Genomic DNA, 288,358 nt, shown 5'->3' on the forward strand with positions numbered 1-288,358 from the left:
TATGCAAGAAATAGATAAAAAAAAAAGAAAAAGAATACAAATCTAAAAAAAAAGAAAACCAAAAGAAAAATAAACCAAAGAAAAAAATGCTGATTTTTTTTTAATTTATATTTTTTTCGTTTTTTTTAATAAAAGAAAAACACAAATCTAAAATTAATAAGAAAAGAAAAATACACTGCAAAATATAAATAAAATAAAATAAACAAATTTTTTTTGTTTCTTTTTTCTTTTTTATTGTATTATATCTGAAATAAAAGAGAATAAACGAATCTAAAAAAATTAAACCAAAAATAAAGTAAAACAAAAGAAAATTATGCTGTAAGAAATAAAATAAAATGAAATAAACGAAAATTTTTATTAATCTAAAATAAAAGAAAAACACAAACCTAATAAAGCAAAAAAATTGAACAAGAAATTTTAATAAAGAAATAAGAATAGATCTAGAAACAAAATGGAAGCAAAACAATACTAGAAACAAAAAAATAAATCGGATCTAAAAAAATTAATTAAAAATTCAAAAATCACTATTCAACTAAAAATAGAGTTTGAAAATTAAAAAAAAAAACAAAAGTAAAATGGAATGACTACACCTGAAACGCAATACAATTTCTCTTATCTTCTCTTCCCTCCTGCAGTCCCGCAACGCTCCGGTACCCCACCTTTCGCTATTCCGTCCTACAGAATCAAAGAGAAACAATAATTAAACTGAGATAACGGATCGAGTAATAAAACAAAAAAGAAAAATAATGAAACAAATCCGAAAAAAGTAAATAAAATTTTTTCTTCGTGCTTCTTTAGCAATGGCGCCAAAAACTTGGTGTAGCCAGAAGCGCATCGTTAAACACTTCGAAACACCAGTTTAAACATTTATAATTTTATTCCGATTCTCAAACAACTACTAACGTAGTAACTGGGTGAGAACGGGTCATCTCCATAGGGAAGCGAGGGAAAATTTAATATTTTCTTAGATCCGGACAAGGTAACACAAAGGGGAGTTGCAGAAATATAAAATTAATTAATTAAAAAAATGGAATTCATTAAAACCAAATTTGAACAATACTAAGAATGACAAGTGCATAAAAAAATAAATAAATAACAAAAACAAATAAATAAAATAAACAAAATAAAAATGTCTGAGAATCCGATCAGAGGTAGCAATTTCTGGATCTCTCCTTCCACCCTCAAACTTCTTAAGTTAGGCCTTCCGTCTTACTTGGCCAAATTTCAGATCTATAGAAGAGAATTAAAACACAAATTAAATCTAATAAAAGTAAATTTGCATGAAGGAAAAATAAATTGAAATTAAAGAACAAAAAATAATTCTAAAACGGAAGAAAAAAAAATGGTTGGGATTCAAATCCAGAGGTGGCTATAGTGGTGTTGGCGAACTGCAAGTAGGAACCCCTCCTCTTGCTTGGGCATCCTCATTTTCCTCTACCCTTGAACTTCTCAAGATCAGCCTTCCTTCTTACCTGGTGAATTGACCAACCCCTTCTACAGGGCCCCTGGGACCCTTTTTATAGAGAAGGGTGGACACAACTGGAAATAGGGAGAAAGATGGGGGGCGGCAACTAGGATTTAGCAAAGTTAGGGAACCCTAGGGTTTCTAATGGAAGATTAGGATTGTTTTGAGGTGATCCTATGGCTGAAAATAAAAGGAGAGGGCACCCAATATTATCTGGGGCTGAGATTTGGGCACTCAGAGGGTTGAAGGGTTAAGATTAAAACAATAGGTGGTGCCCTAAATTGAATGGTTGGGATATAAGATGGAGGGAGTGGTTTAGATTTGGAGGTAAGGGGTTGAATGGTGAAGATTAGAAGAATAGGTGGTGCCCTAGGGTTTAAAAGACATAAAGGAGAGCCCTAAATTGAGTGGTTGAGATTAAAAGAGGTGGAGGGTGGAGATTAAACACCTTGGGGCGGCTAGGGTTTGCTAAGAGTGAAAAGATTAGGTTAAAAAATGCTCCTTAGGGTTTTCTAAGAAGAAGGGAGCATCGTAATACAATAGGATGAGCATCAACTGGGTTTAGCAGATAGGAGGCGCCTTCTTGTTCTCAGTTCTTTACAAAAACACCCCTCTCTTAGCTGGTCTTCACACCAGCTTCCCAAAAACTACACTTCAGCCTAGAAAACTTCCCAGTTTTCTACATAATTTGCGTAGAGACCCTCAGAGGTCACATAATTTATTTTAATTGGGAAAATGGTACACTTTGACTACTCTAAGGCCGAAAATGCCCCTAAATTGATGGCCTTAAGGCATCCAAATGCAAGGTTATCAAGCGGCCCAGCCGAGGACCCACGTCGATGGTTAGACCGGTATTGAGGGTCGGATCGAGGCAATTAATGGGCGTAACCACTGCCTGTCGGGGCTGCCACTTCAGTTTTTGAGGCTCTACGCATGCACTATTGGTCGTGTCGATTGGCCATCCGAGGTATTGTCAGAGATGCTTCATCTATACCGTTGATCTCTTTGCGGTCCGTGCCCATGGTGGCTATAAAAGAAAAGGAGGTGTCCTCTCCTCTGTATTGTTTGTGAGAAGGTGGGTTTGGCGATCATTGCTCAGTAGGCTACTTAGCAGATAGCTCGGTAGATAGTTTAGCAAGTCACTCAGTGGTTCTCGCTCAGCTCTGTGGATTGCCCAATATGTCTTTTTAATCTCGTTGGTCCTCTTCCTCTTCCGGGTCCAATAGTTCTGGTTCCAACTCTTCTCACGGCTCGAACTATGTGCCTGAGCTAAGAGATTTTGTGGCTGCCAAAGTTGACGAGGCTGAGGTTGGTCCCTCCGAGACGGAGGCGGAGCTTCCTCTATGAGCAGGTTGCCAGTTTGGCACCACACCCTGCGTCTTGGCGCCCGGGGATATGGCTCGGATCTGAGCTATGTACGCCATCCTCACGGAATACCAAATGAGGTGTTCGCTACCTGGTGAGATGGCCACTAATGCTCAACCCAGTGAACTATGCATTTATGAGCACTGCTTGGAGGCTGGGCTAAGGTTCCCATTGAGCGAGGGGTTCGCTGAGGTGCTAGGCTGGTACAAGGTGTTGCTGATGCAGCTGATGTCGAACTCCTTTAGGTTCTTGCTCGGCCTTATGTCCTACTGTGCCATCCGGGATATTGAATTAACCTTGGGGATGGTGAGCTTCATGCTCCAATTGAAACACCATTAGAAAGGGTACTATTACTTCTCCAGAAGGTGGAATATCCGGTGGTTGGTCAGGGCCCCTTCTTCTTTGAAGCTTTGGAAGGAGTCATTCTTCTTCGTGGGCATTCTCGGGGGTCTCCCTTTTCTTGTCGAATTGCAGGAGCTGAGAACAACTTTGCTACAGCCCTGGTGGTCGACGCTCACTTGGGAGGAGAGGTCGGCCCTGAGTATGATCCACGAAAATGATGTTATCACGTACACAAGCTCGGAGATGCTGATGCTCGACGGGTTGATGGAGAGGGTGGCCGGTCTATTCCTTTTACTATTTGTTTGTTGAATCATCGTTCCCTTGCCCTCTTTCTACTTATCTTGGGTAATCTGTGTTGTAGGTATAAGAATGGCCAGCAAGGAAGAGATTGTTCTTCGGATGAAAGCACTTCGGTAGAGGGAGGGGCAAGCTGGTATGCAATCAGAGGCTTGTCCCGAGACGGAGGAGCAGCCACAGTCCGTGGATAGGGGTTCGACAGTGGGAGGCTGAGGAGGATGATGTTGTCATGGTTGACCCTGAAGGGGTTCGTCGTCCTACAGGCGCGTCGGGAATTGAAGACGCTTGGGGTTCCCAAGCAGTTGTTGCGGGGGATCATGACTATGTCGATAGCTTATGAGTCGGTCGAGGTCGGCAACGGAGCCTTATAGTGTGCGCTTCTACGGTCTGCTACCCAGGTGAGTTCTTCTCTTTCTTACCCTATGAGTTTTTGCCCCCCTTTTTTGTACACTAATCATCTTCTTTTGCAAAATGCTTGTGCGGAGGTTGCATTGGTTGACCGTCTCCGAGACCACCGATCAACGTACGAGTGGGAACACTCCAAATATCTGCGGTAGAAGGCCCAACTGTTTGAGCTTTAGGCCGTCGGGGAGAGGTCGACCGCACTAGAGAGGGAGGTGGCCGAGCTAAAGGTGCAACTGGTCAAGCAGGCTGGCATTGTCGGGGGGCTGAAGTAAGAGATCGCGGAGCTTAAGGCAAAGTGGGAGAGGTTGAGGTAGAAGGCTGTCGAGGAGGCAGTTGACCAGTACAAGGTGTCGAAGGAGATGGAGCTGCACATGGATGAGTACGCCAAGGCTTCTTTCGCGTCAACGTCTTCCGACGAAGGATCCTATGCTAGCATCCAGAGCTGGCCAAGGAGTCGTAGGGTTGGGATGCTTTCAATCCAAATACTCCACAAGGATCCGCCGAGGAAGTCGATGAAGATGCTAGGGCCGAGGATGAGGTTGTTGATGGGGCTATTGATCCATCTTCAGTTGAATATCAATTCTTTTGTGTTGACTACATACTTGCATCCTACTGTTATTGCTATTCTTGCATGTGCATTTTTATCTTTTTTTTTTAACCGAAGCATGGCCGGCCGAGCTATTGCTCGTGTCGAATCGTGTCGTGCCTTGGTGTTTTGCTACTTGTACGATTTCCTTCCGCTGACCAAGGCATGACCAGCTGGGCTATTGTGCGGTTCAAGCCGAGCTGTGCCTTGGGCGTCCTCTTCGTATCTGTGCTATTTTCTTTTGCTGGTCGGGACACGGCCGGCTGGGCCATGCCTCGGTTGCTGACCAAGGTGTAGTTGTCCGAGATATTTGGTTCCTGAGCTCTCAGCCATGGGATGCTCAGTCTCTAGTCTTGATCAACTGTTAATCGGTGGTTGTGCGGAGTTCCACGACCGTCCTCAGGCCTTGGTGGGCGGGGGTGACCTTTCTCCACGTTTAGGTTCAGTCGTGGTTAGTTGAGTCGTGTAGCTTAATTGGCGATGTGTTGCCGATCAGGGCATTATAGGCTTAGTCATTCTAGGGTCGGCGGAGTTGACTTGGTCGATAGTGCAGCTTGGCATGTGCATGTGTATTGTGTGTAGTGGGCATGTGTATGCCTACAGGTTGGAGTTGTAGCTTGAGAAAAGAGAATTTTATTGCTTGCAGACTTATTGGTAATACATCCTGAGATTTCCTGAGTTCTAGCTCCTCGATATCGGTCGGCCTTCGAGATCTTTAAGTCTGTAAGTGCTCGGCCCGAGGACCCTGGTGACTCTATATGACCCTTCCCAGTTTGGTCCGAACTTGCCTTCTACTGGTGTGGGGACTAGGACTCTACGTAGGACGAAGTCACCTGTCTTGAATTTGCATCTTTTGACCTTGGAATTGTAGTGTTTTGCCATCCTCTACTGTTGTGAGACCATTCTTACATGTGCTCGGTCTCGGGCTTCCTCCACTACATCCAACTCTGCGTGTAGATCTTCGTCGTTCTGCCCCTCATTGAATAGTTCGGTCTGAAGGGTTGGGGAACCAATCTCCACGGGGACCATGGCCCCAGCCCCGTTGGTCAGGCTAAAATGGGTCTCTCCGGTGGCAGTCCGCAGGGTTGTTCTGTATGCCTAGAGAATGCTCGACAGCTCTTCAACCCACCTTCCCTTGGCTTGATCTAGGTGTGTTTTCAGGCCGTGTATCTGAGTGCAATTGGTTACCTCGGTCTATCCGTTACTTTGGGGTTGGTGCACTATGATAGTCCGGTGATCGATCCTTAGGTTGGCACAGAGGGCCTCGAATTTCTTGTCAGTGAACTGTGTTCCGTTGTCTGTGATGAGCACATGTGAGATACCAAAGTGGTTGACAATTCCCTGCTTGAGGAAATTCTAGGCATTATGGGCAATGATGCGTGCTAGATCTTTGGCTTCCACCCACTTTGTGAAGTAGTCCATTGCTACAAGAATGAACTTTTTCTACGCCACCGCGGGCCGGTGATGGAGATTGGAGTGACGCTGGCAACTATTGCATTTCCAAACTAACAAGGAGGCATCCTGCTTCATCATCAACCAGAAGTATCCCTGTCGGAGTGCCTTATGGGCTAATGTGCGCATGTCGGGGTGATCTCCGCAAATTCCCTCATGTATCTCCGTAGGTTCCTCGATGGTAAATGTACATTATGCGATGAAATCCTCCAAGCACGGGGTTTTGATCGTCGGTCGGGGTGCGTACTCGATGTCGAATTCATTTAGCTCTTTGCTCCACTTGACTAGGCGGCTGGATACTTCTGGCCTTTGTAGTATCTGGTTAAGGGATTGGTTAGTAAGTACTCGGATGCTGTGGACCTGAAGTAGGGTCTAAGTTTTCTGGCGGCTATGATGAGAGCCAATGCTAACTTTTTTAGGTTGGAGTACAGGGTCTCTGCGCAACTGAGGACTTTGCTGGTGTAGTAGATTGGTGTTTTAAAGGCCAGAGGGCATTACCATATAGGCCGTAGTCAATGATAAAAGCCATAAACTCCTGGTCATCCAGGTGCATCTGGATTTGGTTGTAATCTGAGAAGGCATCCATAAAGTTCAACAACTCATGTCCCACTATTGCGTCAATGAGTTGGTCAATCCTTGGCAGGGGAAGCTTTCTTTGGGGCGAGCTTTATTCAAATCGGTGAAGTCGATGCAGATTCTCCACTTTCCATTGGCCTTCTTCACCATTACTATGTTGGCCAGTCAATCAGGGTACTTGACTTCCCAAATGAAGTCGACGTCGAGCAGCTTCTGTACTTCATCAGTGATCACATGCTACCGCTCTATGGTGAAGTTCCTCTTCTTCTACTTAATAGGTTGATAATGGGGGTCGACATTCAGCTAATGTGTGAAAACTTCAGGATCAATCCTGGGCATGTCCGCTGCCGACCAAGTGAATACGTCAGCATTGTTCTTCAGTAGTTGCATAAGTTCTTCTCAGAGGTGGTCGTCTAGTAGGGAGCCAATTTGGACTGTCTTTTTGGGATCTTCTCCAAAGAGGGGGACCTGGATGAAGTGTTCCATGGGTTGGCCGCACTATGACTTCACCTCGTCACGTAGATCATAGGCCTCCACCATCAGTGTCTTGACGGTTGGACGTGATCCTCAACAGGAGAATTGAGAGCAGTGCCGCATTGTTCTTTGGTCTCCGCGTGCCACCCCTATGCCGTACTTGGTTGGAAATTTCATGGCGATGTGGTATGTCAAGACTACGGCCTGCAAGGCATTGAGGGTCGACCTGCCGAGGATTGCGTTGTAGGAGGAGGGGCAATGCACCACGATGAAGTCTATCATGGTTGTCACAATGACATTGCCGTCTCCGATTAGTAGGGGAAGAGTTATTCTCTAGGTGGGCAGGAGGGACTCCCAAGAATCCCATCAAAAGAGTGTTGGCCGGCGTGAGTCACTCTCTATCGATGCCAAGCTTTTTGAATGCTTCTCCGAACAATACGTTGGCAGAGCTTCCTGTGTCGAGTAGGATCCACCGCAACTCGAAGTTGGCCACTTCTACCGTGACGACCAAGGCATCGTCGTGCAGTGTCTGGACCCCTCGGAGGTCGTCGTCAATGAAGGTGATAGATGTGCTGCGCTTCTTCCCGTGACCTCAATCATCGATCTTGCACAACCAAGCATATGTTTTCTGACCCTAGCTGCTTTCCCTTCTGCCGGCAGCTCCTCCTGATATGACGTGGATGACACTGGCTAGGGGGCTTCGGGGCGACAGTTGTTGAGCTTCATCCGTTCTCCATTCCTCTTGGGCTGGCTTCTCACTTTTGTCTATGAAGCTGCTGAGGAAACCGCGCCTTATTAGGTCTTCAATATGGTTGGTAGGTCGAAATAGTTCTTTGTATTGTGGCCATGGTCCTTGTGGAACTCGCAGTATTTGTCTCGGTTCCTCTTGGCCACCTGGCGTAGTTGTGGTCATGGATTTGTATTAGAATTTCAAACTGTGGAATATTGAGCGACGTGAAATTCTAGTAAGTCGGTGGAGGGGTCTGAGGTCTATGGTCCGGCCGGCGATCTTGTCTCTTGCGGTCTTCGTCCGACCTCTCGGACCTCCGCTTGTCAGTATCTCTCCTCCTTTTGTCGGGCTTCTCATCCTCGTCTCTAAGCTGCACTTGAGCCTCTTCAGCGTTAATATACTTTTGTGTGTGACTCATTAGCGCGGCTAGTGTCTGGGGAGGATTTTTGGAGATGGAGAAGTTGAACGGGGAAGGGTGGAGCCCTTGCTGTCTGGCCGTCACTGCGGCGGATTGGTTCAGGTCCCTAACCTGGAGTGCTTCCTTGTTGAACCTCGCCAGGTAGTCCCTGAGGGACTCCGCCTTCTTCTGTTGGATCTGCATGGGGCTAGCCAAAGTTTTCCAATGCTTCTGGCTGGCGGTAAAGTATTCTAGAAACTGGGTCTCCAGCTGGTCCCATGACGTTATGGAGCATGGCTACAGAGAGGGGTACCATGCCAAAGTTGGACCGTGTAGGGTGGCTGCAAGGACTTTACACATCAGTCCTTCTAACGCGCCATGCAACATCATTTGAGGTTTGAGTGCTATGACATGGTCAAAAGGGTCGGTGTTCCCATCGTATTTGTCGAACTGGGGGGCTCACCATCCGACAGTGGGTAACTCGTCCGTGATGTCCTGGACGGAGGGTGGCTCCTTAGTGATATGTGTGGTAGCCCACGTAGGTTGGTCCACAACTGGTGTCACTTTCTTGTGGGTCTAAGTGCGCTCTAGTTCTTCCAAACATTGTCAGAGTTCTTTGATCTCGACATCTTTGTTGTCCAGGGCTTCAATGTGCATGGCCTTCTTCTTAGGTCGCATAGGGTGATCCTTGACTAAGCTTGACTCAATGACAGAAACCACGAAGGGCAACGTCCTTTTGCCGAGCCTTTCTTTGGTGGGGATTCAAGCTGACTGGTGTGTCTAGCTGTGATGATCCTGCTCGTGGGAGTGGGCAGTAGAGGCGGGCCTTCGGGTCTTGTTCTACTTCTCTCGCTCGGACCGCGCTCCCCTTACATTTGTCTGACGTACATTAGGGTCCTCAGCCCGAGGATCGTCCTTTGTGCGCGTTGGGGCGTGAAGGGGGACGACCTGGTTGAGTGGCACAGTAGACCCCATCACCTGCATGAACTCAAAGATCTTGTTGACCTTCTCTTGCATAGCCCGGAACTGTGCTAGGTCCACAGCGACCGAGGGCTACAAGGCTTCCTGATGCATGGGGTTGTGATGTCGGTTTTCCCAGGACGGGGAATGGCCTACTAATCGTTTAGACTGGTTTTTAGGCATCCTGATCGGCTTTGAAGCTGTGCGACGAGAAATTTTTTGAGAAAGCTTTTTGTACGTTACCACTGACGGCGCCAATCTAATGCTACTCAATCTGAGGTAGTGCACGAACTGAGGAGAGCAACCAGATAATCCTTTCTAACTAGGCGGTGTTGAGCTTTAAAGGACGATGCCGTGCTATGTCACCTACGATCAAGAAGTCAGAGGCTCGAGGAGTTATCCCCGGGTAAGTACTTCGATGCCCAAGTCAATGAGAAGGCGGTGAATGGTCGGGCCGAGGTACAAGGATGCTGGTTCGAACTAAGTAGCAGTACGGGTGTCAGAAGTTGGGATCCCTTTCCTCGAGCGTGGAGTACCTTCTTATAACCGAAAATCCGTGTCCTGGTCGGATTGGGCTCCCAGGGTTGACGGGATGAGGTTAGTCGCCGAGGTTTTCGGGATAGAGTCCCATTCCCCAGTAGAGTCGTCTTTCTTATTCCTCCTTATCCGTAGTTGTATTCATCTATGTGACGTGTAGTTGACGTGGCTTGAAGGATAAGATGGGGGGGCCACAATGATAGCGTAGCTCGGCCGAGCTATGTCGACGTGGCCGAGCTAGGATGGCATGGTGGGGCGATAGCTGGGCAGCCACGTGTCTCACAGGGTCTGCTCAGCCATGACCCATACATCAATGGACCAGGTTTAGATTGAAACAAATCTAAATTAATCTAAATTAAAACCAATCTGAGCATATTCATCCGATACTTTGAATTGGACTGATCTAAAATGGGCCAGTATTCAGATTGGATTGGGCCTGGTCCTGGACTCATATTGGACCCGAACGTGAAGACAAATACTAACGATCGTCGATCGAATGGGCGAGGCATTTGTTGGCCAGCTCCACAGTACGAGGTCCTAGAATTTTTTTATTTTGGCTCAATTTTGTATTCTACAATTTTGGCTAGGCAGTCGAGTTTCCATGGCATCATCTGTGGCTGCGCGAAGCTCTCGTCATCGTCCTGCCATTAGAGATTTAGAGGTGAGAATTATTTCCATGCGCGGCAGTTATGGTGGCATTGTTTTAGGAATAATCTACCCTATAATTTAGAAATAGAGAAGTCAGCTTCTCCGTTGAAAAGATATATAATCCGTCTGTCTGTCCATCTCGGTGTTGAATTCGTTTCGATCGATCTTGTCTGAGCATAACAAAGTAGAAGGAAGCGTTAGAAAATGCAGGCAGCCAAGGAGAAGATCAGCGACACGGCCAGTTCTGCTAAGGAGCACGTCAATATCGCTAAAGCCAAGGCTGAAGAGAAGGTTAATCTCTCTCTCTCTCTCTCTCTCTCTCTAATGAATGGGTCGTTAAGCTTCTGCTACAATCATTCATTTCATTGGACGTCATATTTGCAGGTAGAGAAGGCGATAGCAAAAACTACAGAGGAGAAGGAGATGGCCCACGAGCGGGAGGAGGCCAAAAAGGCTGAAGCCAAGGCAGAACTGCACAAGGAAAAGGCGGAGCACAGGACTGAAACAATGAACGTCCACGCTGCTGACACACGTGGCCACCACAGGCAGAATCCCATTGGAATTGGAATTGATCCAGTCGACAAGCATGCCTAGATAGCAACTTCGTCGTGTCTTGAACTCTTGATCGATTTATGTTACATCCTCCTTGTGAACTAGATTTCTAGTGCTTGCTCTGAATTTCACCATTCGGCTGTCCATTTGCACAGAAAGAAATTTGTTTTGTTTCTTCTAGATAAAACATAGAAATGAACACATGACTTGTAAAGGAATTTGGAGATAGTTCATTTGGAAGACTTGGCCAGAATGACAGTATTTTGGAATTCATCTAGGTATTCTAGCTTATATTATAAACCCGGAGAAAAAACAGGAAGATAAAGTTTGAAAAATATGATTAGCGTAGGATATCTATGTTGGTAAAAAAAAAAACCAAAGAAAAGCAAAACCACTTAATGGTAAGGGGTGATTTGGCCCTTCACTGACCTAGCGACTTGGACATCTCAGCACCATGCCGATAGTTGGTGCACCCGAGATGCATCGTCAAGCACCTAGGACACTAGTTTAATAATTTATATTTGTCCAATCCTTAAAACTAAATAAAGAACGTAGTTTAGTGGTGAGGAAAGGGTCGAATCCTCAGAGAAGCAAAGTTAAAATTTATCATTTTGTTCCAGACAAATAAGAAAAGAAAACAAATTTGGGATTTGTAGAAAAAAAGAAAACAAAATTTATTAAAGCTAAAATTAAATATTAAAAATTGAAAAAGACAAAAAATAAAATTCATAAGTTAAATAAAACTGAAATTAACAAGAAAATAAATAAAAATATGCTGAAATTCGGATCCAGTAGCGGTAGTTTTCCGGGAAGACAAACTGCAAGCCATTCTTCCTCCGTTCAGCCCTCGAACTCCTCAAGACACCTTAGCCTTGAACTGAGCAAAGTAAGAACTACAAAAGACAAAGAAAAATAGAAATTAAATCAAACCAATATTGAAAATTGCAGAAATTAAATTGCTAGATAAACTAAATAACAAAAAAAAATAAAATAAAACAAAATAAAAATGGTCGATCAACTCCAATGGCGGTAGTTGCAAGTTGGACAAACTGCTTGCAGGAACCCCTCCTGACAAGAACTAGGTGTCATCCACCCTATAACCCTTGAACCCCTCAAGAAGCCTTGGCCTTGTGAACTGGGCTAACCAACCCCTTCTCAAGGGCCCCTAGGGTCCTTTTTATAGAGAATGGTGGACATAACTGGGATTAAAGAGGAAGAGATGGGAAGCTCTTGGGTTTATGCAAAAATATGGGTGCCCTAGGATTTGAGAATGGAGGGTTAGGACTAAACAAGAGGGATCCTAGGTTAGAGTGAAAAGGAGAGGGCGCCTATGAGTATTGAAAGTTGGGATTTAAGCTCCTAGGATTGAATGGTGGAGATTTGGGCGCCTAGGGTGGAAAGGTAGATATTAGGAGTGGGTGGCGCCCTAGGGTGAGTGGCTGACATAGAGAATGAAGATCTAAGGGTATGAGAAATTGCTAAGGTTTGGATGGTTGAGATTAGATGTTAGGAAGGAATGGAAGGAAAATATTTAGTAGTTAAGGGCGACTAGGGTTTGTTAGAGGTGAAAAGAATGAGTGGGGAGCCACCCTAGGGTTTGCTAAGGATAGGGGAATATGCTAATACAGTAGGAGGGGCGCCTTTCTGGGTGTAGCAGATAGGAGGCGCCCTCCTATGCTTAGTTTTCACAGAAACACCCCCTCTCTTAGTTGGAATTCTCACAAGCTTCCCAAAATCTACAAAAAAAAAACTCTGTAAATTTCTCAATTTTTAAACAGAATTTGCACAAGGATCCTCAAAGGTCACAACATTGAATTTAACTAGAAAATGGTACAGATTAGTTAGTCTAAGGTCTAAAATACCCCTAAAATGATGCCCTTAAGGCATCAAAATACAGTGTTATCAATAGTCGCGTATCTTGCCAAGTCAAGGAGACTCACCCTAGAATCAGTCTAATGCACCTCATACACAGCTTGGGCACCTTAATAGGGTAGATAACAACACCTTGTCCATGGTTGGCCTGTGGTACCACTCGTACCTCGTCGTTATTGGCCCAAGGGACCTCGGCGTGAGGAGGGACCTCCCTCGAGGACTTGCTAACCTATGGTACCTCGTTAGTACTGGTCTAAGGGACCTTGGTGTGAGAAACAACCTCCCTTGAGGACTTTCACGACTTGATACTATATATTAAATAATAAAAATGTATTTTATTTAATAAATATATATATATATAATATTTTTCTTTGTTCTTCTCTTTTTTTCAAGTAATAGTGAGATGTTTATTATTTTTTAGTTTTAAAGGTATTTAATATAAATAAAACACTTTATATGAAGGTTAGGCTTGGGCTCAAAACTTAGGCCCGATGGTCGGCTCGAGCTCGAGCTCTGCCCTAAGTGTATTATGTTGATACATACACAAATCCCAGCCCGGCCCGACTCATGTACATGCCTATTCTGGAGAATGGCACAAAAGCCTAGTCTGGATGTGAAATTACCTCCAAGGACTTTGGATCGGTTAGCCACGTCTTCCCGTAGATCTTAGATGTAGTGCATGAAGCTCACACCAAACAATGCCTATATAAAGGTCTCACTTTCAACCTTAGAGGGTATGCACGATTTAGCACTCACAACTCTCTGGCTCTCTCAGTTTCTAGCTCACAATACACTCATCACTGACTTAAGCATCAGAGTGCCCACACCGGGAAAGCATCGCAGACACTCTGATTTCTCTCTTCTTGCAGCTTGATAAAGCAACCTACTTAGTTCAGCATTCGAGCTATTTTCTAGCAAGGAGCACAAAATCGTGCATCATGGTGACGTCTGTAGGAACACTACACAAATCCAAGTTCTCACCTTTCTCTAATCCTAAGCTCAATGGCATCCGCAAGCAACAATGTCTTCAACAACGCTAATAGAAACACACATATTGATGATGCGATCATAAGGGGGCAGAATCTGAATGACCAACTCAGGCAAGATTTAGAGATCTAGTACAAATAGTCTCCTAGCCTTAATTGCAAGGCCGCACTGCATCTCGAGTCTTCCATGTCTCTTGTGAGAGTTGTAGCCAATTGATTGTCGAGTCGGCCCTGTAGGTTGAATCTCTCATGGTTCCCGTGAGAGCCAGTGACCCACAGATAGTAGAGCCTCCCCCTTAGGTTGAGCCCCCATGGCTCTCGTAGGATTGGACAACCAACAGTTCCAGGAGCAGGTGCATCACATGTGCGTAGTTCCAACATCACATGGTTTTCGTGAGAGCCAGCGACCCATAGATAGTAGAGCCTCCCCCTTCAGATGCACCCACAACAGCAACATGACTTATCAACTCAAGGGGTGAGCGTAGTTCCAACCTAGTCAAGCCGAACTCCACTTCTAGCATTCCAGCTAAGGCACACTTGAGCCAAAGGACGTCGGCATTTCATGGCCTACTTGATAAACAAAAAAGTAAAAGGGAAAGGTGAGGAAGGGAAGATTTTAGAAGTTCTATTTATGAGACAATTCCCTACAACCAACAAAAATAGAAGATAGGTCGCAACAAATTCAAATTCTATCGAGATCGCAGGCTTAGCGTATAGTAATCTTGGAAATGTTTATTGGTTATTTGTTTTTTGGATATCATATCTTTTCCATATCATGGTTGAATTGTATATGGAAAGACAAATCCTCTACTAATCATCATTCTCGTCACCACCCTCACCATCATACTCACCATCGTCGCCCTCCTCTGAAGTAGTTGCCTCTTGCTCGACCCCTTGGGTCAGGTTGTCCAGAACTGACCTAAGCGATATAGAGCCCAAGTCAAGGTTTGGGTATAGGCGTTGAAGAAAGTGGTGGCACAGCTTGAAACCCCTCTTCAAAGAAGGTACCGCCACTTTAATTCTCTCATGTTCAAACTCCAAAGATCGGCGAAAGTGCTAAACAACAACAACTTTGGCTTGGTGAATATCGTCAAAGTGCTTGACCCACTGTTCCTAGATCTTGCTATTCAAACTGGAAATCTTCTCCCCTAGCTTCTTCTAATTTGTGGTTCATTTTCGCACTAAGGGAACAAAATCACTGCCGGTCCTCCTTGACGCTGAGATAGGCTGCTTCTAGCTAAGATTAGAGGGTCTCTTTGTAGGCCCTCATCTTAGGGACTCATGACTTGAGGCAATGACCTGATCTAGCATGACTTGAACTAGCGAATTGATCTACGAACAGAAAAACAACTTAGTAAGGGATAAATAAAGCAACAAAGCAAGTTTTTTGCAAAGATGTATACCTGCATGGCATCTATAGTTACTCTTACAAGAGGATTTCAAGGCCATTGAAATTGAGGTGGGAGTCACTAGAAAGGAAAATCTAGTTTTCAGTGTTGTCCACGAAAGAGATTGATGAGCATTTGATAGCCATACGTGAGTGTGACTGATGAGTCACATACCAAAGATAGATGGCATAAACTCTTTTGCTGGTTGATTAAAGATAAATTTGTTATTTTTCTGTGGTGGCGGTGGTGTTGCATTGCAACTGCCCCATACATGCATGAATTCGGTTAAAGGTTTCCTTCTCTAAACACTAGTAGAAACTTAGTTTTCTTTTTTAATTGTTCTTGGGGTTGCTGATCCTAAGGCTGCATTTGGATGCGATGTAAATCAAGAACCAATGTAAATTTTCCATTGGTTCAGCTTTATATGTATTTGGAAAGAGGGTATAATTAAAACTACACCCCGGTTCAGTTTTATGTGCGCTTGAATGGTGATGAACCTACAATTTATCTATATTTTATGAGGTTTTTGCATGAAATTTTATGATGGTTTAATTAAATTTTGCCCTATTTTAACTTGATTGCAAGAAAGATTTCAGGGGGAGCCAAATCAACAAAAAGAAGGCAAAAGCAAGAAAAGAAAACCCAAAATTTATCAAGTTCAGCCCGGCCCAGCCATGAGAGCAAGAGAATTTCATTCGGCCCAAGAAGAGCAAGTGAAACTCTCTGGAAAATCCAAGGGAAGAAGCCTAGCAAGAAGGAAATTTCGGCCCAGCCCATTTTTAGCCCAAATAACAGCCTAGTTATCAAGTTCAGCCCGGCCCAGCCATGAGAGCAAGAGAATTTCATTCGGCCCAAGAAGAGCAAGTGAAACTCTTTGGAAAATCCAAGGGAAGAAGCCTAACAAGAAGGAAATTTCGGCCCAGCCCATTTTTAGCCCAAATAACAGCCTAGAGTGTAGCCCACATGAGCTCAAAAGCAAGCTAAGTTGTAGCCCAAATAGCAGCCCAAAGGGAGCTAGGGGCGGCAACTTCTAGGTGTTTCTTGAAGAGAATGAGGGAGCACTCTAGAAGGTTCATGAGGGGTGTAATACACCCCATTCAAGAGGCTTCAAGAAGGGGCAAGAGCCCCCTTGAAAAACTATATAAGGAGGCCTCTAGGAGGGGAGAAAGTTGTTCAATTGCTTGAGAGGAAGGCTCTCCCACTCTTAGAGGTTCGGCCACCTTGAAAGAAGAGAAGAGAAGAAGGCTAGGCGTAAGGAAGAAGAAGAAGAAGGGCTGAAGGAAGTTCAAGACAAGCAAGCTAGAAGAAGAAGGTGAGTTCGAATTAAGGGTTTGTGATTCAAAGATCTTTTGTAATAAATCACTTGAAGTTTCATTCTCTTTTGATTTGAATTCAGTTTCTTTGTTATATTTTCTTTCTTCTTTCTCCTTGTTTCCATTCTTCCTTGATGTATTTCAGTTCAGCAATCTAATTCTTTTTTATTCATTCAAATGGTCATGCATTGTACTTGAAGTTTCTTGAATAAGGGTGTGATTGTAGATTAATTCGGCCAACTAACCTTCAAAACTCATATCTGAATTCTCAGATCTGAGATTGCAAGATCTGAATTGCTTGAAAGAGAATTCAGATCTGCAATTTTCAGATTGGGCGAATTACTCTACAGCTTGGAATTCCTAGAGTGTTTGAGAGAGACTCTAGGAATTCAGATCTACTATTCAAGAACTGAATTGAGTGCAAGGTTAGAGATAACTTGCACAATTCAGTTGGTGATCAATTCAGATTTGAATTGATGCCTTATAAGTGTTTGAAGAAATGCATGCATGGGGATTAGATTCTTGCTAGAGATAGAAGAACCGTCACTCATGCATAGGATGAACATGCGCTTGAGAGATGTTGTTCATGACCTTGGGGTTTCACCAAACCAAGGCTCAATCATGATTCATTCGAATGATCCAAATTGATAGATTGCTGAATTCTGAAATTGACATTTACTGCTTACTCTTCTAACCTGAATTGAAGGCAATTGGGCCAATGATTTAGATAGATTTTAATTTAGGATTTTTTTTAGCTTTCATTAGAGTTTTGATTTATTTGTTGATCAGATAAGAAGTGCTCAATTTAGTATTGGTAATTGTTTCCTAAATCCTCATGGGAATGATACTTCACTCACTACTTTATTACTTGAACAGCTAGTGCACTTGCTAGTGTCACAATGAGCAACACATCAAATGGTATAGTGTTACATCGATGTAGTTTTAATCGATGTAAAAACTACGTCGCTTTTATCGATGTAGTTCAGTATAAGATTCCAAATGCAACCTAAAGTTTTTGGCCCCATACTTGCATAACTGGGTAGGCTCAAAGAGCTCCAGACACTCTCAGGTAAGCATCCTATCTGGGTTGTTCCATCTGAGATCAGTAATTACAGCTTTTTCAAGGAAGACGACAATAAACAATGTTTCTTTTAAAGGGTAATTTTGGAATTTTAAAATGTTTTAAATCACATGTGAGATCACATGTATTAGATAACTCACAAACTACTTACGGTAGGTACTAAATTGGCAATTTCCAAAAGTTTAAGTACTGCAGTGGCACACTTTGAAGTTTGGGTACTAAAGTGAGGTTACCCCTAAAGTACTAGGGTAGTACCCCCGGAATTTTCCATATACTTTAATTACTTGCTGAATTAATTCTACTTTATTTTACAATATATGTGAATTTATATAAGTTGATATCAATCTATATTTTACTTAAAAATAATTTATAATATATGATGAAAATTAGGGAGATGTCTATGTTGTCCTTGTTATGGGCCAAGTGAAGCTTCGATTATTTGAAGGGTTCTTTTCTTTCTTCTTCTAAAGCCTTAATGGGGCTAGTTTCTTTGGAAAGGGTACTCATGCTTCTACAACTATTCGTATAAATATTTCATCATCTCTACTAAGAAATTTGTACCCTAGAACTCTTTGGAGAAATTGGGATCAAAAAGCTCTTCCAAGAAAACATTGAGAAAGTATATTTTAAGAATTTTTAAAAAATATATCAGTCACGTGACATCACATGTGAATGGAGTGTGACAGAAAGTAACGGCAAGGGATGTTTTAAACAATTGTCAGAAAACTTAAGGGTAATTTAAGACAATATGTAAACAGTAAGGATAGAGTTAGTCAATTTCCTAAACCATAAGGGTACTTTAAAAAAATTTCCCTATTTTACATTTCTAAGGCCATGTTTGGGAGTGCTTGAGTTAAAAATAAGTGCTTAAAAACAAGTGCTTATTTGAATAAGCATTTATTTGTGTTTGGCACCCAACTTTTTCAAGTGCTTATTTTTTAAAATAAGCACTTATTTATATTGGGCGTTTGATAGTCTTTTTCTCTAATAAGCACTTAAATAAGCATTTGTGATTATTTTGTCCATTTTCTTTCAAACTTTCAAAATATACCTTTAAAAGCACTTTTACAAAAGTGCTTTTTATGAAAGTACTTTTATAAAAGTACTTTTAAAAAGCATTTTTATAAAGGTACTTTTACAAAAGCACTTTTAGATAGTACTTTGTCATACTACACCAATTGATTAACTTCATACACTAACATTTGCCAAAAGGACAAAAAACTAATGCTAGGTAGAGGCTATCTAGTGTAAAGAACCTTGTACATTGCTAGTAACCACAATATCATCTACATGAACTATAAGGAATGTCACCAGAGTGCCTTTTCTCTTAAAAAAGAGGGTGTGATCTGATTGAGTCTAAGTGTAGCCTAATGGAACAAGAGCAGCATTAAACCTGTCAAACCAAGCACGTTGAGATTGTTTCAGGCCATAAAGTGATTTCTTCAATCTACACACTTTACCCTGCATTTCCTTGCCATATATAACATGAGGAAGGGACATATATACCTCTTTAGTGAGATCACAATTCATGAATGCATTCTTAACAACAAATTGATACAAAGGCCAATCATAGCTTACTACTAAGGATAAACGAACTCTCACCAATCGACCCATCCGCACGATACTTGATAGTAAAAATCCACTTACACCCAACAGGTTCCTTTCCAACTAGCAAGTCATCAATATCCTAGGTATTGTTTTTATGAAGGGCTTCTATTTCAATACTCATAGCATCCCTCCAATCAGGTGTGGCTAAGGCTTCTAATAGACTTTGGAATGGATTGAGAGGAAATGGAGGCTAGAAAGGCATAGTAGAATGGGGACAACTAGACGTGTTCATGGGCCGGGTAGCCCGGCCTGACTCATTATTAAGTCGGGCTTATTCATAATTTTAGGGCCATGGGCTCAGGCTCAGGCCTAAAGCATCGGGCCCGACTTTTTTTTCAAGGCGAGCTCGAGCTTTGTCAAAAAAGCTCGGCCTGAGCCCAAATTGATACAAAATTAAATAATAAAATTATATTTTATTTAATAAAATATATATGTACAATATTTTTTCTTTATTCTTCTCTTTTTTCCAAGTAATAGTGAGATGTTTATTATTTTTAAGTTTTGAAGGTTTTTAATATAAACAAAACACTTCTTTATTGATTAAAAAAGAAAAAAACATCTATTTTCAAATTTTTGGTTGGGTTCAGATTCGGGCTCAAGACTTAGGGTCGGGCTCAGGCTCAGGCCTGAGTGTATTCTATTGATGTATATACAAAACTTGGCCCAGCCCATGAACAAGTCTAAGGATTACAAACTGTAGGAAAGATGTTTGGAAATACAATGAGTTGTACATTTCCTCTTACCTTTTCTCAAGGAAATGGGTAGGTCAAGGTTTGGAAGTGAAAGTGCTAGTGGAAGAGGTGATGGACATGTACAATGGGATGTACATTTCCTCTAGTACCACCTCTAGAGAATAGGATCAGAGGAAACAACTAGAGAACTAGCTTTGATTGTTGCTCCCTAGCTTGGCACCTTGGGTCTTTGGGGATAGTAAGAGTTTATACTGTTAATAGAGGAGTTTTACACCTACCTCATCAAGATGCATGTATTATTATAGATTAACATTTAGGCTATCTTTGGTTTTAAGGAAAATGTAGGAAAATGAAGGGAAAGGTAGGGAAATCTTTACAAAGAAGTAAATTTGCTTGCGAGAGAGAGAGAGAGAGGCCGAAGGGGGAATGGGAGGTTGCTATAGTGGAAAAAATGAAACAGAGAAATGAAAAGGGGAAGAAGAAGAAGAAGAAAGAGGGAGAGAGATCGAGTGAGGTAAAAGGTGAGAAGAAGAAAGAGTGAGGTGATAGGTGGAGATCGGATGGAGTTTCTGGTTTGTTGCCACCACTCTGTCTCGAAGAGAGGGAGAAGATGAATAGTGTATTAGGGCGAATGAATAACTTAGGTTAAATTTATATGGGAGGTAGGGCAATTTTGTAATTTTGGGAAATATTAAGGGTATTTTGGTGTTTTTTGACAAACTGGGTCAAACCGGGTCCAAGGGGTTGAACCGGGGTTCTGGTATAATGGTGGGTGGTTTTAGCTTAAAAAAATAGAGGGTTGAGATTGGTTTGACCACAAGGCAGGGTCTTGTGTCTGTGGGTATTTTTTGATGAAAATTTATAAGGTAGGTTTTTTTATCATTCCAAGTTGATTGGTGGGGCCAGATTAGTCCAAATGGGCCCAGATTAGTCAGATCTGGAAAGGGGTTGGTTTGGTGAATCTGGGTCTTGAAATGAAATCTTTGTATGATCGAAGGGAAAACAAGGTCTGTTTTGGGTGAAATTTCATAGGGTAGGGTTTCTAGGAAATTTGAATTGATTGGTAAGGTTAGAATGGGTCAAATGAGCCTGGATCAGGCGGATTTTGGATCCGGCCAATCTAGGACCTTGAAATGGAATCTTGGTGTGATTGAAGAGTAAACGGAGGTATTTTGGGCTGAGATTTAACAGGTGGGTATTTGGGGGTGTCTGAGATGTGGTGATGGTGTTTGATCGGCTCAGGGGGCCAAGATTGTAGGAATTTGGGTTAAAAAGATGTTTCCAAATGGAATCTTAGTTTGATGAAAGGGTAAACAGAGGAATTTTGAATTGAAATTTATTGTATAGTTATTTTGGGAGGTCATGGGTCTGATGGTGGATTCAAATCTAGTGGTTGAGGTGTAATTAGGGGTTAGTTGGGGCCATTGGATAGGTATCAGGCAGGTTTAATGCTGGATCTAATGGCTATTTGGGTGAAATTTGGATTTTTTTAGGTTTTTGGGTGTTTCGAGAGGACCGAAAGGGTCTGATTGAGTTTTTGAGGTGAATTGAATGTTCAGGTGGCAAACTGAGCAAAAATCGGGTGCTGACACCCTAGCAACCACAAGAAGGCCCTAGCAACCCCTGGTACGATCTTATATACACCCTGCAACCCCATGAAGGCCTTACCAACCCCAATTGCGATGGAATATGCCCTATCAACCCCAAGAAGGCCTTGATAACCCTAGGAGTAATAGCAAATCAAACCAAACAACATTTCGAAATGCGATGAGTTACCCTGGCAACCCTAAGGGGAGCCTGGAAAATATCAGGTGCGATCACAAAATTTCAATACATAAGTTTCTCTTAAATATAACTACCTACCCTTGTAAACCTAGGAAGTTCCTAGCAATACCAGGCACAATGACCAAATTGCAACACTTGACTATCCAAAGTGCGATGACTTACCCCAACAGTCCTAGGAAAGCCTTGGCAACATCAAGTGTGATGATAAGTCCCGACACAGTTTTCCCAAACGTGATAAAATGTCTTGGCAAACCCAGGAAGACCCTGGAAACCCAAAGGTCGATGGCAGACAATGACAAGAAAAAAAACCATAACAACAGCAAACACGACAATGAATCTTAGCACTTAGCATACTCAAGCATGATGACATACCCTAGTAACCCCAGGAAGTCCCTGGCAAACCCAAGTGCGTTGACATACCCTCCCTTAATAAAGCAAACCGCAAAGCTTACTATAGTCAAACAATTGTTCAAGAACTTGGCATTAGTAAGCTTCGACATTGTCCGTCTCATGCCAAAACTAGTAGGGAAAACACTCTTTTCAATTGATTGTTAATATTTTCAAACTATACGACTACATATACAACACGTAGTTCAAATAAATGATCTGTGATATTATTACAAGAATATTAGTATGCTTCAACAAATGCTCAAATCACAGCGCTAGAGCATTAGCATGTCCCAAAATCATGCACACTTAATGGAAGCTTCCTATCTCCTTTGTACCATATTTTCCCCTACCTAATACTTCACTTACAGAAATGTAGAGTCATAAAATCATCCTTAAACCATTCTTGTTTTTTTAGAAACCCACCAGCAAACCTATCAACAACATATCAACAGCGTTGCGATATTCCAACAATATTTAACACGTATGAATACACTTGAGATTCTATATACACTTCTAACAAAGCATACTTAACCCAACCTCAGAAGAATTCAAATGGGAGATATAGACTTGGCCCGATCTTTTCCCCTCTCGAATTTTTCTTGATAGAATGACTTCTATAAAGAAACAGGAGGTTAAAAATCAATTCGATCTAATTTCTTTCATGCTTCTTGATAGAATGACTTCTCTCAAGACAGGGGGCTGAGTATACCAACACAACCAAATGCAAATGATCAAATAATCAATGCCAAATTTCAAAGAAAATGAAAGATGAGCTCAATGCAATCGCTTGCGTTTGTCGCCCAAATAACACCAAGATATATCAAAATAGAAATGCATATTGATAAACTCACACTTATCAAATTAGCCTACCCAAATTAAAATTTTCTCATGAACACAGACTGCTATGCACCCTAATCAGGAACAAGAATGATCACCACACCCAACACTGCAAACGCACAAAATCGAGGTGCCATGACACCCATGGCCCCCCGTACTCATCACTTTGTCATATACCTCCAATTAAACCCAATGACACGAATCGATATGCCCTCACTTACCAACAAGTAGGGGCTAATATAGGTATATGTTGATTGCACAAATATGGGGGCAAGAGGAGGTGCTAAACTGATGCCACAAGAACACCTGTGATGAGTTCATAACTCGGCACACATCCGTGATGAGCTCAAAGCCAGCAACAGACTTACGATGAGATCAAAGCTTGAAATGAGCTTGCGATGAACTAAAGACCACTTTAGGCCTGCAATAGACCCAAAATGATAATGATGAAGATAAACTCAGAGCCATTGTGAGCCTGTGATGAGCATGAAGCCATTTGTCTCGCCCAAAATTATTACCCTTGGCTAAACAGTCATTGAAGCATAGCTTTAGGTGTCGAATCCATAGAGAAGCTGATTAAACCAACAAAATGAGTTATCTCTAAGAGTAAATAACCTAAAAGAAAATGATTTTCTAAAAATAAAAATAAAAATATTTGAATAAAAGTAACAATGATTAAATGATGAAAAGTAGTATTGTGATGAACAAGGTTTCAAAATTCACTTAATCGATTTGTTCAACTATTCACAACCTTGATTCTTATTTATTAATCAATTGCAAGTTTCACATCCCAAACAAGCAATCGAAAAATATAACTTTAAAAACCAACAGCAAGAACAAAAGTATTTGTTTTGAGAAAATTAATTTTCAAAGAGGAATAGAATGATCTATTCTTACAAGCTATCCAAGAACGACAATATATCCAACTGACAGTATTGCAATAAAGGATCAACCCATAAAATAATTCTACCCAATCAATTATTTTCTAACAACTTGCACATAAAAAGAGCATGACTAATCTTATATGGAAATTGAAGAATATAATTTATGGGTTTATCAAATAAAAAATTAATAAAAGAAGTTTCTCAAGAACAAAATTAAGCAATGAAATCTCTCAAGGAATCAAAGTAAAATAACAAGTAAAACTCATCGATTAAGATCCTCCTTAGCCTTGTTGAAGCTTTAGCCTTGCTTGAACGTCATTCTCCCCTCTTCTCTTCCGTGAAAGACTAAGAAAATAATGTTAAAATAACCCTGGAAGTCGTCCCCCTTTTTGGTTAGATTTTTCCTTTTTATTGTGCTGCTAGGCTCCTCAATCTGCTCAGCCCAGACCCACGTCTTATCCCCCAATTTTCACCTTGATAGAGATTGATTTAGAAAAAGTTATCAACAGATGAATTGTAACCCTATCTCTTAGTTACCCACATTTTCAAGAATCATCGAACTTCGACATTTGTAGAGAAAGATATTCCTAAATAATAAACATTTTCAAAGTAAAATGAAAAACGAATCAACACTCATACTTGGGCGATGGAACTTGGGCTTGGGTTTCTTGGACCTATGTTTGGGCTTTCCTCCATTCAATTATTAATTCTTTCATCATAAAAATTGCACAAATAGTAAAATTAACATTTATAAAATTATTGTGGAAAAATATTACTTTTAAGCACTTTATTTTACAAATGTCAATTGTTGAGAACACTTTAGATATACACTTTCATGCTTTCATCACCATTGTGAACCTGCAATGAGCTTAGATCCATCTCAGACTCGTGATGAGCACATAGCTGTCACAAACTTGCAATGAACACAAAATTAGTGTGAGACTGCAATGAGCTCAAAGCCATCACAAGTGAAAAGCGATAAAAAAGGCATATGATTTACTAATGTCGTGCATGATAGAGCATCCAATGAGATTAAAAGACTTATGAGATTAGTAATTGACATCATCTGCACTGCGTTAGCATAGGAGAACCACAAAAGGAAGTAGCATACATGTACTATGAAAATCTTCAAACAAAAGGAAACTTCGTCCTTGAGGTATCTCATAAGATACATGGTGAAACCCCAATGATGCTCCCTTAATAATTGATGTAAGGATAAAGACCCATTTTCCTAATAATAAAAGTCTCATTTTAAATCCTTCTCCTTATAGCCTTGGGTTTCTTTCTATAAAAGGGGGAACAACTCTCCCCTAAGGAGACGATGTATCATATAATCTAAACTTAGGATTTCTCGGAAAGGGACTCTCCCTGCTCTCCTCTCTTTCTCTTTCTTCCCCACATCCTCTCTCTTTCCCATCACCTTCTCCAAGCCTTCAAAGACTTAACCAACCTCCATTGCCTTACCACGGGACCAACAGTTGGTGTGTTTAGGTGGTTTGGAAAATTTGTGGATTGGGATTGTTAAAGTTGTGCAATACTGAAATCAATCTGAATTTTTTTAAAGGGAATTGGAGCTGGTCTACATTTAGATTGTATCTAGACCAAAGTGTGTGGATGTAGACATCTCTAGTGTGTTTTTTGGACCTTTTTAGGTATTAGGAGAGATCTTAAGGTGTGTATTAAAACTAAAAAATGTTTTTGAATCATGTCTTCTAAGAATTCTGCAACTTTTAGGATTCAGGAGGTCAAAACAAAATGAGTGGGGGATGGATATACATTTCCCCATGGTTGTAATTCCCTTTGATGGACTAAACTACCTTGAATGGTCTAGGGGAATTGAAGTTTACATTACTACTATGGGGAAAATAGGGTACATCAATGGTAAAGTGAAGGAACCAAAGTTTGGAAGTGTTGAACATGGTAGGTGGGACCAAGAAAATAGTATGGTGATGTCTTGGCTTTTGGTTTATTTTCATGCTTCTACAAGTAAGGAAGACATTTATGTGGGCTGAAACAGATTGTGAATATGGGAACAAACGAAATTTACCTATTCAGAGAAGAGACACTATACAAAAATATACCAATTACAAGTTGAATCCTCCACCTACAAGCAGGGGGAAAATAGCATCTCGGTGTACTACTTAGGTCTAACATCAATCTGGAAGGAACTTGATCATTATCAAAATGTGAATTGGAAGTGTGATGAAGATGCAAAGGCCTACAAGTCACTTGTCTCCTAACAACGAGTATTTTCTTTTCTTTTGATGTTGAATCCTACATATGAGTCCATGAAGGTACAAATCTTAGGAAGTGAGAACTTACCTTTAGTTTAGGAAGTTTATGCCCAAGTTCAGTCTAAAGAGAATAAAAGAAGTGTGATGAATTGTACAGAGGGGGAGCCAGTTGCACTAGCAATTCGATGAGGTACAAATTCAAATGACGGAAGCCCATTTAAGAAGGATGATTCACAAAAGATAGTGGATGATAAAGACAAGTTTTGGTGCAACCACTATCAAAAGTTTAGGCACACTAGAGACACATGTTGGGAACTCCATGGAAAGCCTAAATGGGTTCAAGAATTGAGTAAAAATCAACATCTGATTAGAGTAAGAAGCCAACTTAGTAGAGTCAAAAGAAATATAACTCAACAAATGTGGCATCTCATGAGACTAGTCCCATGGTACCCCAAGAGCGATACTCTGGTTCTGACCCCAAGGAAGAAATTATCAACTCCTTTCATAACTACTTGGAATTATATGGTAGGACACTTCACCAGATGGATTCTGGCCCAACTCTTTCTACCTCCTTTGTGTCTACATCAGGTAACACTGCATTTGCTTCCCATGTGTCATCTCAAACATCTGATTCCCCTTGGTAATTGACTATGGAGCTTCAAACCACATGACTGGTAAGTCAACTTTATTTCAGGCATATAACCTCCTCTCTGGGAGAGATAAGGTGAGACTAGTTAATGGATCATTCTACACTATAGCCGGTCAAGAAACCATCTCCCTTTCTTTTAGTCTTATCCTCTCTAATGTGTTGCATATTCCTAAATTACCTATCAATTTACTTTCCATTAGCAATATTATTCACTCATTGAATTATTCAGTGACCTTCTTTCCTTCTTTGTGTGTTTTTCAGGACTTGGGGGAAGACGATTGGTAGAGGAAGCACGGTGGATGGTCTCTACGTGTTGGAGAATGGGTTATTTAAGTCTTTGTTAGTTAGTGACTTATAATGTCAGACATGTCAATTAAGCAAACTGCGAACATCCCATTGAAATTGGGTGTCACTTCATGTTTATGAGAGGAGCCACCGCCCATCAATAACTTGAACATGGGAGTGATGGGCCTTCCTTTTTTGAGGAAAAAAAAAGACTCCCAATCCAAAGAAAAGACAAGACTCTAGGCATCAAGGGAGGGAGAGGCAGGTGTTAGGCACCCCTCTCCCTTTCTTATCTTGTGAATGCCAAATCTCAATAAAAGTTGAGAAAACTTATAGGCTTCCCTTGTCCAATGAAACTTCTATCATGAAGGGGATACCCTCTCATGAGGCTCCATCTCCTCCTCTCCCTCTTTTTAGGCATGGGATGCTCTTAGAGGAGCAAAGGGCCGGCTGAATACACAGTCATCCCCTCTTTATCCAAATCCTCCCACGTTCTTACTTAAGGAGGAGAGAGAGAGATTAAGTCTCAAGAAGCTTATCTCCCATGAACGACTCCAAAAAGCAAACATTAATAGAAAATAAATAAATAAATAAAATTAAACAAGAAGCTAATCTCTAAGCCAAGTATTCAGCCTAAGGCCACACAACCTAAGCACATACAAACCTATGGCAAAATCTTCAAATAATCCAAAAAGAAATTAAGGGAAAACAAAGAGGGGGAATCAAATATGTATTAACTAGTTGTGAAACTATTGAGATGCATTCGGCTGGACATACTAGTCACTTCCAAACATAAGTTAGAAAGTATCATGGTGGACAAGTATGCTATAAAAAATCGGCCTAGACACCTTTGCATACACAAAAAAAAAAAGCAAAGAAAAAGATAAAAAACCAAGGGAATGTGAAGCAACAACCCGAATAGTTATGTTAACTTTTTCTCAAGTAAAAAAAAATCAATTAACAGTCGGCTAAATACTTTCCTAAGCAGAAATACATAATGAAAGAAAGAAGAAGAAGAAAAATAAAAATAAACAAAAAAAAAAGAAAATAACAATTGTAAATTCGGTGGGAAGTTTACCTTCTTTGTAGCTTTTCCTTCAAGATATTGGGGCTGTTATGAATGAAATTTCGATGGAGAAGCTAAGGCTAGATGTCACCTATTTGATGGGGCAGAATAGGAAGATATGTTGATTTTGTTGGGAAGATGGATTGAAAACTTTAGCTGAGTCTCCTCTTTTCTTTCTTCTTCTTGTAATCCTCTTCTTTCTTCCTTCTTCCTTCTAATACGATCTAGGTGAGAGGTTTCTTTTTTTTCGTTCCTTTATTTTCTTGTTCTGATGGCTAGCAAAAATGGATGGAGAATGTGGAAGGGAAGAGGGGAGTAAAGAGAGATATTTCAGTGGTAAAAGTCCAGCTAAAGAAGAGAGGGAGATGGAGGAAGCTAGGGTTTGGTTGTTGGGTGTGGGGGAGAAGAGATGGGTGAGAGGGAGAGTTTAATGGTGGAGAGAAAGGAGAAAGTTGCAGTTTGGTTGATGGGTGTGGGGGAGAAGAGAGTGTGAGTGGGGAGAGGTGAAGGGAGGAGGAAGGAATGTCTTTTTCTTCTAGGATTGGTTCGATTAGTTTTGTAATATCGATTTTTCTCTTTTTTTATTTTATTTTTTCTTAGGCTTTCTTTTAAAACCAAATGGAGAGGGGTTGGTTCAATTAGTTGGGAATGGACTAAATTGGGGTGGTCTAGTTCTATTTGGACCGAATTAGGTTAATGTCTAGTTAGGGTTTAAATGAGAATGGTTAGAGATTTAGGGTTTAGCTAAAGTGGTTAGAGGGCTAGGACATATTTGTACTAATCTAACGGGTGGAGTCTTCTAGACAAGGCTCCTTAAATCACTCCCGCTTGTCTCCCCCTCATTTTAATGTCTAGAATGAAAGGGGATTTGAAATTTAAATTTTAAAATTCAAACTTAGGAGCCAAAACTAGAGGGGTGGCTAGGGTTTTGGAGTGTGTAAGTAAGGGTTAGGACGATCCTAGGGTGGAGAAGCAAGGGAGGCTCAAATCTAGGGCTAGGATTGATTCCAAGTTTAGTGAGGACTTTGGGGTGATTTTAAAAAATGTGTAAGGACATAAATGAAAAAACGGGAGGTTTTTTTTTGCATAAGAAGGCAAATCCAAGGGGGAATGATGTGTATGATTCAAGGGTTAAGATTAAAACTAAAGATGTTAGGGTTTATCTCAAACAACTATTTCACATGAATTGGAATCTTCGTAGATAGAGGGCTAAAATGGGAAATTTTGTAACAAAAATTTCCAAGGGGGTTCTAAGGTGTCCGAAAAGGGTGATGATAGGGTTTGATGGCCTTGGGGCATGTGCCAGAGTGAGAAATTATGGTTTGGAGTGTGTCAAGCAATGTAGGCTGTTGAATCAGAAATTTTTCTTGATGGAAAGGTAAAGTGGTCATTTTAGGTCTAGAAAAAGGAAGAGGGTTTATTTGGGCATTTTTCATACTTTTGGTTTTTTTGCTTATATTTACCGTAAGGGCCAATTAAAGGTATCTTATAGCAACTCGCCCAGAACCATGTAAGTTTTTCAATTTGATATAATATTATGCCCTCTTTCCCTTTGACAAAAAAAAAAGTCATTTTATTATTAATATACATATACATACATTATAAAAAAGGCAAAATCTGTAAAAAATTATTTTTGGCATATTTTATATGTTACTTAATATTTTAAGCATTTTTAGTTTAATTTATTTATTAATCGTATTAACGCCCAGAGACCAGAGATGGTAATAGAGCATAATACATACGTCTACAGAGCACGTGCCGTCAAAAGTCAATCTCCCGCTGTTTTTCTTTTTGATCAGCAAACAAGCGAGAGAAGAAGAGAAAACGCTGACGGAGAGAACTTTGAAAAATCCCATTTTTTCTCGCACACGTTCTCTTTCAATTGAATCAGAATCAGGCTCTCCTCCAGCAAAAGGTGCCTTTGTCATCTCCCGGCGACGACGACTTGAGCTGCTCCGTGCAAGCCCCCAGCAACTCTCGAATCGGGAATTCGAAACCCTAGATCTGAAATCCCACCTACTTCCTCTCTTATTGCCTGCATTCTGTACGTGGATGGTTTTCTGATCGCTTTCGGTTCGCTCTCCGAAGGTTCTGCGTTGGGGATCTCAATTTGAGACCTTTCAATTTTCGGTCCGCTGGATCGAAGATGCCGGTGGCGGCTTCGGCTATATATTTTCTGAATCTTCGGGGCGATGTTCTCATCAATCGTCTGTATCGCGACGATGTGGGGTAAGCCCAACTATCGGATTTCATCAATCGTCTCTATTGCGTTTCTGCACTTTTACGAGTCTTGGGTACTGGGGATTGTAATAGTTGCATCAAGGTATTTCAGATACGCTTAGGAGAGAAAAATTAGAGTTTCAGTGTTTTGAATTTTTGATAGAACTACGGTATTCATGGTCTTGAATGGTGTGGGTTTTCGTGTAAGTTTTATAAATATTTTATACAAATATATGTATTATATATGTATGTAATTTTTCCTCAGAAAGATCATAGAAATCAACTGAAAATGGTTTTGATGTTTCTAAGGATCCACAAAATGATTTTGTAAAACTGACTCATTAGAGTTGGATGTTGTGAGCTTGTGACTGCGAATTTTTCCCACTCCATGGACTGGACACCCTTCTTCGTAGCACTAGCACTTGCGCATTGTACACCATTTTAGTAGAGGATATTTCCCCATGGCCCCACAAAAAAAAATCTTCTCAATTTGCCGGGAAATATGTTCAAGAACCAAAATTCTGAATTTTATCATGTATTTTTTAACCATAAATAGATTCCATCCCTTTTTAAAGAAATAGGTGGGATTGCTTAACACTAGATCATTGGGATTTGGAAACTAAACTCCAGACATATTCAATTATACTCATTCTACAAGGAACAAAATCGGCTATGTCTTTGGACCATGTAGGGCTTGAAGTTGAAGGGGATTAAAAGATTGTAGTTGGGTGGTTATAGCAAAGCAAGGTCCTTGGCATCCAGATTGTAAAATTAATGGCAGAAGACTTTGATGAAGGTATTTTCCCTGCAAGAAAAATACTTTGAACAGTTAACAATAAAAAAAAAAAGAAATAGGTGGGATGCCTTTTAATTACGTTTCTATGACCATAAAATACCTTCCCATAGAGACCATTTAATTGTGGGACACCACCTACGTTAGACCTTAGACAAAAATAGAAATTTTTGGACTGCAAACAAAAACTGCTGGACTAGACAAGTATTAATAAAACAAATTTTTTATTTAATAAATTAATTACCGGGACTATTGAATGAAGATGGAGCAATGTGGAGCTACAGAAATAAAAGCAAGAAGTTTAGATGGGTGACTAGAAATTCCCAATTGAAGATTCAATGGGTGCAAAGATCAACCACTTGTTTGGTGATGCCTTATCAAAACAAGGGGTTGAAAGGTAATGGTGTTGATTGAGATGATCTGAAACTCTGAAAGCTGAAGTGGCAGAGGAGAAGGGGCTGAATCCCCCTCAGATCTGGTAACCTGAAGAGTGATTAAGGACTGGGTGAGAGGGAGAGAGTTGGAACTCTCTCGGTAATGGTGGCAATGGTTTTCTTACGCTGAATAGGTGGAGAATATCCTGCACTAGGGTTTCGAAGCTGATACTTCCTTTCTGAAGTTTTGATTACTGATGCTCATTTTTGGGATTTGAGCTGATATTTGTATTTGTTGTTCGAAGTTTCTAGACTTGAAGGTCTTTTTTGGATATGTTACTTTATTCCTCTGTGTTTATTTGATTATCTTTTAGAAAGTCATGACCAAAACACTATTATAAAATATGCCTGACAAGATAGGCATGTCGGTTAGTTACCCCGTCTGCTTTGTTTGTTACAAGAGGAATCACATGAAGGTTGGTACAAGGTCACATGCTTTTCCCAACCTCATGTGTGTATTCCAGATCTTGTCAATTGCTTATCATCATTGGTGACCTTGTTTCGCATGACTATAATAGCCAAAGTGCCTATTTCACACGTCCTCTGATTCTTACTATAGTTTTATGCATGTCTATGCTCTTATAAGGATTAACAAAAATCAAGTGTTTTATTATCAGAAAAGAAAAACAGAAATCAAATGTTTTGGGCTAAATTGCAACTCATTTGACAAGAGTGAGGTAGTAGGGACTACCTCTTATATTGATTGGGTGTACAATTTGTACACATTTGTTTACTATTAATAATAAAAAAAATTTCTTGGGGAATTGCTTATCATTGTTGGCGCCCTTGTTTTGCATGACTATAATAGCTGAAGTTCTTATTTCACATGTCCTCTGATGCTTAACTATAGTGTTATGCATGTCTATACTCTTACAGGGGTTAACAAAAACCAAATGTTTTATTTATCAGGAAAAAAAAAAACAGAAATCAAATGTTTTCCGCTAAATTGTAACTCATTGGACAAGGGTGAGGTAGTAGGGACTACCTCTTGTATTGACTGGTTGTACAACTTGTACATGTTTGTTTACTATTAATAAAAATTTTTCATGGTTGCTTATCAAAAAAATAAATAAAACAGACATTTTTTTTTGAGAACAGATAAAGTAAAACCATAATAATCAGAAAAGCCATCACCCATGTACAACAAGAGACTGTACATTGGGGAATCTACAAAAGGATCGCTGCAAATGCAATCAATTAATTACAAAATGATAAACCTCTGATCCATGAAACTTTTGCATTTTTTCTCCATCTATTCAAGTTTATATTTCTGGATTTTGTTGGTGACTGCATAATTGCATTTTCTCTTCTCTCTGTGGGGCAGTTCCTTCAAGCATCTTATTAATTTTAATGGTTCTTTCAGTGGAAATATGGTGGATGCATTTCGAATGCATATAATGCAAACGAAAGAACTTGGTACATGTCCTGTTCGGCAAATTGGAGGTTGCTCTTTCTTTTACATGAGAATCAGCAATGTATATATTGTGATTGTTGTCAGCAGCAATGCTAATGTTGCTTGTGCATTCAAGTTTGTTGTTGAGGTAACTCATCTTCTGTTCTTGCAACCATGCTATCTATAATGGATTTTATGGTTTCCCAGGAAAACACAGAACATGCTACAGTCTTATTTGTGCATGCACATGAAAAAGATTCAAAATATTATTGTAGCAATGCATATGAGAAATTTCAATTTAAGATATATGTATCGGGGATACATGGATAGGGCCATGGGGGCCATTACTTGGTATAATGGTGAAATCTCAAGCTAGCGAGTGTGAAAAAAATGGATTTGATTCTGGGAGCAGTCACTTTGTGTAAAAATTTTCCAAAGGTTTGGACTTTATCCAATCCACCCCTCCCAAGACTCCAAAGAGCCAGGATGACATTGGGTTATAGCATTTTTTTTTATCAGGGATACATGGATACATGGATACACAAAGTTTAACACATGTAATCTAAGATACTTATTTGATACCTCAAAGTTTTTTAACACAAATAATTTAAGAACACTGTTTAATGCATAATAATTTAAAAGCATGGCATATGAACCATAAATATTATAGTAATTGGTAAGGTACTTCAACACACAAAAAGTCCCCAAAAATACCAATGCTACTTTTTATTTTTTTTTGAGAAAGGTAAAGTATTGGTATTGTATTGAAAAACTATAAAGATCAAAAGAACATCCCCATGTACAAAGAGGACCTGTACAATGTGAATAAACAGAACTAAGAGATCAATCAAAAAAGCTCCAGCATGCAAAAAAGAAATGAGCTAGACACCCTGAAATATTTTTTTGTACACCCTTTCAAGAACAAAGTAAATCTATAAGAAAATTTCTGATTTCTAGGTAGGATGCTTGTTGTCAAAAGTATGACTATTCCTTTCCTTCCACACTGTCCAAATGATAGCAGCCTGGAAGGTATTCCAGAGAAGCCCCTTCTATTCAAGCCTTTGATAGACCAACCCTGCAATAGCTGAAGTAGAGATTGTGGCAAGCAGAAATGCAGCTAGGAGAAGCTACAATGCAAGAAGATATGGCTTGAGGATTCCAGGATTCATTGCAGAAAGAGCAAAGATCATTAGGAAGAGGCATTCCTCTTCTAATTAGCTGGTCTGTGGTTGAGCATCAATTGAGGGCTGCAGTCCAGAGAAGGAAAGCAATTTCAGAAGGTATGTGAGGACACCAGATCCTAACCCAGGGAAAGCAGAATCTTGTCTGTAGGAGAGACAGCCATAAAGAGATTTTACTGAGGATTTACCTGATTTCTCCAAGCACCAAACACTTTCATCTTCCAGCTGGGGATTAGGCATTATGCCTTGGATAAGGATTAGCAGAACCTGATGAAAAAAGGTTTATTAGATCAGCCAATGGACCAACTTTCCAATCATTGAGTTTCTTCTAAAGGAAGGGCCCCAGAGAATCCTGTCACTCACCTGATCAAAGCACTCCTCCACCACAGCCTCCTTGTTTTGAGCTTATATCATAGAGTGAGGGGAACCTATCTTTCAAAGTTGTTAGAGTCGGCTGTAGAGGGGTATTTTAGTCATTTTACTTATGTTATATGCTTGATGTAATTACTGTTATATTCTAAGTGATGTGTCCCACTCTTAAGTGGGGGCACAATAGTCATTCAGCTTCTATTTAGAATACTATAAATAAATCTGGCCGACTAGAGAGATAGTGTGTTCTCTAATTCAATCCATTCTTTTCTTCTACCTCTTCTTCTCTTCTCCTATCTCTCTTTTCTTTCATTCTTGTTTTCTGTTATTCTGAAACTGAAACCTGTACAGATCTGAACTTTATTCATGGTATCAGATCTGTTATAAATCAGTTGAGATCTGCCCAGTTTTCTGTGCCTCCCAATCTAGTATTTTGCAGATTTCTCTTCAGTCACTTGGAGTTTGACAAAAAGGCTGAAAAGGAGTGATTGCTTTTTGTTTATGGAGGTTTTGATGCCTCCGGTTGGTAGTGTTGTGGTGGGGAGCAATCTCTGGTGTGTTGCAGACCTAGTATTATGTGCATGAGGTGTATTTGGGTGATTTTTTGTGGTGTCGAAAGTGGAGAACAGTGGTGATTACCATTGTTGAAACTTGTGACAGTAGATGTTTCAGCAATAGTTAGTCGTGGATGTGCAGTGTGGTGATCGGTTAGTAAGGTAGTGTGACATATGCGTGTGATTTTTTTTATGGCAGCTATAGGAGACATCAATGAACACGTCTAGTGTTATGACTCCCCCTGATTACTTGAATGTGCAGATGACCTCTACTAAACTAAACGGAGAGAATTATGTACCTTGGGCTAAGTTTGTTGAAGTTTTTCTTAGAGCTAAGAAGAAGGTGAAGCATGTGAAAGAAGATAAACCCTCAATTGACTCTTAGGAGTACAGTGATTGGGAACAAGAAGATGCACAAATTATGACTTGGTTGTGGAATAGCATGGAACCTAAGATTAATGTGAATTTCATGTTCTTAGACACAACTAAAGAGATTTGGGATCATGCAAAGAAGCTTTACTTAGGATAGGACAATACTACTAGAGTATACTAGCTTTACCAAGAGTATTTTAATTTGTAACAAGGTAATCAAAGTCTTAAGGAGTACTAAGCTAGCCTGTGGAATCTTAGGAATGAGCTGACTATTTATCATCGCTTTACATCTGATGTCAAAACCCAACAACAACAGAGAGAGAGAGAGAGTAGTTTGATGTAACCCGATTTTTAATGGGATTGAAGTGTGAATATAAACCGGTGAGAGCACAAATACTAGGTGGGTCTGCCCTTCCCTCTCTTGAGGAGGTGTTTGCTCGTCTCAGGAGGATTTCGGTTGGGCTTACAGAGAACTCTTACCATATCTAATAGGTCTGCTTTTGCAGTGACAAGAGGGGGAGGTCGTGGTGGTAGAGGAGGAGCTCGGGGAATTCAGCCAGGTTGTATTGGAGGTTGAGATTTAGGGGGAGTTCATGGTAAAGGGCATAGCGGTGGTCCACGGAAGTGTACACATTGTAGAATGGAGGGACATACTATCAACTTTTGTTGTGATTTACATGGCCCACCTTCAACTTGGGCAAATCATGTAGTGGCATAGTGGTGGGGATATGAGACAAGAAAATCAGCAAGCTGATTAGACACCTACATCTATAGATGCCTCCGGGTAAGAGATGATGAGTCATGAGTGTTCCATGTGATGAGTATGAGTGATTTCTTTAGGCTACTCAGCAGAATACAATTATGCTTGCCCACTCAGGTATGACTTATCTGGCATCCAAACCCTCTCATTGGATCATTAACTCTGGAGCTTTTGATAATATGACTGGGATTCCATGTGTGTTTTCTTCTATTTTTCCGTCCTCTACACTCCACATTGTTACCCTTGTTAATGGCTCCACCTCTTCCATATGTGGTATTGGTATTGTTAACACTGGTTCACTATCTTTGTCTTCAGTTTTGTGTGTTTCTAAATTCCCTTTTAACCTTTTATCTGTTAGTAAATTGACCAAGTCTCTTAATTGCTCTATCACATTTTACCCTTCTTGTGTTTTTCAAGATCTCAAGACGGGGATGAATATTGGTGAAGGGCATGAAGCTGGTGGGCTGTATTACCTTGATGGTGGTGGACCTAGTGGTTCGTCAACAATTCTTCAATCGTCTCTTTCTCCTCTACAGTGGCATTGTAGACTTGGTCATCCATCTCTTAAAGCACTTAAGTTACTTGTTCCAGCATTGAGTCATCTTTTTTACTTTGGATTGTGAGTTTTGTTAGTATGGGAAACATCATTGTGTTCCCTTTAATCCTAGGGTTGATAGCCGTATGTTGAGTAATTTTTTTTTTTTGGTTCATTTGGATATTTGAGGGCCAAATAAAATAGTGTCACACAATGGTTACAAGTACTTTGTGATTTTTGTCGATGATTATTCAAGGATGACATGGCTTTATCTTATGAAAGAAAGGAGTGAATTATTTTTTATTTTCCAAAAGTTTCATGCTGAAATTCACACTCATTTAGTGTACATGTTTAGATCTTTCGTTCTGATAATGGCCGAGAATATTTTTATACACCTTTTCAACAATATTTGGAACATGGTATTATTCATCAAACCTTTTGCACTTACATCCCTCAGCAAAATGGGGTAGTTGAAAGAAAGAACCACCACCTCTTGGAAACTGCTCGGTCCCTTTTGCACCATATGAATGTACATAAGTGTTTCTGGAGTGATGCTGTGCTTACATCTTCCTTTCTTATTAATTGAATGCCTATGTCCATCCTTGATGGTCGTTCTCCCTTCTCTGTTTTGTTTCTTACATTTTCTCCGTTTCTTCTCACTCCTAGGATTTTTGGGTGTATGTGTTTTGTTCATAATCTTGGACCTGGAATGGACAAATTAGATGCACGATCTACCAAGTGTGTCTTCCTTGGCTACTCTAGGACCCAGAATGGGTGCAAATGTTATAATCCTAATTCTCAACGTTGCTTTGTGTGTCCAGATGTTACGTTCTTTGAGTTTGTTCCATTTTTTTTCTGGGTTATATGTCTTTTCTCCTTCTCTTCCGCTTCCAGTTCCTATTAAGGACCTCATTCCTCTTGTTCCTACTGCGACTAAGTCTTCACTTTCGGTGCAACTTCCTACTGAACAACCACCTATATGACAAGTGTATACGCATCGACATACACCGGCAACTCCTCCAGTTTCTTCACCGTCAACAGATCCAACAGTTGTTTCTGCACCACCATCACCCCCAATTTCTGACCTTGACCTTTCCATTGCCTTGCGTTAAAGGGAAACTTAGTTGTACCCTTCATCCTATCTCTAATTATGTTTTTGTATCTCATTTTTCTGCTTCCCATCGATAGTTTGTTTCGTTGTTGTCATCTGCTTTTATTCCTAAGGATGTCCAGCAAGCCCTTACCTCTCGAGGATGGCGTCAAGTGATGGAAGACAAACTCTCAGCTCTAGATCATAATCATATGTGGGATCTCACCACTCCTTGGTAAGCATGCTATAGGTTGTAAGTGGTTATACACTGTCAATCATGGTTTCAAATGTCACCAAATGTCGCTAATGTTGCCCGACATATGTCAATGTCGAGGCTCACTGACATTTCCTATATTTCGGAAATGTCGACCAAACCGGTCCAAATAACCAAAAAAAAATACAGTTTTTCCTATTATGTTGACAGGATGTCGACTAATTTACAATAAAAATATAAAATATTAGTATATTATATTAATATAATACAGTATATTAATATAGATTCTTCCATTAATAATTTCTATTTAATATTTCAAATAAAATATTTATAAAAAGAATTAACAAAATGTAAAAACAAAAGAATAAATTAATTACTTTATAATATAAAACATAAAATATTTTTCGAGTAATAAAATATTAACTAGTTAGTATTTTTTTTTAAATATTTATTAAAATCAGAAAATGTTTATTAAATTTTATAATAAACCATATTCTACATTTAATATAAAAAATCAGAATAAATTTAGTAAATTTTATACTAAATCATAATTTATTATAAATTTAGTATTAAAAATCATAATAAATTCATTAATTTTTATAAGAAATCAGAATTTATCATAATCTTAATTCTACAAAAAGGGGAATCAGTTTATTAAATTTATAATAAAACATAATTTATTATAAATTTAGTATTAAAAATCATAATAAATTCATTAATTTTTATAAGAAATCAGAATTTATCATAATCTTAATTCTACAAAAAGGGGAATCAGTTTATTAAATTTATAATAAAACATAATGTATTATAACTTTAATATTTAAAAAGTCAGAATAAATGTATTTCTATTTACTAATGTGAAATAAATATATTAGAATTTATAATAAATCAGAATTAAAAATAAGAAAAGAAAATATCAAATAACCTTGTAAAAACATAAAAGTGCATAATAAATCAGTAAATTGTCATTTACTAATTTGTTATTGATCTTAGTTTCTTAGGTTTATATAATGGTTGGGAATAAGATAATATTCTAGAAATATGTATTAATGCTTCTTTTATCATTTTACAATATATCTTTGCATATTTCCACATATTTCATAATATTTCCACAATGTTTCTAATTTTTACAATATTTCCCCTCGACATTTCCGACATATGTCCTATATTTTGGTAAGCGACATTTCCATCGACATCGACATTTTAAACCTTGCTGTCAAGTATTTATCTGATAGTAGTGTTGAGTGGTTGAAAGCTTGGTTGGTTGCCAATGGTTATTTGCAGTTATATGGCATTGATTATACAGAGACTTTCTCTCTAGCTACTATGTATGATTGGCCTTTGTTTAAACTTGATATCAATAATTCCTTTTTACATGATAATCTTCTTGAGGATGTGTATATGGAGCAACCACCAGGTTTTGTTGCTTAAGGGGAGGATGGTTAGGTGTGTAGACTCAAGAAGGCTATTTATGGACTTGAACACTTTGTGCATGGTTTGGTAGATTTATTGAAGTTGTGAAGAAATTTTAGCATGAAACAATGTCAGGTCAACCATTCAATATTCAACTATGATTCCGGTGCTAGGAAGATTTTATTGGTGGTATATGTAGAAGATATTGTTATTAGTAGTAGTGACAAGTTGGGGATTGATAGGTTGAAGACCTTTTTGCATGATCATTTTCAGACAAAGGACCTGGTGAATCAAGATATTTCTTAGGGATAGAGGTAGTAAGGTCCAAGTATGGTATTAATTTGTGCCAAAGGAAATACATCTTTGATTCGTTAGAGGAGACATGGTTGTTGGGTGCCAAACCAGCTGAAATACCCATGTAATCAAATGTCAAGTTGAGTAGTGATGCAAGTGAGGAGTTTAAAGATCCTGGAAGGTATAAGAGGTTGGTGGATAAGTTGAACTACCTAACCATTACTTGGCTCGCTATTTCATTTGTAGTTAGTGTAGTGAGCCGGTTTATGCAGAATCCTTGAATCCCACATTGGGATGCGATTCTAAGGATTGTACGGTACTTGAAGGGAGCTCTAAGCCGTGGTTTGTTATATAAAAGTGGAGGAAGCCTTGAGATAGAGGGATACACTGATGTTGATTGGGCCGGCTCCATATTTGATAGAAGGTCCACTACAAGGTATTGCACTTTTTTTTGGGGGCAATTTGGTGACATGGAAAAGTAAGAAGTAGACAGTGGTAACAAGAAGTAGTGCAGAAGCTGAATATAGAGCCATGACACACACAACATGTGAACTAATGTGATTGAAGAATCTCTTGGAGTAAATGGGGTATTTGATTGACACTCTATGAAGCTATATTGTGATTACCGTGCTGCAGTTCATATCTTTTCTAATCCAATTTTTCATTAAAGAACAAAAAATTTCGAAGTTGCTTGCCACTTTGTGAGAGAGAAAGTGCTTAGTGGAGTGATAAGTACATCATATGTGAACATAGGAAATCAATGGGCATACTTGTTTACCAAAGGGTTGAGTCGAAGAAGAGTGGATTACATATGTAACAAGCTAGGACTATATGACATATACACCAGCTTGAGGGGGAGTGTTACAGTTGGCTGTAGGGGGGCAGTTTAGTCATTTTACTTTATGTTGTATGCTTGATGTAATTGCTGTTATATTCTAAGTTAAGTGATGTGTCCCACACTTAAGTGGGGGCACAATAGTCATTGTGCTTCTTTTTTAGAAAACTATAAATAAATCTGGCCAACCAGAGAGATAGTGTGTTCTCTAGTTTGATCCAGTCTTTTCATCTACCTCTTCTTCTCTTCTCCTCTCTCTCTTTTCTTTCATTCTTATTTTCTGTTATTCTGAAACTGAAACCAGTACAGATCTGAACTTTAAAACTCATACCCTCTGCATGCTCCACATGGAAGCTTACTTTTGAAATTCTTCCTAATGCCACCAACTCATGGCTAGAATGAACTTCTTGCCAACCCACTTGTTGAAATAGATTAGCATCTGGATGTAATGATTTAATCTCTTAATACTTAAGCAAATTTTTGGATGTTTGTAAATTGTTTATGTTGCTGTTAATGTACCTCTATGGTAGATATTGTCATAATGTGAGGTGATTTATTTGGTGTTCATAATTTTGGATTTTGGTTATAAGCATCGATATGATGCTCAACAAGGTATGAGAGAATGGTGTCTTCAGGATGGAGAATCAATTACCCATTTACTTCTTGAATGGTTCATCATTATGCAGCTTTGGCATTTCTTTTTCGAATTAATTGGCTGGCAATTGGTAGCTCTGGGCAACATAAAAAACATGACCATCCAGTTTCTGTAGGAAAGCACGTGTGTTTTGCAGGAGGGGTGGAGCATTCTTTTTATTGTAAAAGCAAAAGAAAATTTTATTAAAAATAAGGCTGTGTTTGATTTGAAGGAAAAGGTAGGGAAAGGAAGGGAAGCCTTGTATGGACTTCCCTAGCTTTCCCTTCCTTTCCCTACCTTTTCCTTAAAACCAAACATAGCCTAAAGGATAAAGGTTTACAGTCCAAAGGTGAAGAGATATCACCTAATCAGTATATACATCATAAGTTTTTTTTTTTTGATAAAACAAGAGGGGCTACACAAGGGAACGAGGGAGGAAATCACAAGATAATTTAAGTCCCTATTAGTATTCTCCAAGGAAGACCGAAAGATTGTCCCCAAAATTCTTTCTATTTATATCTTTAAATTCTAGGAGAACCCGATCTACCACCAAAGGAATATTTTTTTTTTATTTGTAACACCAAAGGACAAATTTCTTCTGTATTTGTATTTCTCTTAAAAAATACACATATTCTTTCTCCAAACACCCAGACAAACTGTAAATGGAACGTTGCTCCTAGATATCTTTCACTTTCTTCTTTTTCTAATCTTGGTCATGTAGAAAAGATCTTCAATTCAGTCGGGTAAAATTTTCTGATCTTAAAAACTGTTAGGAAAAACTCCTAAATGAATTCCTTTGATCTGCATTGAATAAAAAAGGTGTCTCACATTCTCTTCCTTTTCCTCATACAAAACACTCATTTTTTTTATCAGTAAATATGTGTTTTATTAAAATTCAGAATGTAAGCATTTTATGCAATTTGATGTTGGGACTGTTGATCCCTTTTCCTCACTCTATTCATCCCTCATTACAGTGTAGCCCAAAATAATTGCTGTCTCAATGCCCCTTGTTTTGCTAATCCATTCGGACCCATTTAAATTCAGCCTCAACCTCCTTGGTAATCTTCGCCACTTCCCTAATCACATGTTTAAATGTCCATGGGGTGTGGCTGCTATTTGTTGCCCATGAAATTACTACTTTTGAATCCCCTTCCACTTCAACATGTCTGCATCCTAGTTGTTTGGCTACCTTTAACCCTTGTGGTAATGCCAACAGTTCAGCCTTCAACGATCTACCGTTGCCAATCGGCCCTGAGAACATACCCAATATCCTCTTGTCAGGGTTTCTTAATACTCCTATTCTTGAAATGCCTGGAATTCCATATGAGCACCCGTCAAAATTCAGCTTTACTTTATTGCCTTCCGGCGGTTTCCACTCCGGCCTTACTTTATCTCTTACTCTCGAAGATTGTGCTACTTCGGATCATGTTCTTAGAATATTTGCAACTGAGAAGACTTGAAAGCAGTCCAAGGGTTTTACCCAATGGGCTATTTTCACCTTGATATTATCAATCACTTTCTCTACTGTTCTACTTTTCTCCAAGAAAATTCTGTTGTTTCTCTCTTCCCATATTATCCAACAAATTGGTGCCTTTGTTGCTTTCCACATTACCATCCCTCTTTCCTTTCTCTGTCTCAAGAAATCATGGTTGAAGAGTTCTGCCACATCTTGAGGGGGAGCCCACCTGCAACCAAAGAGAGTACAAAAAAAATCCCAAATTCGATGCACAAAAGAACATGATATCATTAAATGAGAAAGGGTCTCACCACTTTCCTTACACAGTGAACACACATGAGGAGAAAGGCACATGTATGGCCTTCTTTTCTGCAGCATATCACAAGTGTTTACCTTACCAAGGAACACTTCCCAATAGAAAGCTTGGATCTTCGGGGGAATAGGCTTGCACTAGATTTCTTTCACTGGGAAGGTCCCGCCTAGAGGGTTGGGGGAAGCAAGTACTTTGAGTAGAAGATCAAGACTGTAATCAGTCTTGAATCCTAAAAGGTTTTAGGTTTGTAAAACAGAAAGGAAGATGAGAGAAAATGGAGAGAATAGAAGAGAAGCAAGAGAACACAAGTTGCTGAAAGGAGGGACGGATTCTAACAGATCTGTCGCCGCCACTCTCTTAATATTTATAGGTTTATGTGTAGTACATGATGAAAGGACACATCTGCCCTTGGTACTTACATAATAAAGAAAGTAAATACAACTGAAATAAATAACAGCTGAATTAGCAAACTAACTCAAACTGACACTACTATAACTGAAACAAATATTGCTGTCCTACGAACACAGTGGGGACCACTGCAGTGGGGCCCACATCAGTGTTCTCTACACTCCCCCTCAAGTTGGGAGTAGATATCTATCATGCCCAACTTGGATAGGTCTGTCTCTAACTTTTTCCTCGGTATAGCCTTGGTGAGGATATCTGCGAGCTGCATATTGGATGTGATGTACGGAAGACACACTTCTTGTGATATAACTCTTTCTCGCACAAAATGTCAATCAACTTCGGTATGTTTAGTTCTGTCATGCTGCACTGGGTTGTGGGCTATATTAATAGCTGCCTGATTATCTCAATACAACATTAAGGGCTTTTCATAGTCAATACCCAACTCTTCAAGTAGTGACCTCAGCCATAAGATTTCAGCCACTCCATTAGCCATTGACCTGTATTCCGCTTCAGCACTGGAGCGGGAAACAACACTCTGCTTCTTACTCCTCCAAGAGACAATGTTACCTCCCACAAGGGCACAATATCCAGAGGTAGACCTTCTGTCATCAGCACTTCCAGCCCAGTCGGCATCTGTATAGACTTCCACCCTCATGTGATTATTGTTCTTGAGTAATATACCTCTACCCGGGCATCTTTTCAAGTATGCTAATATTCGTTCTGCCGCAAGAAGATGAGAAGTTCTAGGGGAGTGCATGTACTAGCTGATAACACTAACTGCATAGCTGATATTCGACCGAGTGAGACAGAGATATAAAAGCTTTCCAACCAACCGTTGGAACATAACTTTATCCTCAAGAGGGTCCCCACCCTCTGCACTAATCTTGTGATTTTGTTCGATGGGTGTATCGGCCGGCTTAACACCCAACTTTCCAGTTTCCGCCAATAGATCTAGAACATATTCTCTGAGAGATAAAAATCCCCTGCTTGGATCTAGCAACCTCAATACCCAAAAAATACCGTAGTGCACCAAGATCTTTTACCTCAAACTCTTGATGAAGGAGCTGCTTGAGAGACTCAATCTCATGGCTGTCATTTCCTGTCACCACATTATCATCTACATATATTGTTAGTAGTGTCAGAAAGGACTCCATCCTTTTGATGCATAGTGTATGATCCGACTGGGCCTGTACATAACCAAACCTTCCAAGGGCTAATCTGAACCTATCAAACCAGGCTCTAGGTGACTGCTTCAAACCGTACAATGCCTTGTTCAGTCGGCAAACCTTCTTACCTGTCTCTGTTTCATAGAATTCAGGAGGCAACTGCATGTAAACTTTTTCTTGTAAGTCTCCATTCAGAAATGCATTTTTAACATCCATCTGAAACAGGGGCCAAGAATGATTTGCTGCAAGGGATAACAAAACTCGAATGGTGGTCATCTTGGCTACTGGGGCAAAGGTCTCCAAGTAGTCTATACCATAAGCCTGAGTGAATCCCTTTGCAACCAGCCGGGCTTTGTATCTTTCAATAGAGCCATCAGCATTATGCTTCACAGTGAATACCCATCTGCATCCCACCGGTTTCTTTCCTTTTGGTGGGTCAACCAGTGTCCAGGTATTATTCTTCAACAGGGCATCCATTTCGACTTGCATTGCATCTTTCCATTCTGGAACCGATAAGGCTTCTTGCACTGTTCTTGGAATAGGGACATCGGCAATGGAAGTGAGATAGGACCGGTAAGATGGTGATAGACGATCATAGGATAGGAACTGTGAGATGCTGTGAGCTGTAGAAGTGGTGCAATGTCGTTTCCCTTTGCGAATGGCAATAGGGAGATCAAGGTCATCCACAGGAGGGGAAGTGGCAACAGCGAGAGGTATCTCAGTAGGCTCTGGATCTGAAGCCGCAGAAGGAACTGGATCTGGCCGGGACTGCTGAAGACTAGGATCAACCTGCCTGCATTGCCTGTGATAGACTCTCAACTCCGGCTCCCTCTGACCACCCTCACCACTACAACCTTCATTACCTAGTGGAATAGGTAAAGGAACAACCCCACTTCCACTCTCACTGCTCAAAACAACCCCACTTCCACTCTCACTGCTCTCCCCCTGAGGAAAGAAACTCAAAACAGCCCCACTTTTACTGCTCTCCCCCTGAGGAGAAACCCTAGGATAGTAGGGTGTCTCCTCAAAGAAGGTGACATCCATAGAGACAAACCGTTTCCCTGAAACCGGATCATAGCAGCAATAACCCTTTTGAGTTTGTGCATAACCAAGGAAAATGCATTTGGAGGCCTTAGGGTCAAACTTGGAATGATGGGGCCCGAGAAGCTGGACGAAACAGGTACAACCAAAGGTTTTAAGGGGAACAATGAACAACTCCTTGCCTGGGTAAAGAAGGGAAAATGGGGTTCTCATATCAAGGACCCGGGAAGGAACTCGATTAATGAGATAAATTGCCGTGAGGATAGCATCACCCTAGAAGCGAATAGGTACATTGGAGGTAAACATAATGCTTCTAGCCACCTCCAAGATATGCCTATTCTTCCTTTCGGCAACGCCGTTCTGCTGTGGTGTATAAGGACAAGTGCTCTGGTGAATAATTCCATGGCTACGAAGGTAGGAGGTCAATGGTTGAGCAAAGTATTCCTTTGCATTATCAGATCTGAGGACTTTGAGTTTAGTTCCAAACTGAGTGAGAATCATCTGATGGAAGTTTTGGGTCAGAGCAAGAACCTCATCCCGAGAACGCATAAGATATACCCAAGAAAACCGGGTATGGTCATCAACAAACAGTAGAAAATATCTGTACCCACCCATAGAAGAGATATGATATGGCCCCCAAACATCAGTATGCACAATATCAAAAGGGAAATTACTTCTTTTATTACTTAAAGAATAAGATGTTCTACAATGTTTGGCAAGCTCACAACTCTCACACCTCAACTCTGATAGCTCAACAGACTCAAATAAAGCAGGAAACAGACTCTTCAAAGACTTAAAAGACAAATGACCTAATCGGTTATGCCAAAGCATAACTGAACTCACAAACTGGGAAACAAAAGACTTCTTATCCACTGACTCTTCCTGTCGGGTACTCTCCCCAAGCAGATAGATCCCGTTCGTCTCACGGCCAGTTCCAATCACCTTCCTCGTCTCCAAATCTTGAAAAACACATCGGTTAGGGAAAAAGGTTATTGAACAGTTCATGTGTTTGGTAATACTACTAATTGAAAGGAGGTTGGTATCAAGCTTAGGAACATGCAAAACAGAAGATAAAGAGATAGTCCGATAACTTGATGTCCCCCTTGCCCGAAATGAGAACAAGCGAGCCATCAACAATGGATACTCTATCTCGGCCAGAGACAAGTGATAAGAAGTAAACAAAGATGGCAAGCTAGTCATATGGTCAGATGCACCTGAATCTATTACCCAGTAGTGATCAGTATTACCTGGAGCTGAAGCATGGTAAGCTGAGGCTCGAGTACCTGAATGTGCAAATGCAGATGTAGCAGGAGCTGATGGGGACTGGGATGGCTGAGCTGAACTTCCAACTTCCTTTTCCAACTGTATGAGGGCAGCCCGAACAGCAGCTAAAGTCTCCAGGGATGTACCTGATGAGGATGTTGAATCAGTGTTCACTGCCATATGAGCATTACCCTTCTTATTTCTCAGTTTTGCTGGGACCAAGTGAGGATGTAGCTTCCAACAAGTATCTTTTGTGTGCTTGGGTTTCTTGCAATGTTCACATACCAGATCCCATTTATCTTCCTTCTTCCGGTCCCTTTCTGAGTCACCCCCTGGCTTGGGTTTAATAGCTGTTAAGGCTGGGAAAGAAGGCTGAGGCTGCATCATAACTTTCCTCCTGGTCTCTTCACTATGCACCAAGGAGTATGCTTGAGAAAGGGTCACACTATCTCTTGTCAATATCTGTTGTCGCACAATGTCATATTCTGAATTCAAACCAGCCAGAAACTCAAATACCCTATTCGTCTCAACTTGTTTTCTGTGAGTCAGTGCATCTTTGGGACTCTCCCACTCAAGGGTCTCCAGATGGTCAATCTCATGCCACAAGGATTTCAAGGTAGAGAAGTAGACAGAAACTGGCTTCTCTCCTTGTTTAAGGCTGTTCACCTCACACTTCAGTTCATAGGCTCTGGCAACATTGAGGGGTTGGGAATAGGTTTCTTTTACAACATCCCATATTTCTTTGGCTGTCTTTGCCCACAAGTAATTTTGGCTGATATGTGGCTGCATGGAATTACACAACCATGCCATAACTAAATAGTTCTCTTGAACCCACTTGGTGTATATTGGGTCCTCCTTGGAGGGTTCTTTCACATTTCCCAAGAGGTAACCCAGTTTTCCCCTTCCTCCAATAGCCATCATGGCTGATTGTGCCCACTCCAAATAATTTGACCCATCAAATCTCATAGTTGTAATCTGAAACCCGGTTTCAGATACATTACCATAACTGTGGTTTCCAAAACTACTATCTCCCTGACCCTTGAACTCCATCTTTGATCAAGATTTAGTGGCTACAAACTGTTAGAGCAATTATACCAGAAAAATAGAGTCAAGGAAGTAAGTCTGAAAGCTGATCCGAAACTGATATGATCTGAAACTGATATGATCCGATTAGAAATACCAACACAAAACCGATCTGAAACTGGTCTGATCCGATCAGGAATACCAACACAAAATTGATCTGAAATCAATCGCCTATCAATCTGAGATGCTGTTCGCTGAAACCACTACTGTGGGGCCCACTACAGTGAGAGCAAAAAATAGGGTTTCAACTGTAGGTTTGAAGAAAATTAGTGATCTGAAATCACTAAAGTGCTCAGCTGCACTCTCAAAGCAGTCCGCACCAGTAGGACTTGTCGTAGGGCACTGTGAAACCCTAAAAACTAATCCCCTTTGAAGAGGAGGGTTTGACCCAACAATCAAACCCTAGACACAAACTTAATCACAGTTCGGCAAGCCAAACCCTAGAGCAAACTTGAACACAATTCGGCCCCTCTTTCTAGATAGGTCCAACCTATCTCGACTGATTGCAATCTCTAAAAACCAGTAAAGAAACAAACTTACTTACTGATTACCTGCCTTCGGTGTACTATCTTCTAGGGTTACCTGAACCCTAGCCTTCGCTGCCTCGTCCTGATTACCGACTCTCTGCAGGCTGCGGCAAGTCTTCAACTGCTGCGAACCTCTCCTGGTAATCTCCAAGATTCAGCCGCCGAAAAACTTCTTCAAGGCTTCCAGCCCTAGCTAGTTCTCATGTGATCGGCTGGACTAGATACACATGAGAAGCCCTAGATAGGCTCTGATACCAAGTAGAAGATCAAGACTGTAATCAGTCTTGAATCCTAAAAGGTTTTAGGTTTGTAAAACAGAAAAGAAGATGAGAGAAAAGGGAGAGAATAGAAGAGAAGCAAGAGAACACAAGTTGCTGAAAGGAGGGACGGATTCTAACAGATCTGCCGCCGCCACTCTCTTAATATTTATAGGTTTATGTTTAGTACATGATGAAAGGACACATCTGCCCTTGGTACTTACATAATAAAGAAAGTAAATAAAACTGAAATAAATAACAGCTGAATTAGCAAACTGACTCAAACTGACACTACTATAACTGAAACAAATACTGCTGTCCTATGAACACAGTGGGGACCACTGCAGTGGGGCCCACATCAGTGTTCTCTACACTTTGAAGAAAGAGGAGCAAGAAAAGAGGCCGTCTGGGGAGCCTACCCAAATTCTTGAGTCTTCCAACGAAGGGTCCAGGTGGATCTGCCCTAAGAGGTTTAGCAAGCTGGTTAAGGATTCACACTCATTCTCCCTTAGTCCCCTTCTAAAGCCTAAATTCCAGTTCACACCAGTTGGAAACAGTGATCCCAACATGGATATAGCTTTGCCCTTAAGGTTAGATAGTGCAAAGAGATTAGGGAATTTGTCTTTTAGTGGGGTTTTCCCTACCCATAGATCTTCCCAAAACAGAATTCTATTACCTTGTCCCACATCAAACCGGATGAAATTAAGGAAAGTAGGGTAGATTTCATGAATTGCTTTCCAAGTAGAAGTCGAAGACCTGTGAGGGGCAACTTTTGCATCCCAGCCATTTCCAGCCACCCCATGAATGCTCTCAATCACTTTGTGCCACAATCTGTCACCCTCAAAGGGAAGCCTCCAAAGCCACTTACCTAGTAGAGTTGTGTTCCTTAAAAAGGATGTTTCCAATTCCTAAACCCCCTTGTTCCTTGGGTTTACTAACTTGCTCCCACTTGATCAAGTGATCCTTCCCTTCCTCTCCTGGGTCCCAAAGGAAATCTCTCATATACTTCTCTATGCATCTTGCTACCTTAGTAGGGATTCTAAAAGTTGAAAGGAAATAGGTGGGGAGGTTTGCCAGAGTGGCTCTAATCAAGGTTATTCTTCCACCCAGCGAAATGTAATTCCTCTTCCAAAGGGGTAACTTCCTATCAAACCTTTCTAACACTGGTTTCCAGAAACCAACTGACTTGGGGTTTCCTCCTAAGGGTAAACCTAGGTAACTAATAGGCCAGCTTCTAGTCTCACACTCCAAGATTTCTGCAAATCTCATTAGTTCTCCTTCCGCCAAATTGATCCCTACAATTCCATTTTTGGTCCAATTTATCCTCAGCCCTGTCACTCCCACAAAATTATTCAGCAGCACCCTCAAATTTTCCACCAACTCCTTGTTTCCTTCACAAAAAAATATGGCGTCATCTGCAAATTGGAGATGGGTAACAATTTGTCAACTGAAAGCCTCTAGACTTCAGATAATCTACTGTTAAGATTCTGTCCAATGTCGGCAGCCAAGCAGATGCCTCTAAAGTTGTATTAGGTTCTCCAAACTCCACCAACATTGGATTTTTCAAGCTGATTTCTGGATGCAGCTTCATAAAAAGATTTTAAATTAAACTTCCCACTCATACATTCTTTTCACTACCTAGCATCTGACGCATTAAATTCAATTTTCATATCCTCCAATCTTGAAAGTAGCATGATGCATTCCTCCACCTCCCTGTCCAGCAACGGATGGCAAAATTTTTGGCACCACACAATCTGTTCACCCTCATCTCAAAGGATTAGCTAACTGTAATATCTTTTGTGCTCAGCCTATAGAACCCTGGGCATACATCACATAGTCTCCTACGTTCACACCACTCATTATCTCATACGGCATCTTTTCTCTTTTTATTTACCAAACCTTTTGCACTGTCATCATTTATGAAGTTATGTGGAGGGTGTGGGAAGTAAGAAACAAGTTTACAGTGTGTAGGCTTCCTTGTCCTTGTTAGCGTATGGATGCTATTGCTGGGATATAGAAGAATTTAATGGCATCTGAACTGCTGATTTAAAATAAGCTTACCCAAGATCCTCAATCTTCTCCTGGAGGCTCCATAAGGAGGGCTTCTATTCCTCTCCAAGCAGATGGGAAGCTAGGCTTTAGTTCAATTGTTGAACTAGGATCAGCTAGGATTAGAGGGATTATCTTTAGGTCAAATGGAGCATTTTGAACTTCAGCTAATCATAGGGGATATTGATTCTGCCAAAGCAAGAGAGGAGTAGAGGACCCTTCTAATGGGGGCTTGCATTGCCAAACAAATTCAACTTTCCTCATTTACAACTGAAGGAGACTTGCTAATTCCATAAGGTTGTGCTAATGAGTGGGAAATGGGTCACAATGCTTATATCACCTCTTAAATTGGTTAGGGTAATCTTGGCTAACATTACAGTTTAGACAAGACAGATTTCTAGGGAACTAAATTTGATTCTTACTGATAGTCTTGCAAATTCTGGGTTAGGCATTTCTGTACAACAGCTGGTGTTACATGAACAAGGGCAGTGGAATTAGAACCCAAAACATGTCCAGGAGTCTGACTCAGCAAGGAAAAGAAACAGGGATTCATGGACACATCTATAGAAAAGCATAAACTATTAAAATGATCTATATTTGTTTAAATTTAACATTACAAACCTATTGAAAAAGTCTAAAAGATTATCTTTCTTAGTTATTAAAATTCTATAGGAAAAATGGCATTTGTTAATTGTCCATTTATATTGAATAAGCAAGGAGGAAAAGAAAACAAAATGTGCCAGCATGTTAAATTGAACCAGGTCAGTGTTGTGCGAGTGTATGCCTGTCAATGTTCATTTATAAGTTAATCTTTGTACACCTTTTGGTAATCATAACCATTTATACTGCATGTCAGATAATGGGTGACAATTAAGTCATATGTTTACTTTCCTAATAATTAACTTATACTATATTTTTTTTGATAAATAACAGAAATTTTATTAATTATAAACAGTAAATGATATGTATGTACAATTTTTCATACACCCTTGGGAAAATACACCATACCCACCCCTTAGATAATCATATTACAATTGGGCCAAAACAATTGATTCCTTTCTACCCCTTGCCAACTCTATAATTGCTGATACTAAAATTCTCTCTCTCTCTCTGCAGGCTGTTTCCCTGTTCAAATCTTATTTTGGTGGAGCATTTGATGAAGATGCAATCCGTAATAACTTTGTTCTAATCTATGAGCTTTTGGATGGTATGCATTTTACCTATTTATTGATGCTGAGTGTTGGATGCTTTAAGTTGATGCTGACCAAGTGTTCTATTATTTTCTTTTATTTCTTATGTATTCTTCTGCACACTAATATGTAAAGCTGCCTTTTTTATTGCAAATAGTCATATTCTCTAATGTGATATGGAAATACTCCCCTTGTTCATAAAATATGCTGTGCAAATTCTGGTCAAAATAAATAAACAAACATACCCACTTGCCTGTAACAAGAAGGGGGGGGGGTCATGCTTCTTGGTCCTTTTGCTATTATAAAATGTATTGCACTTGCATACTTGACGTGTGGTTTCCCTAAAAACTCATTTGAACTAATTAGTGCATGTTGAAGATTTTCACAATGCAAATTTGACTAGTTACTATTACTAGCCATTAGTATACTTTCTATATTAAAAATAGTAACAAAATAATATTATTTTTCAGTAGACGACATTGATCAACTATCACATTCACTAAATTGCTGGTTAAATGTATTTGTCCTTGCTTCTCTTGTTTATATGTTTTATTTGGTGATGTTTTTTAGTGCTATTGAATGCTTCAATTAATATCAACCACTCTTTTGTGTGTTTTCCAATAATAAAGGCATAGTTTAAGTTCAGAAGTGGGTTCAATACCTTTATTATTTTGGGATTTTGGAGCATGCCCTCTGTTTTCAGCAAGGAGAAGAAGACGAAAAGTATGAGAGCCAAAAAAGATCTATTCTGGCGGCACCAGCTTTTGATTTAAATAGTAGGGTGGCCAAAACATAATAAAAGAAAGAGAAAAGACAAGAATGCCCCTCTGCAGCATATAGTACAGATTACATCACTCTTCCTCAAGTTGGGGCGTAGATGTCAATCATCCCCAACTTGTCACAAAGATCATAATGCCCATAGTGAGGATAATCATTTAATAAGAACATCTGCAAGCTGTTCATCAGAGCTAATGTAGGGAGTGCACACTTGCCTCTTCTCAATTCTCTCCGTTGAAATACTTGTCAACCTCAATATGCTTGGTTCTATCATGGAGAACTGGATTGGCTGCAATTTTAATGGCAGCTTTGTTGTCACAGTAGAGTGTGACATAGAATCATCAAAAGGAAATCCTAACTGCCTCTACACTTGGCCTGGCCACAACACTCTGTTTTTTGCTTCTCCAAGTCACAAGGTTTTCACCAACAAAGGCACAATATCTGCTGGTGGATTTTCTGTCATCCACTGAGCCGCCCAATCTGCATTTGTGTACACTTTTACTCTTATGTTTTCATGTTTCTTAAAAAGTAAACCTGTCCTTGGGAATTTCTTCAAGTACCTAAGAACTTTGTTTGCTGCCTCTAGGTGTGCTTCCTTGGGTGCATGCATGAACTGATTGAGGACACCCACAACATATGCAATGTCAGGCCTGGTCATGGATTGGTAGAGAAGCTTGCCCACAAGTCTTTGGTACTACCCTGGATCTTTCAAGGGCTTACCACTGCAATCCCCAAGTTTATGATTTACATCTATAGGTGTGTCAGCAAGTTTAGCTCCTACCTTCCCTATATCCTTTAGGAGATCTAAGGTGTATTTCCTTTGGGAAATGAAGATACCTTGTTGAGAGTGAGCAACTTCAATGCCAAGGAAGTAGTGCAAGTGCCCTAGATCCTTTACTTCAAACTGTGTAGTGAGGAATATCTTTAATCTCTGAATCTTTGAGACCCAGTCTCCAGTGATGACAATATCATCTACATAGACAATCAAGGCAGTTGTTTTTTCTTGTTCCCTCTTTACAGAAAGTGTGTGGTCAGATTGGTACTACATAAAACCCATTTGTTGAACTGCCTGGTGAAACCTGCTAAACCAAGCTCTCGGAGATTGCTTTAGACCATAGAAAGATTTCTTCAATTTACAGACTTTCTGTTCACTTCCCTTAGCACAAAAACTAGGGGGTTGAGTCATATACACTTCCTCTTCCAAATCACCATTCAGGAAGCCGTTCTTTATGTCAAATTGATGAAGCTCCCAATCAAGATTTGCAGCTAAAGACATAAGAACCCGAATAGAGTTCATTTTTATAGCCGGAGCAAAATTCTAGGCATAATCAGCTTCATGCACATGTGTGAAGCCTTTTTCAACTAGTCAAGCCTTGTACCTTTCCACAAGACCTATCTGCCTTATGTTTTATAGAGAACACCCATTTGCACCCTACATGCTCCTTTCCCTTAGGAAGATCTACCAACTCCCATGTGCCATTCTTATGAAGAGCATTGATCTCTTCTTTCATTGCATCTGTCCACTCAGGAACAAGACCTTCGCAACACTCTTAGGAAGGGGAACGCTATCAATAGCAAATAGAAAAGCACGAAAAGAAGATGATACTTCTCATAGGACAAGAAATGAGATGGGGTGGTGTGTGGTGCCAATGATTTAAAAGGCGCGCCTAGTTACACAGGTGAGGCGCATTTTGGGGTATGCGTCTCGCCTAGGTCCTAGGAACACCTCTTTAAAAAGGCGCACGCCTGGTGCGCCTAGACGTGCGCCTTTGCTCGCTCACCGAAGCTCCGAGAACCCCCTATTTGCTTATGTTGTCATTCATTAATTGCAATAAAATATCTTCCTAAAAGGCAACGAAAGTTGTAAAATCATTATTTTTTATGTGAGAAATAAGAATTTTAGACCCTAACATAGGCTTTTTCGGGCTTGCCTCGAGGGGCGCGCTACAAAGGCTATTCATAGAATCAATAATGCAATATGTTTACATCACATTAACTACTTAAAGCAATTAAGGAAAAAAAAAGAGATTGTGGGTTTTACATGCTTGAAAATGCTTTATATGTTTGTTTTTATTTTTTAATTTTCATTTGAATACACTTTACATGTTATGTTTATGTATTTTAATTTTAGATAATAGGTTTTTTTAATTATTTATTTTACAATTTAAGTTTATATTTTTATTAACATTATGTTTAATATTTTTAAAATTTTTTGCATTTTTTTGGAATTTTTCACATCCTTTATTTTTTAGCTTTTTTTGTAATTTTGTGCCTTTCTTAAAAAGGCGAGTGCCTCCCCTTGCGCCTTGCGCCTCAAGCGCAAATTGGCCCTTGCACTTTTAAAATACTGTGTGGTGCATGATCTAACACCCTTTTTGCAATAGGGAGGTTCAAATCACAACTTGAAGTGTCAATATCAATAGGTTCAGGAATATCAACTGGAACAATAGTACCTGGATGAGGTGAAGGATCTAGCCCCTGAAATTCTGATGGCATTGGTGGCATTGTTTTCGGTGGCTCTGTGGCAATTGAACTTTGTTGGCCTTGATTTTTGTAGCGCAATCTCTGAAATACACGAAATGGAGGAGGATTAGGAATAGAAGGCAATAAAATTTGAGTCTAACTCTATTTCTCCTCAGCTCTACTCTCCCCCTGAGGAGAAACAGAAAAGTAGAGGACATCTTCAAAGAAAGAGACATCCATAGAGATAAAGTACTTTTTAGACACTGTGTTAAGACAACAATAGTCTTTTTGAGCAAGGAGATAACCAAGAAAAATACACACAATAGCTTTGGGATCAAGCTTACCACGAGTAGGAGATAGATCATGAACAAAACACTATCCAATGACCCGCATAGGGATAGGAAACAGAGGAGCTCTTTAGGGAAGAGGATCTGATGAGGGGACCTATATTCCAATACCCAAAATGGTGTTCTATTGATGATGTAGGTAGCAATCAGGACAACATCCACCCAAAATCTTTTTGGCACATTCATCTATAACATTAATCTAAGAGCAACTTCAAGGAGATGCCAATTTTTTTCTCTCTGCAACCCCATTTTGTTGTGGGGTTCTAGCACATGAGTTCTTGTGTTGAAAGCCGCAGGATGCAAAGAAATCTGTGAAGTCTCCATGGAAGTATTCCTTGGCATTATCTGATTGAAAGATTCGGATCTCGGATTGAAATTGGGTGTAAAACATACATTGAAAATCTTTCACAATTTTAGGAACTTCCTCCTGTGAATGCATAGGATAAGCCCAAGTGTAGCGTGAGAAGTCATCAACAAAGGTTAGTTAGAATATTAACAAGTCCCCACACATCTGAATACACAATGTGAAAAGGAAATTCTGATATTTTATTACGTAAAGAATGCGGTTCTACAATGTTTACTCAGTTGACACGCCTGACACTAAAAATCACTAACAGACAAAGACTTAAACAAATTTGTAAACAAAAACTTCAAAGACTCAAAAGATACATGGCCCAAACGGTGGTGCTACAAAATAATCTGACTCTTACTCAACGGACTCAAAGACTCTGAAACTGTAAGACCGACTTTGTTCTCCAACACATAGAGACCATACACCATGTTCCCTCTACCAATTGTCCTTTCGGTAGCCAATCCTGAAAAACACAAGAATGTGGAAGAATGGTTATTGAACAATTCAATGCATGAGTAATACTACTAATGGGCAACAAATTAATAGGCAACTTTGGAACATGTAGGGCATTAGATAAGTAGAGGCCAAAAGGCAATGATATAGATCATTGACCAATAATGGAAGAGAATGGTTCATCTGCTAACCTCACTTTATCTCTGCCAAAGAGAAGAGAATATGTTTGAAACAAGGTTGACTTACTAGTCATGTGGTTGGATGCACCGAAATCAATAATTCATGGGGATTTCGGGTTAGTAGTAGACACATGGAAAGCTGAGGCAGAATTACTTCAAGAGGAGGCAAAAGAAGTAGAAGATGTGGGTCTAGAATCAACATTGCGGAGAGCCCTACCATATTGCTCTAAGTGGTTATAGAAGGAATTGATAACATCTTCCTTTGGGTCAGAACAAGGGAGACAACCCTGAGAAGTACTCTGATGTTCATGAGATGCTAAGTTAGCTAAAGTAAATTTCTTCTGGTATGGCTTCTTGCTTGGTTCTTGTGCTGATTTCTTACCCAATTCCTGTGTCCATTTTGGTTTCCCATTCAATTCCCAATAGGTTTCACGGGTGTGCCTAGATTTTGGCAATGAGTACACCACAGTTTATCTTTATCATCTTTCTTTTTCTGATTTTCTCCTTTTCTTGGTGCCCCAGTGTTATCCCTTACAGCAAGAGCAATAGTCTCCCCCTCAGGAGGATTCATGGCAGACTTCCTACTCTCTTTAGACTGAACAAGTGCATAAACCTCTTGGACAGATGGAAGATCCTTGCTGCCCACAATCTGAACACGAATAGGTTCATACACGGGATTCAAACCTAGAAGGAAAGCAAACACCCTTTGCTGTTAAACTAACTTTTTATATGCTTTAGCATCATTTTCACTTTCCCAATCAATGTTTTGATAATAGTCTAGTTCTTTCCAAACTGAACTGAGAGTGGAATAGTAGGTCGATAAGCTCTGTCCTCCCTGCTTACATGTCAAAGATTCTGCTTGTAGCTGGTAAATTCTAGCATAATGCCTCTGCTCTGAATAAGTTGCTTGCGCTTGGTCCCATATTTCTTTTGCTGTCTCGGCCCACATAAAATTTTGTTTTACGGATGGTAACATTGATGTCAAAAGCCAGGATATAATCATGCAATTTTCTTGGTCCCACTTATTGTATTTGGCAATACCATCTCTAGGTTCCTTTATTTTCCCATTAATAAATCCTGCCTTACCCCTGGCTGTGATATACAACCGCATCTCCTTAGACCATGCCAGGTAATTCCTACCATCCAAAGGGGTAATAGTCATTGGGAAATTCATGGAGTCATGGCCACTACTTCCACCTTGATTCATGGTGGTTCCTGAAGGTGCAGAATCTTCAGCATTCACGATTTCAATCGATACACACCCACAACAAGAAATTCACATCCCTTACTCTGATTGATTAACAATTAGAATTCAGAACACAATTTCAGTTTATGTAGAAACACACTTAGACAGGTCAAATAGGTCTTCAAGGATAACATTAAGCCACAACCATCAGTATCTGCTGCTATGCTGGTCACCTGAACACTCTCACAGGTGTAACAGATCCACCCAATGCTAATATTAACTACAAACATCAGTGAACTACTGCTGTACCAGTCATTAAAAAACAGGTCACCCATGACCTATAAAATTTTCCACAAGAAACTTAGTTTCTGGATCATCCGACCCACAAAGAAGGGGTTAAACCCACCTTATATCATCTGGTTGGGGCAAACCTTAACCTATTCTTGGTATCTACACCAAGAACCAAAAGAAAAAGGTTCAAAAAAGGTCTCCCTGTTCAGTCTGAGAGAATTCTAGGTTTACCAGTCCTAGACAAAGAAAGAAAAAGCAACAAAAAAGGAAGGCGACCTCTTAGGAAGAATCAACCAATCATCAACAATTTCTGGAATCACTTAAGTTTATTTTCAGCCCAGAACAGATAAGAGGGAAAAACAGACGAACAGTTTTCAGGTCCAGAACGAGTTTGCTTCCTTCATTCAGTCCAGAATGAACAGAGCAATCCTTCAGCTGATGCAGCGAGGAGATTTACAGAGCACCGACCCGCTCTGATACCATGTTTTCAGCAAGGAAGAAGAATGCCCCTCTGCGGCATATAGTACAAATTACATCACCCTCGGAATAAACACCGCATGGGAATATACATGTTTAGTAGACTTTTGGTGAAAGGGCACAAGGTCCTTACCTAAGTTTTGATGCAACCATAAACGCTCCTTTTGTGGTCCGGTTTCTCAGCTTCTGAATGAACTTTGAGGGATTGCTTTTCTTTAGATGCATTCTAACAATGCTGTTGTAGAGTTTTACAGTTTTCAATCTGAAAGTTCATGAGTCATGACTAATAGTTCTTATGGTTTTTACTGTTTCATAATTTTTGTTTTCTTCTATCAAATTTACTTATCCTGTCAAGATATATGTAATTCTAGCATTTGTTATGGATTATATTGTTTCCTGTTTTGGGTTTCTCAACTATAATTTTTTCCTGGAACCCCTAAATGTTTTATCATCTGCCCCAGATGTAAACTTTGTTTCACTTTGCTGTCTATGTTGTTTCCTTTCGTCTCACTAACAATGTTGTTATGATTGCTGGCTTCTCTGCAAATCAATATTCTTTAAATAAAAGCCCGCAAATAAATTCTATGATGTATGTTACAATTAGATCTTATTTACAAGCATTTTTGTCAAGTGAAAAAGAAAAGAAATGTACCAGATACATGATAATCTCTACTAATTATGCAGAAATAATGGACTTCGGCTATCCTCAAAATCTTTCTCCGGAAATTTTGAAGCTTTATATTACTCAAGAAGGGGTTCGCTCTCCATTCTCATCCAAGGTTAGTTGTGAGAATTTCATTTTAAAGTTTTATATTATTTAATCATTTTGATAATCTGGTGTGCTTAGTATGTAAAATTTGTTCTATATTGAATGTTCCTTAATAATTTATTATGTAAAATATTAACAGCCTGCAGACAAACCAGTTCCAAATGCGACTCTGCAAGTTACAGGTGCTGTTGGCTGGCGAAGGGAGGGCCTTGTCTACAAGAAGAATGAGGTGATTATACTTTCCTTTCCTTGCGGAATTTGGAATGACAAGCCCTTCTACCAGATTTTAATATGTTTCTGGTGCAGGTATTTCTGGATATTGTGGAAAGTGTTAATCTTCTTATGTCTTCAAAAGGTATTTAATTGGTGTCATAGCTGTTTATTATCCTAGGGAGATGAATTGCTTTTCAGGTTACCATATGATGTTTTGGTGATTGTAGGTAGTGTTCTGCGTTGTGATGTGACTGGGAAGATTCTTATGAAGTGCTTCCTTTCTGGAATGCCTGATTTGAAGTTGGGTTTAAATGACAAAATTGGTCTTGAAAAGGAATCACAGCTTAAAAATCGCCCTACCAAAAGGTAGCTTCTGCAGAACACTGGCCTTTTATATATATACATATATATTGGCAAATGCTTGGGCACAACAATTTCTTTCCCTTTTCATGTTTGATGCATTCCCCATTTTTTTTGATCAGCAACACAAATTATTTCATTAATAAAATGATAAAAAGAAAGCAGAGTTACAACAAGAGGTGGTGAAAAAAGAAGAAAAAAACACAGCTTCAGAAAAGCTGACCCAAGCAGTTTGTGTGCTTCCCGCAAGGAAGGAGGAGCCAGGGATGGCAGGAAGTTGCTGGCCTGCTTGGTGATTTCTTGCTCCGATCAAAAGCAGCACAAATAGAGACCTGAACAGGCTTGGAGGTAAGTGAGAGAACTGACAACAATGTAGTGAATTCTGATACAGTCTGTAACAAGATGGAAACTTTGGAGGAAGAAATCTTGATAACGGGGAAAACAGATGGGATGAATAAAGTGATAACTCATGGTGGAGTGGAGAACTGGGAGAAGAAGTTCGTGGTTGAAACTTCACTGCCTCCATCTAGTTGGAAGGAAGTTGCAGAAACAATCTTGCGGAGTCTGGAACTGAAGGACTGTCATATCACCCCTTTTGAAAGGCAAGGCTTTACTGGAGATGGCTATATCTGAAGGTGTTCTTAATGCCTTGAATTTTCAGTTGAATGGATTAGCAATTACAGTGTCGAAGTGGTGTCTTCTATCCAACACAACATTTTGGAGTTGAGGATAATATAATCGTGTGCTGGGTCTGCCATTTCATCTTTGGAAAGAGGAGATATTCAGGGTTCTAGCTTCTTTCTGTGAGGCTCGCCTAGATGGTTTCTTTGATTTTGACCTCCACTCTGTTGCCGTGAATTTGAGTGGGGTGAAACCTGAAGATATTCCAAGAAGAGTTCAAATAGTCGTAGAAGGCTACTCCTACTCTATATGGTTGGCGATGTCCATCGAAGCACCACTGTGGAGAGAGGGTAGAAGGGAGGAAGATGAAGAGGTGGAGGTGGCAGCTTTATGTGGATTGCAAGACAAGAGGTATTACACAAATTTAGCTAAGCAAAATTTGAAAAATCAGAAAGGAAAAGAGCTATGCGGCTATTCAAGTAGTTTGGGTATAGGTCAAAGATAGAAAGGTGGCAATTCCTTTTTGCAGGCGGTGACAGAGGAGAGATACTTGAAGGCAAAGGTGTGGGTGAGCTTCAACACGTAAATTAGTAGGGGGAACAGTGAGGAAGAAAGGCAGGAGGTGGACCGACACCGGTTTTCAAATCGAGGAAGCATGCCTCAAAGCCGCCCCACACGTGCTTCCTTTAGTAATCACGTGGCAATGGAGACCCGCCTAACTATTAATATTTCGGGCCAGCCTATTGGGCCCGTTACAAAAGAATCCATGGGCCATCTTGATGTAGATGCACATGACACCTTAAACAGGCACGTGATGGGGCAAGGTAGGGAGTTGATGGGCAATAATACTGGTCCATCATCGTCCCCTTCCAGCAATCCTCTACCGGCCGCAAGTCGCTCCTGCAACCAGGCGGCATCTTCCACCTGGGCATGGGTTCCCAGCAACAGAAAATCTGTTTGCTCCCCAGAACGGTGCAACCCAAAGTTTAAGAAGTCATCCTCCAAGCTCTAGATGGCGACGGTAGAAGGTTTGGACGATTCTAGTGAGGGCGACAGTGAAACAGAATCTGTTGAGGATTAAGGTATTGGTAGCATTGAGGAAAACAAGTTTTCTCTCTGGAAGAGGAGGAGAGTTTCCATACTGAGATTCTATTCTTAGAGGAAGATTTATTTGGCAAGGAAGGCCAGCCCGACGTTGTACAAGATTCTGGGTTTGTTGTTACTAAATTCACTGATACAAAGGAGGTGATGGTAGCTATTACGGAGGTTGTTGGGTCTACCTCTCTCAATAGGGAAGACCGAAGACTCTAAACTAGATTCACACCAAAACCAAGAGCCATGTAGGATGGTGTCGACTCCTTCATCTGGACGAAACTTGAATGCATCAAGGAGAGAACAGGGTGAGGGTCCTAATAACTTTTGTGGCTTGAGTCCCAGTACTACGGGCCAATTGATCTGCTCTAAGGGTTCCCAAGTTGGTTCCTACTGGATTTCATTCTCCTATTTCAGACAACCCCCTTGTGCCTCTCAATTCAGGCATTATTGTCGATTCTGTTTTTGGTACTGATTGTGTCTCTGTGCCTGTTGCAGATACTTCTACTACCACACCTGTTTCCCAACCAGTTGGAGAAGATGGAAGTGAGGTTAAGAAGGGTGTAGAGGCAGACAGAGGATTGGGGGGGTGTCATTAGTTAAAGAGGAAGCTAACAGGATTTGGAGCCTGATTTGTAATGAGCTTAGTGGAGGGAGGATAAGGGGGGTGAAGTGGAAAGGAGTGGGATTTCATAAGAAACTAAAAATATTGAGAGAGAAAATTAAGGAATGGAACAAAGATCATTTCGGGAGAATTGAGGAACAAAAGGTCATTTTGATATCCAAGATAGAGGAGTTAGATGAGAAGGAAGTCCAAGGAATCTTGGTAGAGGAGGAAAGAGAATTGAGGTTTAGGATTAAGAAAGATTTGGAAGAAGTTTCATTAAGGGAAGAGATCAGTTGGAGACAAAAGTCAAGGTGCAAGTGGTTGAAAGAAGGTGATGGTAACACAAAATTCTTTCATACTTTGGAAAATGGGAGGAGGAAAAAATTTTGTGGCTAGATTGGAGGTAGATGGGCAAGAGATAACAAATCAAGATGAAATTGCCAGGTTCTTTGTGGACCACTTCAAAGAAATCTTTAGGAGGTCCTTGGATGATAGATTACGATTGGAAGGTTTTGAGTGGCCCTAAGTGGAGACTAAAGTAGCATAGTGGATGGAGAGAGACATTGTGGAAGAGGAAATAAGGAAGGCAGTTTTCTCAATGAATAGATTGAAAGCCCCAGGGCTAGATGGATTTACTATGGCTTTCTATCAAGACTGTTGGGACATTGTAAAAGATGATCTTTGTGAGGTCTTCAATGAATTTGCGGAGAGGTTTATTGTGAGCCGAGGGGTGAATGCAACCTTTCTTGCCCTTATTCCAAAGAGGACTGATGCTAGCCATCCAAAGGACTTTAGACCCATTAGCCTAGTAACAAACATCTATAAGATTTTGGCTAAGGTTCTATCTTTGAGATTAAAAGTAGTATGTCCAACCATAATTAGTCAAAATCAGGGGGCCTTTATCCAAGGGAGACAAATAACTGATCAAATTCTTATTGCTAATGAATGTGTGGAGGATATGAAAAAATTGAGGAAGAAATGTTTCGTATGTAAATTGGATATGGAGAAAGCTTATGATTTGGTAGACTGGAATTTCCTTGATGATGTAATGAAGAATTGTGGGTTTGGGGAAAGATGGTGCAATTGGATTTTTGGTTGCATTAATTCATGTCACTACTATCCTCTGATTAATGGGGCTGTGAGAGACTTCTTTCCAGCCTATTGTGGTCTAAGGCAAGGTGATCCTCTTTCACCTTTTTTGTTCACCCTAGTAGATTGACCTCAAAGGCTGATAGGAAGAATGTAATAAAAGGGTGGAAGATTGGAAGGGATTTGGTGTCAGTGACACATTTGCAATTTGCAGATGATATCATAAATTTCTGTGAAGGGGGTGAGCAAGGGGTGGTGAGGAATTTAAAGGAAATGGTGAGGAAATTTGAGTTAGGTTCTAATTTGAAAATTAATCTTGAAAAGAGTTGTGTAGCGGGAGTCAACTTGGAGGAAGGGGAACTAAACTCTGTTGCCTACACCTTAGATTGTTCCATAGTTAGCTGGCCCTTGACCTACCTTGGCCTCCCTTTAGGAGAAAACCCTAGAGAAAACAGGTTTTGGAATCCAATTATTGAGAGGTGTGCAAAAAAGTTGGCAGCTTGGAAGAGAAGCTATGTGTCTTTGGGAGGAAGAATTACTTCGATTAAATCCACTCTTGCCAATCTACCAATTTATTTTCTATCAGTATTTAGGATTCCCCAAAGGGAGGCTAAAAAATCGAGAAGGTAATGAGAGATTTCCTATGGGATCCGAGGATGGAAAGAAAGATCATTTGATTAAATGGGAGGTTGTGTGTAGAAGTCTGCAAGAGGGTGGCTTAGGCATTGGAAATATAGATAAAATGAACTCGACTCTATTAGGAAAATGGATTTGGAGATGGTTGGAGGAAAGAGATAGTTTGTGGCATAAAATAATAGCAAGCATACATGGGAGGTTGGGATGCAGGAGTATCTAACAGGGCCATATTGGCCTCTCCGTGGAAAGCCATTCATCACACTTTGCCTTTTCTACTTCGGTTTGTAAGGAATGATGTTTGCTTTGGGACTTTTGTTAAATTTTGGGAAGATACTTGAGTGTTGGATGTAGTCTGCTAAAGGATCTCTTTCCCACCTTATATTTGGTATCCTTGTATAAAAATGAATGTGTGTCTAAATTTATTGTTCCTCCCTTACTCCTTGTGGGCCCTAATTGGGACTTTGGCTTTTGGAGAGGTCTAAGTGACAGTGAAGTTTCAGCTTGTTCGGAACTTTTACACATACTTCAAAATGTCAGTTTAGACCCTGATAAACCTGATAAGTGTATTTGGGCCCCCCATCCTAAGGGCTTGTTCTCTTGTGCCGCTTTGTTTAAGACTTTGTGCATCTCTTGAGACCCTCTGTCGTTTCCCTTTAAAGAATTTTGGTGTAGACCCATTCCTTACAAAGTAAGAGCTTTTTGTTGGGAAGTAGTGCATGGGAAGATTAATACTCTGGCTATGTTACAAAAGAAAAGGCCTAATTATTGTCTCTCCTAATTGGTGCATATTGTGTAAATCCAAGAATGAGAGTTGCTATCACCTATTGATCTCTTGCCCTTTTGTTGCAGAGATTTGGATTTGTTTTTTCTCTTTGTTTGGGTGTAGAGGACTCCACCATCACAGGTCAATATGCTATTTAACCCTTCTTTGTTTTCGTGGTCCAATAAAAGGGGAAGAATAATGTGAAGATGTGTTAGAGCAGTTGTGGTGTGCAATGGTCAGGATGGTCCATTGGGTGAGGACTTTGGAGTTGTTCTCCCAATTCTCCATTGATGATGTTTGGTGGAGTTGGGAAGTAATTGCAAAATGTTCTTCAAGAAAGGAATGTGTGGAGATGCAATGGTCACCTCCAATGGAAGCCTTCACTAAACTGAATTTCGATGGGAGCAGCCAAGGAAATTCAGGCCCCTTGGGTATAGGAGGGGTATTGAGAGATTCAGAAGGTAAACTTATAGCCTTGTTTTCCAGCCCCGTGGGCTTGGGTGACTCTCTTAAAGCAGAGTTGCTGGCAGCATTACAAGGGGTGCAGATTGCCAATGAGTTACAGTTAGCAAATTTGGTGAGAAGGGGGTTCAAAAGTGGTGGTGGGCTGGCTAAAGGACTTGGACTCTATAACCTGGTGCTACAGAAATGAAATGTATTATGATTCGACCTGCCCTTGAGTTCTGTTAGTCTGATAACAGCTAAGAAGAGAGAAGAAGAAAGAAAAAAGAAAGAGAGAGACAGAAAGGAGGAGAAAAGGAGAGAAGAAAAGTCTGGTTCGAATGAGAGAAAGTTACCTCTTCCATTCGGCTAGATATGTTTTATATTACTAACATAATGGAAAAGACACATGTGCCCTTACTTAAGTGAGGGACACTAGTTCTAATATAATATTACAGATCAGCAACCTCAACATAAGTATAAAGATAGAAATACCCCTACATACTCGACACTAACGCTCCCCCTCAAGCTGGTGAGTATATATCATATAATCCTAGCTTGTTACATATGTAGTCCACTCTTCCTCGACTCAACCCTTTAGTAAATAAGTCTGCCCACTGGTTCCTTGTGTTAACATATGCAGTGTCTATCACTCCATTCAGCACCTTCTCTCTCACAAAGTGACAATCAACCTCTATGTGCTTGGTTCTTTCATGAAACACCGGATTAGAAGAAATATGAACTGCAGCTTGATTGTCACAATAGAGCTTCATTGGAGTGTTAACATTGTATCCTATCTCTTGTAGAAGGTTCCTTAGCCACACTAATTCACAAGTAGTATGTGCCATAGCTCTATATTCTACCTCTGCACTGTTTCTCGCCACGACTGTCTGCTTCTTACTTTTTCATGTCACCTGATTACCCCCAAGAAAAGTGCAATAGCCTATGGTAGATATCCTATTAGACATAGAACCGGCCCAGTCAGCATCAGTATATCCTTCTATTTCAAGTTTTCCACCACTTTTGTATATTAAACCACGACCAGGAGCCCCTTTTAAATACTGCGCAATTCTTAGAACGACATCCCAATGAGGAACCAGAGGTTTCTGCATGAACTGACTTACCACACTAACCGCAAATGAAATATTTGGCCGAGTGATGGTTAGGTAGTTCAGTTTACCTACAAGTCGCCGGTATCTGCCAAGGTCTTCAAACACTTTACCCATATCACTGCTCAACTTAGTGTTTGTTTCCATAGGTGTTTCAGCTGGTTTAGCACTTAACAAACCTATTTCCTCCAACAAATCAAGCACATATTTCCTCTGATACAAATTAATACCATGCTTAGACCTTGCTACTTCTATCCCCAAGAAATATTTCAATTTACCAAGGTCCTTTGTTTGAAATTGTTCCTGTAGAAAAGTCTTCAACCTGTCAATGCCCATTTTATCATTCTTGGTAATAACAATATCATCTACATACACCACCAATAGGATTTTTCCTGCCTGAGAGTCATGACTGAAGACTGAATGATCAACTTGACACTGTTTCATACCAAACTTCTTTACCACCTCACTGAACCTACCAAACCATGCTCGAGGAGGCTGTTTAAGCCCATAAATAGCCTTCTTTAGTTTGCATACCTTATCATCCTCCCCTTGAGCAACAAACCCTGGTGGTTGCTCCATATAGACCTCGAGCAAATTACCATGCAAGAAAGCATTCTTGATATCAAGCTGATAGAGGGGCCAATCATACATAACAGCATTAGAGATCATAACACGAACCAAACCTATCTTAGCAACTGGGGAGAAGGTCTATGTGTAGTCAATACCATAGGTTTGGGAGTACTTTTTTGCAACCAATCTAGCTTTCAGTCGCTCTTTAGGTAAATACTTAACAGTATAAACCCACTTACAACCAACAACCTGCTTCCCAAGAGGAAGAATGGTGAGGTCCCAAGTATGATTATTAGTTAGAGTTGAGAGTTCTTCCATTGCATGGCACCATCCTGGAGAGGCAAGGGCTTCCTAGACATCCTTAGGGACAACAATTGAGGATAACAAAGAGATAAACTGGCGATGGGAAGCGGAAAGGTGAGTGAGTGAAACATAATTAGAAATAGGATGAAGGGTACAAGTGCGTTTACCTTTCCTCAAGGCAATGGGAAGATCAAGATCAGATACTGGGTTTGGGGCTGGTGTGGAGACAATTGCCGGATCTGTTGACGTTGATAGAGCTGGAGGAGGAGAAGCCGGTACATGTGGGCGATGTGTATACACTTGACAGATAGGTGGCTGTTCAACTGGTGGTGGTACTGGAGGCAAGGACTTGGTCACAACTGGAACAAGAGGAACAAAATCCGCAACTGGAAGTGGAAGAGGAGGAGGTGATGAGGAGGAAGAAACATCATCGGGCTCCAAGAAAAACGAAGTAGACTCAAAGAAGGTAACATCAACCCACACAAAGGAACGTCGAGAACTAGGATGATAACACTTATACCATTTCTGGGTCCGGGAATAGCCAAGGAAGATGCACTTAATGAATCGTGCATCTAACTTGTCCTTTCCGGGGCCCAGATTATGGGCGAAGCAAACACACCCAAAAACCCGAGGAGAAAGAGGAAACAAAGACAAGGTGGGAAACAAGGTAGTGAATGGGGAATGACCATCAAGGATAGATGTGGGCATCCGATTAATCAAGAAGCAAGAACTAAGCACCGCATCACTCCACAAGGGTTTGGGAACATTCATGTGATGGATGAGGGATCGAGTTGTTTCCAAAAGATGACGATTCTTTCTTTTAGCCACCCTATTTTGTTGTGGGGTGTAAGTACATGAGGTCTGATGTATAATGCCATGTTGGTCCAAGTATTCTTGAAATGATGAAGAGAATTATTCATGGCCATTATCAGAACGAAAAATTTTAATGTAAACACCAAATTGGTTGCAAATCTCAGCATAAAATTTTTGGAAGATGGTAAACAATTCACTCTTTTCTTTCATTAAATAGAGCCACGTCATCCTTGAATAATCATCAACAAAAATGACAAAATATCTATATCCATTGTATGGAATCACTTTATAAGGACTCCAAACATTTGAATGAACCAAAGAAAAATGACTCGTCACACGGTTATCAACCCTAGGACTAAAGGGAACACGCTGATGTTTTCCCAACTAACACGACTCACAATCTAAAACTGAAAGTTGACTCAACGAAGGAACTAAAGACTTCAAAACTTTCAGTGAAGGATGACCAAATCAACAGTGCCACTAGAGAGGAGAGAGAGATAATTGGAGAGCTGTTGATGTTCTTCCTCCACCGTCAAGATAATACAATCCACTAGCTTTATGCCCTCCACCAATCTTCATCCCCGTCTTGAGATCTTGAAAAACACACAAAGAAGGGTAAAAAGTAATAGAGCAATTGAGTGCCTTGGTCAATTTACTAACAGACATAAGGTTAAACGGAAATTTAGGGACATACAAAACTGAGGATAAAGACAAGGGGGTCATGTTAACATTGTCTTGAAAACACACTTGGAGTTCTAGTCATGTGATCAGAAGCTCCAGAGTCAATATTCCAAGTATTGGGTGTGGATGCCAAACAAGCCATACTTGAGTGTGCGAGAGTAGCCGTGTTCTGTTGAGATGTGGATTGGACAAACCTCTCATACTCATCATGGGGAACACTCACCATCTCCTTCCCGGGAACATCTGTGGATGTAGGAGGCACCTGATCAGCTGAACGACTCTTCTGTCTGAAACTGGTGTGACTAGTCGTGGTATGATTGGCCCAAGTTGAGGGTGGATCATGCAAGTCATAGCAATAATTAATGGTATGTCCATCCATACCACAATGAGTACACCTTATCGGGCCGGAACCACGTCCTCTGCCACGGGCTCCCCCTGAATCTCTACCTCCAGTACGACCACCGCCACGGTTATATGTAGGTCCACCACCACCACTCTGGCCATATACCGGACCACTGCTACCACTACGACCAGACTGAACTCCCCGAGCTCCACCTCTAACACCACAGCCCCTCGATACTGCAAAGACTGATCTATTAGAAACATTAGAGTTCTCAGTAAATCCAATGGAAATCCTCCAAAGTCGAGCAAACACCTCTTCTAAAGGAAGAGCTAACCCTCCTAGTATCTGAGCCCGCACTGGTTCATACCCAGATTTCAGCCCCACCAAAAATCGAGTGAGGGGGTGATAAACATTCAGCTCATTACAAATGTTTCTCATACTAGCATAGTACTCCTCAAGACTCCGATTGCCCTCTTGCAGATTAAAGTTTTCCTGATACAACTGATATACTCTAGTTGTATTATATTGACCAGAATACAACTTCTTAGCATGGTCCCACACATCTTTGGCAGCGTCAAGAAACATGAAATTTACACTAATCTTGGATTCCATACTGTTCCATAACCACGTGATAATCTATGCATCCTCTTGTTCCCAGTCATCATACTCATGAGAATTAGTGGAGGGTTTTTCCTCCCTTGTGTGTTTCATCTTCTTCTTTGCTTTCAGAAAAACTTCTACAAATTTAGCCCAAGGTACATAATTCTCTCCATTTAGTTTAATGGAAGTCATTTGAACATTCAGGTAGTCAGTAGGTATCATCACATTAGATTTGCTATCACTGCTATCTCCCATTACTGAATTCTGTTATTACTGAATTCGGCACACTGCACACTAGACCACACCACACACTGATGACACTGGTTTCAGCACTTGTTATTGCTGAAGATTGCACTCTTTACACCACAAACCCTACCCCACGACTACCTGAAATCTCACCACTATATGAGGACCACTCCCCCTTCGAATCACACTAAAAACAAGATAAACCCTAACACAATACAGTTTGAAGTCCCACCATACGATCTGAAACATACTTCTTATTTGATTCATAACAAAAATATGCATAGAAATCTCTTACCTTATCACCCAAAAATCAAACCACACAAAAAAATCAGACCACACAAGACACCCACTGCACCACACGAATCAGCCCTCTTCTCTTCATCAATTAGGGGAGGGTTTCTTGGAAACCACAGCAACCTCAACACAAGTATAAAGACAGAAATACCCCTACATACTTGACAATAACAAAATGAAAAAGTTTAAGTGGCTTACTAGGAATATGAATCTCAGGCTACAGTGGGTGAGGAGATATGCAAAGGGAACGGCTTATGCTTAGGCTAAGCGAGGGGTGAATAGGGATATTTTGTTTTGGGCTCCATTGTATTTTTCTTTGCTCTTTGCTTTTTATAGAGAGGTAGCATCTCGTGCCTCTCTAAGGGATGCTTGTAAAGTTTTATCTTAAAGTCTAATAAAAGCTCATCTTATTTATCAAAAAAAAAAAAGATATACAATTTACCCCAATACAAGTGAGTTCTTTGTACCCCTTGCTTAGCTAGACCATCTGCTAGGCTGTTGGCAGTTCTCCTCACCCATTTAACTCGGATTGTCATGTCCTTTGAGAGCCATTTAAATCACCTGAATTCATTCCTCAGATGCCATGTCACCCCCTCCCCCTTCATCCAATTCACAACAGTTCTCAAGTCACCCTCGATGATCAGCTATCAATACCCAAATTAACCTTCTCAACCCCATATACTGCAGCCAGTAGCTCTGATCTTGCCACATCATCTTGTTCAGCAGGTCCTGAGTATAAAGCTATGATGTTTCCTTCCTCATCCTTAATGACCCCCTATGCCTGATGGGCCTGGATTGCCCACACAACTCCCATCAAAATTCAATTTCTTCCAACCACATATTGGGGGTGACCACTTCTCAACAGATTTCTGTCTTGTAGATGATGAGGCAGCAATAACACCCCAGGCCCTAAAACAGTCAACCTTAAATGCTGAAAAAAAGTTTTGACTTTTGTGCCCAGTGTGCCACTCTTCGGGTTATGATTTCTACCAAGGCTTCTTTGTTCTTTCTCTTTCTTCAAAAATTCTTGAGTTCCTTTCCCCCCAAACTGTCCAAAGCACTTCTACTTTAGTACATCTCCCCTAAATCCTACATCTCACCATTTAACTTCTTCAGCATATTCTTCCTTTAGCCAGTATTATGACATGAAATTTATGAGTCAGGAATTCATCAGAAAAAAAATCTGAGCCAGGTTTTTCTAATTTCATAAATCAGGATTTAAATCACCATGGTATTTTCATCAAGGCTACTTGTTAGCTTTCTGTGGCTGACGTGTTTTGCTTTTGTTGATGTGTATTATACATTTATGCACACCCTTCTCCAGGTGGACGGGTGCGTGTGATGTTACAAATGAAATATGATATCTGGAATTTCTAGCACTTTGCTAGGGTTTGACTTATCTTCTTTTCTATAGTAACAGTACCAGTGTGATCTTTCCTGCGTAGGTAAAGTGTATACATCCAAAGAATCGATGACTTTGCAATCTCCTTGAGATGCTTAAGGGCTGGTATATGTTGGTCCTTGTGGGAAGAACGAAACTCAAGAATCTTCTCAGAAAGGGAGAGGAGCATTGAAAATGTAATAGAACTGATCCACTTAAGGGTGGCACAATGGTTAAAATCCTCAGATTTATTCACTGATTTCACTCTGGATGACTTGCTGACAAAGTGGGAAGAGATTGCTAGCTCTGCCCAGGTTAGAACTGGGTAAAGTCCTTGGATCCCTCCCCCTACTGGTTATATAAAGCTGAACTTTGATGGCAGTAGTAGAGGGAACCCAGGGCAATTTGGCATTGGGGGAGTATTCAGGGATGAGAATGGGATTGTATTAGCCATGGTCTCAGGCCCAATTGGTGCAGGTGATTCCCTCGGGGCTGAGATTCTTGCAGCATTGGAAGGAGTCCAAAGGGCAAAAGATTTGAATATAAGGAGGCTTGTAGTTGAAGGTGATTTGGAGGTGGTGGTAGTAGGGTGGCTGAAAGAAGATAAGACTGGGTTGTGGTGCTACATCATTGAAAAGAAAAATTTCAAGTGGCTGGCTAAGGATATGGAAGTAAAAGTGCAGTTGGGTGAAGAGATCTGCTAACTCATTTGCTGATGGGTTAGTCAAGCAAGGGGTGATTCGTGAATCTCTGTTTTGGGTTCTTTTGTAATTCTGTTTTTTTCTTTTTTGGGGGGCTCTAGCCTCTGCTTGGGGATTTAAGATAGTTTACCACCCCCCCTTGTAATTATTCTTTATATCTGTTTAATTAAAGTCTTTGTTATTGATTAAAATGGACCCTGTTGATCTTTGTCCCTCACGACTTGGTGTTGTAATCCTTGATCTGAGAGGATGTTAAGAAAGCAATATGTAAGAAGGCTTTCGTCTTTTTTATTTTGATAGGAAACATCAACTTTTATTAAGCTTGAGAATTATAGAATTACAACTGTCACCTTCCAAAATAAGGTGACCCCTCGTAACATAATCAATTTACAAGCATGCCCAAAATAAAGTCTCCCTGTTAACCCCTTGCTTTGCTAAAACATCAGCCAACCCGTTGCTGACCTCCTAACCCAATTAAAATGTGCTCCAAGGATGACATCTGATAAAATTGGAATGATACAGAAGGTTTTCTTCTCAAATATCAAGGATGACATGCACAAAACGAGAAATGGTCCAAAAGAAGATTTTCTTCTCAAATAGGGCTTCTTTAATTGTATCCTTGATGTTATAGTTTCTTATGAAAATTTCCACTACCAGTAATTCAATTATTTGATTTTATACTGAAATAACGGTTTGACAATACATTTTTTCCATTTGCTTTCATGCCTAGGGTCAACTTAGTTTAAAAACCACATTTAACAATTGTTAAATTCTCTTAACTGTTCAAACACCATCTATCAACATGTCAGATTGACTTTGTACTTGCAACTCTATCACGTTTTTTTCATTCTCCTTCTCTCTCATGCACACTTGATAAGTACAGCAGCATCTCTTTCTGGTACAGTGCATAAGCCAAATAATATTTAATACAGGAACAAGAAGATAAAGAAAAATGAGAAATGAAGGTCAGTAAAGGAATGGTATCTGTAGAGTGGGGTTACAAAGTAGCCCCAAATGTTAGGTTATTACACAAATCTTTAAAAAGCATGACTATCTCTAATTAAATCAGTAATAAACTACCAATCTAGATCTTTAACCCCATGTTAACTGTGTGGTCCCAAGCTATTTCTATGACTAGAGTGACTTTTAAATAACTAGAGCTGAGAAAGACAAAAGACAGAAGTCTTCAAAGCCAAAATATGCCTATACATATAACTTTTTTAGGGGCTTTTAATGTGCAAAGCAGGTCTATAAGGGACTGCTAACATGCACCTTCTACTTCTGTATCTATACATGTGTGTTTCTTCAAAATATTTTTTTGATAGCTAACATTAAATATTTTATCAATAGAGATAAAAAATGCTATTTACAATGGTATGAGTTATCTATAATTAGGTTAGCCTTGCTATCTAACCCCATTTTATTGCTCCTTGCCCATAAAATGACTTAATTCTTTCTTAATTTGTTCTCTGCGGTTCTGGCTTAAAATTGTTTATTCCTAGCATATGTTTAATTTTTTGGTAGCTGAATACTTGAAATCTCTGTTGTCTTACAGTGGCAAAACTATTGAGCTTGATGATGTTACTTTCCACCAATGTGTAAACCTGACAAGGTTCAACTCAGAGAAAACGGTCAGCTTTGTTCCGCCTGATGGTGAATTTGAACTGATGAAGTAAGTTAACTGTTTTCTTTTCTTTATTTATTTTTTCCTTAGAAGGAACTTAAATCTTCTTTAGCTTTGATTCATTTAGCATGGTTTTTGTGTGCTACAGTCAGGCAATAGCAGAAACCTTTTTTCTTTTTTTTTTTTTTTTGTTGCTACCTGGGTAACATGTGGACTGTGTATCTAAATGGATTTGGGTTCAATCTATGGATGGGCTTTCTATTGCCAGTCTGTGATCTAAACCATGATGTTTTGTAAATTTCATCTGTTTCTAAATACTTCTATATTATCACTTTTGGACATTGCATTTTTTAAGTGCCTGCAAATCCTTTTGGTCCCATTTGTTTTAAATTTTAATAAAATTCATTTTGAAAAAAAAGTTATATTCATGTCCAACTGAACCCCACTTTTTGTGGTCTTGTACATACAGTTTTCATGTCTTCATATGTATTTCTCCATAGTCTTGTTCCATGAGATCATTTGGCATGTGCCACCATATCCAATCTTCTTCTTCTTCTTCTTTTTTTTTTTATACAATTTCTTTTGCATTGTGTAATGGTTTGTACTTACTGATGTGTGGGTTAACATGAGCTTCCAACATTTCCTATTTAATGATAGTATTTGGTTTGTTTAGATATCGTATTACTGAGGGTGTAAATCTTCCATTTCGGGTATTGCCAACAATCAAGGAATTGGGTAGGACACGCATGGAAGTAAATGTGAAGGTTTGTAGTTACATTTCAAAAGATGAATATATCATGTTGTGATTTTGGACTTATTTTACTGTTAACCTTCAGGTGAAGAGTGTGTTTGGTGCAAAAATGTTTGCCCTTGGAGTTGTGATCAAGATTCCAGTGCCAAAGCAAACTGCAAAGACGAGTTTTCAAGTGACATCTGGTCGAGCTAAGTACAATGCTTCTATTGATTGCTTGGTTTGGAAGTGAGTATATGATATGCTTAGGACTCAATCTTTGCTTGTATTAGACATATTTGATGCTTCTATGCATACATAAATTATTTTATTTTAATCCTCTTCGATATAAGCATTTAAGTTTTCATGCAACTCATCTCTTTCTAGGCATTTAGATAAATTACTGAAGAAGAAAGAAACAAGTAGAAGATACAAGAAGAAAGCCAGACTTCCAAACCAGAAATGCCAGACCAACAAAACATGAACTACAACACAGCCAGAGACCAAAATTACACTACAGGCACCCACTGCAACTAGTCCAGGACCAGGATAGTCAATCCCCCATATAACTCACTCCTTAAATTACATATGGGACCTCCTGAAAATCTACACCAGTAAAATATCCTTATGCCATCTGAATGCACCATTTATACCTGATAGTTCCACTTTCCCTAGAGAGCAGCCATCATAGTTCAGATTGATCACTTTATGAGCAAGATGGGACCAAGATGAGGTTGGGAAACAATGGATTTGATAGTCAAAGATGGGGAAGTATCCTCTAATGCTTTCATCTGTAGAGAAACCTCTAAAATTCAATCTTGTGCAGTCCATTTTATTAGTGCTACTGATTTTCCCCAAGGCTGTTTGGTAAGAGTGCAAACGATGAATCAAAGCGAATTTGCACTGTGGTTCAGTTTTGCAGGCATTTGGTAAGAATACATTTTTGTACTGAAAATGACAGTAAATTAATTTTTCTGATATGTTTTCATTCAAAGTGGAAGAAAATTTTTGCACACAAAGTTGGTAATAAAAAAGGTAGATTCTAGTCTTGGAATTCGTGTTTGTACCAATCACAACCAAATGCGCTTGGTAAGAACTAAGAACACAAAATTTATCAAGGCAAAATCAACCCAAGTTTTCATTTTCATGAATGTATATTTGCATTTGCTCTCTTACCAAACACAGCCTAAGATGCAGCTTCAACCTGAGTAACCTGTTATTTTCCTCATTTGAATTCCCTAAAATATTAAAGTAAATAAAAGCTCCTCAATAAAACATATTCTTCTTTTGATCAAGATTTTCTTTTTGTAAGGAATATATAGGTTTGTTGTTGGCTTTGTGCTGCTTGTAATTGGGTCTGTTCAGTCTTCCCTTGTACAGGGGATATCATTATATCTTGTTTTGCTATTAATGAAGTACTTTACCCTATAGTTCAAGAAAAAAAAATCTTACACAAATGAACCCAAAGCGTGATCTCTTATCAACTCCACCAGCTTTGCAAGGAATACTGAAGAATGATGAGGTTGAGGAGCTGTTGTTAAGACGTATCTTTTTATCAAATTTGTTATAAATTATTTTACTGCTAGTAGTATAGATTTTTTTTTTCAACACAAGTTTGTTGGGAACTTCACATCTTGGAAAGGATTGCTTAGTACTAACATGTATTTGCACCTTTACAGTTTTACCTCTGCTCTTGTCATGCAGGCTGTAGCATGTTGCATTTTAGTTAATTGTTCGTTTCCGTATTTATTTTCTCCTTGGAATTTCTTGAATACTTTGTAGGATACGAAAATTCCCTGGACAAACAGAACCAACAATGAGTGCTGAGGTTGAGCTAATTTCCACTATGGCAGAGAAGAAGTCTTGGACCAGGCCTCCAATCCAAATGGAATTCCAGGTGTCAATCTATTATTTGTCTTTTCTCTGTTATGTACCATAAGAATTTATCTTCCACCATCTTATAGTTTGTTACCAGGTATTACACCATCAGATTTTAGAGAAAATTTATAGCTGATCTGTTAATTTCAAATACAATATAAGAATTAGTGAAAGGACAGGTTGCCACCTCTGCATATAGTTGTAAATTACACCTGCACTAATTCTGAAAACAAACCAAAAGAAAGGAGAAGAGAATAAAGGGAAGAAAGTGAAACAAAAGAGCTTAATGATCCTCTCTTCAGTCCCCTAATAGCTTTTACTAATCTGATTGTAATAATTCAGATACAATTGCCCAAGTGCCCTCAATAGGGCAGCTACTTAATAGACAATAAAATGGAAGAAAAACTGCTACAATAAACTAAAACCCGCTAATTGAAACATAACACACTAATAACAGGACCAATAAAATAAAAAGTCTAAGGCCCATTTGGCCCATCATCTCTACCTTTTCTACTTCGAATCTATACTTTCATCTTTATTGAAACCTACGAAATTACTTTTAGAAAAAAAGTGATCTTATTTTGTAATCTTCTCTTTTATTTTAACAAAAAACAATAACTTTTTTTGATCAGCAACACAATCAGAAAAGATTTTTTTTTGGTATCTTTTGAAGGGCTACACAACGGGGGGGGGGGGGTAGCGCATCCCCCAACGTAGGTGCAGGCGGGATTCAATCCCAATACTCCACTATGACCGGCAGGAGACCTTACCAACCAGGATACGATTACAATGAGAAAGTTCTGATTAAATTTGGGTTTGGGGTTAGATGGTGTAAGTGGACCATGGGCTGTGTCCGGAGTTGTCATTATTCAGTGCTAGTGAATGGGACAGTGGTAGACTTCTTTTCATCCAGTAGGGGTATAAGACAAGGAGACCCCCTGTCTCCATTCTTGTTCATTCTAATTGCGGAGGTTTTGGGGAAATTGATTCACAGAGCATATTCTAGGGGGCTCATTAGAGGCTGGAGAGTTGGGAGGGTGGAAACCCCCCTCACTCACCTACAGTTTGCTGATGACACGATTCTGTTTTGTGAAGGCGGTAATGTGAGCTTTATCAGAAACTTGAAGTTGGTGATACAACTGTTTGAGCAAATGTCTAACTTGAAGATTAACCTTGGGAAAAGCTGTGTAGTGGGGGTGAATTTGGAGGAGGGAGAGATCAGGGAGAGTGTTGAAGTGCTGGGGTGTGAAGTTTCGGGGTGGCCTTTGAATTACTTAGGGTTGCCATTAGGTGATAATCCCATGAGAGAGAGCTTTTGGAACCCGGTGGTGAAAGGTTTGAAAAAAGACTGGTATCCTAGAAAAAGAACTACCTCTCTCTCAGTGGGAGAATTACACTAATTAGGGCCACACTTGCTAACTTACCCATATTTTTCCTGTCAGTGTTTAAAATCCCAATGAAGGTTGCTAACAGATTAGAGAAGCTAATGAGAGATTTCCTGTGGGAGCCGGGAGAGGAGAAGAGGGATCATAGAGTTAGCTGGGAGATAGTATGTAGGAGTAAGTCTTGTGGTGGCTTGGGGCTTGGGAGTATTAGGAGAAGGAATATGACTCTGTTGGGGAAGTGGTTGTGGAGGTTCTCTATGGAGAAGGAGAAGCTATGGGCTAGAATAGTGGCAAGTATACATAGGGAACCTCCATAGGGAAGTGGTTGCGGTGTTGAGAATTGACGATGAAAAAATCAGGGGATTTACATCTTTTGAATGTGAAGAAGGTTTGATTCAGATTCAAAGCTGGAAACCATTGTGTATTCCTGCTCAAATCGATAGGTCTTCCCTTCCATCTCTGGAGTGAAGCAAATTTGGGAAATATTGTGAAACTGCTGGGCAGAGAAATGGAGGAAGTCCATCTGCAATATTTTCGTGTCGCTGTGGTTAGGATGGTCGAGGTGAGACCAAAATTGCTCCCAAGAACAATAGAGGTTCTTGTTGAAGGTAAATGGTTTAAAGTATGGTTGGTTTTTTGGGTTGGGGATTCTCCTCTGAAGGACCAGTTTCCTTCCTTGTATGCTCTATTAGACTTGAAAAATGAACCCATATCTTCTTTCTTGGTCCCTTTAGCCTCCACTTCTGGCTTTGGATGGAACCTTGGCCTGCGTAGGGCAATTAGGGGTACTGACACGGATAGCTTGGTAACTTTGCTAGCCTCCCTTGAGATTGTCTTCCTAAACCTTGCTAAGGAAGACACAAGATTTTGGACCCTTTCTAGCTTTGGTACCTTTTCTTGTGCTTTTTTCTTTGAAACCTTAACTCAGCCTCCTATCCCCTTTGGGTTGTCCTTTCCAGTTAAGGAAATTTGGAGTAGGCCTATTCCTCCTCGGGTTGGTTTTTTTTGTTGGGAAATTTTTTTGGAAGGAATCAACACTTTAGACTTACTTTAGAGAAAGAGACCCAACTATTGTCTACTTCCTAATACATGTGCTCTTTGTAAAGCTGATGGGGAATCTGGCTACCACCTCATGGTCTCTCGTAAGGCTGCTAAAATTGTTTGGGAGTGGGTTTTCTCCCGTTTTGGGTGTTCTTAGTATCCTCCGGTGACTGTCCAAGGTTTGTTTTCTCCTTTTTTTAGTTGGCCTAGGAAGCGAGGAAAGACTATGTGGAGGTGTATGGCGCAGCGATATGCTGATCATTGTGGGAAGAAAAAACTCACGCATTTTTTCTGACAAGGAAAGAACATTGGAAGAATTGTTAGATCGAATCCTTTTAAAGGCTGTCCACTGGCTAAAATCTATGGAGTTGTTTTCAGATTTTCCTGTGGATGACTTGCTAAGAAACTAGAAAGAGATTGCTTCCATTGCTCGATGCAAGAGGATTCTTTGTCCGTTTTGGTCCCCTTCCCCCTCGGGCTTTATAAAGCTGAATTTTGATGGCAACAGTGTAAGGAATCCAGGGCCCTTTGGGATTGGAGGAGTCTTCAGGAATGAGGAAGGGATTGTTATTGCTTTATTCTCTAGCCCTATTGGAGAAGGTGACTCTCTTAGGGCTGAGATCCTTGCAACGCTTGAAGGAATTTGAAGAGCAAAGGAATTAAATATTAGCTGTTTGATCCTGGAAGGTGATTCGAAGGTGGTGGTTAGTTGGTTGAAGACAGAGGACAGTGGTTTGTGGAACTTTAACAATGAAAAAAAATAGTTCTTATGGCTGGGTAGGGACGTTGAGATTCAGTACAGCTGGGTGAAGAGGAGTGCCAACTCATTTGCGGATGGGTTGGCCAAGGAGTGAATAGAGGGTCTATTTTTTGGGCTAGTTTTTAATCTTTCTTCTTTGCATTCCCTTTGTTTTCTGTTTTTGGGGAGCTAAGTTATTTTATCTCCCCTTTTGTATCCATATTCCCTCTTTTTTTTTTTTTTAATTTAATGAAGATGGTGTTATTGATAAAAAAAAAGTATGGTTGGTTTTAGAGGTGGAGGTAGAGCTATGGGGACGAAGACCCAAGGTAGAAGACGATGCTGACGTGGAGGGTTGGACTACTAGGGGCCTAAAGCTGGAGGGTAAGACTGAACATAGGGGGCAGCTTAGAAAGGAAGCTGAAAAGTTGGTGGAAGAAAACCAAAAGCCACAAAATCTATTAAAAGAAATAAATTCAAATTTTTTTGAATTAGCCGGTAATTCGAAGGGACAAGACACCTTCGCTGACGTGGTTAAGGAAGGGAGATTTTTGTAGGTCGGGTCATCTGAACCGGTGGGTGGACCGATCAGCTCAACTAGAAGGGGGAATCCCTACCCACATGATTGTTTAAGTGAGCACGTGGGTCGGGGGAGACGGTTGGGGACTATAGACGATAGATGTCGTCTATCTTCTTCGAAAATTTTGGACGGGGGCATTGTAGGTGATCTCAGGCAGTCAGAGCAAAGCTCAAGTACTCTCTGGTGGGTGCCTCGTGCAGTTCCTGAAACACCTAGGGAGGGACGAACATCACAAGATAGACCAAACCCCAGGTACGATTGAGCTCATCTCGAGGAAAAGGATGGTTTTGACGAGGGCTGGGTGGACTACGAAATGGAGGAAGAAGGCGTGGAAGAAGTTTCGGATAGCCAATCCAATTTAGGCAGTGTTTTGGGTGAGAAGTTTTCAGAGGAAGAAGTTGCTGCAACTTTTGATCTAGATACATTGTTCTCACAAAGACCAGGTGTGGTAACGTCTCACTGTGCTGAGGAAGAGTCGTAGATTGTTGTCGCTGAACACATTTCGAACTCTAGGGGTGGAAACTCTAACTCACACTCAGAAGCTACATCTCAAAATCTCCTTGCCAAACAGGTTTTTTGTAAGGGATCCCTCAAGACTTCTCAAAAGCAATATGAGGACAGTGGGGAGGCATAAACAGGTGGGTAAGAGTTGTGATCTTTGTTTAACAAAGGTGACGGAAAGGCTAACTAATCAGAACCGGGTCTTGGAACCAGGTGGAACCCACATTCCTTATCGGGGCTAGACAGTTTTTGTATCCAACTCTAGCACTCCCAATCTTCCCCACCACAACCCAAGTAACCGTGTCCTTTCGTTTTGTGATACTAACTGTTGCTTTTTGACTTTCGTGCCAAATACATATCCCAACCCAGAGGCTGCAGCCCTTGAAGGAGGGGATGGGGTGAGAGAAAATAGAAACGACAGGGAGGGTCAGGAGAGAGAAGTAGGGAATGAAGGAGAAACAGAAAAAAAGAAAAGAATCCTAGAAATCCTAGAGTGACTGTTAAATGAATTAGTGGTGGAAAACGGTCAGGAAGGGTCAAGGGGAGTTAGAGTAGAGGGTTCTGAGGAGGAAGAAGATAGAAGGAGGGAGACAACAACATGGGAGGGAAGTAGAAATTCAAGTGTAAGAGATGTAATTAGTGAGGATTTTGTGGCGGGTTTTGTACAAAAACTGGGGTGCAAATTGAAAGATCTAAATGCTCTCAAAGTATTTTTGAAAACAAAGAAAGAAGAAGCAAAATCTAAAAGGAGAGGAGTGAGTGAGGCTGAAAGGCTGTTAAAGGAGGTGGGAGGAGATAAAAATTTGAGGGTTGAAGGGGAAAGAAGGAAGAGGAATAACTGAGGGCAGGAGGGTCTAAGGGGAAAGAAGATAGTTAGATGAGGATCTTAAGCTAGAATGTCAGAGGTTTGGGAAGTGCTAGGAAGAGAGCAGTAATAAAAGAAGCCATCAAGAAAACAGACCCAGATGTGGTACTTTTGTAGGAGACCAAGAGAGCAGATTTTGACATTAGGTGGGCAAGGAGTGTTTGGAGAGGCAGGGGGATTAGCTGGGCGGCTCTGCCTTCTTGGGGGTCTATGGGGGGTGTTGTCACAATGTGGAAGAATGAAGTACTCATAGGTCAGGAAGAGTTAATATGCCAATTTTCAATTTCCTTAAAGTTTAAACAAGTGGAGGATGGGTTTGAATGGGTGCTTACCAATGTATATGGTCCAAATGATTATAGAGAGAGAAGGAAGTCGTGGGAAGAACTGGCCGATATAAGGGGACTATGGAAAGGGCCTTGGTGTCTTGGAGGTGACTTTAATGTTATAAGATTCTCGGAAGAGACAAATAGTCCGAGGCAGAGATCAACCTTGAGTATGAGGAAATTCAATTAATTTGTGGATGTTTACGAGCTTAAAGGGATCCCACTATCACACAATTGTTTTACTTGGTCCAATCTCCAAGTGAACCCGATTTGCTCTTGTAGGGATAGGAAACCATCATATGGACGCCCAAGATTGCGGAATAAAGGGGGGGCGAATTTCAAAAATTTTTCTTTCCATCAACTGGGAATCAAATTCCCTATTTAGAAAATCATATTTTCAAGGATCATTCTTGAACCATAAACTGAACCAGATCTGAACCAAAAGGAGGAGAGAGAGATAATACCTGATACAGAGAAATAATATCTCTCAACGGAGGTGTTCACGCCCAAGGTAGAAACCAAAATCTGCTCCCACTGAAGATGGCGCAGTGCAGGGTGGAGCAGAATCAGCAGTGTCCTTCCTAAGAACTTGATTCTTCCCAAGAATCACTTGGGCGACTAGTGAATACAACTCCTACCAATCTTTTCTCCAAAAGATTGGAATCAAGATCTGATCTTGATTTCTCCCAAGCAATGGAGATCAAACTGCTATAGGCGGCGGCTGCAGGAAGGAGGTGGCTAGAGAGAATTTGCAGGGTGCAGAATTCTCTCCTCTGTGATCTCAGCTCTGAAGACAAGACTGTTGTTGGTGATTGTCTGTCTAAAGGCTGTCGCCCCCTCTTCCTTTTATAGACTTAAAGGGATCAGCTCCTAATCCCATTAGGAGTTGCTAACCCAAATCATATCTGGATTAGAAGTCCCTTTAAGATAAGGGATAAACCTTATCTTATCTGCAGATTAGATCAGCCAGTTCCTAATCTAATTAGGAAGTTTCCAAACCTAAATCTCATTTAGATCTTGGACTCTCTGAGTGGATAGGGTGTGGGCCCAATCCTATCAGCTAATCTTATCTCAGAATTCGCCCCTTAAAGACTAATCAAATTAGCCCAGTTCGAAATGGGCTTAAGGCCCATTTAGGGTTATGTATTCATTAAACCTTCCAAACTGCTACCCAGTTGGGCTTCCTTGTATGGCGTGGGACCCAAACATTGATCTACACATCAGCCACATGGGTTCAGCCCAGCCTTTGTTACAAGGCCTGGCCGAATACACTGTTATGGACAGTGCACCCCCTGAAACCCATCAGATGGGCTCTATGGGCCCAACACTTACCCTAAGTGGTCCCTGGGCCAAGCCACCTTGTAACACCCAGGGACTGTGGGCAAATGCAAGATTAGCCCATCAAGTATTATCCTCAATGGCCTTACACTTAACCTCTCAGCCCATAATGTTCATACACTGCCCGACAAGAGAGGACCTCTCCCTCGGCTGCAAGGAACAACGTTGCACTCTCTCAAGTATGGATCCCGGGAATTAAAACCTTTTGCAAACATTTCAAAACCATAATATATATATATATATATATATATATATATATATTTACTTTTTATATCTCATATAAAATATATTTTGCAAAACAAATCTCAACGATTGTAATCGGCTGCCGGCAGTCTTGGTTTCCATCAGTGAGAGTGCATCCCCGATCGTTACCTTTGTCCGACAAAGGGGCTGATCCTGTCACTATGATCACGCACTCAGATGAATTCTCAGACTGTCCCAACATACCCAAGTTTTGAACCCCGCTAAGGATCTCACTGATTGGTATATCAAAGACAACCCAATCCGACACCTAGTGCAATATCATAATCGAGTCTAGGGGTCAGGTGTAACTTTCTAGTTTTGCCCATCAATCTCCAAGGTCCAGGGCAATACTGGAAATCTGGTCCAGTTCAAAGATTCAATTAATCCCACATTGTATGTGCCTAAGGTTTCACCCCGATAGCTGAGACAAGCCACCCCAACCGACTTGGTGGCACCACAGTGTCAGCCTTGTCAGGATAGGTCTCCCCAGACCGACCCACTGGCTGTGAACATTCTAAACTAACACGAGTCTCATTAAGTGTCCAGTTTAAGGGTATTACACAGAAACATACCAAGGGAATATGAATCAAATATGCACTTTTATTCATTTACAATAAACTCATAAAGTACATCAATTTGATTGAAGCTAAGGGCATACAAAACTGTCTAACATCTCTAAGCTGGATAGATTACTCTTCTCAAATGATTGGGAAGAACATTGGGGAAATCTAAACTCTAGAGCATATCCAAGGGTGACTTCAAACCATTGGCTTATTGTAATCTATAGGGAGGAAGTGAGAAGTTCTGGTCCTGCTCCCTTTAGGTTTGAAAACATGTGGCTAGGACACCTAGGGTTCATAAAGGAAGTCAAAGAGTGGTGGTTAGAAAGCAATCCAACAGTGAAATAGAGTGGAATGAGGTTTCATAAGAAGCTCCAATATCTAAAAGGCAAAATCAAGGAGTAGAATCTGTTAGAGTTTGGGAGATTAGAGTAAAGAAAGTGAATAATGACTGCACAAATTAAGGACCTAGATGGTAAGGAAGAAAGGGGTTGTCTTACAAAAGAAGATAAGGAGATAAGATGGAATTTGCGTAAACAGTTAGAGGATTATCTTCTTCAGGAGGAAATAAGTTGGAGACAAAAATCAAGGTGTAAATGGCTGAAGGGGGGGGGATAGGAATACCAAATTTTTTCATGCGATGGTAAGTGGAAGAAGAAGGAATTTTGTATCACGTCTAGAGATTGAAGGGGTTACAATATCCACCCAAAGAGAAATAGCAGGGGCTTTTGCAAATCACTTTAGGTCTATCTTTAGAAAACCCCTAAACAATAGGGTGTGGATTGAGGGTATGGAATGGCACCAGGCCCGGATGGTTTTACGATGGCTTTTTATCAAGATTGTTGGGAGATATTAAAGGAAGATCTATGGATTGTGTTTGATGAATTCCACTCTAGAGGGGTGATCAACCCAGGGCTGAACTCCACTTTTATTGCACAGGTTCCTAAGAAGAGGAATGCATGTAACCTAAAGGATTTCAGGCCGATCAGCCTAGTCAACAACCTTTATAAGATTATCACCAAGGTACTGTCCATTAGAATAAGGAAAGTGCTCCCAACAATTATAGCAGATAATCAAGGAGCCTTTATGAAGGGGAGACAAATAACAGATCAGATTCAGATAGCAAATGAGAGCTTGGAGGAGTTTAAGAGATCCAAGAAAAAAGGGTTGATTTGTAAACTGGATTTGGAAAAGGCTTATGATTTGTTGGATTGGCCTTTCTTGATGGAGGTGATGACCAATTTTGGTTTTGGGGATAATTGGTGTAGATGGGTCTTGGGTTGTATCAAGAACTGCCATTACTTCATACTGGTAATTGGGACAATGGTCGATTTCTTCCTAGCCTTGAGAGGGATTAGGCAAGGAGACCCCCTTTCTCCCTTCTTATTTACTTTGGTAGCTGAAGTTCTGGGGAGACTAATTTATAGAGCAGATTCTAGGGGCTTAATCAGAGGTTGGAGAGTTGGGAGGGAGCTTGTGCCACTAACACATTTGCAATTTGCAGATGACACCATACTCTTTTGTGAAGCAAGGGACCCTAATAGGTTTAGAAATTTAAAGCTCACCATACGACTTTTTGAGCAAATGTCAAACCTTAAGGTGAATTTTGAGAAGAGTTGTATAGTTGGGGTAAATATAGGCGAGGGGGAGATCTCTGAGGCTGCAGACATCTTAGAATGTGCAATAGCAAACTGGCACCTTAATTACCTTGGTTTGCCATTGGGTGATAACTCTCAAAAAGGTGAGTTATGGGTTCCGGTTGTGGAGAGGTTTGAAAAGAAATTAGCAACTTGGAAGAAAAACTATTTGTCTCTTGGAGGGAGAACCACTCTAATCAGGTCTACTTTAGCTAACCTTCTTGTTTACCTTTTGTCAATCTTCAAGATTTCGACAAAGGTGGCTAGTAGATTAGAAAAACTAATGAGAGACTTTCTTTGGGAGCCGGGGGAGGAGAAGGACCATAGGGTGGGGTGGGAGATGGTTTGTAGGAGTAAGAGGAAGGTTTGGGTATCGGGAATTTAAGGAATAGGAACTTGGCTCTTCTGGGAAAATGGCTTTGGAGGTTCTCATTGGAGAAGGACAAACTTTGGGTGAAGATAGTGAAAAGTATTCATGGGGTTGCAGCAAATGGATGGGACTCTGGGATTCTGGCAAGGAATACAAGAGCATCTCCTTGGAAAGCTATTCAAGCTATTCTACCTTTGTTCTCTCCATGGATCAGGTATGATTTGCACTCAGGCAATCTCATTAATTTTTGGGAACATGTTTGGATTGGGGACTCCTCCCTAAAAGACCAATTCCCAAGCCTTTTTGCCCTTTCCACTTTTAAAAATGAACCGTTGTCTTCATTCATTGTTCCTTCTAATTCTATTTCTGGGGTCGGCTGGAACTTGGGCCTGCGAAGAGATATCAGGGACATAAAGCTTGATGGTATCTCATCACTGTTATCCATTCTTGAAGGGGTGTTCCTCGAGCCAACAAAGGCAGATAGTAGAATTTGGACTCTCACCACCTTTGGTTCTTTCACTTGTGCCTCTTTCTTTAGTGCTCTCACACATTCTTCTTCTACGGGCTTGTCTTTCCCTATTAAAGAGGTGTGGTGTCATCTTATACCTCCTTAGGTTGGGAGTTTCTGTTGGGAAGCCTTTCTGGAAATAGTTAACACAGCAGATTTACTTCAAAGAAAAAGACCCAATAGTTTTTGTCCTCACTAGTGTGTCATCTGTAAAGCTGATGGTGAGTCTGGATATCACTTACTAATTTCCTGTCGGTTCACTAACATCATTTGGGAGTAGTGTACTTCTTTGTTTGGGTGCAGGTGGACCCCCACTTCGAATGTGCAAAGCCTATTCACATGTATGCCGTTTTGGCCAACAAAAAGGGCCAAGTTTATGTAGAGGTGTATGAGGGCTGCAGTCTGTTGGACTATTTGGGAGGAGAGAAATTCATGAATATTTACAGATAAGGAGAGAAGTTTGGAAGCAATGCTGGAGGTCATCCACATTAGGGTTATACACTGGCTGAAAACTTTGGCTCTGTTCGTCAGAATTCTCAGTTGATGAACTGCAAAGAAAGTGGAAGGTGATAGCAGAACTTGTTCTAATGAGGAAGGCCTCAAATGTTTGTTGGATCCCCCCACCCCATGACTTTGTTAAACTGAACTTTGATGGCAGCAGCTTGGGCAATCCAGGGCCATCCAGAATAGGAGTAATAAGAGACGAACAAGGGAAGCTGTTATCTATGTATTCTGGACCAGTTGGGGCGGGGGATTCTTTGAGATCTGAGATTCTTGCAGCTCTTGAAGGGGTACAAAGAATCAAAGATACGCATATTAACAAGTTTATCATAGAAGGAGATTCTGAAGTGGTGGTAAACTGGCTGAAAAAGGATAGTCTTAGACTTTGGAATTACGGTAATAAAAAGAGAAAATTCAAGTGGCTGACTAAGGACATGGAAATCCAATACAAATGGGTAAAAAGAAGTGCGAACTCTTTGGCAGATGGTCTAGCTAGACAAGGGGTGAACAGCATTCTATTTTTTGGGCTGTCTTGTAATTCTTGTTCTTTGGATGCTTAATGGTTGTTCTTGGGAGCTAAGATTGTTTAACCCCCTTGCCCTGTAATTTTCTCATGTTTTTAATATTAATTCAATCCACAGTTATTCATCAAAAAAAAAAAAACATGGATGAACTTATTCTGTAACGTTCTATTTTCTTTGAACGCAGTTTTTTATTGTTGTCCATTTAAGGAATGAGCCTTTTAGTTGGGTTGCTTAGTGTGCTTCCTCGTTTTTTTTTTTTTTCTTTTTTTTTTTCTTTTCAGCAATGCATGAAAATATTCATTCATTAAAAAAAAAAAGAGGGATTACAACAAGTTGTGAGAGACTAGCAACTCATTACATATGTTGTCTTTGAACCCCCTGCTTAGCTAAACCATTTGCTAGGCTATTAGCAGACCTTCTAACCTATTTTATTTAAACATTCATGTTTCTAGACAGCCATTTTACACGCTCGAATTCATTTTTGAGCTGCCAAACCACCCTCATTTTTTATAGCATTCCAACTATCTTTGATCACCTTCAATGATCAAGTTACCAATTCCCATCTCTTTAGCTTTCCCAACTCCAAAAACTGCTGCTAAAAATTCTGCTCTTACCGATTCACCTTGATCAATTGGTCCTAAGAACAAGGAACATATAACACCACCCTTGTCTCTAATCACCCCTCAAATTCTTGAGGGTCCTGGATTGCCCCATTGAAATTCATTTTCATCCAATCCACCCGCTAGAGGTGACCAGAATTCTAGGAGCTTTTCTTCCCTAGAGGAAGAGCTAGCTACTGAGTTTTGAGGGAATGGGATGACACCAAGTATCTTTTACAGTAAAGGAAGGAGAAGAGGAATGTGGTTACAAGGGACTTAAAAGGATTTGCAAGAAAGCAACCCATCACAGATGCTGTTATGGTGGGTGATGCTGTCTCCCGAACTCGAACACAAACCTTCGTAATTAATTATATGCTACCGTCCTCAAACATCATGAAGGATCTGGACCATTGGCATTAGGTTTCAGTTAGCGTATCATAAAAGATAATCACCACCAAAAAAGTAGTAATTTGCTCAAATCACATCTTTCTTTTTAACTGATGTTTTTCCATGATTTTGAATTTATGATAATAGCTGACATCATAGACTCCACGTTACAGGTTCCAATGTTTACAGCGTCAGGTCTGCGAGTCAGGTTTCTCAAGGTATACTTGAAATTCTCTCATGCTTCATTATTGGTTATGGAACATATTGAGACAAATTTTACCCGACGTACATTCTGCAGGTATGGGAGAAGAGTGGATACAATACTGTTGAATGGGTTCGTTATATCACCAAAGCTGGGTCCTATGAAATTAGATGCTAGAGATTCGAGGCATTTCCTTCCATACATACCTTAAAACATTCATCTGGAAATCTTGAGGGGCGGGATGCTGAAGAGATTTGCAACCACGTGAAAGAGGGATGGAGCTATTGTCATGGTTTCACATTGTTGGTTTGATTTGAGACAATAGCATCCTTTAACCGCCCCCCCTCTCCCGGGGAGATGAGCTGGTGTCCGGTTTTTTGTATCATTATAGCATTTCTATTTTTTGAATAGAATTCTGTTGATATGATCATTTAGAGTCGAAGTTTGGTTAGTCTTTTGTTGTAAGTGCTAGTCTTCAGACTGATTGTGTTCACGATTTGGAATAGCAGTTCAACTGGAAATATTTTTCATGATTTGCAATTTGCATAAATTGTTGCACTAATTTGACAATATCTTGTGTAATTCTTCCAATTCATTATATTTTTGTTTATATGTAGTTGGCTGAGTTCTTTCTAGACGAGTCTACGTGCCCAGAACCTTGCTGCAGAGCAAATTACTATAATGCTTTTGAGAAAACTGAAGACATCTGTTGCGGTATGATTCACCCAAACGCGTTCTCACAGTAAATACATTGAAAATGTGGAAATCTTTGTTCCCACGTGTCTTGCACCATTTGTATTAATTAGATAGAGCCATTCCACGATTCGGTTTTCGTCCGAGCCATAAAAGATGCAACTTTAGGTTGGGCTAATTGATATACTGACCTGAGTTATGGTACTCGGATCCGAATCCATAGGAAAGCACGTGAACAAGGTCCCGACACTCAGACTACATAGCGCGCTTCAGAACTGACTGTAATTGATCAGCCTTATCTGGTCTTACCAAATAAGACCTGTTCATAAAGGACGGACCTTTAGCCTGGTAATATCTTAAATTGTTCTCATAACCCTAATTTTACATTATATGAAGTTATTAATTTGAAAATAGGAACTTTGGTCTGGAGACAGGACCCGTATGAGAGGTCCATAATTACTTATCAAAATGATTTCTAACAAACAGCACATAATTACTTCTATGAAACCAATCACAAGATAAGCTATATTTTCAGGTGAAATTTGCAACAACCAAACTTATCAGTGAGTTAGGTTATATATCAAAACAAATTCAAAAGATGTGCTGTGAAGAACCATGTCCTTACGGGGACATGCTCCATTCTGAGGTGATTATGCATCCACAACTCAAATATTAGTGCTAGACCTTTAGGAGCAGAGAGCCACTAGCATCCACCTCCGCACCCCTGTGCTGCAAACAGCAAATTCAGTATAATAACAATGAGCATTTCTTCTAAGAAGTCCTACAGTTTGTTAGAAATCTTGAATATATATCATGCCAACTATGAAACTTAAACCAAAACCTCGAAACATAGTCAAGCAGGATGCATCTTCATGTTGGTGTCATGTCTAGGGATTTGCAGAGTGAGAAGTTCCCCAGCCAATAGATGAGTATGCCGACATGCCTTGAAAGGACTGACCACTATTGTTGCAGGGTACAGAGCCCCGGTTAAGGGGACTACCAGGCTCATCAGAAGACTCACTTGAGGTTCCTTGAGAGGGAGGGCTGCCTGTGGCAACCGGTGCCCCTAAGCCTACCATCGGTGATGCTGAGGTAGGCTCCCTTTTCAACATATCCGACTTTGGCTTTTTCCCATCTGCAATAAAGCTGCCGACGACAACCTGGTATTCAGTCCAATGAAATATTTAGTAATTAATTCAGAGATGAAAGGAAAACTGAGAAGGATGAACAAATCTGAAAGACACCTGCACAGGTGTTGCTGCCATTAGCATTCCTGCCACTCCACCACCCAAAACTCGACCATCTGATCCTGCCAATGACACACTCAATCCACCAGTTCTGCTGCGGGTGCCACCACTCTCTGTAAGTAAAAATGAACCTGATAGAGAAATTATCTCGAACCGGCCCTGCATCAACCATTTTTTAAATGGTTGGACAATAATGGAATGTAAAGTAAGAACAGTAACTCCCAAGAACAATTTCATGTCCATATGGTATCACAGACATCAACACAAAGAATTCCAAAGTTTACCTAACAAATCATGTATTTGGGAAAAGATTAAAGTGCTTCTTTTGACTCCAGTAGTTTTAATTGATCGTAGAATATCATTGCTGCAGAGATGCATATGCACACCTCTGCACTCTTATTTCCATTGAGGTGAGAAGACATGTTTCAGTCATACCGAAATGAATGACAGGGTTAAAGTTTTAAATGACAAGACATAAGCTAAGCCTAGATATGACAAAAAAGAAAACAAATTTTGCCCCCCCCCCCCCAAAATAAAATAAAATAAAATAAAACAAAAACTACATAACCACAACCTGGAGTTGCCTTTTAAAACAGCATCTTTAAAGATATTTACCCAATCTTAATCCACATTCAGCCCTTGTTCTCTAACTCAATTGGACTTGAGTAAATAGCCAAGGTTCCAGTCACCACTGTTTCTAAATACTCCTATTCCTGAATTTTCTAGGTTACCAAGGCTACAATTATCAAAATTTACTTGCAGTTGGTACTTGGAACACGTCACTGAAGGGATCCTGGTTGAAGAGGAACTATCAATGATTTGTCAACCCTTGATGATATAATCTGTAGAGAAGTGAGAAAAGGTTTTGATGATTTAACATAATATGTTGCCTTTACACACAACTTTCTACAAGACCCTCTCTGGATTGGGCCTTATCCCCCCCAACCCCCCCCCCCCCCCCCACAAAACAATCTACAAGGGTTACTGCCCTTGTGCATCTTTATAATATCTTCCCATCTATTAAAATTGCAATATTGGTATTAACAAACAATGCAACTAAGAACCGACTCTCTATACAAACTAACCATGATAGTTTGTATATATTAGATCCACACTGGTTATTGCTTCTTGATGCATGTCATTTATGAGATCAATATATATTAGACCCGGCCCATGAACATATACTGGAAGCTTTTTTCTTTCCTAAAACCTACCAAATGACCTCTCTAGGGATCCTCTTTCCAGGCTTTTTCCAAATCAATAAATACCATATAACAATCTCTCCACTATGCTCTAAACTGACATATTAATCTCTCAAGTAAAATAAAGGTAGAGCATTTAAAATTGGTCCCACTGGAAGGACAAATGATGCAGGGAAAAAACTCCAATAAGAATAAAATCAGGAGTGGTCCAACAATAACTCAATAAAAGGATCTATATGAAGCTCCAAACCCTTGCTCCAAGCAAGCTTAAAGAACAATCTTAAAGATCCAAATAAAAATCACAATCCCAGAACAAAGCCTTTCTGTGAGTGTCAGTGAATCGCAGAATTGGGAATATTAATCTCAAATTAGCAATATGAGTTGATGGAGATGGTAGCCAAAGAAAACCTTTGGTACAAAACTATTTTTCTAGTAAACAAGAGTAGGGTATACAAAATAATTGTAATGGTCCCCCCCAGTCCCGTTTTATCTGCAAAAAAAAAAAAAAAAGAAAAAAGATTTAATAGCCATATACATGGAGTGGTTCCTAATCCATCAAGCCACTTCGTCCCCTCAGAACCCATATACAAGGACAGTTAAGGCCAACAGAAAAGTAGAAGCTTTGTTCTTTCTGAACCACCTGTCGTAACAAGCTCTAAAATGAAATATAATATCAATATCTTACTATCCCACAATGAACCTCCCATTTATCATGGTTAAGGTTCCCTTTAGATTTAGAGTGTTCACCAGCTGGGGTCTCCTAGGCTTGGATGTGTTGATGTGATGAGTATACTTGTAAATCTGTCTGACTTGGACAGATGCTGAGTCCTATCACTGAGTTGACTAATGGACACAGGTCCAAGCCTAGACTAAGGTCTTCATGTAACACTGCCTAGGAGACCCCATCTTGTGAACAAGCAAGAGATCAACTGTAAGAGAAAGAAAAAGAGATAGAAACACGCTGGAGAGAGAGAGTCAGCGTTACCTGTTATGCAATGATGAAGCCTTCTCTATAAGAAGGCATGCCATCCTTATGTCCAGTTAAAAACAAGTACACCTTTCTTTTATCTCCAATAAAGCTGCAGCCTGCAACTTTTGTTCCTTAGGCCCTTAACCCATATAACCAATAAAAAGTTAAAAAAAGGTAGGCCCATGTAACTTTTGTATCACTACCACTTTCATCAATTAAAAGCTGGTATCTATTTAAAAAGGGAATAAGTTAAAAGGACTTATGATGCCCATAGGCTTCTTTTCTAATAACAAGTCCCATGGTCCCATGGGCTGAAAAAATGGGCCTTAAAATGCTAATTAGAAAAACATAAAGAAAATATGATCCCAGACAAGTTAATAAAGCCATTTACTAATAAAAATATAATAATAAGTTTACAAACTATAAGAAAGAGACAAGTAATTTTAAAGGTAGTATAAATTAAAATATAAATTTTAGGAAGCATGTCTACAAATCCATATTTTTCATCCTTGCCCAGTCAGACACCTAGACATGTATCATATTCCGATTCCTGCTTCTGAGTCCATGCAGCATGAACCTAGGTCTCAGTGGACTAGATCTTTTAAACTCCAGATCACTCTTTGATAATTGAACCGAGAGCATCCTGCTGAAGCTTTCCAGTGCAAGCACAGTGGATAATTTAAATGGTAACCAACTAAAATCCCTGCCTATAGAAAGTGGAGTGCAAGAACCCCACTGATAGGCATGCAGGCAGAATTGTATTGAGGCTTGAAAATTTTCTTTTTAGGCTGATAATCACTTTTGTTGTGTATTTGTCAGTGAAGTGCTCAGAAAGATGTTTGCGTCCTTAATGGAATGAGTTAGATAAACTACCTTGACTGGTGGTGGAAAACCCTGGCATTCCTCTCTTCACAATGGTCAACAAATCCACATAATGAAAACTTCTCTACATGTTTTTACTCTAACAAGGGACCAATACCACCTTGGTAGGAGGACCTGCATATTTTGAGACTCTAGATAGGAAAAGAGCTAAAAAGTATTTCCATAGTTACATTGGAAATAAAATTTCAGATTTCAGTAGCAAAGCTAAAATAGATTAGGAGATGGGTTACATACCCCCCCAATGAAAGGTGCAGATTGCATGCCTGAGAGATAAGGCACCAAGCCAAGTTTCTTTTTGAAACAAATTTCAGGTGTTGATTCTTGCAGGCAACTTCCCAGCAAAAAATGTTGAACTTTAGGAGGGATTAAGACTTTGAAAACCATTGTAAGAAAAAAAGATTCAGATAACCATTATTGTGGCAAAACATCAAGAAAGAAGGAGAAAAAAGGAAGCATGAAAAGAAGAAATCTTCAAGGGAGGGAGGGAGGGAGAGCCTTCTCTTCAGCCCACGGGCAACTTCAACAAACATTTTGTTCCACAATATCAACTTTAAAATTCCAATTACAATTTACAACTCTATTTATAGACTAAACATGAGGGCCAAGATCTCCATTTACAGATGCCAATTTCAACTAGGAAACTAATCCAAAATAGATTCTAAACCCATCAAAACTAAAGCAATCCAATTGATATCCCGTTGGCACACTCAAATAAAATTAATTTAGTGCAAATTTGAATTATAAAAGAAATTAAATGTCTTTAAAATCAAAAAAAAAATTAAAAACTCAAAATAAAATTAAAATAACAATATTTCAAAAAAGTGCAAACTTGGATTATAAAAGAAACTAAATGTTTTAAAAAAAGCCCATTGGCTTAAATTATAATACATAAATATAGCATTATAACATATTCAAAGTGAACATGTAGAAATAAAATCTAACATATAAAACATATTCAAGCATTCAACAACTCAAGCATGTGAAACTTTCAATTTGTTTATTTCTCTCTCAATTGCATTATTTCAGGTAGCTTATGTGATGATAAACATCTTGCATTCCTAATTCTACAAGTTGGCCCATATATAAAGATATGTTTTGTCAGTTTAGGATTAGGAATCACATTAATGAAGAATGGATGAGAAAATACTAGCGAGGGGAGAGCGGGGTTCTGTCCCCTCACTAGAAACAGCAGGCATGTGCCTTTTCAAAAAGGATGCACTTGGTCTTAGGCTATGCACCTAGGAGCACTTTTTACTATACTTGAAAAGAATTGCTATAGCAGTCTTAGGTTTAGTATGAAACCTGTTCAGAAAAAGAAAAGAAAAGAGAAGAAGAACAGAGGAAGAGGAGGAGAAGAGAAGAAAAAATGAGAGAAAGAGTAGAATGAATACGTTCGAGCCCCTCATTGCCTTTTATATATGACTCAATAAAATAAGGTACAATGACAAAAATACCCTGGTCGGCAATGATAGAGAGAAAAAAAAAACAAAATAACAGCTTGAAACAATAAAAATAAAGATGGGGAGCATATGACTACACTTCCCCTCTAATTGGGAGTAGATAATAAGCATTCCCAATTTGCGTAAATTTGTCTCCATCCTGACTATAGTGACTGCTTTGGTAAAGAGATCAGCAAGTTGCATATCAGAGGCAATATATGGCAAGCACACTTCTTGAGAGGCAACTCTCTCCCTAATAAAGTGTCGATCCACCTCAATATATTTTGTCATGTCATGTTGTATTGAGTTATGGGCAATATTAATGGTGCTTGATTGTCACAATACAACATTAAGGGCTTCTCATATTCAATTCCAAGCTCTACCACTCCAAGAACCATGGATCTATGATCAACTTCAACACTTGAATGGGCAACTACATTTTGTTTCTTACTTCACCATGAAACCAGATTTCCTCCAACAATGGCACAATACCCAGAGGTAGACCTACTATCATCTACACATCCAGCCCAATCGGCAACAATGTACACCTTAATCTTCATATGGCCATTATTTTTGAAGAGCATTCCACGACCTAGACACCTCTTTAGATAGGCTAGAATCCTCTCAACAGCCAACAAATGAGTGGTCTTGGAGAATGCAAGTACAGACGAACAACATAAGAAATGTCAGGCTGAGTCAAATAGAGATACAAAAGTTTGCCTACCAGCCCATACATGGTCTTGTCGTCAAGAGGCTCACCCCTCCTACGCTTATCTTATCATTCAATTCAATAGGAGAATTTATAGGTTTAACCCCCATTTTTCTTGATTCTTCCAAAAGGTCATGAACATATTACCATTGGGAAAGAAAATACCATGTTTAGATCTAGCCACCTCAATTCCCAAAAAATACCAAAGATGTGTCAAAGAGGAACCACTTTTCTTAATAAAGAGTATGATCTAAGTGGGCCTGCACATAACCAAATTTCTCCAGAGCCAATCTTAACCTATCAAACCAAGCCCTTAGAGATTGCTTTTAACCATACAATGCTTTCTTAGTCTACAAACTTTCAGGCATGCATTCGTATCATAGAAACCAAGAGGTAATTCCATATACACCTCTTCCTATAAACCAGCATTCCTGACATCCATTTGGAACATATGCCATGAAACATGTCATTCTTGACATCCGTATCAGTGTTCATCTTAGCAACTAGTGCAAAAATTTCAGAGTAATCAATGCTATAGGCTTGTGTGTAACCCTTTGCAACAAGTCAGGATTTATATCTTTCAACCCATCCCATCTGCATTATGTTTCACAGTGGATACCCGTATGCAGCCAACCGGTTTCTTTCCTTCAGGTTGATTAACCAACTCCTATGTTTCATTTTTAATAAGTGCATTAATTTCCTCCTTCATTGCATCCTTCCACTCAAGCACATATAGAACTTCTTGCACAACTTTAGGAATGGATATAGTAGAAATGGATGAGAATTAGGATTTATAGGATTTTTTTTTATCAATAACCACAAAATTCATTAATATTGGAAAAAAACTACATGGAAGAGGAGCTAAAGATTCTTAACTCGCCAGAACAAAAATACATCTAATTTAAACACTCAGAACCTTACAATTGAGCCCAAAACCCAGAATTTCTAAAAACTCCTTACCTAGCCAATCCATCAGCAAAGGAATTCACATTTCTTTTAACCCAAGTACATAGGACTTCCATATCCTAAATCAACCACTTGAATTTTCTTTTCTCATTGCTGTGGCTCCACATCTTGGAGGTGTCTTCTTTAATCCCATCCCCACCAATCGTAGAATCTCCTTCTATAATCAGTTTCTTAACCTTAATTTCTTTGGCCCTTTGCACCCCTTCCAACATTGCTAACACCTCAGCCCTCAAGGAGTCTCCCACTCCAACTGGACTAAAGAACAAAGCTATTACATTACCTCTCTCATCCCTTAGGACCCCCTAATTCCCGAAGGCCCTAGATTCCCCATACAACTGCCACCAAAATTTAGTTTGACAAAACCAAGAGGTAGAGGGTTCCATATGAGATTCAAAGTCTTCTTCCTTGTAATTGAGCTAGCAACTTCTTTCCACTTTCTTAGCAAATCGTTTGTTGAAAAATCTATAAACTCTTTCATTGCCATTAGCCAGTGTATTACTCTTATATAAATCAACTTTACCATATTTTCCAAGCCTCTCTCCTTTTCCAAGAAGATCCGTGCATTTCTTTCCTCCCATAATGTCCAACAAACAGTAGCTCTCACATATCTCCACATAATTCTTGATCTTTTCATTGAGCATTTAATAGGTGAAGAGGAAAACAAGCTTTGCAGACTAGTTGGAGATGTCGACCTACACCCAAATAAATAAGCAAACCAATCCCAAATATTTTTTTCCCAAAACACAAGATATTATTAAGTGGTACCCAAACTCACCAGCAACATTGCATAGAACACACCAGTGTGGAGATAAACAACTATTGGGTCTTTTTCTTTGAAGTAGGTCACCTGTATTGATTCTTTCAAAGAAAACTTCCCAAAAAAAGCTCCTAACCCTCAGAGGTATAGATTCACACCACACTTCCTTGGCAAGGAACGACAGTCCAATAGGAATTTCTGGTTGTATCAGGGCTTTAAAGAAGGATGTACAACTAAAGGATCCAGAGGGAGACAAAGACCAAATCCTACTATCTGTCTTGGTGGGTTCCAAGAAAATCCCATCACGAATAGACAAAAGAAAAGAAACATTATCCAATTCTGTGTCCCTGAGTGCTCTTCTCAAACCCATGTTCCAAACAAACCCGGAATTTGAGTTTGAGGAAACGGGAAAATTGGTAATTGGTTCATTTTTAAGGGTGGAGATTGCAAATAGAGCCGGAAATTGTTCTTTCAGAGGGGTCTCCCCAACCCAAACATGTTCCCAAAACTTTATGAGATTACCCGAGTGTAAATAATACCTGATCCAAGGAGAGAAAAGAAGCAAAATACCTTGGATGGATTTCCATGGTGATGCTCTTGTAGCCACAGCCAATCCCAACCATTCTCTTCAAGCCCGTGAATACTACAAATTATCTTAGTCCACAATTTCTCCCTCTCCAAAGAAAACCTCCACAGCTATGTTCCTAGCAAAGCCAAATTCCTCTTCCTTATATTCCCAATGTCTAGCCCTCCATCCTGCTTATTCCCAGACCATCTCCCATCTAACCCTATGATCCTTTTTTTCCTCTCCTGACTCCCACAAGAAGTCCATTAATTTTTCCAACTTGCTAGCCACCCCTGTAGGCACCTTAAAGACTGAAAGGTAATAGATGGGCAGATTAGCTAGGGTAGACCTGATTAAGGTAATTCTTCCCCCAAGAGATAGGTAGTTTTTCTTCTAAGAAGCAAGTCTCTTTTCAAACCTCTCCACTACAAAAGTCCAAAAACTTCCTTTTTGAGGATTATCTCCTAAAGGAAGACCGAGGTAAATCAAAGGCCAATTTGATACTCCACTCCCCAAAATATTTGCACAATCAAGGATCTTACTTTCCCCCATATTCACACCTACAACACAACTTTTATCAAAATTAACTTTCAAATTGGACATTTGCTCAAAAGGGGGCCTCCTTGTCTTATTACCCTCAATGCTAGGAAGAAATCTACCACAATTCCGTTCACCAAAATAGAGTAGTGGCAAGACCGAATACACCCCAACACCCATCTGCACCATCTATCTCCAAACCCAAAATTAGTCATCACCTCCAACAAAAAGGACTAGTCTACCAAATCATAAGCTTTTTCCAATTCTAGCTTACAAATCACCCCCTTTTTCTTAGATCTCTTAAAGTCCTCCACGCTCTCATTTGCTATAAGAATTTGATCAGTGATTTGCCTGCCCCTCACAAAAGCTCCTTAATTATTTGAGATGATGGTATTGAGCACCTGTCTAATCCTAAGGGACAAAACCTTCGCAATGATCTTATATAGACTATTCACTAGGCTAATAGGTTTATAATCCCTTGGATGTGTTGCCACTCTCTTCTTGGGAACCAAAGCAATAAATGTGGAATTCAACCCCGGGTTAATCACTCCTCTTTTATGGAACTGTTCAAAGACCATCATTAGCTCTTCCCTCAAAACCTCCCAACAATCCTGGTAAAATGCCATTGTAAAACCATCTCTGCCCGGAGCCTTTGATCTATCCATGGGGAATATACTACCCCCTTAACCTCCTCCACCTCAAATTTTCTCTCCAACCACTCCCTATCTTCTAATCTCAGCCTTGGCCAATCCATACCCTATTACTTGAGGGTTTTCTGTATATAGACTTAAAGTGGTTAGCAAACTCCCTAGCAATCTCCCCCTGATCAGATAAGGTTATTCCCTCTATTTCCAAGTTTGAAATAAAATTCTTCCTTCTTCTCCCTTTTGCCAAATAATGAAAAAATTTTGTATTATTGTCCCCCTCCTTCAACCACCTACACCTTGACTTCTGTTTCCAACTTATTTCCTCCTTAAACAACTCATCCTCCAGTTGTTTCTGCATATTCCACCTCTATTCTTTGTCCTCCTGTGTTAAATCTCCCCTCCCCTCCCCATCTAGCTTTTCCAATTGATCAATTACAATTTTCTTTCTTTCTTCCAACCTCCCAAATTATAAGTTGTTCCATTCCTTGATTTTACCCTTCAATAGTTGTAATTTCTTATGGAACCTCATTCCCTTCCATTCTACTACAGGGTCACTCTCTAACCACCACTCCTTGATTTTATTAATAAAACTCGGGTGAAGTAGCCACATGTTCTCAAATCTGAACAGGGCAGGACCTGTGCTTCCCATCTCTTCCACACCAATCAAGATAGGCCAATGGTTTGAAGTTACTTTTGGAAGTGCTCTAGAGGCCAAGCTACCCCAATGTTCTTCCCAATCCACCTAAAAAAGAAACTTGTCCAACTTAGAGCAAATGGGATTCACTTGTAAATTGGACCAAGTGTAACTACTACGGGCCAATGAAATCTCTTTAAGTTCAAAGCATTCCACAAATTAATTAAACTTCCTCATGCTTGTGGTCACCCTCTGTCTAGGATTATTTGTTTCTTCCGAAAACCTAATTACATCGAAATCGCCTCCTAAACACCATGGTCCATCCCACACTCCCCTTACAACCCCCAATTCTTCCCATAGATTCCTTCTCTCTCTATAATCATTAGGTCCATAGACATTTGTTAACACCCATTCAAAGCCATCCTCCACCTGCTTAAATTTCAATGAAACTGAGAATTGGCCTATTAATTCCTCCATTGCTATACACACCTCACTCTTCCATAAAGTTATCATTTCCCCAATAGATCCTCATGAAGGTGCAGTATCCCAACCCCCCTAGCTCTCCATATACTCCTAGCCCACCTAGCATCAAAATCTACTCTCTTGGACTCCTAAATCATAATTATATCCGAGTTAACCTTTTTTATTGCCTCTTTAATTACTGCCTCTTCCTAGCACTACCCAACCCATAGACTCCTCCCTTCCTCCTATCCCCCTTGATACTAGTATTCTTATCCCCTCCAAAATCTCTCATCAATTTTTCAACCTCATTCAGTTTTCTCTTCCTCACCTTACCCTCCTCCTTTTGCAAAAAAAATTTGAGATCATTTGGGTCTTTTAATTTGCACCCCAATTTCCCCACAAAGGCTGCCACAGTATCCTCACTATTCACCTCCATAAACTCTTGCTCTTCAGAGCCCCCATCCTCATTTATTTCTTCATCCTCACCACTTCTATTCCTCTCCTTTGTTTCCTCTTCTCCACCATGGGCTTCATCCTCTAGAATGGGACTAGGATCTAGCACAACAACCAAGAGACAATCATTAGTAACACAAAACGAATGGACACAAATACCTAACTTTTGCTGAAGTCGAGGAGGGTTACAGGGTTTGAAAGTGGAAACCGACACTCCCTGTACTGTTTTGTGAGTGTGTCCTAAATCCTTAAGATGGAACTGAGCTGGTAAATTTCCTTTCGGTTGTTAATCACAGAGACTACTCTTTGTACCCAATTGTTTATTCCTTGCTGAACCGTTCCTGTTTTGCCATTGAAAAGTCTCAAGTCCTTCCTTACTAACATCCTGCCTAGCAAACTAGTTCGACAAAGGAGCTTCTATCTTTGAGAGAAAATTTCCTTCCCCTAGCATTTGTTTGCATTCTACTATATTGACCTCCTCTCCTCCTACAGTTCGAGACTTCGCACCAAAGAGGACTTCATTTCTTTCCCCTAGGTTTAGTGTGTCTTCCACTTCTTCTAGCTACTAGATCTCTTCCCTTACACTGTCTAGACTGGTAGAACCATCCAAATTATCTTCTTCGTCAACCCTATCCACGCTACAAGCCACCCAAATCAATTTTCGATTCCTTTCTTGCAATCGCATTAGATTGAGCACTCCTTAGAGCTTGCCGGCTTGAGACGAAATGCTCCGCACCTTGTGAATCTTCATCTGAGCGCGCAACCCATTGCCATTGACGTCTGGGGCAAATCTTCGATGCCTGGTCGAAATCAGCCCTAACAGGCTTCGATGGAGAAGAAGCTAGACCAGTCTTTCAGTCTAGTGTCGCACGAAACTTGCCCTACCCACGCGATCACTTAAACAATCCCGTGGGCTAACTAATACCTCCAATATTGGGCCGGGTCTAATCTGGTTTGGTTCAGAATCACCCTTGCACCCCTTAATACTGATCGACCCACCCCTTCTTTTGGCCACGTCAGCATAGGAAGCCCGACCCACCTTCTCACCTTTTAATTTGAAATTTTTTGAAGATTTTTCCTTAAGGTGTAGTATCTAAAGAAACTAAGATGTGCAATGGGCAGTGGAGGTAGTGCATCTCTGTTTCCCCTTATGAACTACAATGGGAAGGTCAAGACATCAGTAGAAGACAAAGACTCAAGAATAGGAGGCGAAGCTATAGTATCTAAATTTGGTGCCATAGAGGAAACTGGAACTGGCGTGGGCTATTCAAGAGTACCAAAACCAACTCGCCTCCACCTATGAAAAACCTGCAACTTCTTACATTTCTAACAATAATCCTCAACACAATTCCTTTTCAAGAACAGGAATAGGTAAGGGAACTTCAAGAACAAAGACACCCCTCTCATTTCTCTCCCCCTGAGATGAAAACCCTCCAAATAAGGAACATCCTAAAAAATGGTGACATCCATAGACATAAATCAAGAGCCAACAATCGGATCATAACATCAATATCTCTTTTGATTTTGTGCATAACCAAGAAATATGCATTTGGTAGCTTTAAGATCAAATTTAAAACGATGAGGCACCAAAATCTGAACAAAACAAGTGCACCCAAAGATTTTAAGAGGAATGGTAAACAAGTCTTTCCCAAGACCTAATAATCGAGGGGGATTCCAAAGTGGTGGTGGGTTGGTTGAAAAATTTTGAAGAGGCTATGTGGCGATACAAGAATGAAATGAAGAAATTTAGTTGGTTGACAAGGAATATGTTGGTCACTGTACAGTGGGTGGGGAGATCAGCAAATACCTTGTCAGATGTGTTAGCTAAGCAAGGGGTAAATAGGGAAGAATTATTTTGGGCTCAGTTGTGATTCTTGTTTTTCTTTCCTAGTTTACTTGTAAGTTTCAAGGAGGGGCTGCAGCTCGCACCTCTCGTTGGGATGATGCATGAACTCACTCTAATTTGCTTATGAATCAATAAACTTATTATTATTCATCAAAAAAAAAAGCGCAAGGCGCAAAAAAGGTGCAAGGGCCATAATTATAAAACATAATATTAATAAAAATATAAACTTAAGTTTTAAAATAATGGTTTAAAAAAAACTATTATCTAAAATTAAAATACATAATCATAATGTGTAAAGCAAATTCGAATGAGAATTTAAAAATGAAATCAAACATCAAGTAGCTAATGTGGCATATTACATTCCTAATTCTACGAGCCGCCTTTGTGCAACGCCCCTTGAGGCAAGCCCAAACAAGTCCATGTTAGGGTCTTAAGTTCTTAGTTTTCACACAAAAAATAATAATTTTATAGTTTTAATTGCTTTTAAGGAGATATTTTATTAGGATGAATGAATGGGCAACATTACCAAATAGGGGATTCTCGAATGGCCTATGGTGCGCCTTTTAAATGAGCTGCACGTAGGACCTGGGCGAAGCGCCTACCCTAAAATGGGCCTCGCCTATGCGCCTAAGCACGCTTGAGGCGCACCTTTTAAATCATCGATTCAGGCAATGCACCCAACCAAGGGTACCTAAGTGATGCCTTGGCAACATTTTCTTTGTTTATTGATCAATAGGTGCCTTGACAACTATAACAAAGTATAAAAGGATCCCTTCAAAAAGAAAGTATATAAGGAATTGCAAACAACAATGGTTCTAAATAACAATATTATCAAACTCATAAGGCATTTATTAGTTAGACCATTAATAGAATGGTCAAATAATGAAGTATTTAAAAATAGTAATCAACCTTCAGCCATTGAGGAGATCACAAGTCACAACCCACTTAATGACTAATCCACTAATGATAAAGCAACAAGTTATTTAGTTCATTCACTTCAGCCATTATTAATAACCTCCAAGAGAGATGGGACTGAACTAATTGATTAATTCTTGATAAAATGAGACAAGCAGTGAAGAGCAATGGGGTGGAGAAATTTTAATACCTTTTTTTCTTAAGAGAGTATAAGTATTTAGAGGAAAAGGTATTCTTGTTAACCCTTTTAAAAATTAAGTTCTTCTATGGGAAAGAAAAGGTATTCTCGTTTACCCTTTGTAACTCATAGTAGTTCTTCCTCTGTTTTTCAGTATTAAAAAATGTAATGTTCTTTAAATATACAAGGAATATGCATCTGGTTGACCATATATCTATGTTGTATGAGGCTAATCACTAATGATCTTTCTTAAGGCTGTATACAGAGTGGTGGATTTAGAATTGGGGGCAGAATTAGGTTAATTAGTTATCTGAATCTCCAGAATTTGTCATTGGGTGCTTTTTTCAGCATTGCATAATTCAAAGAAACACAGGAAATAAAAAACCTGATTAATCTTCATTTAGAGAAATTCAAATTCCTCCCAAAGGGCGAGCCATTTGAAACAGAACTGAAATTCATTCTGCTGCTGCAATGCAAATTCCAAACACAGGTTTAGTCTTTCTTTTTCCTTTTTAATTTTGTTTTCAATGGGAAACAATTAAAGTTTTACTGAACTTTTTGGAAACTGATTTGTAGATAACTGTGGAAACATTATCATGTAATTTAAAATTAAGGAAGGGAGCAGCTGGACTTGCCTAATATGGCAAGTGCTATTGGCAATTAGGATGGAAATTAGGATTTATATTTATAGCATGATAGCACCAGAACAAAAATTGGCACATAATTAGTGCTATCACATGCAGCCTAGATTAATAAGAACATTTTTTCAACCAAACCTCATATGTTACAGTGCCACCAGAAGTTGCAGGTTGACGAAGGGTGACATTACAGATAGCACCATTTGCAGATAGAATACAGACTGTGCGCGATCCTTGCTGTGAAAAGGCCATAATTTTTGATGCTACATCCTACAAAACAAAAGAACTGAGTTGGGGTAACATGTAAAAGTAAGATTTACTGTTACTGATTTAAAAAAGAAGGATAAAGATAATGTGATCTGATTACTACATTAAATTAAGTTAAAGGTAAGATAATATAATCTGGTAACTACATTAAATTGTTTGATTCCATACCAAATGTCAACCAGCACAGTCTAATCTGGGAAAAAAGAAGTAAATTGGACAAATGAAAAATTAAAAGAAATGAAGAGACACTGCTCATGTCATTATTCTTTGCCATAAGAAAATTTTAAATATATAGCTGCCATAATTCTCTGTTGTGGTTGAAGTAACATATGGTCATCCTAATCCCATGCCAAATTAATAACTCCATAACAGCCAAAATAGTAGTTTCCGTACACAATAAAAATTATACTACTAAGATCTTTAAGTAAACCCATGACCTTACCAATAAGAAGTTAAATCTCAGTAAATGCCAAAATAAGCTAAAACTTTACAAAATCAGTGTGGCATGGAAAACTCCTGTTTTCAAATCTCAAAAGGACCCAAAACAACAAAGGAATTGAAATATGACAATTTAAAGAAATAACAACTGCACATCATGTCATTGGTTGGTTGTCAGTACCACCAATCAATAGTTCTTGCAGACAAGCCATTCCAATTAGTAAGAAATGACACTCAAAAACCATGCCATCCATTAGTGACTAGTACAATTCACTTCAGATATGGAATTTGATGCATATACTATTAGATATGGTTAACATACCTCACCAGCTTTGACAGTGATGATATGTGGAGTAAAAGCAATTCCAGCAGCCCCTATCACAAAACCAAGCTCATAATCAATATCTCTTGTAAAATATGACCACTATTGATAATAATAAAATAATAAATGAGACAAGTTGAAAACATAGCATACCCAAAGCATTCAGTTGCTGCTTCTTTCCGGAACCCGGAGGCCGCCCTCTGTTCCGCTTATATGGAGGTTCGGATGACGGTGTAGTTGGATGTGAGGGAGTAGTCGAATGTGAAGGTGCCACCGAGGATAGAGGAGCCAATGCCAATGCCATGCTGCCGTCAGGTCCATATTTCCTGGGTCTTCCTCTTTTCTTCTTCATTGGCTCACCCATGTTAAACCCACATGGCCTCAAACCCCCTGAAGACCCATCGGCATGATACGGCGAGTTGGAAGAATCCGACGGTCGGGAAACAGAATTGATCACAGAATTGAAGGGAAGACGCATGCTCTGCATCAATCCTGCAGAGTTGGGACTGAGCATTGAACCGTTGGGTATGCTCGACCCATATGGATTGGGACCCACCATCATTCCATGAGCTTCAGATGAAGTTAACCTTGTAGCTTCCCGTGCATCCATTCACAGAATTTAAATAGAAACAGCAATAAAAATATATAGAATTTCAACTTCTTTCCATCTTTCGCATCAGCCCAACTGTTGAAAAATCTGTTCAAATGCATCGGCAGATATAAATCAGAAAAAAATAAAAAGAAAAGATATGCACGAATTTGTTTCATTTTTTTTTCGCACCGAAATCTATTCGAACAAAAAGAAAAAAAAAAAAAAACAAGCAGAAGAAAATGAGAAAATGACACTAAAAAGAAATGGAAAGAAAAGAGAGAGAGAGAGAGAGAAAGAAACGGAACCTGGTTTAGTAGGCGCGGAAATGCAGAAGATATTTCTACTTTTCTAGGGTTTAGAGGGGAGAGACGTCTCGGATTTAGGGTTTAAACGACGTCCTCGCCTTTCTTCTTTTGCCCACCGACCCTCGCCTTCCCGAGATGGGAAAAATATGCGGGAAATGGTAATTATGTTTCCATTTCTACCTAAATAAATAAATAGTATTACTTATCTTCACATTTTCTAGCTTTACAGTTTATACTACCTAACTGATACCTCTACTTGCTTTTGATTTGGACATTGCAATTGGAAGGAACCCCTTTTCTGTATACAAATACAATACAAAAGCTCCCGTCTCTTCTCACTCCTTGATTGTTTTGTTGTCGTTAATGCATTTTTTTTCTATTTTTTTATTTATTTTCTCATTATTTATTTATTTATGGATATTTATTAATTCATTTTATATTATTGATATATATATATATATATATGATATATCTTATACATATTTATCGGGTTGTGATGTTTTGTGTTGACTTCCGTCTTTCCCTCCTAATTGAGAGTTCAAATATTTGGGACTTTGACTGACTGACCTGCAAACGCAGCACACATCCTAATTAAAGACAAAAAAAGTCACAAAACTACTTGGGTGTTGAGGTAAGCATTAGATTCGACCGTAACTAGTACGGGTTGAGGGCAGGCTACGCAGCATGGAAAATGCCTTGGGACTTTGGGTTAGAACTCAGCCCTGCCCATGGTGCTTGTCCTCAAGCCAGCCCAGCCATGTAGAATGGACCAGCTAAACTTCTTCCTGTTTTTTTCTTCTTGTTGCAATGAGATGGATATCATTGATGGTTCCTTGATATGTATTGCCTGTATGGAAGAGAAGGTTGGGCAGTTAAGATAAGGCATGCCCAAAAAATATGAGCCTCACAAAAATGTAAATACTTAGTTGCATGAATGGTAAAACTAGAAATGAGACAGTTAGAAATGAAGTCGAATGAAAGAACTGAGGATTAACTTTTATTAAGTGATAAAATGAGAGAAAGTAGATTGAGATGGTTTTGCATACGTGCATAATAACCATTTACAAAACCTATTAATTAAAAAGGTGATTTCTTACAAATAGAAGGGGCTAAAATAGTAAAGGGAAAATAAACGAAAAGGGATTTGGGTGAAAATAATAAGGAATTATTTAAGCATTCATAGTTTAATAATGGAAATGACACCTAACAGAATATAATGATAAAAAAAAAGGGATTCATGTATTTAACTGTCAAGTGAGGCTAAGATATACTTAGAAAAGAAATCAAAACAAAAAAATAAAAATAAAAATAAAAAAGGGGGTAAGGTAAAAATCCAGACCCATATTTTGGCCCAAGTCAAGCCTTATCATCTGACAGGTAGTCTGGCTCGTATATTGGCCTAGCCTATTATCGGAATTCTTCACCCCACCCACATACAAATTGTACGGATTGAGTTTTGATTTTTAGGCTACAAGTTAGGCCTTGGCCTGAACACTTGTGCTTGATCCCAACTCGTTTTAGACTTCTATTGAGGTTGAGGCTTAAGGAAGTGGAAGATAACCCGAGCCAAAACAACCTGTAATATATGAACCCCAGTTATATATATTATATATGTTCATTATGAATGTATAAAATATTTGTAATATAACATAAGCAGCAAGTCATTCAAACTCGGGCAAGACGCGGGCTCACCTTCTTGAGTTTTTATATTGGGAATTGGGTTGGGTTAGGTTAGGCCAATCCAGAAGTTATGTCTTAGGGTTGAGCCTAATTTGGTGGCCCTAATTCCACAAACCTGATGGAAACCTATGAAAATACAATGTTGGAAATGGCTTTTCCAAAATAGCATTATTCTTAGAATTGACCGTGCTCCAATCACCAATATTTATATATGCTGTTCGCGTAGAGGCCCAAGCCAAACCATTGGGCTTCTTGTTAAGCCCATTGGTTGGGATTGCCACATTCCATAAATCTATAAACATATTATTTCACCTGAAATTCCTTCACAGTTAATTAGTATCTACTGGTTTGCAATTGAATCGTGAAGCAGGAAGGAGAAATGGATGGAGAGACACCGCTAACCAACTGGGAGGGTTAGGGAGAGGATAAAAATGATGCGTCAAGATTTGTCGAACCACCGTAATACAATCGGCAACGTGCGGATTTGAGTCATCCGGTGCAAATTAACATTTTAGCATCAGTAATTAGAGCTGGGGGCGAAGTAATTTAAACGGTGGAAATGAAATCCATTGCAGAAGAAATGGCTCAATGTGAACTGCCCCCGCCCGTTTACTCACTCGACTCGGTTCGTCATTTGAATTTCATTGCAGGTATGCATAATCGCACTTTCAGTGGCTACTGGCCAATTAGTAGCAGAAGCTGTACAATACAATATACAGAAACTGTTTTCAAGTCGAATCCCAGATTATAAAAATCTAGGGACCAAAAAGAGAAAAAAGTGCAATCTCATTAACACCTCGTTGAACATGAACGGAAAAAATCAGCACACTTCTGTCTCAAATTTAACGGATATGCCCATGCTAAAAAGTTCTTGACACAGCAGCTTGGCACCGTAAGGCACATTCACCCTTACGATGTTCTCCGCAGACTCACAGAATCGGCAGTATGGACCTCGGATCTTCTTGCCTCCAGGCACTGGTCTCTGGATCACATTTGCAAGGTTGGTGCATTTGCGACATATGTGCATCTGTGAGAAATCACTGAGCATGAATAGACGTTCATGTAGGTTGGCCGCAGCACCATGGGCCAGTAAGCAATCACGCTCCATCTCACCAAATTTGACCCCACCAAAACGCTTCCGGTCTGACACTGGTTGTCGGGTAAGTGGGTGCACTGGTCCTGTGTTCCTAAATTTTACCTTGTCTTCAGCCATATGTATCAGCCTCTGATAAAATGTTGGGCCCATGAATATCAAAGAACGCATCATTTCACCAGTTCGGCCATTATAAACTCTCTCACTTCCCCATCTTGAATATCCAGCCCTGTAATACAATTTTAAAATCATACTCGATCAAATGCAAACTAAAGAAGTTTTGAATCAAACTTACTGTGTTCAATTCAACAGCGTTGAGATTTCAATGGAAATGAGTAGAGAACAAAGGCAAAATATCAGCAAGTGCAGAAACCCATGATCAAAACAATCCAACTCAAGAAGTAGCCATAGTTCCAGATTTCCGGTCAAGGATCCAATGTCCCCAGGTGTTGTGACTAATGTTTTACCCGTGAACCACCTTCATCTAAGTCCTCAAAATTTAATATCCAATATTTTAAACCAATATCCATATTTTTATTTATTTTTTCTGCATTTTCAGGAACCCATGTCTTTTGACCCCCACCCCCTGAATAGCTGTTCTATAAAAATTAGAACGCATTGACCGAGTCAACAACCCAGTGACTCAGCCAGATGAATCATTGAACCATTCAATCCAACCGACAGGTCACAAGTTACATATTTAATATCTTTTTTAATCATAAAATATCCTTTATTTTGAGGAACCTTCATCTAAGTCCTAAAAATCTAATATCTAATGCCTTGAACCCAATATCCGTTAAGTCCTTTATTTATTCTGTGTTTTTTCGAGCAATCTCCAACATTAATTACAATAATACTTAGCTGTCTCACTTATTTCTGTTTAATATGATGAATATATAACATTTGAGACATGCCCTAATTTTTCTGTAAATTCTTTGCAGTTTTTTGTATAATTTGCATTTTAATGTTTTTTATATTTTTAATCTTTTTATTATATGATTTATGATATCATAGGTTGACCTATTTGACCTGGATTTGAACCACTACTCGCAACCTGGAGTGAAAGATGGTTCTGTTTCCAGGTGGTTTTTCAAAACATTGGTTGTGACTAGGCTCTAACAACAGTCGATAGGCATAACCAAGAGTTCTTTGGCCTTTTATTTTAAGCTGCATAGTGGTTGGTGTCATCCTTGATGGAGAAGGCAAAAAAGAAACATTTAGAAAAAGACGTCTATTTTTCTCCATTGAGTGATCCAGAATGATGTTTTAATGGCATTGTTACCTGTGCAGCTGGTCAGTGATGACATCGATAGAAGCAGCAGTGTAAGGGGTGGCATATCTCATCGACCCACCACAAGCAATCCCCTTCCCCAAAGCCGCCTCAAGCAGCTGGCCAGGAGTTTGACGTGTTGGAAATGCATGTGGGTTTATCACAATATCTGGAACTATGCCTTGAAGAGTAAATGGGAAATTCTCTTGAGACTCCAAAAATCCCAGAACACCCTTTTGACCATGCATGCTTGAGAACTTGTCCCCAAGAGATGGTGATCGTACCTGCACCCAAGAAATTGAAAAATGTAAATCAATGGGCTCAAAATGCCAATCTATTTTATACAATGTTTAAAAATTTGAAGGTGTGAAGAGAGGTATTGGGGTCTTCGGATGTGCATTGTGCTGGAAGCCTCAAGCCTTGAGGCTAAGCCTAATCATGAGAAAACACGCACAGAGACAGAAACATAATACCATACACAGGATAAAAACCTTAAAGATTTTTAACAAATTACAAGTTGCTCTTTTAAAACAGTGTAACGATGAGATTCCTGCTTCAACTACAGAATACATTGTTGAATAAGGCACATCAAGGTGTCAATGATATGCCTTAAATTTTTATGCGAGTCTCATCAAGGTTGCTTCAGGATGTTTTACCTAAAGGCGTCAATCATTAGTCTTAAATCCTATCAAAAAAATAAATCATGAGTCTTAAATCCTTGAAGACTACTGAAAGCTCTTGATGTAAAACAAATCCTTAAACTAATGTTAAAAACTCCAAGATTTTACCAAATTACAAGACATGGAAAACTTGGGTTCTGTTATTTATCAAAAGTAAAAGAGAAAATGGAAAACTTGGGTTCCTCTTTAAGTCAGCATCATGATGAGAATCCTGCTCCAACTACAAAATACATTGTCGAATAAAGCATGTCAAGGTGCTACTTATGTGCCTCAAGCCTTTACGTGAGTCTCAAAGTTGCCTTGTGGCTCACCTCAAGGTGTAAGCATCACACCCGACACCTTTGAAAAGAAAAGTTCTATATTCCATAATGCATGCAAATTGTTTTTTCTTTTCCAATCTAACAATGTTCTTTCCATCATCATTAGCATAATCCGGCACAAGCATACCTATATAGCAGCAGAATCTTTACCTTTATCAGATTCACTTACTTGTGCCAGTATCCATGTAACATAGGTATGTGTATGTATGTGTTTGTGTATGAGATAGAGAGAGAACCTGTCTTAGTGACACCACTGCAAAGTTCTTTCCATCATCATTTGCAGATAACACAACTTTTTGAACCTTCCCTCTTTCTGTGTGTTTCAGTTTGATGCTGTGATCAGCCCCTGATTCTGCACTCCTACCAATGACTATGTCACCAGCCTGCAAGTTTGCCCCAATAAATGGAAATCCATCATCGTCAAGACTGTCAACACGCCCAAATTTACTCTGTATTTTACCAAAATCAACTCTATCCTTGGGCCGTTGGCGTTTATTATTATCAAACAATTCACTGTTGTCGACATCAGCCTTGTAACTCCTGATGTGTTCTGTTCTGAACATGCCACGCTCTAAAGAAGCCCGATTCATGACCAATGAATCTTCTTGGTTGTAACCTAGATGAACATTAACAGCCACAATAGCATTCTGGCCATTGAAATACTCTGGCCTGGGAAGGACTCCATTATGACCTTGGGGATACTCGGGTCTTCCAAGGCAATCAGAGACCATGGTTCTGAAAAGTGGCCTCTGGGGGTAATATAACTGGTGAGAAAGAGTATCAACTCTAATATTCGGGTTTGTTGTAGAGAACCCAATGGCCTGCTGCGAGTGTTTCTCAGATTGGTAAAGAACCCTTCTAGCATGGTCATGGTTTGCAAAAGGGATAAGGCTACAGCTTAAGCCCATTAAGTAAGAAAGGTCAAGCTCACAGTGTGTATAATTAACAGGTGGCTCATCTTTACCTCTCATCAAGAGGTATTTTACACCCCATGCAGTCTGACAATCCTCCTCTTCTTCTACCCCTACAAGCTCTAGTACTCCTTTGTCCAAAAGAGACTGAAAGTTGTAGCCTCCTTTAAATTCTTTTATCTTCCTTAGATTCTCAACGACTAAAAGAGGCCGTAGGATTCTACCAGCATCGGAAAATATTCGCACTTCGCCCTGTTTCTGGTCCCTTTTAATCTCCACCTGCAGAAGTTTAGGGTTGCTAATGGATACTATGCACATAGATAAATGAAAGAAAAGTGATGGTTGAGCAATGCAGAAATAGTCAAAATAAAAATGATAACTTGAAGGTGCAGCTTTGAGATTTAAAATCAACTGAAAATTTGTATCAGATAATAATAAAATTAGACATTAAAAGAAACAATGAATTCTATAGGGCCAAAATTTTATTTTCTTAAATCTCAAGTCAGACTTAAATACGGGAATGGGACCTTAACCAGAAAATGGTCATAAGTTTAAGAAACAAAGTTTTAACTCTATCAAATAGGAATGGTATATCCCATTAGCTTGGCAAGTTCAATGGTATCTTTGTAGTTACTGAGAATGGAAGTTGAAGCATGTAAAAACAAATGGTTCATGGTCATGATTAAATATGTAAGTGCAACAAAGCATGTTAATTCATACTCTCAGATTTTTCATTTAATAACAACAACATTCTAGTATTTTTAACTGAACATATATTTTTATCTTAAAATAGCCATTGTGAACAAAATCTATGAATAAAAGACACAAGCAACTTTTATTTGTTTTTTTTCTTTCAATTTTGAAAAAGAAATCAGTTACAATATTGTTGTGTATTTTTATAGGATTTGTTGTATATATAGTGAGAATGGGCCTTGGTGATTTATTTGTTTTAAGTTATGTTCTTTTAGTTATGGGCCTCCTTTTTTTCTTTTAAGGATATCCAGGGAATTGTACTCAGTTTAAAATTAAGCAATAAAATACATCTTGGAGGGGCTAGAGAAAAAGGATCGAACTCTTCTCTTCTCTCTTCCCTTCTCTTCGTCTTCCACAAACTACAGCTGAAACCTCTCTTCTTCCTTTCCTCTTCCTTTTTATATTTTTTCTGAATTATTGCAAGTGTATTTCACAACTTGGTATCAGAGCAGGTTTTCACCTTCAACATCTTTCTCCTTCCTTTGCCCATACACAGTGTGTATGGAGAACTGATCGGTTAATCAACCAACAGCCTATGCAGCCCAATTAGGAGGGTTTTTGGAGAGTTTCTATGGAGTTTTTCATCCTTAGTTGAAGCCTAAGGTAGGTTCTTGAAGATTTTTCCTAGAAACCCTAGATAACTGGAGAAACCTTGTTATAGGTCGTAGTGACATTTTGAACTTGGCGCTTGGGGATCAAAGGGAAGCCTTTTAATTTCTATTGAGGGCGTTTTGGGTTGGACTGAGTTCTGGAACCTCTAATAGGAGCGGTTAAAGTTTCTCTCCTCCCATCTTGCGGGGTCCTATGAAACCTTGTTTTTGGGAGGTTGAAGGGTTGTTCTTTGCTTGGAATAGCAAATATAGCCTAGTAAATCCCTAATTTGATTTTCATTTGCATTTGTTCACTCAATGGAGCAAACTAGAGGAGAAACCAAATATCCCATGGATTCTGGATTTGGACGGGGGGGGGGGGAATCTTTTTAGGGAAGTGACCACTGTGAGGTTGGATGAGACCAATTATTTAGCATGGTCCAAGTCCATTAAGATCCATGTGTGTAGTAGAGGGAAATGGGATTACATTACCGGGGGCAAGAAGAAACAGACAGAGGATGACCTTACTTACGAAAAGTGGATGTAGGAAAACTACACAGTAGTGGGTTGGTTAGTGAATTTTATACAACCACATATTAGTCAACACTACATGTGGATGGAAACTAAAAAAGAAGTGTGGGATAGTGTCATGGAGACTTATTCCTAAAATCTTATTGTTGCTAGGGCCTACAAATTGAAGAATGATGTAATAATCTAAGACAGGGGGAGAAGCCCTTAGCCATCTACTTCTCCATGTTGAAATCTCTTTGGCAAGAGATTGATTTAATGGAGGTTGTTGCTTGGGGTTGTACAAAGGATACAAAAACACATAAGAAGTTTGTGGAGAGAAATTGGGTCTTTAAGTTCCTTATCGAACTCAACCTGGAGTATGATATTGTGAGGCAGAATGTTTTGGCAAAGGATGAGGTGACTTTGTCTTAGGCTTATGCTATGGTGAGCAGTGAGGAGAGCAAAAAACAAGTTCAGTCTGTAGAACCATAGATTGATCACTATGCCAATGCTGGGATGAAGCCGAAGGTCAACACTAGGAAGAAAGATGTTATCTGTGAATACTGCAAGATGCCTAAACACATTAAAGACACCTGTTGGAAGTTGCATCCAGAGTTCACTCCTACCAAACTCAAGAAAGAAAATAGTGGAAAAAGGTTTGAAAATGGAAAATGTGGAAATGCAAATGTAGCCACCTCCTCACAAAGTGAACAAGGACAAAGTGGTGATAAGTTAATAGGAGAGTAGCTTGCAGCTGCTAAGGCTGAGTATGAAAAGTATGATTGAATAATCAGTCACTTGGAGTCCATTGTTATAGTATCATCAGAGACTGTTCCTTCATCTGCATATGCGCACTTAGGTATTTGTGCCATTGCAAATCATGCTTCTGTCTTAGGTACTCTTAAAATCCCTTGGCTAATTGATTCTAATGTGTGGGGGATTTACCATTTACCTTGTATGGGTGGCTATAGATATTTCACGCTGTTTATTAATGACTTTTCACAATATACTTGGATTTACCTTATGTACTCTCGTGCTGAAGTGCCTAAGCTTGTGCAACAGTTCCATGAACATATACTCACTTAGATTGATAATATATATATACTCATTCAATTTGATACCCACATCAAAATATTCCGATCAAACAATGCTAAGGAATATTTTGAGAAGGACCTTATTTGGGGTTGGTTGTCTATCAAAGTTCTTGTGCTCATACTCCACAACAAAATGGAGTAGTGGGGAGGAAAACAAACATATTGTGGAAGTCGCAAGGAGTATTTTTTTGGCTACCCATGTTCGGTGTTCCTATGAAGTTTTGAGGTGATGCAGTTTTAACAACTACCTATCTTATTAAGCATATGCCTTCTTGAGTCTTGGGGTTAAAGTCTTCTTTTGGAGTCCTTTTTCCTAGTGTTAGATTTTCTCTATTCCTTTGTGGGTCTTTTTTTGCACTTGCTATGTCCACACTCCACATTCTCAGTTCCAAGAGACAAAAATTTGAACTCAAGGCTCATAAGTGTATCTTCCTTGGTTATGCCTCCACACAAAAAGGGTACTATTGTTTTGATCTCGTTAGTTGCACCCGGTTTATTTCCATGGATGTCACTTTTGTAGAGTCAATCCCTTTTTATAGTCATCCTTCTAAGGGGGAGACCTCTTGAATTGTTTTCTTCATCCCTTCCTTTGTCAGCTCCAATTGAGTCTTGTGTCAAGCCCTCTATAGTTACCCCCATTCCCGTGAAGGGATCCTCTCCTTTGAAGTCTTCCATTCTTGCTCCTCCCCCTCCTACTAGTCCTCTAGTTTTTACCTCTCATCCTATTCTCCTGAGGTGGTACCAGTGGCAAAGGATAAGGCAAACACAGGTTGATCCCACACCTCCAGTTGAGTCTCAAGTGCTTCCAATTACTGAAGAGAGGACACGTCCGACATCTCCACCACTAGCACCTTCATTTCTAAACCTTGATCTACCCATTGCTTTGAGAAAAGGTAAGAGGAAATGAATAGCTCATTACATTTCCAAACATCTTTCTTATAACTTGTTGTCCCCATCCTACTATTCCTTTCTAGCATCTATTTCCTATCAACCCATCCCAAGGTTAGTGTCAAAGTTCTTGGTCAAACCAGAGTGGAGGGATGCTATGAGGACTAAAATAGAAGCACTTCATAAAAATGATACCTAGGACACTATTGACTTGCCAACTGGGAAGGAACCTATTGGGTGCAAGTGGGTTTTCACTATCAAGTATCATGCAGATGGGTCCATTGAGAGATATAAGGCTCGTCTTGATGCTAAGGGATATACCCAGGTATATGAAATAGATTACATTGAGACTTTCTCTTCAATTGCTAAAATGACTTTTATGAGTTCTTTTATCCTTAGTAGTGAGATGTGTTTGGCCTCTTTGCCAGTTTGATATTAATAATGCATTCCTGAATGGTGATCTCATGAAGAGGTATATATGTCCCTTCCTCTTAGTATATATGGTAAGGAGATGCAAGGTAAGGTGTGCAAAATGAAGCGCGTGCTTAGTTTGATAGGTTCAGAGCTGCTTGTGTTCAGTTCGGCTACACTTAGACTCAATCAAATCATACCCTCTTTGTTAAGAGGAAAAATACTTTGGTTACATTTCTTATTGTTTATGTGGATGATATTGTGATTATTGGCAGTGATACAAAAGAAATTGATACTCACAAGAAGTTCCTCAATTCTGAATTTGAGATTCAAGACTTGGGGGAATTGCGGTATATTCTTAGCATTGAGGTTGCTAGGTCCAAAGAAAGTAGCTTTATTTCTCAGTGCAAGTATGTGCTAAACCTTCTTACTAAGACTTGAAAATTTGGTGCTAAGCCTACCTCCACCCCTATTAATGTAAATCATAAACTCTCAGCTAATGATAAAGAGCTTTTAACTGACAAGTGAGTGTTTCAGAGACTACTGGGGAAACTTCTTTATCTATGTATGACTCGTCCAGACATTTCATATGTTGTGAGTGTCGTTAGCTAGTTCATGCATGCTCCCAGAGACACAAATATGGTCGTTGTGGAAAGGGTGCTATGCTATCTTAAGGGAACCCCCGATAAGGGTATATTATTTGCTACACATGGCCGCATGAAGGTAGAAACTAGTGTTTTGAAAGGCGTAGGAGGCATATGCCTCGAGGCGCGCCTTCAAGAAGTTTATGCCTTAGGAAGTAAGAACTTACCTTCAATTCAAGAAGTTTATGCCTTAGTTCAGTCTGAAAAGAGTAGAAAAAGTGTGATAAATTGTACAAAGGGGGAACCGGTTGCACTAGCTATCCGAGGGGGTACAAATTTAAATGTCGGAGGTTCTTTTAAAAAGGGTGATTTACAGAAGAGAGTGGATGACAGAGACAAACTTTGGTCCACTCACTATCAAAAGTCCAGGCACACTAGAGACGCATGTTGGGATCTTCATGGCAAGCCTAAATGGGCTCATTGAGTAAGAAATCAGCATCTGATCCGAGTAAGGAGCCAACCCAATAAAGTCAAAAGAAATATAACTCAACAAATGTGTCATCTCAAGAGACTAGTCCCATGGTACCCTAGGAGCGACACTCTGGTTCTAACCCCAAGGAAGAGATCATCAACTCCTTTCGTGATCACTTGGAATTATAAGGTAGGACACTTTGCCAGATGGATTCTAGCCCTACTCCTTCTACCTCCTTTGCGTCTACATCAGGTAACAATGCCACTACTTTCCATGTGTCATCTCATCTCATACATCTGATTCCCCTTGGACAATTGACTCTAGAGCCTCAAACCACATGATTGGTAAGTCAAATTTATTTCAGGCATATAACCTCCTCTCTAGGAGAGATAAGGTGAGATTGGTTGATGGGTCTTTTTCCACCATAGCCAGTCAAGGAGCCATCTCCTTTCCTCTTGATCTTACCCTCTCTAATGTACTGCATGTTCCTAAATTACCTATCAATTTACTTTCCATTAGCAATATTACTCCTTAAACTGTTCAGTGACTTTCTTTCCTTCTTCATGTGTGTATTAGGATTTGGCCTCGAGGAAGAAATTGGTAGAGGAAGCATGGTGGGTGGTCTCTATGTGTTGGAGAATAAAGCCGGTCTTGTGGCTACAGAGTCCTTAAGTTCATCTAGTGAGAGTCAAGTCTACTTATGGCATAGTCATTTTGGTCATATTTCTTATGAGTCATTAAAACTTATGTTTCCAGAATTATTTGTTTTTGTCAATTAGTGAGTTGCAGTGTCAAAAATGTCAACTGAGCAAACATTATAGAAATTCTTTTCTTTTAAAAAATAAAAGATTTTAATTTCCTTTTCATAGTCTATTCTAATGTTTGGGGCCCTGTTACTCTACCTACTAAGACTGGATAAAATTATTTCATTACTTTGATTGATGACTACTCTAGATATATTTGGGTTTATCCTATGCAATCTAGAGATCAAGTGCCAAAGATTGTGAAAGACTTTCAATGCATGGTTTTCACTCAATTCCAAATTGAAATTCATATTTTCAATCGGACAATGCAAAAGAGTACTTCCATAGTGATCCAACGGAATTCTTTGCTTCGTGTGGATCCCTTCATCGAAGCTCTTGTCCTAGGACACCCCAACAAAACAGTGTTGCTTAAAGAAAGAATCATCATCTTCTCGAAGTAGCTCATGGTAGATCTTTCTCATCAGCGAAGTACACTTGTTCCCATTGATATGCCTGAACCTCTTAATATTGATTCCCTTATTATTAATGATCTTGATGTTCCTATTGCAAAGAGAATGGATGTTAGATCTTGTACTACTAATCATCCTATCTCTCACTTTGTGTCATATGATCATATTTCACCTTCATATCGTGCATTCTTTTCCTCTATTGACAGTGTCTCTATTCCTAAGAATGTGGCAGAAGCTTTATCCAAACCTGAATGGACAAATGCAATGAAGGAAGAAATTAATGCCTTACACAAAAATGGCACTTGGGAGTTGGTGGATCTTCCTAAAGGAAAAGAACCAGTGGGATGCAAGTGGATATTCACAGTAAAGCATAGGGCTAATGGTTCAGTAGAAAGGTACAAAGCTAGATTGGTGGCCAAAGGGTTTACACAAGTATATGGAGTAGACTATACAGAAACTTTTTCTCCAATAGCCAAGATGAATTCGATCAGAATCCTCCTTTCACTAGCAACTAGCAGCTAAGCTTGACTGGGAACTTCACTAGTTGGGTATTAAAAATGCATTCTTGAATGGTGACCTAGAGGAGGAGGTTTACATGACTCAACCTCTAGGTTTTTGTGCCAAAGGTAGTGAGGAGAAGGTGTGCAGGTTAAAAAAATATTATATGGGATTGAAACAATTACCTCAGGCCTGGTTTAGTAAGTTTCATTTAGTTGTACAACAAATGAGATTCAAACAATGCCAATCAGATCGTACTCTGTTTGTGAAGAAAGGTCAAGGGAAAATTGCAGCTTTAATTGTGTATGTTGATAACATAATAGTCATAAGAGATTGGAAGACTAAAATACATAAGCTGAAGAAATTCCTAGCCACTCAACTTGAAGTGAAAGATCTAGGCCCTTTACGTTATTTCCTTGGATTGAAGTAGCTCGCTTTCAAAAGGACATCTTTATTTCCCAAAGGAAATATGTACTAGATCTATTAGAGGATACAAGCAAGTTAGGAGTGAAAACAATTGATTCACCCATTGAACCCAACCATTAGCTGGGAGACAGTCGGGGGGGTTTGGAAGATGTGAAGAAGTTCTAAAGACTTTAAAGGAGAATCTTATATTTGTCTATGACCAGACCTGATATTTCCTATGCAGTGGTTGTCCTTACTCAGTTCATGCATAACCTAAGACAACTCACTTTGAAGCTGCAAAAAGGATCCTTAGATACCTCAAGAAGTTCCCAGGAGCTGGTTTGCTATTCCAAAAACATGGGCATTTGAAGGTGGAGGTGTACACAGTGCTGATTGGGCAGAGGCAGTCAATGACAGAAAATCTACCAATGAGTATTGTACCTTTGTGGGGAGAAACTTAGTCACCTGGGGAAGTAAGAAGCAAAGTGTACTGGCTAGATCCAGTGCTGAAGCAGAATACTGTCACAGTAGAGTTGCTGAAATCATGTGGATAAAAAACTTGCTAGGAGAGTTGGGTTGTGCAGTTAACAAGCCTATGTCACTCTACTGTGACAACAAAGTTATCAATATTGCTGCTAACCCAGTCCTCCATGATAGAACAAAACATATTGAAGTGGACAAGCATTTTATTAGAGAAAAACTTGTGAGCGAAGAAGTGTGCACTCCATATGTTAGTTCAGAAGAACTTGTAGACATATTTTCCAAGGGCCTACATCATGTGCGGCATAATAATTTGTGACAAGTTGGGCATGATTGACATCCATGTCCCAACTTGAGGGGGAGTGTTGTAATGTTTACTTTATCTTTTATGTTTGCATTCTACTAAGTTAGGGTCCGTTTGGTCTGGTTAAAGTAGTTTTTTATGTTTGTTTATGTACTCTAACTTAAGTAGGGGCATAAGGGTTTTTTCCCTTTTAGTTATGGTCGCCCTATATATAATAATATAAGCTAGCACCACCAGCTAGTTCTAGTTGACTCCAAAACGTTCTTTTCTCTTCTCCCTTCTCTCCTCTCTCTCCTTTCTCTTCTTCTTCCTTATTTCTCTATTCTATTGTTAATAGTCCCACAGGAAATACCTCATGAATTTTTCTAAACTTCTGCTCAACCCTCCTAGGATTCTAAAACTTAATTAAAAAATAGATAGGCAAATTGGTTAAAGTGGACTTTATCAATGTGATCCAACCACCCAAAGACCCATGACGCTAACCTCTTAGTGAATTTATCCACCATTAGGTTACAAAAATTACTATTCCTCAAATTATCCCCTAAAGTCAGTCCTAGGTAATTCAATGGCCATTAAGAGACCGCACAACTCTTATCAAAATTTATTTTCAAATTTGGCATTTGCTCATATAATTGAACCACCAACTTCAAATTCCACTCATCAAAATGGAGTAGTGGCATGTCCTAATACAGCCCCATTATCCACTTGCACTACCTCTCACCAAATCCAATTTTTCCATCACTCCCAACAAGAATGACCAATCAACCATATCATACACCTTTTTCAAATCCATCTTACAAACCAAACTCTCTTTTCAAATTCTTCCTAATACGCCGCACTTTCATTAGCAATTAGTATCTAATCAATAATTTGTCTATTCTTCACGAAGGCACCTTGATTGGGTGAGATAATGGATGGAAGCACAACTCCAATCCTCTGAGAAAGCACATTAGCAATAATTTTGTATACACTATTTACCAAGTTGAGAGATCTGAACTCTCTTGGGTTACTTGCACCACTCTTTTTTGGTACCAATAAAATGAAAGTAGAATTTAAACCCGGATTTATCACCCCCCCCCCTTCCAAAAAATTCATTAAACACCCTTTGAATGTCATATTTGAGTATGTCCCAACAATCCTGATAAAATGCTATTGTGAACCCATCCGGACTAGGTGCTTTGGATATATCCATAGAAAAAAGTGTTGGTGTTTTAAAAGCGCAAGGTGTAGGGGTCAAATTGCGCCCGAGGCACAAGGTGCAAGACAAGGTGTGCACCTTTTTGAAGCAAGTCGCAAAATAAGAATTGGTAAAAATTTTCAAAAAATTAAAAAAATGCCAAAAAATAATAAACATAATATTAATAAAAATATAAACTTAAATTTTAAAATAAATGTGTCAAAAAAGTAAAAATCCTATTATCTAAAATTAAAATACATAAACATAACATGTAAAGAAATGACATAATTAAGTTGTACTTGAACTCATTAACAAGCCCTTTTTGATTAGCAACAAGAGCTTATTATCAATAAGCTCATGTAATTCAATCATATGATTATTTTCCTTTACCTTTTGCACAAACTTAGTTGAGATTATTGTTGAGCAGAAAATTGACAAACTAGACATGCATATGGTTTTAACTGCATGAAAACATAAATACATTCAATTGTATATGCATGTAATTTGAAAACAGAAAAATCTGGATGTTTATTCTTTGTCAGCTAGTTTCTTGGGAAGCTCTTAATTTAACACAAGCAAAAATCTCCAAATACAAAAATCACATCATCATTTTATCTTTGAACAAGACCTAATATTTATGCAAGAAAAGTGGCATCTGAACAATGTACGAAATAAGTTTTAACTTGGAAAAAATTGAACATTACACAAAGGAAGAAGAGAAAACCTGGTGTGGGATTTCCTTACTCCTACGCTTATTTCTCAGATCCCTAACAAATTTGGCAGAATCTATACAAACACCAATCCACTCTCCATTAAGGAAAACCTTATCCTTTCCACTCACTGAAGCTGGAGAATTACAGTCTACCAGTTTCTCCATACCACAATTCAATAATATGTCCAACAAAGGCTCCACAGAATTTGTACTCACAAGTCCTGTGATAGCTAAATTTTTTACAAGCCCACAGTTTTCCCCATCTGGTGTAGAAAGAAAGCACAATTTTCCCCAATGGGAAGGGTTTCTGCATGCAGCAAAAAAGGAAGTATAGGAATTAGTGAGGCCACATAATGCATCTCAGACCATCCACCAAACTCAATTGGAGAAATATCTACATAAATAAGCACCTAATGTTCATTAATACGAGAAGGAATGTCAAATTCATCAATGCAAACCACAAAATATGAAATTGATCTATTGATGTAAAAAGTTATAAAATCACTAATAACAGGTAGTTATAGTGATATTAGAAAATCCGTAAATATAGACTTCGCTAAGAACAGGGGTACAGTATAGGAGAAGGGGCAGTATTGGTTAGGACCCTATAGTGTTGGGACCAATATTAATAAGACTTAGATCAGACCTGATGGTTGTTGGACCACCAGAACCAGGAACTAGAAGCCAAAACTGTTATTTGGTTTTTCAATTCTTAGAAACATTGACTTGATCAAACTTACCAAGTCTAACAACATTACAAAGGATGAATTCAGTAATAATTCTGTCAGCTGTTTGATAACAGCTAAGTGACTGAATTTGATATTGGTAATTAACCTAGTTATACAAGATTATTATAACGTGGTGGTAGAATCAGAACCTCTAATTAGGTCTTGCTTTGTGAAGCTTTCTATGTACTTTGTAACCCCCTCCTGAATGAAAAGGACACTTTAATTTTCCTTGCCTTCGGTTTTTCTTGATTCCAAATGTCAGTGGGAGGGGTGGCACACTTCTAGTTCTTTCAGAGAAAGAGAAGATGGAAGGAAGAGTGGAGAAAGAGTTAGTGGAAATGGAGGTGGAGGCTAAAGATTTCCCTTTTGAAGAAATGTGGATTAGAGGATGACTCAGCTTGAAGATGAGAGAACGGAAAAAGGCTACGGTGCTTGTGGAAGGCTTAGAAATGATTGCCTGGCTGAAAGGTTTTGTATCTGATGCAGCAACTAAAGGGAAGCAGATAAGTTAGGAAAGAAAACTTCTCAGAGACGAGTAGGAGGTATGTGCTGGAAAGCAAGATGAATGCAAAAGGTGCATTCATATCCCTCACTGAATATTTTGCTAAAGGAAGAAAACAAATTGTCTGTTTCCCTGCAGGGAAAAATAGTCAAGGTTGGAAAAGGGTGGCTGATATTTTAACAAGCTTCACAAATAGAAGGAAGATGGAGGACGATGAGGGAATAGAATATGGAGGAAATGATCAGAACCAGATCATTAGCAGTCCTATTTTGTGTGAGAAAAAGGAACAAAAACAGGACTTCCCAGCCTTGGTAAATAACAGTAGGAATCCCTCCATAGTAGTAGAGGGGATAACAGGGCAATGGGAAATCATGCTAGTGACTGAAGCTGAAAAGTTGGTACACGATTGGTGGAAAGTTGCAGAACTTTTGAGGTTCAAACTGGGGTTAAAGAACACTTTTATGTTAACTCCATTTGATCAAGCTATGGCAGTTCTGGATCCCCTTGAAAACCAGGTAGATATTGATGCCTTATGTATTCAGGATACTTTGGGGACCTTCTCAATCTTTAAATGGTCTCCATCTTCTAACTCAAAGCTCTTCTCAGTGGAGGATAATGCGACTGTTCGAGTAGATGGTTTGCCTTTCCATCTTTGGAATCAAGAGACAGAAAACACTATCGCGTTACTGTGTGGTGCTCACCTTGAAGGTGTGTTCTAGGGAGACCTTCGAAATGCAGCCATCCTACTGGGTGGAGTAAAACCAGAAGATATACCAAGGAAGGTGACTACTGGAGTGAATGGTTTATTCTTACCAGCTTGGTTAGCTTCCTCCATTGAAGCTGCACTCTGGAGGGAAGCTAGGCAAGAGGAAGACGTGAAGGTAGAGGAGATGGAACTACATGGAAGCATGTGGTTGGATAAACAAAAGGAACTGGGAAATTTCACCAAAATGGAAAGACAACCTTTAAGCAGTCCAAAAGGTTTGGGTCAAGAAGATAGTAAAAATCGTGGGCTACAAGGCAAAGGTTTGAAAACCAATAAAACTTTTGCCCGGGTAGTAGATTCTGGCACCAAACAAAATTTTTTGAATGGAGTTAATGAATTATCTTCTGCAAGTAAGGAGAAAGGCCCATTTTTAGTAACGGTTGATTTGGAGAATGGGGGGTAAACCTTCGGGTCAGACAAGGGCCCTTGTAGTGGTGGAAAACCATGCGCCAGTTGACCCAGCGGATATTGGGCTCTTAAAGGCCTCTTGGCTAGCCAGGCCCAAACGAACTGAGTGTTGCCTTAAAGGGGCATGTGCAGATTTAAAGGAGCATGTGACAGGGGGGGCTCGCAAATAGACGGGAAACAGAACCTACCATCGTCCTCCTCAAGCTCGAACAAGTCTGTAAAAGTTTCCAACTCGCCACAGTGGGTCCCTGCAAAGAAGTTGTCTCGGTCTACACAGGATTGTCGTAATCCAAGATGTGTAAAGCGAAGTGAAATAGACATCCCAGACTCGGAAATGGGGAAGCCTTGACCTCCAAAAATCAAAAGATATTTTCGAGGATAGCTTAAACACTGAGGTATTATTTCCAGAGGAGAAAATGGTACCAGAAGACTGCAACAAAGTGTCAAACAAAAATCAAACGGGTTTAGTAGCGATTACAGAGGTTCGGAAGCTTACACCTGTTTCAATAAATGAGCCTATTCCATTAACATAGCAGACTAAAGATATTGGGCCAGAGAGATGGGAATCTTCTTTGACGCCTTATGTAAAGGAATACATAAAGGGAAAGACTAGTAAGGTATCTTTGGCTGTAGGAGGTGAAAATGTTACGGTTGAACCTGGTCCACTTACGCAGCTGAATAAGGAACACGGAAAGGGTTTGGTCTTGAACTCAACAATTGAAACCCCTCTTCAGAGCACATTACTCCCACCTTCATTACAACCAGTAGCAGGGGAGTGGTGAAGGAGAGTGTTGGAATTGGTATTGAGAAGGGGGATCCTTTAGTAAAAAAGAAACATGAGGAAGAATTGGAACGGATTTGGAAGCAGATCTGTAACTTGTTGGAGGAATACAAACAGAAAGAAGAGATGGTGGAGGAAACCCCAAATAAATCTAAACCTCTTGCTAGACCCAACAGGAAACAGGTAATAAGGGGCTGTCTAGGAAGTCTGTGGGTAATAATGGCAGGAAAAAGATGAAAAGATCTGAAGTAGAGAGACTCATTTTGGACATTGGAGGAGATATTGAATTTAGTGGAAGAGAGGAGAGAAAAAAAAAACGCCTTTAAATGATGGAAGATAGTGTCTTGGAGGGTTTAGATCAAGTAGGTCAATGAAGATCATCAGTTGGAATGTGAGAGGTCTAGGCAATGCTAGAAAAAAGAGAGTGATTAAGGAGTTGCTTAGGAGAGAAAGATCTGATTTAGTGATGCTTCAGGAGACAAAGCTGGCTGAACTAGACAGGAGATGAGTTAGAGAGGCTTGGAGAGTAAGAGGAGTGACGTGGTGCTCAACTCCATCTTGGGGAGCCTCTGGGGGAATAGTAACTTTGTGGAGGGAAGACTGTGTAGAACTAGTTGAGGAGCTGATAGGAAACTTTACTATCTCCCCAAAATTTAGAATGGTGGAAGACGGATTTATATGGGTGTTAACAAATGTGTAGGGGCCAAATAGCTATAGAGAGAGGAATGAGTTATGGGAAGAGCTTCATGGCATACATGGCTTATGGGAAGGCCCATGGTGTTTGGGGGGTATTTTAATGTTATAAGGTTCACAACTGAGTCAAATAATCCCCGACAGACCATCACAACTAGTATGAAGAAGTTTTAATGAATTCATTAATTCTTGTGAGTTACAAGAGCTTCCTTTACTACAAGCTATCTTCACTTCGTCCAACTTCCAGGAGAACCCGACTTGCTCTAAGCTTGACAGATTTCTGTTCAATGAGGGTTGGGAAAGCCATTGGAGAGGTTTGGTGGCTAAGGCTTTACCTAGGGTTACTTCTGACAACTGCCCTAAAGAAGTCAGACAAGAACATTTTGGAACCGGACCTAGGCCTTTCAAGTTTGAGAATATGTGGTTAACACATCCAGATTTCGTAAAAAAGGTTGGCGAATGGTGGAGTGAAGAGTTGAGAGGAGTGAAATGGAAAGGGGTTAGATTCCATAAGAAATTAAAAAGGTTGAGAGCTAAAATAAAGGAATGGAACAAGGACCATTTTGGTAGGGTGGAGAAAGCTAAAGATACCCTATTGAATGAGATTGAGAATCTTGATGCCAAAGAATCCCAGAGGACAATGAATTTGCAAGATAGAGAACTGAGATTAAAGTTGAAAAAGGAACTAGAGGAAGTTCTTCTGAGGGAGGAAATCTCGTGGAGGCAAAAATCTAGGCACAAATGTATCAAGAAAGGGGATGGGAATACTAAGTTCTTTCATGCCATGGCTAATGGGAGGAGGAGGAGGAATCTGATAGTAAAACTAGAGGTGGATGGAGTTGATCTAACTTCACAGGAGAAGATTGGTAGTGGTTTTGTGTCTCACTTAAATCAATCTTCCAACAAACTTTAGAGAATAGAGTAAGAGTGGAAGAGGAGGCCTGGCCAATTTTGAATGAGATAGACAAGGGATGGTTAGAACGAAGGATTGAGGAAGAGGAAATTAGACAAGATGTCTTCTCAATGGATAGAGCTAAGGCACCGGAACCAGATGGGTTTACAATGGCATTTTATTAGGATTGCTAGGATATAATTAAAGACTTAGTTGGGGTTATCAGAGAGTTTGAGGATAAACATGTTGTGAGCCCTGGAATCAATGCCATTTTCATAGCTCTAGTTCCTAACAAGACCAATGCCAAATATCCCAAAGATTTTAGGTCGATTAGTCTGGTGACAAGCATGTATAAAATCTTGGGAAAGTGCTTTCTAGGAGAATTGAAGTCGTTTTACCTTCTCTCATTAGCCAAGCACAAGGAGCCTTTGTATAGGACAAAAATATTATAGATCAGATCCTCATTGTTAATAGAGCGTATAGGAGATGAGGAGATCTAGTTAGGGAGGAGAGACATTCTAATTACCCACCTTCAGTTTGTTGATGATATTGTTATCTTCTATGAAAGGAATGAGTTAAGTAAGGTGGACAACCTTAGAAGTTTAATACGAGACTTCAAGCAAGCTTCCAATTTGAGGATAAAGTCGGATAAAATTTGGAGGTTTGGGAGGTAGAGTCCATTGTGGGGTGCCTAGGTTGTGTCATCTCTCCTTGGCCTTTGACTTACTTAGGTCTTCCCTTAGGAGCTAACCCTAAAGAAAGCAGTTCTTGGTCACCTATTGTGGAGAAATTCGGTAAATACTTGACATCCTAGAAAAATAACTACATCTCCATAGGAGGAAGGGTGACTTTGATTAGGACCACACTTGCCAACCTTCCTACTTACTTCCTGTCCGTCGGAGAAGATCATGAGGGATTTCCTAAGGAAACCAGGGGAGGTGAAGAAGGATCACATAATTAGATGGGAGATAGTGACCAAATCTAAGGAAGAAGGGGCCTAGAGATAGAAAACTATTTTGGAATGGTAGAATACTGATATGTTTCATTCTATTGCCAATGGGCATATTTATACAGTAAGTTGCTGCAATAAATAGAAAGAAAGAAAAATAGAAAGAAAAGAAAATAGAAAGAAGAAAAAATAGAAAGAAGAGAAAATAGAAAGTACAAAAATAGAAAAGAATGATAAAGAAAAAACTTTCTAAATCAATCCTTCCACAATCCTAGGAATATATACAATTCTATTTTCAAATCTGAACCAGTAACCCCACGTTTTCCAACACTCCCCCTCAAGCTGGTGAATAGAGATCCTCCATTCCCAGCTTGGCTATAATTCTCCGAAAGCCTATACTATTGAGCCCTTTAGTAAGTACATCGGCCAGTTGTCCTTTTGTAGACACATAGAGAGTGCAAATCAACTTGCTGTCCAGTTTCTCCTTTATAAAGTGTCGGTCAATTTCGATGTGCTTCGTCCTGCCATGTTGAACAGGATTATGAGCAATATTGACGGCTGACTTGTTGTCACAATATAGTTTCATAGGCTCTTCTCATGGAATCTTCAGGTCTTCTAAAATTATCTTCAACCAGAGTAATTCACACACTCCTTGTGCCATAGCCCTGAATTCTGCATCTGCACTTGACCGAGCCACTACATTTTGCTTCTTACTCCTCCAAGTGACTAAGTTTCCTCCTAAGAAGGTACAGTAACCAGAAGTGGACCGTCTATCTATTGGAGATCCTGCATAATCGGCATCTGTATATGCTTCAAGAGTCAGTCCTCCATTTCTTCTTAATAAAATTCATTTTCCTGGATTGGCTTTCAAATAGTGCAGAATTCGATGAGTAGCTTGCAGATGAAATTCTTTAGAATTATGCATAAACTGACTTATTACACTTACAGCATATGCAATATCCGATCGTGTATGTGCAAGATAAATGAGTTTTCCAACTAGTCTTTGGAACATCTCCTTTCTACACTTGCATTCTCGCTGGCTTCTCCAAGTTTATGATTGGGATCTATAGGCGTGGAAGCTTGTTTACATGCCATATTTCCTGTTTCTCTCAAAAGATCAACAACATACTTTTGTTGAGAGATAAAGATGCCTTGTTTAGAATGTGCAACTTCAATTCCGAGAAAATACTTTAGTCTCCCCAAGTCTTTTATCTCATTCTCTGGCAAGGCAGTTTTTCAATGCTTCCTTCTCCTTTTTATTATTCCTAGTAACGATTATATCATCCACATAGACTAATAGTGCAGTAACTCCCCCTGAGGCTGTGTGTTTGATAAACAATGTGTGGTCACCTTAACTTTGCTTGTAACCTATACTCAGCATTACCTTCGTAAACCTTCCAAACCATGCTCTTGGAGATTGTTTGAGACCGTATAGTGCTTTCTTCAACCGACAAACTTTGTTCCCTTTAATGCCTTCTCCAAAACCCGGTGGAATGTCCATGTATATCTCCTCTTCTAGATCACCATGGAGAAACGCATTTTTTACATCAAACTATTCAAATCCCAATTATAGTTAGCAGCCAACGACAGTAACACCCTTACTGTATTCATTTTAGCTACTGGGGCAAAAGTCTCCTAATAATCTACCCCATAAGTTTGTGTATATCCCTTGGCTACCAGGCGTGCTTTGTACCTTTCTAATGACCCATCAGATTTGTACTTAATTGTAAACACCCATTTACAACCTACCGTCTTCTTGTTTCTTGGTAGATCCACAACTTCCCATGTCTTGTTTTTTTCTAATGCCTCCATTTCCACTCTCATGGCTTTTCTCCACTCCTTATTAGAAAGTGCCTCGGCTAGAGTACTAGGAATTGGAATGGTGTTAAGGCTGGCTAGAAAACTTTTATGGGATTTACAGAATCTTTGGAATGATACATATTTGGCTAAAGGGTACAATGGGCGTTTGGTACATTCTCTGGTTCCTTTTCTCAGTGCAATAGGTAGGTCATACTCATACTCAAACTGTGAAGGTATAGGTTCAGGTTCTAAGCATCCCTCAGTTCTAGGATTAGGAGTTGAATCTTGGACTTGCACAGGTTGAGGATCTAGATTTTTCCTCCTAGAGTAAACCTGCATATATCTCACATTATCATGCACATCATTCGTGGGGTTAACAGTGTCTGAATTTGGTTCAATGGTCGGGTTGTTTGACCCTTGTTGAGACTCGGGAATGTGGGGCTCAGAGGAATGTGACTCAGAGGGATGTGATTCTTGACGATTGAATGTCTGTGAGGAGGGTAATACATCTAGGGAGAGTAAATCCGAGGCCTTATCTTCCATTAATGAGGGCTCTCCCTGAAGATAAGGTTAAGTGAAAAAAGATTTTCCTTCTTCAAATGTGACATCGATGGAGGTGTAGAATTTTCCGGTGGCTGGATGATAACATTTATAACCTTTCTGAGTTGAGGAATATCCCAAGAAGACACACCTGATTGCTCGTGGGTTTAATTTTCCCTTATTATGGACATGAACAAAGGCAGTGCAGCCAAAAATTCTTGGTGTGAGATTATTTGAGGCTCGAATATCAGGGTAAAATTGAGAAAGGACTTGTATTGGGCTTCGGTTGTTAAGAACTTTAGATGGTAGTCTATTTATGGTGTAGGCAGCAGTAAGGACAGCTTCCCCCCAATATTGTTTTGGCACCTGATTTTGAAAGAGAAAGGCTCGGGTGGTTTGCAAAAGATGGCCATTTTTTCTCTCAGCTACCTATTCTGTTAGGGAGTGTTAACACAGGAGGATTCATGCACAATGCCTTCTTTCCGAAAAAATGGGGACAAATTCTGATTAAAATAATCTGCAACATTATCAGATCGAAACCTTTTAATTCTCACACCAAACTGAGTTTGGGCCATGTTATGAAAGTTTGGAAGACTCGTACCCACATCAGATTTAGACTTAAAAAGAAAAATCCATGCGGCCCTAGTACAATCATCAATAAAGGTGATGAACCATCTGGAACCAGTAATGCTAGGAATTTGAGAAGGGCCCCATATATTCGAATGAATCAAATAAATAGGAGTTGAAGATCTTTTATTGCTAATTGGGAAAGAAACCCTTTTGTGCTTAGCAAGTTCACAAACATCACAATGAAAGGTTTCAACATCAATTCCTTTAAACAAGGAAGGAAGCATTATTTTTAAAATAGGAAATGAAGGATGACCAAAACGGAAATGATGACGCCAAATTAAATCTTTATTGGAGGTAGATACGAATGACTCGTGTGTGACATGCATAATAGTGTGAGATGATTTGCTGGTTGCTTTAAGGTAGTAGAGTCCATCTCTTTCCTTAGCAAGTCCAATCTTCTTCCCCGAAACCTAGTCCTAAAATACACAGTAAGAAGGGAAGAACACAACATTGCAGTTCACATCCTGGTGAGTGTGTGTATAGAGATAAGGCTAGTGGATAACTTAGGAACATGAAGCACATTTTTAAGTAATAGAGATGGAGTAATTTGAATATTCCCAATCCCTGCCACTATGGTGAAAGAACCATCAGCAACAAAAATTTTTCTATTACTAGGACAGGGTGTATAGGTGAGAAAATGTAGTGAAGAGGGTGTCATGTGGTCAGTAGCTCTAGAATCAAGAATCCATGGAAAAACACTAGTCGAGGCATGTAATCCTAGAGATAAAGACTCACCTGAGAGAGCAAGAGAGGTAGAACCACTTCCTGGTTTCAAGGATTTCAAGAAGCACCTTAGCCTTTCAATTTCTTCATCATTAAATGGTCCCTGACTTGAGTGTTCTTGTTGCAGGGTTGTGGAGACATTATGGGCCTGTTGAACTCCTTTTGAAACTCCTCGATTTCCCCATTCCTTGCTGGATGTGGGAGGTTTCCCATGAAGTTTCCAACACCGATTTTTCGTGTGTCTAGGCTTCTTGCAATAGGTGCACCAGAGGTTATCGTTAGTCACGGGTGGTTGTGTCACGAGCCAAGTTGTGATTGTTCTCATCCTTTGAACCACTGTAACTTCCTCCCCTTGCCACCATGGCTGAGCCTTCAAAATCTCTAGGCTCAAGCATGATTCCACAGCGGCTTTCCTCAACTCTGACAAGGGCTATGACTTCATTCAATGGAGGCACTTCTTCTTTGCCAAGAATTTGTATTCAGACCTGATCAAATTCGGCATTCAATCCGACCAAAAAATCATACACCCTATTTCTTTCAATAAAATTCTTCAAGATCACAGCATCATCTGCGCACTTTGTCTCAAGAACCCGATAATGATCAAGCTCATGCCATAAATTTTGTAGCAGATTTGCATACTCTGTAACACTCCTGCTCCCTTGTTTGGCCGCCACAGTCTTCATTTTGACCTCATAGACACAAGCAGCGTCATGGGCTTTGGAATAGGTTTGTCAGACAGCATTCCAAATAGCCTTTGCAAAGGGAAGAAACATACAAGTATCACTGATCTCGGGTGACATTGAACTCCACGACCATGACATAATCATGGAGTCATCTTCGTCGCAAGCATCAAAATTTGGCTCGCCCCAACCTTGGTCCTGTTCCAAGGAGGTGACTAATTTTTCCTTTTCCCTTCAAATAGGTACGCACTAGTTGTGACCACTTCAAGTAACTCTGGCATTCAGTCTATATGCTGCCTGAATATTCTGCAAATCACCAGTGAGGATGAGAATTTCTTGCTCCATCGGTTTGGACGGGAGCACTTGTTGCAGTCATGTCGGACATTGTTAATGAAGGAAAAATAAGGCCAGTAGGAAAGGAGAATAAAGGAACACTTCTGGTTACAAATCAACACTGAAGGCCAGAAGAGAAAAACACAAAAAACTGGCAATGAAGGTCGAAAAAATCTCAAGGTTGACAAACCTAGAGCTCTAATACCATGTTTTGGAAAGGTAGAATACTGATATGTTTCATTCTATTGCCAATGGGCATATTTATATAGTAAGCTGCTGCAATAAATAGAAAGAAAGAAAAATAGAAAGAAAAGAAAATAGAAATAAGAAAAAATAGAAAGAAGAGAAAATAGAAAGTACAAAAATAGAAAGAAAGAAATAGAAAAAACTTTCTAAATCAATCCTTCCACAATCCTAGGAATATATACAATTCTATTTTCATATCTGAACCAATAACCCCACGTTCTCCAACAAAAACCTAGTGCAAAAGAATGAAGCCCTCCTAGGAAAGTGGTTATGGAGATGGCCTTGAGAGAGGAGGTCGACTTCTATTAGGGCAAATTTGTGCCCACACCATTCTAACAGCCTTTTGCAACCTTGCATTGGGATTATCTCCCCATGAAATAAAGCACACAAGTACGAAGATATTATCAATGCAAGGCAGTAAAAGTTGCTCGGAGGGGCTTTGCCCTGATTGAAGCCAAACTCTCGGGAGAAAGAGAGGCTTTGGCATGAGGTGATGTCAAGTATTCATGGATACTCAAGAAATGGTTGGGATGTTGGGATATCTCATCAGGCTACCCTCACAACACCTTGGAAAGCCATACATGGTATTCTACCTTGCTTCCTCAGGTTTGTTAGGTATAATGCTTGTTCTGGTAATTCTATTCGGTTCTGGGAGGATATTTGGGTGGGTAACCAACCCCTCAAGGATCAGTTCCCTTCCTTATACTCCCTTTCCCTTTACAAAAATGAGCCAATTTCAAAGTGTCTCTTGGAACCGTTGCTTCCCTCATCCTTAAACTGGGACTTCAGGTTTCAACAAGTCCAAGGGACGGTGAAATTGGCTTTCCCTTTACTAAGTTGCTTCCCTTTCCCTTTACTAAGTTGCTTCATTTACTTGAATCAGTTTGTTTAGACTCCACAAAACCTAAAGAGTTTGGACTCCCTTACCTAAAGGTACCTTTACTTGCGCTTCTTTTCTAAAATCCCTAAGCTTCAGGTTAAACCCCCAAGAGTTTCTTGTTAAAAAAGTTTGGGCAAGACCTATTCCCCCCAAAATTGTTGCTTTCTGTTGGGAGGTTTACCATGGGAAAATCAATACTTTGGAAAACATGCAGAAAAAGAGACCTCTTCTTTGTCTTTCCCCGAATTGGTGTTCCCCTTGTAAGGCGCAAAGTGAGGGCTGCTTCCATTTACTGATATCTTGTTCTCTTGCTACAGAGTTATGGAATTGGAACTTTAGTTTATTTGGTTGTAGGTGGATCTAGCCATCTAATGTAAGCTTGCTATTTACTCCTATTTTTGGGTGGCAAATGAGGAGAGGTAAAATCATGTGGAAATGTCTTAGGGCAGCTACCTTAAGGACTGTTTGGGAGGAAAGGAATGCTAGAATATTCCTAGAAAAGGAAAGAAGCTTGGCTGAGTTAAAGGACTGTATTTTGAAAGAAGCAATCCATTGGTTGAAAACCTTCGATATGTTTGCTGATTTTTCTTTTGATGACCTGTGGAGGAACTGGCCGGTAGTCGCTAACATAGTTGTCAATGTGGGCGCCTAGGCGACACTTAGGCAACAAGGCGCCCTTGGAGGCTCGCCTCACCTAATCACCAAGCAGTTTTCTATAGTGTGTTAGACAAAACTTTTATATTCTTAATTTTTTGAGGTTATAATTTTAAAACAGATTTTTAAACTAAATATTCATTTTGTGTGTTCATATACTAATTTCTTTTTATTATTTTCTTATTTGTTAGGGTTTAATCGACACAAACATTGCTAAATGCTGTATTGAACCCTAAAAGACTTCAAAACCTGAACCAATAAGGAAGAACTTAAAATGTTGTATAACCAACACATTTACTTCTTTTTCTTTACTAATTTTGTGTCTACACTATATACCAATTTTCTTCTTCCGCCTTTTCTTTTCTTCTTTTCCTATAACAGAAATAGGGGTTCATCCCTTATATTTTTTGAAATTTCTTTTCTTTCTTCTTTTTTTCTCATGAATATGTTGGAATATGTTGATCTTCTATACTTGAACATGAAGTTTATACTTTTCTCATGAAAATTATGGATAACTATTAAGGAAATATGATTATGGAACCTAGGGAACTACCCTAGGATACATTATTTTATTTGAAATAATCCATCACCTAGGCGAGGCGACAAGGCGTCCCTTGTCACCTAGCCTCGCCTTGGCACCTTGAAAACTATGGTTACTAATAACTCTACTAAGAAGAACACAAGAGTTATACAATGGAAACCTCCCCCGTAAGGTGTCATTAAACTAAACTTCGATGGGAGCAGCCAAGGTAACCCCAGGCCTTTAGGTGTAGGGGTGTGCTGAGGGATAAGGAAAGCAACATTGTGTCCTTATTCTTGGGGCCAGTGGAGTGGGAGATTCTACAAGGGCAGAACTACTAGCGGTTGTACAAGGTATTCAGATCGCCAACCAGCTTGGGGTGGAACATTTGCAAATTGAAGGGGATTCTCAGGTGGTAATAGGCTGGCTCTCAAATCCAGATGTTGTCATTTGGGGATACAGAAACCTCCTCAAAAAAGTGAAGTGGCTAACTAGTAATATGAGAGTGGATGTTAAATGGTGCGTAGGTCGGCAAATACTATGGATGATTCTTTGCCCAAACTTGGGGTTTCTAGGGAAGATTTTTTTTTTGTGCTACCTTTTAACCTGTTTGTCTGTTGGAAAGTTGTTCTTAACTAATATGGAGAGGTTGCATCGTGTGCCTCTCCTTGGGGAGCTTGTACCTTCTTATCTTTTGAGATTAATAAAATTTATCATTTATCGAAAAAAAGATTATTATAACAGAAGGATGAAACGAAAAGGACTTGAACATAAGAAGAGAAGTCAACATAGATTCGAAGAGAAGAAGAAGAAGAAGAGAGAAGAGAAGAAAGAAGAGAAGGGGTGTGGTTCGATGATTCTGGCCGCCCCACTAAATCTTATTTATACTCATGACTTCACAAGAAGTAGAATTACTCTAATACCCCTACTAAAACAAATGAAAATAAATATGGCCCAACTACCATAACTATAACATAAAGAAACAAATAGTAAAATAAAGTGTGGGGCTGGGACCACACACACTAATAGTCTATCAACTATCTCTACACTCCCCCTCAAGTTGGGAGTAGATATACGTCATTTCCAACTTGCATAAATTTGTCAGCAACTTGATTTTTGTGATTGCTTTAATAAAGAGATCAACTAGCTTCATGTCTAAGGCAATATATGAAAGACACACTTCTTGAGATGCAACTCGCTCATAGATAAAATGTTTGTCCACCTCGATACATTTAGTCCTGTCATGTTGTATTGGATTGTGGGTAATGTTTAACTACAGCTTGATTATCACAATACAACATTAGAGGTTTCTCATAGTCAACCCTAGCTCATCAAGTAAAGATCTCAGCCATAACACTTCTGCAACACCATTAGCCATGGACATGCGTTCAGCTTCAGCACTGGAGCGAGCAACAACATTTTGTTTCTTGCTTCTCCAGGAAACAAGGTTTCCCCCTACAAATGCGCAATACCTAGAGATAGATCTTTTGTCATCAATACATCCAGCCCAATCAACATCTATATATACCTCTATCTTCATATGACCACTATTTCTGAAGAGTATGCCTCTCCCTGGGCATCTCTTCAAGTAAGCAAGTATCATTTCCATTGCAAGAAAGTGAGTGGTCCTAGGAGAATGCATGTATTGACAACATATGAAATATTTGGGCGTGTTAGGCAAAGATAAAGAAGTTCCCCAACCAACATTTGATACATAGCCCTGTCCTCAAGAAGCTCTCCACCTTCTACACTTATTTTATGGTTCAACTCAATGGGTGTGCCAGCAAACTTTACTCCCAACTTTCCAGTTTCTTCCAATAAGTCAAGAACACACTTTCTTTGAGAGTTAAATTTGTCATGCTTAGATCGAGCTACCTCATTTCCTAGGAAATAACGCAATTCCCCCAAGTCCTTCACTTCAAATTCCTTGTGAAGATGTTGCTTAAGAGAGTCAATTTCACTAATATCACTTCCCATCACTACAATGTCATCCACATAGACAGCAAGTCAAGGAGGAGCCTGCCATCTTAAAGAAGAGAATGTGATCTAATTGAGCCCGTATGTAACCAAACCTTTCCAAAGACAGTCTAAACCTATCAAACCAGGCTCTTGGAGATTGCTTCAGTCCATATAAAGCCTTCCTCAGCCGGAAAACTTTCTTTCCTGCTTTTGTACTATAAAAACCAGGGGGTAACTCCATGTACACCTCTTGCAAATCTCTATTGAGAAATGCATTCTTTACATCCATCTGAAACAGTGACCACGAGAAATTTGCAGCAATAGATAGCATGACTCTGATAGTGTTCATCTTGGCAATTGGTGCAAAGGTTTCCATATAGTCTATGCCATAAGTTTGTGGGAATCCCTTTGCAACCAATCTGGCCTTATATCTCTCACCAGAACTATCAGCATTATATTTCATTGTAAACACCCATTTGCACCCCACAGGTTTCTTCCTCTCAGGCTGGTCAACTAGTTTTCGTGTATTGTTCTTAACAAGAGAATCCATCTCTACTTTCATTGCTTCCTTCCACTCAGGTATCAATAGAGCTTCTTGCATTGTTCTGGGATTAGGAATAGCAGCAATAGATGCCAGGAAAAATCTATAGGATTCTGAGAGACAATCATAAGAAAGAAACTGAGAGATACAAAGAGTAGTGGATGAAGTACAACGACTCTTCCCTTTACGAATTGCAATTGAGAAATCAAGGTCATCTGAAGGAGAAGGCTGAGGCTCAATAGTGTTAGGCAAAGTATCTGCAATAGTGGGCTCAAAAGTGGGAGTACTGCCTGGATCTAAAGCTGTAGAAGGTGTTGGGATCGGCCTACACTGTTGAGGACAGAAATCAACCTGCCTCCACCATTGTCCGTGAGACACTATCAACTCCATGCACTTTGGACAACTCTCTTCATGACATTCCCCCTCAGTGACTGGAATAGGTAATAAAACTTCTGGGGTGGAAATCCCTTCCTCACCAAGGAGAAGCCCTATGATAGTAGGGCATATCCTCAAAAAAAGTGACACCCATGGACACAAAACGCCTCCCCGAAACTGGCTCATAACAAAAATACCCCTTTTGTTTTTGTACATACCCAAGGAAAATACATTTAGCAACTTTGGGATCAAATTTGGAGCGATGAGGTCCAAGGATTTGAACAAAACAAGTACACCCAAAAGTTTTAAGGGGAATAGTAAATAAGTCCTTGTGTAGAAACAGAAGATTGAATGGAGTTTTCATGTCTAGAACCCATGTAGGAATTTTGTTAATAAGGTAAACAGTTGTACGAACAGCAGCTCTAACTGTGTCAATGCAGCCCGAACAGCAGTTAAGGCATCTAAGGATGCGGTCCTTGTGCTAGAAGTGGATGCACTGTCTGTAATAACTGCCACATTAGCACTTCCCTTCTTGTTTCTGAGTCTCACTAGCATCAGGTGGGGATGTAACTTCCAACAAATGCCCCTAGTATATTTTGACTTCTTACAATGATCACAAAAAATGTCTCTTTTATCTTCCTTCTTCATTTTCCTTTCCTTCTCCCCTCTAACATTTCTCCTACTCTCTTCACTATGAACCAATGAGTAGGCTTGAGATAATGCCACACTATCCCTAGTAAGAAGTTGTTGTCTTACGATGTCAAAATATGATTTCAAACCAGCTAAGAACTCAAACACTCTATTTGTTTCAATTAGCTTTCTATATGTTGGTGCATCCCTCTAACTTTCCCACTCAATAGTTTCCAAGTGATCAATTTCATGCCATAGGGATTTTAGAGTAGTAAAGTAAACTGAGACTAGTTTCTCCCCTTGCTTGAGATTATTCACTTCACACTTCAGCTCATAAGCTCTAGCAACATTAAGAGGTTGGGAGTATGTTTCCTTCATGTTGTCCCAAATCTCCTTAGTTGTTTTTGCCCATAAGTAGTTTCAGCTGATGCGAGGCTGCATAGAGTTGCATAGCCAAGTCATCACCAAATAGTTCTTTTGAACCCATTTGGGATGTAATGTCATCCTTGGCTGGCTTCTTTGTGTCCCCAGTCATATAACCTAATTTACCTCTACATCCAATGGCCATCATTGCTGATTGGGCCCATTCCAAGTAATTGGTTCCATCAAACCTAACAGTGGTAACCTGAAAAGAATTTTCATTCATGCTACCAGTCCTTAAAAGTCCATCCCCTTGAGTTTTCAGCTCACTTCCAGCCTTCTCCATTGTATGTCGAGCACTAACAGGTCAAGACTTCAAGAAAATAACCCAAAAAGAACTTCTTTTATGCTGAAACCCTAAGGAATTGAAAGAAAAAACAACTCAAAATTTATTCACAGCTAGGAATAGTCATCAAGAACTTATTCTCAGCCGATAGTCACCTTCCAAGAAAGCATCCACAGTCAATAATCAACTCCCCAGTTCATCATCAGTCTTTGAGTCCAAAAAAACTGATCATAGGGTTTTAAAAAAAGGGAGAAAACAGCAGGGGAGACAAAGGTTTATCAACCACTGCTCATAGAGAGGCTTAAACTACTTCTAACCAAGATCGGCCTTACTAAAGATTTTATCTTTCTCAGAAGAACACCAGTCGTCACCTCAATTGAAACCCTAATCTTGGTCTCACATGTTTTCTCTGATTCTTCCTGGTCACCAAACAATCTCCAATAATCTTTCAATTCCTTGGGCAGTCTCCAATATTCCAACAACCTCCAAGAACCAAGCACTACTGCAGAAAATCCAATTCTAAAAAGTTCTCATGCAGCCAACCAGATCAAGCTCACATGAGAACCCTAATCTTTATTTGCCTTGCTCTGATGCCAACTTGAATAAAAGAACCAGAAAAGAATGTGTTTTCTGATGTAATTTAGAGAGAAGAAGAAGAGAAGTCAACCTAGATTCTAAGAGAAGAAGAAGAGAGGAGAGAAGAGAAGAAAGAAGAGAAAGGGTGCGGTTAGATGAATATGGCCGCCCCACTAAATCTTATTTATACTCATGACTTTACAAGAAGTAGAATTACTCTAATACCCCTACTGAAACAAAAGAAAATAAATATGGCCCAACCGGCCCAACTACCATAACTATAACATAAAGAAACAAACAGCAAAATAAAGTGTGGGACTGGGACCACACACACTAATAGTCTATCAACTATCTCTACAAAAGGGAAACTATGAGTTAAGGGTTTACAAAAAGGAAAAAAAAAGGACTAAAGACAGATTTATTGAGGTTGGAAAGATTGAAAGCCAAAACACAAATAACTGCAAATTTTCCCCAACACAACGAAAATATAGAAAATTCAAAAAAAAATATGGGGTGTTCACCATATTTTCTGAAATAAAAAACAACTATATTAGCAAAAATAAGACGTTATTGTTTATATGGAAGTTGTTTGTTTGTTTTTTTCTTGAAAATCAAAATCATACAAGCTTTAAGTGATCATACATATACCGGTGAGAGAGCTTTTCTCATATTTTTGTAAAATCTTCAATCTCAGCTGGTGCTGTCCAGATAACTTGGAAGATCACTTAAAATCTTGGAGGATCTGAGGTGTTAGCAGAAAAGGTAAATTGTTGTGGAGTACTATTCCAATAGCTATTCCTTGGGGAATTTGGAAAGAAAGAAACCAACGAATTTTTAAGTCAAAGTCAAATCAGTAGAAGTGACCAGGAAAGTGTTGAAGATGGTTTTTTCTTAACTGGCTACAACAGACCTATTTGTAACAAACCTCATAACAGCTTTTTTGAATCTGCATCACTGCTTTTGTAAGGAAGAGCAGGCCAGTATAGCATGTTGACACTTCATATAGCAACTCACTGTACATGGCTATACTTGTCTATGATGGAGTTCAATGAATAAAATACTTTACCTTATTCTCAGAGAAATATTAGTGAACACCCCCCAACCCCAAGCGTAGGGATGAAAGTTTTCAATGAAACTTCACAGAGGTGTTTAAGATGAAGGATAATGGGGCATTCAATTTGAAGACACACTCCATTTTCTGCTTAAGGCTGAAAATTACCTTTGATGAGAGAAAGGGACAAACCTTCAAAAACTATGGTTTAGATAAGTTTTTTGGGATGAATTTTATAGGAATAGAATGAAAGCTAATAGAAACTCCCGGGGGTAATAAAATCTAAGGGCATTGAAAAGATAGTTTGGCACAAAAGGATGAAAACTGCTGATATAAGAAGTTGAAAACATGGACAAGTACAAGTTAAAATAAACCAACTAACTCAGACTAAGACTCAACACATGGCATTTAGTTAAACCAATTAACTCAAGAAAAATTTATAACAGTACAAGTTAAAATAAAAGACAAATAAAATGAATGCATACAAGAAGTTGAAAACATAGACTTACGGGAATCTAGCATCTCCAACCTTTCCAGTGTATTGAACCTGCTGTCGTGTTTTCCTCATATCAGCTGTCATTTGCAGGGGATTTGTTCGCCTAAGTGTTGCTACTACACCAGACAGCCTTTCACCTGTATTGAAGGGATGTGACCAAGCTCCAGTTGAGAATGCCCTGGTAAGACCATTTGTAATAATTGAAGCATCCAAATAATGTTCAATGGGATGCAAGGCACGGTCTCCATACAGATCTTTCTGCATAGCTTTGGTCATCCGTCTCTGAGCATGTCTGATGTGCACCCTCAGCTCCCGCTCAAGCAAATCACCAGCTAGCTCTAACCTTTTGTTCCTAAAGTCATCCCTGTTCTCGCATTTTCTTCGTCCGGTATAGGATAATAAAAGACACTTTACCATATATCCAAGAAACAGAGCTTTTTCTCTATAGCTGCTAAGAGCAGGAAATAGGGAATTATTCAGGATGTCTTCTATACTATCAGTAGGTGGAAATTTTGTGTTTTTAATTAGTTCATCTATATGTTTGAGAGCTTTTCCTTCTTTACGGAAACCCTCGCACTTCTCATCAGCATCACATATGGTAGAGAGCAATATATTTACAAAAGTGGCATCACTAATATCAAGATCAATCATTTCAACAATCTCCTTATCTGATGAAGCACCAAGTGCAAAAAACAAAATCCAAAGGGGAATTGTAGAAGACAAGAAATACACATTAAGGACATTCCCTCCTTGAAGATATTCAGGTTTAGGAGTTTCTATTAGTTTTATGTATACTCTTCTCTTCTTCAAATTGGAACGATATGAAACCATCCAGCTTGGTTTACTAGAAACCCAGAGTCTCTTCAAGCATATCTGTTCTTGTGCAATGAAGGTCTGCAGTGAACAACAAATAGAAATTACATCCCTAATGTATCAAAGCTAGCACAACCCATGAATTTATTTCACTGTTAATTAGCATAAATATCAACAGTAACAGAAAGTCTGTACATGTATTCAAAACTCAACAACCAATCCCTAAATATCAGAGTATTAATTACTCTACGAATAAAAGTCAGTTAATAATTGCTAAACTGTAATGATTTAACCTCTTGATCTTTTCATTAATAAAACCATATTCATTTATCAAAAAAGTTGGTTAATAATTTAACACAATGACATTCATTCAGTTAACCATGTCCTCAAAGCACAAGAGGAGAACTAGATATGCAAAATTGGTAACGTGCCCAAGAAAGGCCCATGGCAGTTCTGAGGAACTAAAAGCATATTAATGGTAATTGAACCAAGATGACAACCTAGCATCAGGCCAGGCAACAGAATCTATACCTATATACTAAAGCAATGTTCTTACTCAAAAAAAGAAAAGAAAAAGAAATGTGGTCCACATCAGTGCCCCCTCTCCATCCTCCCTCCCCCTTAATTTTCTTAGTTTTTTTCTTTTTTTTTCAAAGAAAATTGATCCCTCGTCTCTTCCTCTGTCTCTCTTCAACAAACACAAGCGCCCCCCCCCCCATTCAGGCCTTTGTCTCTTTCAAGAGGCTGGTCGCCGGCTTGATGCAATATCAAACCCCTCCGCTTTTGGTCATCATGAACTCCGCTTTGGCATAGTTTGTCTTGGTGGCAAAAGACAGATCGAAACAGTTGGGAAGGACCTGTTTGTATCACCCTGTAAAAGACATGGGAAGGACCTGTTTTTGATACTCGAAACAAAGTTGCAAAAGGAACTATTCCCATCAATGTGAAAGAAAAGGAGAGCAACTATCAGTGAAAAAGAAAGGGGGGATCTAGACCCATGTAAGCCCAAAACGCTTATTATTTTACTCGTTAATTCCAGAGTTGTTGAGAAGTTAGAGAAAGTGGTGGCAAACCTGCTGTCCCCATTCGCATTACTATTTATTATTGTAAATTATTTTAAAAGATTATTTTAACTCATTTTTCTGGTTACATTACATAGTATTTTTAATAGTTGTAAGATCAAACCTACACCATTAAAAATTGAAAGAGTCTGTTAACAGTTCAAATGTTCTATTTTATAATAATAATAATAATAATTAACAATTTTTAATTTTTTAAATTAATTTTAATTTAAAATCTTTTTATTTGAAGCAAGTAATGTATTAAATAGTTACTTTAAAATTATTTTTTATTAATTTAAAATCCATTTAACTCCTGTTGTGGGGATTATTTAATTGTTATTTTATAGTTGTTGTTAGTGGGTTGTCAGCTTAAGATGCTATCAGTTAGTTATTTTCTTTCTTTCTTATTAGTTTGTTTCTAGGGAGTGCCGCCAGGGGCATACTTGTAATCTCCATTCTTTTTATATTAAGTTAATATAAATAATGAACTGGCGGCAGCCAGAAGTGTTTTTTCTTTTTCTCTCAATCATATCTTCCTCTTCTTCTCTTTCTCTCTCTCGTCTCTCTCTCTCCATGAATGATTACATGGTATCAGAGCAAGGTTCTGGGCTATAAAAGAATTTCGGTCTCTCCTATTTGAACCTGCTTCGTGCTCTTTTCCTTCTTTGATTTGTTGGACGTGGAAGATAGAGAAACCCTAGCAGACTACTTGCGGCTCTTCCTTGGTCGTAATATCAAGGAAACCCTAGCCGAAGAAGGGCGATGCAGAAAGAGACTCCCTTTCTTCTATGTTCGATGTTATGAAGTTAGTTTCTGGTTGGCACCCTCGTACAGGTGTTGGACAGGGTATGTGTTCTTGTTTTTTTGTTTCTTGGCCAATGGTGTGAAGGCCTTATCCCTTGGTTCTATACATTCGTTTGGATTCTGAATTGTTAGACTGCATGGGTTGTAGTTAGACTGATAGTATACTATTCTAACGTCTGCCTTGGCTGGTGTTGGACTGATTACTGGGCTGTTTTAATGACTGAACCATCACTGAGTTGATTTCAGCAGTTTTTTTGTTTTCTTTTCCACATCCCAAAAGTAAATTTCTTGAGGGTTGGTATTCTGTTTGTAGCTGTTGTGTAGTTGTGTGGGATTTGGTCTGATTTCAGCAGTACTCTATGGCAAACTATGATTCAACTTCATCGGGGGTTACACCGACCCGCAACACAGCCGGTATGGGAGGTGAAAACATGATGTTTCCCATGCCCATTACCCCTTTAAATGGTCTAAATTACCTGGAGTGGGCTAAAAGTGTAAAACTTTATGTAACGGCAAGGGGAAAAGCTGGTTACATAAATGCAAGGGTGAAAGAACCCAAGAGTGAGACAATTGAACATGATAGGTAGGGCCAAGAAAACAGTATGGTGATGTCTTGGCTCCTTGCAGCCATGGAACCTGATGTGAAGAACTTTATGTAGGTAGACACCGCTAGTGAGATCTGGGAACAAGCCAAAACTACCTATTCTGAGCAAAGGCATTATGCCAAGGTTTACCAGTTGCAAGCTGAATCCTCAACCTGTAAATAGGGAAATCGTAGTTTGTCTTCCTATTATTCAACCCTTACTTCCATATGGAAAGAATTGAATCATTATCAGACTACAGAGTGGAAACATGATGACGATGCTAAGGCCTACAGGAAGTTGGTTTCTCAGCAGCGTGTGTTTGCCTACTTGTTGGGACTGAACCCTGCCTATGAACCCTTGAGAGTTCAGATCTTAGGAAGCAAAGAGTTGTCGTCGGTTCACGAGGCATACTCCCTTGTTCAATCGGAAGAAACTAGGCGGAGTGTGATGGTTACAACCGAGGGGGAGCAACAAGTTGCTTTGGCTGCAATGAGTAATAACAACATGGGGAAAAAAAGTGACACCAAGAAGGCCGATGATAAAGACAAGTTTTGTACCCACTGTCGGCGCTCACAGCATACACGTGACATGTTGGGACATTCACGGGAAACCCAAGTGGGCAGTGAAGAACCAAGAACAGGGTAAAGGGCAAGGTCAGAAGAAGATGAACACAGCACATAATGTAGCACATGTAGCAACCCAAGATACTCTGGTTGCCGCTACTACCCGGGACCACCTTAATAATTCTAACCCCAAGGAAGATATAATCAATTCCTTCAGAGACCACTTGGAGTCATATGGTAGGGCCTTGCAACAGATGGATAGCTCAGTCACCGATACTCCTACTTCATTTGCATCTACATCAGGTAATACGACTTTTGCATTCCATGTCACTCCCATTGGTTCCCCTTGGATCATTGACTCAGGGGCCTCTAACCACATGACCGGTAAGCCGAACTTGTTTCAAACTTGTAGCCTTTTGTCAGGAAGGGATAAAGTGAGGCTTGCAGATGGCTCATTCTCCTCCATTGCAGGCCAATGATCAATATCTCTTTCCCATGGCCTTAACCTGAATTGTCTATTGCAGGTCCCTCAACTTCCTATATATTTGCTTTCAATTAGTAGTATCACAAGCTTTTTTCCTGGTTAATGTGTTTTTCAGGATATAACTTCTGGGAGGACGATTGGTAGAGGGAGCCTAGTGGATGGTCTCTACAGTCTCGACAACAAAGTTGGTCTCTCGGTGTCATCCTCAAAGTCACATAGTCAGTCAAACAAGAGTCAATTTTTTTTGTGGCATAGTCAATTAGATCATGTTTCTTTTGAAACAGTAGTCTTTGTTTCCGGTTTTATTTAAGTCATAGTGTCAGAGTTCCAGTGTCAAACGTGTCAGTTGAGCAAACAATGTAGAACAACCTTTCACTCAAATAATAAAAGATCAAGTGTTCCTTTTCATGTTGTGTATTCTGATGTATGGGGGCCTACTATTGTAATCTCTAAGGGCGGATATAAGTACTTTATCACATTAATCGATGATTACTCTCGCTATACATGGGTATTCCCTATGCGTAGTAGAGACGAAGTCCTAAAGTTTGTGAAAGACTTCCAGAGGATGGTATTTACGCAATTCCATGTTGAAATACAGATATTCCAATCAGACAATGCAAAAGAATACTTTCATGGTGAGCTCAATGAGATCTTTGCCTCCCACGGATCTATTCATAGGAGCTCATGCGCCAGAACACCACAACAAAATGGTGTTGTAGAAAGAAAAAACTGACACCTCCTTGAGGTAGCTCGTAGGATGATGTTACACATGAATGTTCCAAAAAGGTTTTGGATGGATGCTATACTTGCAGCAACTTATGTCATCAACCGCATGCCCTCCAAAGTGTTGAACTACATGGTCCCTCATCAGTTGTTGTTCCCTCAGTCCTCTTTATTTTCCATTCCCATGAGAGTTTTTGGTTGTCGTGCCTTTATCCATGATTTGTCTCCGTCTCGAGGTAAGTTAGACCCTCAGTCCATTCCTTGCATCTTTCTGGGGTATCCCTCCTCTCAAAAAGGGTATTGGTGCTTTGATCCCGTTAGTCATAAGTTTTTTGTGTCTATGGATGTGTCCTTTGAGTCAGAGCCATTCTTCCCTACTCCTCAGGGGGAGAGTAGCAGTGTGGAAGAGGAGAAGCAGGTTCAGGTCCACCAAGTCTCTCTTCCTTCTATTTCGAACCTTGCTCCCTTTCGTGTCTTCCAACGTACACATCGTAGATATCAGCAATGTGATAGAGATGTGGAGCAGCCAAACATTGAACAACCGACACCGTTAGACTCCCAGGAGGTAAGTCCAATCCCTGTTGCACCAACTGATACCCCTACTCCTACTATGGATGACCTTGACATTCCTATTGCTCAAAGAAAGGGAGTCAGGTCATGCACTACCAAACACCTCATTACCCAGTTTGTCTCCTATGATCACATTTCCCCCTCATACCAAGCCTTTCTATCCGCAGTTGATTGCATCCCTGTTCCCAGAAATGCTGCAGAAGCCTTAAATTGCCCCAAATGGACAGATGCCATGAAGGATGAGATTAATGTTCTTCAAAAAAATCAAACTTGGGAATTGGTGGATCTCCCAAAGGGGAAAGACCCTGTGAGGTGTAAGCGGGTGTTTACAATTAAACACAAGGCAGACGGAACAGTTGAAAGGTACAAAGCAAGATTAGTAGCCAAAGGGTACACTCAAGTGTACGGGGTTGACTATGATGAGACTTTTGCTCCAGTAGCTAAGATGAACTCAATTAGGGTTCTCCTATCATTAGCTGCTAACTTTGACTGGGAATTGCATCAACTGGACATAAATAATGCTTTTTTGAATGATGACTTAGAGGAGGAAGTATATATGGTTCAACCCCCTAGATTTTGTGCCAAGGGAAGTGAAAATAAGGTGTGCAAGCTGAGAAAGTCTCTTTATGGTTTAAAACAATCTCCCAGAGCTTGGTTTAGTAAGTTTCACATGGCAATTCATATGAGCCAAACTGGCTCAAGACCAAGCCCACTCATTTATTATCAGCCATGGGGTGCGGGTTGTCTAGGCTAGATTAAGCCTTAAGGCTGTTAATACCAAGGTTTTAAAAGCCAACCCAGAACCGGAACTGTTCTGGCCACCGGTTTTCGGGTTGACTATTCGACCATTAGGTTCGAACAGACAGCCTATTCCAACTTAAAAATAAAATAAAAAAACGGCCAATCCTGTTGAATGAATCGACGGTTTGACCGCCTAAGTTGACAGGTTGCTAACTGTTAGACAGTTTTGTATGCCCTTAGCTTCAATCAAAATTGATGTACTTTATGAATTTATTGTAAATGATTAAAAGTACATATTTGATTCATGTTCCCTTGGTATGTTTCTGTGTATTACCCTTAAACTGGACACTTATTGAGACTCGTGTTAGTTTTGAATGTTCACAGCCAGTGGGTCGGTCTGGGGAGACCTATCCTGACAAGGATGACACTGTGGTGCCACCAAGTCGGTTGGGGTGGCTTGTCTCAGCTACCGGGGTGAGACCCTAGGCACATACAGTGTGGGATTAATTGAATCTTTGAACTGGACCAGATTTCCAGTATTGCCCTGGACCTTGGAGATTGATGGGCAAAACTGAAAAGTTACACCCGACCCCTAGACTCGATTATGATACTGCACTAGGTGTCGGATCGGGCTGTCTTTGATGTACCAATCAGTGAGATCCTTAGCGGGGGTCAAAACCTGGGTATGTTGGGACAATCCGAGAATTCATCTGAGTGGGTGATCATAGTGACAGGATCAGCCCCTTTGTCGGACAAAGGTAATGATCGGGGATGCACTCTCACTGTTGGAAACCAAGACTGCCGGCAGCCGATTTCAACCGTTGAAATTTGTTTTGCAAATATATATTTTATATGAGATATAAAAGTATATATATTATGGTTTCTAAAATGTTTGCAGAAGGGTTTTAATTCCCGGGATCCATATAAGTGGAGAGTGCAACACTGTTCCTTGCAGCCGAGGGAGAGGTCATCTCTTGTCGGGCAGTGTATGATCATTATGGGCTGAGAGGTTAAGTGTAAGACCATTGAGGATAATGCCTGATGGGCTAATCTTGCATCTGCCCACAATCCCTGGGTGTTACAAGGTGGCTTGGCCCAGGGACCACTTAGGGTAAGTGTTGGGCCCATAGAGCCCATTTGATGGGCTTCAGGGGGTGCACTGTCTTTAACAGTGTATTCGACCAGGCCTTGTAACAAAGGCTGGGCCGAACCCATGTGGCTGATGTGTAGATCAATGCTTGGGTCCCACGCCATACAAGGAAACCCAACTGGGCAGCAGTTAGGAAGGTTAAGTGAGCACATAAGCTTAATGGGCCTAAAGCCCATTTCGAACTGGGCTATTAATTTAGTTAATTAAAAGGGCGAATTCTGGGATGGATTAGCAGTTAGGATAGGGTCTTAATCCTATCCACTCAAAGAGTCCAGATCTGAATGTGATTCAGATCTAGAAACCTCCTAATAAGATTAGGATAAAGCTAATCTAATCTGCAAATAAGATAAGGGTTTATCCTTATCATTAGAAGAAAAGGCTGATCCAAATATGATTTGGATAAGCACCTCCTAATGGGATTAGGAGCTGATCTTTTCAAGTTAACAAAAGGAAGGAGAGGGCGGCAGCCTTGAGAGAGACCAAGAAACACATCAGATCCTCTTTAGTGCTGAAATCAATAAGAGAGAATTCTGCACCCTGCGAATACTCTCTTGCCGCCTCCCTGCTCTTGCCGCCCTGTTTGCCAGTTCGATCTCCAGCTGTGGGAGAAGTCAAGATTGGATCTTGACATCAGTTCTTTGAGAAAGGACTGAAAAGGGAAGTTGTGCTCACGTTCCATCCTGTTGTTTCTTGCGAAGGACAGAGTTTTTGGAGAAGAACACTACTGATTCTGCTCCATCCTGCATTGCGCCATCTTCAGTGGGAGCAGACTTTGGATCCTTCCTTGGGCATGAACACCTTCGTTGGGAGATATTACTTCTCTGTATCAGGTATTATTCTCTCCCATTCCTTTTGGTTCAGATCTGGTTCAGTTTAAGGTTCAAGATTGATCATTGAAAATATGATTTTCTAAATAGGGAATGTGATTCCCAGTTGAAGGGAGAGAAAAATTTTTGACAGGTTGCTAACCAAATCAACAGGTTTTTGCCAAGGACGATGAAACGGAACCAGTTGCCTGGACGGTTCTCAAGCCAAATGATCCAACCGTCCGGGTCAATAGTGGTAAAACACTGGTCAATACCTTATAAAAAACTAACCTAGCCCTACAAACCCCATGATAATCCCTACTTGGCTTGCTTGGGAATATTATAGGGCTCCTTCTACTTCAATTTAGCTTAACAAAGCCCATGCATCGCACAGGTCCTAAGTTTCCTCACTAGTGAACCCTTACTTTCCTTATTGATGATGAGTATCTAGTGATCTTAAACACGACCAATGCATGTTTTTTGGCACCTTTTTTTACTTCCTTTTTGTTCAATTTCAAAAGCAAGTACATGATTTCCAATCAGAAACATTAGGTGTCAAACCTTAAATGGGTTATGGGCATGTAGCATAGAACAGAGCAGAACCTGAACCTGCTACCAGAATCACTCCAACCAGACATCCAGAAGTAAAAGCCAAAAGAAAGGGCAAGATACGAGACTACAAGAAAAATACGGTAGAAATGTAGAAAGCAACCAAAACACAAAAGATGAAGAAATATAACTTATAAGGTACCTAAACAAATGTCTACAAAAACTAAACATGGAGAACAGGCATGCGTGTAGGACTGATCACTTTATTCCAAAAGCTGATCTAATGAGATGAACTGTAATTCCCAACAATCTAATGATGTCTTCGTTTTTCTCTCTCTCTCTTTTGTTATTTACTGTTCATGTTATTTGACAATGCGGCATACAAAAACAAAAAACAAAAAAAAAAAGAAAAAGATATCTGCAAGTAAGTCCCAATTTTCCATTATAAGGATCCTAAACACAAAATGGACCAACATAAACAATTTTTTTTTATAGGTAAAACACAGTTTGTTCATACAAGTATAGAAGGGACTAAGCCCCGTACATAAAAAATTACATTCTCCTTTCATCTTGCAGCATATAAATCATATACAAATCATTCACCAGATGAAGACACAAAAGGTAAAGTTTTACAGCCATCATAAAACTTGATATGCAAATACCAAAATTCATGGTCAAAAGCAACGTAAATTTGAAAGTTGAAACTGACCTTTTCTGTACCCTTGATCAAAAAATATCCTCCATGATCAAAATCACAATCACTTTTTCCAAGTTCATTCATCCAACAAAGACTTGACCTCACCATCACGGGGATTCTTCCCAACACAACTACATAATTGTCATCACTTTTGACATCATTTTGGATAAATTTATCTTGACCAGATTTAAATTTGTCACTGTTAATGAGGTTAACAGTATAGACCTGGCAATTAACTTATGATCATTAGAATTTTATAATGGTATTAATAAGAAACAAACAGTGTGCAAAGCAGAAAGTGTAAAAAAAAAAACAGTTTTATCATGCTATTCATAAATGTTCTCTTCCGAATGTAACATTCCTTTCTATAGAAATGTAAGACAAGTCATGCGTGTCGTGATTATAAAGATCTTCTACAAAGAACAAAAGACTAAGGATAAGGCTAAAATATGTGCTGAGGCCATCACCCAATGTTGGTCCCAGCTATCTAGGGTCTTGAGAGGGGTGGACAAGATGATAATATGCTTTTCTTGTAAAGCTAAAGATGACCTCTTTCACGGGCTTCTGGAGAACATCATATCAGATCCTCCAACTGGTTGGACATTGGAGAAACAATTGTCTGATTCCAGCAAGTGGCCATAAAAAATACTACCTGTATCTTCTAGATGTAGTCTTCTCCTGGTAATCTGTTATCTCGGTACTCTACTACCATGTTTTGATGTTCCACAGTTTATTCATGTTAGAGTCGACAGTCAAGGGTATTTTAGTCTTCATCCTTTGTTTTATTAATAGTTGCTTTGTCTATTTTGTCTCAGTTTAAGTTATTTGCCCCATACTTAGTTAGGGACATAAATGTCTTTGTTGATCACAAAACCAATAAATAAAGAGTCGGTTGACTGGGAGAAAGTTTGAATTCTCTTCAGTCGTTTCGTTTCTCTCCATCTTCTTCTTCTTCTCCTTCTCTTTCTCTCCTTCTTTCTTTCTCTTTTATTTTGTCCTAGAACTGAACCACTACCAATTCACAAACAAACCAGACATCATATCAAAGAAGAAGGTCAATGTTTATGGAACAATTACAACTAAAATGTATGGCTTAGAGTACATATATTTGAAAGGCTTTCCCTGTATTCCTTTATACTAACATAATATATTCTTGTTACTGTTTTTTTCCTTCTTTTATTGGTTGAGCAATATATTACCAAAAGGAATAAGTTCCCATGAAAAAGAAAATGAAACACGTGTATAAAAGAGTATCGATGGGCTCTCCAAGAACAAAGGCAATCCTGGTGCTAAACAAAGAGATGCAATGCCACCATGAATATGAGAAACAAGACAATTGTTTCCTCCTCTAGTTAGAAACTTTGAGAAAGATAAAATAAAGAAAAATGAATGTCCTTGAATTCCTTGTGGATCTATTTTTCTCATTCATCTAAGGAAAATGAATAGACCTTTTTGCACAGAAATCTCTCATTTTGGAAAGAAAAATAAGCATTTTCAACAATCATGAAGAAATGAAAAGATAACCAAACAGTTCTATGATAAACAATCATTGGCAATCTTTGAGGTGTGTATGATAATGGTTGAAGTGGTTGAACTGAACTACTCACTGCTCTCTTTTTATGATCAACCCAAATTCGGTTTCAGCCATGAACAAGCTCACCACCCACCTTATAATCTGTTTAATTGCTAAAAAGACAAAGCAATAAGCCATTCAATTCAGCCAATTCAGCTATTACCAAACAGCCCCTCAAGTGTGATTTTTATGGTGTAGGATGGATGTTATTGCACTCTCCTAATTGTTTACTTATCACCTAATGGATCTCAATTTTCCATAAACTTCTCATTTGCAGGGGTTCCAAGATTTCTAATAATAAAATATGGAAATTCAACAAATAGCAGCTATCAAAGAATTGAGAATTTGGACAATTTCTCGATTTGGGTGTTATCCTTGTGCAAGGGCCATGCTAATCTTCTCTGTACCATTCCAATTTTATCAGATGTCTCCAAAGAGAAGAAATCAGGGAGGAAGCCAGGGAGAGTGTAGGGAGGAAAAGAAATCAGGGAAAGAAAATAGCCGAGTCTTAATGAAGCTGTTGACTTGGAATGTTAGAGACTTGGGGAGGGGGTCAAAAAAGAAATTTAGTGAAGGAGACTCACCCGGGAAAATCCAGACTTAGTCGTAATTCAAGAAACTAAGAAAGGATTGATTAATGTTTTAAAATGCGGAGGCGTGACGCGAAGCGTTCCACTACCTAGAGGCGTGAGGCATAATTCAGAACGCAAGAGGCATAATAAAGATGCATAACAGTAGTTCAAAGGGTGGGTCTTGTCGAAGCGAAGGCGAGCGAGCTCTCTGAGCCAAAGGAGAAGGGGGCAAACCATTTTCTTTCCCCTTATCTTTTATTCCCTTCTCTTTCCTTTTCTTTTCTTTCCTTTTCTCTTTTTCTTCTCTTTCCTTTCCTTTCCTTTCCTTTCCTTTTTTTCTTTTTTTTTTCCTGTATTTTCATATCAGGTGTACACGAGGTGCAAGAGGCATACGCCTCTAGCATGCCTCATGAAAAAAGCGCAAGAGGTGTACGCCCCCCACACCTTTTAAAACACTGGGATTGATAGAAGGCTGATAATGGCAATTTGGGATGTCAGAAATAAAAATTGGGTTTGGCTTGCAGCCACAGGAGCTTCGGGAGGTCTCCTTATCATCTGAAATGAAAGTGTCATGTCAGTAGTAGAGGTTGATCGACGACAGTTCTCAATCTCGATCCTTTTCACCAATTTAGCATATGGATTCACTTGGATTTCCACAGGGACCTATGGCCCAAATAACTCTAGATTGAGACCACAGTTATGGGAAGAGTTAGGGATGATAGGAACTCATGGACACCTTCCTTGGTGTGTCGCTGGAGATTTCAATGTGACCGGATTTGCCTCAGAGAAATCTAATGGGAGAAGGCAGACATCAAGCATGCATCTCTTTTCCAATTTTACTCAAGAATTTTCTCTCTTAGACCCACCTCTGCAGAATGCCAGATTCACCTGGTCAAACATGCAATCTACTGCCGCCTTGACAGTTTCCTCTTCTCTTCAGATTGGGAGAATCATTTTCCTGGCTCTTTCCAAGAAATTGGAGTCCAAAGCACTTCAGATCATTGGCCAGTGATCCACAGTAAAGAAAAGCCTCACCCTTCTAAACCCCCATTCAGGTTTGAAAACTTTTGGATTCAACACAACTCCTTCAAAACTGAAGTTTCCAAGTGGTGAAGGGATTGTGTTGTGGAGGGATGGCCAGGTTTCAAGTTTCAAAAAAAAATTGCAATTTGTGAAGAACAAACTCAAAATTTGGAGTAAAGAACTGTTTCGTCCTATTTCAAAAGAGAAGGAGAAAATTTGGGCAGAGTCATCTTTGCTGGATGAAAAAGGATTCCCTGGGGCAGCTTTCTAATTCGGATAAAGAAAGGAAAGCTAGGGCTCTTTCTGAATGGGAGACATTAGTGGATAGGGAGGAAAGATATTGGAGACAGAGGTAAAGAATCCAATGGATTAAGGACAGTGAATGGTAACACCAGCTTCTGCCACAGATATGCTAATGCTCAGAATAGAAAAAATCAGCTTTCCAAACTGAAAGTGGATGGTCAAGAAGTGGCTGACATAAATCAGATCAAAAAGGAGATTGCGGATTTTTTTAGGGACCTGTACTCATCTGATAGGATTTGGTGGCCAAATCTGATATCTTGGAATGATGAGAAGATTTCTGAAGAAAGTAGAAACTGGTTGGTTTCTCAGCGGGTTTCTTTCATGAGTGTTGGGATTTAGTGAAACATGACTTACTGGAAGTGTTTGCAGACTTCTACAGGTCAACAAAAATCAATAAAGCTACAAACTCTACCTTTATCAAATTTATCCCTAAGGAAGGTTGTCTGAGACTCTAGTGTCAGAGATTTCAGACCTATCAGCTTTTCTTTTTTCTTTTTTTTTTGATAAATGACCTATCAGCTTACTAAAAAGCCTCTATAAGATTATTGCAAAAGCTTTGGCAAACAAACTCCAGAAAACCCTGAATGAAGTGATAGCACCTACTTAGAGTGCCTTCATCCAAGGGAGGCAAATTGCAAATGAAGTAGTGGAGGATAGGAAAAAGAGAAGGCTAAGTGGGGTTATATGCAAAATAGATCTGGAGAAGGCCTATGACAAGGTTGATTGGAATTGCCTTTGGAGGATCTTGGAACTCAGAGGATTTGGGGAAGTTTGGATTAAGTGGATGAAGGGTGCATTAGATCAGTTTGGCTCTCGATCCTAATAAATGGTGAAAGAAGGGTAGGATCCATCTAATGGACGCCACAAAGGTTGCGGAATGGGAGGGCGAATTTCAAAAAAATTTCCTACCTTCTCCCAACTGGGAATCATATTCCCTAAGTTTAGAATACAATATTCAAGGATCCTACTTGAACCATAATCAAACCAGATCTGTACCAAAAGATAAATGGGAAGAATATACCTGATCCGGAGAAGCAGTATCTCCCAAAGTTGGTGTTCACGCCCAAAAAATGCTTCAAGATCCGTTCCTGCTGAAGATGACACAGCTGTGGATGGAACAGAACCAGCGGGGTGCGTCCTACACACTGGATCCTTCACAAGAATCCTCTGGAAACACTAAACATTGAATCCTTTTAGTCTTTGTTGCAAGACTAATGTCAAGAACAGATTTCTTGACTTTCTTTTTCTGCAAAGATCTAATCTTGCAAAACAAATGGCGGCGGCAGGAGGAGAACTCTAAAGGCGAAAAGGCTGAACTGCCTTTTTCTTTTCTGGAGTATGAAATTGAGATCCTATCTCAATTCGCAGGAGATATCCTATATCTCTTCAAGGTGGTTCGAAATCTGATATTTCTCTCTCTTGGTTAGGGTTTCTTCTCCTTTCTTCTTGATTAAGAATCCTCCTAATTAGGAGTTATCCCAATCCAAATCAGTATTTAGATAGGGGATAATCTTAATCCTATCTGCAGATAAAGTTAGCTTACTCCTGATCTTATCAGGAGGTTACCAGATTCAAATCCAATTTGAATTTGGTCTCCAAGAGTGGATAAGGCAAAAGGCCCAATCCTTTTACTAACATTAATCTCAGATTCGCCCCAAGGATGGGTGATCATATCAGCCCACCTCGAAATGGGCTTCTGGCCCATTAAGTGTTCAGTGTCTAATTACTTTCCAATCTGCTGCCCAGTTGGGCTTCTTTGTATGGCGTGGGACCCAAGCATTGATCTACACACCAGCCACATGTGTTCGGCCCAACCTTTAATACAAGGCCCAGCCGAATTCACTGAAAAACTCAATGAACCCCTTGAGTCCATCATATGGACCCTATGGGCCCAACACTTACATTAAGTGGTCCTTGGGCCAAGCCATCATATAAAAACCCAGGGACTGTGGGCAGGTGCAAGATTAGCCCATCAGGTATTATCCTCAATGGTCTTACACTTAACCTCTCAGCCCTTAATGATCAAGCACTTCCCGACAAGAGAGGACCTCTCCCTCGGCTGCAAGGAACAATGCCGCACTCTCCTCTCACATGGATCCCGGGAATTAAAACCATTTGCAAACAATTCGAAACCGTACATATATATATATATAAATATATTAATTTTGCAAAACAAAATTCCAACGATTGAAATCAACTGCCGGCAGTTTGGTTTCCATCAGAGAGTGCATTCCCGATCATTACCCTTTGTCCGACAAAGTGGCTGATTCTGTCACTATGATCACCCACTCAGATGAATTCTCAAACGGCCCCAACATACCCAGGTTTTGATCCCCGCTAAGGATCTCACTGATTGGCATATCAAAGGCAGCCTGATCCAACACCTAGTGAAGTGTCATAATCGAGTCTAGGGGTCAGGTGTAACTTTCCAGTTTTGCCCATCTATCTCCAAGGTCCAGGGCAAGACTGGAAATCTGGTCCGATTCAAGGATTCAAGTAATCCCATACTGCATGTGCCTCGGGTCTTACCCTGATGGCTGAGACAGGCCATCCCAACACTTGGTGGCACACCAGCATCAGCCTTGGTAGGATAAATCTCCCCAGACTTATCCAACGGCTGTGAACATTTAAAACTAACACGAGTCTCTATAAATGTCCAGTTTTAGGGTTTTACACAGAATTAAACCAAACAACATGAATCAAACATGCACTTTATTTATTTCCACTAAATAACAAAAACACATCAAATCAGATTGAAGCTAAGGGCATACAAAAACTGTCTAACAAATGGCTCCTCAGTTGAGATGCAAATCAGTCCTCAAATCTTAGGTGTAAACTTGAAGATTAGAAGAAAGGAAGATGAGAAGTGAGAGCAGCAATACAAGAGAAGAAGATGGCGAAAAGAGAAGGAAAGAGAAGAAAAGGTCGAATATGTTCTCCTTTCCCCTCTAACCCTTTTTATTAAGTTTTAAAAATAGAGCGATGACAAGTATGCCCTTAAGTGGGCGGCCAGCTAGGCAATAACATAAAGAAATTAAACAAAGAGAAATAACAGGCCCATTAAGAGAGGTCCATTAGCCAACAATAAAATAAAAGATATTACAAGAGAAGATGCTAGGGCCCATTCGGCCCAGTCTCTTTACACTCCCCCTCAAGCTGAGCATAAATGTCAATCATGCCCAGCTTGCTTATATAGTGTGTCATTTTCCCTCTTGAAACTCCCTTGGCCAAGATATCAGCCAATTGCTCTTTTGATGTGATGAATGGCAAACAAACTTCCCCTGAGGAAACTCTTTCCCTTGTAAAATGTCTATCAACCTCAATGTGCTTAGTTCTATCATGTTTAATAGGATAATGTGCAATGTTGATAGCAGCTTGGTTGTCACAATAGAGCATCTTTGGCTTTTCGTAGTCCACCCCCAATTCTTCTAGAAGGGATGGTAGCCACAATAATTCTGACACACCAGGTGCCATTGCCTTGTATTCTGTTTCAGCTGAGGATCTAGCAACAATAGACTGTTTCTTACTCCTCCATGACACAATGTTCCCAACAACCAGAGCACAATAACCCGAGGTGGATCTCCTATCATCAATACATCCTACCCAATCGACATCAATGAAAGCTTCTAGCTTCATTTGTCCATGTTTAGCAAATAGAATACCTTTCCCTAGAGTACCTTTCAAGTAACACAAAACCCTTTCTGCAACAGCTAAATGAGTATTTATGGGAGAATACATAAATTGACTAATACCACTTACTGTATAGGAAATATCTGGCCGAATCATGCAAAGGTATAACAACTTCCCAGGCAGTCTCTGAAACACCCCCTTATCAGATAAAAGCTCACCATCTGTAGCAGAAAGCTTATGATTATGTTCAATAGGAGTGGAGATTGGTTTAGCTCCAAGTTTACCAGTCTCAGCAAAGAGATCAATGACATATTTACACTGAGAAATGAAGATACCATCCTTAGATCTAGCAACTTCAATGCCCCAAAAATACCAAAGATCTCCCAAATCCTTGATTTGAGAAATCCTTTTAGTTTACTGACCTCTTCAGTGTCATTACCCGTGACCACAATATCATCAACATAAACAATCAAAAAGGTCACCAGAGAGTCATTTCTCTTCAAGAACAAAGTATGATCAAATTGAGTTTGAGTGTAGCCAAAAGAGACAAGAGCAGCCCTAAACCTTTCAAACCAAGCCCGAAGAGACTGTTTAAGACCATAAATAGATTTCTACAGTTTATACACTTTGCCTTGCATTTCCTTCCCATACACCCCTGGAGGTAGAGACATATAGACCTCTTCATGCAGGTCTCCATTCAAGAAGGCATTTTTAACATCAAATTGGTGTAGGGTCCAGTCAAAAGTAGCAGCTATAGATAATAAAACCCTGACTGAGGTCATCTTAGCTACAGGAGCAAATGTCTCAAGATAGTCAATACCATACATTTTAGTGTAGCCCTTAGCAACTAACCGAGCCTTAAGCCTCTCAATAGAGCCACCAGAGTGATATTTAATGGTAAACACCCATTTACAACCCACTGGTTCCTTCCCTTCAGGCAAATCAACAATATCCCAGGTATGGTTCTTATGCAAAGCATCCAATTCAGCCATCATAGCATCCCTCCATTCAGCTTGAGATAAGGCTTCCGGTACAGACCTAGGAATCACATGGGAAGAAACAGATGCAAGAAAGGAGTAGTAGGAAGGGGAGAGAAGGCTATAAGATAGGTGTTTTGAGATACAATGGGTTGTACACTTCCGCTTGCCCTTGCGGAGAGCAATAGGAAAGTCAAGGTCTGGGAAGGCCGGAGATGGGTCAGTAGAAGGCTGACCTGTTACCTCAGGAATGATGGGAGAAGCAAAAGGCTCTTCTGAAGGAGTGGAAACAACCTGCCCATGTTTGAATCTCTGCCTTTGGTACCACCTTTGGAGAACAGGAGGAGGAGGAATAGTAGGAGAATGAGGTGGAAGAGGAGGAGAAATATTGGAGGTAGGTCCAGTGGGAGAAGTGGACACCTCATGATAGGACTCACAAGGAATGGGAAGTGGAACAGTTGGAGACATAGCAAAGGGCTCTTCAGATTTCTTCCCCTCAGGAGGAATGCTAAAGAAAGGAGTTGACTCAGCAAAGGTGACATCCCGAGATACAAAGCGAGTGCCACGAACTGGATCAAAGCAACAATATCCCTTCTGTGTGGAAGCATACCCTAGAAAAACATATTTATGAGCCTTAGGTTCAAACTTGTGCCTTTGATGACTATGAATATACACATAGCAAGTGCACCCAAAAACACGGAGAGGAAGAGAAAAGATATCCTCATCCGGGAAGAGAAGACTAAAGGGGGTTTTAAAGCCAAGGACTCGGGAGGGCATACGATTGATCAAAAAAGTAGCAGTAAGAACAGCATCTCCCCAAAATTTTATAGGAACATGAGATGCAAACATGAGGGATTTGGCAACTTCAACCACATGTCTGTTCTTCCTTTCCGCCACCCCGTTTTGTTGTGAAGTGTAGGAACAAGAACTTTGATTAATAACCCCAAAAGTTTCAAAATAGGTGGAGAGGGTACTCTCAAAATATTCCTTAGCATTATCAGAACGGAATATTTTGATACGGGTGTTAAACTGGGTGAGGATGAGTTCATGAAATTTTTGCACAATAGCTGGTACTTCATCCCCGGATTTTATGAGATAAATCCAAGTGTAACGCAAATAGTCATCAATAAAAAGGATAAAGTATCTGTAACCCCCCATAGTTGACATATGATATAGCCCCCACACGTCAGAGTGAACAATATGGAAAGCAGAAAGAGATCTTTTATTGCTTACTGAATAAGAATGTCTACAATGCTTTGCCAGTTCACATGACTCACAATGAAGACTCGATTAAGACACTCCCTTAAACATATTTGGAAACAAATGACTCAAAGCAGAAAATGACAGATGACCAAAACGAAGGTGACATAACAAAATTTTGTTAACAGACTCTGACAAAACTAACTCTAAGGCAACTCCATGAGGTGGTCCCAAGCTCGATCCGGTGTGTCCAACAGTATATTCCGTTTGCCTCATGGCCACTCCCAATCATCCTCTGAGACTACAGGTCCTGAAAAACACAATGAGTGGGAAAAAAGGTTATGCTGCAATTCATGGATTTAGTTAAGCTGCTAACAGATAAAAGATTTGTGTTAAGTTTAGGGACATGAAAGACAGAGGATAAATAAAGGGTGTCAGAGGGCTTTATATCCCCTTTACCAGAGATGGGGGCAAGAGACCCATCAGCAAGGGATATTTTCTCTTTTCCAAAGAGAAGGTCGTATGAGCAGAAGAGATTAGACAGGCTGGTCATATGGTCAGATGCACCGGAATCAATAATCCAAGGGATTTTACGATTACCTGAAACTGAAGCATGATTTGCAGAAGCATGAATACCTGAGTGAGCAAATGTTGATGAAGATGATGTGTTGTTGGAAGGATGAGCTGAAGAAACCGTAGCTTCCAAGTGATTTAGGAGCCTCCCATACTTTTCAAAATCTGCCTTCATTGCTGTCAACTGCTCAATGGTTGATTTCTCCTCACTCTCCTTATTTCCCCCTTCAGGTACTGTAGCAACATTAGCTGTCTTAGGTTTTCCCACTTGATTGCCCTTCTTAGAGTTGTTGTTATTCTTAAACCTATCAGAGAGAAGCCCAGGATGAAGCTTCTAGCAAGTGTCCTTTGTATGCCTCGGTTTCTTGCAATATTCACATATCTGCTCCTTTTTCTCAGTAGGGCCCTTTGGCTTTATTCCAACATGTGCAAAATGCTCTGTAGGTGAACCCTACAACTGAACCTGCCACCTACTCTCCTCGCTACTTATCATAGCATATGCCTGTGAAAGAGTAACCTCATCTCTAGCCAAGATATTTTGCCTAATGATGTCAAACTCAGGGTTGAGTCCAGTGAGAAATTCAAACACCCTATTTCTCTCCACCGACTTTCTATACATTTCAGCATCATTCTTACTCTCCCATACAACTGTCTCCATAACATCAATTTCCTGCCATAGGGATTTCAATATAGAGTAGTAGATTGCTACACTCTTCTCCCCCTGTCTTAGGTTCTTCACATCACTTTTCAACTTATATACTCTGGCTACATTCAATTTCTGTGAATAGGTCTTAGTAACATTGTCCCATATCTCCTTAGCCGAAGACATCCAGAGATAGTGCCGACTTATATGAGGTTGCATAGAATTGACCAACCATCCTATGACAGTATAGTTCTCTTGCATCCATTTTCCAAATTCAGGGTCAATCTCCTCGGGTTTCACTTTACTACCTGTGAGATACCCGAGTTTTCCTCTACTACAGACATAAATTCTTATAGATTGTGCCCAAGCAAGATAATTTGTCATATCTAGCTTGATTGTGGTTACACCAATCAAAACGGAATTTACCGAGCCAAGGCCTGAAATCGGCACTTGCTTGAACTCACTTCCGTATGTCTCCATCAATCAAACGAAAATCAAAGAACCAGAAATTTTGTCTATATAAACTTACTTTAAGTCAAACCAGAACTCAGTTGCTTGAAAACTAGGGTTTTGCTCCGTCCAGTTGTTGGGGAGGAAGAGAGAAGATGCAGTCGCTCCTACCAGACCTTCCCAAACTCTTACAAACCTGAACCGCCCTCCTTTAGAAGTCACAAGACACCTCCCAAGCACAGAGCGCCACCCCCAAGCATCACCTTTACTAGTACCTTCGAAAATTTCTAGTCAGCTAGGGTTTTGGGTAGCGATAGAACAGCACCGCTTCTTGGCAATATCCAGCCCAATTTAAACTCTCCAAATCCTCTACCAACTAGGCCAGAGATCCTCTGTACTATAGAGAACCTATCTCTCCATACACCTGTCGGCTAGGGTTTTGGGTGAATGGGAAAGGAAGAAAGAAAAAGGAAGAAATCGACCTACTCTGATACCAAGATGCAAATCAGTCAAATCTTAGGTGTAAACTTGAAGATTAGAAGAAAGGAAGAATAGAAGTGAGAGCAGCAATACCGAGGAAAGAGAAGAAGTCGAATCTATTCTCCTTTCTCCTCTAACCCTTTTTATTAAGTATTAAAAATAGAGTGATGACAAGTATGCCCTTAAGTGGGCGGCCAGCTAAGCAGTAACATAAAGAGATTAAACAAAGAGAAATAACAAGCCCATTAAGAGAGCCCCATTAGCCAACAATAAAATAAAAGATATTACAAGAGAAGATGCTAGGGCCCATTCGGCCCAGTCTCTTTACAGGTTGATTACTTCAAAACTTCCAGAGGCTCAAGGCAAGGCTGCCTGCTCTCCCCTCTCCTTTTTACTTTGGTGGTAGACATTCTGGATGCCTTCATGAAAAAGGCTTAGAATGTGATCTTATAAAAGGTATTTCTGTGGGGCAAGAGAATATCCAAATTTCTCGCCATCAATATGCAGACGATACCATTTTCTTTATTGAAGCAAAAAAAAGGTTTCCTCTTAAACTTCAAGAGGATCTTGAAATGTTTTGGAGCAGTAACAGGCTGAAGACAAATTTAGAGAAAAGCAGTATCATAGGCATCAATACTCCTCCTCAGCTAATGACAAACATGAAGGATGCTTTGGGTTGTAGGATGGATTCTCTCCCTTTCTCATACTTGGGCATCCTCCTTAGGGGAAACCTGAGATCTGTAAATTTTTGGGATGTTGTCATTGAGAAATGTGAGAGACGGTTAAGCACTTGGACGTGAAACTATCTCTCGAAAGGTGATAGACTAACCCTCATCAAGGCCACACTCTCAAATCTCCCCACCTACTTCCTCTCCCTCTTCAAAGTTCCTACTAAGATCAGAAATAGATTGAAAAAAATCCAAAGAGATTTCTTATGGGAGGGAGGAGGAGAGAAAGGCTGCCACCTAGTAAATTGGAAAGTTGTGTGCAAGGAAAGGAAAGAAGGGGGATTAGGGTTGGGTCACATCTCAAAAAGAAATCAGGCTCTCCTTAGGAAGTGGCTTTGCAGGTTCAAAACAGAACAAAACTCTCTGTGGGCCTCTGCAATTCGCAGCAAATATGGTAGAAGCAATTGGGGACAGGGCAACTCTCTCCCTTTACCAGCTCATTCCTCTCAAAATCCGTAGAAAGGTATCCACCATTCTTTTGCTTCCTTTTCTCCCCTTATTAGATTGAAAGTAGGAAATGGAAACATTATTAAATTCTGGACAGACCTTTGGGGGGGGAAACATTCCTCTCGTGAAGCCTTCCCCTCTCTCTTTAGGCTAGTGAATGACAAACAAGCTCTCATTTTTGCTACCTTAATAAGAGGATCAGGGGGGGCTCACTTTTAACTTTGATTTTCTTAGACAGCTGATAGACTCAGAAGTACCTGAGATCACTTCTTTACTCTCCCTTCTCTCAGAAGTTTTCATCTCCCTCTCCACTGAGGACAATCTTATTTGATCCTTAACCCCACATGGCTCCTACCTCTTCCTTCTTTCAGCACTTAACCAACATCCCATCCCCCCCCCGACCTTTTCCAGGCAAAAAGATTTGGCTCCCCATAGTCCCACCTAGAGTCTCTTTTATGGTCTGAGAGGCTTCTTTCTCAAAGCCGAATACCTGTGACAACCTCCAAAAGTGATTTCAAGGGCACCGCTGTATCTCTCCTTTTGTTTGCCTGATGTGCCATAAGGATGGAGAATCTATTGGACACCTTTTCTTTAACTGTTTTGTTGCCAGAAGTCTTTTGGAAATTCTTCCTCAACTCAGCAGTTAGGGGCAGGCTTAACAGGACTCCCCCAAACTCTGTTATAGAGTATATCAACTCTTGGCAAGGTCTAAAGTTGACTTCGGGCAAGAGAGGAAACTATTTCTGGAAAGTAATTGTACATGCTGTCTTGTGGAATATCTGGGAGGAAAGAAATAGGAGATTATTTGATGAGAGTTACTCCTCCTTGGAGATTCTTAGAGATCGTGTCCTAGCTAACATTAGCAGCTGGATGGTGAATAGTAAAGTGTTTGAGGGTATCAATCAGAATGACATACAAAGAGATTGGACAGCCCTTCTGCAACCTCTCCTTTTCACCCTCAGCCTCCCCTGAAAATCACCCCAAGACAAGATTGTGAGCTCATTCTAAATTTTGATGGCAGCTTTAGGAGGTCTACAGAGAACAGTCCAAATGCTGGAATGGGAGGTTGGATCCAAAGACTGAATGGAGATGTGACTTGGGCCTTTAGTGGCCCTGCAAAGGTGGCTGATACGTCTGAAGCAGAGGCTAGGGCCCTCCTGGAAGGCCTCACAATTGCCAAATCTCATCAGTTCTGTTTCATTGCAGTCGAAGAAGATTCAAGGAATGTTATAAGCTGGGCTTCAGGACAGACTTTGGACCCGTGGAAACTTTCTCATTTTCTGTTAGAAATCAGGGAGCTGGCCTCTTACTTACAGTGAAGCTTCAGATGGATTCCTAGAGAATTAAACCATGTGGATGATAATCTAGCTAAATCTGGGCTGGGACGGGATTTTTTGTATAATGATCATACTTTGCAATTGTAGTGGGCTTTGTCTTTTGTTTTTTTGTTGACAAGGCTTTGTACATCCCTCCCCTTTTTTGATCTTAATGAAATCTGTTATTGAATTAGCTTCGAAATTTCAGCTTATATCGCCAATTTTGGTTGGAAGGTCAAAAATAATCTGAAAGCACCAAAATTTCTTTCCCTTTTAAATTACCCCCAAGAATATCAGAAAACAACTCATCTGCTAGAGATCAATCGCATGCAGATTAGCAAAATCATGAAACTGATTTATCTGAATCCATGCAGATTTGTCCCTATTAATTCTCACAGTATTAAGAATAGCCTTCATTAAGTCTACAACGATTTCACCACCAGTACATATTCTTGCAAGGATTACTTGCGAGGGCAAAGATTTGTAGGGGCATTAAATTTCTAGTTCCGTAAGGTGAAGCATTCAAAGAAATGAATTCATAGAATCATAGCTAACTAAATAAAGAAAGGGAAACCCCATTTCTTCATTAAACAATTAAAGCATAACTGTGGAATTGCTGTAGCTAACTAAAAAAAGAAAAGGTTCAGCTTACCTGAACTCTAACTTCGGCCTTCAGCCTAGCTGAATAGGTCATGTTCTGAAGTCGAGCATGTCTCGGCAACAACTTCAGATATTCCTTGTCGCTCTTCTCAGACGAAAACTTCTCCCCCGTCCAGAAAGTCGGTCTATCTACTGTCACCTTCCCGAATTTGATGGACGCATGCCTCCACCCTCCACCCCCCTTCTTGGAAGGATCATACCCGGGACCAACTTTGATCTCGCCAAGGGAGTCGAAGAGTGTCTGAAGTCCGTTCTCAATGAAGTCGTTGTATGAGTTTATCTGGTGACTTATCAAACCAAACTCCTTGAAGAAGGCCATTGAAGCTTCCCGACAGAACTTACTCAGGTACTGCTCGCTCAAATTGAGCTTCTCCTTAATACCCATTGCTCCTTTTTCATCTATCTCCATGTTATTACCATTTTCTAACTCTTCGCCTTCACTACTCATCCCTGAATCTTCCATAGCGTCTGTCTCCGACATTAGATGAGACAATCTTCTTTTCGGTCTTTAGAGGAGACAATCTGGAAAAAAAAATAAATTAAGTAATTAAAAAGCGACCATAAACCCCAAACTCTAAACTGCTAAAAGATCATAAACCCTAAAAGCCGAACAACTATTCTCGCAGGAAACAAAATATAAAACACGAGTACAATAATAAATGGAGAATGTATTTTTTCTATCGCCTAACTTCTCTAGTTTTCACCACTACGAAGAAAAGGTTTCGCGGGCAAACCTTTCCTTTGGGGTTTCAATCTTCAATATTTCAGGGAAGAGGAGTGAAAACAGCTCAGTGGAGAAGCGAGAACAACGAGAACGCGCGAAAAACTGAGAACGAGAACTGAGCAGCCAACGAGGAGCTAAAAGACTGTGGCAAATGAAGCGGAAAATCCGAATTGCCCTTGTTAAAGTTGAACAGATATATGGTGAAGAGAAAAAAGGGAGAAAAGTGCAGGGGTAGTAAAGTAAAGGCAAGACTACAATGAAAATAGAAACTGCGGGTACGTATCTTCCGTCAGCACTCCGTAGTACTGCAGTAACAGTATTTTTCGGGGTCTTTTCAAGCTAAACCAAACTTTGGAAATAGAAAGTTTACATGCCGGGTTTGTCTACAGTTGAACTGGACTGTAATTTTAGATTTACATGCCACATGAGCAAAAGTATGAGCTGCATTATTTTCTTCTCTATTTATTTTACATGGACAAAAGATTGATCGAGTCTTCTCATTAATGTTGTTATTCTTCCTTGATATAAGCGTTCGATCCACAATGTGGGCTTTGCATGGTTTTGCAAAAAAGTTACCGGTTGCTTGGAGTCGCTAAGTATCTTTAGCTTGTTGATGTTGTGGGTTGAAGTTGTTTCTAAGCGAGTTCGGCTTCAGTCTAGGCACGCTGCATACAGGCAACGCTCGTGCATTTGGAGGACACGAAGCATGTCCTTCGAATCGTGTGAAGGGCTGAAGCGTGCGAGAAACCTTCAGCCCCGTTAATTACTACTACCGTTAGCTTGGGATAAGCAAAATGCAAGTTTTGCTCCTCTCCTGTGATGAACCTCACGCAGTCACACTCTCTCTCCCCATCCGCCGGACGGGGACTGCAGAATCATCACCGCCTGGACTAAAGTCGAACTCAAACACGAGTTTTGCTCATCTCCTCTCGTAGACGAACCTCACGCTCTCTCTCCCCATCCGCCCCCGGCAACGACTACACAACCATCACCGCCAACGACAAACAATCATCACCAGCGGCGGGATCAACCTCATGTATTGACCGCAAGAGAAGACTTATGGAAGGGGGAAAGGTGATTCTTAGTATATCTTTTTCAGGTGTTTCAAGGCATATCTGAACTGGAATTGAACCATTTCAGGAAGAAAAGATAAATCTGATAAATCTGTTTTTCAGAGTGAACGTGCAAAAGCAAATTCCTAGGCTTTTTTTGCATGTGGTGAGAGGCAAACCCGAGACTCTTTGGTGTGTCGATGATCCTTAAATCTCATTGAGATTTAACCGGTTTATCTTATTGATCACCCCCACTTGGCTAAAGAGAAACAAGCGCCAATGGAGTCCGAAGGAGAGGCAGCGGTTAGTATTCGAATTGTTCCCCCTGTCCACTTTGCTCTGAAATTCATTGGGTGCATAAAAATCTCTGTTTTCAAAGTCATGAGATTTCAATGTCTCACATTGTGCTTCACTTATCTGATGGAAGTTTTAGTAGTTTAGCATAGGCTGATTTGTTTATTGCTCTTTATCCATCACTTTCTTTGTTGTTTTGCGAAATACATCTTCATTTCACAGAAATTTTGTCTTACCGTGCTCTTAAATTGTTTTGTGTTTCTTTCTACACTATTAGTAATAGTTTGTTCTTGAAATTTCATTCTTCCTTTTCTCCCCCAAGTTTTACCGATTATGTCATTTGATTGTTCAGCCAAAGACTTCAAAGCACATTCAGGTCTGCCAGATCTGTGGTGACAACGTTGGCACCACTATGAGCGGTGAACTCTTCATTGCTTGCGATGGAAGATGAAGAGATGCAAAGAAGAAGATATGCAAAAATTACAATACCTGAGGTTGATCCCACCATCGATGATGATTGTTTGTCACCGGTGGTGATGGTTGTGCAGTCATCATCGGGCGGATGGAGAGAGAGAGCGTGAGGTTCATCTGCGATAGGAGAGGAGAAAAACTCGTGTTTTGCTTAACCCTGACTAACAATAGTGGTAACTAATGAGGCTAAAGGCTTCTCGCACGCTTCAGCCCCTCACACGATTCGGAGAACTCCTAAGCCTTCTAGCAAGGTGCTCCTTGGCAAAGAATTTGTTGGCTTTGTGTTCATTGGATGATGAAAGAGCGTCCTACGCCTCCTATGTCTATGTCATAAGAGCTTTCCTGAGGTTGGGGTATTGGTGGATCTTGGGATTGTTGAATTGGGAGGAAAGTTTTCCACTTGTTAATGATTTCTGATGGTGTGGATTCTGTGTTTTCGTGGAGCTTTTTGTTTCCTGCTTCCCAGATTAAGTAGAACAAAATAATGCCTTTCCCAAGTGTTGTGAGGGCATCTGCTATTTGTAGCTCTGTTAAGAGTTTTTCATACCAGGCTTGTATGACTAAGTGTATGGATTGATTTGGAATTTTGCTTGGGTCTAGTCCGACTCGTGCTGCGCATAAGACTACCTATGAGAATGCACATTGAAAAAATTAGGTGGTGTGTTGACTCTATTGGATGGTTGTAGAGAAGACAACACTAAATCTATGGTTGGAAGCCAGTGTTTGCATTTGTCTCTTGTGAGTAGACCATCCCAAATTAATTTCCATGTGAATAGTTGGATTCAATGGGGAATTTTGAGCTACCAAAGTATCTTCCAATTGAAAAACGTACTTGAGGGTGTTGCCTCCTCTGTTGTGAAGAAGTGATAGGTTTAGCTGACGGTGTGACTACCTGACTTGGTGAGCTTCCAGATAGGCATGTCTCTTGTGAGCTCTTGACTGTCAGATTAGGTTGTGTGGGTTGGTTTGGGTTTGGGGATGGGATCCCGTCACTAATTGTAGGAACCCACGGGTCATTAAATATAGTAGTTTTCTTGTGTGCCTCCACCAAGGAGAAGATCCACCTCTATTTGTAGCAACAAAAATACTTGAGTTTGGGAAATATTTAGTTTTCATATGGATGCTCCATAGGCTATTTGGGAAGGTGAGAAGTCTCCAAATCTGTTTTAAAAATACTGCCTTGTGCATGTGGCTGCTATTTCTGAAACCCAAGCCTCCTTGTACCTTTGGGAGGAGACAAAGTTTTCGCCATGGGATGGTATGTATTTTGGTGTTCTGCTGTGTATCCCACCAGAAGTCTCTTGTTGATTTGTCCAAGCTTTGGGGTGTTTTCTTAGGAAGTATGGTGGTGGCCATTTGGTATATAGGGATTGCCTATACTACTGCCTTGATCAAAGTTGTGCAACCCACTTGAGAGAGAAATTTAGTGCTCCAAGCCTACATTCTTGAGATTATATTTTCTTTTAGTTCCTTGTAGGAGTTGTTGTTGATTTTGGTAAATCCTACTCGAACTCCCAAGTATTTGGAACCCCTTAATTATTGTCTCACTTTGAAGTAGTGGCTAATGAATTTTATATGGTGTCTAGGAATATTGGCATTGAACGAACTGGTGGATTTGTTTGTATTTTATCTTCTATCCTGAGAGAGATTCGAAGTGTTGCAGGACTGAGTTAAGTTCTTTGATTTGGTTATGGTCAACCTTGCATAAGAGTATGCAGTCATCTGCAAAAAAGGAAATGGGTGATTGGGGGACTATTTCTAGAGAGTTGGATGCCTTGTATATTTGACTGTCTTGAGCTTGAGTGAGGAGTTGTGTTAGAACCTCCATTCCTATGATGAAGAGGGGATAGTGGACCCCCTTGTCTTAGGCCTCGGTTAAGTTGAAAATTCTCATGAGCCTCCCCATTCAGCTTGACTGAAAAGACTGATGTGGATATGCACCGAGAGATCAAGTGGCACCATTTAATAGGAAAATTCATCTCCTAGAGAACTCCTATAATAAACTTACATCCCATTCGTTCAAAGGCTTTTGACATGTCATGCTTTATGACAATAGTTCATTTTCCCCTTTTTCATGAGTTCATGAGTTGAAGAATTTATTTAACCAATAGGATGTTGTTTGTGATTCGATGGTTTTTTAAGAATCCTAATTGGAAGGATGACATCATACCTTGTAGAATGGATTTTCATTTTGGATGTTAGCCATTTGGAGATGATTTTATAGCTGACATTGCACTGGCTTATTGGCCTGAAACTGTAAGCATCAATTGGGGTATTGTTTTTGGGGATGAACACAAGATTGGTGTTATTTAGGCCCTCAGGGAGTTTTCTTGTGTTGTAGAATTTTAACACCATCTCATAAATGTCTTTACCCACAATGTCTCAATGCTTTTGGTATAAGTGGGCTGAGAACCCATTTGGACCCGATGCTTCATTCGGATTGAGCTGCTTAACTATTGAGAATATTTCTTCTTCAGTTGGAGGATAGAGGAGGGATTGAACCTGATCATCTAAGAATCTAAGACTTTGGGGAGGTTGATTTGGGAGAGGGAGGCAGGGTTGAATGTCTCTTTTTCTCCTCCTATACTTTCAATGGCTTGTTTAACGATTTCCGCTATTTGTTTTTTGTTGGAGATCCATTGACCATCATTGCCCTTGAACCATGTGATATTGTTTTTAATGTTCTTGTGATTGGCCATGAGATGGAAATATTTGGTGTTCTTGTCACCTTCTTAGAGCCACAATTCTATAGATTTGAAATGCCATAACTGTTCTTCCTTCTGCAGCCAGTTGTGATATTGATTTTACTTCTGGGCCTCCTGAGGAGAGAGGATTTGCATTTGGAGATTTGAAATCTATGAGACAAGGGTTGCTAGGTGATGGATGTATCCATACTGGGATCGGTTCCAATGAGATAATGCTTGTCTGCAAGTTGTGAGTTTGGAGGGTATTGAGTGGAAAGTGGTATTCCATGATTCTTTGATGACTTGTTTACGTAATGGGTGTTTAGTCCAAAAAGATTGATAGTGGAATAGTGAGTGTTTTCATGGGTGAAAGGTGTGTGTGGAGAGTTTCAAGGGGCCATGGTTAGAGGAAATTATGGGTAAACGAAAGTTGATTGCATCCGAGTACAGTTGGAGCTATTCTTGGGTGACTAGAATTCTATCTAGCCTTTCTAGGGTTTTGAGGTGACCTTGTTGACCATTTGACCATGTGAAGGAGCGACCACAAAATCTAGATCAATTATGTTGAATTTTGTAATGAACCTGCTCATATATTTTGATAGGCATGGCAAGGAGCCTCTGAAGCTCTTGTGATCTTGTGGGAGATAGATATCATTCATATCCCCCATAAGGACTTACGGCCTTTGCAGATTTTCTAGTAAAGTTTCCATGTAATCCCATACATCTTTCCTTTTGTTGTGTTGTGGGTGACCGTAGAAGAAGAGGATATCCCATGGGGTGTTCATTGGGAGGTTCTCTATTATTAGGTGTATGAAGTGCTTGTGAGTCCGGTGTACTTGAATTTTTAGGTTTTCCTTCCATCCACAAAATAAACCTTTTGACTGGCCTTGAGCTAGATGGCATGTGTGGGATTTAAAATGGATTTTGGTAGAGAGGTTGGGAATTTGATCTCCAAAGAGTCTTGTTTTTCAAAGGAAGATTATGTCTGGTTTTTCCTTGTGATAGAGTTCTTGGAGGTGGCATAAGGTTTGGGGGTTGTTTGACCTTCTAATATTCCAGGAAATCACATTCATCCTTTTGTTAGTTAACCAACTTGAAAATGGGTTAGAGCATAGTAATATAAGAGAGAGGAAAATAGTAACAATAGAATAAATGAGACATATGAGTGGGATGGGTACCTGGTTGTATTGTTGGAGTTGATCCGGGTCTTGGAGGAGGGGTTAAGAGCTTGGTTCAACCAAGAATGGGTTGACCCATCGCAAGTCCACAAGTTGTTCAGATATTGCTCCTTGGTTTGTTTGGTCCCGGTTTAGCCAATTGATTTCCCAAGGGGTGTGGTACCAAGCGTTGGAGTGTGAGCCTTGTTCAGTCTCTAAGCCACTTGGCTCGATGGTTTGTTGTTGCACAATGTTATATCCAAGACCAAGAGATTATAGTGAATAGTTTCCTATTTGACAAACCTCTACTGTTAGGATGTTCTACTATTGTTCTTTCACTGCACAGTTGAGGGGATGCTCTCTTTCTCTCCCAAGCCTCCCGTTTTGGTGATGTAGTAAAGTTTTTCTCCATCATTGTAGAAGCCCATAGCATTCGATTACACTTGAGGATCTTGGTTTGGATGGGATTGTGCATGCGGTCTAGGTGGATTGCTTGATTAGGAGTTGTATTTATGAGTGGATGTTGCATGGCAGGAGTGTTGTTCAGTTGATGAGACGGGAGGGATTCGGCATTGGATGGGGATGGTATTTGCATGCATGTTACATGAAGGGGGAAGAAGGGAGGTGTGATTAATGTGAGTGGATGGTACATGGTGAGAATGTGGCTTAGGTTGAGTGTATGGTTTGAGTTATGAGGTAGGGGGCTTGGGTGTTGGGTGGGTATGATACTTGCATGCATGTTACGTGGAAGGGGGGAGAGGGGTGTAAGTAATGCAAGTGATTATATGTAGAGGACATGGTGAGGAGGTAGGACCATGTGTAGCTTGATGTGTTAGGCAGCCTTGTTGTTGGGTGCCAGCTTTTGTGCTCGCCAGGAAGTTGTTAGAATGGTCTATACACCTTCTCTTATGACCTCTAGTGGCGTCTTCTAAGTCATCGTCTAAACGCATATCACTGTGCCTGATTCAGCAGGTGTTAAGTGGTTGGGTGATAGAGATGAATGTCGGTATTTTGTACGGTTTTTCAGGCCAGTGCTCTGCTTTGAACCACTCTTCTGGATAGCTTATTTCTCGGTTGTCCAGAAATAGTTTGTAGTCTGCAATGCCTTGTTTGAGTCTCTTGTAGTTTGTCCAGATGTGGCCTACCAAGATGTAGTTGGCACAAGTTCTTGGTAGTTTCTCGTAGCAGAACAGAAGTCAGATGGGCTTCCCGTTGTAGAAGATGAAGCGACCTAGTACTAATGGTTGTTGCATGTCTATTATTATTTTCTTCCTTGCGAACAAGCCTCTCTCCAGGTGTCCAATTTGGACCTTCTTTTGGTTATGAGCTATTTGACCTACGTAATGAGCTACAAGACAAACCCTTTCTTCCTCTACTATACCCTTGGGGATCATGTGTATTTGCATTCAAACTCTTTGTGTCCATACCTTTTCCACTCCACCCATAAATGAGTCTATCCATTCGTCTAACAGGATCCAACTGGATCGGTAGAACCATTGACCTTCTTCCAATGCTTTTTTTTTTGTCCTCTAGTTCGTCAAATATAAATTCAATGTTCCATCCATCAATGAAACGAGCAATTACTAAGGTTTTAATGTTCCACATACTTTTAACATGGCTTTCCAGTATTTCTTGGGAAACTTGTTGCCTAGGGAATATTCTTCCCTTCAGAGTTAGCTGAGAGATTCTTAATGCTTCTTTAAGTGGTTCAAAAGAAAGAAACAGTTGATCGGTTTTACCTAAACTCCATGTGCGGGTAGCAGTGCAGTGCTTCAAATTTGTCCTATGTATCTTTTTGTGAAATCACTTCTTTGCCCTTTTTTGAACTTGAGGCCATGATAAGTGTGGCATGATGTGTGCCTAAGAATGATGCTTTGACTGGAGCAACATATTGAACAACTTGTGTGATGGGTCCCCCCACTTCTTGGCTAAGAGTTTTGTGGCTAAGAATGGGATTGGTTTAGCAGGGGAGGGGGATGATAATAAGGTGTATTGTCGTGGCTAGGACGGTGAGGAGTATTGAAGGAGAAGGAGTTTCATGTTTATAGACTCAAAGTTGGGGAAAGCATCATCTCATATCATTAGCTTGTCTTTGAATTTTTTGGGTTAAGCAAATTTGAATCTCAACTCAAAAAAAAAAAACTGAATTTATATGAATATTGAATCGTATGTTAACCCAATAAATAATAGGGAAAATTCTCGATTAATACCCTATAGTTTGGGCTTATTGTTGCTTTGGTCCTCGAACTTCAAAATGCGAAAAATCAATACCCAAACTTTCAAGACGTGTCAATCCAAATCTACCGTTAACCATTGTTAACTAGCCATCAAGTGGCATTTGAAAAAGACACAAATGTCTTTTGAGTGTCATTTAATTTTCTTTATCAACCATCCAAACATTGACAAAAAATTAGCAATCCCAAATCCTTGTTTTTTCTATTCAAGAAAGTCAGGGTCACGTCGGGTAATCTAGACCCCAACTTTCTTGAATAAAAGAGGCAAGGATTTAGGATTGTTAAATTTTTTGCCAATGTTTGAATGGTTGATAAAGAAAATTTGATGACACTTGAAGGGCATTTGTGTCTTAACATTTAGCGGTTGGTTAACATATGGTTAACGGTAGGTAATGGATTGACACATTTTGAAAGTTTGGGTATTGAAATGTCGCATTTTAAAGTTTGTGGACCAAAATGGCACTAGGCCCAAAGTATAGGATACTAATCAAGAATTTCCCCTAAACGATATCCGATTCAAATTTGCATATAATCGAACAGAATTTGGATCTACTTGTATCCGTTTCTATTTAATTCGTTTGCGTCCCTGAATTGGTGCACAAATACTCTATCACTTGATTCTTGTTAAAGTAAAAGATTATCAAACAATTGAAGCCCAAAGCAAGGGCTTCAAATGGAAGCTTGTTTATTTGAATTCAAATTTGAATTTGATCCATTAAAGGTGATTTTAATTAAATCCACTTATAATTAGATCAAAATAGATCATCTCTATCCAATATGATAAAATTCAGTTTAATTTAATTCAAACATATATTCATATCAATACTATATCATAAAATGGATGTTTACCATGAATTCCATATAAACCATAAAAGTTAAGTCCAAATACCATATATCATATATGATTATACCTATTTGCACATATACATATCACAAGCCCTTGGTTTTAGTTGAATACAGGCAAAAAAGTTGGTTTGAATGTTGTGTCTTTAATTATCATATGTTTTAGTTTAGGAAAATTCCACTTTAGTACTTTGGACTTTGTGGGTAGTGTCAAGTTAGTAACCAAACTTTCAAACATGTCACTACAGAACCTAAACTTTCAAAAAGTGTCAACTTGGTCCCTATCGTTAATCGACCGTCAGTTATCTGTTGAAAATGTCAAAACTCCTTTGAAAGAAGACATTGTTCATTGTCTTATACCTTGAGACTGAACAGGTAATCTTCAAAGAAAAAGAGAGAAAAAAACATGAAATATGATAGAGAGAATTAATAATTTAAAGCAAATAAATAACTAGACAAGAATGTGTTTCAAATCCAAAGGTAAAAGACAATGACTACATTAGTCTAGAACCTCAAACACCTCAACCAATTTAGTCTCAATGATAAGACAATGAATAGTGTCTTTTTTTGAAGGATAGTTTTTGACATTTTCAATAGATAATTGACGGTCGATTAACAACATGGACCAACTTGACACTTTTTCAAAGTTTAGGTACAACTTGACACTACCCCCAATGTTCTAGGCACTAAAGTGGAACATTTTTAGTATTATAGAAGTTATTTTGAATTTATATTTTTCAAGAAATACTATCTAATGTCATGTTTAGTTCATTTTATTTATAAACCAATTTAATTTAATAATATATTGAGTTTTAGAATGCAAATGGATCATATTCGAATCTCCACCTGTTCGGATCTTCCAATAAGTTCATATCATAAAATAGGACCTAATTAGAATAGGGGTGATGTGATCATGATCTGGTTTTGTAAATTTGTTATATTAATTATTTTTATAAAAAGCATGTATATATGTGATGAAAATAGTTGAAAAGATACTCGTATTTGTTTTTTTGAAGTATTGTATTTTATATTTCTTTTAATAATTTAGTAATTTTTAAGAAATTTAAATCGAATCATATTAGATATGAGAATCTGACTTTTTAATTGGATTCAAATTTGAATCCATACTTACGTGATCCAATCGAGTCGGATCAACTCTTAATAGTGTCAAATCAGATTTGGATATACCTTGATTTGAATTCAAACAAATCCGTTTGCATCCCTACACCAATTCCACTTTTAAATTTTAGATGATGGGGGTATATTCAAATGCAAGTATATGAGGGATATCTAAATAATACATTCATTCATTTATAAGTTGGGATGCTTAATTCAATTAGAAAATTAATAAAATTGTATGAAAATAGCTTGGATTTATATAATTAGATACAAAACAAAAAATGGGATTTATGGCTTTGGCAAACCCTTGAACTTTATAAGGTCATTTTCACCCTCAAGTTATGGTGAAAAAGATCAGAGACGTTATTAACGATTCCATTAGACAAATAATAAAATAATAAGGCATGGTGAAATCGTGTTGCTTAGGTCAAAATAAATTTGGAAAATTAAAAGTGGTTCCACTTGAAAATCCCATTTGTTCGCATGTGACCAAGAATAAAAAAAAATAGCTTTTTATATTTAATAATTCATTAATAAAAATATAGTTATAAGTCCCGTTTAAAAAATTCCAACTTGTTCATGTTGTTGCCCAAATGGCCTAATCCAAGAAGGGTGAATTCGATAATAGAAGCTTTTTTCCCTTCTAAAGCCTTCTAGAATGATAGAATACAAGAACAATGAAGTAAAGGCTATGTGTGTATACTATGCAAATGCAACGGAAAGCAAAATAATCAAATGATAAGAGTAAAGAGATAAAGTAAAGATTACAAAAATGTAAAACACGCAAATTAAAGATTTTTATAGAGGTTCCAACCTACATCCTCTCCTCAAGCAACCTCCTGAGAGTTCTACTAACCATTGATTAGACTTCTTAGGTTTAAGACCTAGGTAACAACTTATAATGGTGTTCCCTTCTTTGAATACCTAAAATGCAACATATATTACAATCAAACCACAGCACAATAGTAATGCTTGTCAATAGGTCTACAAAACAAATTAATATCAAGGTAAGAGAATGCACAATACTTATAAGTTCGAATATAACAAGAGGTTCACAAATCTCAGTGAGAAACAAATTAGCCAATATGGCTATTCAGTTTTTCTCACTCTATCAGACTTCGCTCAAATATCAAGTTCCTAATAAATTAAAGTCATACGCCTTCAAACGATCGAAACTTTCTAAATAGTCAATTGCTTCGTAGTCAACTAATAGGTTATACCAACTATCAATTGTCAAACATAGTCAATTCGGCCTCGACTTTCATGAGTAGTTGATTCATGATTTTGTGTAGTCGGCTACTCATTGTTCATGACATTAGAGACTTAAATATTTTCATTTTAATAGTCAATAACTTATTTCTTTAGGCTTCAAATCTAAGATTAATTGCTTTTCAAGTCAAAAAACGCCTAAAAACTAGGCATAGTATTAAACATTGGTCTATAGAGTTTGGTTTTTCCAATAATTAATCATACTCAAGTTTATAATATTAACCATTGGTCTATAGAGTTTGGATACTTCTTTCTCTTCAGCTTTTGGTAGCAGATTTCATCTTCTTTGAAGGGATTCAATATGAATAGTAATTGCCTAATACATCATCCATACTTCACTTCTTCATATCATTTTTTAAACCTTTATAACTCAGTGAAATCAGTTGCACACTTAGCATTAGTACTCTTAGTGAATTTGTTATTATTATTTATGATTATTTTTTTGTTGTTGTTGTTGTTGTTATTATTATTATTATTATTATTATTATTATTATTATTATCCACATGGTACTCCTCGTATGGACCCATGTGGACTCTCATGTGTCACGATGTGGTGATGTAGTGATTTTTCATTGAAATATATAATATAATTATGTAAAAAGCATTGTTTATATGTATGAGTGAAGTAAAGGCTAAAAGTCATTTATTCTAGCATAAACCCTTATGGAGAAAATAACCCACCAAGCATCCCCACTCTAATAAGTGATTAAAAAGCACAATAAGTGATTTGACAAATAGGTCACTAAACAGCCTTAAGTGATTGTTAAAATAAAAACTTACAATAAGCAAGTGCTTATTTTAACAACCATTTAATTACCAAACATAGTCCATAATGTCTTGCTTATTTTAACAACCACTTAATCACCAAACATAACCTTAATGTCTTGTGCAAACTGTGATTCATGGGGCAATTCTTACCAAGGTTCAAAAAATTGACACGTATCGGCCCGTATCGATTGATACATATCGTATCAAGAACACCTCAATATGCCCCTATAGAGGGTGTATCGGGGTTTTGACCGACTCAAGGGATGGAGAAACCTTAAAACAGCCCCGTCAACCAGATTTGAAGTAAAAAAATACCGATACTGCCCAATATATCCTACCATATAAATATTTAGAACCTTGATTCTTACCCTCATGCATGGGGCAAGAGTTTGAAATGCTACAAGTTAAACATGGGGCAACGATTTGAAATGCTACAAGTTAAAGATTTTGTTTTGTTGGGAAAAGTTAACCTGTCAACGAGTTAATATTAAGGATAAATAAAATTCACAACTTAAAATTAACTTTTTACTTGTTACTCATGCTCGATTTTCTTATTTTTCCAAGTTAATGCATTTTTTATATTTATTTAATTTTCATTTAATTTTTATAATATATTTAAATATTTTTTATTTTTACTAATTTATTTATGATGTCAAGGATCTAATCGTTAAACACGAATGTATGACCCAAAAAAATGGTGAGCGTTTGGTTGCGTTTACCCATCATAATGGTTGATTTTTAAAATCCTGCTTTTACCCATCATAATCCCTTAATCAATATAAATGTTGGGTTTGGGAATTATTATGAGAGATCATAAAAAAGCGTTTGGTTGCGTTTATTTTCGGGAGATCTATTAAGACTGAACCTCAAATTATTATAGAGGATCGGGCCTTCCAGTTGGACTCTTGGAGTAGCAAACAGGTGAATTGGGTGTATGTTGAATATCAATTCACCCATATTAACCCACTAAGCCTTCGAGCTGTATTCCTATAATGACAAAATTTGTGAATTTGTTTAATATCAATCCATTTATATTGATCCACTAACCCATTTTACACTGCATCAAAGTGGATTTTAAGCTCCTTTGACGTTGATTCATCCTAATCCACTCATTTGACTCTTTAATTTATTTATTTTTTTACTTTGACAATATATTTCAACTAAAACATAAAATATTCAATTTATTTGAAAAATTAAAAAAAAAATGCATAAAGACATAAAAATGATAGAAAATATATATTTCATGTAAAACAACAAAAATTGTAGAAAAAAAACACATGAAATACAAGAACTTGTAGGGAAATTCAGAAATATTCAAAAAATTGCAGAACATTACAAACAAATAACAAATTTTGTAGATTTTGATTGTAAAAAGATTATAAAAATATAAAAATTACTGAAATTTGAAGATAAATGCATAAACTTGCATATTGTTGTCGCTCGGATTAGCTGAGGGCAACACTGTAAATTTGCTCCTAAGATTCATGATAGAACGGAGTGCTTCAAGGACCCGAGGACTTCGAGAGGGTACTGAAGTCGAGGGCTAGTTGAGGCTTGGAGGAGAGTGTCGAGGCCAAGGTAGGCTACCTCCTTGAAGACGGAAGAAGCCTAGGTGGATGATCTCGAAAGGGTTGGTGTCAAAGTTAAGTTGCTTGTTCGTGCATACGAGGGATTCGAGGGATCCCCAAGTGGCGGCTCTACAAGGGAGAAGATGTCAGAGGCCTTGGGTGAATACCCAAGGTAGGAAATCCGACGGTCAAATTAGTATTCGGACAAGGCAAGTAGCTAGTCCAGTGCAGGAGCGCCCGGGCGAGGTCACTTGTATGTATCAAGTCCTCGGTAATGAGAATACCAAGAGTCTCTTAAGTTCTAGCCCCTTTACCTTGTGGGAGGTGCCTTGTATTTTTACTTGGAGCCACCTGGAGGTAGTCGGGCTTGGATGGCGCATATGCAAGTTGTACGAGGGCGAGGCACGATCATCTGATGCGGCCACACGGTGTAACGTGATTGGGCCTGCGCAGTCCACACAGATTGGCCCCGTATGCTCCGCGATGCATCCTTGATAGTGCTTCCTGGTTGGACACGTGTCATCCCTGAATTGGCCCAGTTGAATGCGCCCATATCATTTGCCCCCCACTCCCGAGGTTGAGGTGGAGGTCTGGGTAAGGCTTTGGCTTCGGCTGAAGGGAGTGTCAATGCTAGTGGGCGCCATTGGACTGATTCGGTGAAGGGTACCTTGCAGTGGCGTTGCATTCATCTCACTTATGCTTCTGTCCGGTCTCTGTCCGTGGGAGCCAAGGGAGAGAGGCTTGGGACAGTCGAGCCCGTGTCTTATCTTTCGTGACGGCCTAGGGTTGTGTGCGGTATGGTTTGCTCGAGTGAACACACTGAGGCCGTGCCCTCTATGGGTTGAGTGCAAGGAGAGTCTTCTGTAGGGGGGACGGATGTTCTGGGTGAACCGGATTGCACGTTCATCGAGTCGGTGCACCAAACTGGTGGGCTACGGCTAATGGACCTATCAGTTCGATCGGTGTCGTTTCATCTCTCCGAGGCAGAGTGCCGAATGTCACACTACGAATGGGCTATGATGGCGGAGGCTTTACAGCCGTTGGATCATTCCAATTCTGGTCCTGAGTGCTATGAACTTCCCAATCTCTCCTCGGACTCCTACTCCACTTAGCTCCAACTTAGGTCCATTGGCAGTCGAGGCCTCTCCTCAGCGAAGGGTGATGGTGCTGAGGGAGAGGGTAGCTTCTGGGGTGCCGAGGGCAGCTGCCGAGGTGATGACCCTCCCTGTGAGAGCGCCGCATCCGTGACGCTGAGGGAGCCCAAGGGGTCCCCCCCGTTTGATAGCGCTCTGGACGTGTGCCAGGTTAAGGCTTTGGCCAGGCAGTTCCACATACCTTGGTCTTACACACTTAGGGTGCCCGATGCTGGTGACTGGCCATGGACCCCTGAGGAAGGGGAGGTTTGTGTCTACCAACACTTCTTAGAGTTTGGCCTTAGGTTTCCCCTTCATCCCTTGATCTCGGAGTTGCTGAAGTGGTATGGGATCACCATCAACCAGTTTGTAACCAACGCCCTTAGGACCACAATAACCATGTTAGTGTTGTATCGGCTTCGCGACATAGAGTTGATGTCGAAACTATTTCGTGCCATGTTCGTGCCGAGGAAGCACTTCTTCGAGGCTGACATGTACTACCTTCAGCCTCAGAGGGGTAAACCCGTTGATACCCCTCGTCCGTCCATAACTGGAAAGGCAAGTTCTTTTACATTTCCTACCCCGGAGGTTGGGGGAGGCTTGTACGACAGTCGAGAGGTGTTCCCCCCGCTTCGGGATGAGGCCACTGCCATAGCCCACCTATTCGTGTTGGGGAGAGTATGGGCCAAGCCCTTGGTGGAGGTGGAGCTCCCTTTGGTGTTTGCGGGGCTTAACTCTGCCCCCATTGGTAGGAGAGGTCTCGTAGTCTCTTAGTATGTTCCCCTTCGTCCTCGGCTTACTAACTTTTCTTTTGTTTGCTTGCAAAGGTTCCCATGGACATGAAGAAAATGTTTTTGGAGAGCGTCCATGCACGAGTAGAAGCCCGAGTTGGTGGTACGTCTGGTGGGAAGACGCCCATGAGGCTTGCTGAAGAAACGGTAAGGGGTGGGCGAGCGCTTCCCCCATCCCACCCCATGGTGACTCAACAACAAGTCCCACAACAACAAGTCCTTGCCGACCGAGGGGATTGGGGGAAGAGGTCGGTTGAGGAGAGTGGGAGGAAGAGGCATGCCAACACAGAGCATGGGCCTCTGCCAAAGAAGCAGGTGCACAAGGAACATTCAATCGGAGGCATAGGAAGGGAGAAGGGTGGTCCCGTCGGTCCTTTGTCCACCCCGACGTCCAGACAAAACCCAACCAAGGAGGGAGAGTGCCTCACCCGACTGTTTCATCCCTGATGGCAGGTCCAAGAGGAGGATTCCATCAGTGATGAGGGGGTCGGCAAGGCCCTGATGAGTGGGGTGGTCCCTCCAAGGGATTGGTACAACATGATGCAAACTGATCCCATGCTCATCCATGACAATGGGCTCACCTACTTGGCCGAGGTACGTTTCTTATCTCATATTTCTCTGTTTCTCAAATTCTGCTTGCTTTACTGACAATGCTTGGTGCAGGTCTTCCGTCACTTCGCCGCCCTAGGGGACCGAATGGAGCTCCTCTGAGATCGTGTCGTGAAGCTTGAGAAGATAAACGAGAAGCTCCAACTGAGGGTTGGCACGACAGAGAGCAGTTGGGACGAGGCCCAAGTGGCCTTGAAGGAGGAGAAGCAACTCCGACAGACGCTGGAGGATGACTTTAAGGCAGAGTAGGCTTAGCTCGGCTGCACGAAGGAGGGTCTAAAGAAGTCTACGGTGGCGTAGGCTCACCTCGACAGGATTGCACTAGAGGCCCAGAAGCAGGCAATGGATGCCGTGGCCTGGGCAGTAGAAGCCATGGAGATATGGAAGCAGACGATGGAGTACTAGAAGTGCCTTGTTGACTATGCGTCTGAGTCATACCTTGATGGCATCGACGACACTAAGAGGGCCATCATGAAGATGATGCCAGACTTCAAGGTGGACGAGCTGAAAGTGTACCTGGATTCCCCCACCCCCGAAGAGACTATTGAGGTCCCCCAAAGGGTTGCTGATGGAGACTACCCCTCCCCTCGGCGGTGAAGCGTAGTTGGCTTCTTATCTTTGTGTTGTTTTTTACTTTGTTCTTTTTGGAGTGTATGTGCTCAGCCTTTGAGGCTAAAGAAAAAATGAGCTACACCTTTCTTTTTGGTGTGCGAGAAAGGTGTAGCTCGCTTGGATCGTTTCCTCCTATGTGCCTACTTAGGCAAGGCTGAGACAGTTGTGCGACTGAGGTGCAGCTCACTTGGATCGCTTCCTTCCCAAGTGCTTGTATCGGTGAGGCCGAGGTGACCTGCCGGGGTGACTGGGGGTCTCAGGCCGAGGCGAACCACCAAGTTAGTTGGGGTAGTCACCTTCCTTTTATCGCGGTGTGGAACAAAGAGGCCATTCGCCACCAAGGCGGGTGGTGAGGCGTGCGATGCCTCGGCCGTCCTGGTACACTTACGTTTGGCGAGGTGTTGAATGGGTGTTTGTTACTGGCCTGAATGGAGCCATGTGCCTTGGCGATGGTCCGGCATGAGCGCATGGTCCTCGGAGGAGGCTCTGCGCGTCGGTTGATCACAAAGCTGAGGAATCTTGGGGACTTAGTGAGAACACACATTGGTTATTGAGCCGAAGAAGAACTTCAATTTATTCATTCATTGTTTAGCTGTCAAATTTTACAATTACTAGTAATACATCTGGAGATTTTTCGAGTTCCACGTCCGAGGGACGGGTCTCCCATCCAAGTACAATGGGTGAAAGGTGTTAGGGCCGATGATATGCTTGACTTTGTAGGGACCTTCCTAGTTGGGGCCAAGCTTGCCTATACTAGGCTCGGGGATCATGACCTTCTTGAGGACGAGGTCTCCTTCTCAGTAATACCTCTCCTTCACCCTCGAGTTGTAGTAGCAGGCCACCTGATGCTGGTAGGCGGCCACCCTGATTTGCATATGTTCTCGGTCTTCTTCCAGCAAGTCTAGGTTTACTCTAAGTGCTTCACTATTCTTGGCTTCATCGTACGCTTCGATACGGAGCATCGGCTAGTTGACCTCTGCTGGGATAACTACTTCGGTCCCATCGATTAGGCCGAACGGGGTCTCTCCTATAGCCGTCCAAGGTGTGGTCCAATATGCCCATAGGACACTACTCAATTCATCAACCCATAGGTCTTTGGCCCGATCGAGAATGGCCTTTAGTCCGTTTAAGATAGTCTTGTTAGTGACCTCGGCTAAGTCGTTTGTTTGGGGATAGCCCACCGAGGTATACTGCTACTTGATGCCGAGGGAAGCGCACCATACCCAAAACCTAGTTTTGTCAAATTGCTTTCCGTTGTTAGTGACTAACATGTGGGGGAGGCCGAAGCGACAAATGATATTCTTCCAAAAGAAGTTGTGGATTGCTCGAGTCGTGATGGTAGCCAAGGGTTTGACTTTGATCCACTTAGTGAAGTAGTCTATGATGACGAAGAGGTATTTCTTGCCTCCCGTTGCCTGAGGGAAGGGGCCGAGGAAGTCCATTCCCCATTTGGCGAAGGGCCAGGGGCTACTAAGGGTTGAGAGCGTGGTTGCTGGCTGATGGAATAAGGCGACATGCCTTTGGCACTTATCGCATCTCTATACCAGCTCGACTGTGCCCTTTTGGAGTGTTGACCAAAAATACCCTTGCCTTAGTGCTTTTAGATTTAGGGTTCGGTCGCCGATGTAGTTGCCGTAGATGCCTTCATAAATTTTTAGAAGTACATACTCACCTTCTTCCGGATAGAGGCATCAAAGGTGGGGTAGGGTGAATGATATTTTGTACAATTTTCCTTCGATAAGAGTGTAATGGGCTTCATGACGTCAGAGTTTCTTGGATTTATTTCTGTTGTTAGACAATTGCTCGGTTAAGAGGAAGTTGATGATGGGGTCTATCCACAACGGCTCAGCTTCTAGTGGTAAGACCTATGCTTCTTTTATAAATGGCCGAGGTAGCTTTTCTACGCGGACGGTACTGCCCGACAAGAGAAGACCTCTCCCTCAGCTGCAAGGAACAATGTTGCATTCTCTACTCACATGGATCTCGAGAATTAAAACCTTTTGCAAATATTTTGAAACCATAATATATATATATATATTTTGTGTGTGTGTGTGCGTGTTTATATAAATATATTTTGCAAAACAAATCTCAACGTTTGAAATCAATTGCTAGCAGTTTAGGCTTCCATCAGAGAGAATGCACTCCCCAATGGTGTGTGGCTCATTGTGACACTAGCAAGTGCACTAGCCACTCAAGTAATAGAGTAGTGAGTAGAGTATCGTTCCCACAAGGACTTATGCAACAATTACTAGTAATAAATCAGTCTACTGTTATCTAATCAGCCAAAATGTAAAACTAATGAAAATCTGAATTTCTAACTACAAAGCTATTTCTAACACATTAACCAAACACCTTGTATGCAAGTGAGGAGACAAGCTAAAGATGCATAGAAAAATAAATCCAACAACTAGTTTTCTAGGCAATTCGAGTAGAATAGGATTCAACCTTGGTTTGGTGAAATTCCAAAGCAATGAACAGTCTCTCTCGAGCACATGTTCAATCTATGCATGAGTGATGGTCTTTATATCTCCATCAAGGATCTAATTACCATGCATGCATTCAGATCTAGCAATTCTAGGGCTTCATTTCAGCTGGATGATTATCAACTCAACTGAATGAACACCAACTGAACTGTACAAGTTATCTCTAACCTTGCACTCAATTCGGCTCTTGATTGGCAGATCTGAAATCTTATTCTTTCTCAAGCACTCTAGGAATTCCAAGAAAGAGAAATAATTCAGCCAGACTGAATTAAAGCTACTTGAATTCTTTCTCAAGTAATTCAGGTATTACAAGTTCATGATCTGAAATCACAGATCTGATTTTATAGAATAGCAGTTCGGATCTCACTATTTCATGATCTGAATTTACAAATCTGAGATTGAAAAATAGCAATTCAGACCTTGTAAATTCATGATCTGAAATTTTAGATCTGAGATTTTACAATTGAAATTCCAAACAAGAAACTTTAAAATTGAATCTACTTTACTCGAATGAACTTAGAAAACAAATTACAGAATTGAATTTGCATAATACATGCTTTGATTACAGCAAGAAAGGAAAATTTGATGGAGAAATTACATAAATCTTAGCTGAATTCGATTACCAAATTGTGCAGAAATCAAGTGAGGATGAAACATTGATCTCCAATTGCTTTCTCCCCCTTCAAATTCAGTTTCTTCTTCTCTTGAAACTGCTTGTTCCTCCTCTCTTGCGCCTATCTCTTTCTTCTTCTCTCTTAGAACAAGAACTCAATGAGAGTTTAAAATCAGGTGTTGGACCCCTTTTCCCTTAGCTCTCTTCTCCTTTTATAGCCTTCTCCTCAGCCCCTTTCCTCCTCTAGAAAGTTCTCCCATCTAGAAAGTTCTCTCCTCTAGAATGTTCTCTCATCTAGAAAGTTCTACAATGCGGTTCCAGATAATTCGGGCTTGATTTTGACCCTGATTTAGTTTGTGTCTATCAAAACTCAAAACATGAAAGTTCTAAAACTTTTCTTTATCTTTCCAACTCATCTTGAATCATTTCAATCGGAGTCTGGATGAGAGAGTTATTCTCAAATTACTATTCAGTGCCGAAATTGTCTAGAATTACCCAATTAGCCTTGTTTTTCACTTAACGCCTCATTTCTCTCTTCTAGAAAGTTTCCCACCTTTAGGCTCCTTGGGCTGTAATATGGGCTGCTCTTGATCTACAAATGGGCCTCCTCATTGCTGGGCCGAATAGGCTCCATTGGAGAGCTTCGGTTGTACTCTCTCTTTGGGCTTTCCCAAAGAGTGCAGCATGGGCCGAATGGCCCTCCTTTGACCTCTCATGGTTGGGATGGACTGAATTTGATAAATTTTGGGCTTTTTTTTTCTTGCTTTTGCCTTCTTTTTCTTGAGTTGGCTGCCCCTGAAATCTTTCTTGCAATCAAGTTAAAATAAGGCAAAATCTAATTAAACCGACATAAAATTTCATGCAAAAATCTCATAAAATATAGATAAATTGTAGGTTCATCACCCAATTATTCACTTTGTCCAACAAAGGGGCTGATCCTGTCACTATGATCACCAATTCAGGTGAATTCTCGGGCTGTTCCAATATACCTAAGTTTTGACCCCCTCTAAGGATCTCACTGATTGGCATATCAAAGACAATCCAATCTGACACCAAGTGCAGTACCATAATTGAGTGTAGGGGTCAGGTGTAACATTCCAGTTTTGCCCATTTGTATTCAAGATTTAGGGCAATATTGGAATTTGGTCTGGTTCAAGGTTTTAAGAAAACCCACACTGCATGTACCTCAGGTCTCACCCTAGTAGTTGAGGCAAGCCACCCCAACCAATTTGGCGGCACATCAGTGTCAGCCTTGGTAGGATAAATCTCCTAAGATCTATCCAATGACTGTGAAGATTCTAAACTAACACGAGTCTCATAAGTGACCACCTTAAGGGTATTACACGGAAACACACCACAATGACACAAATCAATTACGTATTTTATTCATTTACAAAAAATGTCAAAAGATACATCAATCTGATTGGAGCTAAGGGCATAACCGTCTAAAAGTTGCATACGAGGTACTTACCAACATAGAAAGGGCATCAACTCTTGCATTCTTGACTCACGGGACCTGCTACGGTGAGAAGAGTAGGAAGTGGCGAGCTAGCTTTTGAACTTTGGTGAGGTATTTGACCATGCTTTGTTCCCTGGCCTCGTACTCGTTGTTGACTTGATTCAACACCAGTTGCGAGTCGCTGAAGACTTCGATATGTTGGGAGTCGAGTTCCTTGGCGAGCTGCAATCCAATGAGGAGGATGAGGCCTACTTCACTTCCCTTGGTGTTGGACGACCTATCAACGAAGAGCTTTCGTATGGGCTGAGCTTCCTCATTCAGTTGATTCCCTTCTTCTGCTTTATTGTGCTTAGTTGCAGGTCTTGATTGGTACTTGAGGTCGAACTCTAACAGCTTGACGGCCTACTTAGTCAAGCGAGGTCTCAGGCTTGGTGAGGACAGCTTTAAGGGGCTGGTTCGTCAGGACCACAACGATGCGAGCTTGAATATATGGCCTGAGCTTTCTAGCCAAGACTATGAGGGCGAAGGCCAACTTCTCTTCTTCAGGGTATTTGGTCTTGGCATCACAGAGGACCTTCTTGACAGAGTATATCGGTCTCTATATCCCGCCATCTTTTACCAAGGTCGAGCTAATGGCCTCATCCCCGACCAATAGGTACAAGTACAAGATATCTCCTTGTGCATGCTGAGCTAGGAGGGGAGGTGAGGCAAGGTATACCTTCAGCTTGTCAGAAGCATGCTGGAACTCCTCCGTCATTGAAAATCTTTTAGTTTCTTGATGGCATAGAAGAAGGGAAGGTAGCAGTCTGCCAACTTCGACATGAAGCGTTGAGGGCAGTTATCCGGTTAGTGAGTTTCTCTTCTTTTGCCGAATTGGCCTAGAGCTTGGGTCAATGCTCAGCCTGTGAGTGATGACCGAAGGGTCAATTCTGGCATATCAGTAGCGGACCAAGAAAAGATATTGACATTAGTTTTGGGGAAACTTACTAGTTCGGATAGGCCTTCTGGGGGAAGGTTGGACCCGACGCGAACTGTCTTCTTGGGCTCGGCCTCATCCTGGGGAACATAGACAAGGTCCTCGGCCGATTGACCTTGGCTTGCTAGATCCTCCCTGATGTCAAGGCCCTCAAACAACAGTGTTTCCTTGTTCTTGCCCTTCAATGCTGCCACATAGCATTGGTGAGCGATTTGCTGGTCCGCTTGAATGACTCTGATGCCATGTTCATTAGGGAACTTGAGGGCGAGGTGGTAGGACATGGCTGCCTTGAGTGCGTGGAGGGTCGGTCTCCCCATGATGGCATTGTAGGGCGAAATGATCTTCACAACTAGGAACTCATTCATCCTCGTCACCTATTATGGCTTGCTTCTTCTTGTGACAGGTAGGGTGATTCTATACCCTTTGGTCTAACCACGTTCCGAAGAAGTCGACTAGTGGAACATTGCTGGGATGGAGGTGCTAGGGCTCTATCTTCTTTTTCTCAAACACTTCGTAGAAGAGGATGTTGGCCGAGGAGCCATTGTCGACAAGGATCTTCTTTACTACGAAGTTGGCGATGATGGCTGAGATCACGAGGGCATCATCATGGGAGATTGCGACCTCTTTCAGGTCCTCGTCCATGAAGACAAGGGTTTCCTGATGCTTTAGCTTCTTGGGGGCAGGTCCATTGATGTTCAATTGCTTGGGAGGACGAGGCACCAGGCTCGCTTCTGATGAATTGCTTAAGGTGCCCTCATTAGATGAGAGACTCTATCTCGTTCTTTAATTCGTAGTAGTCCTCAGTATCGTGGCTGGTGTCACGGTAGTATTTGTAGTATTTTTTTGGATTTCCCCTTTTGGGGCTCCTCTTCATCTTCTCTGGCCATTTTACGTATTTCTCCTTGCTGACCTGCATTAGTATTTGGGCCGGGTAGAGTTAAGTGGCATGCATTGACTATAGGCCAGGGTCAAGACTGGTGGCTTCTTGTTGTCCTTGTTGCTGTGGTTGTCGTGGTCTCCGCTCTTCCTCTTCTTCTCTAGGGGCCAGTTGTTACGCTTGAGTTCCCTTTCTTGGTTGTCTCCAGCCGAAGTCTCCAATGCTACGATGTACTTCTAGGCCTTCTTTAGGAATTCCATTTTTGTCTTTGGTGGGGTCTTGAAGACCTTGACCTCTTCTTTTTTGAAGTGGTCGATATAGGACCGCAAACTTTCTCCATGTTTCTGCTTGATGGACATTAGTGAGACTACGCTCTTTTGGCATCATCTGCTGCTGATGAATCGGGCGAGGAATAAATTGGCAAACTGCTCTCACAAGCTAATCGACCGAGGCGAGAGGCTAGAGAACCACCACCGAACAACCCCCTTAAAGGTGGCTTGGAAGGTCCGACATGTTAGTGCATCAGAATACCCATATAGTATAATGAGGGCTCGGAACACTCCAGGTGATCGTCGGGGTCCGTGTTCCCTCTGTACATCTCTAACGTGGGAGCTTTGAAGTGCTGGGAGAGTGGCTCGGAGATGATGTCTAGGGTGAAGGCGTCCATCCTCCCCATCGGATTGCTTTGGCCAGCCGAGGCATTAGCTTGACTCACCCTAACTTGGCAGATCTCATCCTTGATGGCTTCAAGCTAGGCTCATTGTTCCGCAATCCGAGGGTCGGGTGGAGCCTGTGTCCCGTCCTTGTCTTCACGGGCTCAGTGGGGATCAACGCAAATCCGAGAGTACTTGGATGTGGGGCCACGCCCTTCCTGTCTAGCACAATGATCATTCAAAATGTCGTGGAGGTCCGATACCTGTGGGGAAGAGGCGCGACATTGGCCTTCTGCTCCTGAGTGGGCGACGATGGTGCTGCTTAGAGGGCTGGTGACTGTCGTTGAACCATGCTAGCTCTTCCTTCGGCTAAGGGGCCTCACACTCCTCTGAGGTGGGCTAGCGGGGTGATTGCTTTCGAATTCTGAGGGCTTGGCTCGCTAAGGGTCAGTAGGGCCGAGGGCTTGTGGTTCTACAGACTCACATTGGCTCTAAAGTCCTGACACCCCGGCAGTGCGATCACCTTGAGGGTGGCCTCCTGCCTGGGGGTAGACTCGCTTGACACGTTGGGTGAGGTAGTCCAGATGGCCGAGGACCACCTGGAACTGTAAGCTGGTGACCAGGTTCTAGACGTTCCCAATCCTTCGTACGAAGTTGTCCAAAGCTTAGGAGGATTCTTTTGGAACTGAGGTGAATAGGAGAGTGTCTTAGTTACGGTTCCCACAGATGGTGCCGATTGTTGTCGCTCGAATTGACTGAAGGCAACACTGTAAATTCACTCCTAAGAATCGGGATAGAATGGAGTGCTTTAAAGACCCTGAGGACTTCGAGAGGGTACTAAAGGCGAGGGCTAGTTGAGGCTTGGAGGGAATTACTAAGGCAGGCCAGGCAGGCTACCTCCTTGAAGAGTGAAGCCGAGAACTAGTGGCCAAAATGGATGATCTCGAAAGGGTTGGTGTCGAAGTTAAGCTGCTTGTCTATGCATTCATGGGATCCGAGCTTTGCAACGAGAAAACGTCAAAGGCCTTGGGTGAAGACCCAAGAAATAAACTCCAACGATCAAATTAGTATTCACACAAGGCAAGTGGCTGGTCCGGTGCAGGAGCGTCCGGATGAGGTCACTTGTTAGCACCAAGATGCGAGGCGGAGCCGCCTGGAAATAATTGGGCTCGATGGCCAAGAGTATAAGGTGAGGCACGATCAACGGGGCCACACAGCATCCCGCGATTGGGCCTGCGGGGCCCCTTACGCTCCATGATGCGTCCTTGATGGCGCTTCTTGGCTGGACACGTCTCATCCCTTTATTGGCCCAACCGAATGCGCCCGTATCACATATAACGTAATATTGCATAAATATAAATATTATATTTATAAAAAAAGAAATTGATAGACAATTAAAAAATTATATACCGAAGAATATAAGAAAATAAAAGTAAAAATTGTAAAAAAATGTATTAATTGCAAAAACGTATAAAATTAATAAATTACAGAAATTGCAAAAAAAATATAAAATGCAGAAAAACAAAAAAGAAAAAAAAAAGAAAAAACGTTTCTTCTAATCATCTCACGTGATGTGATCCTTCGTTAAGTGAACTGAAAATCCAGAAAGAGCTTCGTTGAATCAAAACGAGAGTACTCTTGTATGTTCCCGGCGGGAGCATTCCCTCGGTTTGGGTTTTCTTCTCATATTCTCTGAACTGGACTCAATTTCGCCTCAGTTCCTTTCCATCGTCTCCCTCCCTACGCACTTTTCCTTTGCTTCGAAATTCTAGAAACTACATAGTCTAGCTTCGAAAAATCATAACCATGTGCAGTCATTCAGTGGAACATTGAAGTCGGTTGTCCTTTGGGCGGAGATGGAGATCTATTGCGTGAGTAAAAGGCGGAGAGAGGGGTAAGAGAGAGAGAGATAGAGAGAGGAGGAAGAGATCTATTGAATCAGGGAAGAAAATGATACAGATAGAACGGAAGGGCCGATAGGCTGGACATAGCCGCTTTAGTCGGTGGCTCTGTTATCACTGTTATCTTCAGGGAAAAGACGACCTTGCAGCTATTGCTTTTAACCCTAAATAGTTAAATCTAAAACAATGATCCAATCGGTAGGAGATCTCTATGAAGAAGACGTGTAAAAGATAACTGATAAGGAAGATACAAAAGCACGTGGCAAAGGCGACAGCTCGATACAAAAGCACGCCTAAGGCGCGAGCACCAAGGGGAGAAACCAGCAGTTCGAACTCCCTACTAAGGGCCCGAACTCACCCTTGACCTCAAACCAGATAGTAATTCGAATTAGCCTACATGTAACAGTTCGGGACATACTTTGCCGAACTGACATGCCTTATAACAGTTCGGGTACACCTCGCCGAACTGGCCTGCTTTATAACAGTTTAGGATACACCTCGCCGAACTGGCCTGCTTTATAACAGTTCGGGATACACCTCGTCGAACTGACCTGCCCTATAGCAATACAGGACATACCTCCAAACTTAAGACTTCGCCTCGCTCACCACTCCACCACATCGCCTTCAGGGCACCAAAACCAAACAAACCGTACTATGTCTGACACTGTGAAAATCCGTATCCGAGGGTGGCGCACCTGACTGACTTGGGATATGACGCTTGACGACCGCACTCCAAACGGCCACCTACCACCGCCTCCTAACACCGCCATCTCCAGTTAAAATGACGATTCCGACAAAAGGTTAAAATGACGGTTCCGACAAAAGGCAGTCACAGTTCTGCCCTAACAGAAAGGACAACACCCAAAATGATAGATGCAAGGGTAATCATACCCGACCTGACAAGGGCTTCGGAGCGAGTGCACAAAGTGATTATAAAAGGCCCCCTACCCCAACAACAAGATATGTGAACTTTGCGCCATCTGATCTATACTTTGCCTTTGAGAGATTACTAAATTGAACGAATTATCTCACCAGATTCCCCTGGAGTTCCCTCATCTTTCCCATTTCAGGCTCCCGCCGCTCCAACTCAGAGGACAGCTAAGACCGATCGGATTGGTCTCCATCAATTATTCTCATGTTGAACAGCCATTGTTGATTGTATGACCCTTATTTATGAAAATTTGTATGGACCATTATTTATGAAAAGTTCATACCATGTACCGCCTGCTTAGTGTTCTTCTCCTGAGTTTCTCAGGTTAGTTTCTCATGTCTGTACTAATTAGTGATTTGGTGCAATGAGATATAGCCTAATGGTTTTCTATCAATCTGAATCATGTTGTTGGGATTCGGGAAGACGAAACGAAGACCAGACCACCCTCTAAAGAACCTCAATATCCCATCTTCAAGAAATATACAAGTAGTGCTTTAAGAAAAGGAAAAAAACAATTCTCCAAAAAGAAGAAATACGATACGGATACAAGCAGCTTGGCAATAGAAAAAACAACCGATCACAGGTCCTTGTCTATTCGTCCACCAGAGCCAGATACCGTTCTCTTCAATTTATCGGTAGTCTTCTGCAGTGCTTCTCCGGCGACTTTAGCGGTGTGTTCGGCAGTTTCTCTTGTTGTTTCGAAACTCTTGGCAGCAGCCTCTTTCATGACATCCCTTGCACTTGCAGTACTGTGGTGATGAGGTTTCACGCTTCTCCTGCACAGCATCAAATCCCAAGTCACAAATTAATACCAAAAAGAAATTAACCTCACAAATTTCATATCAAAACATCAACCTCTATTAATTGCACAAGAGCAAAATTGATTACCAGAAAGAGAAGAGCGGCGAAACAACGAGGTGGGTCAAGAAATGACTCGGAAAAATAGAAAAAGAAAACCGAAAACTCACTCTGATTCTGTAGGCCTGAAATTCATCCAAGCTAGTTTGACGAAGGATCTAACTTTGTCCCAAGGGCTGACAGTAGTTTCCATCCTAATGGCTCTTTCTGCAGCATTCGGCCCTTGTTTTGCGGTTAGAATGAGGGGAGAGATGATGAGCACAGAGATGATAAGAAGCTTAGAAGTTCCTCTGAGTTTGTTCATGGTTTCCAGCATTCAAAAATAACAGAGATGGGTGAAGAGAATATTCTCGTACTCTAATGTTTTTTTGACTGTGCGAACTTTAAACTGGGAAATACGTGGAGGGTGATACAGTTATCGTAAGACACGTCAAGGATACATTTGTCGCTTCTTTAGGGTTAGTGGCATTTATGAGGGAGAGTGGGAGAGATTTCATAGGGGTGATCATTGCAGCACGGTCCGGTCCGGAAATTTCGGGCTTGGCGTGGATTTTGTGTTCAAGCCCGCCACGGCCCTGGACCCATATCAGGCCCGCAAATTTTAGGATCGGATTTGGGTTTAATATTTTAAGTTCAATCTGTGCTCGGGTCTGTATAAATTTATACATTTTGTGTATAATGTATATATACGTATATATGTGATTTTATATTAAATTATATATTTTATATATAAATATTATAACATGACGTATAATTTATATTATATATAGTATTTTGTATTATATAATGTATAAAATAAGTTTATATGCATGTTATGTCATTTAATATAAAATATTATAGGTATGTAATATTTTATATATGAAAGACATTGGCCCAAAATCAGGATCGGCTCAGCCTGGGCCTATATAAACCTGAGCTAGGGACTATGTTTTAGGCTTGGAACCTTGGGCTGGGCCGGGCTCGGGCCTAAGCTATAGCCCTTATCATAAGTGCAAAGCTTAGCCTAGGCTCGACCCGGCCCGGCCCATATTAATCCCTAGTTTGAGGAGTACCTCATCAAAACAAATGGGATTGGGTTTTGAGACCTGCGGGTCTATACTAACTAATACAACATGGTACACAATAAAATGGACCGTGCTAAACCCGTGGGTCCGCACGATATGGCCTATATATTGTATTTAATAATATGCATATAAAATATATTAATATATATACATATTTTTATTTTTTATTTTATTTTTTATCTTTTAATTAAAAATGTGCGGTCTATGGCCCGACATGACATGGACCTGCCTTAAGGGTGTCAATTGATCAGGGACTGGACTCTATCCAATCCAAAATTAATTTGGACGGATTGGGCAAACTAACAAGACATATTGGATTGGATCAATCTGGTCCAAAATATTTATTAAATTGGATTGGATCAATCTGGTCCAAACAATTTATTAGATTGCATTGGACTTGGTCCGTATATATAATCAATTTATATTGGATTGGGTTGGATGAAATCAATATCTGATCCATTGATAATATATATAGGTGTAAATGGACCAGGTTTGAATTAGAACCCATTTAAATTTGGGTAAATCTCTTAAACTATTTTACTAAATTAACAAACTATACCTTTACTGTTGAAATATTGTCTTAAGCTATTCTTAAGTTTTTTTTGACAATTGGCATGTTGAAATATTGTTATACACTAATAGAGAAAAAATAAAATAATCGAATTTACCCTTCATTATTCATCAAAATTTCAAAATAAAACCCACCTGATGAAAGTTTCCAATTTTTTTCCAAATGCAAATAAGGGTTTTACCGAGGGGGACACAACTCTTCTGTTAAATCTCTTTAAAATCAATTCTCTCTCCTCTCTACCACCTCCATTGCACACAGTGGGATGTCAAGGAATCTATCGTCACCACCGTTGCAACTATTGCCACCATTGGTGAAATAGCTGAGGAGATGGCAGAGCCTCCGCGGATTGTTGTTGTTGCAGAATCTCCCTCTCCGGTTACTATGCAACCGGAGCATCCGGAACCAAAAGTCGCTACCCGCGGATCTTCACATAGGGGCTACTCATACGGATCTGCAAGCAACTAAACACAAGCTTCATCTTAGGTGTTTTTCTGGTTTATGGCTTCAGCCAAGGCTTCTCCTTGTCATTCTTCTGAGTTACAACCCCCACAACTCCGGCCAGTATGAACAAAATAAAAGGGAAAAAAACTTCAGTCCACCTCCCAGGATGGAAAACAAAAATATTAACCGATTTATCCAACCTAAAAAACCAATAGAGAATTAGCTTACATCTGTCATCTCCAACAGTTGGCGGAAGACCCAAAAAGAAAATATATACACCTGAACTCAATGCAGATCTGAAGCTGAGGCAGAGTCCCCCCTTACTCCCTTAGAATCAGTTCATTCCTCCAATAAACTACTTAAAACAACAAATCCGAAAAACCCAATTGAAGCAATCCTCACTCGTCATACTCGTATAGCCCATACCCGTCATCTCCCTCCAGTTCAATGGGATTTAGCAGCTGAAGTGCAGAATCCACAAAGGCTTTGCAAATCTGACGGTGAAATTCTCCCCACACCACCAACGGTGGGCTTGGAACTAAATGGATGCCCACTGAATCCAACACCACAACTCGCTTCAATGCCCCCATCTCCTGCTCCATTCGAGCACCAATGCACAATGCTTTCCAATTGTTTCCGGTGAGGGGTGATTTGGCCTGACCTAGTAAATAGTGGACACATGGATGTGACCTGATGACTAGGCATCGACTCAGCATTTTTTGTCACCTCAGTAGGACAGGTCACCCCAGGTACCTCAGTCACCTCAGCTAGGACTGAGGTCCGAGCAACTCGTGGTGCCCAGAACTACCAAGGTGACATGTAGCCAACTTCTAGAAGCTAAGCAGCTGTCTCTAAGCTTCACGGGAACATGCCGCATGTCCTTAGGTCTTATCCTCATCCCACCTGGATCGGATGGATTCGATAAGCCTTGTCGGCTAGCACGATATCCACCTCACAGTGAGGAACGAACTCTTAACAACACACACCGATGATCTCAGAAGTGTTTCATGAGACCCACAACAGCTTACCTATATAAGGGTGTCTACCCCAGTGGTACAAGGTACACGCGATTTACCGCTCACTAGCTATTGCTATAAAAAAAACTTGCAACTCGCATACATCAGCTACTAACTTAAGAATTGGAGCGACCACACCAGGTTAGCCACCCTAGGTTTTCTGATCCTACTTGTCTTGCAGTTCGACTGGCCACTTAAGCAACCGACGTTCGAGCTGCCATCCAGGTAGGAGCTACTAGATCGCGCACGATCAGTTCCTAAGCAGCTTCTTGCATTTCAGATCTTCAAAAAAAAATTACTGAACACATCAATCTTGCGATCCCAATCTCTGGTGGTCCATATTTTTCTCATTCTGGGATTTAACGTCTTGTCGAGATGGTGTTGTATGTATGCACTATAGGAGGTATACCCAGGGCAAATTCAAAGGTCACTGCTTGAAGATGGAGTTGTTAGAGGCGAAAACGACGTTTTCAAAGCGACACTGTTATGTTCTGGCTTCTCTCTCATTTGGAGACGACAAACCTAACTTCAGCTTGCTAACGCCTCTAGAAATGGTAGAAACGACTCGGTTTGTCTTTGCCACTGTTCCACTTATACTGATCATCGCTGATACAGGAGGTGGCAATGTTCTCAATGTTTAGATGACTGTTTAGGAATATTTTAGGAATTTTAAAATAATTAACACTCACATGATGTCACATGTGAATGAAGTGTGACGGAAAATTAACGGCAATGGAGATTTTAGACAATTATCAGAAAACTTAAGGGTAGCTTAAGACAATATGTAAACAGTAAGAATACAGTTTGTCAATTTTGTGAACAATAGAGATCTACCCTTTAAATTAAAACAAATTTGAATAGGTTAGACAGTCCAAACATTGAATTGGATTTGTCCGAAATGATCCAAAATAGTCATTGGATTGAATTAGACCTAGTCCATTTGTAATGGACTCACATTGGATTGGATCGGATTGAATCAAATCCAGTCAAATTGACACCCCTAGGCTGCCTGGTCTCGTGCCACAAGCACGCCGAGTTTTGAAGGATTCTAGGTCAGGCAAACATAGTCCACCTACGACCACGTTCCAACCCATCAATTGGCATGACCCACTATAGTATGAACGAGCTATAAAACCAGTTTCCATGTGTTTTCGGAAACCCATTTTTAAATAATTTATATATTTAAAACTGAAACTTGAAAAATAAGCTAAACAAATAGGAAGAGTATAAGGACGGAGCCAGTAATTTTTATGAGGGAGCCAAAACCTAAAATGATTTAGGAGAGAAGGGAGGGGGAATAAATATAAATGGGACATAAGAGAGGGAACTATCGACTTGAGGAGTGAGGATACACGTCCGTTGATACACAAAAATATACCGATACACGTCCGTCGATACACAAAAATGTATCGATGCTCCTCTAACTTCTGCAGGCAGGTTGGCCCAACCCAGGCTTAGGCTTGGGTTGGAAGGAGTATAAACATAAATTCATGAAGTATAAATACATATAAAATATAAGGATTTGCATTTTCCATATTTTTTATTTAGAGTAAATTATAAACACCCACTTGTATTATAAAATTAGTGACAAAGTTCCCCTGTACTTTTATTTAGCGACAAAACCCTCTCAAACTTTATTCATTAGACAAACACCTCCTTTCATTAATGTTTTGTTAGTTAATTTTGAAAAAAAATTCATTCGATTGTTTGATTTTTTTTAAATATCCAAATTACCCTTTTTTACTGTTGATTGTCTTTTCCATTGAAGTTAGGTGAAATGACTACAATAAAAACAACAATTTTAAAACTTTCAATGAAGAACATTAATCCCTTTTATGACACATATGGGAAAAAGGATGAATTAGAAGGGTTAGGCTTCAGTCAAAGCTGAATGCGTTCGAACATTAACATCATTCGGACATTAGGAGAGAATGACGCGCGTCCATAAGCGTATGTGCATGTAAACGGTTTACCATCAACACCATTAGTCATCCCTCTTTCAAAGTATTTTTTGCAAATCCTTTTGGTTCTCTTCTTTCCCGCGTCTCTCCAATCTCCACCCAAATCGACCCATCCCACTGTTCTGCTATCCTCTCCAACCGGTGAAGGCAAAAGGCTTCACCTGCGGTGGAATCTTCTTCTATAGTTCGGCGACAGCCTTCTTCTTTACTTCTCTTGAACAGTCTTCTCCCATGAAAAGCTGAATGCATTCTGTTGATGGTAGTGAGGTTTCGCCGGCGACGAACAACTTCATCTGCAACTGATCCGCCAACAACCTACTGGAGAGGATAACATAATGGTGATGCGTTTTGCCATTTGCAACTGATCCGCCATCTGCAACTGATTGTCCACTGGTTGATGGAAGAAGATTCTACCGCCGGTGATGCCTTTTGCCTTTGTCGGTTGGAGAGGATAGCAAATTGGTTGATTTGGGTGGAAACTGGGGAGACGCAGGAAGGAAGAGAACCAAAAGTATTTCACAAAAACACGTTACACCCGTTTATCATCCTTGCACGAATATAGAATGCACACACGCTTATACATGCTTATGGACGCGTGTTGTTCGAACGCATTCAGCTTTGACCGAAGCCGAACTCGAATTAGAAGATTTAACCAGGAGTGTTTAAAGAAATTTGGCCTTGAAATTCAACTCTGGGCAAATGAACGGCTATTATTTGAGTTTTATCGGAGTTACAGGTCGAGCCGTTTCGAAGAAGCTTCCCTTAAAGGTCGAGCTCGCACACTTAAATCGGCAGTTTTGATTAAAAAAGACTAAGCTTCACCGGGAATCATGTTCTTTTTGTTCTTTTATCTATTTCTTTTCTTTTCTCCTCCCCGGAGTGGCGAGTCGAGAACTTGAGGAAGAACCTCTTGCTTCCTAGAGAATCGAGCGATGTAAAGTGAAACCCTCACCGTCTTCCCCCGATCTCATCAAAGGAGAACTTCTGTTCACTGGAGTTCACTGATTTTAAAATCAAAGACAGAGAATCAAGACTTGTAGTTTAGAACATGAAAATGGAGAAAAGAAATGAAAAAGGACAGAAAACCGACACATTCTCTGAATTTGAGAACGGTAGCTAAAGACCGATAAATAAATCTCTGACCTTGTTTTGCTTGAGAAATTAGGAATCTATGTTTAATAATCATTGCAACTGTGTTAAAAGGCAAGGGAAATATATATATATATATATATATATATATATTTTCCGGATAAACAAGGACGCCTACCATGTGAAGGCGGAGAGAAGCAGGGGGGACTATAAAATTTAAAAAGATTGGAGGAGAAGCAAGGAGGACTCCTGCATTTCCGCCATTAATGGCCACGAAACAGAGCATTTGGAGCATGAAAACCAACACATCATCAGCAATTTAGGGTTTTTTGTTATAGTCACTAAAATTAATAACTCTGAATTCCTTATTGAGCTAGTGATTCTCTATGATTTGTAGAATTGTTATTTTGGTCAGAGGGTTTGTGTCGAGAAGATGAGAAAAGAGCTAAACGATTTCCAGGGTGAACCAGCACGGGCACCGGAACTCACCCTTGTAAATATTCTTGTATATGGCCATGATGTTTTGATCATGGAAGGGAAGATAACCATCAATTAAAACAAAGAAAATCACTCTATCCGATAACCATTTCCGAAGTTAAATAGGTTTCAATAAACAAAAAGGCAAGAAAAAATTTAGTAGAACACTTTGGTAATTTAACACTTTCTTATTGGCGTGAGCTGTAGGATATTCCTGAATTCAAGAGACAATTCCTATGGGAGTTAGTAATCACTTAAGCCAACGGATAATTAGTTTGTATAGGACAAGGAAAGATGAAACAAGGCTGTATATATATATTCACTCCCAATAAAGGAAAATATATACTGGAAATAAAGAATAATATCTTTCATTCTATACGAGTTGTCATGGTATTAGAGCGTCAATCCTACATTGAGGGCATTCGAGCGGTGATCTTACCGTGATTGGCCACCCGTGCTGAGCCTAGAACGGTCGGTGAGCCCAACCTTACTTCCTCCTCTGTTAGTGGTAGCAGCATCGATCTTGGCGGCGATCTCCTTGGTTGCGTGCTTCTTAGGCGTTGCCCTTTCCAGTCATGGTTGGTTTTCTCTCCGCTTGATGATCAACGACAAATCACCCGAAAACCAGGAGAGATAAATAGAAGTTTGGAGAAGCGATAAAGTCGTGTCGTCTATCTCCGACGTCGGAAGTTGGACGTAACCGGATAGGCGATCACTTCTTCCTCTGCCCTATGGACACAGCCGGATTGTGTCGTCTATCTCTGACATCAGAAGTCGGACGCAGCCAGATAGGCGATCATCACTTCCTCCGCCCTATGGACGCAGCCAGATAGGTGATCTCCAAAGGACCTCTGCACGTTCAATCTGCTGGGCAAATTTATCGGTTCTATGGAGCATCTACGGAGATCAGTATCAAGATCACGTTGTTGAGGTAACAAGAAATAAGCGGCATCAACAACGTTGGCTTTGGTCCTCTGTGTCTGCGTGTCTACACTACTATCATCAAGATCACGTTCTTGAGGTAACACGAAATAAGTAGCATCAACAACGTTGGCTTTGGTCCTCTACGTCTACGTGTCTACACTACGAGGTTGGTTGCGTGTTGGAACTTCTTCTTCTGTTTTTGCTTCTGCTTCTACCTGCCTCTTTGGTTATTTGAGTGAAGGAATTTGTCTGCATTTTTTCTGTTTTTTTCCTCCACTTCTCCACCCTTCCTATAATCCTCCTAGTCTAACATAAAAGGGAGATGTATAGAAATGAAGAGCAACATCACCCACTTCGTGTACTAATAACATACGAAGCTGAGATTCCCATCGGATCGGCGAAAAAGGAAGCAGGGACACCCTTTGGTAGATACAACCATGTTCGATTCAGAAACCTCAGATCCTGTTCGGGAACAATGATCCGATCCTATTCTCACCGAATTGACCACCAGAATGGCTGAAATCCTGCACAAACCAACCTCAACTACAGAGACTCCTGTCGCAAAGATTGGCATCAAGTTGGACAGCACCAACTATGATCTTTGGTCCCAGGTTGTTGAGATGTATATCTCTGGCAAAGACAAATTGGGATATATTAATGGCGAGCTTTCCCAACCTCCTCAGACTGACCCAACCTTTCGAATGTGGCGCACGGACAACGCTATTGTCAAGGGCTGGTTAATTAACTCCATGGACGTATCATTGATCGGTAACTTTATTCAATTCCCTACGGTAGAGATGGTGTGGGATTTTGTTGTTACTACCTACTTTGATGGTAGTGATACCTTGCAAGTATATGATCTCTGACACCATGTGACCCGCTTGCGCCAATCTAGAGGATCTCTTGAAAAATATTATAATGGTCTCCAAGGTTTGTGGCGTGAAATTGATTTTCGTCGTCCAAATCCAATGGAGTGTGCTGCAAATGTTCAACGGTATAATAATCTTCTTCAAGAAGAGAGAGTGTATATTTTCTTAGATGGCCTTGATGACAAACTTGACAAGATTCGAGTAGATGTACTCCAAATGCACCTGTTTCCCACTATACGCACATGTTCGTAGGAAAGCTATCTGGCAAAAGGTCAAGATCATCGGTAACAATATTGAAACTCCAAGAGCTATTTTGGCCTCCAAAAGTGTTAAAACAAGACAACCTACTTCATCCTCAATAGGCTCTCTTTCTTTGAGCAACGGAAAAGCTGGTATGTCCTCTAAATCTCGAACATCTTCTGATAAAACTAAGTGTTCTCATTGTGGTAACTCGAAGCATATCCAAGAGAATTGCTTCAAACTACATGGCTACCCTGACTGTTGGCATGAACTCCAAGCCCGGAAATGTCAAGACAAGGCTGGAACTGGTGGTAAGGTTGCAATGGTTACAGTAGAACCTCAACTGTCATTCACACCACCTGTTGAACTACCACAAGGAGACGTATACCTCTCAGATTCAGGTAACAATCTTCCCCACAACACTGTTGGTAGCAATGCATGGATACTTGACTCGGGGGCTACCGACCACATGACCTATGATGCCACTGGTTTTTCAAAAACTTCACCACGAAGACAGACTACAATTGCTAATGCCAATGGGGCTATATCTCCAGTCACAGGAGCAGGCACTGTGACCTTGTCACTTGCAATATCCTTAAAGATCACTTTGCTTGTTCCATCTCTCTCCCATAAATTACTATCTGTTAGCCAAATTTCCACTGATCTAAATTGTGTTGTGTTCATCTATCCTACTTTTTGTCTTCTTCAGGATATTCTTACCAAGGAGATAATTGGGCGTGGTACTAGGAGGGGGGGGGGGGCTCTATTACATAGATGATCTTAGTATAGGTCGAGCACATCATGCACATCATCAAAGTAATACCAAAGAACAATAGATTTGGGTCTGACATCGCCGGTTGGGACATCCATCATTTGGTTACATGAAGCATTTATTTCCGGATTTATTTACAGATATGCGGCCTCGTGATTTTCAATGTGAAACTTGCATCTTGGCTAAGAGTCATAGAACTATCTATCCTTTAAGTATGAACAAAAGTAAAGTTCCATTTGGTTTAATTCACTCTGATATGTGGGGGCCATCCCTAGTAACTACGGTGTCTGGGTTTCGCTGGTTTGTAATCTTTGTTGATGATTGCACTCGCATGACATGGTTATATCTAATGAAACATAAAGCTGAAGTGTTGAATGTATTTCAATCTTTCCATATGATGGTGAAGACTCAGTTCTCAACTAAAATTCAGGTTCTCAGATATGATAATGGCAGGGAATACATAAATCAATGATTCCAAGATTATTTATGGATTCATGGACTACTTCATGAGACTTCATGTCCACAGACTCCGCATCAAAATGGCATTGCTGAGAGAAAGAATTGGCACATACTCGAAACTACTCGTGCTTTGCTACATGGAGCACATGTACTTAATCGACATTGGGCTGATGCTGTTGCTACTGTTGTGCACTTCCTTAATCGAATGCCATCACGCGTCTTACATTTTAAGACACCATTACAAGCTCTTTCATCACATGTCTCTCTGCCACCCATGTTGATGATTCCACCTCAAATTTTTGGCTGTGGCATTCGTACATCTGCATAAAAATCAATGTATAAAACTTGATCCACGAGCAACGCGGTGCTTATTTTTGGGGTATGCGTTACATCAGAAGGGATACCGATGTTTTGATCCAGCCACCCAACGGACCTATGTTACCACGGATGTTACTCTTTTGGAATCTAAAACATTCTACTCTCCTTCCAAAACTAATTATTCTCTTAAGGGGGAGAGTCAGAGTGCAGAACATAATTGGTTTTTACCCGATTGGCTGAATAATAGTGATTCAACAGAAAATGTGGTCAACGAAGAACCTTCTACAACTGGTGTAGTTTCAAGAGAGACATCTACAACACGGGAAACATCTACATCGCCATCACCACTTCTACAGAAGAAATAGAGACCCCAACTTCCACAGTACCCGAAGACCCATCTCCTGAGAATAGTCCCGAAGTGAATGACCCTGAGGTAAACTCTCCTACTATGCCTTCAAGCTCAAATGATATGAATACTTCTGCTGATTATACTTTACCTTTCAGGCATAATCGTGGCAAACCACTCTAGATATTGAGGACCAGAAGTCAAAGTATCCAATTGCCAATTATGTATCAACAAAGAGACTCTCCAAACCTCTCAAACATTTGTGCAAGAATTGTCCTCACATCATATTCCCACTAGTGCTTAAGAAGCTTTGATAAACCTGAAATAGACACATGCCATACAGGAACAAATGGAGGCACTATTGAAGAACAAGACATGGACTCTTGTTACCTTGCCCGAAGGGAAGAAACCTGTAGGGTGATAGTGGGTATTTTCCATTAAATACAAAGCAGATGGGTCGATCGAGAGATACAAAGCGAGGCTGGTCGCGAAAGGTTATACTCAGATACATGGTGTAGATTATCAAGAGACCTTCTCACCAGTGGCCAAATTGAATACGGTTAGAGTTTTATTATCTCTTGCAGCAAACCTTGATTGGCCACTACACCAGTTCGACGTAAAGAACGCTTTCCTCCATGGTGACCTTGAAGAAGAGGTGTAAATGGACATCCCACCTGGTTATACAACAAATTCCAAGGCCAAAGTTGTGTGTAAACTACAACGATCACTATATGGACTAAAACAATCCCCACAGGCATGGTTTGGGCGGTTTAGTCTTGCGATGAAGAAATATGGCTTTCAACAAAGCAATTCAGACCATTCACTATTTCTAAAGCACCAACGAGGGAAGGTAACAACCTTAATAATATATGTAGATGACATGATTATCACCGGAAATGATTCAGGAGAAATAACAATACTTCAAAAGCAATTGACGACTGAATTCGAAATAAAGAACTTGGGAGGGCTCAAATATTTTCTAGGAATTGAAGTTGCTAGATCAAGGAGAGGTATATTTCTGTCTCAATGGAAATACACTTTAGATTTACTATCCGAAGTAGGACAGTTGGAGTGCAAGCCGACAGGCACACCAATTATTCAAAACCATAAACTTGGAGAATATCCAGGCCAAGTACCCACCAATAAGGAGAGATATCAAAGACTGGTTGATAAACTTATTTACCTCTCACATACTCGTCTAGACATCACTTACGTTGTCAACGTGGTAAGTCAATTCATGCATTGTCCAAGCGAAAATCACATGGATGTTGTAATGCGGATTCTTCGATACTTGAAGTCCTCACCCAGAAGAGGACTTATGTTCTCAAAGAATAATCATCTAAAGATTGAAGGCTATACAGATGCAGATTGGGCTGGAAATATCTCGGATAGAAGATCCACCTCGGGGTACTTTACATTTGTCGGTGGAAATCTTGTCACACGGAGGAATAAAAAACAAAAGGTGGTGGCCTTATCAAGTGTTGAAGCTGAGTTTCGGGGAATGGCTAAAGGGTTTTGTGAGCTTCTCTGGCTTAGAAGATTAATGATTGAAATCGATTTCTCCCAAATCTCTGAGATGGACCTATTCTGTGATAACAAGGCTGCCATAGATATCTCTCAGAATCCCGTTCAACATGGTCGAACAAAGCACATGGAGGTGGACTGACATTTCATCAAACAAAATATCAAAGACAAAATCATTCGATTTCCTTTTGTCAAGTCTAAAGACCAGCTGATGGAAATACTTACAAAAGTTGTATCCAGTAAAAACTTCTATAGCTCACTTGGCAAGTTGGGCATCCAAGATTTGTATGCACCAACATGAGGGGGAGTATTGGTGTGAGCTGTCAAACTAGGAGGATATTCCTGAATTCAAGAGACAATTCCTATCCGGAGTTAATGGTCACTTAAGCCAAGGGATAATAATCCTTATCATAGGAGTAATTTGTATAGGACAAGGAAAGATGGAATAAGACTATATATATATATATATATATTCATTCATTGTAAAGGAAAATATATATGGGAAAGAAAGAATAATATCTTTCATTCTACACGAGTTGCCATTTCTGTCATCCGACTTAATAGCCAAGGGTCTTTGTCTAATGGCTAAAGTTGGAACTTTGTCACTGACCTCATAGTATAAGGGGTCTTTATCATTTACCCTTTTATTTATGCCCTTGCGAAGCTTATTATGTCATAGTAATAATAACAAAATGCATAAATTATTAACTATTTTTTCATATTATAGATATAATATGATGTATGTATTAATGATGATTTGGACATAAATGATCTTAGGGTCCATTTGGTTTGCAGGAATAGGGATCTAGAATCGGAATTAGAATGGGCTATTCCGATTCTAACTATTTGCTTGGGCAAAATCGGAATCCCATTCCCATTCCTGCTGGAATGGCATTCCCCCATTTGAGAGAATGGCCATTTCCTATCCCTCCCTTGGGAATGAAATCCCATTCCTGATGATTTTAATTCCCATTCCCATTCCTGTCTGAACCAAACAGAATATGGGAATGGATCATTCTGATTCCGATTCCAGAGGATTTTGATTCCAATTCTGATTGCAAACCAAACAGACCCTTAGTTCAAACCAAATTGTTGGAAGCATCCATGAATAAAGCACCTCTTGAATTAGTCAAATAAAAGAAAAATAATCCATTAGTTTGATGATCAATAATTAACAAAATTAAAAGGCATTATAGAAAAGACAAGACACAACATACAACAAGAACATTTTGGTTTGGTAGTTTCCTTCCGGTTCGGATCTGGTAGGTACAACGTTGTAACTACATTTGAATAAGTACTTGGAATTTTTTTTTACACCTGTCCCTTAAAATGCCCTCAACCTACCTTTGGAAAAGATTAAAACCCACTTTTGATACTTGTCAAAATACTTATCAAGTGCTCATTTAACATGCTTATTTATGTTGTGCCTATTAAGTCCATCCGTTTCCTTGCGTTGAGGTGTGTTAGCTTTCTTTTCTCCTTTTTTTTTGGAAAATCTATGATGTGTGAAATACATGGTATAGAAAGAGTTTTGACCAATCAAAGCCCACCCATGAATCCTGATAAATAACATCTAACTGGCTATCACATTTATAATTCCAATTGATTGGTTAGAAGTTTTCAGATATCATATCTTTCCCATATCATAGTTGAACCCTATATCTTTTCCTTATTCCCGCTTTATTTATCAAAATAAATTGTTGGGAAATGGGGTCACCGGAACTTGGAGGAGAAGCACTAAGGCGTGTTCGTAGATACTATCTTTAGAACGCTATTTTCCCCCACCCAGTGAAACTGAGTTTGTTGTTGGGTTATAGGCAAATCCATTCGCAGGATACATCAGAGCCTTGGGCGAGAATATGCAATCAACAAAGTTGAAGAGTCTCTGAAGAAACCTTCTGTGAGACAGTAGCAGACCAAACTGAAAGAGAGACAAAGTGATTTTTGAAATTGTGTGTGCAAATGCTTGATTCACGCTCGTTAAATAAATTCTGAAGAGTCATGGAGTAGAGGAAGGTGCTGGTTCAGAAAAGGCTCCTTGAACAATCACAATTTCAAAAGTTGTGACTTTTAAAAAGTAATTAACAGTTAATGACTGTTAACTTTGAAGAAGCCTTTTGATCACACAAATCATGGTCGTTGATCACATCAATGGTTAGCCTCGCACCAAAAGCCAAAGTCGCCATTCTCGAGCTACGCAAAGTGTGAGCAAAGTGCATCTCTAAAGCATGCGCACGTATTTCTTGGTAGCAAGCCTCCATACTTTCCTCTTTGTATCTAAGGAGTGTAAATAAGGTCCTATTAAAAAAAACCAAAACAAGTCTTGTAATTTTTCAATGTGAGACAAGTTAAAGCTGATTTTAGTAAGAGAAAAGCTATTTTTCAAAACATGTGTACAGGTGTAATTTTTAATGTAATTGGCCAATCAAACCCCATTGGGTTTAATCTCTAATGAGATTAAAATCCAACATAAATAATATTTAGTGAAGCCAAACTCTTTTATCATGTGTAGAAATTAAGATATTATTCCTTTTCCTTTCCAAGCTAGCTTTTAATTTGCTTTCTAACCCTTGTAAAATTCGATAAATTCCACCTAATGTCTCATGATTGATAATTGATAATTGATTACCACTTTTGTGGTACTAGTTTATTGGTCACAAGTTTTTTTGATATCCTGAATAGGGGTAGCAATTTTTCACCCAACCCACCCAGCATCTAACCCACCCAACTTGCCCATTTACTTGGCGGGTTGTTTGATCAACCTGTCACCCAACCCGCCCATTTAAATGGGTTGGGTTGTAGATAACCATTGGGTTAACCATTACAGGCATTAGTATTAATTCCTTAGCCTTTTTTTTTCTTTCATTTGAATTAAATAATTTATAATTAATGCATTAATTTTCTATTAATTATTGACTAAATTTAGTTTTGTCTTGAATCAACACACCTCACCCAACATAAATCCAAAGCAATTTGACCCAAGTCTGGACCAGTTCAACGTGGTATGACCCGATCCAACATATAACGGTCAAGTTCGACCCGAATTCGAAATAGACCTCGGACGTGATGGCTTGGTATTGCTTGCTTTGCCCGGTTTGGGTCGTCTAGTCCAACCACTATTCACATAGCCTGGCTCGACCCGAGTCGACTTGAAACCGAAACGGGTCAGACTGGGTGGGGGTCTGAACCCTAAATCGCCTTGCTTTCTTTGCTCAGTTTGGATCATCCAACTTGGTTCATATCCGTGCAACCCAACCCGAATACGGCCTAGTCTGATTTACTTCTTTCGACTTGCTTCGGGCCAATTGGTTCGGCCCCAAACTCGTGCACAAACTTGATATGAGCTGACCCAAGTCAATCCACCATATGACTGAACCGGTCGAGTCGGGTTTTGTCTGACCGGACTGAACTAGTTAGGGCGGGGTCTAGTCCAACTGCATTGATCCAGATCTAAACGGTTCAACCACTCTTGAACTTGATGTGATTACCTCGAAGACAATCCAATTAGATAGTTCAAGTTCGTTTGACCGGTTTAAACCTATGTTGTTCATCAAATCCGAAACTCGAACATGGTTAAATGGCTTTGCTGCTTGTATAAAAATAACATGCATGTGATGTGATTTGAACCTTCACCATTTGTATAAATAGCAATTACTATTACCACTAAGCTATGACTAACTTATTTATTAAAAAAGAGTTAGTTGTTTTTTTTTTTTTTTTTTTTTTGTATTCATAAATATAAGATTAATGGGTTTGGGTGGATTGGATTGGGTTAAAGCGGGTTTGGGTTGAACCCAATCCATTTAATTTTATATAATTGGGTCATTAACGGATTGGCGGGTTAAATTGGTTGGGTTGAAACTCAACCCAAACCACCCAATTGCCACCACTAATCTTGAGGTACCCGTAAATAAAAGATTGCATGATACCTAAAATATTATCAACTATCATCCAGTGTCATGGAAGAGGTAATTAACATTGTCATGTTGATCCAGCATCATAGAAAGTGCCTAATAATCATGACATCCCAACATTATATGGTTCATAATTCTAATATAGAAAGCCTAACTTGCCACATGTTCATAAATAAGGTTGTATTTGATATCATACCTGTTTCTAATTCAAACGTTTTGAATTAATCAATACAAATTGATGAGAGATATGATATTACATTACATATGAGAGTCAGCTCAGCTAAAATGATTAGGCTTCACACGCTTGGAGTAACACAAAAGATTGGAGGCAGAAACAACAATTTTGTACCAAACATAGCATAAATGTCAAAATTAAATGTGATTCATGTGAAGTGAAAATGATTGCCCAATCCTTTCTTATGGACTATAATCCAAGCCCATGGTTCTCCGAGCCTTCCTCTTCTCTATGTTTATGTTCATAATCAATGAGATTTCCACCAACTACATATCAATACAATCAGAACCATGCAAAAACGTACTATTGAGTACGCATGAAGGTAGCCAATAATAGAACCGGACCAGGCCAGAAGTTGGATTAATTAGTGGTTCAATTGTTTAACCCATAAAATAAAAACCATAAGAAGTGGAAGCTAACTAGGTACACTAATACTAGTTCGACTGTTCGGCGGAAATCCTGCCTCGTCCAAACCTGACAGCACTGGTGCCTCCCAATACCTTGTCCCAATACTACCCCCAAGTCGAGATCTGCTTTAGTGTTCACAAGACCATGTTTATACTGTTAGCATGAGTAGGGAATATTTTTATACTTATTTACTTTTTTTCATAAAGAGATGTTCTCAATGAAAGACTACTGTAAGGCTGTAAGTAACTGTACTAATGATGCAAACACGTCTTATGAGAACCGAATCCGATTTCCCCTAAGTTGTATTCATGATCATGACTCATGAGCTATACAGCCACGGTCAGGTGGGTGAGGGCCAGGTTTTGGTCCAATAGGTCGGTCCAGGTTTGCAGATACCTCTAAACAAGCCGGACTCATCGGCATTATTTGTAACGTTTTATAGGCTTAAAAAGTTAGCCATTTTCATTTGTCTGAATTCAAATTTGAAAGCGACGCCATTGCATTTATTACTAAAGTTGGTGTTATTTTCGGGGCCGGTTTGGGTGGGTTGAGTTAAAGATTCAGCTAAATTTCAGATGTTTTAAAGCGCTTGTGATAAATCATACAAAGATGACTGTTTGATAGAAACTTTAGGCTCTCAGGAATTTTCATCATATTATTATAAAGTGGACATTTGCTCTGGTTTTCTGTACTATAAAGTGAACGGTTGATTTAGTTTTCTTAAACTGAATATTTGCTTTGATTTTGTTATATCTTATAAAATTTAAATTTGATTTAATGATATCAAATTAATTTTATCCTTTCACTTGCATACTATTAATTTATAAATTATTTATAAGAGGCCCACCTTAGAAAGTCAGGAATTAGAGATTACATTGACGCTGTTCCACATAGAACACCTTACAATTGCCCTACATGTACATTTCACCATACATTGGGAACATCTCCCATCAAAAAATATTTTCAATGCACAATTGGGAGGTGCTGCGGACAACCGATCTGATCTCCAATAATCAGATGGGAGCTGTTTGAACTGAAATCGAGTTAATTACGATGTTCTTAAATATTTTATTCTCTAAAAAACTAAATAATAAGTTATTGAGTTCAGCCACTTTTGAAACACAGCATTTCATTATTTTTAGTTTAATTCATTAAATGGGTCTGATATACTTTTTGAACTCTAAATCCAATTTTATTTGCAACCCCTCTCTATTTTAGTATTCTTACGTAAAAGATGTCGATATCTTGCTTTGTTACTACATCCAACGGCCAATACCAAAATTGACCTACCAACAGGCTTAGTGACACCAATGCCCCTAACGGAAATTGTGAAGGACATATTTGATCTTGGGCTACTTACTTCCTACGAAATGGGTAATGTTGGAAAATGATTTTTTTGTTAAGACTTGGATATCAGGGAGGTGACACCGGGAGCCCACGTCGACGCGCGCAACGAGAGGAAGTAGTCGAGAACCAGCAACGTGGCGAGAGGCGACGTCACCAAGGCGTCAAAATCCACTAACGCGTGGCCGTAGAAATTGCGGTATTTGAAGAAGCCAGCTACACACCGCACTGTTGTCTTGTGGGGTCCAGAAAGGACAAAGGATAATCAGTGATAAGAGTCAAAGCGATGGATGGTAGTGATCAATGGACTATGTGAGACGGTGATGCTTGTGTCGCATGTGGTTTCAAGTCGGCAGTCAGGCGCTCCATTTTCTACCACCAAGAGGCAAGAGATTCTTCCTCACTCCAACGGCTCTTTTTCAAGGAAACCAGAGGCAGAGGGACAATATATATAAAGTTATATAAACTGATATCGTGAGCCGTTGGGAGCGGATTACATCGGATATAACTTCATTTTCATGGTCTCCATACAAGCAATCCAATTGGGTGAAAGAGAACAGAAAACCCCTCAACAGAGAGATTTATATAAGCTTTGGAAGTCGTTGAGTTCACCAGCTGATGATCATCATCTCCTGAACTTCGTTCCATATGGATTGCTTAGTTCTTCCGGTGGCGTTATGGCGACGATGGTCGTTCTCGTCGTCAAGACTTGGGTACCGGACTTTGTCGAATGAAGACGGTGAGAATTCAAGGACGAATCTGGTGACTGTGGTTGCTGGGAAGGAGAAGAAGGAGTTCTTGGTGGACCCATTTGTGTTAGAGGAAGACCCATTTCGGTTATTGTTCGAAACGAAGAGGAAGGAGAGGAAGAAGAGGAAATTCGACGCGAATGAAGAGAAACGGGTGATTTTCGTCGATGTGGATGCGATTTTGTTCGAACACATGCTGTGGTTGTTGTACAATGATTGTTCTTCTCTTTTTCAGCTGAATCTTAAAGAGATTATAGACTTCTATAGTCAAGATACTTAGAGAGATTTAGCTGCAAAATTAAAAGAAGAGGTGCCTTTTCTTCTGTTCTTTTTTTCTTTTCTATAAATACGTAAGTCCTTTTGATTAAGGACCCGTTTATCTTTCTCCTTCCAGAGATTGCAAGAATATAGTATATTTATCAATAATGCTAACTAGTTCTTCCCACTTTTCTTTTTCTTTCATTTTTTTTTTATCTATATACTAATTTAGGACTAATTAAGAGTACTCTTTCTTTGATCTTTGATCTTTGTTTCCATAAAAATCTCTCTCTCTTCTTGGGTGGGTGGATGGAGGATTCGTTCTTTCAATAAATGAAAATTGATGTATCATATTACAGGTGTTAGGTGCATTCACGTGTGAATACAATTTGGACACCCATCACCCATGATGAATTGGCAGTTTAATTAAAATAGAGCTGTGAGTGAGTCAATGAGTTAGGTAGGGTGGTTTAATTCTGGCTCGGGTTAATTAGGCATAAACCTAATTAATTCTGGGTCTTACCATGCCTAACCCGAGCCATCCACCCAGTTGGAAAATAGTGGTGAATTTAACCCGATCCTTTCTAAAAACCAGGCATGGTCGAGCCCATGCTATCTTTCTAAAAGCCAGGAGCTAGCTGAAGTAATTAATAAAGAAATTCAAGAAGCAATATAATTGACGTACTGCATTTATAAAGTAAGATTGCCCCCACTTCCTGAACCTGATTAACTGGTTGTTCTCGTTCCAAAAAGAAAGAGACTCCTTTTATTCCATGATCAGAATTAATTTACTGATAAAGTAAGATTGGTGCTAAAGTGGTTAAGGGAGGCTCCTACAAGGAATTCCAATTTGACTGTCTACCGCTTGGCATTTCTTTTGGTGGTAAAGAAGGCATATTCATTCTCAGGGTCTCTTTTTCCCAATTGAAATTGAATTCTCTATTAATTATTGCTCCTTCTAACGTGTATAATTAAGGATGCTTATTTCAGTCTGAAGAATGGAGATGCCTGCCTTGTTATGGCCATATATAGTAATTGAATTGACATAGTGTGTTCTCTAAGTCGGTAAGTAGTTGTTGGTTTTAATTTTGCTTGTGGTGCCCGTGAGTTTGTTTCAAGGTCAATTAAAACCTATAGATGGTATAGGGATTTTCTATATACAATTGTTATGTGAAGAAGAATTCCCTTCAAGTTTATTAATTATTTAGCAAGGCAAGTAAAGGAATACTTTGGTTGCCTAGCTATATGCTCACCATACCCAATCCCATATGTTATGTATTTAATACTTAATATGTTTGGTTCCATTTGTGTTTATTGAATAAACTTTTATTGATAGTGCTACAAAGGCATCCCGTCAGATGCCTCTCCCATTTCAGGAAACTTCATTATAGAGTTTCTTGGTTTTGCAATCACACAAGTACAAAATGATTACTAAATAAATGTAAATAGAACCAAACACTCTGAAAGTTTTCTGCTTCATTTCATTGTTTGCTTGGTGGGACTCTACTAAGATTGGATGTGAAAAAAAGGGACTATAAATGTTTGTCAAGTCTTTGTGAGTAGAGAGGCACAGTTCAGTTGCCCAAAAGATGCACTGAGCTTTTAGGATTTTGCTTCTGAAGATCAAAAGCGTTTTGACAAATATTTCAGACTACCAAGTTTTTAAAAATGCATTAAAAGGTTATTTATCATGTGAAAAGAAAAGCCTCATTCAAGTTTCTCGTGGTTTTAGTCTTTTTGAGTCTTTTTCGGGCGAGTGTTTTTATTAGCTTGTATTGCCAAATGGAAAGACTGATAATTGGTCTTCCAAGCTTGTCAACGCTTAGAAGACTGTGCAGAAAGACCAAAAACTTCAGTAATTTCAAATTTTTAGGGGGGGTTGCATTTTTTTTCTCATCTTCTTGGCTTTCTAATACTACTAAGGGGATGTTGTTTTTTTTCAAATTTTGAGAGAGGGGAAATATCCCATATTCTTTTTTCAGATTTATGTGGGGATTAGGGAAAGTTTATTTTCTTGGGTATCACTTACCCATCTCCTAGGTGGGTAAATAACTTTCCCATCTAGGGGGAAACTTGCCAACACTTGAATGAGACAAAAATGCCCCTTTTAATAATGGATTTTTATGGCTAAAACGGTTATTGCCTTATTTACATGAGAAATAAAAGAACATGGGTAAATGCACTTACCTAGGTGAGTGTTTCCTAAGAAAAACTTACCTAGTTGCATTTGCCTGGTAAGTAATTTACCAAAAAGCGAACATGGCCAAAATGGAAAAAGACAAAAAAATTGGACTTATCTTATTGAAGCTCAAAAGATTGTGTCGAAATACATGCTAAATGCCTATATATTAAATAATAAAATGGTTTTTGAGACAAAATTTAATTTGTGTGATTTGATATGTTGGGATTGTATCTTATTTTGCAACCACTGGATTAGTTTTAATCTAATGGTTGGTGTGGTATCTCTTTAGATTAAAAAGGTTTTACATTTTCTTTTGTATGTAGGGTTAAGTTTTTTTTTTTTTTTTTTTTTTTTGAGAAGGTGTGAGAGAAAAATATAAAGTGTTTTTCGTGTGAGAGTGGGTTTTTCTTTTGTTTTTGTTCTTCATGTTGAGTGGAAAGGGAGAACGGGTGTACAAGGGTCAAGGGTTGGTTTGGGCTAAAAGCCACAAAGTACTTGTATTGTTTCTCAGTTTTCTTTCATAGCAAAGAACATGTTTCATCTCTTTTGTGGACGTAGGTAGTAGGGGTGGCCACAAGCCGAGCTTCGAACTGAGTTCAAGCCTGATATATAGGCTTGTTTGCTAATCGAGTCGAGCTCGAGCCTAGTGAAGCTCGATTCGCGAGGCTCGTGAGCCTAGTAAAATAAATAAATAATTTTTTGTTATATACATACATACATACATATACATATAAATATATAAATATATAATAAATATTTTTTATAATATTTTTATTTTTTATGTATAATGGTAAATAATTTTGTAATTCTTATATTTTTGTATCTAAAATAAAACATTATTTATATGTATATTTTTTATGTATAATAATAAATGGTTTTTATAATTATTAATTTTTTGTATGTAAAATAAAAAATATTTTTATATGTACTTTTTATTTTTTTAGAAAACAATTTGGCTTGCAACCAAGCTCGAACTTGCGAGCTTTGAACCTAGCCGAGCTCGAGCTCAAATCTCTAGCATGAATCGAGTTCGAGCTCGATCCTAACACAGTTTCAGCAAGTTGAGCTTGAATAACCAAGTATTCAGCTCGGCTTGGCTTGAATCCACCTCTACTTGTTAGGTAGAACCACGTAATTTTTTTGTGTTCTTTGTGGCGCTTGGTTTTACTTGGATTTCATCATTTTTACTGCTATTAGATTTCTTGTGGTTGCTATTTCAAATACCTTATAATTTTATCCTAAGGGTGGTTGTTGTCAGGGGTGAGTATTCGGTTATAAATTGAACCAAATAAATCAGATTTTAAAAAACCAAACTTTATAAAATATAAAACCAAACCAAAACCAAAACTGATTTTTTTGGTTATTCCGGTTAAAAGCAAATTTTGTTAATATTATACTAATACATATTATATATTATATATTAATATGTTTATGTATATTATAATATATATATAGGTTAATGTATATAATATATATTAATATTATAATATATTATGTTTTACATATTAAGAATATATATTATATTATGTATATAATAAATTTTTATTAATTCGGTTAGCCAAATTTCTAATCCTGAAAATCGAAATCGAAACCAAAAATTTTTAAAACCGAATTAATTGAATAAAAAAAACTAAAAACCAAAAAAACCGAACTAAGCAAATCAAAATTGAAAAATTCGGTTCGGTTTTAACCGAACAATGCTCACCCCAACTTGTTGTAAGGCCCCCAACAAGATAAAGGTTGAAATAGGAGCTGAATGCTGAAAATAATCAATTTAGAAATAGGGTTCTCATTTTTCAGCATTAAGTGACTCCTTATTGAATGTTGAAAGATTTCAATAGTGTCTTATTATTTTTATATTCCATTTTTTTGATAAGAGAGTTTTATGTACCACATGTATCTTGTTTTTAAGCAGACAATTTTTTTTTCAGCATTATAATTTTTTAATAAGAATTATGATAATAAACAACGTGCCTATATTTTTGATGTTGTTCTCCTTCATTTTTCTTGCCATTATTTGTTCTACAAGCCTTATAATTTTGAGCATTTATGAATGAAATTAGACGTTAAAAAAAAATAAGGTTTTTTTACCATCACAACCTCTCATATGGGCCTCATTGGGCTGGAAGTGAACCACCCTTTAGACAAAGCAACATCCACTACATTGGGCGCAAAAAATGGACCTTGGCATCAAAGTAATATGAGCTAGCCCTGAACTAAGAGTTGATTGTTCAATCCAACACATATTCGGCATTTCGGCCCACAATATGCTGAGGCCATAAATTTTACTTTTACGATTTATTTTGTGGTCGGATCTCAAAGCAAGCACATGGAAGACTGTATTGTCGTGGGTCATTGATGGGTGACGTTGGTCTCGGTTTGCTTGCATATATAGAAGTCCTCTAGTGTGTTGGAGTCATAACGTGGAGCAGAGTTAGAACTATTGGATGAGAAGTGTACATTAATGTAATGATCATCAATGAATGGAGGATAAATAATTAATGATCAGAAAGAAGATTGTTGATTGGGTAGAGGGGGACGACATTGAATAAAAGTATTCAATTTTCCATGAATGATTAAATTACATATTGAGCTCTTCACCGGGTTGTCGCTTTTCTTGCTGGGTTGAGATTTGAGCTTTGCATTTCTTGCTTTTTTTTTGGGAGAATTGTACTTTGCACCTTTTAGCCTCAGGGATCAGGCCAAGTCACGTTGGATGGATTAGGCTTGAATTTTTGTTTCATGGACTGGTCTGGGCTTAAAGATTTGGCCTTTTTTGTAGAGATGGGTTTGGGTTAAGACTTTAGGTAGTCCGAATTCAACCTGACCTGTTTCAATTAGAGACTGGCCTAATTATGTACATATTGACACATATCAAACACTAGTGAGTGTGCACGTGTTTTAAACATGATATTTTTTTTATAATGATGATGATGATAGTAAATAAAATATTTTCAATTTTTTTTATAATTTTATTCTTATTTATCATACTTATTTTTGTTTAATATGATAAATATACAGTATTAGAGATGTGCCCAAGTGTCTTCTACCATTTTTTTTTTGTAATTTTTTATACTTTTGTTTGTTTTCATCATTTTTAATTTTTATTATTAATTAGCTATGACATTAAGGGTTTACACATTTAACCTAAAAGGTTGAATTGTTGACTTTCTACTAAATAGGAAAACAACTCGTTTTTGGGTTGATTTTAAATTTACATTTTACTTTTGTCATTGAAATTTTGATTTTTATCTACCATGTCAGTTTTGAGCCCATAGGGGCCTATAAACCAAATAAGCCTAACCTTCTCACAAGTAACCAAAGCATGCAAAATAGATTCTTTTAACAAAGAATAGATTTTACAAAAAGCCTTAGTTCTAATGCTTTTTAAAACTAGATTTTCATTCATTGCCAAAGAATTACAACATCTCCAAATAAACATCTTAATAGGAAAAAAGTGTAGGCAATGCAAGGGAATTACATCTCACAATTTTGTTCTAGGCAACAAAATGCACTGATTTAATGGAAAAAAGGAACTTTTGGACCAGGGTCTCAAGTTAAGATATCTTTAGAGGTGTTCTGAGCTAGGACAATTTTATGAATTAATGGGCTATCTTAGGGATAAAAAGAGAATTAATACTTTCTAGATTCCAACTTCTATCCCTTATGTTTATGAGATACACCATTTTAGAAGGGCGACTTGACCTTGGTTTTGGGCCCATGGGTTTGAAACCCTTTATGTTAGGAATCCAAGGTCATCCCAAATATTAACTAAGTTTTCACTATTTACTGACCATCTCATCCCTTGTAGAAGAACTTCTCTTTCAACAAGAACACTTTTCCATCTCTAAGATCTTGTGGTAGATAAGGGATCCTTAAGGAAATTCTTGTTTTTGATATATATATATATATATATATATATATATATATATGTGTGTGTGTGTGTGTGTGTGTGTGTGTGTGTGTGTATGTGTTAGGAATCCAAGGTCACCCCAAATTAATATTAACTAGGTTTTAACTATTAACTGACCATCTCATCCCTTGTAAAAGAACTTCTCTCTCTCTCTCTCTCTCTCTCTCTCTCTCTCTCTCTATATATATATATATATATATATATATATATATATATATAGCTTTGACGACTTAGACCACAATTTTTTGGGGTTTTTATAAATTTTCTAGGCCAATTTTGATAAAAGAACTAAATTGAAAGAGTGAGGATTCCTGAAGCCTATGCCACACTCAACTTTGCTTCTACAAGCCTTTTCCTAGCTCACCCAATTGATTTTATGATCTCCCTTATTACCTCCCCACCAAAAGTATCTATGTTTCTTGGCTAGGTAATTGCATAAAGATTTTGGTAACAAGGAACAAGACTTATTATAAGTAGAAATGACATTAATAACTGCTTTTATAAGTACTTCTTTTCCTGCAAGGGATAGATACTAACCCTTCTAACTTGAAGTTTTTCTCTCAACTCTATTAATTAGGTATTGGAAAATGATTTTTTAATTGACCTAGATTCATAGGTAATCGTAAATATTTGTTGGGGGATTGAACCGACTTGAAACCCGAACTTTTTTCTATAATCATTTCTAATTTATGGTGCTTATTATTGCTGAAGAAAATTTTAGATTTATTGATATTTACCTTTTGCCCAAAAACCTTCTTATAGTCCTTTAGAGCATTCAGGAGCTCCTCTCCAACCCCAAGGGAGACTCTTGATAAGATGTAATTATCCTCTGCAAAGAACAGGTGGGAAATGATTGGGCTACCACAACAAATTTTGATTCCAACACCATTGTTAATTTGGACAAGGTGGTTTAATCTCTCTGAAAGAACATCGGCGTAAACAAGGAACAAGTAAGGCGAAAGAGATCTCTTTGTCTAAAATCACTAGAAGGGAAGATTCTCTTCCTAGGGAACTATTGACCAACGCTTTGTAGGGGACAATGGTTACACATTGCATAGTTCACTTGATCCATTTTTTCCAAAGACCTTTTTCTAAGGACTTCTCCCAAGAAATTCCGTTCTAATCTATCATAAGCTTTGTTCATGTTCAATTTTAGAGCCATGAAACCCTTTTTACTTTTTGTATGCTGTATATGGTGAATTATTTCATGAGTTATAAGAATATTGTCAGTGATGGCTCTACCCGAGAGAAAAGCACTTTGGGTTTTGATGATGACACTCTCTAGAATGATTTTTAATCTAGTGACCATGATTTTGCAGATAGTATTGCATAAACTAATGGTTCTAAAGTACGTTGTTTCCTTTAGGTTTTTTATTTTTGGGATTAGAGTTAAATAAGTTTCATTTAGCTCCCTACAAAAGCTTTTAGAGTTGAAAAAAATCTTGGATTGTTGTTACATTGTCATCCTTGAGGATTCTCCAATGTTTTTGATAAAAGAAGTTTGGATAGTCATCAGGTCCAAGAGCTTTTCTTGGTGCCATTTGAAAGAGAACATGCATTATTTCTTTCTCAACAACCTCTAACTCCAGAGAAATTTTCTATTTCTTAGTGATTTTGTTTGCCACTAACTTCATCAATTGATCCAAGTTATTCGGATAGCATCAACAAAAAACTTTTTGGATCTCATTTTGGCCTTTAATCCAATTACCATTTGCACTTTTAATTTTCACCACTTATTCCTAGCTCTCTTAATGGTTTGGAGGTGGAAGAATTTTGTGTTCCTATCACCATAAGTTATTAAATTGGTTTGCACCTTTTGAACCCACAAGATTTTTTCTCGTTTTAAATCAAAGCTTAATTTATTTTGTAAATCCTTTACTTTGTTTTAGGGTAAATTACAAAGACCCCCTTGTACTATAGGGTTTGTGACAAAGACCCCCCTGTACTTTGTTTTACAACAAAGGCCCCTATACTATGACCATAAGACAAAGACCCCCTTTCGTTAGCTTTCCATTGAAATCCATGTTGCAATATTTTTTAATCCCCATACTACCCTTGTAATAACTATTGGGAGAAAAACATTATTCATCTTTCCCTACTTCACAATACATGAACAGGTGGCGATAATCCCTTCTGCCTCGTATTCCTCCACATCTCTCTCTCTCTCTCTCTCTCTCTTATTGCTAACACTGTTCATCTTATTGCTAACCAATAAGAGAAAAAGTACATTTTTGCTACATTACATACAAATCTTCCGCCTACTGATCTATGTAAGTTCATATCGGTCACATCAAAGATAAATTAAGTTAATCAATGGTAAATTTTATAACTTCGGAAAGGAATCTACTTAACAGAGGACAGATAAGATTTTTGGAGTGTTTTTAGTTTCTAGAGACTGGTATAGACTTTTTTTTTCATGTAGATAATTGTCTACAAATGATCCCTGGCTATCTAGTTTAGGGATGTGAGCGTCTTGTAATAGAGAAAAGAAGCTCATTTTCTTACATAGGGACACCAATTCCCTAAGTCTACTCAATTTCTCACCGTTTTTAAAGGTGATTGTAGAAATCTTAAAGATAAGGTAGTTCAATAATCTTACATTTGTGATGCTCCTTAGACATCGAAAGCTCAAGGCCGGACATCGTAGAAAAAACTGCAAACAAGAGCATTAAAAAAATTTCATGAACAGAGATGAATTTTCAAACAAAGATGGAACCAAAATAGAAAAAAGAAACTCAAAGTACCAGAAATTGAAGGAGTGAGGACCCCGTAACCAATGACCATGCATGTTCCAATCAAAGCTAGAATAAGCAACACCTTGTGCTTCTCTAGCGTCGATTTTAACTTCGAACCGTAACTCATGTCCGGTGGACCAATGCCATCATTCTTGTACATCGATAGCTCCTCTCCTCATATGCGACTTGGCCACTAGACAAGAAGCCGACTCTGGCGTGCCGGCACAGTAATGAATACAACACAAAAGCCCCACTTTCGCTATTATTGCCTGCTCGGAGCACAATGAATACACATTTGAGTAGTGGTATCAAAGTTAGAGTCCAGAACACGAAAGACAGCACCCCATAAATCTCCTCATTTGTCTCTGAGTGCTGAATGTCCTCCAAAAATGTACTCTTGTAAACGTGGAGAGGAGAAGTGCCCAAATCCCCATAAACAACGCCCAAGCTCTAATAAGCCAGAGCCAAAATAATCCTCCATGGCCGAGAGTAACGAGTTGTGGCGGCTATGGCCGAGCGTAACAGAAAATAGAGGAAAGTGGGAAGAAGAAAGGAGAGAAGAGTAAGGGGAAGGGAGTCTTTGTCTCACGGTCATAGTATAGAGGAGTCTTTGTAATTTACCCTTTTTTACTCAAAGACTTTTTTTCAGCCAAAATTTTCCATGCTTGGAGTTGATTGGAGCTTTTTTATATTCTCTTGAGCATTTCTAAAACCTCCTTATTCCAATTTCTTAAATTTGCTTGAAACTTATTTCCATAGTTTATTATTTTCCTCTGAGAGTTTCCTATATGAGTACCTTCCCATGCTTAATTATCTTTTCGCAATTCTCATGTGTGAGCCACATTACTTTGAAGGGAAAGGGCTTCCTAATTTTTGGCAAGGGAGGATTAATGTCAAGGCAAATTTGAGTATGATCTGATCCCAAGATTTCTATGTTGAGGACCAAAGCATTTTGATGGATCAACTTTCATTCCATGTTTTTGGAAGCTCGACCAAGCTTCTCCTTCATATTGTTTGAGTCCTCTCTTCCATTTGTCTATGTGAAACGAGGGCTATTGCTTTCAATTTCCAACAGACTATATGCCTCTAAGCATCTTTTACTTTTGCATATATCACTCATTCTAGGGTTTTTACCCCCTTCCTTTTCATTTTCTCTAATTATAAAATTGAAATCTTCAATACACACCCAAGGATTATTAACCCTCATAACCAATAATTCTAAAACATTTAAGAAAGCATATTTCTTTCTTTTTTCAGATTCACCATAGATAAATGTACCCATCCGCTCATTATATTGAGTCCACTCCCCAACAATTCTAGTTCCATAAGAACTTCAACTTTTTCCTACAAGTTATGAGAGAACATTTTGTTTCAACGAGGAAAAGGACATCAATTTTCAGTTTATTCATGGTCTTTTTCACTGCTTGAACCGTCAAGATAGATCCAATACCTTGATGTTTCACTACTCGAATCCACTTATTATGATGAAAACTTGATTTGCTTCTTTTTTGTTTTTTTTTTGAATTTTTAATATTAAAGATTTCTTTCCATGGGGGTTTTGACCTGAACGAACATTAAGGAGGACAGGTTTTGGTAACATGATTAAATTTTCAATGTTGACATCAAGGTATGAGTTTGCAATTACTTTTTGTATCTCCACAACCAATTTGGAAAAGTATCTCTTTGCACATTTACCAAGAGCTTTCCTTTTTTCACAACACTAATTCTTTTACAAAGTATGAAGAGTATAGGACATCCATAGTTTCATTCATCTCCAGTGGTGAGGGTGAATCACTATGATTTTGCTTTTGTTTTCCTATGGTTGTTGAGTCACATTCGCCTCCTTTGTTCTTGTCCTTTCTATTAGAGCTTTGCATCTAGCATTTCATCTGGGAACCTCAACCATGGCCCGTACCCCCCTGACCCCTTTCCTCCTTCATTACTTGTTTTTTTTTTTTAGTTTTTTGGTTAGTTCTTAAATATTATCACCCTTCTTAAATTAATAGGATTTTGCTTCATGCCCTAAAAAATCACACTTTTCACAAAATATGGGTAACCATTCATAAATGAAGGAAAACCACATATTTTTGTCTATTTCATTTAAACCACTTGCACCTAAAGGGATGGACTTCTAGATGTTAAGACTTGCCTGGATTCTTAAGGATTTTTGTCCTTATACAGCTTGATATACAAAAATGATCAACCATGGCCAGATGAATGCTTCTTTACTACTCTTCAGCAAATCTAAAAGATTGTAACTTTATTGGGACATCTTGAATTCTCATCCAAATATCAAGATGATTACTAAATAACCCTCTTGGAATTATATTTTTACTCCACATTTTTAACAACAAAGGAAGCCCATTGATATGCCAAGGTCCCTTTTTCATAATGTGCTTTATATTTGATCTTTCAATCCAATCGACATCATATTTCGTTGTGCTCTGTAGGTTTCTAACCTTTTGAAGAACACTAAAGGCATTCATTGCATTGTTAGTTAAAACCATTCGATAGACACCAAATCCACAGGATAGCTCAGCTTTGTTCTTTCTGTCCACCTCATGATCAAAACTATCAGGTTCAGTCATTGAGACATGCTTGAGCATAAGGATGTTGGAGCTCTATTGAAAAAATAGAATAGTTCAGTAAGCTAGAAGATGAAAGGGTGATTTCCGCTTCATGAGGAGAAAAACCACTCAAAAAAAGTATGGTTTTCAAAACCGGACTGGACCAGGTGATAGGACCAGAAAAATTGGGAACCGGTCTGTTTTACCTCAGAACCATCTTTTGGCCAAAAACTGTTTATTTGGTCAACAAACACTGACCTGATCGGTCGAACCGTCCAGCAGTTTTTGGGTGTTTCATATATACTTTTATATTTTTATTTTTTTTTGTAAAAACGGATTGTCCATTTGATTTGAACGGTCAGACTATTTGACTTGGGAACCGGACCCCTGAACGGTTTATTGTCCGTCTCAGTCTTAAAAACCTTGCAAAAAAGAGCAAAAATTGATAGTAGTAGGTCCGATACTTGAGATATGGTGAAATTGTAAAATTATAGGGCCCCAAATCTATCTAAATTCTAAGGTCCTGTGCCGTGCGTATGAGACTTCTTTGTATCATTACCAATTGAATTTTACTCAGCCAAAAGGTCCAAAACCACAATAAAAATTCTGGGTCATAATCCAAAGAATTTTGTTCCCATAAGTGGAACTGAACAGTGAACACATTGCTTCGAGTGCGTGTAAATCTCCTATCGGGGGCTTTTAACCAAAGATTGAAAGTCCAAGACTCGATTTAACCTATTTGATCACCACATAAGTGGATTAATCCAAATATTCGATATGACCAAGATTTTAATCTGAAAAAAATTGGTGAAATAGATTGTAATTAAATCCAAAACTTCGTTTGGACCGGATCCGATAATTCCATTTCGGACCATCAAAATCCAACCATATACCATGTTAAATATTGTTATATAAGTGGCTTGGGCCTGGGACCAGGACACGTTACAGTAGCCTAGGGCTATAACTTGCTGCTTGTGTTAGTGTAGCACATTTTGGCCACCTAAGACATGTCCTTGGATCAGTTTTGTATAAAAAATTTGGGGATGCAAATATATCTGATCTATTAGAAGATTAGATCATATGTCACAAAGTTCAATTTGAATTTGAATTTGTTAAGGATGTCAGATGTCCAAATCTGATTTCATCCCATATAATGAATGTAAAATTTAACAAATTATTAAAATGAAAAAAAATACTAATTTATAAATAAAACAAAAAAATACAAGAATTATTTTTTCAATTATTTTTATCATATGTATTCATATACATATGGGGGAGTAAGGATTGGGGTTGATCATGTAAGGTTTCACACATGAGAGGGCTGTTGATTGTGTAACATAGATCCCTTCCGTTGCTTTTAGGTAGATAGAAACTTTAAAGGACCATTTTACCCCTATTATCTAATGACCATTATACCCCTATGAACACTTAAAAGTTGGATTATTTCATGTTTTCTCTCCGGAACCAAATGCTTGCTTCATCATCGCCAGAAGTTTATTTATTTATTTTTTTACCGGTTTTTATGATATCTCGCAAGAATTATTGCAATCCCTATAAGGTTGAAAATATAGTAAGTATTTTTGTTTGAACGTTTTAGCTTTATTTTCACACAGAATTACGTAGAAGCTATATTTTATTTGACACTTTGAACACCAGGAGATGCGACAACATTTACACTGATTCTCTTTTTATAATACATGTAAATTAGATGCATGCCAAGCAAAAACCATATAACGGTTTTTGAACCCTGCCTATGTTTATGACAGTTACATATGGAGAATATCTCATTCTCTGAATAGTATTATACAGGTGGAGATGTTCTCAATTCACGGTGGACGATGTATTGTAAGTAAGTGTGGACAAGGTTTTCATGGACAAGAAATCCGGAATCGTAACCACTTTCATTAAGGTATTTTCTAAAAAGAAAATCAAGAGAGGTTTAAAGGTTTTACCCACAAAAAATAAAAAAGAGTTCGATTATGATACGAGAAATGATCACCCACCATCGGAAAAACCATATAATTGCGACCATGTTTTCAATTGGTTTTATTAAACAACTATGACTAGAATGAATCGAGTTCATAGGCCAATGTATGGGTTGACATGCGTAATGGGCCATTAAAGTCCCACCAGTAAAGCAAGAATTAGGGTCCATTTTGGGCTTTAGCGTTGAATGAGCCGCTTCTCAGAAGCTACCGAAAATGGTTTCATTGTAAAGTCGATTTCCTAATTCATATATATATATATATATATTCTTGGATATTTGGTTTTTTCACAAATATTTTCAAGACTTTCAATGTAGGGCCTACCTTGTTGCAAGAAAGCTAAGAGTGATCATCAGAAACCGAAAATCGAAATTAGTTAATTGAACTGGTTGGTTTGATATTTTTGAAAACCGAAGATGCTGGTTTTGTTTCAGTTAATTAATAAAAAAAACTGATGATTAACCAAACTGACTGATATTTATATATTTATTTATGTTATATGTATATTATATATATTTATATATATAATATTATAAATGAATATATATGCATTAATTATTATTTATAATATAATATTTTTTTATGTATTTCTAGTATTTTTATTACACATTTATATATTTATTTATATAAATATAAAAAACTGAAAACCTGACAAACTGAACTGATGGTTAACCAAACCAATCAACCGGTTAATTGATTGGCTTCAGTTCGGTTGTGATCATTGGTTTTCAAAAAACCAATAGTACCGGATCGGTTTGGAAAAATGAAAGCCCTCCCAAATGGACACTTAATGAAAGTTACGACTTCAAAATGGAGACCGCTATTAATTTCAGATGGGCCTTTAATGTAATTTATTTATAATTATATCTTTTAACAAAGGTTAAATTGCTTAAACCTCCCCTGAAGTTTAACAATTACAAACACCTCCCCTAAACTTCCTGACATAGTTGCAAGTAGACCTCCCTTTGTTATATAGAATTATCTAAAAAGAGGCATAAAAATATCCAAAATACCCATATAGTTATTTTTAATTAACCAAGATGTTTATTTTCCAAATTTTCTCCTCCTATAAATCACAAGCCCAAGCCCTTCCAATCACTTTGTGAAATTCAATTATTTGCTAACTCTTCATATCAGTCAATCAATCAAATGCGAAGCTACAAGTTTAAATATATTGGAGATGATTGTAATTACCAAAACTTCAGGGGAAGGTTTTACTGTTTTAGCAATTTACCCAGAATGATGTCAACTAATTTCTTTTTTCCACCCCTAAGCCCATTTCCTTACTTTTAAAGTACAACCTAAAGCTATGTTTGATAAAAGTTTCTATTGCCAATTATTAGGTTGAATTTTAGTTTTTCATATGTCCAAAACTCAACTAACGTATCTTTGTCATACACTGCCTCCACCGGTCTTAAGCGTTGATAAAGGAAGAGAATTGTATGACATAAAACTATAACAAACTTTCATGATCGTAGAATTTTAATGCTCATGCCGCACTAAGGCTTGGATATGAGTTTAGGGGTGTCAATTAGACTGGATTTGGTCCAATCCAATTCAGTCCAATCTGAGTCAATTATAAATGGATCAGGTCCAATTCAATTCAATGAATGTTTTGGACTAATTTGAACTGGTCCAATTTAATGTTTGGATCATTCAATTTATTGAAATTCATTTTGATTTAGATTGGTTTTAACCCAAATCGAATTTATTGATACATATTCTTATCTTATATTAATGGACCAGATATTGGCTGAATCCAACCCAATCCAATATAAATTTGTTACGGACGGACTGGGGCCAATCCAATCTAATAAATATTTTGGACTGGATCCAATATGTCTTATTGGTCCGTCCAATCCATCCAAATTGATTTTGGACCGGTCGAAATCCAGTCCAAAACCGGTCCATTGACACCTTTAGATACGACCAGAAAAATTGGATGCTTGCATGTAATTAATTGGGATGATATGATAGAGTGAATAGAGAAATCGATCGTCAAATTACAATTACAAACGCCAAAAGACATAAAAACACAAACAACAAACCACCACACGTACCCTATGGCTTCTTCTGAGCAAGGAAGGTTTATTAATTAGGTAGGAGTAGGAATAGTGAGGACTGAGGACGTCACACCATTCAAACATGAACTTGCGACCTAAAACAAAACATCAAACAAGTAAATCCTACGGCTTCTGCATGTTCTGAGTTCCGACCACGGTAAGTGAGGCATTGCTTGACCAACTCACCTACTATCTAGGTAGAAGTTGATATGACCAATAACATCAAATCCAGGAGTACATGAAAGGTAGACGAAGCAGATCGATAGAGCCGATGAGAGCAGCTCTGATTGCATAAGTTGTAGGTTTCATTTATTTATTTTTACTTGTTTGCCCAAGATTCAAAGCAGCTGATGGCTATAACCTATAAATTACCCAGAGGGCAGATGATAGAATATTTCCAGTTATTTTAACTGCAGAGGGATCGATCAGGGATTTGATAAATAATCTGCAGATATGTACAATGCAAGCCGTCGATACAAATGAGAGGAGCCGCGTCGAGACAATGATTCAATGAAGGCTGCAGTTAACTAAGTTGATTGTTGCAACCATGTCCGTGAGGAGAGAGACAACAATGAAGGCAGTGGCTGCGTCCTCAGTCCACTTCGTTCTCAGCTTTCTCCACTAGCTTCTGGTGTGGTTTAGTATCAATTAACAGCTCTTCTGGCTCTGGCCTCTGCTGGGTGTTTCGTCCTTGTTCCATCAAAATTAAAACTTCCGAAGGTTCCCAATTAACTTGCTCCATTAACTCGTTTGTCTCAAGAAAGAAATGAAAAATTGGATACTAAAATAAATTCCCGTACCAAAACCAAAAGTTCAAGTGATGGATTCATTCAGAATACTCGGCAACTTGTGTATTCTAACTGTGAACACTGAACAACCAGAAATGAAAAATTTGTAACCATTAATTAAACTTGTTTCATTATCCTTCAAATAAGCAATAAGCTTGTTTCTTAGGGCTGTAACCTAGGTGGGCCCGACCTGAACCCAATGATGGGTATGGATCAATCGGGCCTAGGTCTGGAACCTCTTTCTGGCTTAACTGGGCTGAATTGGGTTCAGACCTAACCCACCCAGAGGGAGGGATGCCAACTGACCACCCAGATATTCTACAGATACGTAGGTATACGTTCAATAGTGTTCTGCTGTTAAGTCTTTGTCTGCGCTTTGTGACAAGCTCACTCTGTTTTGCTTAAGTGGGCATGCATTATTGGAGATATAATACTTTCTCTGGATCAATCGATCAGAATTCTACTTTACAAATAGAGCTTATTATATTGTGTTATCTGCTTGCCTTATCATGTTAGAATTAACCTGGAATTTATTTGATGCTCAGGCTTAGTTTAGAAGGAATACAAATACAAATATATAGAGTAGAGTGCAAAACCTTATATTTTGTATCTATTTGCATTTGCATTGTATATATTTGTATTCGTACTCTTACCTAACAGAGCCTCATATGTAATTATACTGCTGAAATCTATGATTCAGTATATATAAATACAAAGGCATATCGTTCTCTCCAGTCACTGAGAGTGATTGACATTCATCCATTTGTTTTACCATCAACTTGTAACCAATAAAATCTTTATTTACAAAATATTCTGAAACTAAGGCATGATTTGTTTGTAATACAATTTCATTTGCATTGGTGCAAAAATAGTATGAGAGTGCAAATGATTTGAGTGCAAATTCTGATTTGTTTTTAACTTTTACCTCATTTTGTCTGTTTGCCAAGTAAACCAGTAAAATAAAACCTGAAATGAAGTAAAGTGAAATCAGGAACAAGAGTGGACATCAGAATTTGCATTCTTCTTATTTGTACTCTGATGCATCTGTACTAATGTAAATGAAATTGCATTGCAAACAAATATAACCTTGCGAGCAATCAAAGAAGTTTAATTTCTTTATTTGGGGAAGAGATAAGCAACTAAGACCCTGAAGCCAAATAAATAGCATCCTAGAGATCAGAATGTATCAATGAAGAGAGAAGGTAAACCAACTAGCTAGATTAGACATATAAGTGGATGAGAGGCATCATATTTTTTTAATCTATAATTAATTCACATTATTTGTTCCATTTCTTTTTCTTTTCTATTCAGGCTTCTTTTTGTCTCTTCTTATCCGTCTCAAGGTCCCATTGTTAGGCTTTATTTAGTGGTTATATTCTAATTATTCAAACTTGACAGTGGCAAGGCTCGATATTATAATTAACATTGTATTGGGGTTCAACCTGGTTTTGAGGTCCTTTAAGTAGATTTCCTATAACCCTCAAATGTAGGTCGTCTATATTTGGAAAATTTCGAAGCAGAGCCAGAGAGAGAGACCTTTTATCTTGAATAAATCAATTAAATATATAAATGATACATGAAAATTACTAGTTTACTTTAATAAGATTGTCCAAAGATGATACATCATAGACCCCATTGTCAACAAGTACGCCCATTTCTCCCAAAACTAATTATTGATTTTCCTTCTTTGTCATTATATAAACCAAATGACAAATGAAATTATATCACATTCTTCACACGACAAAAGTTCTTAGTATAAACCAATCTTAGGGTTTAGCATTTTCTTCTTCATAAAGTTTTCATTTTTATCTCATCATTTATATAATATTCTCACTTGGTCCATCAGACTTGGCTGGCTTAGTCTGATCAGTTTTAGCACTAGACGGTGTTGGTGTGCCTCTAGCTATAACAGGGGGAAAGGGGAGAATTTTTTTTTAATTTTTTTTATAGTTTTTTTTAAGCTCGAAATTATTCATTGATGATACTCAGAAAAGTCTGGTAGGCTACACAACTTACATTAGAAATCAAAATTTGCATTTGAAATGTAAATGCCAAACATTTCTAACTAAAGCGGCAAAAGCCAACCCTGATATCAATACATGTAGTGTTTTATTTTATTTTTATGTTGAATAGATTTGACATGTAGTTTATTCGAGTGCTGGTTCTTTATCCTGTTCAACTGAACTGCTTGGAAGATGGTTCCACCCGGTTTTCTGTGAAGCCTGCTGGGTCAGGGCTTAAGCGACCTTCTGGGTGGTTTGCTTTCACTTTGACGGTTTAACCACCACACTGTCCAGTAATCATTTTTTAGGCGTTTGTAGGGGTGCTCATGGTTCGGTTAATTGAACCATGGGGTTTTTTTTGGACTGAACCAGTACTACTGGTTTTTGTAAAATTGGTAACTGAAACTGAACTGAAACTAGTCAGTCAATCGGTTGATCAGTTCAGTTAATCATCGGTTTTATAATTTTTATAATATATAATATACATAAATATATATAAAATATATAAAAATATACATATACCAGTTGGTTTGGTTAACTGTCGGTTTTCTATATTGGTTAATCGAAACCAAACCGGTACCTTTGGTTTTTTAAAAACACCGAATCGATCGGTTCGATTAACCGATTTTTCAGTTCAGTTTCGGTCGGTTTTTTGGTTTTTTTTGCTCACCCCTAGGCGTTCGAGTGTTTCTAATTCTTTAAGGCTATGTTTGGTTTGAAGGAAAAGGTAGGAAAAGGAAGGGAAAGAAAGTAAAACCAATACAAGGGTTGTTAAGGTTTTCTTATGTTTCCCTTCCTTTCCCTACATTTTCCTTCAAACCAAACATAGCCTAAAGGATTCGACTATCATACCCTGAAAAACTTACAGTCAATCAACCGGTATCATAAAAAAATGATCAATCAGAGGTAATTATCAAAATTCACAGGGTGCTTTGATAGGACAAAGTTCTTCTGATATAATTTCTTTCTGGTTTCATAGAGATTTTCCTTCTTTAAAAATCGTTACTGCATTAAACACTTGTACTCCTATGGGATGGATAAACTTTTGAAAGGCCATAACGATCGAGGAGAGAGTTGTTGATGAGAGAGAGAATCTGGATTCTCCCTTGGGGAATTGGGGCCTTGGGTCCCTATTTGGACAGGGCCCTCTATTTATATTATTTTCTCTTAATAATATATATATATATATATATATTCTAATTAAGTCACCAATGTAAATGGCCTGGTCCGATTTGGTTCGGGTTCGTACTGGGCCAACCGGGCTTATGGTCTTAGACCCCCAAAACATTATCTGTGGTGCTACAACATTAATGCCATTAAAATATCACTTGCAACTTAATTTGGTTGTGAAGAAGATTTCCATTGCTGGAAGCTACCACTACACATAGTGAACTATATAGCTTCAGAAAACTCCACCAATCCAATTGAATCAAATATCCAAAACATGGCTTCATTATACATAGTCGTAGAATTTCTTTTGTTGGCCTATCATCACTATCTGCTGGGACGAAGATCAACTGCTATATATGTACAAAGTCAATCTGCATTGCCTGCAATTAATGTGCAAGAGAGGTCCAAAAGTCCTTTCTGATAACCCTAAGTGACTGTTCTTTCTAAATGTTACAGGGGGAGATGATAATGTATTACTTAATTATTTTATTTTGTAGCATATATGGTCATGGAATATGGGTTGGAACTTGGAAATCCAGCAGGAATGAAATAGGTGCTAAAGTTGATCTAGAGAAATTTAGGTGCATTTGATAACTGCTGAAATAGGTGCTAATTAAAGTTGAATTTGAAAAAGATCCCAAACTTGAAAACATATTAAATCCATCTTTATTATTGGTAATTTGATACATATGGTAAAATATTTAGGCTGTGTTTGGTTGCAGTGCTGATTTATTTGCACTGATGCTAAAACTAGGGTAGAGCAAATGATTTGTGTGCAAAATTTTGATTTATTTTTGTTTCAAATTTTGCCTTACTTTGTTTGGTTTGAAATACAAATGAAGTAAAATATAACCCAAAGCAGAATAAAGTAAAATCTAAAACAAAATTAAACCAAAATTTACATTTTTTTTTTCATTTGCACTCCCATACAGTTGTACTAGTAGAAATAAAATTGAATTGCAGCCAAACACAGCATTAGGGGTAAAATACTCATCCCACTGCCCATATATCATCATTCAGCAAACAAATAAGTAGGTGGCAAGTTACTGAAATGCTGAATATGACATTTTTAAATTTAGAAAATTTTCCACATTCTACATTCAGCACCCATTTCTTTTTCTTTCTTTTTTTTGGGGTGAAGTTTAGCACCTATTTTATCAATTATAAAAACACCAACTCAGACATAAGAAGCAAGATGGGTAAGATGAAAGCTCTTTATCCAAGGTGAAACATAGGGGAGAGAAGAAAGATCACCAAAGAAGTAATCCATTCCTAGCTTCTATTTATCTTGAGTCAGAAAAGAATGGGAAAGAAGAATAAAAGTAAAATAACGAAGTTCCATGAAAAGATAAAAAGACTGGAAGAACAACTAATAATTGTTGCAATTTTCATATGGTTGTATAACTGCTAAAGGGTGGCAATGGATTGTCTCATGCTAGGTTGCTTGGGCTCAAGGAAACACCTTTCCAAACCTGACTTAGGCTGCATTTGACATTCCTTATTTTACAATGACTTATCTCCTTTTTGCAGTTAAAATGCTTCTATGAATACTGAATTTTTAACTGCAAAAAGGAGATAAGTGCTTAAAATAAGGAATTTCAAATGGAGCCTTACTTATTAATAAACACACAAGTGCAAGACATTCCTTTTCTCGGTTGCACTCCTGACTTTCCACTTGGTGATGTAGCACTGTATCCAGCTTTGCTAAAAGATCATCGGTATTATCTCAAGGAATAAATGAGTCTATTTCTTAAAGTGTGCATTTGTGGCTGTAAAATTTCAGGCCAAAGTATCAAACTAACAGTCTTTAGGGAGAGGATGCATGGCGACTCTGTGGCACTCCGTCCTTGTTAATTAAACCCAAACCCAGTAATTGACAAAGCGACCCACACCTTGCTGGGGCTAGTCACAGCTGCAGAACAATAGACCAACCAGCCAACCATAACCACTTAATTTTAGGGTTTAAGGTTTGAAGTGACAATACTTGAATAGTTCAATCCAAGTATTGACCCCTTTATTTGGAAGTTTGCATCATATCAGTGTATACGTTAAACTTTTGCCTGGAGTGATCTCTCTTAGTCTTATTCAGAAAAAAAAGGCCTTAAAACTCATCTAGCTAACAATTTTGTATAAAAGAAAAACTCTTGATTCCCAAGAGATGATACATTCAAGATTCCTTCTGAAATAACTAAATACCTGTAAAGGTGAGTATGTGTAAGTTCTCAACAACCATACCATCACCTGTTCTCTGTAGCGGCATCCAATTCTCAGTATGACGACTAAGTTTTGCTTACATCGCAGGAAATGTGAATAATGAGTTCCATTGGGCCATCCTCAAAGCTAGAAAATAAGGCTCAGTCTGGAAGGAGTACAAATACAAATATGTAGAGTGCAAAACCTTATATTTTATGTATTTGTACTGTAAATATTTGTATCTGTACTCCTTCCAAACTGAGCCTTGTGCCATAAATCCAGAAAACATGAAAAAAGTTGAAAACACAGAACAACAAGATTTAACTTGATTTCACAGATTCTCAACTCGAAAAGACAACCCGGATCATAAACATGCTTGTCACTGAATAATCAGGTTTTTATATACATTCCTAAGTCCTATATAATTCAAATACCGAGACAATGTATAATCAAATTTCACCTCGCTAAGGATTTGATGGAACCTATAATTGATCTATTATCTTAGTAAGAAGTAGAAGTTGCACAGACATGCATATATACATTAGAACTATTAAATGGGTTATAAATTAAGGAGGAAAAAGAGAAAAGGTAAAATAAATTGAGGGAAGCCTTTAATTTAAAAGAGTATGAGTCTTGGCACCTTACATCCATGAAAATGTTTATGTATGAGTTTGTGATTGCTCGTACATTAATTAATTGTGTATATACAAGCAGAGGAGCACAAAAAGAGAGAGCATTTGATCATTGTCTGCATTTTTGAATTATCTATTGCTCATGACCAAATAAAACAGTATCCACCGTAAATTTAATAAATATTAGATGAAACTGTTGATACCTTGAGTGTTGATTCAACTAAAATACTTATATTCACCATTTCCATTTAATGGGGGTATAATAAGCATGGAGGACCTTTATTTTCTGACCACCAGCATGGAGAGCAAACCCACTTTATTCTCTTCGTGTCTCTCAGTCTTCTTTCCTTTCCAATATAATAAGAAAAAGCATGTTTTAATTTTCTTTCATAGGATAGAATACATTATTGTTAATTGAATCATAAGCTCCCCAAAATTTCATAGAAGGGTTATAGCTATCAAAATATCGGATTCGACTTGGCTGACATTTCCCATACAGAAAATTCTAGGAAGAAGAACGACTAGATGGATCATTTGGTGACCATATTTCTGTAATCAATCTCAGTTTGCTTACTGAAGCTAGAGATAAGGCAAAAAGAGAATAATGGAAGGAACCATTCTCTTAACTCCAATTTTCCTACAATTGTTATTGGCATGGTTAAAAAGTACTGTGATCTATGGAGGAAAACTTAACAGTTCCTCAAGATGGTTTCAATTCTAGAACTCCCTGTGACTCAGTAGTTCAGGCTACCTCAAGATATTTTTGTGTAGGTTTGTGGGTCCTGTAAAATGGCCTGGGCGATTATGAAAGGGATTCTGGAATTCAGTATAGTTGTATTAATCATCCATTAGGGAAAACAAAATCATAAAAAATTAGTCTGTGTTTCTGTATTGCAGTACTGGCTAGCACCTAACTGACAAATAAGCATATAGACTGAGCTTCTAATCTAGAGAAGATTATCATGAGAAGTCAGATGCTTCAAATAATTGTAGAAAAGAAACAATGAATTAAATAAAGCATGAAATAAATTTCATATCATTCTTCAAAAGAAATCAATTGTTACAAGAAGATCAGAAGCACAGAGAAATTAAAAGACACTCAGAGGAGTTCTAAAGTAGTAGAGGATTGGTTATGAAACCGGAGAGGAGGGTCTAGATTTTATTATTAATCAGCCATCCCGCCGATGCATCAGCATGTCATCAGCATGTCATCCGCAAGCCAAAGGGTGCAATAATTAATGTAATGTTTACAGCAATGTATCCTTTTCTCTGCTAAATTCCATTGGAAAGTGAACCTCTCTTCACTAAAATTTATTCTCAATGGCAATGCTATGATTCTCTCAGAGGTGGAACCAAATTCCAAAACAATGTTTGTGACAATAACAAAGATGAACGGGGTGATGTAAGTGCCACATGCACTGCTCTTGTTATCACTTGATATATTTGGAGAAAAGGTATAAACCCTAAGAACAACAAAGCACCCAGATCTTTACAACTAAGCTCCAATAGGGGAAAGATAGACTTTGTGTTTTATATTTTTTATTGTTGTACCTGCAAATTAATATGGTGGCATAAAACTAAACAGAAAACAAGGAGATTGACGAAGTAAAAGACGGAATTAACAATGTTTCAGGGTAGAACCATTGTGAACCAAGCCAAGCCACATGAGAGAGAGAGAGAGAGAGAGAGAGAGAGAGAGAGAGAGAGAGAGAGAGAGAGGAGAATCAGCAACACAATGCTTCAGGTTAGAACTTGTATACACAGACAGGTTCCAAATAGAATTACATCCTCAGCAGGAAGAACCCATTTGGGATAGTCTCTTCCAAGCCCATGTTGTTGAGAAAAGAAAAACCCATGAGGCCATGATTTCAACCTCCTAAGTTGCTCCGGTCAAGGACACAACTCTAAAAATATAAAATCTGCAACCCTAATAGAAGCAAAAGCTATTACGGCTAGCTATGTAATATTATAATATTACTGAGTATACAAATAATTCTTCTACTACTTTAGTTTGCCAACTTAACTAAGCTAATTTGTTGCGAGTTTATTGATTTGCTTCCATCTCAAAAGTTTTACTGAAAAATGCCAAACAAACAAAGAAAAATATGTAAAAAGAAGAGAGGAAGAAATCGAGTTAAGTAGTTCTTTAATTTTTTTTTTGTTAGAAAAATTTATTGCTTATAGTCTTTACTTTCTTTCATATCTTTTGTAGTAAACAAAAAAGGCAAGTACAGGAAACTGAAACATAAGATCCTATATATGCAAGAAAAAAATTTGGAATATTTATGTATATATTAATAATTCTAAAACAGAAGTTAGTTTATGGTTTCAACTTTCAATGGTAACTGCCACTGGTTAGTAAGTAGTATTAGTACTATACTATTAATAGTTTTGTCTTGAGTAATGGTAATAGTGCAAGTTGCTAAGTCCAAATCCTCAAACCCGTTACTTATGAAGAAGAGAGTTCCATGAAGAAGAAGAACAACAACAAGGAGGACTTACAGAAGCCAAAGAGAAGACAAAAAACAAAACCAAAACAACAAGAGAAAGGAAAGGAAAAAACAAAAGAAAAAGAGGAGAGAAGAAAAAAGAAAAAAAAAAAAGAACTAATTATACATGGTGATGGATCCATGAATTCGCTGACCTCTGTGGTCCAAAGACAGACTTAATCTCTTCGATGCAATCGGTCTCGGCCGAGCTGGATTTCACTTCACAGCGTGGAGATTAAAGATTTTTCCGATTGAGAAGCCACCTATCATCTGTTTGTTAGTAAGGAGGGCGGCCACCTGGGTTACCGGCCCAGCCGTCAACGGGTAACTGACAATTTCCCATGTTAAGCGGCAAATTGAAGAATGGAAGACCAGATGATGGGTCGGGAAATGGGTTGTTGACGCCACCAGCGCCACCGGCTCCAGCGGAAGCACCACCACCACCGGAAGACTGAGAAACTGGGGGTTGTATCTGAAGCGGTTCCTCTTCATCTAAAGGAAGCCGTTCGTACGCAACATTCGTGAACGAGGCGGCTATCACGATAACCGGTCCGGCTGCGATCAAAGCACCAACGACGCTCCCACCGACGACTTGACCTTGCCCTCCCGCCAAAAATATCGTCAAACTCGTAGCACCGGGTGGCGCCGGAGGTGGCAAGAAGGAACCTGATAGCGATAATATCTCGAAACGCCCGTGCAACGTGACGATCGCACCGGCAGCTGCTGGCTGACGCAAGCTGACGTTAGTCACTGTGCCGCTTCCACTCAAGATGCAGATCCCACGTTGACGCCGACGAGCATACGTTGCCACACAGTCGAAGACATCACAGCCATTTCCCACCTCCAGTATATGGGCCCGTAACGTGTTGGCGCTCTCCCTTGTAATAATTACAGGTGGTTTCGGCCTGTTCTTGGATCCAGGTGGTCGGCCTCTAGGTCGGCGAGCAACGATGTCTCCGGGGCCGGCGTTAGCAGCAACAAGCTCAAGTCCTTGGTGATTACTATCGTCACGCTCGCCGGAAAACTGACCCCTATTGTTGTCATCTTCAGATTCCGGTTGCCTCTGGAGGTGCAATTCCGGCTGGTGGAGTCGATGAATATAGCGAGATGCAGTGCCTAAATCCAAACCCGCCATGCCCACATCAAAAGAAAAACAGGAACACAAGAAAAACAAATAAAAAAAACAACTTAAAAAAAGGAAAAAAACTGATTTGATTTGATTTTTTTTTGTAGGTATTAATTAAACAAAAGAAAAAGAGAACCCCGGAACTCGAACCCTAGACAGAATAGAAAACAACCACGAGGATCGAGTGCAGAGAAAGGGAAGAGGAGCGGGAAGGATGAAGTAGAGATAAAGAAGCAAACGCAGCCATTCTCAGCCTTCAAAAGCTTAAATATGAAAACATTTTTATAATTTTGAAACAGAGAGAGAGAGAGAGATTGTGATATCATATGAAATGAATATAAATGGGGTTTTAAATATAAACCCTTGGATGGTTGGGTTAGATGTACTTGTTATTATGTGAGATGAGAGAGAGAGAGAGAGAGAGAGAGGGTTTGGGTTAAGCTAACCATGGTTAAAGGAAGTTGACCATTCTGAGTTAAAGCTCAAACGTGAGAGTGAGCAAATTTTACAAATTTACAACTGGTGGTGCGGCGGATGGGCCCCCTCCCTTGTCTACTTCATCTTTCTCATGTCTGAACGGCTCTTCTCTTCTCAGTTTATTTGGCTTTCAGTTTCAGCCGCTTTCTTTACTTGATTATTAGCTCTGCTTCTGCTTAATTGCATTTCTTTATGGGGTTGGTTTGTTTGGCTGCAGGTATTAATTCTTCATATGTTTTCTTCTTGATTGGCATTTAAATCATTTTATTTTCACCAAATTGTGTTAAGTCAAACCTTAGAAAATGATCCTTTGGAAGAAAATTATTAATCTATCCATCTGGACCCTGGTGTACATATTGCTCATTCTCTCTCAAATAAACCCATACTCTTCACTCACATAAATCCAGTTCCTTCAGTTCCCTAGAACCTAAATGATTAGTCCCCTTATTCATGAGTTTCAAATCCGTCAAGAATGCAGAATTGAATTAATTGAGAGCTGAATAGTGAACACCCATCAGGGAAAATCAGTCCAAACATTTCATTTTTTGATAAACCAGGATTTCTGGTGCAAAAGTGTTTGCTTGCAAACATATATATATGCCCTAGCTTTTATTATTATAAATAAGTATTTTTCTCCCTTTTCATAAAAGAAGTGTCCCATACATCAAAGATGGGAACATGCCTGAATCAGCCTCTTTAATTAAAAATGAATATTCATATAAATATTCATTTTTATTTATTTATGCGTTAGATGAAACAGGAAAACACAGAACCCAAATAATTAATAAGTATTTGTTTTATTTGGGTCAAAAAGTACAATTATTTTTTCCTTGTAATTTTGTGAAGCAGCACAGGCTAATAATTAACCAGAATATTTAATCCATGGACCAGCCAAATTATGGTTCTAAATCACAAGTTTTCCAGACACATGTTCTATTTGTTGTATAATAAAATTCATTAGCCACAAAAAGACGAAAGGTGTTCTGTTCTCTCCATGTAAGCTCTGGACCCCTTTTAGTGACAAAGTTTTTTTTGTCACCTGGAGCATGGAGTGGGATATGACCTGGCAGGTTCAAACCATGCATTCACGTGAGAAGAGGTGGATTACTCCTTTGGGCTTAAATTTACTAAAAAATACAAGAAATAAACAAGATAATGTCTATTTATAACTGTGTATAATTAAATATAGGGTTTTGAAGGGTATTTACACACCTAGAGGTCATTAATTTGATAAGGGCTGAACTGGCTGAACTGAATGACTTATCACTTTGTCTTTTAACTATTAATGGATAAAATAGTTATATTATAAAATATTTAGAGTTATTTAAGCAACCCAAATTACTTAATGAGTTATTCACCAAAGGACAAGGCAATAAGTCAATCAGATCTGCTTCTTCGGACATGTCAAATGGTTCCCTAGTATATTAAACCCTAAGCATATATATATATATATATATATATATAAAAGAACAGCAGAGATGATATCACTGCAAGCATTTTTATCTTAAATTAAGAATCAAAATTTTCATTTTTGATGACAACAGATGTCTCTTACGCAACACCATGAAAACAGGATCTTCAATTTCCAACATAAAAACAAATTGTAAGAAAAAAGAAAAGAAAAGAAACTAATTTAATTACTATAAAAAAAGAAAGGGAGAGAGGGAAAGAAACAGAAGGAAACTGTTATTTTTTTTGATATCCTTTTCTTCTTTTATATCTTTCTAGGAAGTCAAGTGACAAATAAAGTAAGAACTAGGAAAGCTTTGGAGAGATTGCAACTTCACAGCCTTCATACACAAAACAAAAGCCCCCAATGTTCCTGCCTTTCCAATGAGATATCTCACCTTTCCCTCGGCCATAGCCTACCTAACCCCAAATTATTATTATTAAATATTATATTATTATAGATAATAATTTATCATTTAAATGATAAATTAATTTAATTTAAATGAGCAATTACTACTGGTCATGTAAGGCAGTAGTAAATAATAGTAATGTTGTCAAAGGAACTCCTCCCGAGGCCATCACCCATTGTTGCCATAACGGTTATCATGAAACCCTGATCACGTAATAGAGGGTGTAACTAAAGCTCGCCAAATTGATATCTTGGGTTTAATCCCTGCCGTACATCACGGTACTTGCTCTGATTTGATTGGTCGATGGGTTACTACTCCAACCTGAGGAATTTGTTTTCTTTCGTTTGGTATCTTGCTGCAGGCCCCATCCCAGGGTGGGGTCCACTGTTCACGAAACCGTAGCCCAGTGAACATGTCGAATACCTGACGCGTGGCAAGGTTAGGGGTGGGATTTAGATGGTCAATCTCTGATGGTAAAAGTAAAGCTACTGATTATTAAAAGGGAAAGAATAAAAAAGAACGTCAAATCAGAAGCTGTAGCCACGTAACTTCAAGTGAAGGGGCTCAGGCCTCAGGGGAGACCGGAAGGGGAAGGGGGTCCCGACTCCCGTGGGTGGGAGCTGGGACTGGGAGGGTCTATTGCCTACAGCCTCCACCCCTTCTCCCTTCTCCCTTGCCCCTTGCTAGTTCGTACGTCGTACTACTACTATACTATGTTTTGATAAGACCATTCCATTTCTTCTTAATTTACGATTTTGTCCCTCTCTATCTAAGCCACCATGTACGGTCCAAATTGCACATTCACGTCTAACATTATTACATCCTCCACCTGGCTACCTCCGAATCAGTCTCCAGATCCTACCTTCTATTATCGCAGCACGTTAGGTGGTGGCAGGTGTTTATCTAAAAGCCTATGTTATTGCCAAATCAGCATATTCATTCCAACGTTTCCTTCAAAGATTAAATATTTATTCACTGTTTACTTCTACTGATGTGGCAACTAATGATGTCTAATTGTTAATAAACGGTTTATCAACAAAATTATTCTGAATTTTAAAAATAAATCAAATACAAACATTTATTTAATAATATATATATTCATCATCAAAGAAACAACAGAGAGCTATACAAAAACCAAGACGATATATTTGTCATTTTATACGAAGGTAGGAAAAAAAAAGAAAGACGATCACAATCGCAGATCACGACTTTGATTGAATATCATATTTAATAATAAAAAAATAAATAAAATAGCGTGATATGCTGCTTCAATTGGTCATACATATATATATATATATACACAAGGACCAAGGAGTAAGGACCCCAAGAAGATTTTTAAGACTACAAAGTTTCTTTCTTATTCTTAGGGAGTCAACTAGAAGGGTAGATGGATTTTAGGGTTTCAATATAATATTTGCAAGTACAGATCCTTAATGTGGTCTATAAGCTGGACGGTTGTGATGAAGGTATCGGCAGATTGACCAATGATGATGATGATTGATGAGCAGAAGAAAGTGGTGATTTCATGAAGAAGAGAGATTGGGAGGAGGGCTGGGTTGAGAAATTAATCATGGGAAATGACGACAATAACCTGTAAGAGATGGCCATGGCAAAATTCTAGGGGAAGAAGTCAGTTGACAGAGAGAACAGAGTCTCTGGCATGGCAGAGTTGCAGCCTCATCCATGAGTCTGAAATTCTACCGCTTAGAGTTTAGAGAGAGAGAGAGAGTCTTTAAAGAGAACCCAACACCGAGAAAGATGGATCGGGACGATCTACCTAATTCTGAGACAGGAGGAAATGCTATCGCTGGTGCCTGGTTGTGACTGTGAGCCAGGAGGGCCGTTCCGAATCCGAAATCCTCTTTCTTATTTCTGGTTCTGAACTTCTGATCTGACTCCAGATCCGTTCAGAGAGGATATTAGGGTTAGCCAGTTGGTCCATCTCTCTTTGTCTAATGGCTTCTGATGTCATGAGAGAGAGAGATGGGAGGAAGAGAGGGAGGGGGGGGATCACGTGTGGTCTCCAAGTCAAAATGGGGTGCACCGTAGAGCTGTCGGCCACGAGGCAGCAGTCGCTTTCATCGGGAATTGGTCAAACCTGCTTGCCCGGAAAACCCGGGCCAATGGGCCAGTTCCATTCGGGCAGCTGGTAAGGTCAGGCGTCCTTTGCTTGGGGCAGAGATAAAGCCTTACCTTGTCCCAGCCCTAGGAAAAGCCCCCGAATTTTAGGGCACCCCTCCCCAACAACTCCCACTGCCCCCACTACGCTACTTCCCACACGCCTCCATCTCTTCTTCTCCCATCAGCCCATCACCACTGCCCCCCATTGGCCCGTTGGCCCCACCTCTCTCTCTCTCTCTAATCTTCCAGTCTCTGTCACAATTCAACATAAGTCAGAAAACTAAACATAGCCCAACGAGGCCACACGCAGCGCATCATCAGTCATCACAGATCAAACCATAGTGGCAAGAATAGGTAGCAGACCACTTTGCGTTTGCTAATGTATCTGATCCGATTCGTCCTTAGAAAGACCTACCAACTCCACATCCCCCACATATCAACATCACAAGTCCCCATCACCTCTCTCTCTCTCTCTCAAATTTATACCGAAGGGTCCGGACTAGGTGAGAATGGATGTGATTCTGAAGGGTTGGTTGTGGTACAATAGAGACACACTCTAGGTCCAGGTTATTTCTTGTTTTTTGTTACATTCTCTTTAGGTTGTACTGTTGTAGAGGATTAAGGGCATTTTCTTTTTGAGAGCTGCATGGAGCATGGTCTTGCTCAGTTGCTCTTCAGTCTTTCAATGCGTTTTTAGCTTTATTCTCACAAAACAAGTTTCCTTCAATTAAACTACACCATGTTAGTTGATTACCTTGTACAATCAACAATGGTCTTATGTTTGTTTTTTGTTCTCAATGAGGATATAATACATCATAGCTTTGCCAAAATATGGTTCTCTTTCTCTCTCTGTCTTTCTTTCTTTTATTTTATACTTGGTTCTATTATCTCCTTGAATCATTGACATATAGGTTATGGCTGAGAATTATTTTTTAAACTCGGATGCCATCAAAAGTTTATTAAAAACAATGATTAAAAGATACATGATGGTGTTCCTTGTAAATAGAATGGGTTAAGTTGTTAATACTTAATACTATATGGTTTCGATCAACACATTGATAAACGGAATTTTTCATTTTATTAAATGTTGATTACGATCTTAAGCATTGGGGTTATGAAATGTGACTTCATATGTTGGAAACTTAAATTAGTTCTCTTCCTCTAATTTTGACTGTTTTGAATGATTCAAAGGAGTTAACTTATTGATCCTTGCGTTCTTTACAGGTAAGAGCTCCTATGGAGCCTAAGGACTTGTGCTAATCCGTCATCTTACTTCATAAAAATTAACAAATCTTGTACATCATCTCATTGACAACAACACCATTGAACCAATGAAACCGCGTTTTTCGGATTTAAGAAAAGTAATCAACTTCCTCTAATTAGGGTTTAAGTCCGAGGGCCCATGAGCTTTTCTTCAACAACAATTTTTTTTTTCTCAACTAATCTATAGCTTTTCAAGAAAGTGGTCCCCATGTAGCCCTAGTAGGGAGATTGTAGGTCTATATGCGTATGTTTGTAAAAATTTTCTAATACCACCAATTGTCAGGTCATTTTAGTCCTTAAGCTTCACCCAATGAAACAAAACCTCTTTGGTAGCACATAAAAGTTCAATCTTTTATCCAATCAATCTAAAACATAAACTCCCTCGGTTTAAGATTTAAGGATTCATGGTTAATTAATCAAGTAACTATAAAATAACAAGATCCTTGTAATTTGACTAGAACATTTTTTTTTTAAGTTATAGTTTTATAATGAAACAAGAAGTGGCAAGAGGCAACCATTTTTCCTTAAAATACTGGAAATTATATCAATTACATCTGAGTAAAGAATTCTATGTAACAGCAGAGAGTGATTTTAAAAGTATTTGTTGGTAGTGCTGATCATGAATATAAAAACGACTACTTTCTTATACATTATATGTTGTCACTTTGATTTATCAAGGATTAATAGAAATGACTAGACCTTGGGAAGATTCTTTGATTCAATCATTTCATGATGAGATCCTCTCTAATGCTAATAAATTAGAAAACTGCAAACCAAGATTTTGCTACAACAAAGTAACCATGTTTTTTTTTTTTTTTTTAATTTTTAGTTTAGCTGCACTACTAGAATAAAATTTATTAAATAACCAGATCTCTCTTTATTAACGATTAAGAAAGAAGTTGCAAAGTAATTGGATCATTCTCTCTCTCTCTCTCTCTTACTTCTTATTTAATACACCATTTATATTCTCTAAACAGAAAGGGATATAGACCAAAATTAAGTTTTGAATGTCAAATATTAAAATATACCATGTCTGTTTCCATTATGAAAGGATTATTAGTAAGAAAATTGAAAGATGTAGATTTTCTTTTTTTAACTTAATAATTGAGTACGGGATCAATTAATTATTCTCTTTTGGTTCTATTAACAAAGTTTCAACAGAGAGGGTTAGATTTACTGACACCTAATTAAGATACAAGCGTAGGCACATAGATGGATAAATAGATAATAAATATACAAATAAGAAAATGATGATGGAGAAGACTCTACAGGACAAAATCTTAAAGAGTGATTATTAATAGTTAAAAACATTTTTACATAATACAAGTTTAATTATTAAGTGGGTGAAACAGATTGGCTTGATAGCTACCCAAAAAGGAAAAACAATGGAAAGAAAAAGAACATACATAGATTTTTTCATTGTTGAAAGGAGATCAAATTCTATCTTTTCTTTTGTAGAGGTCTGGATTATTTTGTTACATGGTGCAACAAACCAAATGCTGAATCAAACCAATTTGGACACCTTGAGAAATGAGATCAAATTGATTTGTCTCTGAATTCTAAATTACAGATACAACAGTAAAATCTGATTCCTCAAAAGTATAAAACTGAAACGTGCATTGAAAGAATCTTGCTTTATTACAACCAAGTGTTGTTACACCTTTACCATCCAGACATATTTTGTTACTGCTGCAAACAAGTAGCTAGAAAATGATCCAACATGAAATATAACTTGGCCAAGAAAACAAGCAACGAATAAATTCTGTTTCTCAGCAATCAAGATGCTGAATTAAATGAAAAAGAATGTATATATATATATATATATATATATATATATATATATATATATATATATATATATATATATATTACTATCATGAAAAGTAAATCTAAAAACTAATGCCACTTACAGCTTAAACTTATAAGAATTAGTAAACAAGACACCCTAATTATTACTAAATTATCCCAATTAAGGAGGAACACTTGAAAATTGGTACCAAAACAAGTGTAATATTAAAAGAGTTCTTGAATGCACCAAAGGGGAATTGAATATTAATTCCTTTAGATAAAAATATAGAATTCTTTGCCTTTTTTCCTCCTGTCAGATTAATATATATATATGAGAACAAATGTGACCAAAAGATTGAAACACAAAACATTTAAGAAAGAAAGGAAGAATAGATGTTGGAAAAACAATTTTAGGGTTTTCTTCATCACCCATTCACCCCTAACCCTGTTCACATTGGAATGTAACATAAATCTCCCTTCCCTATGGCATTGTTTTCTAGCTAATTAGAATTGCCAAATTGATCAGCACCCGACTGGTTTATGACAGTTTTGATATATTTGAATAGAAATTGGGGTGGAAAACCAGGAAGATTCATTAGGATTAGCAGGCTTGGCCAAGAACTTCCAAACCCTAGTAAGAATCATTTAGGGTTTTCTTCATCACCCATTCACCCCTAACCCTGTTCATCAAATATAGCATTTAGCCTAATAATCAAAGAAAGATATGCCATCTCATTTTTTCAGAAAACAAAGTAAACAACAACTTCCTTTTTATGTTCCATTTCTAACATTGCAAGCTAGCCACCAAACAAAAATCCTCAGCCTGGACAAGTTATCAATCCAGGTAGGGTTCAAAGCTGTACTATTATCTTTTCTTCTACATCTTTTCCTTAACTTTTGAGCTTTAACCAACCAAGAGGACCCTACAATTAGAAATTCTCACTCATGTGAAATCATATATTAAAATTTAATTATCCTGACAAGTTAGAGAAGCTTCTAAAAGCTTGCAATCTAAAAACAAAGCAGAGATCTATAATAGAAACTTTAACCACATTTTTGAAAAAGACTTGTACATCTTATTTGATTATAGAAAAAAAAAATTCAATACTTTTGGCTAAAAGAGATCATTACTTTCACTTCCTAACATGTTATCCATCATTCAGGTTAACTATCTTTCATCTATGTTTCCATCATTCAATCCCATCAATAGAAGGGAAGAAGAAAGATTAAAGAAATAAAATAATAAAAGGAAAAATGCATCACATAAGTTATCCTATTGATAAAAAGAAAAACATAAGGAGTTATATCATGAATCACTTAATTTATACTGTGTCTGAGGCATGCAAGTGTATTAAGGATACAAGATCCACAGCCTTGGGTTCTGCATGACAAATTTATATGATAGCTCTTGAGGTACCAAATCGGTCTTGATGAGGGAACCCAAGAGGTTAGCTAGTGTTGCCCTTGCCCTTGCCAGCACAGTCCACTCAAAAGCCAAGTAAAGCTTAGTCGGATAAGCAACTCCGCTCAATCATGTCAACTATATATGTTTCTTTTGGAGCTTCAAACTTATCAGAACCAAGTTGACAAAAGAATCCAAAGAAGCTTTTAATTGATTATACCATGGCCAACTTGAAAATTCATTTAATAATAATCAGTGATCCTATGGTTGCATCATATGAATGTGTCACGTACCTAATTATATATCAGACACCCCATTGCAGCATAGATTCGTTGGCCTATAAAAATCTCTTAATTAACCAAAAGAGAACTTAAAGAAAATTATTGATCACTACAGTGTGAGCATGAGCCAGACCCAGGTGGTCTGATAGCTATTGAAATTGTCGTTTTTTCGGTATATGGGGACCGCTCATCGGAGGCTATTTGTCTGTACAACCTATACTATTCTCTAAATCTAAATCATCATACAGTATTTAGAAGAATACTCAAACAATCCACGAATTGTATTTAATAAAGGAATTGGTGTTCTAAGTCTAATTAATTAAGACTTAGGAGAACTAGTTCCAATAAGCTGACTCAAGAACAATTAAAATTTTCCACTCCATTCTAAGTTGACTCAAGAAGATCATGGCTCATCCATTAACTGGATGAACCAACTTTAAGCAATTTTGAGATATCCAGTTCTCACGATCAACTGTTTACCTCATCAGATAATCAAAGTTATCCAGAATAACAATCTTTCAGCAAATATTTATTTATTTTTTCATTTTATCATTGAATAGTTTATCAACAACCAAATGGTCAGTCACCAGATACATCCATCTTTAGGGGAATCTTTTACTTGCAGGGCATCTAATGGTGAACTCCTTGTTTTATATGTATAAAACTATCTAGCTTTTAACATAAACCATGAAAGGAACAGTATAACTACTGCTGTTGCAAAATAGTACATTACATGGGCAGATGAACCTACAACCCTATTAAATATTTGTCTCTGTCTTTAGGGTCCTAACTAAGAGATAGATGGAGACATGGAGTAAATGTGTTGCAAGAGGGGTGAAGAAGTGAAGGAATTTCCTTTGAAAAAATGTGCTGGAGGTTAGGAGATGTATAAAATATACTATTAATTGAACAGCATTACTAGCTAGATTGAACAATTTGATTCTACTCTAAGGCTAAGCAGAGGATTATGACCAGAACTAATTCATAATCAAGGAATCCGAGTCAGTCCCTTTCAATAGGCCATTTGACATTCTGTTGTGGTAAGAGCTAGGAAGCTATAAGTACCCGGGTCTCTTGAATATCTCACTGAAGGCAGAACCAATACAAGCAAGGCCCATTAGCTCTAGTCCAAGACCGGAGCATGAGCTTGACCAAATTCTGGGTGGGTTCCAATCAAAATCCATGGGGCCAAGCCCAGAGAATGGAGCAAGTTCAACTTGGTTTCAGTTGTCAAAACTCAATAGTCAAGAATCAAGAGAAGATGTATACGGTGTATATATACGGGCGGGGCACCACGTGCACACTAACGTCTGAGGAGCAACGGCCATCGTTGGAAAGTCCAAACATGCGCACGTGCGTGTCACGAGCCGCACAGAGACCAATGGGGTGCATGTGCGAGGTTTATTGTATTCCATCTTGGATTTATCCACTCCCCACGCTCCCACGTGATGGCGGTGCTCGAGCTGTTGGGTCTCGTGGGCCCCACGCTATATATATATAAATATATTTTTTATATTTCCAATGGTATCGTCTCTACATGGTCCCCCTCTCCTTCTTATCCCATTCATACCCTTGTCCACTCCATCGAATTTACGGAACGGCCCTCATTTCCGGAAACACCCCTAGTGTTAATTATATTTACGAAAGAGGACTCACGCACGCCGTAATTGTAACATGCTGTCAGGAGATGTACTGGATTAAGTAACTAACTAAGCATATCTGAATCTCTAATAGTCTAGATTATGTGATTAATTAATATATTGATCGTTAATCTACTTTTGGGTCTGCAAATTTGTATACTCTACCTCGATATTGTTGCTTTTGTTGCTTCACTTGCTTCTTCTTCTTCTCTTCTTAAATTGTTATATTGGGTGGATTAGTGGCCATAGTGGATGAAGATAGGTTCTAATTTTCAGGGTCACTAACACTTTCAGTACTTAGAATTAAGTCTATTTAATAGATTAAAAATGATAATATTCTATCTTAACAAACATATCTAAAAATTATCAGACAAAAAAAAAATTTTGTGAAAGTGATTAAATTCTGAATACTCAATTTTTGAGCCTATCGATATTTTGAATCATGGTGCAAATCTTTGGAAGTAAGAGCTCTGATGAAACGTACCAATTAAAGATTGTTTATAGAACAAAAGCATGGAAACATGGAGATGTGTTCATAGATAAGATTAGTGGCAAGGCTTTGGTGGGCAAGAAGGGTCTGAATCCATGTCTGTACTGTAAGTATGTATGAAGCATTAGGATTACTAAACTAAGCTTCTGATTAATTAGTAGATGGACTGGAGTGGAGTGCACTAATTAATAGCAGAATCATGAAAACATGGGGATATGGTCGTAATATAATCAAGAAAACAAGGCAAACTAACTAATCATCTTTTTATGATAAAATAAGTATTGGCAAGTGTTACCTCCATTATTAAATACCTTCCATAAAATAATGAATAGTTTATAAACAGAAACCATTAACTTTATCAATATGGTTCCATTGTAGTAAAGGGGGATCAAACCTCTCCTTTCTTGGATGGGAACCTACCATTATTTTATGTTGATTTATGGATTAATTAATTGAGAAGGTACTAAGAAAGGAGCAATTGTTAATTAATTAAATAATTGATGGAAATAAAAGCAAAAGAAAGCATAGTTATTGGAGCCCAGACATAACCAACAGGAGCATTTTTTTTTCATTATTTAATATTGGGGAAGGGGAGAGGATCAACCCATCAAGGGGGTTGGGCTGAGTCTGGTGGTGGAGAGCATGAGCAAGAATAGAGGGAGAGGTAATGGTGGGTGGGTAGAGAATGACAACCGCGGGAAACGCTCTTTGCTTGCTGCTTGGAATCTTTGTGTCTAAAATCTGCTGGTGGGTGCCTTGTGGCTCTTGGGACACACGCAAGGAATCCTTTTCCTCCCGCTGTGGTCAACCAGCATATTACTCCTATGTCCATATGAAGTCATGTGGTCTTTTTTGCTTTGTTGTTTGGTTGAGAGAGAGAGAGAGAGAGAGAGAGAGAGAGAGAGAGATGGCCAATTCAGTTCATGAGTTCAATACAGTTGATAGTTGAGCTTCAGTGAGTTTTGGGATTGCAATTTTACGATAATTCAAAATCAGCAAGATACCCATTCTCCAATTGATGGTACTAGGAATAGATTTGAAATTGCACCAATTCCAAATTATGAATATTCCCTTTATTCAACTTCTTGACAATATCTGATTGGAGACCCTGTGGGTCCCACTAAAACTCTACCCAACTGACCTTTGGCTGATGCAGTTTGTGGGGGGGGTGGACCCGGGGGAGAGAACCAATTCACATTGAATTGAACGACGCACTGATGATTTTTTAATTACTGAAAATCACTGAAATCTGTGCTACTCTGGTGATGTCTAGATTCATAGGAATCGCATCCCAAAAATCAGTACACATTGGCAAACACCACACCCTCCTTGTGTTTGTTCATTTTTCATATTGATAATTATTATAGGTTATAAGCATACTTATATGAAGTTGCAATAGACACCACCCCTCATGTAACTTTATTTATCGATTCCAGTTTTTTAGGGTTTACCACTATCCATGGCATACAACGCTGTATTTTGCTTTTATACACACCGTAAGTAGACTTACTTGATGACATGCTTCACTGACTGGATAGGAAAGAAGTAGCGATGGGCAACAAACAGCCCGCTTTAAGCCCAGTGGACTAAAAACAATATTTTGGATGCAAAGGCCCAAGTGGAAAATGTCATGGGCCAACTTTGACCATTTCGTTTATGACATGTTTTATAATAGTTTGCTTGTTTCCAACAGACCTAGGGCATAGGCTTGGGTCAAATACATGGCGAATCAGACTGGGCTAACTCTTTTTTATCAATTGTAGATGGGTTGATTCGGTTCGGTTCGTTTCAGTATACCCCGCATTATCCTAAGCCCAATTTGTTACACAGCTTAAAGCTTTTAATCGGTTAAATGGAATGGATTAGAAAGGGTAAAAGTTCTAGTTCTAGGAAGCAAAGTACAACCAAGGAAATCTTTGGGCTAAGGCTGCTCAAAATATCGATATAATACACCCTGTATTGAGTATATTGTATCATATCTTTTGGCCTCCGAGACACCTGTTTACAGGTTCTTTCAGGAACCCAGTTTTTTAAAGGAGTACCGTTCAAAGTACCAATACACCTCTGCCGATACACAGAGGTGTATTGATACTTTGAACCTCTAAGCTTGGTTTGATAGAAAATAAGAGAGAAACAGAAAGCTGAGGGAAAAATTCCTTACCAACCCACCCTCAACTTTCTGTTTCTTCTCTTATTTGAACAACCTTAAAGATCATTGTCAAGATTGATGCAGTAAAATTAAACAAGTTTAATGAATTGGAGTATTATAAATCTGTTATATTGTTTCATTTTGACTCCACCGTTATTCACTAATATTCTTTTACATTGTTTATTCATCGGAGATCTGCACCTTGGCTTATAGTCTGAGTTTGATGCTTACAAATTTGCAAAATCTGGGCCTAAATTAAAATGAACCCCAATATTATAAATGAAGTCAAGCTAAGGGTTTAAACCTGAGTTCGAAGATTCCTGATGAGCAAGACTGAGTTCATCACTTAAACGAGTTTGAGCTACGACCCCCAAGCTTAACCCAAACCTCTATGGCCTAGAGCTAAGGATGCCAATGGTCAATGTAAATTTGAAGAGAATCATGTAAAAGGCAAGGAGACAAAACAAATCCCCTGAACCTGAGAGTTGTCAAAACATCCTTCCTGAAAAAGGAGTGGATAGTCTTTTATTCTGTAACTGTAATATGAGAATATTTATCAACAGAACAGTACCAACAAGGCTATCCGTGGACCTAAAATGAATTCATGTAGCCAGTAGGGTAATCAATGAGAAGAACCTCTCTTTAATTTCCACAGGTGGGCCGAGCTGAGCTCTGGTTCTCTTAACAACTGCGCTTTATGGGCCTAGCAGTGAAAACTCAAGAAGTGAGCTGAGCTGAGCCCACAAGCCACGGAAAATATGAACTTAAACAATGGCTCATGAGCCTAAGCGCATTTGCCTGAGCATTCCAGAATGACTAAACCTGCAACTGAGTAACCGCAATAAGATAAGAAAACTCAAGGAAGCGAGAATGCACGTTTCACCATCTCATCGCCAGGTTAAACATGAGAAACTCAAAAACATGAGTCTGGAAATGCACGCTAAACATCCATGGACTCTCGTTATGTGCAACCTTGGATGTGCACTTAGCCAATTATACCATTTCCTTGGAAGCTATCCCAACAAAAGTATGTGCAGAATCCAGACATACCGCCAAGGAATAACAAGTACATTATATGCAATGCAACTTTCCAATATATCCCCAAGCTTATCCACGACATGGACAATTCAGCTGGACCTACTTCCCGCAATAAAACACAACCTTTTTTTTCTAGATGGCAACACATCAACATATGAAACGATGAATTACAAACTGGGGAACTGGGTGAACCATCTTTTTCGAATGATAAAATCCTAGTGCAGACAAACTGAATTTGCATTTAACATGGATACAAACTGAAGTAAAAGAATAAAAAGCAATTTGCAGAAAGAGAAAATAGGAAAGTTAGTGATACAGTGCATAATGTAGCCCCAAAAGCTAAGTCTTTTACTTCTAAAATGGTCTGGTAGTTAAAACCACTTGAATGGCTACTGTGTTTTGTTGTAAGAAACAATCAATCTGTTAGTTTATGTTATGTTTTATTTTATTTTTTTGATAAATTTTATATTATGTTTTATTTGGCCACCACAAAAGAAAGAAGAAAAAAACACTCCGAAACCGTTGCTACATGCATTCTCATATTCTACTTCGTAGGTATAAGAACTTAACTTCAAATCCTTAATTCATCACTTATCAGAGACCTGAGGCTTGGACAGTTTTGAAAAAAATGCGTGTTGTATGGCAGCATAGCATACACAACAGTCTACCCCTGGAGGTGCAATCAACGGACCTTACTCTTCATGTCCTCAGAGAATTTCTCACAATCAAGTGAGGTTTTTCATCTAAACGTAGATAAAACCAAGAATCTAGAGTAGTTTTGCTTAGAGAATCAACACTAATATGCATAATAAATAAATAAATTTATACATTTGCCTTGTTTCCTAATTTTCTGAGCTTAAACTGTTCCAAGATACATGTTTGTATGGCCCTGCAAAATCATGTAACCAGGTCTGTTTCCCATAGAGCAGAAGACTAAGCATAAGCAGAAAGCAGGGATCAACTGGAAGACTTGATTTGGCCTAACTGTACTATGAAGTGAAAGACTCAATATATTAAGATTCATCACTACTTAATTACACCATCCGAAGTTTTTTATCAGGAGCCTCACACAACCTAAAACCCGCTTGAGATGAAGGAAAATTTTCAGTTCCATAGCTTACTGCAACAACTCCTACTAGTACCCCTCTCTTACATGAAAGAAATTAGAAAGGATTTTACAATGAAGTCAACATTCATAATCCAAAATTCAGTGTTTCCTCATAGTCCACTTACAGCTGCTGCCAACTCATAAACTACACTTGATGAAGGCAATTTAATATGGGAGTTTGCCTCCCTATCGAGAACATCTAAAAGTTTGACATTCAAACATGGAAAGTAAAGTCCACCCAACCCAATGAGAACATGACCCATGCTATGTGTCAAATCCTTGCCTGGCATGCCTGCTATACTTGAGCTTGACACATCCTATAACAACTTGTACTCTTCCCTCTCCAATTTCACGTCTGTCCATATTTGCAATTTAAAATGCAGCCAAGTCCAGATATTAATCTAGATTCTAGACTGAATTCATTTGCTGATCATGATAACCTCTCTCTCTTCATCTAACAACCTTTCATTATGTTATTCAAATCTAACTCAGGCATCCCACTCTCCGGTATAGGCTAATTGTCCAATATTTTTCCTTTTCATTAAAGATTGACAAAATAGAAAGGGGGGAGACTGGAAGAGGGGAAAATGCACAAAACAAGTCTCACATAAACATTATCAAGCAAATAAAAAACGACCCAGACCTTAATGAAAGAAAGCACCAAAAAACTCAATGCCCCCCAAACTAGTAGTTACACATGGTACACTGCCAAAATATTAAAAAGGAAATTAGCATAAGGTACACAAGCTTAACAAGCCAGGAAATAGGTTGGACCTCTTGCCTCTTCTCCATCTCAAAGAATGACAACATGTATCTTACAAACTAGTCCAATTCATCCTTCCAGTCCCTCCTCTCTTTCCAAGTCACTTCATTTAATCATATTAAATTATTCAAAACTATTGTCTCTCTCCCCCATGAACAATAATCCAAGCTTCATACTACTCACAACTAAATGGTTAATTTCTTTCAGATTTACCAGTTCACACTTTTTTCACCCTGTTAAGGTAAATAGACGTTTTTGAGGTAGGAGAATCATCTCAGGAATTGACCTCCATCTCTTCACTGCTATTGGCCCAATTCTGCTTAACCTTCCCCGGAATGCCTTTTATCCCTCTCAGTTATTTCATCCTGCTCTTTTCATTGGACTTGAACCGTTGAACTCTTGTAGGTTTAAAAGCCCCTTGGCCTTTGTTATGACAACAAGGTTTTCATCTTCTTCAGAACAGTTGATGATTCTCGTTGTTCCATATAACAATCTATATCTTGAATGTTATTGGGCCAATTCTGCTTCACCTCCCTTGGGCTGTTTCCAACCTCCCTCGACTGTCCATCTCTTTCACAGCTGATGATTGTTCTTATTGTTCCACATACCCCACCTACCCTTTCAATGTTATTGGGCAGGCTTAGGTTGGGCTTTTGTCAAAATTTGAATGGGCCCAGCCTTTCCCCAAGCAGTGTAAAATGCTAACTTGGGCCAACCCAAGTTGCACCCTAATCAGGACTTGCCTTGACATACACGGCTTAACTCAAGAAAATGTCCACAAAACTATTTTTTGTTCCTGTTTCACACAAACCTGAAGCATAAATGCCCAAAAGCTATATTGCCAATGAATTTGTGAAACCACAAAGAATTGCTAGGGAGTGCTAATAGGAATCTCCATTGCTCAACCTGGGAGGTTCATTGGCTCCTTACCACTAGACACATCAATGATAATGAAGTGGTGTACCTCCTCTTCACATTCACTTCAGCCTTCCCCTTCCCTTTGTTGATGTCTTCCAGATCACCTATAACGAGAAGAATGAAAGCAAACTACTTCCTTACCCTTTTACATTATCACATATAACATCCAAGACTATCATTTGAAACACCACTTAAACCCTTAGTTGCCTTTGATATACCATTTTTCAACTGAGCCACCCCACAACCAAAAATGTCTGCACACTCTGCCACTGAGCCACCCCACAAGACTATCATTTTTTTCGACAATGTGATTCCCAAGCAGGCATGCTCATGAGTTACCGTTCACCTCGGAAGCCCCTTCGAGGGTGCCTTAACCTTCTGAAACAGAAGATGGGGGAAGAGAGGGGAAAGGTAGGAAGAAAATGATTCAGAGAGAGATGAAAGGGATATTCATTCATGCCACTTATTACATGATCAGGGCCTTATATAGCTGGCCTACATGTATGCAATCATGGAGATAATATCTTCTGGTGGCAGTGTAACTAACTCTGGGAGGCTTTGAGTGTAACTAACTCTGGAAGGCTCTACCGCATGTCACACTAGCCTCTCTGTCTTCTAGTGAAATGTTGTTCGGTGGTGGCATGCTCCACTCCTATAGTTGGGTTCGGAGGGAGTGTTTGGGTCCCAACAATTCCTCCCCCCTTAGCATTGACCTTGCCCTCAAGGTCTAGGTTTGGAAAGCTCTCGTTCAGCCTCAGATAGGGTTCCCAAGTGGCACCATCTAGAGGAAGCCCAACCCATTCTACCTTGGCTTCTGACACAACCTGACCACCTCGTCGAACCCAACGGAAATCCACAATTCTGACAGGCTCTGTGTCAATGTCCCCTTCTTCAGTGAATTGGGGTAAGTTGGTTGAGACAGGTGTATGATTTCCCACCGCCTTCTTAAGAAGTGAGATGTTAAACACTGGATGAAGCTTTGAGGTTGTAGGGAGGTCCAACCGATAAGCAACAAGGCCTACTCTCTCTAGAACCTTATAAGGCCTATAATACCTGGGTGCTAGCTTGTGCCAAGCCCGTTTCACTACCGAGATCTGGCGATAAGGTTGGAGCTTAAGGTAAACGAAGTCACCCACCTGAAATTCTAATGGGTGGTGGTGAGTGTCATAGCGGGCCTTCATTCACTGTTGGGCTTTCGTCAAGTTGGACTTAAGCAATCTAAGAATTTCGTCTCTCACAAGTAGATAGGTCTCTACTTCTGCCACCTTGGATGACCCATATTCATAAGGTAATATGGGAGGAGGTTCTCTGCCATATAGAGCTTTGAAGGGTGTCATTCTAGCAGTCGACTGATAAGTCGAATTGTACCAGTATTCTGCCCACGAAAGCCAATGAGCCCACTATCGAGGCTTTTCCCCTATGAAACATCTAAGGTAGGCTTCCAAGCAACGATTAAGAACTTCAGTCTGCCCATCAGTCTGAGGGTGATAACTTGTGGAGGGGTGCAATTGGGTTCCTTGCAACTGAAAATATTCCTTCCAGAATGAACTCAAGAAAGCAGGGTCCTGATCTGAGACAATGGATCTTGGGGTTCCATGTAGCTTGGCGACGTCCCGGATGAAGATGTCAGCCGTCATTGGTGTAAGGGTGAGGTAATGCAGAGAAATGGTTGTACTTGGTGAGATGGTCAACCACTACCAATGATAACTTCCTTTCCTGCAGAACGAGGAAGTCCCGTGATGAAGTCCATGGAAAGGTCTTCCCACACTTGATCTGGAATCTTGAGGGGTTGTAGAAGGCCAGTGGGAGACTGTGACGAGTATTTCTGTTGTTGGCAAGTTTGGCATTTGGATAAATAGTAAAATACATCCTTATGCATTCCTACCCAATGATAGTGGCTGTTAAGCCTCTTTAGGGTTCGTAGCACCCCCGAGTGCCCTCCCAAGGCGGAGTCATGAAACAACCTTAGTAGTTCAGCTTTGTGGGCCGAATTCTATGCAACAACAAACCGACCCCTAAAGAAAAGATTAGGCCCCACAACTTGGTAACCAACAACTTGTGAAGAGTCTCGCCTCCACTGATCTCTAATGACCTGCAACTGCAGATCATATATGGCTTCTTGCTATATAACTTCAAACAAAGGGAAGCTGGGTTGAGAGCAGGTCATATGGGCTAACTCTTCTACTCGTGACAAGGCATCAACTACTCTGTTTTCAGGCCCCGACTTATATTCTATGAGGTAGTCAAAGCCCATCAGTTTACTAAGCCATTTTTGCTGCTCCGGGGTGTGCACCCTTTGTTCTGCTATGTATTTCAAACTTCGTTGGTCTGTCCTAATAACAAATTGGCGTCCCAATAGGTATGCACACCACTTTTACACTGCCATTACCACAACCATCATTTATTTGACATAAGTGGACTGACTTTGGTGAGCTGCTGAGAGAGCCTTGCTGAAATAAGCAATGGGCTGCCCCTTCTGCATCAAGACGGCCCCTACTCCTACACCCAACGCATCACATTCTATTTCAAAGGGTTGAGAGAATTCTGGAAGAGTGAGGACTGGAGGTGTAGAAACTATTGTCTTCAAGTCTTCAAAAGTCCGCTGGGCTTTATCAGTCCAACTGAAGGAATCCTTCTTTAATAGACGTGTTAGAGGGGTGGCCATAAGCCCATACCCCTTAATGAAGCACCTATAATACTCAATAAGCCCAAGAAAGCCCCGCAAAGCCTTTACAGTAGTGAGCTTGGGCCACTTTTGGAAGGCATCTACCTTTTCTGGGTCTACCATGACCCGACCTGCTGCAACCACATGGCCCAAGTATTGAATTTGTCCTTGTCCAAAGGAACACTTTGTCATTTTGGCATGTAACTGGTGCCCCCTTAGAGTTGTGAGGGTGAGTTTTAGATGTTCCATATGTGTGTCCCAATCCTTTCTATACACCAGAATATCATCGAAAAACACCAGAATAAATCGCCTTAGGAATGGCCTGAAGATGTCATTCATGAAGGTCTGAAAGGTGGAGGGGCGTTGGTGAGTCCAAAAGGCATAACCAAAACTCATAATGGCCATCATGGGTCCTAAAGGCCGTCTTGTGGATGTCAGCTTGGTGGACCCGAATCTGATGATACCCGGACCGCAGGTCTAATTTGGAGAACACCCATGCCTCTCCTAACTCATCCAGTAGTTCATCAATGAGGGGTATAGGAAACTTGTCCTTCATGGTAATCTGATTCAAGGCCCGGTAATCTACACAAAAGCGCCAACTACCATCCTTCTTCACTAAGAGTACAAGAGATAAAAAAGGGCTGGTGTTGGTCTGTATATGACCTTTTTCCAGTAGTTCTCTTACTGCCTTCTCAATTTCCAGCTTTTGAAAATAAGGGTATATATATGGCCTCACATTGGCCGGTTTAGAACCGGGTAAGATAGGTATCTGATGATCATGAGCCTGGGGTGGAGGTAATTGGTTCGGCTCCTTGAATACATCACCAAACTGATCGAGTATCGATCGTAAGGCCTCATGTTGGGCTTCTATGGGATGAACACAACCCTGGTTGTCCAGAATTGGGACTGTGGGACGAATGCCTAAGTGCATAAATATGGGTTGGCCAGCATCCTTGGAGGCCCGTATCATGGAGGCTAAAGTGTCACCTTATGAACTAGGGAGGCGCACCCCTTGTAAATGACAAGTCTGGCCATCCTGGTGAAAATCCATTGTCATTTTGGCCCAATCACATAGAGTAGGGCCCAGGCCACGCAACTAATGAATCCCCAAAATAATATCAGCCCCGGAGAAATCCAATGGGTGGAGATCAACCACAAAGTTATGGCCCTACATGAGGATTTTTTCCTTCTTACATACACCATTACACGACATCTGACTACCATTAGACACATGGATTGAAAAGAGAGGAGTGGGTTGTATGGTCATACCTAGTTGCTTAGCCAAACAACAAGTGATGAAATTCAGGGTAGAGCCACTGTCAATCAAAATCATCATGGTCCGGCCCACCAATCTTCCTTCTATGCGCATGGACTGAAGAGAGTTGAGGCCCATGAGGGTGTGTAAGGAGATCTCGGCCCCGTCAGGTTCTGGTCCATCTGGAATCAGTTCATAGTCATTTATGTGCTCTGGGTTTGTCTCTTCCGACTCTTCCTTTGTCTGTAGGAGAAACACCCACTGGACCCGACATTTATGGCTTGGTCCAAACTTATCATCACAGTTATAACAAAGGCCTTTCTCGCATCAAGCTTGCATCTGAACGCATGAGAGATGTTTGAAGGGCATAGTGGGCCAGGGCAATATGGGCTTCTAATGATCCCCAACCGGTTTCATGGGTTGCTAATCGATCTGTGGAGGAGTCCTCAAATCCGGGTAGGTCGGTTTGCTAGCTTTATGAAGGTTGTTGATTCTTTCTTCTTGCAGGCGAGCCAATCCCACCACAACCATGACAGTTGTCAGACGGAGAGCCCTCATCTCTAGACGGATATCTTCTCTGAGACCTCCCACAAAACATCCTACTAAGGCTTTCTCTGGCCAGCCGTGTACCCTAGTCGCCATCCGCTTGAACTCGAGCTAGTACTCTACTACTGTTCCAGTCTGCTTCAACCGAGTGGTAAGCTCGTCGTAGTCCATGAATGTCGTCAGCCCAAAGTAGATGCACAAAGCTTCGATGAACTCTGCCCAAGTTACTTGGGGATGATTATGGCGATACCACTAGAGCCATAGAATTGCGTCTCCTTCTAGATGAATGGAGGCGATGGAGACATGCTGGTGTGTTGGAGTTTCATGGTATTCGAAATATCTTTCTGCTCGGAAGATCCAACGAATGGGATCTCCACCAGAATAGTTGGGAAAGTTGATCTTAGTGACTTTCCGGTGGGGTAATACCCCGTTCTTTGGCTACTGGAAGCAGAGGCTTCCGCTCTTGCTGGGTGACTGATCTTGCCAGACTGTTGCTGAGAGGCGAAGTTGGAAACAACCACTTTGAGTTCCTTGAGTTCGTTCAACACCTGGTGGAATCCAACCTCAAGCTGGTCGACCCTATCATCCACGGTAGTGGAACGTGTTTGTAGCACCATGAAGCCTGGGATTTGGATGGCCTGTCTCTGATACAAATCTGATGAGTTATCGCTCACCTTGGAAGCCCCTTCGAGGGCGGCTTAACCTCCTGAAATAGAAGATGGGGGAAGAGAGAGGAAAGGTAGGAAGAAAATGACTCAGAGAGAGATGAAAGGGATATTCATTCACGCCACTTATTACATGATCAGGGCCTTATATAGCTGGCCTACATGTATGCAATCATGGAGAGAATATCTTCTGGTGGTAGTGTAACTAACTTTGGAAGGCTCTACTACGTGTCACACTAACCTCTCTATCTTCTAGTGAAATGTTGTTCGGTGGTGGCCTGCTCCACTCCTATAGTTGGGTTCGGAGGGAGTGTTTGGGTCCCAACACATGCCCTTTGCCGGGGATAATAATAAAGAGGGTGGAGAGGTGGTGGCAGATCAGATTTTTGAGAAGAACATGGTATTGGAGTTATCTAGAGTCAATGCTTGCTCTAAGTATATGAAGTGTCTTCAGAAGAATCCTAATGCTGTAAGATGAATTAGAAGCCACAAAAACCATCAAATGGTACATATTTCAAAAGTGTTTATCAGATTGAAAGGAGGCTTATTTGGATTAGGCCTATCAAGAAGGTAAAGAAATAAAAAGAAAGTTTGTAACAGGGGTAAAGATGTTTCAAACATGCCTTTGGAGAAATCTAAGTAATTGTGCAAAGTTTTGTATGGTGTCAAGTTATAGTTTAGTTTCTTTGATGTTTGTTTTTTTTCAATAATTGGAGGCCTGGTGTATGTGTATTTGATTTTCGGGTGGGTAGGTTGCTTGCCTTTTGATTGTTGGTTTCGGGTTGGTTGTGGAGGTGAAGTTTTTTTCTATTTTTCTCTTGGGTGACTTCTGGTTACCTTTCTTATAATTTCTTTTTCTTTGTTTGTTTGTTTTATAAAACTTTTGTTTTTTACTATAAAATAAGACCTATGCCTAGGGCTTCCCTTCACTAATTCCTTTCTTCAATTTAAGAGGCAGATAAATACAGGACCTCAATCCATGGAATTGTCCCTGCTCTCTTTACATAAACAAAACAATAAATACAAACAAGTCAGTATACCACAATATAATAGTCTAGAAGCAGGTAAACTATGCAAAAATAATAAATAAAAAATTATTTAAAAGGCAAGCTCCTGGGCTGCCTTGTGCCCAAATCAGTTTTGTGCCTAGGTGCATGTGCATGCTTTCTGAAAGGAGGCTTGCTGCATGTGCATGTGCAAGCTCATGGATGCACCATGGCTTTTGGTTTTATGAAAATGTATAGATAATACTTTTGTGTTTCAAATGAACATTGTAATAGTTTGATTGTTAGGGAAACTTAATTGACCAACAAGATTTAGTAGCAAGTCTAACATATGGAGTATTACCTAGGAATATTAAGTAGATGATGGATTTGTTCTTTTAATCAATAGGGATTTATGGTGGACAATTATCTACTGGACAGGATGGAATGGTGGAACAGCTCTCGTCTGCACACTGATCCACCCTACAACCAAAAATGTCTGCACATTCTGCCACTTCCTTTCTTCCATGTTGATTTCCACTAAACAACTCTTGTCAAAATTCTCCTTCAAATTTGACATTTACTCAAATAATTGCACAACTAGTTTCAAGTTCCTAATTCATCTATCTCCTTCACAAAATAAAATCGTATCAGCAATAATCTGCAAATGTGTGATTGACACCCCTTATCGCCCAACTTTCTACCCCCACCAGTTCCCGTGAATCTGCCCTATTAACTATTTTCCCAAGGACCTCAACAATTAGAGTGAAAAGAAAAGGTGGGAGAGGGCCCCCTTGTCTAATACCTCTTAGAGTTGGAAAGAAAACCACCAACCACCATTCACTAGTATAGAGTACTGACAAGTCCTCACACACCCCATTATCTACTTACACCATCTCTCCCCAAAACCAAAATTTCTCATTACTTCCAACAAAAATGACCAATCCACCATATCATAAGATTTCTCTAGACCCAACTTGAATATAACACTTTTTTTCCTCTCTCTTTTCAACTCCACACTTTCACAAATTATTAGAATTTGATCAATGGTTTGTCTATTTTTCACAAAAGCTCATTGATTCAATGAAATAATAATGGGGAGAGCAGCTCTTATCTTTAGAGATAGGACCTTAGCAATAATTTTATAAAAACTATTTACCAAGCTAATAAGTCTAAAATCTATAGGATGCAAAGCATCAAACTTTCTAGGCACCAAAGCAACAAAAGTAGAATTCAAACATGGATTTATTACTCCTCTCCAAAAAAGTTCATTGAACACTTCTTTCAAGTCCTCCTTCAAAATATCCTAACAATCTTGGTAAAAAGCCATAGTGAAACCATCAGGCCCAGGAGCTTTATGTCTGTCTATCGAAAATATAATCTCTTTTATTTCCTCTTGTTCAAAAATCCTCTCTAGCCAAGCTTTAACCTCATTTGACAGCATTGGCCAATCCACACCTTAGTATTCAATGGTCTTATAAAAATGGATCTGAAATGTTCTTTGAAATCTTCATTTATCTCATTTTGTTGTGTGATTGTTTTGCCATCCACCACTAACTTAGAGGTATGATTTTTCCTTCTTCTACCATTTGCCATTGCATGAAAGAATTTTGTATTTTTACCACCCTCCTTCACCCATTTATGTCATGATTTTTGTCTCCAACTAAATTCCTCTTTGTACACAATATCCTCCAATTGTACTCCTCTAATTGATTGATCAACACTTGTTTTCTTTCTTGTAATCTCCCAAAATGTTGAATGTTCCATTTTTAAATTTTAAATTTTAGCCTTTAAATCATGCAACTTCTTGTAGAACCTTATTCCTTTCCACTTTACCCTTGGATCACTCTCTCGCCACCACTCCTTAATCTTTTGCCTGAAATTTGGGTGAAAAAGCCACATGTTTTCAAATCTAAAGGGTGTTGGAAATCTCCTTCCTTGATCTTCCTTACAAATGGAATTTGGTAAATGATATGATTCTACTCTTAGCAAAGCTCTTGATACTTGACCTCCACTATGTTCCTCCTAGTCCATTGTAAATAAAAATCTATCCAATTTGGAGCAAATCAGGTTGGCTTGCAGGTTAGACCAAGTAAAACCACTATGTGAAGAAGACAAATTCTCAAGTTCAAAGGCATTGATAAATTGATTAAACCTTCTCATACTAGTAGTTATACCTTGTCTATTGTTATTTGTCTCCTCTAGGAATCTGATTATGTTGAAATATACTCTTCAACACTAAGGTCCCTCCTAGAGTCCTCTAGTGTCTCCTAACTCCTCCAACATTTCATTCTTCTCCCTATACTCCTTAGGACCATAAATATTTGATAACACCCACTCAAAACCATCTTCTACCTGTCTGAATTTCATGGATACTATAAATTTACCCACTAATTCTTTAATGCCAACTACCACCTCATTTCTCCATAAAGCCACTATTCCTCCTAAGGACCCTCATGATGAAGCCATTGCCTACTTTACACCTCTAGACCTCCATAAACTTCTGGCCCACTTTCTATCAAACTCTGCCAACTTAGATTCTTCAATAAGAATTATATCCAGATTTTCTTTTCTTTTCTTATCACCTCCTTGATTACTGACCTTTTCCTAGCACTCCCTAATCCTCTAAACATTCCAACCGATGATCCTCACCTTGCTACTTCTTGAACTGCTTTTTTCCTTTTGTCTTGTCCCATCTTCCACTAAATTCTTTATGCCCTTTACATCCATCCTTAATCTCTCTACTTACTCAAATTCTTCTTCCTTACATTTCCTTCCCCCTTGTTCTTTCTTAAATGAGTTTCCACCTTCATCTCACATCCCAATTTCCCAACAAATATTTTCAAGGGTTGGATGGCCAAACCCTGTAGGTAGGTTGGGCGAAATTTCAAAAATTTCTCCTCCCCTCATCTGGGAATCACATTCCCTGTTTTAGAAAATCTGCATTTTCAATGATCAATCTTGAACTATAAACCAAACCAGATCTGAAACCAGAAGCAGGAGAGGGGTATACCTGATACGGAGAATCAATATCTCTCAATGGAGGTGTTCACGCTTAAGGTAAGAACCAAAAACTGCTTCCACTGAAGATGGCGCAGTGTAGGATAGAGCAGAATCAGCAATGTTCTTCCAAAAGAATTGAACCCTTCACAAGAATTCGCTGGAGGCAGTGAGCACACCTTCAGATCAACCTTTCTGCAAAGACTGATATCAAGATCCAATCTTGACCGCTCCTGCTAGAAAGAGGAGATTGAACTGGCAGTAATGGCAACGGGAAGGAGAAAACATCTCAATTTCACTGGGTGCTGTGTTCTCTGTTTGAATTTCGAATGTGATTGATCTTCTATAGCTGCCACCCCTTCTCCTTTTATAACCTTAAAGGGATTAGCTCCTAATCCCATTAGGAGTTTCTAATCCAAATCATATTTAGTTCTGAATTCCCCTTAAGTGATAAGGATAGACCCTTATCTTATCTGCATATTAGATCAGCGTTCTCCTAATTTGATTATGAGGTTTCCATATCTGAATCTTTATTCAGATTTGGACTCTATGAGTGGATAAGGTAAGACCCTATCCTATTTGCTAATGTAATATCAGATTCGCCCCTTCTTTAACTGATCAAATCAGCCTAGTTCAAAACTGGGCTTTAGGCCCATTAATAGTATGTGCTCACTTAGCCTTCCAAACTGCTGCCCAGTTGGGCTTCCTTGTATGGTGTGGGACTCAAGCATTAATCTACACATCAGTCACAAGGGTTTGGCACAGTCTTTGTTACAACGCCTAGCCGACTTCACTATAAAGCCCAGTGAACCCCCTGAGCCCATCATATGGATTCTATGGGCCCAACACTTACACTAAGTGGTCCCTAGGCCAAGCCACCTTGTAACACCCAGGGACTATGGGCAGATGCAAGATTAGCCCATTAGGTATTACCCTCAATGGTCTTATACTTAACCTCTCAGCCCATAACGATCATACACTACTGGACAAGAGAGGACGTCTCCCTCGGCTACAAGGAACAGTGCTGCCATCTCTACTCACATGAATCCCGGGAATTAAAACCTTTTTGCAAACAATTCAAAACCATAACATATATATACTTTTTTATATCGATATATAAAATATATTTTGCAAAAAAAATCTCAATGATAGAAATCGGCTAACGGCAGTCTTGGTTTCTATAAGAGAGAGTGCATCCCCGACCATTACCTTTGTCCGACAAAGGGGCTGATCCTGTCACTATGATCACCCACTTAGATGAATTCTCAGACTGTCCCAACATACCCAGGTTTTGATCCCCTCTAAGAATCTCACTGATTGACATATCAACGACATCCCAATCCGACACCTAGTGTAGTATCATAATCGAGTGTAGGGTTCAATTGTAATTTTCTAGTTTTGCCCACTAATCTCCAAGGTCTAGGGCAATACTGGAAATCTGGTCCGGTTCAGGGTTTCAAGTAAACCTACACTGCATGTGCTTTGGGTCTCACCTTGGTAGCTGAGACAAGCCACCCCAACACTTGGCAGCACACTAGTGTCAACCTTAATAGGACAAATCTCCCCAGACTTATCCAACGGCTGTGAACATTCTAAACTAACACGATTCTCATTAAGTGTCCAGTTTAAGGGTATTACACAGAAACAGACCACAAGAACATGAATCAAATATGCGCTTTCTTCATTTACAATAAATGTCATAAGTACATCAAACTGATTGGAGTTAAGGGCATACAACTGTCTAACAACTCCCACTTGCACTTAGGTCCAATCTGGTATAAGCCAGAGTCGCATATTTTTGACGTGTTTTTCAAACACTTTTTGTGTCAGTGGCTTAGTCAATGGGTCTGCTATATTCTCCGTTGATGCTACCCTTTGAATTAGAACGTCCCCTCTACCAACAATCTCCCGCAGTACGTGGTACTTCCTCTCGATGTGCTTTGACTTCGAGTGGGTTCGAGGGTCCTTAGCTTGAGTGATGGCTCCATTATTGTCACACAATAACGGGATGGGTGATGTGCTGGATGAAACTATTCCCAATTCGTGAATGAACTTTTTCATCCACACGGCTTCCTTGGCAGTTTCACTTGCGGCAATGTATTCGGCTCCGGTTGTGGAGTCTGTCGTGGACCCCTGTTTGTTGCTTTTCCCACAAACCCAGATGTAGACTTTTTATCATCTGGATTCGATTGGAAATTGGCATCAGTATACCCCTAGATCTGTAGTGAGCTACCATCGAATAGCAAACAAAATTCTTTTGTCTTTCGAAGATACTTAAGTATATTTTTCACAGTGGTCCAATGCTCTTGCCCTGGGTTTGCTTGGAATCTACTTTCCACACTCACTGCCTGAGCAATGTCAAGATGAGTGCACAACATGGCATACATGATTCTCCCTATGGCAGAGGCATAGGGAACGTTCTTCATGCCCTCAATCTCCTTTGAAGTCTTGGGAGACATCTTCTTGGAGAGAGTGACTTTGTGCCTGGAAGGAACATTTCATTTCTTGGAGTTCTCCATGTTGTATCTCTTGACAATTTTGTCAATGTAAGCAGATTGAGATAATCTTATTATCTGCTTCGATCTATCTTTATAGTGTCAAAGACCTAGAATATAGGAGGTTTCTCTAAAATATTTCATGGAGAATTACTATGAAAGCCATACTTTCACCGTAGTTAACATTCCTACATCATTCCCAATGAGTAGAATATCGTCCACATACAGAACCAGGAACGTAACTTTATCCCCACTAGACTTCTTGTAAACACAGTGCTTATTCGGGTTCTGCTCAAAGTCAAACTTTTTGACGGTAGAGTCAAACTGGATGTTCCAACTCTTAGAAGCTTGCTAAAGTCCATATATGGATCTATTTAACTTACATACCATGTGTTCCTGACCTGTAGCTATGAAACCTTGCAGTTGTTGCATATAGATATCTTTAGTACGATCTCCATTCATGAACGCAGTTTTGACATCCATTTGCCAAATCTCATAGTCATGGTATGCTACTACAACTAGCAGGAACCAAATGGATTTAAGCATGGTGATGAGCGAAAATGTTTCCTCATAATCGATGCCCTCTTTCTGAGTATACCCTTTCGCCACAAGACGAGCTTTGTAGGTCTCAACCTTACCATTGGGGCCCTTTTTCCTCTTATAGATCCATTTGCAACCAATTGCTTTTACCCCGGGGGGCGGATCTACTAGAGTCCAGACTCCATTGGTCTCCATTGAGTTCATCTCAGCTCTCATGTTATCTACCCACTTCTGGGAATCTATGTCAAACATAGCTTCCGCATAAGTCACGGGATCCTCCTCATTAGTCAAGGCTTCCACCAGGTAACTATCCTGGTCATAGCCAAAACGGATTGGTGGCCTAGACACCCGAGTAGATCTTCTAGGTTGGTCAAATACCTGGAACATGTGGGACACCTCCCACTGACCCTGAGCTCTCCTCATCAAGAACTATTTCCTGACAGTGTGAGTTCAGGATACAATCAGTTTCCAAGAACTGTGCATTTCGGCTACAAAACACCTTCTGTTCACTTGGGTCATACAATAGATAACCCACAGAGCCTTTTGGGTAACCTATGAATAGGCAATAGCTGGTCTTGGATTCCAACTTGTCCGCACTCGTTCTTTTAACATGCGCATGACAACCCCAAATCTTCAAGTGTTTGACACTTGGTTTCTTTCCGGTCCAAAGTTCAGATGGAGTATTCGGAACCAATTGTTGGAACTCGATTCAACACGTATATCGTAGTCTCTAATGCGTAACCCCAAAAGGATGTGGGTAACTCTGAGTGTACAAGAAGTGACCAGACCATATCCAATAAGGTCCTATTCCTCCTCTTTGAAATACCGTTAAGTTGTGGTGTAGCAGGATGAACTAATTGTGATATTATTCCTTTGACCTTCAACTAGTCCCTGAATTCACCAAAGATATATTCACTTCCTCGATCTGATCAAAGGGCCTTAATTTCTCTCCCTAACTATTTCTCGACATCTTGTCTGAACTCTTTGAACTTTTCAAAGGATTCAGACTTATGTCTCATTAGGTACACGTAACCATACCGAGAATAGTCATCGGTAAATGTAATGAAATACATGTACTGGTTACGATTCCTAATACTCAGGGGACCACATACATCACTATGTATAAGGTCAAATGTGCATGTACATCTTTCAGCCTTACCGTTAAATGGCCGTTTTGTCATCTTACTCTGAAGGCAAGGCTCACAAGTGGGAAGATCTTCTATAGTTAGAAAATCCAAAGGACCATCCTTTACCAGCCTTGTGATACGGTCAACACCGATATGGCCAAGTCGGTAATGCCACAGGCATGTGGGATTAACTGTATCACAGATCCTTTTCTTGTTGATTTTAGCCGATGTAGTTTCGACTATATTATTTTCTAGAGAAGGATGTATAACATAGAGACCGTTCTCCAATTCCTCGTATGCGATGAATCTATTGTTTCTTTTAATAGTAATCGTATTAGTAAAGAAGACAATAACCATCAACACATAGTTTTGAGATAGAAATCAAATTTCTTCTTAAGTTTTGCTCAAAAAGACAATCTTTAAGTACAATAGTTCATTCTCTAAAAATTAATTCTACGGTTCCAATGGTCGCAACTACAACACTTGTAGAAATCCCCAAGTAAGCGTTACTTCTCCTTCACTCAGCCTTCTGCTTACCTTGAACCCCTACAGTGAGTTACACGCATGAGTTGATGCCCGGGAGTCAATACACGAGGACACAGAAGCAACCAACAAATTAGTTTCTATGACACAACATTCGAAATTACCTTTCTTGGATTCTAGGTATTGAGGACAATTCCTCTTCTAGTGGTCAGTTTTCTTGCAAAAATGATAGGCATCTGATGCCTTATCTTTCCTCTACTTCTTGGGTTTGGTGGCCTTTTTCTGGGGCTTTCTCTTTGCTCTCCTTTTTTTGCCCAATTTTCCTACTTCAACAAGCATGGTAATGGGCTCATCCTTCTTAATCAATTTTCAGCCCTCTGCAACATATTGCTAAGTTCCTGTAAGCTGACATTCAACTTGTTCATGTTGTAATTCATGGTGAATGGATTGAAGGATGAAGGCAAAGAGTTGAGAATAGCATCGATCTGGGTTACCAGATCCAGCCTGGATCCAAGAGCCTCTAGTTCGTTGATATAACCCATCATCTGAAGACAATGGTTGTGAACCTGTTGGCCCTTGGACATCTGCGCAGTCATGAACTGTTTCAAGACCTTCTGTCGAGTAGAACGATTCTGCTGCTCATACATTGTCTTGAGACTGTCCAATATGTCCTTGGCTAGTTCGATCTGATCGAACTACCTCTATATTGGATTATCCAACGAGGTAATGATATAGCAACGGACACAGGAGTTTTTCTCCTCCCATTCTTGGTATTCTCTTTTTCGGGCCTCAAAAACCCTATCTCCCGGACGATCCGGGGCAGGATTCCTGACCACCTTATTCAACTTTTCAGAGGTCAAGACCAGCAATAGGTTACGGTACTAGTCGGCATAGTTTGGGCCCTTAAGCTTGTTGTCGTCAAAAAGCTTTGCAAATTGTCCATGCCATTTTCCGATAAAAGAGCAAACATTAGTCCACAACCTAATTTGATTCATGTTCATTATATGGATATGGCTTTTTATCTATGTTCCATTCCCATTTGTTCATCTCTGAGATTTCCCTCTTATCTCAGTGACGGAGACAACGACTTGTCTCTGAAAATGTGGGAAATCACATAAGGTGCTTGGAGCCAAATGTTTCAGCTGCAAAACCCCACCACCTTTCTGTGAAGGATCATATCCACTCATCATATGAGCTTTCCCTTTGGCCTTTGTCAGACAAGGTTCATAATCATTTTAGGTTAAACCTTTCTGTCCAGTGAGTCATCACCCATCATATTCGTGAACGCCAAGGTACCGTGAGAGAGTTCCCATTTTCTGGTGAAGCCCCTCCCACATCAGTCTATGACGTCCTATCGTCTTATGAAACACTCGGACAAATTCAACAACAAATGGATAGCCCATTTTCTGGTGTGTTTCCTCATTACTGAAGGACCCATCTTCATGCTAATGATGGAAGGCCTTTAGAGAGTTTATCATATGAATCTCCCTATCGCATGCACTCATATTGCTAGAGGGAACAAAAGTTACACCCTAGCTTAATTTAGGTCAAACCAGAGGTACTCCCACTAACTTTCATAAAGCAGATTTAGGTGGGCTTTAATCGGCTAGGGTTCCGCACGTATCCTCTTCAGGAGGTGTGGGTCCCACCATTGAGAGAGATCATCCAATGGTCTTTAGGGACACCATGACAATGATGTGCATTCAACCATGGTGTGCACAAGAGCCACTATTGTATCTGCATGGGCCAAGTACTTATGGCCCATGAACGTTGCACATCACACATCCATACATCACATGCAGGGATAAATTGATCTAATCAATTAAATATCTGTAAGGCCCATAATTAAAGCCCATTTTAATCCATAACATTAATAATTAACATTATCTAGGTATATGGGCCGAATTAGGGTTTAGCAGTTCGGCCCATATAGCTTTCCTACAAAAGTGGGCTTTTAGCAGTTTTAACAATTTAAAATTGGACCTTATAGGTTGGGCCAAATTAAACACTTAATTAATTATCAATCCTTAGGCCCATCAGAGGAAAATTAGGGCTGACAATCAGCCTTGATCGAACCCTAGATTCGGTCCAACCAATTTGGAGCAATCTAGTTCGAATGGGTCTAGGGTTTGAGATTAATTCAAGAAAATGATCTAAAATTAAATACTGATAAATGAAAAGCGAGAATCAGTCAAAGAGGGTTGTTCGCACATCACATCCTGCAAAATAGAGGTTAGATCACATAATGTAGTTTCATAAACTACAAATCGCAGATTGCGATATCCCCATATGTGAAATCTCCTTCCTATGTCGCCTTCTTCGATCCAAAATTAATAAAAACAGAAACACTAAAAATTCTATTAATATTACATCAGATCAAATCCTATACATTCAGTCTAAAAATAAAAAAAATATATTTTACAGACCAAATGTAATAAATAAATCAAGAAACTACAAAATCACAGTTTTCTGTGCCAATCAAGATCTCGATCTCCAGTTGTACGAACAACCCATAAATCAAGAAAATTATAAAAAACAATTCTAAATAAAATTCAGATTTATAAAATTTAATTTCAGATCAATCGCCCTCTATCTGGGAAACTATCTTCTAGATAAAACCTTAATCTGCGCAAATCGGGTAGAACGCCTTCTGCCCATTTGTGCAGGTTCAAATATGCATTAATTCAGTTCAAGACTTGAACCGGTGCTCTGATACCACTGAAGGGATTAGAGATCCATCATATGGATGGTCGAACCCTACAGGTAGGTTGGGCAAAATTTCAAAAATTTCCTCTCCCCTCATCTGGGAATCACATTCCCTGTTTTAGAAAATCTACATTTTCGAGGATCAATCTTGAACCATAAATCAAACCAGATTTGAAACCAGAAGCAGGAGAGGGATATACCTGATACGGAGAAGCAGTATCTCCCAATGGAGTTGTTCATGTCCAAGGTAGGAACAAAAAACTGCTTCCACTGAAAATGGCACAGTGTAGAATGGAGCAGAATCAACAGTGTTCTTCCAAAAGAATCGAACCCTTCACAAGAATTCATTGGAGGCAGTGAGCACACCTTCAAATCACCCTTTCTCCAAAGCCTGATATCAAGATCCAATCTTGATCACTCCTGCTAGAAAGAGGAGATCAAACTGGCAATAATGGCGGCTGCAGGAAGGAGGCGGCAAGGAGAAAATAACTTAGTCTCATTAGGTGTTCTGTTCTCTCTCTGAATTTCGAATGTGATTGATCTTCTATAGCTGCCGCCCCCTTCTCCTTTTATAACCTTAAAGGGATCAGCTCCTAATCCCATTAGGAGTTTCTAATCCAAATCATATTTGGATCTAAATTCCCCTTAAGTGATAAGGATAGACCCTAATCTTATCTGCATATTAGATCAACCTTCTCCTAATTTGATTAGGAGGTTTCTAGATCTGAATTTGTATTCAGTTTTGGACTCTTTGAGTGGATAGGGTAAGACCCTATCCTATCTGCTAATCTAATCTCAGATTCACCCCTTCTTAATAGTATGTGTTCACTTATCCTTCCAAACTGCGGCACAGTTGGGCTTCCTTGTATGGCATGGGACCCAAGCATTGATCTACACATCAACCACAAGGGTTCGGCCCAGCCTTTGTTACAAGGCCTAGCCGAATTCACTATAAAGCCTAGTGAACCCTCTGATCCCATCATATGGACTCTATGGGCCCAACACTTACACTAAGTGGTCCTTGGGCCAAGCCACCTTGTAACACCCAAGGACTATGGGCAGATGCAAGATTAGCCAATCAGGTATTACCCTCAATGGTCTTACACTTAACCTCTCAGCCCATAACGATCATACACTGTTGGACAAGAGAGGACCTCTCCCTCGGCTACAAGGAACAGTGCTGCTATCTCACATGGATCCCGAGAATTAAAACATTTTTGCAAACAATTCAAAACCATAACATATGTATACTTTTATATCCATATATAAAATATATTTTGCAAAACAAATCTCAACGATAGAAATCGGTTGCCGACAGTCTTGGTTTCTATAAGAGAGAGTGCATCCCCGATCATTACCTTTGTCTGACAAAGGGGCTGATCCTGTCACTATGATCACCCACTCAGATGAATTCTCGGACTGTCCCAACATACCCAGGTTTTGACCCCCTCTAAGGATCTCACTGATTGACATATCAAAGACAGTCCAATCTGACACCTACTGCAGTATCATAATCGAGTAAACCTACACTGCATGTGCTTTGGGTCTCACCTTGGTAGCTGAGACAAGCCACCCCAACACTTGGCAGCACACTAGTGTCAACCTTAACAGGATAAATCTCCCTAGATTTATCCAACGGCTGTGAACATTCTAAACTAACATGAGTCTCATTAGGTGTCCAGTTTAAGGGTATTACACAAAAACACACCACAAAATAATGAATCAAATATGCGCTTTATTCATTTACAATAAATGTCATAAATACATCAAACTGATTGAAACTAAAGGCATACAATTGTCTAACAGAATAATGACTGGTAAGTGGGAGCTGACACATTTCTTGAGGAAGGGCATGTGAAAAACCAAAAGTAGTTTGGATCTGACAAAAAGCTCTTGTCGATATGCAACATTCCCCACCCTTTCCTAGATCTTGAAGGGTCCATAGTACTTGGGTGACAATTTTTGCCAAAGCCTTAAAACATTGCTCATGGATCTTAGAAAAATCTGGGCCGTTATGGGCTTCCTGTTTAAGTTGCTCAAGGAGTGGGAAACTAGACCTTGAAATCCCTAAACGGTCCAATTCCAGCTTTCTTCATAGGGCATGAACTGCTTTGTTAGTGGGCCCGGGCTTGTATTCTATAATATAATCGAACCCTAGCAACTTCATGAGCCATTTCTATTGTTCCATGGTATGCATCCGCTGCTCCAATAATTGCTTCAAACTACATTGATCCATTTTGATAATGAATCGCCTGCTCAATAAATAAGCTCACCACTTTTGGATTGCAAGAACTATGGCCACAATCTCCTTTTCATACACTGACTTGGCTTGGACGTGCGCTAATAAGGCCTTGCTGAAGAAAGCTAGGGCTGGCCTTCCTGCATAAGTACAACCCCCAATCCACACCTAGATGCATCACACTCTAGTATAAACAATTTGGAAAAATCAAGCACAAGTAGAGCTGGCAGTGAAGTGATAACATTCTTAAGGGCTTCGAAAGTCCATTGGGCCTCCTCATTCCAAGTGATAGCCCCCTTCTTAAGCAGCCGTGTGAGAGGGGCTGCTAGTAATCCAAAGCCTCTGATGAACCCTTGAAAATACTCTGTTAGGCCTAGAAAACCCGTTGGACCCTTGAGGGGCTTGGGTGGGGGCCAATTCAACATACACGTGATCTTCTTTAGGTCAACTTTGACCTTCCCCTTTGGGACTATATGGCCCAAACAACCGACTTGGTTTTGCCTAAAAGAGCACTTGGAAGACTTGACAAAGAACTTGTGTTGGCGTAACACTTCTAGTGAGAGAGAGAGGTGTTGCAAATGGGAGGACCAATCTGGGTTGTATATCAAAATGTCATCAAAGAAAACCAAAACAAATTTTCGAAGATATGGCCTGAAAACCTCATTTTAAATGTAGAAGGAACATTTGTCAAGTAAAACTGTATAACAAAAAATTCATAATGACCATCATAGGTGTAGAAAGCAGTCTTGAGCATATCATCCCGATGCATCCTTATTTGATAATAACTTGACTGGAGGTCTAATTTAGAAAACATTGTAACATCCTAGAGTTCACCTAAAAGCTCATTAATGATAGATATTGGTTATCAATCCTTAATGGTGATGTGGTTTAAAGCCCAGTAGTCTACACAAAATCTCCAACTCCCATCCTTGTTGACAAGAAGAACGGGGGAGGAGTAGGGTCTAGTGCTTGGTTGGATGAATTTCATTTCAAGGAGCTCAGTCACAATTTTCTCAATCTCTTCTCATTGAAATTGTGGGTATCAGTATGGCCGCACGTTGGCTTCAGTGGTCCTGAGGCCTGGGAGGTGGCAAGCCCTAAGGTTCTTGGAACACATCAGCATACTGGTCCAAAAGTTGTTGTAACTGAGTCAGATTTGGAGAGACATCCAGCCCCACGGTAGAAAACAAGGTGAATCCAGTGGGCTCGTAGCCCAGACATGTATACTGGCTAGTAGGTGTCTTTAATGAGGGCCTGCCTTTGGTGGTTTTGGCCCATCTTCCTTAATATGGTGCGGCACCCATCCAAATGGAAGCCATTGTCATATTGGCCCAATTGTACACCACCGAACCCAACTGGCTTGGCCACTAGACCAACAAAACAACATTGGTCCCTGTAAAATAGAACGGGTGCCGATCCACTGTAAAAGTGTATCCCTAAAAGCTGGGGTTCATTCCCTTACACACCCTTGTCTAGGCTATCCAATTCCCATTCGCCACCCAGGCAGAAAAAGATGAGGTGTGACAGACCACTAATCCCAACTGGCGAGCTAATATATTGGTAACAAAGTTAAGAGTACTTCCTTTGTCAATCAACATTGAAACTGGGCGTTTCATGAGTAAACCCTTGACCTGCATAATCTAGGGTGAGGTCTGGCCTATCAGGGCCTATAATGAGAGTTTTGGCCCCTCGATCCCCATTAGGTCACTCGCATCCTCCTCGAGTGGGATTTCCAACTCAATGGGCCCTCACCATTGCTGGAATCTTTAGCTTGCAACATATAAACTTGTGGGTTCTTACATTTATGGTCTGGTCCAAACTTTTCATCACAATTATAATATAGGCCTTTTTCCCTTCGGGCTTGCATCTCGGCCCAGGTAAGGCGTTTAAATGGTATAGTGGTTTGGGTTGACAACCTAGGGTTGATTGGGCAGTTGCGTCAGACCGAGGATTGGGAGCTTTGAGTATTGGGCTGGTTAGATGGCCAAGCCGCTTGACCCAGGCTGGCTTCTCTTCTTGTAGTTGGGCCAGCAAGAGATGGTGTTTCCCCTACTTCATTATTTTCCCTTCTCTTTTGGATTTATATATGCATTCTTCCTTTTTTTTTTTTTTTTTTGTAAATTTAGGCCCTGTTTAGGAGGGCTCAAGCTTTGGTTGGGACCATTGGGTTGCTTTGGTTGAGTTGCTTTGAAGAATCAACCAAAAGAACTTCGATGGAGAGCCATGTTAGGGGCTAAAAAATAGTCAGTTTGTTCTCTCTGCATTTTTTTACAAAACATTACTTATAGGCTTTCCAGGTGGGCCCCACCTCACGAAATCAAAAGTAGCAATGTGAAAGTCCTCCCAAACAAGCACTTAAAGATTAAAAAATTAAGGCTTTTCAAAATTCAAATTTGCATATTTTTATATAGGGTCATTTACTAAAACACCCCTATAATTTCATGGATTTACTAAAACCTACCCTATAGTTTGTGTTTTACTAAAACACTCCCTATAGTTTGCAATTGATTTACTTAATCAACCTTTTATTAGATAACAGTGTTAAATGACAATTGTGACCTTAATGTCCATTTCAATAAATTTAATCAAGAGAAAATATAAATAAAAATACCATTTTTGCCCCTAATAAGATTCGAGCAACCACTCTGTTTGGCTCCCTCTATTTGGTCAATTTTGTTTTATGTATGAAGAAGTGTTAGGGGTACTTTTGGAATTAACAATCATGGGTCCATGCCCGTGAACATTTTCTATTCAGTTTAGGTGATCATATGGCTATTTTCAGATGGCAAAAAAACACTTCTTAGTGAAAGGTTGATTAAGTAAATAGGTTTCAAACTATAGGTGTTTTAGTAAAATAAAAAGTATAGGGTGGGTTTAAGTAAATCTGTGAAATTACAGGGGTGTTCTAGTAAATAATCCTTTTACATATATTAATGTCTTTTCTTTTATTATTATTTTTTTTCAAATGTGAAAACTGTGAAGAAACCAATAAAAGTTTTCTGTTTCATCAATTTTTAACCAAATACTGGGACTAAACTTTTCAAACTTACCATGCACTTTGAGAATTAACTGTTTTCATAACATAGTTGCACACTTGCAGCTCCATGGGGAAAATCTGTGGAAAATCCGCATTATCACATCTTCCTAAAACAAATGAATGCATTCCACAAATTACATAGAAATCAAGTATGTGGAACTTCCATCGAATGCATTGATTATTTACATGAGATTATCGCTGAACTAGACATGTATAAGAACTTAATCACCTTATGAGTGACAAAATAATTTGCAGAAGGTTCTTACAGCTTACACTAATACAAGGATAATAAGAATAAAATCAGCAAACATGGACAGTTTTAAATGACATGAAAAAATTTGACAAGCTCCTCTTTCCTTCCTTTTGGCTGTGAATTTAATAGTCATCTTTAACTCAATACAAAGGCATGATCACCAAATTGAATTCCTTTGCCGGGAAACACTGTTACTTGATATTAAATGGCTTCATGTACAAAAATGGGAACTAAGATCAGTTTCCCCGATTCCAACCGTCAATTTTGGTTTAGATTCAGGCGAAACATCATGGGTTCTTCAGAAGTAACGGGCATTATGTGAATTGTGCAAATATAAAACCCAAGTGTGTGTGTATATACATAAACGGGCCCGTGTCTGTGAATCTGTAATTTTAGTTGGACAAGACATTACAGGGTCCTAACTCTGATCCTCAGTTCAATATAGTTAAGTGGCATTAGAAAGGGCTTAAGGGTCAATAAGGAAAGGCTAAAGATTCTACTCTGACACCGGAGTAACTTCCCAAACCGTTATGGGTTTCATGTTAAACCAGAAGTCTTAGTTGGGGTGGTAATAACCCAGACTCTTGTTTTGTTATTTTCTCAAACAAGACCGCTACGAATAAACCAATCAAAACAAAGAAAAAGGCAAACGGTACTAATTCAAAAGGAATCCCACGGAAACTGAAATTGTATTAGATCAATGAAAAAAAAGAACAGCTTGTGACCTGGCTTGTGTTCTTGTCTTTCAAGAAACGAATAAGCAGAGATTCGTCAGAAAGCCATAACTAGAATAAACTGGGGGTACGAGAGCTACGTAAACCAGTGATACCCATGTTTGCCCCAATTCCAATTGCAGGGAGAAACAGCCAAACATCCTGGAAATAAGCGCTTATTCTCGTTTTGTGAGGATTGTTGCTGCCATGCTAATATTGCCAACTGCCATGGTGCATACTCATCTCATCACTTTGTCCTTTCCTGTGTCAATGCCATGGGTTCAACACGACAGTCATCTGTAGCCTGCAGCGGAACTCAATTCAGGTGGTTTGCCCTTGCCCTAGCAATCTTAGCAAGCAGTGAAGCAGATCGGATCGGATCTTCGGATAGTAAAATAGATAGCGACTGTGAAGAATTTCAACCACATCGGACTTGGGCGGAAAATTATGCATATGGCCGGCCCAGCACGACCAAAGTTGCTCACTTGAAGTGATGACAATTATCTCTCATTAATTTATTCTATCGATCAATCCCAAAACTTTCACCAAGAAACTGCGATGGTACCAAACACAACCCTAGTTACTTTGCTTGATGTAAAATATGAACCGTTGGCTTCAACTTCCGATCACAACATGCAACCACCCTAGTGAGTATGGCAGATAGAACAGCTACACAGCTTTATGTTGTTTAACTCTTTTGGGGCCTCATCCACGGATGGATATATTCTGTAAATTTTTTCCACTACAACCATTAACTAAACAAAGAATAATTACAATCAAGATAAGGCCCCTCTCTTTTAATCCAAGAAATAGCATCTCTAAAATTAGAAATACTCTAATTTCTGTTTAAGAGACCCAACATACACTGATTCGAGTATGGACTCGTATCAATAAATTCACAACACATTAAAAAATCGATTAAGGTGATGCTTGGCATCGATGATGATTCCTCCTTGCCGATTATCCAGAAATCACAATCGAAAATTGTTGTTTGGTATCATTTATGCTATGTAAGTAATTTATTTGGTACTGATTCTCAAGGGTGACTATTATTCCAATCATCAATTTCCTAGGCTATGTTTGGTTTGAAGGAAAAGGTAGGGAAACTTATACAAAGTTTGTAAAAGTTTCCTATCTTTCCCTTCCTTTCTCTATTTTTTTCCTTCAAACCAAACACAGCCTTAGAGACATGTCGGATGCCATGTCATCTTCCAAAAATCGAAGAATGACCGGAAAAGGTGATCCCTCAAGATGGACCGATTTCAAGAATTGTTTTTCTATCGATTTCCCAAAAATCACAAAAATTGGATAACCAAATAGATTGAAAATCACTAATTCTTTTTAATCCCATATGATTCCGATGCAACATCGATTTTTGGGAAACCAGCACCAATGCCAAACATCACCTTAGTTCAAATTTGCCAATGTGCCGGTTGCATTTTCTTTTATGTGATTTTTCATGTAAGAGAATAGACCCTAAAATGCGATTGAGATGGGAAGAGTGAATGTGAATGGATTTGCACTTGGTGTTCAACAAGAGAGAGACTATCTTTTACGCATCTCCTTCTAAAATGATGGAAGAGATCTATAATTCAATGGCTAGCTTGATGCCCTCAAGGAAAGCTAGAGCTTCGATCTCTTTTGAGGTACTATGTTCAATATTCATGGTTCTAGCCATGTAGAACTTTCCTCTCTGAGTCTCTGATAATAACTCCCTTCTTGTTCCATGCATTGTAAATTCCAGATTTCTTCATAGTGCACTGTAGTTTCTTGGAAGACTAAAGTGGGGTTTAAACTTTTTACCCTCAAAACCCATTTTATTGTAGCATTTCCAGGCATACCATAATACAAAAGACCCTAAAAGAAATTTGTCAACCCCTAGAAGTGGGTGATTGTTGTCTGCAGCCCACCAAGATGCTAACCAATCATTGACTTCATGTTGGGAATTAACATCAATCAACTAGACTTGGAGGCCAAACCAAACTACTTCATGACAGGGCAATGAAAGAATCTATGTGACATTGATTCATTAGCTTCCATACACAACAAATAGAGTTTACTCCCTAACAATACTTTGCAAGGGTTGTGCCAAGAGGTAAAGTGTTTTTAATACAACACCCCAAAAAAACATGAACCCGTGGTGGGAGCTTCTTGTACTTCCAAAAATCTTTCCAGCTTACCTCAAGGAAGGCTTCGGCTTGGGAAGAAGTGTCTGGATCCTCTGAGGACAAAAGTTTATAAGCCGAAGTAGTTGTAAAAATCCCAAAAGGTGTGCAAGTCCAAACCAGTCTATCCAAGTTGATCTCATGACCTTGTGATAATGGAGTTTGAAGAAATGAATGTATAACTTCATTTTTATACAAGTTTTCAACAAGGTCAAAACGCCATGTGCCAATAAGAGAATTGATAAGCTCAGCAACCTTTAAACTTTTAGCCTCAACATTGTTCATCATGTGATCACAATTCAATGGGGGAAAGTCCAAGGGTCCAAAAGGACATGGATGTCCCACCCTAAGTTGATTAAAATCTTAACTCCTTTCAACAGTAGAGGTCAACATCTAAGAAGAGTGTAGATAAGTTCAGCAACCTTTAAACTTTTAGCCTCAACATTGTTCATCATGTGATCACAATTCAATGGGGGAAAGTCCAAGGGTCCAAAAGGACATGGATGTCCCACCCTAAGTTGATTAAAATCTTAACTCCTTTCAATAGTAGAGGTCAACATCTAAGAAGAGTGTTCCAAATGGTTGATTTGTTTGGACTGTTCTTTGCAGCCTAGAAGGATCCTTGTGATAGATATTTTGCTCATAGGACCTTACTCCATAGACTTTCTGTTTCCTTAAGGAAACACCATCCAATTTTCATCAGCAAACATTTATTTGCAATCTCTAGTCTTCTAAAGCCTAACCCCCCAAAGCATTTAGGTTGTGTAAATTCACTCCATTCTTTCAGATAGACATGATTCCTGTTCTGATCAAAACCTCGCCAGAAGTCATGGATCATTTTGGTGATTTTCTCCCAAGTAGCATGTGGTACCTCGTGGATTTCCATGAAAAAATTGGGAACTGCAAAGAGTGTTGATTTAATCATGATTTCTCTCCCCGCATGTGAGAGGCAGTGAACCTTCCACCCTTTTAATTTTGCACTTGGTAATACAAATTAAAGTAGCATTGTGAAATAGTGAGTTAGGCCTTGTACAGGTCATATCTATATAATGCCTATTTATATTTTTGCCCCTTTCTTGCACATATGCATAACCATGTGCCTCTACACCAGCTGTCAAAAATTAGATCACACTCATGAATGATATAACATACAAATATGGGAGATATTCCCAATGCACAATTGTATTATCTTATAGTTAGGAGATCTAGTTTCCATTTTTATAGCTTGTCATGATATTTGCAGCAAATCAAACACAAAAAATTTGCACTGCAACCAAAAGCAGCCCGAACTATTATCACAATCTGAACCAGATTTCATACTCTACCCGTCGTGAATTGCAGCCACACAACTCACAATTCAAGAAGGCAATGTGGGGCTGCAATTCATGGCAAGTAGAGAGTAGTGGACAGGAAATCCGATTTGTCACAATATGCAACAAACCTACATGATGACAGAAAACCAAAGGTGATGTTTGGCATCGATGTTGTTTTCTGAGGAAACGGTGCCACATCAGAGAAAGCGGTGTTTCAAACAACGACATCTTGTTTGGTACTGATTTTCCAAAAAAAGAAAAAAATATTGTTCCATATCACACCTTGGAAATTGGGAAAGTGTGGTCTGAAGCAATGTCAAATTCAATGTTTTCTGAGAAAACGACGTATTACTGCTAGTGGTGCCATTGATGTAGCATCAATGCGGCATCAATATAAATGTTGTATAATATAGATCAATATTGAAAACATTATTACCAGCACTAGTACCAAATAAATACAGTGGTATTTTCTCAAAACATGCCTATATGGCAGCACCGGTTCTAACGGCATCCTCCCCCCCTCCCTCTTGGATTTTATCGTAGGTTTCCTAATTCCATTAACAATACCGTTTATTGTGTTGTCATACTCTCATTTATAGTTTAAGAAACCCAACACCGACTCAAAGGCCACAACATGGTCTCATGTAAGCTAACAATTTTAGGGGAAAACAAGTTGCCAAGACAACTCAACACTCAGGTCCCATCAGCATAAATTTGTTTCAGTTTCCGAACTACCTCTTTCATTCGGAGGTGTAGCAAGTTTAGAGAGGACAGACACCCAAAAACATTAGAACATAAATCGTTATGAATTTAATTTACTGGTGGTACAGGGGTTAGGTTTATGCTTCCTCTGATTCTTTAATTTCAATAAAAATGTCCTTTCCAAGGAACTCGATTGAATCAGGCATTAAGGGGTTGGGTGCGTACGTGGGGACCTCAGTCCCAAGGAGTTAAGATGTAACTTATCTACAGAGGAGAGAGAAGGAACACACTAGGGATAAAATAGATTACAAGGGTTAGGAGTTGAAGGGGGGAAATTTGAAACTCTACCAAAGAAGGGGTGAACTGAAACTCTTGGTAACCGGAGAAAAGCCATTAGATAAACTCTTGGTAACCGGAGATCGAGAGAGGTGTAGACAGAGTTCATACAGGTCTGTCTATTGGTGGTTTATTTTCTCTCATGCCGCTCATTATATTTATTTTGCTTTTTTCTCTCCTGTTGGTCTGTGTTGCCTAGTCGGGTTAAGTTTCTATATGTTATTGTAGCGTGTGGGTTTTCAATAGAACCCGGGTCAGTCTGTGTTGCCGGTTTGGTAACCAACCGAACCCGATTTTATTTAATAGTTACTGTTTTTATAATATTAACTACTAATTTTATAATTAATAGTTATTGATTAATAATTAAATCGATTCGATTTACCAATTCATTAATTACTGGTATTATAATTATTAATCACTATTAATAATTACTAATTATTAATTAGTAAATAATGTCTATTAATTAAATCAATTCGGTTTACTGATTACTTAAATATTAATAACTATTATTATAATTAATAATTAATGATTATAATCAATAATTACTGTTTATCAGTTAATAATTAATTACCGACTAATATATACGGTTAATAAATTCAATATTGATTTTTGCTAAAAATTAATGAAATAATACTAAAAATTCTGAAGCGTAATGAAAAAATACGGAAAACCAACAATAATTATGAAAACGAACATTAATTTCCAATTAATTCTGAAACATATTTTGGAATTAATGAAAAATAGTGAAAAGTAGTTTTAATTAATTTTCAGTAATAACTGAAAATAAACCGGCAATTATTAAAAATTTTGATTACATTTTTATCTGAAAATTATTGAATAATAACTGAAAATGTGAAATAATTACGGAAAATGCAAAAATTTACTATAAATAATCCAAAAATTTCTTTAAAATACTGAAAAATACCAAAAATGCAAAATAATTTAAAAAATGAATTGGAAACTATTAAAAACACGGAAAAGGCATAAAGAGGTAAAAATTACTAATAAAATGATTGATATCAGTATATTAATGAAAATTTTTATTATTTGAATATTAATTTTTATTTTTTATATGAAATTCAATGTTTTAAAAAATGACCCAAAAATGGAACCGTTCTAGACACCGGTTTTCGGGTCAACGGTCCGACCGTCCGATTTGAATGGATGGCCCATTCTAAAAGCAAAATTTAAAAATAATTAAAAAATAAAAAATGGTAAAAAACTATTGAATGGGTCGATGGTTTGACGGTTCGACCACCTGGGTCAATGGCTTGTTGGCTTTTCAACGGTTTTTGACTAGAATCCGGGTTTGGGGTAAAACGGAACCGGTTGCCTGGACGGTTCCCAGGCTGAATGGTTCGACTGTCTGGGTCAATGGTGGTTCGAAAACATTGATGAAATTAATTAAATATTACTATTATTATCAAAAACTGATAATAACTATTCTTAGAAAATTATTTCAATTACAACAATTAAAATATCAATTTATTCTAACATTTTTAGTAATTAATTATTCATAAATACAAAAGTTTTTGAAATTTACTTTATTCATATCAATGATCTTTAATATTTTTTCAAATTTCTTACTAAAAAATTACTGAACTTGTCAAATTTAGTAGAAAAATAAATTATACAAATTTCAATTATTCAAATAAATACAATTTAAATTGAGAAAATTTTAAATATTTTTTATAATTATGTATTTTTGTTATATATTTATTTCCAAAAGTTGTGCATTCTCACTATAAATTATCAATAACTATTGGAGATTAAACTATTATTATTTAATGAATATTAGACTATTTATTTAGTTGAAATTAAGAGTGCTCATGGATCAGGTTGGGGAGTTGGTCACTTGAAACCCACCGACTATTAGTGAAAACTGTCCAACTTTGGTTGTTTGAATTTGGGCCAGTTTTCGGTTTAGTCGGTTGGTTTAAAATATTTAAACTTAAAAAAATAAATTTAAGTTTAAAAAATATAATGACTTTATTATAAAATACATTGAAAAAATTAAATTTATAATATAAAATGTTTTAGACTAAGAAATATGGGAATTTTTTCACTTTCCCATATTAAAAATTATATTTAAAATCTATATATATATGATCGGGTCTGTTTGATTTTGGTTTCTTTACAAATGGCCAAACTGAAATTGACCAAACTTGGTCGGTTGGGGAGTTGTTGCATCGAAGCCGAATGAAAATACTAGAAAACCAACCAACTCATGTCGAGTTGGTTTGGGTTGTTTAGTTTGATTAGTTTCATTGGTTTGATGAACAACTCTAGCTGAAGTTAATTATTATTATTTTTGTATTGCAAAAAAATTAAAAATAGTATATAAAATATAAATAATTAATAATCATTTAAAAAATTAAAATATAAAACAATGGTCTATTCTTATGTGTTTCTATTGTTTAGCTTTTGCTTAACAAAGCCTATGCATTGCATGGGTCCCCACTAGTCAAATAAATAAAGAAAGAAAAGGAAAAGAAAAGAAAAAAAATCCAATGCCTTGTTGAACTTACCAGTTTTTTCCATAAAAAAAATTCATTGTTGTATTGCTTTTACAAATAATATGTCCATTAGGGCTGTCAATGGGTCGCTATTTTGAACCTACAAACTCCTTGGCCTCTTTTCTCAAACAAACTCCTATATATATTCCTTGTAAAATGAAAATTTTAGATATCTTATATGAACATATCCCATTGATTAGGGGTGATCATTTCAGCCCAGCCTGGAAAATCTAGGCTTGTGCCTAGGTTTTTTGTTAAGGCCCGACTTGGGCCCAGGCCCACAAAAATTAGGGCCGGGCTTGGGCCTAATTATTTAGGCCCAACCCAGGTCCGGCCCAACCTGGGTATTTATAAATAATATATATATATATATATTTAAAAATATTTGATAATTGATGTTTTATATATTAAATAGAGATTAATAGAGATTTGTAGGAGATTAAATAATTTAATCCTACGGTCTTAGGTCTTCCCAAATTCTAATATAGTATTTAATGAAATTACTAAACCCTAATCTTTGCCCAACTATGAAGGCAAAGCCTGGCCCAACCCGACCCATGATCACCCCTACCCTTGATCCACACTGTTGGGTATGAATTAATTTTAATTGGGTGTTGAGTTTATATGAATATTTCCCAAGTGACAGGCCTTTCACTTGGTTGCTAAAAGGTTAATATGGGAAGTTTAGAGATTCTTTAATTAGACTCGGTTAGGAAGAGTGCAAAAACAAATACAAATACAGTATACAAGTTTTTATACTAAGCATATTTGTATTTGCATTCTTCTCAAATTGAGCCTTACGCTGCGTTTGGAAATGATGCAAATGGAGTGTAAATCCCGGTTCAGGGTAAATTTACACTCCAGTTCACTTTTGCCTGTGTTTGGCAACATTACATTTTTGCATTGACAAATGACAGATCAATGCATATTTACATTGATAATAAGATGTAAAAGTACATCAATAAAAGAGAAGTAAATTTGCAAGCAAGGGGGCTTTTGATAAAAAAACGCATATGCTTTTTTGGAATTTGTGTTTGCATCCATTACAGCTAAAAGTCTGTTTAGTAAGAAGGTAAATTTGTCAATGAAAAACTAACCCAATTTTGTAATTTATATGAACCGTTTTATACTCTACATATTTGCATTGTTTTCAAACGCAGCCTTAGTTTGGAAAGAGTATAAATACAAATATGGAAACTGAGCCTGTATTTGCAGTTTTATTTTTTTAAATCTGTATTTACACTTTATTGATGAACCTACAATTTTTCTATATTTTATGAGGTTTTTGCATGAAATTTTATGCTGGTTTAATTAGATTTTGCCCTATTTTAGCTTGATTGCAAGAAAGATTTCAGGGGCAGCCAAATCAAGAAAAAGAAGGCAAAAGCAAGAAAAGAACGCCCAAAATTTATCAAGTTCAGCCCAGCCCAGCCATGAGAGCAAGGGAGTGTCATTCGGCCCAAGTAGTGCAAGATAACTCTTTGGAAAACCCAAGGGAAGAAGCCTAGCAAGAAGGAAATTTCGGCCCAACCCATTTTTAGCCCAAAGAACAGCCTAGAGTGTAGCCTACATGAGCTCAAAAGCAAGGTAAGTTGCAGCCCAAATAGCAGCCCAAATAGCAGCCCAAAGGGAGCTAGGGGCGGTAACTCCTAGAAGTTTCTTGAAGAGAAGGCGGTAACTCCTAGAAGGTTCATGAGGGGTGTAATTCACCCAATTCTAGAGACTTCAAGAAGGGGCAAGAGCCCCCTTGAAAAACTATATAAGGAGGCCTCTAGGAGGGGGGAGAGGTGTTCAATTGCTTGAGAGGAAGGCTCTCCCACTCTTAGAGGTTTGGCCACCTTGAGAGAAGAGAAGAAAAGAAGGTTAGGCACAAGGAAGAAGAAGAAGAAGGGCTGAAGGAAGTTCAAGACAAGCAAGTTAGAAGAGAAGGTGAGTTCGAAATTGGTGGTTTGTGATTCAAAGATCATTTGTAATAACTCAAGTGTAGTTTCATTCTCCTTTAATTTGAATTATGTTTCTTTGTTATATTTTCTTTCTTCTTTCTCCTTCTTCCATTCTTCCTTGATGTATTTCAGCTTGTAAAATTTCAGTTCAGCAATCTAATTTTTTTTTATTCATTCGAATGGTCATGAATTGTACTTGGAGTTTCTTGAATAAGGGTGTTTTCGTAGATTAATTCGGCCAACTAACCTTCAAAACTCAGATATGAATTCTCAGATCTAAGATTGCAAGATCTGAATTGCTTGAAAGAAAATTCAGATCTGCAATTTTCAGATTGGCTGAATGGATCTAAAGCTTGGAATTCCTAGAGTGCTTGAGAGAGACTCTAGGAATTCAGATCTACTATTCAAGAACTTAATTGGATGCAAGATTAGAGATAACTTGCTCAATTCAGTTGGTGATTAATTCAGTTTTGACTTGATGCCTTAGAAGTGTTTGAAGAAATGCATGCATGGGGATTAGATTCTTGTTAGAGATAGAAGAATTGTCACTCATGCATAGGATGAACATGTGCTTGAGAGAGGCTATTCATGACCTTGGGGTTTCACCAAACCAAGGCTAAATTATGATTTATTCGAATGATCCAACTTGATAGATTGCTGAATTATGATATTGAAATTTACTGCTTACTCTTCTAACCTGATTTGAAGGCAATTGGACCAATGATTTAGATAGATTTTAATTTAGGATTTTTAGCTTTTATTAAAGTTTTGATTTAATTGTTAATCAGATAAGAAGTATTCAATTTAGTATTGATACTTGTTTCCTAAATCCTCGTGGGAACGATACTTCACTCACTACTTTATTACTTGAACGGCTAGTGCACTTGCTAGTGTCACAATGAGCTACACGTCAAATTTTTGGTGCCGTTGTCGAGGAATTTAGAGAAGCAATATTAGGAAACATTGAGCATTCTTAATCTGGTCTCATTCAGTATTGCATTCATAGTTAGTTTAATTTGCTTAATTTTACATTTCAGCTTTGAATGCAACTGTTGTACTACTATAGTTATGTTTCTTCTTTCTTAATTAGATTACTTTCTTTTTCTGGTTTCAGTTTCATTTTAATAAAGGTATATTTCATTTCCTTTCAATCTTGGTGTTGTTACATTCAAAAAGAAAAAAAAGAAAAAAATTCACA

General features: G+C 39.3%; 5 protein-coding genes, 3 long non-coding RNA genes and 1 other non-coding gene across 12 annotated transcripts; 4 read left to right on the forward strand and 5 right to left on the reverse strand.

The window, feature by feature from the left end:
• Positions 1 to 10,336: 10,336 nt before the first annotated feature.
• LOC148880779 (uncharacterized) lies at positions 10,337 to 11,059 on the forward strand. The gene is made up of 2 exons (XR_016104652.1): positions 10,337 to 10,525; positions 10,619 to 11,059. It is a non-coding gene; the product is annotated as an uncharacterized LOC148880779 (long non-coding RNA).
• An 18,554-nt stretch (positions 11,060 to 29,613) lies between these two features.
• LOC148880780 (AP-2 complex subunit mu) lies at positions 29,614 to 88,959 on the forward strand. 2 transcript variants are annotated; one of them, XM_088962806.1, is made up of 13 exons: positions 29,614 to 30,179; positions 32,667 to 32,844; positions 51,624 to 51,714; positions 58,907 to 59,001; positions 59,131 to 59,220; positions 59,298 to 59,346; positions 59,432 to 59,570; positions 73,410 to 73,526; positions 74,152 to 74,242; positions 74,315 to 74,457; positions 75,991 to 76,105; positions 88,361 to 88,405; positions 88,486 to 88,959. In XM_088962806.1, the coding sequence occupies exons 1-13, from the start codon at positions 30,049 to 30,051 to the stop codon at positions 88,564 to 88,566; spliced, it is 1,365 nt and encodes a 454-aa protein (XP_088818932.1). In that variant the 5' UTR covers positions 29,614 to 30,048; the 3' UTR covers positions 88,567 to 88,959. The 2 variants fall into 2 exon arrangements, with proteins under 2 accessions (XP_088818932.1, XP_088818933.1); XM_088962807.1 differs by having other exon boundaries at positions 29,617 to 30,085.
• Positions 88,960 to 89,579: 620 nt separating this feature from the next.
• On the reverse strand, positions 89,580 to 106,395 carry LOC148880781 (AT-hook motif nuclear-localized protein 10-like). 2 transcript variants are annotated; one of them, XM_088962809.1, is made up of 7 exons: positions 106,054 to 106,395; positions 105,310 to 105,853; positions 105,157 to 105,209; positions 104,268 to 104,399; positions 90,327 to 90,488; positions 89,924 to 90,242; positions 89,580 to 89,806 (listed from the first exon to the last, which is right to left on the reverse strand). In XM_088962809.1, the coding sequence occupies exons 2-6, from the start codon at positions 105,764 to 105,766 to the stop codon at positions 89,970 to 89,972; spliced, it is 1,077 nt and encodes a 358-aa protein (XP_088818935.1). In that variant the 5' UTR covers positions 105,767 to 105,853; positions 106,054 to 106,395; the 3' UTR covers positions 89,580 to 89,806; positions 89,924 to 89,969. The 2 variants fall into 2 exon arrangements, with proteins under 2 accessions (XP_088818935.1, XP_088818934.1); XM_088962808.1 differs by having other exon boundaries at positions 89,580 to 89,811.
• A 1,946-nt stretch (positions 106,396 to 108,341) lies between these two features.
• Positions 108,342 to 166,188, reverse strand: LOC148880782 (DNA-directed RNA polymerases IV and V subunit 2-like). Of its 2 annotated transcripts, XM_088962810.1 has the most exons (8): positions 166,012 to 166,188; positions 165,270 to 165,799; positions 150,715 to 150,927; positions 141,171 to 142,051; positions 122,111 to 122,405; positions 111,333 to 112,286; positions 110,109 to 110,380; positions 108,342 to 109,055 (listed from the first exon to the last, which is right to left on the reverse strand). In XM_088962810.1, the coding sequence occupies exons 2-8, from the start codon at positions 165,756 to 165,758 to the stop codon at positions 108,554 to 108,556; spliced, it is 3,606 nt and encodes a 1,201-aa protein (XP_088818936.1). In that variant the 5' UTR covers positions 165,759 to 165,799; positions 166,012 to 166,188; the 3' UTR covers positions 108,342 to 108,553. The 2 variants fall into 2 exon arrangements, with proteins under 2 accessions (XP_088818936.1, XP_088818937.1); XM_088962811.1 differs by lacking the exon at positions 150,715 to 150,927 and having other exon boundaries at positions 166,012 to 166,152.
• Positions 152,615 to 152,715, reverse strand: LOC148880783 (U6 spliceosomal RNA). Its single transcript, XR_016106261.1, has one exon. It is a non-coding gene; the product is annotated as a U6 spliceosomal RNA (small nuclear RNA).
• Positions 166,189 to 166,779: 591 nt separating the features above from the next.
• On the forward strand, positions 166,780 to 168,402 carry LOC148880784 (uncharacterized). Its single transcript, XR_016104653.1, has 3 exons — positions 166,780 to 167,075; positions 167,177 to 167,356; positions 167,700 to 168,402. It is a non-coding gene; the product is annotated as an uncharacterized LOC148880784 (long non-coding RNA).
• Positions 168,403 to 192,946: 24,544 nt separating this feature from the next.
• On the reverse strand, positions 192,947 to 193,718 carry LOC148880785 (uncharacterized). Its single transcript, XR_016104654.1, has 2 exons — positions 193,467 to 193,718; positions 192,947 to 193,274 (listed from the first exon to the last, which is right to left on the reverse strand). It is a non-coding gene; the product is annotated as an uncharacterized LOC148880785 (long non-coding RNA).
• Positions 193,719 to 211,736: 18,018 nt separating this feature from the next.
• Positions 211,737 to 212,522, forward strand: LOC148880786 (uncharacterized). Its single transcript, XM_088962813.1, has one exon. The coding sequence runs from the start codon at positions 211,977 to 211,979 to the stop codon at positions 212,355 to 212,357; it is 381 nt and encodes a 126-aa protein (XP_088818939.1). The 5' UTR covers positions 211,737 to 211,976; the 3' UTR covers positions 212,358 to 212,522.
• Positions 212,523 to 236,989: 24,467 nt separating this feature from the next.
• Positions 236,990 to 238,481, reverse strand: LOC148880787 (AT-hook motif nuclear-localized protein 23-like). Its single transcript, XM_088981706.1, has one exon. It carries the CDS (start codon positions 238,188 to 238,190, stop codon positions 237,333 to 237,335), a length of 858 nt encoding a protein of 285 aa, XP_088837832.1. The 5' UTR covers positions 238,191 to 238,481; the 3' UTR covers positions 236,990 to 237,332.
• Between the last annotated feature and the right edge of the window lie 49,877 nt (positions 238,482 to 288,358).

This window comes from Nelumbo lutea, chromosome 1, assembly GCF_056320005.1.
Source record: "Nelumbo lutea isolate HS-2025 chromosome 1, American lotus-T2T, whole genome shotgun sequence".
Taxonomy (NCBI): Eukaryota; Viridiplantae; Streptophyta; class Magnoliopsida; order Proteales; family Nelumbonaceae; genus Nelumbo; species Nelumbo lutea.

What these genes read in the sequence shown, in the direction of transcription:
- LOC148880780 (XM_088962806.1), top strand. Translation starts at nt 30,049, where the DNA reads ATGTTCTCATCAATCGTCTGTATCGCGACGATGTGGGGTAAGCCCAAC. An exon ending in AATCTATGAGCTTTTGGATG is followed by an intron (nt 51,715 to 58,906) that starts GTATGCATTTTA and finishes CTAATTATGCAG; the next exon opens with AAATAATGGACTTCGGCTAT. An exon ending in AAAAATCGCCCTACCAAAAG is followed by an intron (nt 59,571 to 73,409) that starts GTAGCTTCTGCA and finishes GTTGTCTTACAG; the next exon opens with TGGCAAAACTATTGAGCTTG.
- LOC148880781 (XM_088962809.1), bottom strand. Translation starts at nt 105,766, where the DNA reads ATGGATGCACGGGAAGCTACAAGGTTAACTTCATCTGAAGCTCATGGA. An exon ending in GCAGCAACTGAATGCTTTGG is followed by an intron (nt 105,210 to 105,309) that starts GTATGCTATGTT and finishes GTTTTGTGATAG; the next exon opens with GGGCTGCTGGAATTGCTTTT. An exon ending in TGGCAGCAACACCTGTGCAG is followed by an intron (nt 90,243 to 90,326) that starts GTGTCTTTCAGA and finishes ACTGAATACCAG; the next exon opens with GTTGTCGTCGGCAGCTTTAT.
- LOC148880782 (XM_088962810.1), bottom strand. Translation starts at nt 165,758, where the DNA reads ATGTCGGAGACAGACGCTATGGAAGATTCAGGGATGAGTAGTGAAGGC. An exon ending in GTTGGAGATGCTAGATTCCC is followed by an intron (nt 122,406 to 141,170) that starts GTAAGTCTATGT and finishes TGCTGCATGCAG; the next exon opens with AAACCCTTCCCATTGGGGAA. An exon ending in CAGTGGTGTCACTAAGACAG is followed by an intron (nt 110,381 to 111,332) that starts GTTCTCTCTCTA and finishes TCTTGGGTGCAG; the next exon opens with GTACGATCACCATCTCTTGG.
- LOC148880786 (XM_088962813.1), top strand. Translation starts at nt 211,977, where the DNA reads ATGGATTGCTTAGTTCTTCCGGTGGCGTTATGGCGACGATGGTCGTTC.
- LOC148880787 (XM_088981706.1), bottom strand. Translation starts at nt 238,190, where the DNA reads ATGGCGGGTTTGGATTTAGGCACTGCATCTCGCTATATTCATCGACTC.